The sequence below is a fragment of the Pelobates fuscus genome, chromosome 8 (assembly GCF_036172605.1).
Source record: "Pelobates fuscus isolate aPelFus1 chromosome 8, aPelFus1.pri, whole genome shotgun sequence".
In the NCBI taxonomy this organism is placed as follows: domain Eukaryota; kingdom Metazoa; phylum Chordata; class Amphibia; order Anura; family Pelobatidae; genus Pelobates; species Pelobates fuscus.
The window spans coordinates 40,966,501-41,254,858 of record NC_086324.1 but is presented as its reverse complement, the minus strand read 5'-3'; the positions used below and the strand labels follow the sequence as shown (position 1 = coordinate 41,254,858).

Below are 288,358 nucleotides of genomic sequence, written 5' to 3'. Positions count from 1 at the left end.
GTTCCACAGCAATAATACTTATAGTATCTTGTTCCAAATTACATTTTAGTTGCATACATAATTATGTCACCTAAAATTTCAAAGTACAGCTCTGTCCCTGTCACACCCCTATAATTAAATGTATTGATTTTAAAATGTTCTGGGGTATGTTGGTCATCTTAGTGCACGTCCCAATGCTGTTATAAGAAAGAGAATGCAGTTGTAAGCCATGTCCCAAAATAATCGCTGTATGCTACTACTATTGTTAATGTTCCCCTGCACACGTCCACTGATCAGACACAACATTAAAACCATCTGCCTAATATTGTGTAGGTCCCCCTTGTGCTGCCAAAACACCACTGATGCGTTGAGGCATGGACACCACAAGACCTCTGAACGTTTTCTGTGGTATCTGGCACCAAGACATTAGCAGCAGACCCCCTAATTACTGCAACTTGCAAGGTGGGGCCTCCATGGATTGGATTTGTTGTTCAAGCACATCTCACAGATGCTCAATCAGACTGAGATCTGGGGAATTTAGAGGCCAAGGCAACACCTGAAACTTGTTACCTTGTTCCTGAAACCATTCCTAAACAAAGTTTGCAATGTGGCATTATCCTGCTGAGAAAGGCCACTGCCCTCAGGGAACAACATTGTTATGAAGGGGTGTACATGGTCTGCAACTAGTTCTAGGTAGGTGGTGAATGCCAGGACCCAAGGTTTCCCAGCAGAACATTGTCCAGAGCATAACACTACCTCCGCCGGCCTGCCTTCATCCCATAGTGCATCCTGCCGCCATCTCTTCCCCAGTTAAACAACACACACACACACACACTCTGCCATCCACCTGATCTAAAAGAAAATGTGATTCATCAGTCCAGGCAACCTTCTTCCATTGCTCCACGGTCTATTTCATTGAAGGCACTTTCAGCAGTGGACAGGGGTCCTCATGGGTACTATGACCAGTCACAGCAAACTGCGATGCACTGTGTATTCTGATACCTTTCTATCATGGCCAGCATTACATTTTTCAGCAATGTGAGCTACAGTAGCTCTTCTGTGTGATTGGACCAGATGGGCTAACCTTTGCTACCCACAATGAGCCCTGGGCACCCATGATCCTTATGCTGGTTCACTGGTTGTACTTTGTTGCACTTACTTTTGGTAGGTACTAACCACGGCATACCAGGGACACCCCACAACACTTGCCATTTTGGAGATTCTCTGACCCAGTCATCTAGCCATCAGTATTTGGCTGGTGTGAAAGTCTCTTAGATCTTTTCACTTGCCCATTTTTCCTGCTCACAAAGCATGGAATTCAAGAGCTGACTGTTCACTTGCTGCCTAATGCATCCCCCCACTTGACAGGTGCGATTGTAATGATAGAATCAATGTTATTAACTTCACCTGTCAGTGGTTTTAATGTAGTGGCTGATCAGTGTAAATACATAGCAAATTCTCTTATCAATAAATGAAAGCAACTTGCACTCTTAAGACATTATCAGCTTCTTAAAGGGACACTCCAAGGTACCAACACAACTTACATATCATTATAAAAAATAATGGGTGCTGTTTAGGCAGTTGAACAGAAAGTGTGACTTCTGAAAAGAAATCCCTTATCAATTGAAAAAGGATAATAAATTACCTAATACACCGTCAGATTCATGACTGCAATAAGGACCCTGGAGCAAGCTCTGCTAAAAAAAGAAATACTAACTATTACGGAGTTATTTATTAAACTGGGAAACGCAGACAACTGAGAGGAGAATTGTGTTCTGTTTTTCAGATTGAAAATGTTATACTAAAATCTATGTGTCAGTTCCCCACAATTCCTAATTTAATAAATCACCCCATTAGTATCACACAGGATTAGAGACGTCTGAATGCACGCTCTACCTCTGCGAGACTCTTCTTTTGTGTGAAGATAATTTCCATAGAATGTTATGAAATTCTAAACCACACTGGGAAATTCTTAAGAAAAGTGTTCCCTTCAAATAGACTATCCAAGCAGTCTGTCCTAAGACAGTCTGGTATTTCTTGCTTGACAGTGCATTCCGTGGTTTGAAAGTGTCAGTTAATAAAAACAAATGAGTTTATTCACCAATCTAACCAAATTGCAAAATGTAGGCAAAAAAATATCCAACAGCTACGGTCACAGAATTGCTGTTTTCGTTTGGATTTTTCCGTTTGATTTTCACGTCACAAAAATTCACTGTTTTGTAAATAAGCCCCAAAAAGGTCACTGTAAGGGTAATTGTTCCCAAATCACAGCAAATACAGACCCTGCACGTATACTTTCAATTTCACTATTTCCTTGAAAGAAAAAAAGAGAGAAAAACTTGATTTGTTCAAACTAATATAAAAAAATGCAATAAAGTACATTTTTCACTAAAAAGTCCATTGTAGTAAATGATGATAACAAAAATAGCTGATTGGAAATTTTTCCAAATCAGCACTATTTGCATAAATTGTCTAATTTTTATTTATTTTTATTTCACCACAATTCACTATGCTGCAGTGAGTAAACTCCTTTTTTTTAAATTCTATAAATATTTTATTAAAAATAAAAATATGCAATCTTTTTGCAGGTTATTCAGAGCCTGAAATCACATGTTTCTTCTGATCTCCAGCAATGTATTGTGAAACAGACGGTCACACTTCATGGATGGTAGATTGGTAAATGGACTCAGAAGTTAGTATTGGGCGGCTTCCATCAAGTGCTGAAGACAGAAATACAACTTATATTCAAAAAGAGATTTCAGAAGCAAATGAGGGCAGAGTAGTGATTTGCCTCCTCGGTTGGACAATTGGATGTTCTCCACAGGTGAAAAGAAATGGAAAAATAAAATTTACCTTGTGGATTCAAAATGATCGAGTAGACAATGGATTAATATAAATACACTGAAACAAAGGTATCCTGGATCCTGTATTAAATGAAGGGAGTCCGGGGTGTTGCTAGGGTTAAAAAATACCTGGGAACAAAAATGATTTGGTGACTCCTCCCTGCCTTCGTCACACTGATCTCCACTGACTAAGAGGAGATCCAGAGGACTACTTTGCCATATATTTATTATTATTTAACCTATTGCTGCCTAGCTCCTGCTAAATAAACACTCCAAGCACTATAAACACTACAGCATGCTATAGTGGTTATGGTGCCAGGAGTGTCCTGGGGCACCCCCCTTATGTTAGCAGTCAAACCATCTGCTAACAATTTGACTTTTTATCTAGGGTCTTCTAATATTAACAATAAAAACAATAAAATGGAGGGGACAATCTGCTAGTGTAGAGTGCGAAGTGGAATCCAAAGACCATGTGGGGTGAGACACTGCTGGTATCGACCCCACCGGTAACCCCAGTGACTGGTGTAGGGTAGACACTTCTGGGAGGTGTGTGATAAAATAGATTTTGATGTTTTTAGTGAGGGACCCCACTAATGGATAATTATTTGTTCTTGGAGTAGTTGAGTAACCTGCTGGTAGGACTATCTCCATAGGATGGTCTGCCAGGATAGATCTCAGTAGAGGGTTAGTTTACATCCTTCAAAGGACACGGATAGAGATCCCCTTGTGTGCCCCATGAGGTATCCTCTGTAGGAGTCCCGCACAAATTTAATGAGGAACCTAGGAAGGTGAAAGCAGTGATCTATCAGTGTCAGTTTAGGCAACAGTACGGTAGAAATGAGCTTGCAAACATAATGAGGAAGTTCTTCCTTGGTAATGGTCTCAAGGATCTCCTTAAACCATGCATTCCTGGCTTTGGCCCTGTCCTCCATGTCTGCTATGCGGACAGCCATATCAGCACACTGTTTCTGCAGTGAGCCCAGGGTTGCAACCATAACAGTCTGGGCCACCCTAAACTGCCACAATATGGTTAGCGAGTGCGGCCACCTACTGACACACTTACTCACAAACACAAACTCAATTACAGACACATGCACACACATACATGTAATAACTTCTATATGTTTAGCCACCCACCTGTTAACATACTTTTGATATGCAGGAGGGTCTGGGGCCCTGCTGCTGGCTAAGTCCAAAAGTAGTGATGGTCTGGAGCTTGTACCACTCCTGTGCTTGCTCTCACCCTGTGGCGCGACTCCCTCTGAATGAGGGAGGAAGTGACACAATTCCTTCCAGCATCAGCGATCTGACAGGGGCTGGTCGTGCTGCTAAAGGGCCACTGTTCCCAACCAGGCCTCTATTTAGAAATACCCATTAGATGGCCCTAAATGCATGGGTTACACAATGGGTCCCTCTCCTCCCTCCATGCCCCCATAGGCCCCGTTAGTTCAACTGCTGATCCACACTCAGTGTCAGCAGTGGCTCCAATTTGTTGCTACTTTGAGCCAATTATCTTGTTATTTTTGCAATTAATGCTAAAATTATTGCTTTAATTATTAAGTCAATGCGTTAGCAGTCACACGTCTGTTTCTCTGCCTTTCAATCCCTCCCTATGCTACTCAGCCCCCCATTTCTTTCATAACCCTTTCTCTCATCATGCATTGAAATTGTTTCATCATCGGGTCATGTCTAAGTACTCCCTAATGTCTCTCATTTTTATTACGTTCAGTCCCCATGTGAGTCTAACTGTTAGGATTGGCCTGACCCTAACACACAAACTTATATACAAGAAAGGTATGCGCACCCGTTCTTAGAGTGGCCAGGCTAGCACTGAGATTATAGTCAGAAAGTCTGCAAGAACACACAGAATTAACAAGGTTAGGTATTACAGCATTACACAAAAATGAGAAACAAGCCAAGGTCAGGGTTATAGAGATCAAGAATGGTCAGACAAGCCAAGGTCAGAAATGGAATATTAAGTAATAAATATCACACACTCTCAGGCAAACAGTAACCATGACAAGGCATGGAAACAAGGACAACCAATATGTATATATAGATGTATAAGATGTATACATACCCTGTACTGGATTGTGATTGGTCACAGAGAGCCATGATGTCACAAGTGTGTACACATCATCAAAAAGCGTAACAAAGATTGACATTATAAAAGGAGACCAATGGGAGGGTTCCATGTCATGCATGATGTCATAATGAGGCACTAGGAAGCTAAGGATGAGTGGGTGTGCATCAGAACACAGAAGAGACGTTTATTGTGACACTAACAACTTCCCCCAGTTATCTGTCAGTACCTACATCACCACATTACTGATACCACTTATGATATTTATCTATATTGCAGAGTAGTTACATACTAGTAGCCAAGGTCTGCATTGTCAATGTTGTGCCATCCCTCCTCCAGTGTACTTGTGGCTCCATAGAATACTCTAGTCAATGATTCCATGGTTGTTTGGTTTGGCCTTATTACAGTTTAAAGGTATAAAAACACACATTTGATAGACAGAGATTATTGTCCTTCAATGAAGGGTCAAGATAGAAGGTCCATGGTCGAGAAGACAGAATTAAGTTGATATGATCCTGTTATGTACACATAGATGCATACTCTGAGCGAGACTAGATGAACGACCTATTCTTCCTTCCTTTCTACAATCCCTCCTCCAGTAGCCTTATCATAGTGTGTAGGTTCTACTACCCCAGCGCCTGATAGGGCAACAATATTAGGAACAACATGTGGAGTGTTTCTTCACAATAATTTTATTTCCCCTCACTAAAAATGTAACATACTTTTGGACATGTTGGTCAAAGAAGTGTTTGGCTTTCGTTGTGATGATTGACAAATGTTTTTACTAATCACCAATCTGGTTTTTGAAGACAAGGCCAAAGATTTGAATTTGAAGAAGCTATTGAAATCCAGGAGGACACCAGCTGGCTGGTTAATGAATCCATCCTTATTTTTAATTAACAAATGGTAATTGGTGACTTAACATTAAAGTGGACTAATGCAGAGTTCACCGCATAGTCTCGATGTTGGAAGTGTTTACCCCACATTATGGTGCAGTGGGATTGTGTCCTTTGCCTGTTCCTAGTGATTCCATGCAATATAAGAGGGAAAGTCTAGTTACCTCACCATGCATTGCACCTATTTCTAGATTGTTGTGAATGGTCCATATTTTTTTTGGAACATCAAAGAACCCAAAACAATAACCATTTATTTGCCAAAGGTTTTTTTCACTTATTTAAAAATAAAATAAGCAAAAGTAACATTTGTCCTCAACATTTTTTTTCCTTCATTTATTGATCCAGAGGAAGGCAAAAATACAAAGATGTACTTTAAGCAATATGTCACAAGTAAAAAATTCCTTCCTGACCCCATGTTAAGGCAACCGGCTATATTTCTGTCCCTGGACTTTTTATTTCATTTTTTGTTTTAATTTTTAGACAAATAAAAATCATCACCCCATGCTAAGGCAATCTGTCGTCCTGGTACACTACCCTGTTTCCACCTCACCAGTCGGCCCATGTCCAGCTTCCCTCAGCATGCCCTGCTTCTCACTACACACTTTGAACTCTGACTGTGCAATACTTATCTGCCGAGCATGACATCAGAATGACATCACTCTTTTGTGACATCATAAATACAATACATGCATGTTGTGTTTTTTGTATTTTCAGTTGGTAACCATATTATTTTTTTAATTTCTTTTTTTAACCCCTTAAGGACCAAACTTCTGGAATAAAAGGGAGTAATGACATGTCACACATGTCATGTGTCCTTAAGGGGTTAAACTTTATGTTTTCTTAAATATTGTGTTAAAAATTATTTTTGAAATGAGAGGTCACTAACTCAAACCTTCTATTAATAGATACAAGGGGTGTGAGAGACACCGAGAGGTTCAAGCAGGGGTGAGCCAAGCGCAAGGATTTTTTTTTTAGCTCACCTGTGGCTGTGTGCATGGTTTAATTACCCACTCCTCTATAAACATGTTGTGTGTCTCTGCATACTATTGTGTGGATCTCCTAACTTCTAGATGGTAAGCTCTTTCGAGCCGGGTCCTCATCTACCTATTGTTTCTGTAACATTTTGTAATTGTCTCATTTATTGTTTAATTTCTTTCTTTATAATATTGTAAAGCGCTGCGTAATATATCGACACTATATAAATTATAATATTAATAATAACCCCACTTACCCTATAGTGTTTCTCTCCAACCGGCTTACTACACATCTTCACCAATTGTGTGTGTGTCTCATAATCCCCCATACAATATTTTGTCTCTGCTCACCCCTTTACCTCTAGTGTGGTAGGTGTGCCTTTTAAACACTTCTTACCTCTTGTGTGCCTCTTAACCTCACTCTCACCCCTTGTGTACTTTTTAACCCCATTTTACCCCTTGTGTTCCTCTTAAACCCACTTACCATTTGTGTGCCTTCTACCCCCTTAACCCCCCACTTACCCTTCTTTTTAATTCTCATCTTCTGCCAACCCATAGGAATGTGCTGGGACACACACAAAAAGGTGTTGGGGGCAGAAGGAATGTGTGTTTGAGTGTGTGTTTGTAGGGGGGGGGGCTGTAGTGAGTGTGTGTTTGTATGGGGGTCTGTAGTGTGTGTGTATGGAAGCTTTAGAGTGTGTGTGTGTGTGTATGTATGTGAATAGGGGCTATAGGGTATGTTCGTATATGGGCTGTAAGTGCATGTGTGTAGGGTATGAAGTGTGTGTGTGCAGGGTATGTAGTGTGTGTGTGTAAGGGAGGTAGTGTGTTTGTGGAAAGTGTGTTTTGCACCTCTCACAATTCAAATAGTGCCTTTCTTGGTTTAAAGGACACAAGGGGGTAAGAGACACTAAAGCGGTAATAGGAAACACTGAACGTGTAAGACATTTAGCTGGTTGTTATTTTTATTTTTGTTTTTTGTTTTTAATTTCTAGTTCAAATATATGGGCACAACATCTAGTCCAGACCAGTACGTCTTATATTCCAAAACATATGGTAAATCTACAAACAGACAGAGCTTCTTCTTCCCACAGTGGAAAACCTTCCTGTGAACATCTATGTGTATAAAACAACTCGCAGAATTATCTTTAAGACGTAGAAAATGATTGTTCAGCACGTGAGTGAAGCAGTAATGAAGCCGACAAGGCACAGCTGGAGCACTAAATGAGTAACAGAACACAATATTTTGTGCAGAGCAGCAACTTCTCAATCCGAAAGTCAGCAAAAACAGAAACAAGACACAGGGACGTGTGTGAGTGGCCCGATGATCTAATTATAGCGAAACCACATCAAAAACATGAAAAGTGTGCAAAACAGCAAAAAAGTAAATTGGAGTCTATTCACTAGATTTGGAACCAAAAACAGTTGTAAAAATCGCCAAGCAGGGAAAATAACTGTATTTCAGATTTATTGGGTTTTTTTTCCCATGAATTCCCTTGTCAATTTTCACAATTCCTAGTTTATGATTCTCAAATGTTCAATTTGACAAACTAAAAAATATTTTTAAAAAAATCAGAATAAAAAAAAAAAGGTAATTAAGGCTACATCTAGACATAAAACATCAATTTAAAGTTAAAGTAGATATGGATCTCTCAGTAAATAAAGAGTTTGGAGAAATGAACAATTCATTTGCAAGGTTTTCTCCAAAGTAGCCATATTGGGAAAAATCTTGACCTAGACACAGCTTACCACTACTTACCATTAAAGTGAACCAAGCTTTTAATATTATGTTTACTTATCACTATATTTAATAAATAAATATTTGTGAGGTATGAAAATAAATATTAAATGTAGAAACCAGCACCTCTTCATTGTGCAACAGAGCACTTCCATCTTGGCTCCCTGACAATCATTGTTATAGGCTGTGTCCTTTGTCGTTTTTGCCTTTATGCCCCTTACTTCTTTATGGTTATTTTTCCCCCACATGTCACTTGCTTTGTGTATAGATCATGCCTCTGCAGAGTCACTGCTCAATTCTCTGCCTTTTAGGAGTTAAATCACTTTATTTATACAGCCCTAGGCACACCTCCCTGCATGCGACTTACACAACGTTCCTAAACACTTCCTGTAAAGATTCATCTAATGTTTAGACTTCCTTTATTGCACATTCTGTTTTATTAAGAATTACATATCTCCAGCTCTGCCTTCTAGAGCCTGCGGGAGCCTCCTGAACAGGTGTAATGTAACACAGCTAAAAAAAAGTACCGTAAAATAGATGCAGGGGCTTGGCAGCCCGCTAGAGTAAGAAGTAGGTTGATAGAGCTCCTCACTAGGAAGGTACAATTAATTATATATTTCATTAATTGGAGTTTTTTTACTGCAATATGCGTGTTACTATCACTAGGGACCAGACCGTTCTATTCTGGACTTTCTGAAGCATCCAGGGCTGGTTTCAGCTTAGACCTACTAGACTGTCAAGGCGGTAGATATGGATGAGTTCCTGCTCCTGAAAAGCCTTGCAACATCAGAAGCCTTGCTTCCTCCCTCTCTTTGGACCGGTGAGGGTTATCCTGCTTTATAAAGTGAGAGGTACTGTCCCCACTGTAGATGAGCTTGTTCCCTAAGAAATGGTGGCTGCAGCACCTTTCCTCTACGATGTTGGTCCCACTCACAATGGCAGCTACACCTGCTTCCTAGCAACCATCTTCACAGCAGTCCACATGGATGGAGGCCTTTACTCAGGCTTTTGACGCAATATGCACCAGTTTCCTGGCACAGCAAGTCCAGAGTTCCTCTGCCTCACCACTGGAGTTGCCTTCAGATCGAGCCTCTACTCTGCAACGTGGCGAATCCCAGGACCGGATAGTTGAGAAATCCAGCAGCTGCTTACCTAGGTGGTGAGTCTTAAAAGGAAGATTCCTTCTACACTGCTAATATCCTAGGAGGACCATCCCTGTTGGACTACCCTGGAATGCAGATTTGAGCACTGAGCATGAAAAGATACGTGGGATTTATGTGCGTCAGGTTTATTTAATTTAATTTTGACTTGAACTATGCACTGATTTATCACGTATTCACTATTTTAATTAATAGGGTGTTGGTGGGATTGCAGGGAATTTCATGGGGATAGCCACAAGGATAGATACAGAAGGTATTGCTGACTCAGAATAGGAGTAACCGAGTTACATATTATTATTAGCACCCACGAAGGTGCAGACGGAGAACTAGGGGAAGTCTACTCTACCATTTATCCTAGCATTTGGCAGGTAGCTGCAGCTAGTATATTTGTCAGAACAGCAATGGATCTAAACAGCATTTAAGCACCTATTGAGGTGCAGGCAGGAAGAGTTATAGGATTCACTCCTTTTTGCATTGTGGATTCTACTATTTTCCTTGATACCCCTTTCCCCTCACTGTGGATGCTGTAACTTGCTATAACTATCCCTATTCCCCTCTCTATAATTAGCATCATCCTTATTGTGGCAATACTCTCTTCATATCCCCATTTTAGGTTGTCTATACTTGACGTTACCGTGTAGTGAACCTTTACCTAATCTTGTTGAGAGCAGACCCCACCATGGGATTGGACTAGAAAGATAATTGTATTCTACTCTTATACAACAGATCCAGGAATGGGTGTCCGATTAATATTCTTTAGAAGGATTATTGATACTCCCATTACATTAATAGACACCCTAATTTAATTGGTAAACAGAGTTACACTTTATGTCAGTTTTTATTTTGGCAAATAAATAAAGTCTAATAAACTACTGAATAAGCAACAAAGTGAATTACTCTGTTACCAAATTGTATCTATTTCCCTTCTTTTATCACAGCTGCATTCACTCTTAGGACAGTAAAGTGTTCCTTATATATACCAACCAGGCATCTCCTTCTGGGATCTCTTGAAATCTAATCATTCTGAGGTGATTAGGGTTAAGCCCTAGGGTGGAATTGGTACCACCAACACAGGCCAACCTTAACTAGTATATCTCCTGGATAATAAGGGTCTCCTAGTAATTTTAGAATTTTGGAATATCCATCCCTGTTGGACTACCCTTGCATGTAGATTTGAGCACTGAGCGTGAACAGATCCTTGTGCTTTATGTGCTGGCGCACGTTGCGGCCTTGGGTCGGTGGAGCATGCTATCCTCAGTTTTTATGATGATTGAGAGCACCCCTGGGTCCGTGGGTGTAGGAATCTGGCCAGTGTGTAAGAGCAGTTTCCTGACATCAGGAACTGGGTGAATTAGGGTGACTGAAAGTCTATGCTGCCAGCCACTACTTACCAAGATTGCCATGTGTTGTTTAATTATGGTTCCTGTTGATGGTTATTTTATTTCCCTTTGATGAGTGGCCGCTAATGCTATCTCCCACCTCATGCATTTTCAACATTTACTTCTGTTCTTGAGGTCTGTACACATAGCACTATACAGGCATTTCTCGTTATATGTGCACTGTTTATCCTGCTTTTACATCACTTATCTATATTTTAAAAATGAGGTGCCCTAATCTCCTTCTTATACATGTGCATCCCTCCCAACTGTCCTGAATTCAGCAGGACAGTGCCGATTTTCGGATCCAGTCCCGCCATGCCACCTTTGTTCCCTGGTATCCCACTTTTGGGGACACCAGGAAACGGACTATGACCAATCATAGCATGAGCACATGTTGAGGGCACTAGGACCTTGCAGGGAGCACTGAAGCAGCCCTCAGTGGGCCGACCTGGTTAATGGGCAGGCAGCTTGGTTTGTATTCACACCAGGTTAACCTGTTATTAATTTGGGCAAACTTGGGTCTGTCGCTTTGGGGGAAGAGCTAGTGACACAATCACATCACTGATTCACACCCTTTACTTTCCTCCATTGTTTGATTTGCCCCTCCATTGTTTGATTTGCAGGACGCCAGAGTTGAGAAGGATGCATGTGTATTACTTTATTACTTGTGATCTCACATTATTATTATTATTTTATTGTTTATATAGCGCCATCACATTCCATAGCGCTGTACAATGGAATGAAATGGTTCATGATGTATATTGGTACTGTATGCTAACACCTCAATATAAAAGTGATTGACAAAAAAATATAGTTAAAGGGACACTATAGTCACTAGAACAACTACAGCTTAATGTGGTTGTTCTGTTGAGTATAGTATGTCCTTGCAGGCTTTTTAATGTAAACACTGCCTTTCGGGAAAAAGGCAGTGTTCACATTACCACCTAGGAACACCTCTAGTTGTAGTCACTTAGACGACACCTAGAGGTGCTTCCTGGGTCATTGCTGTTGTTCAGCATCACCACACTCTGCATGGAGGTGACTCTATGCATCTCAATGAGGAGACGCCAATTTCCGCAGCAGGGCATTTTTCCGCACTTGCGCAATAGCCTCCCAATGCTTTCCAATGGTAAAGCATTTGATTGGCTGAGATCGTCAAGGAGGAGGAGCTGGGCAGAATCAGCCACAGAGAGGCCCGCACAACGCTGGAAATAAGGTGAGCTTACAATCTTTTTAAATGCAGGAGAGGGGGGCCGGCCACCTAAACTGCGTTTTTAAACCTATAGTGTCAGGAATACATGTTTCCATTTCTGACACCATAGTATTCCCTTAACAAAAGTACATTATTTTCTACATTCATCGTGCAACTGAACTGAGGAATTGCTTTGTTTGGCTGTAACTTGTATTTTTTTTACAGGAATTTTGTGTGCAACTGACATAAAGTTGACACATTTAATGTAGAAAAGAAGAAAGTTTCCTGTTAAAGGGCTGAATGCAGAATTATTTATTGCAATGTGAAAAGGAACAGAGCAGGGATATTTTCTGTTTGCCAGAAGAAGAACAACATTCTAAAATGTATTTTTGAAAAAAAGTATTTTCCATCTTTTTCAAAATCATTTTTTTAAATCAGACAAAACAGAGTTATTAACTAAACTGTTAATTGTGCAGAGTTCACAAGGGGATTTGAAATTTTAGCCCAAAACAGCTGAATTCTATAACTCTAATTTTCAAGGTTGCCTATAATGGCCTAAATACGGCCATTCGTCCACAAATTGCAGCTTGGTTGGTAACTCCCCCGAAAGACACAAAATAATGCTTAGGTGACTTATGTAGGCACAATGGGTTAATACCTGCATGCAAATGTGCCAGTTTAGATGCAAGAAGTTTGTATAACTTCATTGGAATACAACTTTTTCTATATTACAGTAAGAGTAGTTAAAAGGTAACTCAAACCACCATAACCACTTCAGTAATATGAAGTGGTCATGGTGGTAGGAGTATGTATGTGCAGTATTTCAGACTGAAACATTGCACACACTGTTATCTGCACTTGTGTGCTGAGGTATAGTTATATCCCCTACACATGTGACTTAAATTATTTTATCCTTGGCAGACAGAGAATCTGCAAGGGGAAGATTGTCTTCTTCTTCCTTTCTCCCAACCAATGAGTGCTCACAAAATTGATAAAATGTGAAAAAAGCCTGACTTCTCCAAACCCACTCCACTCCGCAACCCCATCCTCCCCCCTTGCCCGCCTAGTGCACGCGCATGCCCTCTGAGCTGATTATACAGCCTCATAAAGAGACCTGTGATTGGACCTTGCACGGTTGCCCCGACATTGCGAAAAAGGCGTGGAAAGCTGTCCGGCACTAGATTCCAGGTAAATAAAAACAATTGTAATAGTGCCCAACAGTGCATTAGTAGCTTAAATGTACTTTGTTAGACAAAGGGTTATAGTAAACCAAGCATGTCAAACTCGCAGCCCACAATGGACATCTTTGCGGCCCAGCGAGCCGCGAGTGCATGCTTAGTGTTAAAGCAGAGTAGGCCTGCCCAGGGCTCGCATAGTGCTGTGGCTGTAACCAGCCACAAGATAGGAAAGATCTTTCCTTTCTGTTTCCTGTCTGTCCTACCAAGGTTGATCACGTGATCCAACGGCAGCAAGAGCACTAAGCATTAGTCCACCGCGGCCACCGGATATGCACATACAGCATGTGAAGTCATATGCGGTGGCCGCGCTAGAGTGTGTAGAGTGGCTGTCTGTCATGCATTCACCACTTCAGTTCCATTACCTTAATGTGTCAAGGTAGTTGGATTGTTAAATTCGCTCTTTTGTTTACTTTGAAGCCCTGCAAGCATGAGGACGTCCAGTGTCCATTAGGCGACTTTTTTATACTATACTTTTATAAATAAGTTTTGGTATTGAACTCTGCATGAGAAGAAAGTAATATTACCAAATCCCTATAAACGGTAAGCTCGTTTGAGCAGGGTCCTCTTCAACCTATAACCAGTAAGTTTTCTTGTCATTGTCCTATTTATAGTTAAATCCCCCCTCTCATAATATTGTAAAGCGCTACTGAATCTGTTGGTGCTATATAAATAACAATAATATTTGTATTAACTCTTGGGGATTATCACTTAAGCGCTGACACCTCTCTACGTTTGCACTTTTCTAAATAAACCTACGTTTCTATGAAAACTGAAGTTTTTGTTTTTTGCGGCCCACATAAACTTAAATCTTGTTTATTTGGCCCGTGTTAGCCTCTGCGTTTGACATGCTTGGTGTATTAGAATCATTCTGCTATAAATGTTATATGTTACATATTTTGCATGATGAGCTGCATCCTGTTGAATACAGCAGTCCTCAGTACTATGACCTTTTACAAGTAGGCAGCTTTTCAAATAAAAAAAACAAAAACCACCATGGCTAATCACACATTTTAACACTTTATTGACCGGGAAGCCCCACTTTAAAAACATAGAATGTGACTGCAGATAAGAACCTTTCGGCCCATCGAGTCTGCCCAATTTTCTATAAACACTGTATTTTAACAGCCTGAGAGAAATCAGGTGAAAAAAAATACAAAAACGGGTTACAGGGGTACAAACAGGGCTTAACCCTAAATTATACAGAGGATACAAATTAAAGGAGATGAGGGAGAAACTAACAGAAAGTAAATCCCAACAAAACCAGTACCCCAGTGGAGCGCTATATATAAACCTCATAAAAATGTATCTCAGACAAGGTGCAAACCACATAGAGAAAATAATAAAGTTTATTGATAATTAATTAAAATCAGCACCACATGCCTCAAATACATTGGACTGATCAAACAGTCATTGTGGACAAAACACAGGAAAAGATATAGACTCCATCTTAATTAGGCGTCACTAAATTATATTGATACAGTTGATACTATAAATAATAACCAAGTGGCTAAACATGTAGCAACAAAAGTAGCAAAAAGTATCAACTAATCATATATAGAGAAGAAAAGCTGGAATATATCTCAAATATTCCAAATGAATGGAATAAATAACATATAAGAACCCAAAGTTCCCCTAATGAAGCCTGATCCTAAGGTATAAATCAGGATCATAAGCCTAAATATACGTACTCCGATTAAACTTGCCCTATAAGTGTCTCAAACTGTAAAGAAATCGAAAGGACAGAAATGAGTAAGTATACTGGAAACAAAAGGGTTTAGGAAAAATAATAAATAAAGGTTCTTATTGTTCCATGCAAACTGTATGAAGTAAAGAGCAGGAATTCCGCCGGCAGTAAAAAGTAAGAATCCCTGCTTAAATAAAGCGTATTATGGTAACTAGTTACCTAGAAACAGTATGCAAGATAGTGAAAAAACATACACCCAAAGCCGAAATGCCCAATTTTCTAAATACTTTAATTAGTCCCTGGCCTTATCTTATAGTTAGGATAGCCTTATGCCTATCCCACGCATGCTTAAACTCCTTTACTGTGTTAACCTCTACCACTTCAGCAGGAAGGCTATTCCATGCATCCACTACCCTCTCAGTAAAGTAATACTTCCTGATATTATTTTTAAACCTTTGTCGCTCTAATTTAAGACTATGTCCTCTTGTTTTGGTAGTTTTTCTTCTTTTAAATATAGTCTCCTCCTTTACTGTGTTGATTCCCTTTATGTATTTAAATGTTTCTATCATATCCCCCCTGTCTCGTCTTTCCTCCAAGCTATACATGTTAAGATCCTTTAACCTTTCCCGGTAAAGAATGTACATTCCATAAACTAATTTTATAGACAGTACCAAGTGATAACACTTTACCGACTTGTTTATGCTGATAGATGTTATTTATATTCTCTATGGACATGACACATAATAAAACAATAGTGTTTGTCATCAGAATGTGAACTATCAGGAATTTAAATTCAATTCAAATTTTAGACCAAAATAGCCAAACTAAAAGCTAAGTTAAAGAATTTTTGGTAAGATAGATTTTTTTTTCTAAAAAAAATTAAACTCACTTTTAATAAACACTGAATAACCCTGTATTATTTATACATGACTAAATGTTTTTTTTGTTTGTTTTTTTCCAGATGTCCCTGTCAGTTTATAATGAAGCTCAAAGGTGAAATCTCTTTCGTATAGGAGAGTTCTTCCTATGCAGGAAGCTGTTAATAAGTAAATCAGCCTTAGAAAACAAGGGACCTTTGATTAACGCATTCTCTCTAAATAGTAACTGGCATGTCTATTGTGGTTTTCACATAAATCATTGACCTAAAGCACTTCGAAGCTCACGTAATTATATTGCTAGATTGAAAGAGATTAATGTAGGAAATTGTTAGATGGATTGCATTCCATCAGGTTCATACATGATGCCATGAACTGGCACTGAACACTGCCACTTTGTGGCAGAATTTAATGAGGAAGGAATGCTGAGTGCATAGACTAACCACACAAGGGTCACCAAGCAGTCTTTATCTGCAATGCTTTGTTCCAATTTAAGGATTTGGTTAGAGTGAACAGATAGTCTTTTTAATTTAGGTTAGCAGTTAGCGGTACAATCCTTGTCCAATGCTTTATGCTGAATAATGAGAGGCAATCCGTATATTTACAGGCCATATCTCACAAAACACAGTGATAATTATTCTGTTAGTCCACAAATCTTCACGTCACGGTTACAACGGGTGAAGATGTGACAACAAAAACTATTATGAAGCCAATACAACAAAAACTATTATGAAGCCAATAAAGTAATTTATTTGTTGCTCAGAAAAAAATATAAGAAAAGGGTTTTAGACTTTCATATTTATCTGTTTAAGTTTAAAACTGCACTGTCAACCTCCCCAAACTCCCCCCCCCCCCCCCCCCAAAAAAAATAGTTTCTTAAAAATCGAATCTTTATGAAATACACATTATGAATGTGCTGGAATTTCCCTCCGCCTGACTTTCTTAGATTCAGGGCGGAATCTAACTGTCAATCCCAACCGTTGTCACCAGTGGCGGCTGCAGGGATTGGGTGTGTCTATGGAGGCGTGGAATCCGTCCGAAGACCTCAATGCAGCTCAGAAGAGAACCGGCCAAATCAAGATGGCGATTCCCACTAGGGATAGGTTCAGTAAATCTAACCTTTACCTGCCACCTGGCCCCAGAACTCCAGTGGTGATGTTATTACCAAGGGCCTTCGCCAATTCAGCCTAGTCCCCAGATGCTGACAGTGCCGCTTTATTAGTTACTAAAAATAAGAGTATCTTTCATTACCATGTGGATGTTTCATTAGAAAAGATGGGTGTTTTCATTAGAACATTTATCTTTTATTCTAACACAACCAAAATACCATTTTCAGCTCATTGAAGGAGTGTCTGGGTGCCAGCTTACTGCACCATTTCTCTTAATAGGAGGCCAGAGATATCAGCGCCTGCTTGGCTAGACCTTCCTTATACTGCAGAGGCAGAGAGAAAGGAAGAGTTAAAGAGTTAAAATGTTATTAGAATAAGAGAATCTTTAATTAGAACATACAAGTTTAATTAGAACCGGTGGACTTTGTGTTATATCATAGTAGGTGCACATTTAAGTTTTTGTTTTATTTTTAAAAGCCAGAACTTTTCATAAAGTTCTTTAAAATAAATGTTGAAAATGTTACAAGAATTTTTCTAAAATCAGTCACCTTAAAAGAGAAAAAGTCTATACATTATATTTATTTCATGGTATGTTATAACTACCATATCCTTAGTATATTTTCCCGCTGTCTGGCTAGTAAATGCCTAGGATCCCATAGTAGATGTCTATCCCGGACTTTATAGTATTAACACCAACCTCTACATAATTAACATTAAAGTGGAAAACCAAGCTTTCACACATTACTATTTATGACTCCTTGTTGGCTGCTAGAGGGATATGTACCATTGCCTTTAGTAGGCGTAACAGTGATACCATGCATACGATGCATACCAGAGTGAGGCTAAGGCATCCTAAAACCAGCAAATGTAGCTTCCACATTACTTCTTTCAAGTATTCCGCGCATAGAGTGGTATGTAGGGTAGTATGAAGGAGGGAGTAAGCCTGAGTATTTTATAATGCGTGCCAATTGCCTACAGCCCTGGAGTGTAATGAATGTAAATGAATGTAATGTAATAAATGAATGTAAATGAATTTTATAGATCTAATAATAACAAGAGAGTGTGGTATACCGGCGCTAAAGAGAATGAGTGCAGCTAAAAATCCACTGATCAATTTCACACCTTAAACATCAGAAACAAATAGCACCTTATGGTGAATAGAGCACTTACAGGTGAAACATTAATTATTTGTGTTCCGTATATATCCCCATACAATGACTATTGCACTCTCACGTGAATAAATGAAAGATATATATACCCTTTGCAGAGTTTCCAGAATGAAACTGAAAAATAAAAGGCTCACAATAGGGCAGTACAGCTAATATATATAGGTAACAACATATTCATAGGATCTATTTCTTTAATATCCCACTCACATTTTTAGGAGCCTGTGTACATAACTGGTATATCAGCATGGGTAGGATAAAGATGGTCCTCAGGTAAGAGACTTCTGTTGATCGATTTCTCCCAAGAAGAGTTAAGGACAAAGAAGCACCAAGTAAGGATAAAAAGTACAAATGTATTTAAACAATAAGATAAAAGTTCTTACATATCAATAAGTATGGTGCAGCATAAGTTCTTTTGACTAAGATAATCCACAACGCGTTTCGGCTGATGCCTTCCTCAGGTGGGTGATCTAAATGTAATATGTCTCATTATAAAATACCACACTTCATCCTAGCTACACCTATATGTTAATACACTTAATATTAACTAAAATGATCATTTCTGCAAATAAATTAGCATTGTATTGGGGATGAGGGGGAATTGCCTTGCTGTGCAAAAAGCCAGGACCTGTACAACTTTCTCATCACAAAATGTACGCCAAGATATGGTACATGATACCAAGGGAGAGGGCCGAAGTCAGTATTGACAAAACTGTTTATGGAAATAAGAATGTGCTAACATGAAAAAAATATTGAAGGGACTATTCGCCTATCTGTCTGTCTGTATGTCTGTCTGTCTACCTATCTATAAATAGGTGTATAGTCCTTTCAATACTTCAATAAAAACACTCATATTATCCATTTCATTGGCGATTGTTTTTCAGTTTGTGTTTTTAATCAGAAAAGTTGCAGATTTTTTCCCTGCTTTACATTTTCTGTATATACCGTTATAATTTATTCCTTTAACCACCATAATTTCTGCACCTGTGAATGGAAAGAAATGTGATCTACGAATGTATGAAACAGCGTGAGCTATAAATTTATATTTATCTTAGTGTAACCTCTAACTTCCTGAGTTATACAGAGATAGAAAGAGACTGACAGAGAAAGAGATGGTATGTAGACCACAGAAACACATACAGTATCTCACAAAAGTCAGTACACCCCTCACATTTTTGTAAATGTTTTATTATATCTTTTCATGTGACAACACTGAACAAATAGCACTCATTACTGGAACCATGTCCTGTAGTCCAATGAGACCAAGATAAACTTATTTGGTTCAGATGGTGTCAAGCGTGTGTGGCGGCAACCAGGTGAGGAGTACAAAGACAAGTGTGTCTTCCCTACAGTCAAGCATGGTGGTGGGAGTGTCATGGTCTGGGCCTGCATGATTGCTGCCGGCACTGGGGAGCTACAGTTCATTGAGGGAACCATGAATGCCAACATTTACTGTGACATACTGAAGCAGAGCATGATGTCCTCCCTTCGGCTAATGGGCCGCAGGGCAGTATTCCAACATGATAACGACCCCAAATGCACCTCCAAGACAACCATTGCCTTGCTAAAGAAGGTGAAGGTAAAGGTGATGGACTGGCCAAGCATGTCTCCAGACCTAACCCTATTGAGCATTTGTGGGCATCCTCAAACAGAAGGTGAAGGAGCACAAGGTCTCTAACATCCACCAGCTCCTTGATGACGTCATGGAGGAGTGGAAGAGGACTCCAGTGGCAACCTGTGAAGCTCTGGTGTACTCCATGCCCATGCATGGAGTACAGTGCTGGAAAATAATGGTGGCCACACAAAATATTGACACTTTGGGCCAAATTTGGACATTTCCACTTAGGGGTGTACTTACTTTTGTTGCCAACGGTTTAGACATTAATGGCTGTGTGTTGAGTTATTTTGAGGGGACAGCAAATTTACACTGTTATACAGGCTGTACACTTACTAATTTACATTGTAACAGAGATTTCTTTAGTGATGTCACATAAAAAGATATAATAAAATATTTACAAAAATATGAGGGGTGTACTGACTTTTGTGAGCTACTGTATATCCTTCTGCCACTGTATATGTACTGCTTTTACTGGGTTAAACTATGTCATGAACAGCTGCTCAAATTCATAGGGTTTGTGTATAAAAATTGTTGCATTCGCTTTTGTACCAGTGTTGTGCAAATGTGCCATTTTGGTACAGACATGCTTGCTTAGCCACAACAGCTGTTGCAAGTGATTTGTTCAGAACAGGAATAAACAATTGTTGGCATCGGTAACAAAACACATTTTTTATATAGTAGGTAGTATTTTAGAGTGAGTGGTAATCAATTATCTAGCCAGTGTGCAAGTCCTGCGCAGGTTTTGTAAGTCGAGTGTACCATTAGTGTGTGTGGGGCAGGATGCTACTGTTGCCTCATTGATTACTAGTTGTAGTTGTAGTTTTCAGGGACTGTAGGCTTGTTTTTTATCTGTTAGAAGGGGGGGGGGGAGGGGGAGGGAAGCAGCAATGGAGCAGTGAATGCCTAGACATCTGGGTGGTGGTGTGTGTGTAGTATGTAACGTATGTGAAATTAATTCTAACTTTAAACAGAAGAAATTTTAACTTTACATATAGAGGTTGAAGATGGAGGCTGGAGCCAAGCCTAGAGGCATTAGGCTTTTCTCAATGTCCATCAGTTCATGGTTGTGCCATTTTCTTATGTATAAAACTGTTACTCTACCTTTATACATTGTAATATGTTTCTGTGTTATCTGAACTGAATTAGTTTTCTCTAGGTACATAGGGGAGTTATTCTGTAAGGCAGCAAAGTAATTATTTTTGTTTTGAATATGTTTATTGTTATCACATAAAGACATCGCAAACCTGCGATTAAACATAATGTTGCCTGCGCAGAGGCTCTTTATAAGATTAATTGCAGTATTGCCTGCGCAGAGGCTCAGTGTGCTGAAAAGTAATTTGTGAATAAGCTGTTGCCTACGCAGAGGTCCAGTATGATTTTACAGGATGCCAATCATCGGTACTACCCTAGCATTTAAGTTCAGTGCTGCACTGCTGGTCAATTATAGCCACTAGTAATCTATTTGTCTTGCATATTGAATGGGGAGCTTAAAAATAAAAACGTATGTTAAGAGCAAATACAGGCGCAACTAGTTGCTTGAATCGTACGGTGCGGTAAGCATATATGGCAGAGGTATTGCATCCGTCTGGCGATGATAAATCTTGTCAGTTAGTATTATAACAATGTCTGATTAATAGTACTATGCGAATGCTATGAAATAATGTACAAAAAGAATAATATATAATAAGAAATTACGGTAAATAATCTAAAAATGATCAATCTGTTATCATGAGGGGCATATACGATTTCAAGCTGTGGTGACTTACTGTTCAATGCAGCTGTCTGGTTATTAAGTATGCGGTTAGAAATGACTTTACAGCCTATTATGCAGCAATCTGTTAGTATGTGTGCATCAATAAGTAGTATCTATCCTTGGCTCCTAGGGACGTTATGGCAGAGCATTGTAGGCTAACATAGAAAAAAGTAAGAACTTAACTTGCTTATAAAATGTTTCTGATATGAATTACTAGGGAGCTTTCCCTTTGTGAATGTCTAACTGTTTAGGCAAAACGAATCCTAACTTGGTAGCCGAGCAATTACTTAATGTACCGCCCTGTACAGCACATTTTAGCCGAATATGTGTATACTAAGGAGCAGTACATCGTTAAGCAGTAATAAGGGATATGAACTTAGACAAAGCTTATGCGTTTTTAAACTAGAGTCCTACATGTTCCGTTAATTCCCCACGGAAATGGGTGCTGATGTAATGTTCATATATGGAGGTGAGAAGGCTTGGTGAGGTAACTGTACATGGCTGGAACAGCATGACGGCCTGCGTGACCGTCTGTGAGGAGTCTCTTACTGTGTCACCATCGTACTGTCCCTGGGTCGCCAGGCCTCCGTTCGTCCCCCCTGAGCCGACTCCCGCCAGCCAGCCGGGTCCCCCGCGGCACTGTGGGCACTCAGGAGCGCAAACCGGCCTTTGGACCCAACCACAAAATCCGCGGGTCGACCGCTCCCTGCATCTCCCCAGCTGCACGTGAGTCCACTTGGAGCGCGCACTCTGCTGTCTCACCCGCTGCCGGCCTCATATTTGGCGCTGGTGGCTATCCCCCCCGACCACCGGTCCGTCGGGAGGGGCAGCGTTTGTCCCGCCCCACCGGGCTCGCGACATCAGGGACAAAAGCTCTCCGGGGACCCCACAGACCCGGAGGCTCAGGCGCCCACTCCACTAGCGGTCAGGGGCCTAGCTCGGGGGTCCGTCTGGTGCCCGGAACCTCCAGGGCCCGCACGCGGTGTCCCGGTCAGCCTCCCTTGTGTAGTCTTCTGTGTTCCCTCTCCTTTGGGATAGGTCTGCAGGCGGGCCCCTGTCTGGTGGCCTTTGCCTGTGTAGGGGATCGTGTGGACCCCACGCGGTATCTACCGCCCTGGAGTGTGTCGTCCCCATACGGCCGGGATTACCCCCACCGGCCGGGGTGGGGGAGCGGGGCCGGGCCCCCCCTTGCGGCTTTTGCTGTCCTCAGCAAAGAATTGCCGGGGTTCAGATGTCCCTGGCCTGTTGGGCTGCTATCCGTGTTACTACAGGTGCCGTGCATGTCCAGGCTTAATTTGGCGCGTAGGCCCGCTTTAGGAGTTTCGATGTTCCCATCTCAGTACCGGGTTCAATGTGGTATCGTCAGGTAGCTGATCTGTTCCTCGTCAGTAATATGCAGAGGGATCCCGCTTTATCGTATTTTGTGTGTTCTTTTTAGCCGTTTTCCTGGGCTCAAGGCTGGGAGACATGAGGTGCTGCTGCCATTCAGCTTGGCGGCCTGGCCCCGCCCCCCCGCAAAGTAATTATTTTTGACACTATTTATTTATTTGAATTTTTTCCTCTTTTTTCCTGGTGATATTACCATTTGATTTCATTCACTAAATAAAATGAATGACTAATAATACTTTTTATTATTATTAATTTTTTTATTCATAAAAATACCTGTTTCTGGTAATCATTTGACTGACTGGCAGGAAATTTTGTTTATCAATAGTGCCTCTATTTTAAACAACAAAAAGGATGTGCAGGACAAATCTGTCTGTGACGGTGGTCACCATCACCTGGAGTTTCATACGGACACTTTATGTAGGACCCTGGACTCCGCCTGTGTCTATGTCTAAACCCATTATAGGTACAGGGTGTGTGTTGTTTTATTGTTATATGCTTTGTGTGCTCTTCTGTCCTGCTGATGCTTGCTAATTAGTAGGTGGATTTGGCTGTAGAGCCTGTACAGCGCCATGTGTTGCAATATCAATATTTACATATCTGAATAGCAAGGCTAGCTAATTTGCATATTCAGGTAGATTTGCATATTGCAAATCCTGCAGGCAAAAATATATTTTGGGTTGGTTATTGTCTTCCCCATCCCTTTATATATATGTTATTATGCTATTGTAATTTTCTGTATATCTTGCGACATGTTTTGGTTATTTGAATTGTATTATGTCTGTCACAGCAATCTTAATGTAAGGATCATATGGACTAGTCCCAAGTAAAATAAAGTATTACATGTTAGTTACTTTTGGAACATTTATCCTGAGTGAATTTTTAGGGATCCCAGTGACAGAGGCTTCGGTCCTGTTGGCTGGCTGGGATAAATCAAGAGAGATAGGTCTGAGAGCTGCATGTGCCTGTGTAAAGGCAATAGCAATCCCTGTAAGCAGAGCTGCAGACAAATAGGCAGAGGGGACAATACCTGCCTGGAAGAAGAGCTGCAGAGGAATAGACAGAGGGGAGAATAATAAGTTTAGTACTGGAGAATAATAAATAATTTGATATACCCTAAGAGAATTCTTGCAAAGATGTTCTTATATACATATTCTTATATGCAAGAATTCTCTTAGGGTATATCAAATTATTTATTATCCACTACTAAACTAAGATATATCACTAGTATGGGTTTAATAGATCTAATACGCACATATTTTATCACTTTTGCGCTGGTCACTTTACCCTGTGTTTGTTGTGTCTATACCTGGTGGAATTGTCGTGATTAGTTCCACAAGTGATCACTAGCGACACTATATATTGCACTTTTTTTTATATTTCTATAATCCTCATAGAGTTTGTAAGCAAAAAGTACCGGTCAGGGGATGCAGGAAAGGTCAGGGAACAGAGAATAAAAAGCTGAGAGAGAAGAAAGTGAAAGGGTCCTATACTCTCTGCATGTTATCTGGGTTATGCTTTGTACATCTGTATTGAATACTTTAAATGTCCTAATACGTTTTTGAGTTTGCTGAACTGAATTACATGAAGTACCTTCCTCTAGATACCATAATGTTCTGCAGAATTGACTTCCACCAAAAGGGGTTAAAGTTCTACAACTGTCTTTAGATAGTACATTATACAATAACACTATAACAATCTACACTGCCCTCCACTAATAGTGGCACCCTTGGTAAATTTGAGCAAAGAATGCTTTGAAAAAATGTCCTTATTGTTTAACCTTTTGATCTTTTGTTCAAAAAATACACAAAAATGATCTGCTCAAACAATTGCCAACACAACACAGTAATAAATAAATAAATAAATACGTTTTAATTTCAAAGAACCAGAACTGCAATGAAGGCGCTGGAGATAAGTCAAATGTCATCACGTTTTACATTTTTATTTGGGCAGATATTATTCAAATCCCTCCCACCACCACTACTACAGAACTATGGGATGTAAATCCTAATGTCTAGAATTCTGGTCCAGCAGAGGACTTAAAGGACCACTCTAGGCACCCAGACCACTTCAGCTTAATGAAGTGGTTTGGGTGCCAGGTCCCTCTAGGATTAACCCTTTTTTATTATAAACATAGCAGTTTCAGAGAAACTGCTATGTTTATATTTAGGTTAATCCAGCCCTCAAAGCCTCTAGTGGCTGTCTCATTGACAGCCGCTAGAGGCGCTTGCGTGATTCTCACTGTGAAAATCACAGTGAGAGCATGCAAGCGTCCATAGGAAAGCATTGATAATGCTTTCCTATGCGACCGGCTGAATGCGCGCGCAGCTCTAGCCGCGCGTGCGCATTCAGCCAAATGGGGAGAGAGGAGGAGGATCGGAGGCAGAGAGCTCCCCGCCCAGCGCTGGTAAAAGGTACGTTTTACCCCTTTTCCCCTTTCCAGAGCCGGGCGGGAGAGGGACCCTGAGGGTGGGGGCACCCTCAGGGCACTATAGTGCCAGGAAAACGAGTATGTTTTTCTGGCACTATAGTGGTCCTTTAATAAAATGGTGTCCATTGCAAAGTCTTCCAGTTTTATACGGGTTAAAGCTGTTTTCATGATATGGCATTTCTGTTGAGAATAAATGTGCATACTTTCAACCCCACAGACATGTTGTAGCGTGATCGGTTTGTCAGAAAAAAACTAGCCCTAAGCTTGAAATAACTTGAAGAAATGAAGTGGCAAGCAGCCAGATTTCAGTAAATCAAGTCTATTATCCCAGCCTCGATCTTGAATGAAGTTCTACATTTGTTCTGCACAGAGAATGCTTTCAAATCTTCCCACAGAAGAACAAGACGTCTGTGGCTATTGGTAGTTGTTGCATAGGCTGTTGGGTGGGTGCACACTAGCAGGAAGATGCTAAAGTCTTGCAAAAAAAAGTGATTTAAAAAAAATCCATCATTCTAAAAAAAAAAAATATTTGAGTTTCAACAGTGTTCCCAAGACATTAGACGACAAAGCATACATCTGGCACTTAAAGGGTTAACAAGCAGCTCTCGTGCATCCCAAGCAAAGAGAAATCTCCTATTACACATTTGTATCCTCTGAGACCAACGTGTTCTGCATGTTTAGTTGATTTGCCAGTGGTTGGCACTATGCATTACAAATCAGCTGATCGTGAATGCATATCGGAATTGATGCCAAGCCCCTGAGTGCCACAATAAATCTTGCTGAATATTGTGAGGATCTATTCTTAGTTTATTTCAGCAAATTACAATTAAAAGATTATATATTTACGTCCACAATATGGAAGTATCAGATCACGATATTGGAATCACTGAAGATAGGAATATTAGATTTTAGACTTCAATGTTTGACAAATTTAGGCCAATTGGTGGTTTGGCTAAATTTTATATCCCTGAAGCACCATACAGACCTATAACTGAACAAACAACTAGCATGATGGATCAGTTTCAGAACGTTCCACCTATTGCACCAAAAATAAAGATGATCAATGGTAAAAAAAAAAAAAAGAGTGTATATATTATACATACATACAGTTAGAAACATAGAAACATAGAAACATAGAAACATAGAATGTGACGGCAGATAAGAACCATTCGGCCCATCTAGTCTGCCCAGTTTTCTAAATACTTTCATTAGTCCCTGGCATTATCTTATAGTTAGGATAGCCTTATGCCTATCCCACGCATGCTTAAACTCCTTTACTGTGTTAACCTCTACCACTTCAGCTGGAAGGCTATTCCATGCATCAACTACCCTCTCAGTAAAGTAATACTTCCTGATATTATTTTTAAACCTTTGTCCCTCTAATTTTAGACTATGTCCTCTTGTTGTGGTAGTTTTTCTTCTTTTAAATATAGTCTCATCCTTTACTGTGTTGATTCCCTTTATGCAGACAAAAAAAGGGGGGAGGACAGGGAAGACTTGGACGGGCACTCTGACAGTAGGGGATAACCCTCAAAAAACTACCAAGGTAGTTACAGAAAAAACATACATAGGATGAGTGCCCTGCAATATAAAATATAACTTTTAATAGTAAATAGTAAAAAATAAGGTGAAAAACCACCAATAAGTGAAGGACAAATAAAATCTGTACAATTCCGATAGAATACAGTATCCCACACACCAAATAGGTGCTAAGTATATGGGTCTATACGGATAATATGCCAGATGTTCCAACATGTGAGGGATAGGAACCCAATATTGTAGACCCCCACCCTGTTGGAAATAAAACACTGCTGCAAATAACAAAAAGGAGAAAAAGGGAGGACAAACACTAATAGCAGATATAATATTAGCAAAAATTGGCAAATAGTGCCATGGGAACAAAAACCTCAATCAAAGGATCCCTAAAGCCATAAATAAGGTGACAGATTGTTAATTAGCAATCATGGGTTAATACCCCAATACATAATAGCCCTAGAGAGAGGTCCTGTTCAGAAGTTTACAGTGTCCTCTCTTAGATACCTATGTGCAACAGAGCAGTAATTTTGCACGTAATAAGTGAATAAGAACAGCTGAGACCTCTAGTGTATGAGGTATCAGACAGGTCACATGAACATACCGTGTTCAGGATAAGGGTTGTAAGCGGTATGACTAGATAATAAGAGCAGCCCTAATCGCAAATAAAACATATAATAAACACCCCTCAATTATAAGGGAACCCTAAATGCCTGACACATATATGAACGGGTAGCACACTCAATAATGTGCCCTAAGTGACAAACTCCTGATAAGTTACAGAGAGACTTCAGCAAATACCCGGGAGACACTGGGTGCAGCCAAATCAACACAAACGTTAGTAATAACGAGGAAAATGGGCTGCAGCAGTATCCCAGTAAACCTTAAGTAGCTCTCCGGGTTTCGCCTGATGGGAGTTGAAGTCCACTCCACACTGTTGCAAATAACAAAAAAGGAGAAAAAGGGAGGACAAACACTAATAGCAGGTATAATATTAGCAAAAATTGGCAAATAATGCCATGGGAACAGAAACCTCAATCAAAGGATCCCTAAAGCCATAAATAAGGTGACAGATTGTTAATTAGCAATCATGGGTTAATACCCCAATACATAATAGCCCTAGAGAGAGGTCCTGTTCAGAAGTTTACAGTGTCCTCTCTTAGATACCTATGTGCAACAGAGCAGTAATTTTGCACGTAATAAGTGAATAAGAACAGCTGAGACCTCTAGTGTATGAGGTATCAGACAGGTCACATGAACATACCGTGTTCAGGATAAGGGTTGTAAGCGGTATGACTAGATAATAAGAGCAGCCCTAATCGCAAATAAAACATATAATAAACACCCCTCAATTATAAGGGAACCCTAAATGCCTGACACATATATGAACGGGTAGCACACTCAATAATGTGCCCTAAGTGACAAACTCCTGATAAGTTACAGAGAGACTTCAGCAAATACCCGGGAGACACTGGGTGCAGCCAAATCAACACAAACGTTAGTAATAACGAGGAAAATGGGCTGCAGCAGTATCCCAGTAAACCTTAAGTAGCTCTCCGGGTTTCGCCTGATGGGAGTTGAAGTCCACTCCACACTGTTGCAAATAACAAAAAAGGAGAAAAGGGGAGGACAAACACTAATAGCAGGTATAATATTAGCAAAAATTGGCAAATAATGCCATGGGAACAGAAACCTCAATCAAAGGATCCCTAAAGCCATAAATAAGGTGACAGATTGTTAATTAGCAATCATGGGTTAATACCCTGATACATAATAGCCCTAGAGAGAGGTCCTGTTCAGAAGTTTTCAGTGTCCTCTCTTAGATACCCATGTGCAAAAGAGCAAAAATTTTGCACGTAATAAGTGAATAAGAACAGCTGAGACCTCTAGTGTATGAGGTATCAGACAGGTCACATGAACATACCGTGTTCTGGATAAGGGTTGTAAGCGGTATGCCTAGATAATAAGAGCAGCCCTAATAACAAATAAAAAATATAATAAACACCCCTCAATTATAAGGGAACCCTAAATGCCTGACACATATATGAACGGGTAGCACACTCAATAATGTGCCCTAAGTGACACACTCCTGACAAGTTACTAGATTCCCTTTATGTATTTAAATGTTTCTATCATATCCCCCCTGTCTCGTCTTTCCACCAAGCTATACATGTTAAGATCCTTTAACCTTTCCTGGTAAGTTTTATCCTGCAATCCATGAACCAGTTTAGTAGCCCTTCTTTGAACTCTCTCTAAGGTATCAATATCCTTCTGAAGATATGGTCTCCAGTACTGTGTACAGTACTCCAAGTGAGGTCTCACCAGTGTTCTGTACAATGGCATGAGCACTTCCCTCTTTCTACTGCTAATACCTCTCCCTATACAACCAAGCATTCTGCTAGCATTTCCTGCTGCTCTATTACATTGTCTGCCTACCTTTAAGTCCTCAGAAATAATCACCCCTAAATCCCTTTCCTCAGATGTTGAGGTTAGGAGTCTGTCAAATATTCTGTACTCTGCCCTTGGGTTTTTACGTCCAAGATGCATTATCTTGCACTTATCCACATCAAATGTAAGTTGCCACAACTCTGACCATTTTTCTAGTTTACCTAAATCATTTTCCATTTGGCTTATCCCTCCTGGAACATCAACCCTGTTACATATCTTAGTATCATCCGCAAAAAGACACACCTTACCATCAAGACCTTCTGCAATATCACTAATAAAAATATTAAAGAGAATGGGTCCAAGTACAGATCCCTGAGGTACCCCACTGGTGACAAGCCCAAGCTTCGAATATACTCCATTGACTACAACCCTCTGTTGCCTGTCACTCAGCCACTGCCTTACCCATTCAACAATATTGGAATCCAAACTCAAAGATTGCAGTTTATTGATAAGCCTTCTATATGCAACAGTGTCAAAAGCCTTACTGAAATCTAGGTAAGCAATGTCTACTGCACCACCCTGATCTATAATTTTAGTTAACCAATCAAAAAAATCAATAAGATTAGTTTGGCATGATCTCCCTGAAGTAAACCCATGTTGTCTCTGATCTTGAAATCCATGTGTTTTTAGATGTTCAACAATCCTATCCTTTAACATGGTTTCCATTACTTTCCCCACTATTAAAGTAAGGCTTACTGGCCTATAGTTGCCCGACTCCTCCCTATTACCTTTCTTGTGAATGGGCACAACATTCGCTAACTTCCAATCTTCTGGGACTACTCCTGTTAACAATGATTGGTTAAATAAATCTGTTAATGGTTTTGCTAGTACACCACTAAGCTCTTTTAATAGCTTTGGGTGTATTCCATCAGGTCCCATTGACTTATTTGTCTTTACTTTTGACAGTTGAAATAGAACCTCTTCCTCTGTAAACTCACGTGTAATAAATGACTCATTTATTCTTTTTTTTAACAGAGGTCCCTTTCCTTCATTTTCAGCTGTAAATACCGAACAAAAATATTCATTGAGGCAGTCAGCTAGACCTTTATCCTCATCTACATACCTTCCTTCTTTTGTTTTTAATCTAACTAATACTTGTTTTACTTTTCTTTTCTCATTTATGTATCTAAAAAAAGTTTTGTCCCCCTTTTTTACTGACTGTGCTATTTTCTCTTCTGTGTGTGATTTGGAAGCTCTTATAACTTGCTTAGCCTCTTTCTGCCTAATCTTATAGGTCATTCTGTCTTCCTCACTCTGGGTTTTTTTATAATTACTAAATGCTAACTTTTTGTTTTTTACTATTTGGGCCACATCTGCGGAGTACCACAGTGGTTTCTTGAATTTTTTGCTTTTACTGACAAGCCTAATGCAATTTTCTGTTGCCTTCAGTAGTGCAGCTTTTAAATAATCCCATTTCTTTTGGACTCCATTTAAGTTGCTCCAGTCTGATAATGACTCCTTTACACATATTCTAATTTTAGAAAACTCTGTTTTTCTAAAGTCTAAAACTTTTGTTTTTGTGTGGTGTGACTCAGTCACTGTTCTTATATTAAACCACACTGACTGATGATCACTGGATCCTAAACTTTCACCTACAGTAATATCTGATACCAAATCTCCATTTGTTAACATTAAATCTAGTATGGCCTCTTTACGAGTTGGCTCCTCAACGACTTGTTTTAGAGACAATCCCAGTAGGGAGTTTAGAATATGTGTGCTTCTGGCACAAGTAGCTATTTTTGTTTTCCAATTCACATCAGGAAGATTAAAGTCACCCATGGTGATAACTTCCCCCTTCATTGTCATTTTAGCTATTTCTTCAACTAGTAGATTATCTAACTCTTCAATTTGTCCTGGGGGCCTATAAATCACACCTACACGAATTACTGTGTGATTACCAAATTCTAACGTAACCCAAATGGACTCTATGTTCGTCTCACGAACCTTTATTAGGCTAGATTTTATGCTATCCTTCACATACAGGGCCACCCCTCCCCCTTTCTTGCCTTCCCTGTCTTTTCTATATAAAGAGTACCCTGGTATTGCTATGTCCCAGTCATTTTTTTCATTATACCATGTCTCAGTAACAGCGACTAAATCTACACTATCAGTTGCCATTATTGCCACAAGTTCATGGATCTTATTCCCTAAACTGCGAGCATTTGTAGACATGACTCTAAGCTTATCATTTTTTAACACACTTGCTACAGGCACCTTCTGTCCTTGTTTTGGGGGACAATTGGATTGATGTTTTATCACCCTTTTCCCCCCCCCCCCCCTCCTAGTTTAAATACATCTTAGCAAAACCTCTGAACTGCTCACTGAGAACATTTGTTCCCTTTTGAGAAAGATGCAAACCATCTTTTTTGTACAGTTTATTTCCATTCCAAACAGAGCTACCATGAGCAATAAAGCCAAATCCTTGCTCCCGACACCATTCACCAAGCCACAAGTTAAAGTCCCTAATACGCATCCGCCTGTCATTCTGAGTGTTATGCACAGGCAGAACTTCAGAGAATGACAGTGTGGAAGCAACCTGCTGTATATCATTGGCAAAAACACTAAAAACTTCCTTAACCTCTGAAACCTCATTGCAAGCCAAGTCATTTGTCCCTAAATGGACAAGTACATCCAATTCCCCTTCCTGCTTTGCTTGCTTAACAATATTACAGATACGTCTCCTGTCTCTGTGAGCAGTAGCTCCGGGAAGACACCTCACAAGACCACCATTGTCCATCTCCACACCTCTTATGATGGAATCCCCCAACAACAACTGCTTTCTATTAGGCCTCACCATAGTCTTCAAGCCTCTCTGCACAACACCACTAGCCTCAGTGCCTCTCTGCACAACACCACTGGCCTCAATGCCTCTCTCCACAACACCTCTAGCCTCAGTGCCTCTCTCCACAACACCTCTAGCCTCAGTGCCTCTCTCCACAACACCACTAGCCTCAGTGCCTCTCTGCACAACACCACTAGCCTCAGTGCCTCTCTGCACAACACCACTAGCCTCAGTGCCTCTCTGCACAACACCACTAGCCTCAGTGCCTCTCTGCACAACACCACTAGCCTCAGTGCCTCTCTGCACAACACCACTAGCCTCAGTGCTTCTCTCCACAACACCTCTAGCCTCAGTGCCTCTCTCCACAACACCTCTAGCCTCAGTGCCTCTCTGCACAACACCACTAGCCTCAGTGCCTGTCTCCATGACACCATTACACTCTGAAAGTGCAGAAAATGAATTATGTAGAACAACAGACTGTGCAATATGCCTTTTATCCACAACTCTAAGTCTACCAGATCCTACAGTAATCCATCTGCCATTCCTAGTATGTCTCTGTGGCAGTGGCTTTGCAGCAGTTCCAGCCTGAGTTTGTTTACCAGATAATTTACAAATCTCAGACTTCAAAAATACAATCTCCTGCCGCAAGATAGAGAGCTGTCTACAGATTCGACAACAACCAAACCTCCAAAAAGTGGAACGTGAAACAAATGCATAGCAACTATTACACTGAACTAAGTCTGCCATTCCAATGAGATCAATTATTTAAATCAAACGAATCTTAACTTTTTATTTATCCTCCTGAATACCTCAGATTACCTCCAGTTTATCTCCAGAATATCTCCAAACACAGACACTTAGAAGCAACACTTAGATGAAGCAACCAAACTCTATTAGCCAAGCTAATGACAACAGCCCTTATATACTCCTAAAATCACCTCCCACTAGGAATGTTTAACACCTGGGTAGGCCTCTGCTTATTAGCAAACAATAGCTAATTTACACAGCAATCAATAGCAAGTAGCTAACTAATCAAATCAAATGCCTTATAATTACCAACAGGAAATCAAACCTTGTGCAATCCGTAACCTTTTCCTACAGATGAATCTTACCTGTAACAGTAAAAAAGAAAACTCTTAGCACAACTCTTAGACAGTTGAAGCTTCTGTAAAACTCTCCAGAATATCTCCAACCACAGACACTTAGAAGCAACACTTAGATGAAGCAACCAAGCTCTATTAGCCAAGCTAATGACAACAGCCCTTATATACTCCTAAAATCACCTCCCACTAGGAATGTTTAACACCTGGGTAGGCCTCTGCTTATTAGCAAACAATAGCTAATTTACACAGCAATCAATAGCAAGTAGCTAACTAATCAAATCAAATGCCTTATAATTACCAACAGGAAATCAAACCTTGTGCAATCCGTAACCTTTTCCTACAGATGAATCTTACCTGTAACAGTAAAAAAGAAAACTCTTAGCACAACTCTTAGACAGTTGAAGCTTCTGTAAAACTCTCCAGAATATCTCCAACCACAGACACTTAGAAGCAACACTTAGATGAAGCAACCAAGCTCAGTACATAGTAACAATCATCTGTTCCATAGAAGGTCTTAAAACTAGGTAAATACAACGTCAGATGAACAACACATGACCTATTACACTGTGTCGTGATGTACTTAACAGTTACGGGAACAGAAAGTCCATCCTCTTTGAATTCTATAGTTTTACATATCAGGACTTAGTAACAATCATCTGTTCCATAGAAGGTCTTAAAACTAGGTAAATACACCCTCAGATGAAAAGCAACACATGACATATTACACCGTGACAAAAATAAAGTCAGAATGTAGAAGCCATAAGTGAAAAATGAAGTACACCCTTCCTGCTTCCATAGGGATGAAGAGGCTAAGTAGCAGACAGGTGCTGCTAATCAAATGCTCTTGATTGATAGATCATTGGCAAGTGTGACCAGCTCTATATAAACCAGTTTGCTAGCCTGGAGCATTCAGGTGTGTGTTAACACAATGCCAAAGAGGAAATGAACATGGCAGCACAGCTTTAGGTTCGCAAAGTTGCACATGAACAAACCACAAGACTTCTGGAAGAATGTCCTTTGCACAGACAAGACCTCAGTGAAGATCTTTGGCCATAATACACAGCACCACGTTTAGTGAAAACCAAACACAGCAAATCAGCACAAACACCTCACACGAACTGCCAAGCACGATGGTGGAGGGATGATGATTTGGGCTTGTTTTAAAGCCACAGGACCGGTGAGCCTTGCAGTCATTGAGGTGACCATGAACTCCTCTGTATACCAAAGTTTTCTAGAGTCAAATGTGAGGCCATCTGTCCGACAGCTAAAGCTTGGCCGAAATTGGTTCATGCAACAAGACAATGATCCCATGCAAAGCAGCAAATCTACAACAAAATGGCTGAAAAAGAAAATAATCAAGGTGTTGCAATGGCCCAGCCAAAGTCCAGACCTCAACCCGATTGTAATGCTGTGGCAGAACCTTAGGAGAGCTTTGCATAAACAAATGTCTGCAAACCTCAATGAACTGAAGCAACGTTGTAAAGAAGAGTGGGCCAAAATTCCTCCACAACTACGTGAGAGACTGAACAGTCATACTGAAAACAATTACTTCAACTTATTGCTGCTAAAGGAGGTTCTACAAGCTAACTGAATCATAATGTGTACTTTTTCACACATGGCTCCTCCATTTTGGCTTTATTATTGTTAAGTACATCACGACACAGTGTAATAGGTCATGTGTTGTTCATCTGACGTTGTATTTACCTAGTTTTAAGACCTTCTATGGAACAGATGATTGTTACTATGTACTGATATGTAAAACCATAGAATTCAAGGAAACAAAGCATGTCACTTTAAAATGAAATGAATGATTTAATATGATACACTGCTCTTTGTCTGCACACGGTTAAATAAATTAAAGCGGAAATGACGGCTCTATGAACTATTCGGCAGATATCCTGTAATTGCACCACACCATACATTTTATGACTCACAATATCTCACCTTAGCAGTGACTGTACGGTATGTCATTGTGCGACCTTGACGGTTATCACATATCTTTATATGGAGCTTCCTTTATGATATCTGCTTCAACCTTAAAGTCATAGGAAACACACTGAGATGCACTTATATCCCATCTGCCAAGTAAGGAAGGCTCGGAATTGCCAAGGTTTTCCGAATCACCTTCTAATTCTGGCAAACACCATCAGACCCCTTTAACTTATTTAATATTAATATGCCATTTAAAAACATACTGATAAAAATGAACAAAGCACTTTAGTTAAAATGGATTAACACTTTCCAGCTGAGTAAATTTGTCTACTGGTGCATCTTTAATAAAGGGACACTGTTGGCACTGTAACTGCTTGATCTAATTGAAGTAGTTATAGTGTTTGGAGTCCCCTGGCAACATTCTTAAACATGTTAAACACCAGCAGCCCATCCCCTCTGTGCTGCTTGAGCTAAATTGGACGCATTAGCTTGAGCAGCAACGGGCAGCTGTGATTGGCTAAGAGTGTCAACTGACCACTCTCCACTTGTCGCAGTGCCCATTGCTGGTAAGAATTGGTATAGCTGGAAGGAAGTGTGTAAACTCTGCATTAGCCTTACCTCCAGTAGGTGCTGAGTGGTAGGTCTCGTCTCCAGGTTTCCTTATTTAGTGTTAAACTGCCCAAAAATATTTTAACACTGAATGGACTGACAACGCTATGGAATTCCAGGCACCATAACTTTTTAAATGCGATGAAGTTGTTAAGATGCCTTCAGTTTTCCTTTAAGTACATACTGCATATTGTTACGGTGCTAAATATATCACACAGGATCTGTATTTCAACATTCAGCCAAAGATTAATTAATAAGAGGCATTAATTCACTTATTTACATGAATTTAGCTAGTCATGGATGGTAACAGTCTCCCTTCTAAAATCTATATAAGGGCTATGGAAATACCTATTTCACAAGCACACAGCATACACAAACTAAAAACGTTAAAAATCTATATTATTATTTGCATAATTAATTGTTTTAAATTTAAATTAACAGCCCACTACTTAGCAACAAACCATCCTCTCCATTTCTAAATTCAGTTTTGATTACAAAAAGGAAAAGAAGACGACCCCACACGCTATTTTACGGTATTTGGCATTCTTTATTTTTGTGGGCAAAAGAATGTTACAGAGGTAACCATAAATATGACAACAATACGATAGATTTATATGAATATCAAATATGACGGATAGTGCCCTTATTTTAGTTAGATAACACAAACTGAAATATATCAGAAACAGTAGTTAAAGAATCACTATAGTGTCAGGAAAACAAACTTGTTTTTCTGACACTATATCATCCTTGGGGGACCCTCACCCTCAGGGTCCCTCTCCCGCTGAGCTGAAGGGGTTAAAACCCCTCCAGCTACTTACCTTAATCCATTGCTGGGCTCTCTCGGCGCTGGTGACCTCTTCTTCCCCGCTGACGTCAGCTCCCGAGTGGAGCGGAATGCGCATGCGCGGCAAGAGCCACGTGCGCATTCTAACATGCTTTCCTATGGACATTTGCACGCTGGATGCAAGAGGCAGAAGCGCCTCTAGCGTCTGTCAGGAAGACTGCCACAATTGGCTGGCTTAACCCTAATGTAAATATAGCAGTTTTTCTTCAAATTACATGTGAAGGGTTAAAACCTGAGGGCCCTGGCACCCAGACCAGTTCATTAAGCTGTAGTGATCTGGGTGACTATAGTGTCCCTTTAAATTGGAAAAAAATATAAAAAAAATAATGAGGCATTCTAAGCCCACGAACCACTTGACATGTGCAACATATTACATGTGACTACTTTCGTATAGGCTGCTGATAATACTCTATAACCCTGGGCCGAGGGATGGGGAGTGTTGGAAAAAAAAGTAGATGACAGCAACATCATTTTACTTTTTACCAAAACAACTTTATGATGACATAAATAATTTGCCTGATATGGTAACTGGAAGAAAGATGGTAAAATAGTCAAATTTTGAGGACGCATAAGAAAAAAAAGAAAACAGATATAAGTAACGGTAACACAGGCAATCCATGCCCTCGCTGACGGTCTTCTCGTCCCATATCTGATTGTGCGGGGGACAAAGGGGACTATTGTTGATACCCAGGTTGCAATGCTGCAACATGTGCGTCTGTAGTAATCCTGAAAAAAAGTAAAACAAGAACATGATGTATAAGACATTTGTGTTTCTCCTAATATTCTTGACTTCTGAGCGCACTGTGGCGATTTCTGCCAAGAAAAAGTCTCTTTCAGCAAAACGCGTCATAATAATTCTTAAGCAGCAGCGCAACCTTGTGGTGGAAAGTTAGAAGACAACTGGCAAGCTCTTTTTTTTTACAGGTGTTTCCCAAATTCTTCAAATGAAAAACAATCTCCAAAAAATGTTTCAACACCATATTTAGAGGGAACTTGCATTGTTTAATAAAATGTATCCTAGGCAATATGTCAAATAGGCCTTTATTTTATAGAATTAGCAATGTTATATTTGGTATCTTGTTTTTTTATGTGCTGGTATATACGTACATACATTTGAGTGAAATTGGCAGAATTTGAATATTTAGACTGCACATTTTGTGTGTGAGTAACATGCAATTTATAGGGGGTAAAAAAAAGATAAAAATATAGCGTATCATCTGACAAAAACTTTTAGCTAATGCATGAGATGTTGAGTGGGAAAAACAAAGACACTTTAAGCATTTACTCCGGCTGCCCCCTTGGTTAGGGATAATTCCTCAATTTGCAGTAATCTCTGTGATGGGCAATTTTTCCTCTTACGAAACATTGCCAACATATTGCCCTATGCTTACTGTCAATATTACTGAAAGCCTCTCTCCAGGAACTAGTTTATTAAAATAAAGTTGACACGCTGAATGCGTTTTCTATTGTAAAATAGGTGGTAATGCGTCCTTTCTGAATATATTCTGTTGTCTCTGACTTTGTGTTTATGTCATGGCATCTTGAATTGCAATGCACTGTACCAGCCGCAAAAATTCTAAAAAAATAAAAAAGCCCACTTACCTCCTCTTCTGCTTTCACAATCTTTAACCTGCGGATCTCACAGAGAGTTTGTAAAAACGGGCCTCCCTTGTCTTCCTCTTTCTTTACCTAAAAAAAATTAAATGGCTGCTGAACTGCAGCAAGAGAGAGGTGAGAAGGGAGAGCTGATATCATATAGATGATATGTACCTCGCACTTCCTGTCTTTCCATTTTCCACCTGCCCTGCCTCTTTATATCTTTTTGTTTATTGCTCTCCTTGTGATCGTACTGAGGTGAACTACCCTCGCCATATTTTGTTCAGGAATTATAACAGATTCTACACGCAGGTAAGGATCAGAAAAAATGGACAGAAAAATTATAGACTCATATTACCTCCTATCACAGAACCTCTATGAGAACCAGAGAATGATAATAGAGAATTGTTGCCATACTTACCATAATTTTATTTTCCTGGTTAATATCCTAAGGGATGGCACCTCCCTCTCAGCTGTTAGTTAGAAACAGCCAAAAATGCAGGCAATTGCACTTTAAGAGAGCTAAGGCTCAAACCTTTATCCAGACCTTTTTGTAGGAATCCCAACGAAATGGGAGGAAACAAATAGCCCAACTGAAAGGATCCACCTTTGTGCTAGGGCATCCTGGCCTTTTGACCTCATATTGAATCTTCGGGAATAGAATAAAGGAACTTGTTTGTTCCTGAATGTCGCCATCAGATCGATGTCTGGAATGCCCGAAAGATCGCATATCTCTTGAAATGTATCGGAAGTCAGTTTCCATTCTCCAGGATCCACGTAGTGGCGGCTCAGATAATCCGTGACATCGTTCAGTTGACCTGGAAGACGTATGGCAGATAGTCCTTCCAGATGCTGTTGTACCTAGAATATGATAGACTTTGTTTCCTGAATGAGTTTCTGGCTCCTTGTTTGTGGTTGAGTTGTCCACTGTCACCTTCACCCATCTGTTCTTTAAGAGCTGTTTGAAGGCTAATAATGCTTTGCATTTCTGGCTGAGGTACTGCTGTTTATGGGGAGGTGAGCTCCTTATATATCATTATGTTACATTTCAGATCCCTGTGGTATCAGCTGAGAGGGAGGAGCTAACCTTTAGGTGATGCTGACATGGATTGGCCAGGAAAAATTTGATTAGTTAAGCTTGGTCAAGAATACCAGAGGAATGCAAAAAAAGGCAAGAAAAAAACAAAAAAATCACAAAATGCAAAGGAATAAACTTTTTGACCAAGAAGAAACCTCAAAAGGGCTTAAAGTAAAGTCAAACAGGGATTTAAAAGAGCACCTCATGCACCATAACCACTACAGCATGCTATTTTAGCAAGTTATTACAGAACGTGGTGGAACTAACGTAGAGAAGGCCCAGTCATTTTTTCAGAACTACTTCTATTGGAAGAGTGGCCAAAAGGCAGATCGAAATCTGTCATACAACTCCCGCAATGCTATAACTGCTGGGGATCAACCATTTGCCCAATCCTTGCAGGGTTGTATGTGCAATTGGTGTTTGTGCATTTGAATTTAATTTTTTTTTAAAGTATGTGTGTGCATGTAGGAGTGTTTTTGAATGTACTGCCGCCATTAGAATGCAGTGTCTTTGTTTGTAGTGTTTGCATTTGAATGCAGTTGTATGTAGTGTTGGTGCTTGAATGAAGTGTTGTTTTAGCATTTTAATACAGGGTGTGTTTGAATGCAGGGCTGTGATTGCATGGCATGTTGGTTTTGTTTGCTGTGGTGTATGCACATATACTGACGCATACATACATACACACACAGATATACATACACATTAACACACAAATACACACATATAAAGACACTGACACACAGGGGCGGACTGAGAACCCTCAGGGCCCCCGGGCAAAATAAATCAAGGGCCCCCTTACAGGCCCCACCCATACTCCGCAGCAAGCGCCACCCATGTCCCGCCTCCATGCACCGCCTCCAGCCACACCCTACACAATCTTTAGACACAAGGAACAAAAGTGCAATAATCCCTTCAAGGCCCCAGTAGAGACTACAAATGAGGGCTAATGGGCCATGGAGGGGGGGGGGGGGTGTATTCTAGCAGAGGCTATCTCAGTGTCCTTTAGAGAGTGTGTTAGAAAGAATTTCCTCCAGGTCCCATTAGAGACTACAATGGAGTCTAATGGGGCCTGGAGGGGGGTCTCTCCAACACTCTGGTTCCTATTCACAATATAGCAACACAACATAGCTCGCTGATACCTAGGCCAAGTTGGCTCCTCTTACCTTAATTACTGTTGTTGGCTGGCAGTCTGTGGGCTTGCTGGAAGGCTGTGGGCTTACTGGCTGCGGCTGGCAGGCTGTGGGCTTGCTGGCAGGCTGTGGGCTTGCTGGCTACTGCCGGCAGGCTGTGGGCTTGCTGGCTGCGGCTAGCAGGCTGTTGGCTTGCTGGCTGTGGCTTGCTGGCTGGCAGGCTGTGGCTTGCTGGCTGCGGTTGGCAGGCTGTGGGCTTGCTGGCTGTAAGCCTAACTGGTGGCCTGTGGGCTGTCTGGCTGGCTACTGGCCAGCGGCCAGCCTGTGGGCTGGCTGGCCGGCCTGTGGGCTGGCTGGCTTGCTGGCTACTGGGGCACTTGGAGATTATTTATTTAAAGAAATAATCCATGCACAAACACCACTACTGCTCTGTGTAGTCGTTATGGTGCAAGGAGGGCCAGGCCCCCCTCCCGGAGTAAGTAGTCAAACCGTTTAAGAACAGTTTGACAACTTACCTGGGGTCTGCTGGGATATGAGGCTGTTGTAGGGTATAGGAGCAGTGGTGCAATGTGTAAGGGGTGCAGTGTGTGTGAAAGGTTCAGTGTGTGAGGGGGTGTAGTGTGTGAATGTGTAGGGTGTGTGGGGCAATGTGTGTATGAGGGGGGCTGTGTATGTGTGTGGCAATGTTAGTATGGGGGGCTGTGTGTGTATGGGTGGGCAGTGTATGTGTGTGTGTGTGAGGCAATGTGTATGGTGTGTGTGGGGGCAGTGTGTGTGTATGGGGGGCAGTGTGTGAATGTGTATGGTGTGTGGGGGTAGTGTGTTTATGGGGCTAGAGTTCACTCTCACCACTGCAACCACCAGGAATCCCTGGTGGTCAGTGTTGAGAGTGAACTCTAGCCCGTAGCTAAGAAGGACCGCAAGAAGGACCCAGAGGAGCTGCAGGCTGAGCTACCGGGTCCTCTCTTCCTCCCTCCCCTGCCGGCTGCCCGCACGGTGCCTGCGGACAGGGGAGGGGGCAATTGCCCTCCTCTTACTCCCCCCTACCCCTCTTCTTATCCCCCCTCCCCCTCTTCTTACTCCCCCCTCTTCTTACTCCCCCCTCTTCTTACTCCCCCTCTTCTTACCCCCTTCTTACTCCCGCCCCCCCTCTTCTTACACCCCTCCCCCTCCCCTCTTCTTACCGCCCTCCCCTCTTCTTACCCCCCTCCCCCCTCTTCTTACCGCCCTCCCCTCTTCTTACCCCCTCCCCTCTTCTTACCCCCTCCCCCCTCTTCTTACTCTTCCCTGCCCCTCTTCTTACCCCCTCTCTTCTTACTCTCCCCCTCCTCTCTTCTTACCCCCTCCTCTCTTCTTACCCCCCTCTCTCTCCTTACCCCCCTCCCTCTCCTTACCCCCCTCCCTCTCCTTACCCCCCTCCCTCTCTCTTCTTACCACCCTCTCTCTTCTTACCCCCCTCCCTCTTCTTACCCCCTCCCTCTTCTTACCCCCCTCCCCTTACCCCCTCTCTCTTTTTACCCCCCCCTTTCTTTTTACCCCCTCCCCTCCTCTTTTTGCCCCTTCCCTCCCTTCCCTTTCTCTTTTTGCCCCTCCCCTCCCTTTCTCTTTTTGCCCCCCCTCCCTTTCTCTTTTTGCCCCCCTCCCCTCCCTTTTTCTGTTTGCCCCCCCTCCCCTTTTCTTTTTGCCCCCCCCCTCTTCTTTTTCTTTTTGCCCCCCCTCCACATTCTCTTTTTGCCCCCCTCCACATTCTCTTTTTGCCCCCCTCCCCTCTCTTTCTCTTTTTGCCCCCCCTCCCCTCCCTTTCTCTTTTTGCCCCCCTCCCCACCCTTTCTCTTTTTGACCCCCCTCCCTTTCTCTTTTTGCCCCCCCTCCCCTCCCTTTCTCTTTTTGCCCCCTCCCCACCCTTTCTCTTTTTGCCCCCCCCTCCCCACCCTTTCTCTTTTTGCCCCCCCTCCCCACCCTTTCTCTTTTTGCCCCCCCACCCCACCCTTTCTCTTTTTGCCCCCCCACCCTTTCTCTTTTTGCCCCCCCACCCTTTCTCTTTTTGGCCCCCCCTCCCTTTCTCTTTTTGGCCCCCCTCCCCTCCCTTTCTCTTTTTGCCCCCCTCCCCTCCCTTTCTCTTTTTGCCCACCCCTCCCCTCCTCTTTTTGCCCACCCCTCCCCTCCACTTTTTGCCCCCCCAGGAGGAGTTTCTGTTTCCTGTACCCGGCCGGACTGACAGGAAGGTGCACAGTGTTTGTGCACCTTCCTATCACTCCGGCCGGGCACCGCGGACCGGAGTGCAGCTCGGTCACGCTACAGGGGAGGTGAGAAGCTGCAGCCGCCTGAGGCTCTTAAGAGAGCGCTCGGGCGGCTGCAGCATTTAAAGGGGATGGCGAGCCCCCCTCCCGGCCGGGCCCTCGGACCATGTCCGAAGTGCCCGACCGGTCAGTCCGCCCCGCTGACACACCTTGACACATACGCAGAGTAACACATACACACACACTGAAACACAGATAGACACAATGACACACAGATACACACTGACACACAGATACACACTGACACACAGATACACACTGACATACACATCCGCGCAGTGTTCTCTATATAAGCTGGGAGGAAGTGTGCGGGCCCCAGTGCACCCGCCAGTAGTTCCTCCGCTGATTACAAAATCTTAAATCTGGATCTCTTTTAATCATTGACAGCTATGTTGTGTTGTTATTGTCTATGAATTTTCTTTCATTCAGTATGATATCAGATGAATTGTATAGTCAACCTTCTGGACTTCAGATGTTGTGGACTACATTTTCCATAATGTTGGCAAAGCATGAAGGGAGATGTAGTTCACACAGGGCCGGAACTACCATAAGGTGGCACAGGCAGCCGCCTTAGGGCACACGACCCAGGGGGCACAGGACCTGGCAGACCGACAGGAGGAGAGTGCACAGCACTCCCCTCCTGACGGTCACTGCATGTAGCATGGCCAAACCGCGGATTGTGGTGGAGGAGCTTCAGTAATCTCTACGTGGTATGACAGGAAGTGCTCACTGAGAGCGAAGAAACGGCTTCCTGTCAAACCAACTAGAGGGAAGCAAGCTTCTCTACTGTGGTACACGGCCTGGCCATGCTACAAGGAGGAGGTGAGCTGGCACAGGGGGAACTGACCTAAAGGTGGATGATGGAGGGCGGGACAAAGAGACAGAAAGAGTCAAAAGAAACAGAGAAAGGCTGGGGGGAGACACCAAGAGGGGCTGTTAGGGGAACACAAAGAGAAACTGAGGGGCTGAGGGACACACAAAGAGACACAGAGGGGCTGGAGAGGGGAAACACAGACACAGGGGGCTGAGGGTAGAAAGAGACAAGATGCTAAGGGAAAGAGACATACAAGGGGCAGTGAGGACAAAGAGACAAAAGGGGGGTGGGGAAGGGCAAAATAGAAAGACTTATGGGCTAAGGGGGAGCGAGACACCCAGAGGGACTGGGGGGACACAAAGAGACACAGAGGGACTGGGGGGAGACAGAAACAATGTTGTGGGGAAAAAGACAAACATAGTAGTTGCGAAGGGGCAAAAGAGACGGACAAAAGTTCTGAAAGGGGCAAAAGAGACAGGTATGGGTGGAAGGGAATGCACAGAGGGGCTGGAGAGAGAGATAAAGAGACACAGAGGGGCTCAGGAGAGAAAGAGACAAGGTGCTGGGGGGAAAGAGACATACAGAGGGGCTGGGAAGGGGAGAAAGAGACACACACAAGGGGCTGGGAATTGGAGAAAGAGACATAAAATGGGTGAAGAAGGGAAGAAAGATATACAAAAGGGGCTTGGGGAAGAAGCACACAGAGGGTACGGGGAAGGGGAGAAAGAGATACACAAAGGGTCTGGAAGTGGAGAAGAGACACACAGAGAGACACTCAAAGGAGCTGGGGGAGAAATATACACACAAAGGGTCTGAGTTCAGTAAGAGCCACATACAGGAGCTGGGAGGAGTAAGAGACACACAAGGTGGAGGTGTAAGAGACACACAAACAGAAAAATGGGGGATAATATATGTTGAAGGGGGGAGGACATTCAAAAGAGAGGATAAGAAACTCCAAAGGGGGTAAAAAACAAATTAAAGAGTGGAATTAAGGGACACACAGGTGAAGACATATTTTTTTGGTGGAATGGGTTAGGGGCGGGGCAATATGCATCTTCGCCTGTGTAGCCAAAAATTCTTGCACTGGCCCTGAGTCCACAAAATCTGGAGTGCCAAAGGTTGCTTACCCCTGGTATAGTGTGAGGAAGCTATCCTATCCTCACTGCAAAGGGATTTCAAAGGGAAATATCGTTTGAATATATCTGCGTATTATAAATGTTCTTATTTGATGTTATATATGCATGTATAAATATGCATGTCTGCAGGTTAATGACACACATGTCACCTGTCATTACCATTACACTATAAAAGGGGTCAAACATGCATGCCAGACCTTTGCAAGATGGGTCCTTTTTGTTCGTCGTTAATGGGTACGTAGTTTAGCAGCATTAACAACAGAAAAACGTTTTGACATTGATGGATTGGGATCGTGTTGAAAACATTCAATTCTGACTGAGGTTCAAAAAAAGTTATCAATTGAATACGGACAAAGACGTCTGGTAATCCTGATAATATCTAAACTGTAATATATGTAATATCACCATAGAGTGTCCCTTTAATTACGCATAGAACTGAAATTATATTTGAAGGGTGACATATTTTACACATAGATTGCAAGCTCTTTTGAGCAGGTCTTTTTTTACTTCTTGTATTTGTTAATACTTTGTATTAACATGTCCCAATTCTATAATTGTAAAGCTCTGTTGAATATGTTGTTTATGGAACTACACAAATTATAATAATAATATACTTCCGAAGGTTCTAAGGCATATAATATAAACCCTCTAGGTTCTTTTGTATTTTTTCCCCATGATTCTCCATGGTGGCATGAAATCACTAACTTCTTCGCCAGCTAACAGTTGCTAAGGGAATTGTAACTCAAAACAGTTGGAGAGCCACTGTGGATAGCTACCTTATATGAGTTAGAATTCAAGTGGTACCAAATATCTGTCCAAATAGCAACTTCCTCAATTTCCAGCAAGTGTACATCAAAAATAATTAGCTGTAATTTGCACATGACTTGATACAGTGTATTTATCATAATGGGTTTAAATTACTTCTATTCTAACAGTCAGACCAGCTGAATAGAGTGATTATCTATTAAAATATCACATTAAATCTGTCATATCCATATTAGTGGGTTATGAAGCCTAACTATTTAATTATATATCTATAATTTATATTTATATAGCAGAGTATCTTGTACTGTCATTTACTCTGTTAATCGCTAAATAAACCAGAGAACGGAACGAAGCACAAATATATCATCTTCATTCTAAAATACTTATCGGAAAACGCCATAAATTAAAAAATGAACTGTTGTGTTTTATATTTTACTGTAAATTGTTTAATAAACTTTCATTTAAAAAAAAAAAGTTTTCCTTACTATCGTAGATGTTGGAGGTACCCACCTCATAACCGCTCAATCACACACAACCTGCAGCCTCTCCGAAGCTGCAGCCAATGACTACTTACCCTGGGTGGACACCAAAGCACTCCTGGAACCATAACCACTACAGTAAACTAAACGTAAGCTGTCTTCTTATCCCATGCAGACCAGAGGTCTATTCCATGATAAAGTCACCAGTTCTACACACTGAAAGACAATTTAGCCAATCTATGACACTAGATAACAGCAAGATGAATTATGATTGATATTAAATAAGAAAACTCTTCCATAAAATTATTATTATATCTATGTCAATGTATCCAGAAAAAAAACGTGGTCTTTCCGGATGTACAGAGAGCCATCAAAGATAGGATGACCAGCAGTTATCTTGTAGACATGTCCACATCATAATGTTTTGGCAATAGAGTGTCTCTATATGACATTGTATAATACTCAGTGTGATATACTCCAAACAATTTAGGTATGAAAAAGCAGCTCTCAGACAGGTATGGTAAATCCCTACAGGTAAAGGTGAGTTTTACTGGGAATAGAAATAATAAATACATCAGTTACTTTTGCTTTTTTTTTTGCTTTTTGTAGAAAAATGGACAATCTAGCTCTGAAACTACAGCTCCCAACCACTCCACTGGAAGGAATTGTTTATGACAAATGAACTGGATAACAGTAACAGGTATTTGGAATGAGCTATGTGTTTAGAAATGTACTGTCTGTGCATGGGTGTGCTGTGTGTGTGTGTGGGGGGGGGGGGTGCTGTGTGTGTATGTATGGGTGTGCTGTGTGTGTGTGTGTGTGTGTGTGTGTATGTTTGAAGTCATACACAATTAAATATTGATGGATATAAAGCTAGGGTTGTTTTTACTAATGTAGGTAAAATATGTTATTGCCCCAAAAAAGCAAGTATCACGTGTTCCCATGGAGTTCTCCCATTTGGGAAGGAAATTTAATTAATTAACCACAAGGGGGCACTAGGAGTGCACCTACTGATGGCGAAGCCTAGCCATACTGCTCTCACGGATAATTAACCCCTTAAGGACTGAGACAGTTGTGATCAAAACATAAACAAAAACTGGAATTTGAGCTATATGTCTGTTCAACTGTAATTCACCCCTTTCATATTAAGTGCACCCATACTTATTATATATAATTTTGTTCAGGAGAAACAAGGCTTTCATTTCACATGAACTATTCATATATGAAACATAATTCATTATGAATATGATCCCAAAAAGTGTGAGAAATTAAGATTTAAAAAAAAAAAAAATTAGTTCTGCATGGCATTTTAACTGTGAATGTCATAATACTTTAAGCTTTTACTGCAATAAAATTCACATATTTGTATTCAGCAAAGTGACACAAGCACAAGAGTACCCCCTACGTACATGTTCTTTAGAAAGTTACAGGGTCAAATATAGCATGTTTCATTTTTTGTATACACATTCAAATTTGACAGACTGGTTATGTTGCCTTTGAGACTGTATCGTAGCCCAGGAATGAGAATTACCTCCATTATGGCATACCATTTGCAATAGTAGACAATCCAGGGTATTCAATATGGGGTATGTCCAATCTTTTTTTTAGTAGCCTCTTTATATTTGTTTGTGTGTTAAAAATGCAAAAAAACTATTATGAATGCTAATTTTGGCCAGTGTCTGTGACTACTAAGTGGCTACTAAAAAAGACTGAACATACCCAATTTGCAATACCTTGATTCTGGTACATCAGATGAAAAACAAAAAGCAAGATTTCTATGTTGTGAACATGTGTCCAAACACTGAGTTATAGAAGATATAAATCCCTGGAAATAGCTGGAAAATGAATTTAGAAAACGGGCATTAACTGCTGTGTGGGCACCAAATGTGTCAGGATTAATTCATGTGTATCTGTTAATTAATCTGGAATGAAATTTCACGTGGGCAATCATGGTAGTTGCATGTGGCAAACTGTTGTCTGGGTTGTCATGACAACAAACCAATGCAAAATAGAATATATAAAATTAATAATATACTGTTTAAAAAAGGGTTAATTTGCCTGACATTGTTGAGGAACAAATTACAAAAAGAACCTACGTTGGTATAAATTTTGCAATTTTTTTCCATTTGATAAAATTCACTGTTAGTCATTAATAAAATGAAAGATGCCTTTGTTAAACAGTTTGTACATTAATCAACATTTTAGGACTAATTACAGCCTTTTAATTACAACAAACAGGTCAGTAATAAGTAATAAACCCATATATGTATAATTGGAGATCTGTCTAACATCTTGCAATACTGATGATATTTTATAGAGAAGATGATAACCTGCATGGTTTAATATTTCAGCACTGGGTAAACACACTTTATTTTGATATGGATGTAATTATTTTAATAAAGAAAGTCATTCAATGCTCAATTAATAATGCCGATTCTTCAACTCCCTTTGGTAGAGGGTAAAATATTAGTCTCAATGAACTTTTCAGACTGGGGACCATTCTTTGAGCTTTTCTTTTTCTGAAATCCCCTAACCCTCCATGCAGTGGGAGATGGTAAGATAATTGTTCAGCTCTCCTGTGCTACATGTTTCAATAATATTACGGTGATCACCTCCACTGGTGAGCCTGTACTTAAAGTGGCACTGCCACCCACCCCTTAAAAATTAGTATTTTATAAAGGTAAAATCTTTATGAAATACTCATATTGACGGTGTTGGAGTTTCACTGACATCAAAAGATACACTGAGATAAAGTAGGGATTACTTTGTCTCAGTACTTTTCCTCTGCCTGACATTTCTTGACACTGGGCAGAGCTAATGCAGTCTAGAAGCATCGATTTCCCCAGCCGTCACCATTGACGCTTGCGGGGAATGGGCTCTGTCTATGGAGGATAGAGCAGTCTTGCGGGATCCTCCATAGACCTCAATGTTGTACTCTCGTGCATGTTCAAGAGTTCAGCAGTGACGTAGGCTCTTTGAGACCCACCAGCAGAAGATGAAGGCACCCACAATTGACAGGTTTAGGCAAGTATAACTCACCTGTCACTGCCCACCCCCACCACCCCCCCGGCCACCAAATCCCAAGCAGCGATGTCACAGTCGTGGTCTGCAAATTCTGCAAAGTCCCCAGACAGTGACGGTGCCGCTTTAACTGCTTCAATCATCACGCATGCTCTAAACGTATCCAGGGGGGAAAAAACCCATACGTTGAAGTGGAGAGTTACCCTAAGAAGTTAACTGTTAAGGCAAGCTGATAAATGTAAGACGTTTTTCAAAAATTTTAAAAAATACATCAGTAAAGCTCAAAAATAGTAGTTGTGCAATTTAATAAAACTCTAGAATAATTAAACTTACAGTTATTATTATTATTATTTTATAATTTATATAGCGCCAGCAAATTCCGTAGCGCTGTACCATGGTTGACTTTATTATTTCAATAAAAAGGTGTGTGGAGTGCATGGATTTGTACAATAAAGTCTAGAGATTCCAGGCGTAATACCGGTCTGATGATTGGAGGTGTCTTGGAGGGGTTCACCCGTTGGAAGGGGTTAAAGTAGTGGTCTGTGGAAGACGTGGTATCTTGGCACACGCCCATCCACTAATGTACAAATAGAGCATTTCATAAAGCAGATCAAAGCATTTAACAAGCCATTTGTAAGAACAAAGAAAGGACATAGCAGTGGCACATGGCTGGAGCCTACCCTCGCAGACCAGCATCGCTGACCCAACATGACTTTGAGATATAGAATCTGAATTAACAATCTGTACATTCCACAGGAAGCAGAGCAGACACGCTAACCAGACACTAAATAGTCAGTGAGGATGGTGAGCACTCCTGCGGATATATTCCACAATAATAAGATTGATTCCTGGTCAGCTCAGCCTTTCATCCTTCCAAGGTTGATGAATGAATAAATGCTTACTTAAAAGTAAGCTAAATGCATCCTTTCCTTGTTAAATGCTTAATATAACATAAAACGGACTTTACTGAAAATCTATACATTCTAGCTATATTTGTATTAATGGCAGATAGTTTTATCGAAAACGGTAATAGATAAAATATTTTTAATTTGATGCAGCTCAGGCAACGATATAAGATCTAATATTGAAAATCAGGTGCTCTCCAAACACACCAAGGGATATTCACCAATATATGAATCGTTGGGAAATCAAAGTGAATTTTAAATATTAAATACACTGAATTCACTTAAATCCACAATGAATTTTTAACAATTCTTCTGGTGCAGATATAGCAAGTCTCACCACCTCAAAATGCCTAAACCGTGCCTGCAACTCCCATGACTCTATCTAGACATGTATCATCTAACCAAATCTGAAAGATAACTTGACAATCACAATTGCCAAAAACACTACTTGTCAATAATATTACTTTGCAGCCCATTGGCTGTTGGATATACACAACTTTATGTTTTGCTGCATACGTACAAAATATTATGCAATGATTCTTATTAGACTTGAGAAGGGTGGAACATTTTCAGTTTGTCCAAATTAAGTCAGCTGAAAATAAATTAATTTGCTAATCATCTGCTTACCAGATAACTACCTAAATATAATTTGTATCCCTTATGTGGTTTTGCCATATTTAAGGGTGCCAAAATAGAGAGCTATTTAGTATGCTACATGAGGATACCAAAGTATGGAGCTATCTGTTAAGCAGCTGAAAGAACAAAATTAAGAAAAGCCCTTTTAATAATGTTGGTCTTTCAGCTGTTTAGCAGACAGCTCCCTAATTTGGTTCCCTTATGTGGAATTGTGAAATTTAAGGAACTATTGACTAAACGCAGCTCCCTAATTAGTTAGTTATACCCTTAAATATTGTAAGCCCACATAAGGGTACTGATTTTAAAAACTATTTAGAACACTGAACTAATGAACAAATCGATTTAGAATGTTCAGTTCATGCGATTCTTTCATTAGGTCGTTCTTCCCCTGAACCAATTGGAATTCTAAATTATGTATGAAAGAAACAAATTGTGATTTTTCAGAAAACGAATGCCGAAGTCTAATTGGTATTAAACATGCTTTTCTTCTGATAAGATAGTATTACCTGTGATACTTGACTAAGCTTGTTCTTGACCTCCCTGCAATCTGGTTTTCCTGACTTGGCTTGGTTTATCAATTCTGCTTACATCTTTGCATTCTTCACCCCAGTTTTTATTTGACTATTCTCTTTGCCAGAGACAGTATAGAATTAATTAATCTTTTTTCACCCCTCTATTTTCCATTGTTTTTATTTATTTCAAATTCACCTGTGCTACTTTTTCTCATAGGGAGCATGATCATAAGCAAGGTCCCATTTCTATTGTGAAAGGGATATTAGAGACATCAAAACAACTTTAGCTTAATAGAGCAGTTTTGGTGTGTAGATCATGCCCCTACAGTGTCACTGCTCAATTTTCTGCCATTTCTCTGCCATTTAGGGGTTAAATCACTTTTGTTTCTGTTTATGCAGCCCTAACCACGTCTCCCCTGGATGTAACATACACAACCTGCATGAAAAAATGGTTTAATGTTCAATCAGATGTTAACTTGCTTTAGACATTTTTATCTCCTGCTCTGTAAATTGAACTTTAATCGCACACAGGAGGCTCTTGCAAGTTCTAGAAGGCTAGTAACAGAGATACGAAAGTCTAAATTAAACAGAATGTGCAATAAAGGAAGTTTAAACATTAGATCTCACTTTACAGGAAGTGTTTAGGAAGGCTGTGTAAGTAACATGCAGGCAGATGCGACTAGGGCTCTATAAACAAAGTGACTTAACTCCTAAATTGCAGAGAATTGAGCAGTGAGACTGCAGGGCATGTTCCATACACCAAAACTGCTTCATTAAGCTAAAGTTGTTTTGGTGATTATAGTGTCCCTTTAAGACATAGTGTTAAGTCCAGTCACCCTAATGACAGGTAATACGTGGCTATTCTATACTTTGCACCTCTGTATATTAGCTCTGTGAGTTTTGGTAGCCTATAATATGTTGGCATACATAGTTACAATGAAGCAATAAATCAGTGTTTTGTGAACCTGAACGTCTCTCACTGTGGACCTTTTAAGTAAGTTCTGGTTTTAAAATGATTAAAATGTTCCCTAAACTGCCCACGCTCACAATTTATTTCTGATAAATGGAGTATTCAATGATGAAATCACCCAATCTGACAAGTTCTATAGCTCATCTCTTGCAGAGAAAGACAATGGAATGTTTGGTGTAGAAGCATACCAAATATACATCCAGCCACAAGTCTGGCCATATTGTCAGCAAAGCTTCAACTGACACATGGATGATGGTGGGAAGGATCCAGATGTAGCAGCATCAGCTAAGATAATGTAAATAAATACCTCAAATTCTTTACTTTTGTTATGGAGAATACTTATAAAAAGTACATTAAATAACAATAAAAAGAAAAATAACAGCTGAACTACGACTTCTGGAAACCATTCATATAGACATACCGATGGATAAGTCCAACATATAGCACCAAACACGCAAGAACTATAAAGCTATTGAGCTTCGTACTTAAATGTTGTAGTGCTCTTTCCCAGAGTTGTGGTCCCAGCAGGTAGTGTGTACATTTTAAATAAGTTTTGATCTGGATTTCTTAGGAATGTCATAGGCGTGCGCAGCCTATTGCATTACAGTGTGCACCCTAAAGCACAAACACACGCTGCGTATGTATGTATGTGTATATATATATATATACACACACATACATACACTGCTGTGTGTGTGTGTGTGTGCTGTTAGTGTGCTGTGTGAGAATGGTGTGAGGGTTCTGTTAGTGTGATGTGTGTGTGAGTGTGCCTGTAGTGTGCTATGTGGGTGAGGGTGTGTGTGTGTGTGTTTGTGAGGGTGCTGTTAGTGTGCTGTTTGTGTGTGAGGGTGCTGTTTGTGTGCTCTGTGTGAGGGTGCTGGTAGTGTGATGTGTGTGTGTGAGGGTGTTTGTGTGTGTTTGTTAGGGTCCTGTTAGTGTGCTCTGTGAGGGTGCTGTGTGTGTGAGGGTGCTGTTTGTGTGAGAGGGTGCTGTGTGTGTGAGGGTGCTGTTTGTGTGAGAGGGTGCTGTGTGTGTGAGGATGCTGTTTGTGTGATGTGTGTGTGTGAGGGTGCTGTCTGTGTGATGTGTGTGGGTGTCATGTGTTTGTGAGGGTGCTATTAGTGTGCTGTGTGTGAGGGTGTTGTGTGTGATGGTGCTGTGTATTTGTAATGGTGCTGTGCGTGTGTGTGTTTGTGAGGGTGCTGTTAGTGTACTGTGTGTGTGAGGGTGCTGTATGTGTGCTGTGTGTGTGTGGGTTCTGTTTGTGTGAGGGTGCTGTATGCTGTATGTTTGGAGGAATTGTGGGGGTGGAGGTGGGGGCTACCATGTGCCTTCCCTTGTGGTCCAGTGGATAGTGAACTCTAGCCTTCACATTTGCGAAATCTGAGCATTGCCGTGGCAACGCTCAAATCTCGCGAGAGGAACCTGGTGGAGCTGGCTAAAGCTCCGCTGGCTAGAGCTCCCCGGGTCCTCTCCTCCCTCCCTCCATGCTGCTGTGGGCCGGTGAGGTAGATCTTTGATCTTCCCACTGGCCCATGGAGGCTTAGAGCAGAGCCGGCACTCGGATAGCGCCGACTCTGCATGAGCCGACAGGGGAGATCCTGAGATCTCCCCTGCCGGTCTCAATCCATTGTTGTGCCGCAGGGATTAGGGTGTGCCAACATGATGAATGTTCTGGAGCCGGATGAACGCTGAAAAAAAGAGTCAAGTGTCTCAGCTTGTTTGACACCCCACTTAATGTATGGGAGGAAAGAGTGAGACATACTAAACTAGGGGTTTACAGAGGAATGGGGAGAGAGAGTCACTAAAGCGGGGTGATGAGGAGAGCCAAAAATGAGGGGATGTGGAAAATGATAATAGAATGAGGGACTTGGGGACAGTAACATATTTACTGCTAGGTCAACTGGATCTGGATTTAAGGTGAAATCATTCTAGATTTTGGATAATGGTAGAAGTGATGTTGTAAAATGTATCAGAATGATCTGACTATGATCTCATTAACATTTTGAGCAGCTCATCATTAACGGTTAAGAAGTCAATAGATATTGAAGCCCCTACCTAATGCAGATCCTCTCAAAAAAAAGTTAAAAGACATTGCTAAATACACAAATACATGTCATCACACCGACCTTGTAAAGACAAAAGGAAGCATGCGTTCCCACTATACATACACACAAATATCATATGTATGGTGTACACAGTGGCGTACATATAGGGGTCGCAGCTTCTAGAAGCTGCGACCGGGCCAGTTACTCCAGGGGGCCCAGCCGCCCTCCGGACCCCTGCAACCGGATACCAGCCGCCATGTTTTGCTGTTAGGGCCACCCGATGGGTATGGATTTCCAGGGGGCCCGGTCAGCACTGTGGCGCTTTAACAGCGCGACCTTGCCCCCTGTGATGAGATCACTGCTGGGAGGAAGTGACTGCCCGTCACTCCTCCCAGCTATCAGAGAGCCGCGCGGGAGGAAGGAGAGGGAGTCAGAGTGGGAACTATGACTCCCACCAGCCTGAGCCACCACTGGACCCCAGGGAAAGTCACCCTCCTGCACCTAAAAGGTAGGAAACAGGGGTGACTTAAAAATGTTGTATGTGTGTGTGTGTGTGTGTGTTTGTTTGTTTGTTTGTTTGTGTGTCTGTGAGTGTGTGTGTGTCTGTGTGTATGTCTGTGTCTTTGTATGTGTGTGTGTGTGTGTGTGTGTCTGTCTGTCTGTTTGTATGTATGTCTTTGTGTGTGTGTGTGTGTTTGTCTGTGTGTATGTATGTCTGTGTGTGTCTGTCTTTGTATGTATGTGTGCCTTGTGTGTATGTATGTGTCTGTATGTATCTGTCTATGTGTGTGTCTGTCGGGGGGGACTCAGAGGGCGGGGGAGAGGGAGTGAAGGAGGGGGAAAGAGGGAGTGAGGGGGGGGCATGGATCAGTTTCGCACTGGGGCTCCATGGATTGTGTGTACGCCACTGGGTGTACAATATTATTTGCTCAAAAAAGCACTTGACGGCAATAAGCTCTTCAGGAACCGGCTGTCCATATCTTGCCTGAAGCCGACTGTTCACATCTTGCTGCACCGGCGGTAGATGAGCAGTGTAGTTACTGCTTCCACCCAGCAGCGCATCCCCGCCAACATGTGTTCACGTGGGGGTGCTCCAGACAGCCAGCAAAGCTATTGAGAGCGCCCCCTCGATCTAAGTGGTCGTGGGCAATTACCAATTAAGCGTGGGGAAATGCGTGGATGGGAGGTAGGGAATAAGTTAGGAGGCACCTGCCTCCTTTTAGTGGCCCCATGGGAGGAGTGTGATAAGCAGCATAGGAACATGCTTTGACAGGAGTGGAAAAATGCCACCATTGTCAAAGTGCCGCCTCTGTGACTTCCTGCCACAATTGTGGAATCTTTGGGACCCAAGATGGGTCAATTACCAGACAACATGAAGACCATCTACTGTCCCGTTCCCAGTTAACTGCATCCTTGACAATGTCCCTGACCCCAAAGCTTCCAGAGTCCAAATCCAGGGCGACAGAAGACAGCTGGAATGGAGTTTTGGTTGAATCTAAAAACTTGGACTGTTGCAGTGGTCAGAAGTTCCTCATGTACCTGGCCTCATTTTACCCAATCCCTATTTCTTCTGATCCTGCCTACTTCAACACACAGCCTGATGGTGGCCAACCCCTAATCCACCCCTACCCTCCTGACTGCTTACAACTTCAAGAATGAATATGAGACTTCCGTCAGTCCTTCCATAGGACTCGGGAAAATCTTGATGCTAATTTGTCACCACAACTTTCTTTAGAAGACTAGTCTTCTGCTTCAGTGACACTGTCCTGGTTCCGGTGGATGAACTGGGTTCCAATGGTTTATTGTTGTTGTTTTGTTATTGGGCTTTTGATTTATTTATTTTCCCCATTTATTTTCTTCCCTTCTGTTTTTTATTTATTTTTTCTCGGTGGAGAGGAAGAGCGTGTACCTAGAATGTACTTGACATGCTCTCTCACTGACTGTAACTAGTGGCTCTGTCCATGTTATGACAAACAGGCCTTGGAGCGTTGTAGCCATCTCGCGTCACTCACAAAGTGGAGCAGTAACGTTGCTGAGGATATGTACTCCTGTATTCCTGATATTAATAATAAACAAATCCTAATGTAAGAGTGGAGCAATAAAGAAGGTACCACTAAGGCTCATATGTGAAGAAGGCAAGAAATATACAAGCTCACATATACATATTGGCACGCACACATGTGCACACTGACACATACAAACACCAGCACTTCAAATTTTAAGTCCTATACTACTAGGCAGACTCTAAAAGTTACTTCTCAGTGCAAACCTGGATTGTCCTCGACAGACATAGAGGAGGTCAAGTTCCACTAGCCAGGGCTGAATTTTCACTAGCAATTGGCTAGTGGCATGTGAAAATTTTGAGCCCTGTTAACACACATGCTCACACACTCTTACTCTGAGAGTTAGTGAGGAACAGCGCTTTAACTGTCTTGACTCCCTGATGTCTAGTCTACCAATTTACTTAGATTGTAAACTCCTTTGAGTGCTGCTCTCTTTTTACTTTCTTGTTTTTCGTTAATTTAATTTTCTTATCAAGTATCTGCTGTTTGATATCTCAATTGAAAGCCCTGACGCTATACATACATAATAATATTAATAATAATAATAATTGTAAATCCAATGGGTTCTATTTAGAACTTCCTCTCACCATCTGACAACATAGTGACAGTTCCAAAGGCCAGCCTTAGAACCCAACCAACAAATGATGTATTAAAACCTGGCTGGTACTGGGTTGTTTTCTTATGGAAGTATTAAGAAAAAACAAATGTTCTAATTTCTTAGTCAACTTTGGGATTGCTGTTGTTGTATCCTGTACCTAAATGATGTCCTTTTGCACCAATCTTTTAGACACATGGTCTGTGGTTTTATATGATCAGCTAGTTTCCCCATACCAGTCCTGTAGCAGCAAGTAATGTTCCTATGAATTCCATCAGACAGTGAGCATGAAAACAATTTTGTGGCTTTTAATTATTATTTTGGACAGCTGGCGTACGAAGAGACTGGCGCCTATGTCAGATTAAAGAGTCTTCAGACAGATGGCAAAAATTATGTTTCTGTGGTTTGCCACGAGGTGGCGCCAGATGGCAATGTCATTGCACATAGCCACAGGGGAAAAGTTGAAATCAGTTCTTTTACCATAAAAGCTTCATTTTGAAGGAGTTGGGTAACAGCAGCAAGTAATACCCACTGGTACAATTAAATAAATTGTCTGTAGCCATGTACTGGTCAAATGTGAAATTGTGAGGGGTTGTTCTTCAATATAGATTTTATTTAAATATGTATCACAAATGTAATTAAATAATAAATAGTTATTCAATAAAGTGAGGATTTAAAGTGAATTCAAAGTGAATTTAACATTTATGGTCAAAATAGAAAAAAATAGAAAAATGCTTATAGCTCTGCTACTCAAACCTTACATTTTAAATTCACTTTGAATGCCCACTTTATTAAATAACCCTGGTTGGTGTTTAGGGTTTTTCTTTTTTTTAAACCTAATTTTATTTATTTTTTATTTATTTGTTTAAGTTCCAGAGCAGTCATTCTCTAGTGAAATTATATATTCCACCAAAAAAAATAAAATAATTTTGATGATTATTCTAAAAAGGATTAAGAAAATGGATTATTACATAACTGTTCAATGAAAAACATCAAATTCAAAAGAATTAGCTGCAAAATATACAGTTATTATTTCTTACAATGTCACTTACATTAATGTTGTTTATTATCCTCAGAGTAAGCAAGAACTTAATAAATATTGATATTAACATAGCAAACTATCAAGGACACTTTAAATATATTATTATTATTATTATTATTATTATTATTATAGTTTGAATGGTATAGCTCTATTTATATTTAGATATATCTGACTGATCCCCCATATTTATTAACCTTTATATAAATTAAATGAGGATATACATGGTGATGAGGGTTTATGTGTTTATACGATTGATGCATTGATCAGATACATTTAAAACTATGGATGAAATAATTATAAATAGATGTCAGATTTGGTTCCGTATCATTCATTCAGCTTAGAATATTGAGTTCCCTGCATGAAGCTAGATACAGTAATTATGACCCCCTTTCATCATTGGGAGTGTTATTGAGGGGGGCTTAAGGTTCTGGGTGTTAATTAAGGGATAGGGACAGGAAGTTAATGGTGACCAACCTTCATGGTGCTATGGACTCTAACCCCCATGACTCTCTGCACATTGCTACATGATTGGTGTTTCCCTCTGTGTAAATGTGACATGTTTCATTGTGGAGTTGAATGATATTGGATGAGATATACTTTTTGTAGTTAAACACTACTCTGGGATATTTCCTATTATAACAGGACTGTGTAAACCAGACTATCCCTTTAAAGTGGGTGAGTTTGTAGAAAATGAATTATTTGAGCCTGTATTTATATTAGGGTAGCTGTTTGTGGGTTTAGGTACATCCCAACACCCCTCCAAGCAAACAAGTCATCTTAACAAGTTAGGAATTAAAAATAAAATTGAAAAAAAAGGAAAATAAATGGATTTCACTTACCAAAGCATCATATATTTCTTGTGTGGTGCTTAAATGAGCAATATTTAAACACCACATGTAGATGGATAGATTAATAAATACACTCTGTGTAGTCTGTGTAATAAACCATAATAACAACTAGTTATATCTGGAAAACAAAACAAACAAACAAACACACACACACACACACAATGTCAATGCACCAAAAACACCAATTAACGTGTACTGTAACTTCTCAAATAGTGATTTTAATATATATTATACATTTTATAACTGTTGTGCAAGCATAGCATTTGTGATACAACATCAGAAATATTGAGGGGATGTGGTGTAAGTGCTTTCTTTATGTCAGTTTATGGGTTTGATTGTATTAAGAATCCCCTGATCCACATTTCTGCAGGCTGATGGAAATGACATGAAAAGTAATGCCACTTTTACATATTACACAATGTCACCATTGCAATTGTACGTACTGCTAGGCAGAACTTTTCATGTGCAGCCCATCCATGTGTATAAGTGATGTGATGATGGATCCTTCCACCCTGGTTGTGTTATGGCCAGCTTTAGATCTCACAATGGAGGCACCCCAAAAATATGGGCAGGGGGGGAGGGGGCTTTTATATGGAGTGTGCTGAATCCCCATGTATAACTTTCTCATTAGAACCCTGTTAATGTATACTAATGATTCCCCCACTGTGTATTTATGGTTTGGCAGTATGGCAATTTATTTTTACTGTTTAAATTGAGCTATGAAGAAATAAAGTGATGTATGTCCTAGCTAAATAGAGCAAGCATTATATTAATTTTCTGTTGCAAAGATGACTGTGTTTATACAGTAATATCTCCTTTATTCTAATTGGTTATGTGACCTTAGTCGACTTGCTCTGTACTGAAACCTACAGCTTGATCCATTGATAGATTAACCAGGGAGCAGTTAGTTATTGGGGGCTCCCAGGGAGGACTCACATTATCCATATTTCACTGGACAAACAAGTTGTATATTCCTTAATCAAAATCCTCATTACTTTTTGTTCTGTGTGATGTTTTCTTGCAATTCGTTACTTTCCCATTGTACAACACTACAGACTGAGTTGGCACTATAAACATAATAATTCTGATCTGGTAACCCTGTTGCATAAGAGAAGTGGGGATTGTATACCCTGTATCCTTACAGACTTTGCAGACCAGCATATTATGACATGTCTACTTGTTGGGGGATACTCTATCATTTCTGTACCCCCATCAGTTCAACAAGCACAGAAATTGGGAGAGATTCTCAGATGAGTACCAGGGCTGCTTTCAAAGAGTTTCTGCAGCAGCTGAGACACGTCTTGAATAGAATTCTCAGTGAATGAGACTTGCTGGCCCGGGTGCCCCCCCTCCCAGCCCTGTCAGTAAGATCCCACAGAAGTGTGTCCTGAATTGTTCAGTGTTGTTGAAACACTGGCTGTCACTGTGAAGTTACTTCAGACCCATTGTTACTTTGTTTTTCTATTCATTGCCATAAGAGGACAAGTCTCCCATCTCTCTATGGGTGACATAGTGTGAATTTCCCACCCTCTCCACCCCCGCCCTCTCTCCCTGCTGTGTAGCAGGCTGCAGAGAGGACTCACAGAAGCAACACGTGGGAGGAGAGCCAGCTTGTCCTGGGGCAGAACCCTTAGCCCCTCACTAGGTTCTGGAAATGATTGGCTGTTGCTAGGTGACGTAGCCAGCCGTCACATGACCAGAGTTAAATGCCTGGTGCTATAGCCTTGAAGGCTCAGACTATCCTGCTCAGCACCCAGTGAGCTGCACAGCCTCCACCCCCAGCCAAACACCCCCTGTTCCCTGCACTGACCTTGCTCAAAATTCTGCAGAGGGGACCATGCATCCAGCAGTGCCCAATATCCACTCACAGCACTCCTGAACCCTCATTACCCACCTGGGCACTGATCACTACTTGCATTTGGCTGCTCTGCTCCACCCAGACACCAGGCTCACTGCCCCCCTCACTGGGCTCCTCACTGGGACCTGGACAGAATGACTGGTGTGTTTGACAGCTTGGTGTCAGACATGCATTCAAACCAAATGACCTCCAGCAGCTATCACAGTCTGCACAAGTCCCAGGAGTCTCCAACTCTGCCAGTGTCCACAGCCACAGATAGCAGCTATTACACCAACCAGCAGCAGCAGCACTGTGGAGGGGGGTCCCCCTATGGACAGCTAGCTGGATCGTACCAGTTCCATGCCAGTGGCATCAATGGGATCTCTTACTCTGCCAAGTCCTATGACCTGTCCTATAATGGCTCTTACAGCACCTATGGACCATATGGAACTAGCCCTTCCCCTACACACAATGACCCAGGTAAGCATGTGATGTGCCCTGGGTGGTGGGTTAGGGTGCCTGCTCTACCATCCTGTTATTACTGATTGGTGAAACTGTAAAACACCAGGTTAATGGGAGCAGCTGTCATCTCCGAGTAATGGCTGAACCTGCCCGGCAGATCTAACAGATTCTCTGTGATAGCATTAATTATGCAGCAGGTCAGATTTCTAATGCTAAGAGATGGGTGAAAATCAGGTTAAATAATGTGATATTTTCCCACAATTTTTTTAATTCGTGTTAATGTCATATTTGACATGGAATAAATATGCATGATGTTGTATAAACCCTATTGTACTTGTGTGAGTTTTTCAATGTAATTGTAAGGTTTGCATGATGTTCTGCATACTGTGTTATGGATGTAATTAATGAATAATATTAAGTGATTTATTTCTGATCAATCTGTGTCTGTGTTATAGAGAAGGAGGAATGTGAGCCTGAAGTCAGGATGGTGAACGGAAAGCCAAAGAAAGTCAGGAAACCCAGGACAATCTACTCCAGTTTCCAGCTGGCTGCCTTGCAAAGACGGTTCCAAAAAACCCAGTACCTGGCACTGCCCGAGAGAGCTGAGCTGGCTGCCTCCCTCGGCCTGACCCAGACACAGGTGAGACTCAGCCCCCCACAGGCCCAGCTACAGAGTAGTTCATTAGAAGGTGACAGGGGTGGGTAATGCTAGTTTAGAATGTTGTGTATATGGTGTTTATACATGTTTCCCCTATTCTTGGATTGTTACATTTCAGATAAAAATGCTTAGACTAGTGTGTAAATAATAGAAATGGCTTAAAGCGCTTCTACGTCTAGGTTAAAAAAAAAATGTAAAAAAATAAAATAAATCAATAAAAAAAGAAGTGTTTATTTTTTTATTTTTCAGCATCTCGTTATTTAAAAAAAAAAAAATTAAAAAAAAAATACCGAAATGCTGAAAAATCGCTGGAGGTTTTTTTTTATTATAATTATTATTATTATTTTAATTGATCTCATAAGCACTTCTAAACTCTTTTATGTGTGATTTATAATGAGGAAGTGAGCTTGTTTTGCTTTGCTTTGTTTTTGATACATATTGTTTCTGATTTTTTCTTTAATTTTTAATTTTTTTACTTTTTTTTTGCGGAGGGGGGAGATTGCTTTGTTGTTTTTTATTTTGTTTTTGTGTTTTTTTTTTTTCTTAACGTCCTACTACACTTTTATAACATGGAATGTAAATATTTAAATATAAGATCTTAAGAATTAAAATACAACGACGTGTCATGCCAGCATCTATGTCAATAAGTCGATATTTTAAATGATTTAACATAATCACAATAATAATTAATGTGTAATTTCCAAAGACTTAGATTGCATGTAATCCCTCTGTCATCTTTTTACATTTATTTTTTATTAACTTTTGTTTTTGTTTATGTTTTTTTTCCCTCTGCATTAGGTGAAAATCTGGTTTCAGAACCGCAGGTCTAAGTTTAAGAAGATGTGGAAAAGTGGGGAGATCCCCTCTGATGGGAGGCCAGCAGTCAGTGACTCCCCACCATGCAGCTCCCCCCCTTCCTCTGCAGTGACCTGGGACTTTGCAACACACCAAAGGCTGCAGGGGACAGGCTCTGCTCTCCAGCCCCCCAGCTCTGGGTCCAGCCCCAGCCCATTCCTGGGCAACTATTCCTGGTACCAACCTTCCAACCCCAGCTCCCACCTCCAGTCTAACCCTCTGCTACATCAACAGCAACATCACCTTCATCACCATCACAACACTGCAGCTGTCACTGCAGGGACTATTTTCTAAACACCCCCTTTTCAAATGCCAAGTTATGGGATGTAATGGACCAACAAGCAACAGGCTGGACACGTAAAAACCTGTAAGTGGGAGAAAGAATTAAGTGGGAGATCTTTCTGTGTCAATGATCAGGGGGCGATACAAGCTCAGGTTCACAAGTCAGACTGGTGATCTGATTAATCATTTTATTTACTCCAGCATAAGGCACTGAGAAAAAGCAAGGACTCTGTGTGCAAACAATTGGCATCCGACCAATATTGTTTTTTTTTTTATTTTTTTATTGTTTTATTTTTTATTTTTTTATTATTTTATATCTGAAATGCTCCTCTGGCACCATAGATTGGCTGAACAGATTGTCTAAATTATTATTATATATATATTTTTTTTTTGGTGGGGTGTAATTTACGTATTGAATAATAATAATAATCCGGATAATTAATTTTACACCAATTGGTTTATAATTTAAAAACATGGTTTATAATTTATAAAAAAAAAAAATGTATGGAGCTAGGAATTCCACCTAAAAAAAATCTTTCAAATGTTCATCCTGTTTTGTTTTTTTTTTCCTTTGATATAGATCAGCTATTGTAATACCGTGTAATTGTATTATTTTATGATTATTATTTTAGTCCCCTACCACTATTAATTTCGTTTTTACGATCTTCACTTAAAAAAAAGAAAAAAGAAAAGAAAATTAAAATGCCAAGATCCTATGTTATGGAAAATTATTTGAAAAAAAAATGCAAAAGAAACCACAAATCTACCTTGCAAAATGGGAGTAATTGTCTTTAAATTGTAATTTATTGATCGCATTATTTAACTGTAATAAGTCAGGTTGCCGATGTAATTATTGTTTTCTTGTGATCATCAAATCACCAGTGTGGAGTAACTTCAGAGCTGCCAGTGAGAGAGAGAGAATGGGATTTACTGCTCTCTCTGGCACTCAAACGGTTAACTAATTTAGGTGCCTTTTTGGATGACCTCATTTTTTATGTTAAAAGATGATTTTTTTTAATATGTGTACATATATGTAGATAAAATTGAACCCGTGTTTAAATTATCTTTTTTAATAAAACATTTAAAAAAAAGAATCGTCAAAAAAAGCTCTCAGTCCTGCTTTGTATCAAATGGTCGTAAATCTCTCTGTTTACATTGTTTTTGGGAGGGGAGGGGCATTCTTTTTTTATTTTTTATCTGGGAAAAATATGATAGTAACTTATCAGATGTAATTATTATTATTATTATTTTTTATTATTATTATTTTTATATATTTTAGAGCGATACTTCCAATTGCCATGTTAACTGTTTTTTGGGGGGGGGGGGGGGTTGGGGGGGGTGTGTGTGTGTGTGTGTGTGTGTGTGTGTGTGTGTGGTTTGTTTGTTGTGTTGTTTTTTAAATTGTATTTATTTTTTGTTTGGTTTTTATTTTATTTTTTTGGGTTTTCTTAGGACAAACATACATTTTTGTTTATGTATACTCCTTTTCTACTTCAAAGAAGCCTATGTGAAATTATATATTGCTAGACTATAATGTCATTATCATTCATATTAAAAAAAGAGATAAATAATAAAAACCTAAATCAGCCTAAATTAACGTTAGCAGTAACTTGTTTAGTTCTGATCCCCTTTTTATTTAAATACTCTGGAACTCTGCCTGTCTTGTACACAATGTATTGCAGAATTGATACTTGTTAAGTGTTCTATCCATGGTTACCTATACAGTCTGTGAAATCTGCCTTGATCTCTCTGCTACATAAATCGTGCTGCAGGAAGTGGGCTGGGATGGCCATCAATCAATCAGAGGATTGAGTTGAGTCCCAGACTCAGCCATGCCCATCTCAAAAACCTGGCGCCTGGATACTTTAGTCTAGGACTGGTGCTGTCGTCACCACCACGCCCCACTCACACATAGAACATACAGTAAGCCTTAGCCGGTTCATCTTGCTGTACAGCTCCCAGCAGTATTTGGTGATAAATGGAGCAAGGATCATGTGTGATGATGAGTACCTTGTTGCACCTTTACTTTAAAGCCTTTCTAATCCTTGTTGACCAGATGTCTGCAGATTACAGGACTCTTAGTACAAGGCATCATACTGACACATTGTTTGGGGTTGGAGGGAAGTGTCCCTTCCTCATTTAGATCCTAAATTCACAGGTTCCTTATCTAGGGCCAGGCCTATTAGCCAAAGCCCAAATTGTAGCAATTTTTAAATATGAATGAACAGGGCTATTTTATTCTAAAATTAGCCATTTGGGTTTAGTTCACTGTACAGCGCTGCGGAACATGTTGGCAATTTATAAGTAAAAAATATACTCGGCATTTAGTGAATAAGCCCATAGTTGAAATGCTGCATTTGTTTGGAATATTCTGGTTTTCCAACGTGTATTCTCCGCTTTAAAACCATCATTTACTCAATATTGACCCATAGACAAAAAGGCTCATTTTCTTTTTCATGTCCACAGCAGGTAGCTCAAAAGTATCAGCACTTTGTTTTTCTTTTTTCTTTTGATTTTTACAATTTTCCAAATCTCTTGTAGAGTCACACTGTGCTAAATACAAAGTAAGAAAATGCTAGAGTTAAGGTTGCCAGGCCGATCCATGATTTTTACTAAACAATATACTTTATTATTGTGATTTTTATTGGTACATATATAGCTCCAATATATTCCGCAGTGCTTTACAATTTTATTGTGGGGATATAACCGCACATCACACAAACTATTACAAAAGCTAACAGGGGAAGACGGGGGTAATGACAATTCTGCTTAAACAAGCGTTATGGTTGCCGGATTGATGTTTGTAAGCAGCCAAACGGTTTAAATGGTTTCAGCTTTTACCTGAGATATGCCAGGTGCCGATCCCTGCTTCCACTACTTCAGACAGAGAGCTGGAAGTGCACTGTATGCGGCTCTGTCAGATCAATATTTATATAGTTATAAAATATTTTACCAGGATGGATACATTGAGATTTCTCTCATTTTCAAGTATGTCCTGGGTCTTTGTCCACAAAACGTTGCATTGTTACAATAGGATAAAACATTACAAAAATACAATATACAAACTATATATATATATATATATATATATATATATATATATATATATATATATATATATATATGAAACAAGGGGGGGTTGGCTGCACTCACCTGAACATACATAAATGGGGGTGCTGCTGGGGGCCAAATTATACAATACACACAATCCAGCGCACTCACCTATCCTCTAAACAGCAACTTCAATGTTGACAGATTTTATTTGTTTTTTTTTAAAAACACCTAATTTAGGCAAAAATAATGGGGGTTTAGTTACATTATATGATCATACATTGCATAAGCCTGCCACAACGTCAATATATATACACACACATATATATATATATACATACACACATATATCAATTTAATACATAACAGGTAATAAATATATCCAACCATGACAGGTGCATTCTGTGCTGAGGTATATTGCTATAGATCTCTAAAATGATTTTAGATTGAATCATAAAGATTGCCTGTGTCCCTGAAGTTATTCCATAATTGCGGTATTGAGTATTGGTAATTCATATAGACAGTCTTTGTTAAATAATCATATTGACTGCAATGAAAACGTTAACGTAGTCGTATTATATCATAAGACAAAATATGGACTCCCTCCTTTTATGGTCAAAACATGACAAAAAATGGACCTTCCACCATTAGGTTTTGTCAGTTCCTAAAGCCATCATTAGAGACAACTATAAGAAACCATGGATCATGAGATGTGGCCTACAGACTCACAGGTTCCTCCAAAGTTACACTATGACCTTGTCTCCTGGCAGATGAAGCACCAAGTCTTGAAGAAAGAAGATGGTAACAGCCTTTAGAAAGTGCTTCAGGTAGGTATATCTGGAAAGAGTTTGTCACCTTTGGGGGTCGTTGCAAAATATGCAACATAACTGCTTTAAACACAACCAAACCCTAAATCTAAAGCACTATCCCCACCTTGAATATTCTACCCTAACTGTAACTTAGTGACAACGTATTGAACACCACGTCTGTTTTTGCAGTGGTTTACCATCAATACTGTTTTACCTTATTACTTGTTGGTCATTTAAAACAATCATTTTTTAACAGGAGATAATTAAATATATACATCAGGAAGTGAATTTCTTCAAACTACAAAGTGGTACATAAAATATGCTTCCATGGCCATGTAGTATGTAGTATTCACAAGCATCAGGAGGAAAATAGTTAACAATCAAACAATCCCTGTAGGATTCCAACTTCATCAATGAACTGATATCCATCCGGAAGCATATGAATTATGCATACAGGGCATAAATGTATATGTTCTTCTTATGAGAATGTAGTACTGATGTGCCCAGGAAAGCATCTGACTGCCCTGCGTTCTTGCCTACCTACATGAAACCCACTTATACATGGAAGAATCTACTGCAATAAGACTTCGCATGACTACTTGCACGGTGAAGAGTCAATCTCGTTTTTATTTATTTGTAAAAAAAAAAAATAGTAGGACTTATTCACAAAACTGGAAAAGTAACACAGTACATTTTAGGTCAAAACAGAAGAGACTAAAAAAGCTGAGTTTGTGATTTCCTTTCCCCAATTTTATTGTTTTGGTCTAAAACTTGTAATCCCCTTCTCAACTCTACAGTCTCCAAATAATGTCATAGATACACCTGCTCTTACTTGTCTCCTCGAATTTTGGAGTAATTCCAATATTTCCTTAATTCTATATGTCAGTAACTGTTTGACTAGGATGTCATTTTAAAGTGGCAGTTGACTGATTTTGTGCTTTTTAATCCGTATAAGACTTTCCTACATTGATCTTAGATTTTGTTACCCCTCCGCCCCCCTCAACTTAACTCTCTCACACGTAAAATACACAAGTAATCACAACTGCCAGCGCACAGATCTTTCTATATAAGAGAATGAAACATTTTGGTGTTTATTCGCTAAATTAGTATTTATTGAACATTGCTGATTACAAGCCAAAATAAACGGTTTTGAAATATTTTCCTGTTTGGATATTTTGGCCTTAAATTTAAAATTCACTTTTAATTCGTATTGAATTCAGGACAAATCACAAGAATTTTGGGGGCGGAAACCCACTTAGTTAAAAAAAGGTGTAGAAGCTTGCAGAATGTGACAGGCAAAGTAAACGAGTACAAAAGCAAAAAGACCGTAGTAATGCAGTAACAAGTATAAACAATGTACATAGTATATCGGTCAGAATAGTATCTCAACAGGTGATAACCAGCTGGAAGAACCAACACTACAAGTTTTGCTATATTTTACAATCGGCATGAAAAAGAGAACAGGTAAAATATGTATTGCAATACTGAAAATAAGTGGAAATGGGGGGGGGGGGATTACCCCTGATGAGTTCCGTGGAATACTAAGCTGTATGGTAGAAAGGGTGTAAGAATTTTTTATTCATAGAGAATGGGAGTCAGGGAATTAACATAGACAACCTAGCAAAATTGGATGCATGAAAGTGACTATTGTGGGGTATGATTTGACGGTAAATATATGACAAGTTGGGTCGTTAGGTGATAAGTGGAACAGTGCTGGGAGAGTGTGTATGTGTTTGTGCATTTACTCTGCCTGTAGAGTTCAGTGTGTGGACGGGGCTGCTAGTGGTGTTGCATGTGTCAGGGTAGGCTTGTTTTTTTGGGGGCTGCTTGTGAGGATGTCGCTTGTGTTGTTGCATATGTATAGGGAGGCTACGTGTAGGGAGGAAGGCTTTCATGTGTATGGATGTGGCTGTTATTGGTGTAGTATGTGCGTGTGTGTGAAAATAAGGGCTGTATGTAGTTAGGGGCTGTAGTGTGGGAAGTGTGTGTTTGGGGGGATAGGGGATGTAGGGTGAGTTTAGGAGGATAGGGGCTGTAAGGTGTGATTCAGTGGTGTGTAGTGGGTGTGATTGGGGAAAACTGGGGGGGCTGCAGCGTGTGGAAATGGGGTTGTATGGTGTGTTAGTGGAAAAGTTAGATGTAGTTAGTGTGTGTAGGCAAATTAGGACTCTAATGTATGTGTGCTGAGAAATAAGGTAGTAGAAGTAGGGGTAAGCTGTAGGGTGTGTGTGGGGTTGCACTGCAGTGTGTGTTTTGGAGTGATAGGGACTGTTGTGTGTGTTGAGAAGAGAGAAAACATGGGCTGTTGGGTGTGTTGAGGTAGAGACAAGGCTGCAAGTGGGTGCAATACATGTGGTCTGCCGCCTCAAGGGGTGCATTACTCAAGCTCCCTGATACACTTCCATAATGAAAATTGGCTGGCCAAAGAGAGAGATTTTAAATCTCCACCATCCTGCTTCTGTCTGTCACCACATTATGGGAAATCCAGCCCTGTAGACAGCCTACAGACAGGCTACATTGTTTATTTTGTGGATGTATGATTTGTTTTTTTATCTAAATTATGAATGTCAAGCTCAGTCCACAAGGTCTCAAACCCTATAAGATATTAAGGTTTGTTTAATTAACACAAGCACTACAGCATAAGTAGTGTTTCAAAGAGTAAGAAGCCAAGTACCATCTTCAAAATGCGTCAGGTAATACAAATAGCTAACGCTACATCTAACCCTAAGTTTTATTCTGTTTAATTATTGATTGTATCATGTTATGTATATTGCTGGCACAAGAATACACTTTATGCATGAGAATCATTCACTGTAGACAACAGCAGATATAAAATGGCAAATAAATGCGGTACAATAAAATTGTGTAAACCTAAAAAAAAAATTCAAGATTAAGTCAATAAATGTTACTGCAGATGCCTAACTGATACTCTTGGGTTTTTTTCTGGCGGCAATAAGCACAGTCACTGATGATGTCACATTTACAAAACGTTTCTCAAAAACGTTTAAACCTTTCCTACATTGTGCAAAGAAAGTAGTGATTTACAAAAAAGCTCCAACTCAGCTAGAGTCACAATTTGCCGTTTTTTAGCCTACACTTTGCCGTTCGTTTTTCAATTCACTACAAGTAGCTATTTGGTCAAAAATTAACCCTATGTCTGCGCCTTGTTAGATCGGAATTTGATATCCCAGATTAGGATGTGCATTTATAAACAATAAAAGATTTGCTAATTTCTGAATAGATTAGAAGCTCTTGGGAATAGATATAACGCCATAGGCTTGGGCTTATTCCTATAACTGAGTTCCACTCAGAATAAGATAATTCCAGAGACTAGTCAAACTGCAGTCCACATCATTAAAATTCTGCAAATCCTTCAACGTGAAAGACTGAAATGCACTGCAGAAAAAAGCACATTATTGCAGGTGTAGAAATGGGTGTGTTAAACCTATATTTACTTACGTAGAACATTATCAGACCTGAGGATATCTTGTTGAGTATAAATATTTATTATCATAATCAGGAGCCTTTGATTTTTTTCCTGTTACATGTTGTTTGTTTATACAATACAAAACAAAATTATATAGTGTTTCCCTAGAATTTACGTGTGCGAATACCAATCACATCCACAGTTACCCTGTTGGATGAAAGATTGCTAATATGTCATCACGCAAGAGAATAGATATTCAGATTGACAGTAAAAAAAAGCATGGTGTATTATGTATGGGGCTCTTGTGTAAAAAAAAAAAAAGGAGAAAATAATCAAGTGTTTTTCTTTATATAAAATAAAAATTGCTAATAAGTATTTATTTAAATAGGTTACAATCAGCCTACTGTGCGTGAGCCTATATGAAGCATTGATTGTCAAATATAAATAAACACTGGGGTTTATTCACTAAATGGTATGGGGCTGTGAATTAAGAACTGACTTGCAAAATTTAGACAAAAATAGGCAAAATGGATAAAGCTCCACTTCAGTGGGGATTGTATATTTTTTTCCCCCAAAATGTACATTTTTATTGTTATTTCAAAAGATATTTTTAAGCTCAACACCATTTACTCTTTAGTAATTTAAGAAATAAAACATTGGATTTTTCTGCGGATTTGTCTTGCTAAGTATGTCTTTTATTGCATAATTCCAATAAGCTTTTTAGTTATTGCAAGCAAATTCTTCCACCCATCCTGCTGCTGAATGATTTAAAAAGACATCACTACAAATCACTTTCCTTCATGAGAACTAGCGCAGGTCCATATACTGAACTGTTCCCTTCCATAGGATACAAATTGAATTCTGGCAAAAAAAAATGACAAAAATACTATAAAAGTGGGAACCAGAGCACTAACTATGAGCTCCGAATCTTGTTATTAAAAAAAAAAAAGCTGTTTCTTGGTGGAATTTGATTTTACACTTAAAGGGACACTGTAGGCACCCAGACCACTTCATCTATTTGAAGTGGTCTGGGCGCTGTATCCCTTTTGCACTTAATGCTGCAATGTAAAACTAAGTCTGCCCTCTGTGGCTGTCTACCAGAGAGCCACTGGGGGCGCTTCTGGAATCCAAATGGACTTTTGGGCCGTTATCTGACGCTGGAGGTCCGTGCATGCACATTAGGTCTCCCCCACCGACGTCAGAGGAACGTTGGCGGAGCCTGACCCAGCGCTGAGGGACATCGGCGGTGTATTCAGGTAAGTAGCTGAAGGGGTTTTAATGGGCAAAAATGGGACAATATGACGCAGGAAGACAAAAGATCCTCCTTCTTTTCAGAAGATATCTCTTTTGACCCAGGAGAGGTAGCCTCATACAGCTTGATGCCAGTGACTAAATCTATTGCACCAGAGGACTGGGAACCGACAACAGAAACATATTGCGCTAAACTCCACACAAACATTGCAGATATAACCCACTTTAAGCATGCCATAGAGGGAGCCACCACGAGTATCACCTGCTGGAGGCTTCTACTAGTACTCACAACTCCAGTTTAGTAGAAACTTGAGGAACTCCAGCAGCAACAACATTGTACGACCGTGAGAATAGGAACTATGGAGGATCAGAGGAATCATTAGAATTTAACAGTTAGGGGCATACCGGAAAATCTGGGTCTTGCCAATCTACCACACTTCATTAGGCAACATTTAACAGTATTACTACCGCGCAAACAAGCCAAACTTGTGAAACTGGGTGGCATGTTTCACAATCCCAAACCAGCGAATGCACCACAATCCTCAACCTTAGTCCTCATTATGCGAGTCAAATCAATTCAGGACAAGACCCTACTCCTTGCTGCAGCGAGGCAAAAAAACCTGATTCACTTTAAAGATTCTACACTGCTGATGTTCCCGAATCTAACAAGTAGTCCTCTTACCTGGTGCATGTCCTTGAGACCCCTCATGCAGCACCTCCACATCAGGCACATTCCTTACAGATGGGTGATACCAAGAGTGCTTTTATTAACTCACCAAGGGAATACCTACAGAGCACCGAGCTATGAAGAGTTTGAGACACACCTATGCAAACTGGGCCTCATTGACTCATGGGATAGGCCTGTTCCACTTGTTTCCCTCTAAAATCCAACAGTTCACACCCTGCTTTTCTCAGATGCCTTCATCCACCCAAGCAGTGGCCTTATTGGCTTTTTATTACTCACAATGACCGCAACCTGGCATGACAAGCCTAACAAACTCCCATGGGTCCACCAAATATTACCACCAATGATTGCCGTAATATTTTTGCTACTTGTTAATTTATTTTCCTTTCCTTTTTCTGTTTATATATATATATATATATATATATATATATATATATATATATATATATATATTTATGGGGTAACATGTTTTCGGATAGTTCTCTAGTATTTTTATAGCTATAATACTTTTTCCGACAGTTCATTATCTATACTTTTTATAGTATTGAAAACTATTAATATAATCTTCAGTCATCGCCCCCCCGTGTTTTTGGGCCTGAATATATTTTGGCTGCTTTTAATACATACTGAAAGGGGGTGAGTCTCCATAGGGGTATTGTTATAATTTATGTGTAAGTCGCTGCATATTTCACACTACTCTAACTTTTTTAATCTATAAATACACTAATTCTATGACTTTCCTTATGTACAATGGCATGATGCTTCAACCTTTCTTTTGTTTCTTACTTGTGGCTGTTGATATCATAGCTTGTTTTGTAATATTTTGAATTAATCAAATGTGGAATGGGATAAATAAAGATTGTAATTTTTTTTATAGTTTTGTGGGTTTTTTTTTTTTAACAATTTGTAACTATTAATATCTTTTAACCGTGTCTTTGCATAAACTGTAAAAAAATACAAAGACGCCTTATCTTACTTAGATAAAAAAACGTAGTAAAATTGTATTCAACAATTTTGGTTGTGAATTTGTTAGATGTTTTGAATTAATTGATTTCTAGTACCTACTACATAAAACAAATCACAACTGAGAACAATTTACAAACTGTACTATTAAAACAACACTCCAGGTTGGATGTGTGGGTATTTTAATGCATTATATTAAAAATATACAAAAAATATACAACTATAGAAAACTAAAAACAATAATAAAAGATATATTTAAAGTTTCTGTTTTGCTGCTGGCTGTGCAGGATCTAAAGTGAGCTCTCACCAAACCAGGAACTGGTTGTTGGTAATGTCATACAGATACAGCAAGGTTTCTGGGAGTTGTAGTTCAATTCTAAGTTTTGATTTCTGGAACAGCAGTATTTTCGGAGAAAATAAATAAAACCGCTGCAGAAAAACTAACAGTAATCTAATGTACCTATGTCGCTTGTGTATCTGGATTTGCCCTTTAACATAGAAAGGGTTATTTGGTCAATAGGAACAGCAGGGAGATTTCAGATTAAAACAGCCAGATTAATCTTTTGACTTCTGGCAAAAGCATTCGAACTGTCTTGTTATTTTAACAAACGTCAACAGCCCGATAATGTCTTCATATTTAGACTTTGGAAAAATTATTTTATAATAAAGAAGTGTTGGTAAACCTAAAAAATAAAAAATAAAAATAAATAAAAAAATAGCCAGATTAGAAAAATTTGAAATGTTCATATATGTTTCCATCTTGGCTCTTTTGCGTAAGATTTGCAATTCCTTTGACAGGTCTCCATAATTTAATATTCCATTAATAAATCCCATCCCAAGTAGCATGAAGTACTCAGTGCCCTCCAAATCGGGGCCCATATGTGACCTGTCAGTCTCTTTTTTCGCCAGCGAGGTCTTTGAATTTAAAAAAAATTGATTACAAAACAAACCGCAATTTTCTTGGTACTGGCAGAGTGACGACCATGGCACTAGCTGCAGTGTGACCACCTGTAGTGTTGTCACTGACGTGTTAGAGCAGCAACAGGTCTCTCCTAGCGCCCTGTCTCTGCTACTTCCTACTTGGGTTATTTGTATTGGGAGAGGGGCCTTAAATGGGCTGCCCTTGGCTTTATGATAATAATCCGGGAAAAAGGGATGGCGAAGGCAAGGAAAGGAGGGGAAAGAGAGAGGGAATAACGAAAGGCAAATAGAGGGAAAGGAGATACAATTAAAAGGTAAATGAGGAGGGAAAGATGGAATGGGGTAATAAAATGGTGAGATGGAGATTAACGTCAGGGTAAAAGGAATGGGAGGAGGCGATATAAAGGAATTATTGCATTAGGAGCTTGGTCAGATGAAATATGAAGTAGAATAGAGGAATGGAAAACAACTAAGGAGAATTAATATAAAGGGTAGATGAAATGAGGATGAGGATACATTACAAAGTAGAAAGAAGAGATTGTAGAATAAATAAAAAGAAACGATTCAATGAGAAGATACGGTATAAGCAGAGAAGGGAGTCGGAGAATTGTGTAACAGAGAGAAGACGGGTGAAATAATAATATAAAAATAACTAAAAAAATATAGCTACATTTTACACTGGATTAAAAATGTTTATATTTCAAAAGTAAGAACTCCTCTATAACTTATCCCATAACCATTTTAAACCAAAGTAAAAAATAATGAATTCTGAGACAGCAACGTCAGGCCTTTTGTAATAATATTAGGGTGCTTATAGAGTAATGAACTTTTAGTCTCTAAAATAATAAATGAGACTGTCCTATATATTACACTGTTACTTAATATCAAGGACCAATGGCATACTCCGGTTCCTTTTAATTTATAGGCCAATGAGTAAATTGATTTTATAGAGGGAAGGTTACAAGTAAATGCAGCTGAAGCAGAGTGAAATGAATTTAGAATGATTTATTTTAAAAGATGGTAGACATCTCATGCAGACACAGCACATTGCAGTTCTGGACCGGAAAGAGACTTTAAGGGGTTAACTGAGAGGCCAGTGAGACATCCAGAAAGGGGTGTTAGTGAGGATCTGCAGCAGACAAGATGATTAAGAGTTCTAAACCGGAGAGCCCCAGGCAGGGAATGTGAGGAGATGAAGGCACTGAACAGGCCTCAGCAGGAGCCAAGTGGCGGCGATCAGGGATGAGCTGAGCTGGGTGGGCCGGGAAGGGCCATGGGAGGGCCCGGGATGCGGCCTGGGGATGAGAGAGGATACAGTGTAACCAGCTCTGAGGCGGATAAGCAGATTGTTGGCGCCGTGGACTAGTGGTTAGCGGTGCCGCCTCACACGCGAGAGGGCGCCGGTTCGAATCCCCATCTAGGGCGGGATAGCAATATCCCTGAATATCCTTCTTCCAGGCTCATCTCTAAATAGCCGAAGGGTAAAGGTAGCAGCAATGATACAACTTTCGTTAACCCGCTGCCTTCCAGATAAAACTTGCATTAACCCCATGAATACCAGTGTGTGTTATAAGTCTAAGAAAACAATCGTATTCCAATTATTATTAACCCCTTGAGTAGGCTACCAACTGGGTGAATTTACAGTCATATACAGAAAAAAACACTGCCCAGCACACAGCATCTCCATTTTCTTTAAATGGCTAAGAAATACAATGTCCGAACGTTCAGGAACCATTAACTCCAAGTGTGCCAGTCTAGCTAAGCCCAATCTTGGTAAAAAATAACAATAATGTAGAAATATATATATATATTTTTTAATTTATTTTAAATGTCAATTTCATTACCAAATTATTAAACAATTAGTGGTTCTCTTGATTTTTTATTTTTTTTTATTTTCTATTATGAGTTTTGATTAATATTTTTTTTTCCTCGCTAGTATTTAAACCGATATAGACAAGTCTTCGTAGTATTAATATCACTTAACACTGTATCCATAAAAATATATCATATAAACAATATTACATGTATACATTACCAGGTATCATTTATTAACCCTTTGAGTAACTATAGATTGCAGATGGCGGTGAATGCAGGTCTGTGAGTCAATTTACACTTTAACTATTTCAACGGGTCAAAGCAAATGCACCTGTGCTAAAGTAGGCAGAGCATCAAACCTGAGAGAGTCTCATTCCAGGATTAATTGACGCACATTAAGGAGATATAATCACCCTGGGGTTTCTTGGATATTGTCCTTGAAATATTCAATAATAATAATAATATTATTAATAATAATAATAATAACAATAAATAAAAACAAATTTTAAAAAACATTAAAAAGAAAAACCTGAATGTTTTGTAGTTCTGTACCCCAATAAACACACCTCTATATTAAGATTACAACAGGTTGCAGGCTACATGATATTCATATATTAGTGCATGTCAGTCCATCCATAGCAGATCCAATGAGTCAGACATTTCTGCTCTCCAAGTGACTGTGCTCCTTTTTTTTTACAGATTAGTGCAGTTCTTCCTCCCTGGGGCAAGTCACCAAGTCAACGTGTAAGATCTGTAAAGGACAACAAAGGGTTAATTGTATCAGACTACAGAAACAATGTATCACTGTGTGGAATGTGCCTCGAATATTGTACAATACAAAATAAAAACATCACAGCCCCGGATAATAAATCATGTTCAATCCATTGTAAGACATGATTAATAACCCCTTCGAGTTTCCTATCTAAAATAAACCTCTTTTCCAGCAGAGAAAAACCCCTTTGCTTATTATAAGCCTAACGGTGAAATCTCCCAATTTCTTTATACAGGGACTATCCATGAATGGGGGAATAATTACAGAGACAGAGAGGTGATAGCGACACATAGAAATCACAAACATGAGACAAGGACAGACAGACGCTTCATTTTGTACAGTTCTGCAAACAATACATGATGGCTAATGGTTTTATATTTTTCTTTCTTCCATTTTTTTTTTTTGGGGGGGGGGGCAGGGGCTTTCACTATGGTATATGAGGTGTGTGTGTGTGTGTGTGTAAATGAGTGTGTATATTTATCAATTATATATATATACATACAAACAAACAAACACAAACACACACACAGTATAGGAACATAAACAGCTGTGTGTATATGTGAATAGAATATACTTTGTGTATGTTGTTGTTGTTGTTGTTGTGGGTGTGTGCTGTCTCTGTATATGAATATATATCAGTGCCTGCTTCTTCCTATGTATGGCTGTATTGTATCCTCTTCCTCCTTCCAGTATAGTCTTCCCAGTTAATACCAAGTCCCTTTTCCTGTACCCTGGGGCGTTTTGCAGTTCGAATCCACACCCAAGTCTTTGACTGAATCTTCTATCACTTGTGGGTTTTTCTCTCAGTCTGCCATAATGAACTTTTTCCCTCTTCAGTTAGTAGCAAAAGCATAGCATGTCAGCCTGGGTGCAATGATAGCAGCCAGATAGTTCTGCAATGACGTAACCCTGGAACAAAATAAAAACACAAATAAAAAATATACAAAACAAAACATAACACAACATAAAACACAACACACAAAACAGGGACAGCAGCAGCATTTAACAGGAGCAAGAGGCACATCGAACCATCTAAATGCAGATTATTTACTGTGCCCATTACAACAAGGACAGAGGGAATTAACCCTTTAACTCCTGCACCAGACCTGCAGTGGCTTAACTTAATGTGTCCACTCTAGGTGCTGATTGAGTTCTGGCAATGACCGAATTATTAAGGGGGTAAAAGGACACCATTCTCCTTGAAGGGTCTGCAATCATATGGCATTAGCCACTTCCGGAATCCTGTAGCCAACTTGAAAATACCCAGACCCCCTTTTTTTTCCCCCTAATTTTTGCTCTGATCTGTAATTTCATCCACATTTGCACTAGTTTAAGCATTGTAGCTCTGCGATCTGAAAGCCTGCAATTACTATATAATTCTTTGCAATTTCAGATGTCCTAATATGGACTGTAATTTTTTTGCGCAAGACAATTTCCTGCTATTTCAAGCTTCAACATTGTCAAAGTTGTATGTACATAATAAATGGGAATATCAACGCATAGTTTTAGCATAACATCTTGACTTCTCGATAATTATATCCGTTTGGAACCTACGCAGAATTAGTTTGAATTGCATGGTTAGAGACTGAGCTTTAAAATTTTTAAAAATTACTCATAATTTTCTCAAAGATTACTAAGATCTCAAGTGCACAATGTCATCAGCGTAATGAAGAGTAAACATTTATGCTAATAATCTGCAATTTTTTTCATCAGCTATAAAGACAGAGGGTATATAACAGAAAATTTCACTCATATTCCACAAGCAGGGCTGACAAATACACCAGATCTAGAAGCAGTTTTTATGGATCTGAAATAGGAGATTCCTTCCATGGATACCTAAGGATGGTGACTATACTTCTAGACATCTTCTGATTCTTTAGAACTGGTTACAATATGGGGAGGAGGGGGTTTAATGAAATCTACCCAGGTCACAGAAAGGTAAGCTTGGCACTAGGTGAAATCATTTCTCTTTACACTCTGAGCTATATGTATGGGTGAAGGAACACTTTTTGGGTGTAGGTGGGTGGGTGGGTAGGTGTAATGGTGGGGGGGTTGTTCGCAATCTTGCCCTTTGTATCAGATACATCTTGTCCCTTACATCAGATTAATAATTAATAGGACACTTCCTTAGCAGACACAGAACTTAGAATATGGGTAGCTACTGTTGCATCAAGTTGGCTTTATTTTATGAGAATTCTGGTAGTTCTATGGTCCCAGGGTTAGGAAGCATTTTCTAACGTTACTGAATTGTGTTACCTTATTGCATAATAATCTGTATGTTTTAACCAGATGAATATTATTTAACGTCAAGTAATGAACATATATATATATATATATATAGCTATCTGTGTATATATATATATATATATATATATATATATATATATATATATATATACACACACACACACACAAACACAAACACACATTCGTGTATGTGTGTCTGTGTCTGTCTATGTGTGTATGTCTGTGTCTATGTGTGTGTATGTCTGTACGTATGTGTGTGTGTGTGTATGTCTGTGTGTCTGTCTGTCTGTGTGTGTGTCTGTGCCTGTGTGTCTGTGTGTCTGTGTGTCTGTGTGTGTGTGTGTGTGTGTATGTGTGTGTGTATGTGTGTGTGTGTGTGTCTGTCTGTCAATGTGTGTGTGTGTGTGTGTGTGTGTGTGTAGACAAGTCATACCATGATATGTAGTAGTGTCTTGCTTATTACTATTCTAGAAGGTGTCAGTATTCAGTTATCTTCTATCCCTCATCCGCTTGTGCTTTTAAACTGCTTTAATTTTCTTTGTATATTGATAGATAGAGAAAAAAAAGTATATTTTGCTTGACAGGAGACAAAAACCCCTCTATAGATGGACCCATATAAAATCATTAGCTATTACAGACAGGGTGTCTAGGGTTTGTCTTTTCTTGTGTAGAAAGTGATTGAGACTTACAATATCAATCCATTTTGGCGTTTTACAAATAGGTGAACAACAGAAAATATATTTTCTTTTTCTCTCTTTTTTTTTTCCCTCTGAAAGGAAAACTATTAGAAAGGAAGAATATTGTTTGTCAGCACTGCCAATGGCTGCCTGAATTATTTAAACATTGTGCATTTGCTAATTCTGTAGCCTTCCCTGCTCAAAACATTGCTCCTTACACCTGCAAGCAATTTGCTGAACTTGAATATAGGGAGAATTGAGGGAGATGGAAGCTCACCTATTTTGTATATATTTTTTTTTTCTTCATCTTTTTTCTCCCTCAATACATAGCAAATTTGGCTCTCAATGCGTTATCTCTTTTGTTAATGCAAAAAGATTCCCTGGGAGAAAAAATTGCTCATAATTACCAAAGAGATGGAAAACTGCATTAGAATAAATAAACCCAAAATTACTGTAATTATGTTTTGTTTGATGGGCTCGACTTGTAATCAAGAAGAGAATACTGAAAATGACGCTGACCCTTTTTGGATTGCAGCTGTATACTCAGTCTGAGATCCCTTTTCTGCAGAAAAGAGTCATTTCGGTTGATCATTAAGCTGTGTGCAACCTATTTTACAAGTGTTTTAAAATGAGCTTCACATTTGTGAATAAGACAAAAAAAAAAAGAAAGAAAGAACATTTTCCTCTCTATATATTGTTATATATATTCTCTATTTTATTTATATAAATATTATAATATAATATATGGATATATCATGTGTATTTATATTTTGTACCTTAACTGTGTAATCATAACAATGAACTGCAATGTTACATTTATTGTGCACCCTTAATGTTGTCCTATTAATGCGAGTTAAATTAAAATACTTTAGAATCTTTTAGAATCATTTAGAACTGAACATAAGAACAGCATTATTGGTGACAAATACACTAAAGCTGTTTTTATTTTTTTATTTAATTTTTTTTGTTTAGGGTTTTTTGTATTTGAAAACTATATAGCTTATATAATGCAGATAAACATTGATTATATATATATATAACATAGTCTATATATGAGTGTGTGTTTATATATAATAAAACACATACACACACACACACACACACACACATATATATATATACAGTCTAAATTACCTAGTGAAATTGTAAAATAGTAATTATTGCTTTACCAGTTGAAAGCTTCATAATTAAGAGAAATTACACATTTTGTGAAATATATATACATTTAATTATTTATCCATTTTATTATTCAGAGATCATCATGCCCTGACATAGGAGAACACTGTAGTCTGAACTATTTTTTAATATCTTTTTCTTTTCTTTATTGTGTGATCTTTTCTGTCAATAAGTAAATATTACTCAATAACAATCTGTCAGCACTTTCATTTTTTATTTCAATCATAGTCCACAATAAATATCTGGGGGCATACGTTTGCTGATCCCAGTATTACAGAAATGGTTTAGAAACCCCCAGGGTGTTATTGACAAAACAATTACGATTTTTTTTATTTTTTTTGGGGGGGTTGGAGAGTTTTCTAAAAGAAAGGAGAGAAAATCTATATATTTCTATATACTTGTGATTCTGAAAAATCACATCACAATGAAGAAAAATGTAATGTTTCACTTAGAAATTCAAACCCTTTACCTATTTACTTGCTTACACTCCAATCAAATGCAACTTATATATCTGGCTGCCCTTAAGTTACATCTTGTATGAAGTGATTTTGTTGTTCTTAGATGTCTGATGTTTGGAAGGCAAATGTATCCTTGGAGAATTGTGTGGTTGTCTATAAAGCACGTTTCTCTACTTCCTGCTTAGACCAATGTATTGCTAGAGCAACATTCATCTAGAATGGCCATGCAGGTGGTGTATCAAATCACTGGGGGGGGGGGGGGGGAATATATATATACACATTTTATTTTGAAATTTGTAAAATAAAACAAAAATGCCACCAGTCAGATGTAGTGAACAGCTACCCTGATTTTTTTCTGTGTATATATAAAACATCAGAATGCAGCTTCACTACATCTGACACATTTGTGTTTTATTTTAGAAATGTCAAACATGAGTTTTCTAATGCAGATCTTTCTGTGATTTGGAAAAATCTAAACCTAGCTACATGAGGTGTCACTGTAGTAGGTCACTGTGTACAATAGGGTTGGAATGAATGTCAGGTGGTTTAATACCAACTATTTCCCTGATCTATAAATCTTAGGAAGCTTTCTAAATATATTATAGAATGCCAATATGCTGTGTAGTTTACACCTTAATATAGACATCACATGTCCAGTCCTGCTGCCATGCCTATAGTACTTTATAGGGAATTGGAATTATAATGTATTGAGGCTTTGATTACACATTGGCAATAAATGGGTATACAGGACATCGCACAAGTAAATCATTTCAAACGCACTAGATGGTTTTTATTAAATGATTTGGGGAACAGATATATTGCCATATTTCAAAAAAGGTGATTTATAACTAGAATGTATTGTGCGCTCTTTTTTTTTTTTTTTTTTCTTAAATATAACATAGCGGTTATATTCTAATAGGTGATTGTATAGCTTTTCAAATGTTTTACATTTCATTTTTAAATGAAAGCTTTTCAAATTATATTTTAGCTTTTACATGCTAGCTTTTCGATTCGATTTGTTCTCTAAACAGATCTTGTTTATGTGTGCTTGTGTTTGTGTGTGTGTGTGTGTGCTTGTGTGTGTGCTTGTGTTTGTGTATGTGTTTGTGTGTGTGTGTGTGTGTGTGTGTGTGTGTATATATATATATATTAGGCTTGTCCTACCTATTATTGAAATACATAGTCTACTTACTAAAATCAGTTTTATTTAAAAAATCAAAACAATAAATGTTTATAACAGACTCAATAATGTGCACTGTGTCAGCTAGCAGTAATAAATTAATAGGAGTAGTTAGCAAAATAATCTGCAAATGTGCATCTGCATCTAAATATTATCCAGATTGAATTGTTAATTTTTAAATAAATGCATTCTAGATCATTTTCAATTGATTCTAGATAACAATTAATTAGATTAAAAAAACAGTGTTTACAAATTTGACATACATACACAAAATATTGATTGTGCTTGTGTATCAATGTATCCTAAAAAGAAATGCATAATTTAACGTTAAGAAAATATATACATGTTTGCTAAGATAAAAATGAGAAGTAAATTTCTACTCTGGTAGGTGTGTGTATGTTTATTATATTATATGTGTGTGTGTGTGTGTGTGTGTTTTATTAGGTAATACACAAAATATGTGAAATATTGTATTTGCTCTGTATATCAACTCAAATTTTAATAACACGAAAAACATTTTAAACAAAGTTCTATAGAAACTTCACACCATCATTTTTTTTTTCAAAACCATATTTTACTGCCTTAAAGAAATTTTATAACTTATATACAAAGTTGTTTTTTTGTTGTTGGTTTTTTTTTTTTTTTTTTAAAGATACAAAGCAATAAGTTAACATTTTCAATATAAAACTAAACTTTTGACATATAAGAACACTAAACACAACTGATTTCAGTAATCACATTTCAAATTTCACAAGGATGCCGATAAGCTCCCATTTTCACAAAGCATCGTGGTTACAGGCACACGGAACAAACAGAAGGGCAGGATCTGTGCAACGTGTATACAGAACAATAATAAAAAAAAAAAACATTATGTACAACGTTTCTGCCTTGCAGACCTTAACCACTTGTTTGCTGGAGGCTTTGCAACATATTGCTCTGCAGTATGTTTTTTTATATATTTTCCAGCATTCAAAGGGTTATTATGTGCAAGATAAAAGAAAAATAAAGAATAATAATTAAAAACAGAACAAAACAAAGAAAAAAACTACAAACAATTGGCATTTAAAATATGTGATGACAACACAATCATATTATAACCCTTTGAGTGCAAGAAAGTAAACAAGCCTCTGAGTTGTCACAGCATCTCTTTCACTGAAAAGGGGGTTAAAATATTTCTAATTTTTATTTTCCTTTCTTGTTTACAACCAATTACTGTGGCATCTCTGAATTTCTAAGTTAACATTTTCTGTAAGAGGTACCTAAATACAATGTAAAACAGGCCCAATTCTGCAAAAAAACAGTAATACACACTAATTCTTCTTATTTTATTTTTTTCAATTATGCACAGTGGAGAATGAACATATAGCAAACACACAAAACCAACCTCTTTAGTTTTAAAAGTAGAAAAGTTACTGTAAAAATGAAATTGATACCCTCATTATGTATAACGGTAAACCTTGTGATTTAGTTTATTTTTAATAATTTTTTTGTATTATTATTATTATTATTTGTTTTTTTAAATTATTTTTTTCTAAAACAGTGCATTTTGCCACGCAGACCTTTAACTGCATCGTGCAATCTTAGTGGTAGCATATTATTTTATTTTCTTATTTCTAATAAATATTTCAATACTCAATGATGGCCCATCACCCCCTCCAAAACTAAAAAAAAAAAAATATTAAGTAGTAGAAAGAAATATATTGAGCTCTTGTTCTCCAACCTAGAAAAGGCGACAGAACAAGATAGGCATTTGTTTACAAGGGGGGACATGAGGATTAATTACAGGAAGATGAATCCAGATATATTCCAATAACAACCGCCATTGTTTGAGTAAAGAGGTTGGATATATGACCACATGTTACCAAAGACAAAGACAGACAGGAGAGGATCCTTGTTATTGCCCTCTCTCTAAAAACATCTTTATTTTCCTTCCAATTGTCCTCAGGATATGGTTGGTTGGTGCCTGCTTTCCTCTCCTCTGTCTGCCAGGCTCCCCTTGTGCCTGCTGAGAGGATGGACACATGTTATGAAGATGCTCTTGTCAGCTACCTTCAGTTGGGTACCAGCCCTCATTAGATCTGAGTTTGCCTGTTATCACACCATGTCAGACATGGGGTTTGACGATAGTTCTGAAGGCACAGGACTCATTATTATCTTGTGTTCTTATGCACTTCTTGTAGAGTGTTATGTTTTATACAGTTTTATTGTGTGCCAAGGACACGTTGTGCCATCACATAAGTTGTGGTTGCTGCATAGCTTCCTGGTGGGCTGAAGGATACCACGAAGTATAGCTTGGAATGTAGGCTGCTGGTGTCCCAGAAGTCTTTCCAGAAGATGTTGGGGTGTTCCATACTGGGGGTACAGGGGGAGAACTAGCAGAAAGTGCCCTACCATTTGCCAAAGCACTGCTTTCCAGAGCTGCCCCTCCTTGCTTCATTAATTTCTTAAATTTGGATCTTTTGTTTTGAAACCAGATTTTTACCTGTGGAATATAACACCATAGAATTAATTAACAGATACATAAATACATAGAAACACACAGAGCAAAGTTAATAGTGAGCCCCCCCCCCCCCCCAAAAAAAAAATAAACAAAGCATTTCATAACATCAACATATGTCATTTAGATATAAATGGTTTGAAGCTACAAATAGTATGAATGATACACGGTTCTAAATGATATGTTGTAATAATAATACTAATACTAATGATAATAATGTATAATATTTATAAAAGGAACATTGCCAACGGCGGTGCTTTGTACATAGCGATAGGGCAGTGACAAGAACATTTAGCAAAAAAGTCTAGAAGTAAATAAAGTGCCCTAAAAATATGGTTTCATCAGAATAAATTAATCTGTCGTGACCCCAGTGTTAATTAGCGATAAGAAAGTGCTAGAATAGCGTTGGGAAGATAACGCTGGTAATTTTATCGATTTTAAAAATAAATTGAAATATTTAATACATTGTATTTGTTTACATTTAAACCTACATAGTAATATATAAATATATATATATAGATATAGTATTTTTTTTTTTATTTGGCAAGCAGACCCAACATACAATTACCTAAATCCCTTCAGTGTATCCTGTCAAGAGAGCTTGTTAAAATAATTGATTGCTATAAAATGCCATCACTTCTCTTCCTCTTAAAACTCCACCTTAAGTTAATGTAACTACTATGCAATCTGCTGTAAGATGAAGATGTGTGTGTATGTTTGTGTTTGTTTGTGTTTTTGTTTTTGAGCCACGTTATCATTTTAAACAGTTTAATATGTAATAGAAAATAACTTTAAGACAAATGAATTGTTTTGTGTGTTTATCGGTTACTTCTAACTATATTTATTTGGAGATTTACACATTTCTTTGTAGATCTGTACATTTATTTGTAAATGTTGCCGCATTGTGAGAGTCCTGTGATTGCTATAAGTAAATAGATGTTTAACGGCAGATTATTGCAATTTCAACGTGTTCAGAAATGGACAGAACGTTTCATTACCGTCCACTGGTACCTAATATCAATGCTGTAGGAATGTCAAATTGTATCAAAGATCTGTCTGAGTCTCAAGGTTAAATGTGGCAACTTAGTAACCAAGTCACCACGGTTCCATGTAAAATGGGTGCAGGGCACTTTGGGATAGGGTGCCAAGGCAGCTTGTAAAATCAATGCCGGTGCAATATGTGAGCAGGGTGCCAGTGTTAAAAATAAAGTGCACATGATGCCTAGGCTAGGGCATGCAGTTTGCCAGGCTGTATATGAGCAGAACGCCAGGGCTATGTTGGTACGGGATGCCAGGGATAAATATAAGCAGTGTGCCAGGGTTATGTGTAAATAAGGTGTCAGGGTAGGGTGCCATGGCTGTGTGTGTTTATGTTGGGTGTCAGGGCAATGTGCCAGGACATAAACCTGCAGGATGCCAGTCTCTTTGTAAGCAAGGTGCCAAGGCTGAGTGGGCAGGCATGGTACCTGTGTCTGTGTGAGTCCCAGCGATGCGGCCAGTTCTGCTCTCTCGGGCAGTGCCAAGTACTGGGTCTGCTGGAACCTCCTGTTCAATGCCTGGAGCTGCAGACTGGAATATATAGTCCTGGGTTTTCGGATCTTTTTCCCTTTGCCGTTGAACCGAACCTCCCCACCTTCCACCACAGTGCTCTTCTCAGTATCTGCCCCTGCACCGCCAGCAAAACCAAACACAGATCAGGTAAACTCCACCACAACAGCACAAACAATAGCAAATCACAAACAACAACAAACAACAAACACATCAAATGGGAGAAACAACAAAGCAGCAATCCATAATCCATGCAATGATTCTATTTTTTTTTTTTTTGTCCCCTAATTTTTTTTCCAGCATGCTGCAGTTTAGGTTTAATTACCCTTAATTGCATACATTGTTTATAGCGCCACGCAATAAATAATTACGGAGGCTAATGCGTGCACATCTGGGCTGCTGTTGCAATGGGCGCTGTGTACAGAGAGCTGTGACTGCTGCTGGCTGCTGCTTCTACCCTCCAGCTAGGTATCCAGGGGTATCTAGGGGGGATCCCGGGCATTGGGCAGGGAAGGCTGGGACATACATTGTTGCAGGTTCTATACCTGGTCCAGGCTGCATCTATCTCCAGCTAGGTATCTAGGGGCCCCAGGAAATGGACATTAAAGACAGAAAGATACATTGTAACTGGTACTGTACCTGGTGCTGCTCCAGCTAGGTATCTAGAGGTATCTAGGGGCCCCAAGGCAATGGCCAGGGAGACAGAAAGATACATTGTAGCTGGGGTATCTAGGGGCCCCAAGGCATTGGGTAAGGAGACAGAAAGATACATTGTAGCTGGGGTATCTAGGGGCCCCAAGGCAATGGGCAGGGAGACAGAAAGATACATTGTAGCTGGGGTATCTAGGGGCCCCAAGGCAATGGGCAGGGAGACAGAAAGATACATTGTAGCTAGGGTATCTAGGGGCCCCTATGCATTGGGTAAGGAGACAGAAAGATACATTGTAGATAGTACTCTACCAGGCTCAGACTGCCCTCCAGCTGGGTATCTAGGGGCCCCGAGGCAATGGGCATGGAATACACAGATACCTTGCAGCTTGTACTGTACCTGGCTCAGGATAAAGCTATCTGCCTCCAGGTAGGTATCTAGGGGGGCTCCCAGGCAATTGGCATGGAATACACAGAGATACATTGTAGCTGGCTTAGGATGCCCTCCAGGTAGGTATCTAGGGGGGGCTCCCAGGCAATGGAATACACAGAGATACATTGTAGCTGGCTTAGGATGCCCTCCAGGTAGGTATCTAGGGGGGCTCCCAGGCAATTGGCATGGGATACATTGTAGCTGGCTTAGGATGCCCTCCAGGTAGGTATCTAGGGGGGCTCCCAGGCAATTGGCATGGAATACACAGAGATACATTGTAGCTGGCTCAGGATGCCCTCCAGGTAGGTATCTAGGGGGGCTCCCAGGCAATTGGCATGGAATACACAGAGATACATTGTAGCTGGCTTAGGATGCCCTCCAGGTAGGTATCTAGGGGGGCTCCCAGGCAATTGGCATGGAATACACAGAGATACATTGTAGCTGGCTCAGGATGCCCTCCAGGTAGGTATCTAGGGGGGCTCCCAGGCAATTGGCATGGAATACACAGAGATACATTGTAGCTGGCTTAGGATGCCCTCCAGGTAGGTATCTAGGGGGGGCTCCCAGGCAATGGAATACACAGAGATACATTGTAGCTGGCTCAGGATGCCCTCCAGGTAGGTATCTAGGGGGCTCCCAGGCAATTGGCATGGAATACACAGAGATACATTGTAGCTGGCTCAGGATGCCCTCCATGTAGGTATCTAGGGGGGCTCCCAGGCAATTGGCATGGAATACACAGAGATACATTGTAGCTGGCTCAGGATGCCCTCCATGTAGGTATCTAGGGGGGCTCCCAGGCAATTGGCATGGAATACACAGAGATACATTGTAGCTGGTACTGTACCTGGCTCCTCTAAGCGGGTCTGGCTGATGCTGCTGTTGGGGTAGGACTGCACGGTACTGATGTAGGGGTTAGAGGAATGGCTGCTCACCGAGTTCACATAGGGGTACCCCAGGGGTCTGGAGAAGGACGAGGCTCCGCTGTACGAGCTGTCATGCTGGGAGTGCAGGCAGTGCATGGAGTAATGTCCATGGGACATGGGGGAAGGGGGCATCTGCTGGTTCGGTGGCCCAAACTCCATGAACACCGCCTTGCCTGACACCGGGCTGTTAATACTTTCTGGCATTGTAGTCATGGTCATTGCTTCTCTCTTCTTTTCAATCTTTTTTTTCCTATATTTTTTTTTGTAAAGGGAGGATTCCCCCCACCCCCCCCTTTTTTTTTTCCTTATTCCTTTCTTCTATTTTTTTCCCCCTTCCCTGCTTAATAGAGAGAAAAATCCCCAAATTTAAGCGGATCGGATATTTTCACTTTCCATTCATAAGAAAATGGAGTTTGTTCTCTTTGGGGGAGAAAAAGAAAAAAAAAAGTCCTAAGCTTGAGGCTGTGTAGAGCTGCACAAACTCGCCTAAGCGCCTAAGACTCAGCCCGCTTTGCATATTCATGACACGGCGCCGCTGATTGGTCGACGGGCTGAATCGAAGACTGGTGATTGGCTAAAGCGCGCCTCGGGCAGTGCTGGACTTGGAGGAAAAAAAAACAAAAAACGTGTGAGCTTGAGCCTTGCCTTCTCAGTGGCTTGTGATCTGTAATAGAACATCATAATATACTAAAAAAAATAATGATAAAAAAATGTCTGGGGAAACAGGACGTATACAAACACAAGGCAGTGAGATCAGCACACAGTGCAGGTACACAAACCCAATGGATTGTTTTAATCAGCCACATGCTTTATTTTCTACCTTCCCCCTCTTATTTTGCAATTGTCCAGTTTTCTTATTTTTTTTTTTTCTTTATTTTTTTTTTTTTTTGGTGTGTGTACAGCAAATGAAGCCCCATTCAGCATTTTATTCCAGTCAATTTCTGATGGGAGACAGCAATAACCAACCACTTTTTTTTGTGAACTAAAATTAATAAAATGCCCAATATAGTAAATATAACCCTTCCTCCCAAAAAAAGGCACAGGCCCTCCTATATGTAAAAAGCACCCCCCAATAATCACACTTTTAACATTTATTTATTTATTTATTATTATTATTTTTTACTGGTACAGATATATGCTTTTTTGTATCACGATTTAAGGATTTCATATTCCAATGGAATACAGATAATTTAATTGATATAAAAAATAATTTTACATGCTGTTCAATAATTTGATAATAATTCACATTGCATTAAGGTATATAGAATGACACATCCACGCTGAGCCTCTAGGTAAGTGTTAAGGGACATTCCTGTTCGTATAGACTTTGTTTTGATAATCCACATTTTTATTTGCATAATACTTTATTCACTAAAAACAGTTAATTATGATGAATCGAATAGAGGATTGCAAAATTTGGGTCAAAACAGTTGCATTGGAAAAAAAAATCTCACGTTCAGCAATATTCCCAGCTTGAATATTTGGCCTAATTTAATTTTCATCTCATCTCCCTATTTAATAGAACCCCCTATATGTACTATGGACCTTTCAATGCCGTTAGGAATCCATGCTTTAGAATGGCCAGGGTAAATCCCCAAATGACTTCGTTAGATAATTAGAAACTGTTGCTAATAATTTATTTCATAATTCAGTGGGGTGAGTGTACAAGCAATCTGATCTTGTGTAGGTTCACACGTGCAGCTGTATTGCTGAATCATTTGATTAAATCCTACTCAGAGCTCTGAGATCCCCAGCTGAAGCAGGCTCATTAGCATAACACTGATGTTTAATTTTCATACGGATAATTAGCCATATATTTAACAATAATAGTCACATGTTGCCTCTCATTATTAAACAGCCTGAGATTTGATCCGGCCTGAGTTGAACTTTTCCTGTTCCTTGTCTGTGACATTGTTCATATGATATCAAACCAACCCCTCCTACCACAGATCCAATAACCCAGATTTTGGTCAAGCAATGGTAATAAAATATATATTAAAAACCAAAATAAAATGCTATGCAAGATGTCTCTGACTATTGATAGCCTGCTAATGTAACCATTACCTTTAAGTATACAGTTGCAGGCAGATAAATACAGTAGAATTGTTCAAATGATAAAATGGCATTGTAACAACTAGGTGTCAACAAACAAGACACATTAATACATAGAGCGAACGTTAGGAACTAGTGATATATCACTTTGCCCAGGTGATGGGAATTATCTGCAGGGTTTGATTTCTGACTTCTATATAGAGCAAAATAAATAAATAATAATAAAAATAAAAAATAATATCGCTTTATTCCTTCTTGGTGTAAGTGAATCACAGCAGTGATAGAGAAAATAAAATATAAAAATGACCCTTTGTCAATAAAAAGATTCCGGTTTTTGGATTATAGATCCCTGTATAACAAGCAGGCACATTTGTGCAGTTTTTGTCACTGGAGATTGCAGAGAATGGCAACTGTTTCCCAAATTGTGTTTAAGGTGCCTTAGTTGAAAAACGAAAAAAAAAAAGAAATTAAAGAAAAGAAAAAAAAAAAAAAAAACTCAGACAGTTGACATGTGATACCTAACATTATTCTTTTGTTTGAAAGCATCCCGGTGTAATCACAGATATGATTAAACTGTCTTATTTGAAATGACTATAAAAAGGAAAATTATAATATAATACATTTAGACTGGATGTCTTTCAAAACGATATATATATATAGATATAGATATATCTACATCTATATATATAAATATGTGTGTGTGTGTGTGTGTGTGTGCGTGTGTATGTATGTGTTATGTATATATATATATATATATATAACTGTGTGTGTGTGTGTGTGTGTGTGTATGTATGTGTTATGTATATATATATAAATATGTGTGTGTGTGTGTGTGTGTGTGTATGTGTTATGTATATATATATATATATATAACTATGTGTGTGTGTGTGTGTGTGTGTTATGTATATATATATAAATATGTGTGTGTGTGTATGTATGTGTTATGTATATATATATAAATATGTGTGTGTGTGTGTGTGTGTGTGTATGTGTTATGTATATATATATATATATATATATATATATATATATATATATATATATATATATATACATATATATATCATTAAGGTAGAGTTAATATATATATGTGTGTGTTATGTGTATATATGTATGTATACATATAGATATATATATAAAAATATAATATATATAACATTAACGTAGAGTACGTTGGAATTAACCCTTGCACGTCAGAGTGGCATATTAGCTTCTAATAGTCTCCATTGAGGGTAAGCTTGCCTGCTATACTTTTATCAGCCACGTTTATAATTAAGGTTATAAATGAGTATATTAAATCCCACCACCTCACTATAATTGCTGTACAAACAGCTTGTTACCGCAGCAGTGGGTAAAATTCTACAGTCTTCATAAAATTATTACTGGGTTACCTCAATGTAAACACACCCTAAACAAGTTGTTGGACTAATCACAAGCATCTCGATTACACAGACACAGAAATACACACATACAAAAAAAAATAAAATAACGAATTTGATTTGGTTTGGCAGATATGGAGCAGATTATGAAGGCTTGCTTTGCAATGTTTATAACCTTGTGGTTTGTTCAGAATAAATCTCTCAGCAACCCATCCTGCACAGTGCACAGAAAATCACAATTATTAAAATTGTGTATCTCATCACATTAGAAGTCACTCTAGCTTAAATAAAACGTAAGCGATCCACCTCCTGTCTATACTCTTATTGTAACTGCTTAAGGTTGTAGAAAATAACAAATATTTATTATTTTAATCTTTTTATCTTTTTGTAAATTGACATCGACATAGTTATGCAACTATACACACACAGACACAGACACACACACACACACACATGTATATCCCAATAAATCTCACATACATTACATTTTAACATAGTTCTAGATTTTACAAACAGCCCCAAATAATCTGTAATAATAAACAGAAAATATTCCTTATATTTTATAGCAACAATGTAACGTGTCATGACAACATTTTGTTACATTACATTTTGGACAATGCAGATTGTATAAACACAGACACGATCACCACACAAACAAAGACAAATTTTTAAAAAATGTAATTAAAAGAAAGACAATACCTTGCATATTCTAATATTTAAATTGTATATTTTTCGTCCCCAAGATACAGTGATAAAATTATATATAAATGTACTTTAAATGTATGGCTAACAGTAAGGAGAAATTAATGTTTTACCATTTCTCAGTAGATCAATATGACTTTGGGTATTTGTGTATCCCTCTGGATCCAGTGCCTGCCTAGTGGTCTGGGGATTTTATAATTTGAATAGCAAATTAAAAGCGCTTACATTCCGGCAGCCCTGATTAGCAGCTTCCTAATTACACAGTACAAGCGTTGCCTCTATAATAGGGCTGGCCTGATCTCTCTTCCCTTCCTTCCTCAAACTATCCAGAGCCCAACATCTTTCTTTATCTCTATGGCGATGGTGACATTATTTTATGTAGTAGTAAGTGATGTTACATTCTTTTTATTATTATTATTATTATTATTATTTTATAAATATAGAATTATTTGCCTTCAATATTAAAAAAATGAACAGACAAAACAAAAAACAAACAAACGTATTGATCCTGTGCTGATTATAGTTCTGCAAGTTAATGCACTTGTGAAATGAAACAGGATATATTATATATATATATATATATTTATAAACACACATCACAGATTTAATATTTCCCGTTATTCTTATTATTCCCTGATTGGTAATACACAAAATAAACACACTGTAACTATAATTTTGTTTAATAAACATGTTTTATTAAATGTAACAAATTGAACCTCAACAATGAATTGACTGATTTAATATTTTCAGTTGATACATGTATGTACATCCACACTATGCTATGAGAACAGACACTAAGCCATCTCACAATCCATGTGTCTAGTGGGGACCAGGGTCAGTAAATCCAGTGGAAAGTCAGACTGATGAAGGCCAGACAATGGCCACTTTGCAGAATAACCAGAGGTCTCCATGCTCGAGAATTTGGGAGTCCTGTACACCTTGCATTAACCCTTTCATTGCTAAAGCAACAGAGTCACTCTGTTAATCTTCTTCTGGTCGTTTGGTCAAAATTTCCACCCCTTCTGGTGTAATTAATATGGTATGTTCAAACTGTGCTGATCTGAAATTCATATAAATATTAAACAGATATTAGAGATATGAAATTATATATATATATATATATATATATATATATATATATATATATACACTTTGCAATTTAAAAGGAAGAACCTTAACACTTGTTTGGTCAAATGGAATCATTAAACAATTCTATAAGAACATTAGAATTAATAGAATTTAAAAATGCACCTTTTATTGTCTAAAGATATGGCTGTCCATTTGTCCTTGAGGATTTTAAAATTTGCAGATCCCTCCATTATAATTGGTTCTGAAATGTGATACAAGGAAAAGAGAAAAACATGAAATCGACTGAAAAAAAAAAAAAAAAAAACCCAGTCCTGTGATTTGCAATTATTCGGATAATTGAGATATGACAAACACGATGAATTCTAACATGTAAAGGATATTTGCACACAGTGTAAATTCAGACAAGAACTATTGCTTTAAAAAAATCATTTGCTGTTTAATTCGTACAGAAACTGCTGGTTTTAACCCATTAATAAAGCAGACAAATTAACCCAGCCTTCAGAAAGAACAGAGAGTTAACTGGAGAGCTTGCAGGGCAATCAATCAGTTTAACACTTTGTCCCTGTGGTATTAAAAGGGTTAAAATTTCTACATCGAACAAACTTTTTGGAGTATGTGGAAAATTAAGGAAGGCAGAGTGATTCACTTGCTAAACACTGAATTAATGTCCATGGGAAATCAACATTTGATGCAAAATTAATGTGATAAAAAAAAAAAAAATACTGAATTCAGCGGTTTTTCAAAACTTGGTTACTTTGGTGTAAAATTTGCTAATCGATATTAATTTCAATACTTAGTAAATCGACCCCTACAGAAAGAAAAGTGAAGTCTAGGAGTAGGGGATATCAAAGGTGTGTGATCTAAAATTAGCCACTGCTGTAAGCCTGTATGGATCAGATTAAGTAGTGGATCGGGGACCAGAAAGCAAATTGTGTGATTGGCATATATTTGAATCTCTGTAGAAAAGTCTGCCAACCAAATGAATGGCCAAACATCTTTTAAACACACTGCTACATTGCTCTGTTTGCTGATCTGGGATATCTGGCTTCTGTTCAGTTGAAGGGTTAATCATGCCAGATAAATAACAGAAGGATGCTCTGTTTTTGGTCCAACACAGATTTCTTGGTGGAAGAGTCAAAGGTTAGTGAGGCTGAATTCTCTGTGCTAAACGCTTTAAGCTGTGATATGGTTTGAAGGTAAACACATTTAACAAGATACCTATTGCAAGATGTAAGTGTTAGACCTCTGAGTACCATATGGGGCAAGGAGTCTGAGAATTCAGGGATAAGGCCACTAATTTGGCATTGCAAAGCAAAACAATATAAATAAAGAATGGGGAAAAAAAATGTAAAAATTACAATAAATAAAACCACAAAACAATAATTTATAAAATCACATATAAATTAGCATGTTGACAATCAGAAATATTTTATGAGCAGAAATTAAATACCACCCTAAACTTTTTTAATTATTGACATTTTATTTTGCAGGTGGATTGTTCCACACCACAAATCTGTCACCAAATAGGGACAGATATTCTCATTGTGACATTATGTGGTGTGGGTGTGATGTTTAATCAGATTCCTGTTCTATGTCTCTGAGATTGGAAGTATATTGGGAATACCAAAAAAAAATAAAAAAATCACTGGTTTACAAATAATACTATATCACCTGCATGCAATGCTGCTGTGGTATATTTATTGAACAATCATTGTTTGTACTTTTGTACTTTAAATTTTAAATACACGTTTTAAATATTATTCGTTTCAATTGTATGCATTATTGCATTTACTTAAAATAACTCCTTTTTGAGAACAGATTGAAAGCTCTTTTTTCTTCTAAAAGTGTTGTTTATATGGAAAATGCCACTTTATTGTTCAATATGTTATTTTATTTATGGAACAATTAGTAGACATTTTGTTGCTTTTTGTGAATAAGATGAGCTGGGGGAAAAAAAAAATATTGATAAACACATGGAAATATGGGCATGGTAAGTCATAAATACACTTCCAAATATTAGTTTGAGGGTATATGTCAAATGTACATTTAAAAAAAATAAAATAATTCTTAAATGTCTACCAAAGTTACCCAAAGGTTAAGCATACTCTGTACCATTCATTTCAATAGTTTTAGAGCTACTTAGTCAAGACTAGAATTCTACTTCAGCAAATCTAAACTCAATGGAATATAGTTGAAATAGCACATAGCTAATTACAAGCCTACTCTGACCTCTGAACCCTTCTGTAGACCCCTCCCTCTAAACCAATTAGAACCAATCACTTCTCATCAAAATTTCAGGCGCATCTTTTAAAAGTTAACATGGATTCTGTCACTAGAACTCAGAAAGTGGATTCCCAAACTGTTAGTTTGATATTTAGACACATATGGTAAGGTTGTGCTAAATGAGTTTTTGAATTATGAATAGATACACTGAACTGTGAAATGGATAATTTGACCAATTTGAAAAAGGACACAAGTAATTAAGTATACTGACCCACAGTAAAGGCCATCCCTTCTTCCATGAGCAAATCACTGTCATTGGCTATAATAACAACAAAAAAAAAAGAGCATTTTAAACCGTATTATATTATTATAGCATGATTTTAATAGAACAGCTTTGTAGTATTAGAACATCACTGTATTGGATTGGTTTGTTAGGAGGGGACGCTTTTAATGTGCTTTAAAAAAATCATATCAAAATTATCTGCAACCCACAGTCACTAAATGGAATAGGAACCTTCTAATACAGTCACCTTCATTCCATGGAGCCTCTAACACAGTCCCCTCCCTCTAACATTAATTAGTATTTGCTTAGTGAGTCAAATTAAACAGAATGTTTTGTTAATCTATTTTTATATGTTAAGCTGGTCTTTAACATTATTATTCATTTTTTTTTTTTTTTTTATTACTTTGGCCAAAATGATGCACGTTGGTGTCAACTCATTATTTAGGTAAATTAAACACTTTCTTCCCAATATTCATGGTTGTGTTAATTTTTTTTATTTTTTTCACACTACAGATAAACATTTCTTTTCATTCAGTGTCTGGGGATATCTGCAGAGGGACTCTGCGGATAAACACAGATAATTACCTAAATTTTGTAGAGAAAAATTAATGACCAGCTGTCTGTTTCAAACAAATGTCATGCTTATTTTATTATTTATTTGTTACAAACATGGTGGTGGAAGGGGTAACCCTCAAATGGAAAAGTGTAATTAGGTAATTTCTAAAGTGGGGGGAGAGGGGGCAACCGATGATCATTTTTTTTTTCAGTTACAAGCAGATTTGGGATGTATGAAACTTACCATATTGTATTTATGCTTTCAAACTACATTTCCCTCTCAAGAATCGAAACATCACCTTTCCCCGTAGTCAGTACACACTAAATGAATTCTGATTACAGGAAATTTGAGAGTAATTTTTATTAATGGAAGAAACATGTCAGGTAGCAAACTGTAGAATAAGAGTTTGCACCAGTAGGAATCTGAAACCTTTAAATGCCAGAATCAATAAGTCAATATATCAGCAGGAATTAGGAAAGCATCCATGAAAAAGGGACATCAATTTAAACAAGCTAATTCAATGTATTAAGACTGTACCTCCCCCTATAGTAACTAGTGTAATTAAATATTTGGTTTAGCTTAAATCACAACTATACATACACCAGAGATTCTACATATGTCCATAGGGTACCATTTATCATCTGTAGTCATACACTGGGAGACATATATTCAGTTGTACCAAATATTGCCACCAAGGTATTTTTATTTCCCATTTCAGAATGTTTGGGGAGTTATGTTACCAACCCAATTCTCCATGCCACCTCAGATCAAATAAAAGTATTGATCTTTAGCTATATGCAAAGTGTGGAGGTATGGGAAGAAGGAGAGAACATGTTTTTTTCAAGTTGGTCCACCTGCAATGTATAGATAGGCCTTGATTTGACTTATTGCTGCTATATTCCACATTTACATAGCTAATCGTAATACACATCTAGAACACATATTTTACATTAATATACCAAACACGTTAGCAGTACATTTCCAGAAAATAATAAATCGCGTAAACCCTGTGCAACACTGGTGGTGCTTTAACAATCAGATTAAACAATCTTTCATATGGGTGTTTGAAATGTCACCCATCCCAACAGTAAACTGTCATCCATATTCAGGTTACAGGTCCAATCTGTATTTACAAACATCCTTGCAGATGGAATTAACTCATTAACAATTGAAATATTGGATAGAAAAAAATATATACTATTCCTAATTATATGTAAAGTTGGTATGGTACTCTCTATAGATGAGCAACGAGTTTTTATACTTTATCCCTGAGCAAAATGCATGTGTTTATATTCATTTTATATTATTAAGGATCAATGGTTGCCTATGCTGTCATACACATCTGGTATTTATTGTCCTTATTCTAACATTGAAAGAACTCTACATATGTAACATTAAGTAGGGTCCTATTAATGGCTGGTAAATATGGCATTCTAAACTGGATCAGGGTACTTAAAGGGACAAAGGGAGGAGCTCAATTTTGCAGCTTTGCTAATGTTATGATTAAATTGCTAGTTAACATTGCTTACCTGTACAGTCCTGGTGTCCAAAAAGTTACAGGTGCATCAATTCAACATTCGGGCGCGCATGGCCTTTTGCTTTTAATTACACTAAGACAATGGCCTTACTTGCAACCTGTACCCTACTGTCAATTTGTAATGTGCTGCCAAAATATCAGAAGTATAAAAAAAAGCTAATAAATTGTGATGATGGAATGGACAGTCATTAGCTTTTAATCCCTTAAGGACACAACTTCTGGAATAAAAGGGAATCATGACGGAATATTTCCGTCATGTGTCCTTAAGGGGTTAAAGCTTAAATAAACAATGACTCAGGTGTGATAAATACAAAAGCATTATAAGAGGAAAACTTGTGAAATCATTTTTTTTTTTTTTACACAATTCTTCTTAGTTGCTCCCACTGAGGTTCTGCTGCAAAGATACTAATGGAGGCTCTGTTGAGTAGCCTGTATCAATTCTCCCCAGTACAATACGTGAATAAAAGGCTTTCAAAGCAACAGCTGCCCTGATTTCTTTGCAGCGGTCGTCAAGCATCACCATAACCATCTTCAAGCCGTTAATGAATTGGTGTTGTGGTTCCCTTGCTTCATGCTTGTGTGACCACAATTTGCGCAGAATGCAAAAGTCAAACATTTAATTTCACAAAAGAAAACATCCTTGAAGTTTAGCTGCATTTAACTCGCTTTTAAGTGTGTTTAGATTGTAGAGGAAACAACTATTTGTGGTTTTCTATTAAAATTAAGAAAGGGCTAACCAAAGATCTGTTTCCCAATTAGGCCACCCTTGGAGGACAAGAAATATAAGGGCAAACAGGTTAAGTTGAACATTCATGTACATAATTTATATAAATGCTGTACGCTTTCAAATGCTACTCAGATTTTTTTTTTCCAGCTAAAATGATTTTATATTGAAATTTAATTTGCCGTGTGTTATTATTTTTTTTTTTTAGAATCCTTATGCTATTGGTGGCTTATATTCTATTCTTGAATATAACTAATATATACAGCAAAACATACTCAGTGGGGTTTTTCGATAAATATGTAAAATTAGATTTAGTGAATTAACTAGAAAAATATATTGAAACTCCCCAAGAAATCTAATTTCTATTATATAGTTAGAAAGACCAAACTGAAGTAGTAAAATAATGATAGATTTGTTTTCTTTAATAAATCAAGAAAGGAATTTTATACCAAAACAGATAAGCTAAAAAAACAACTGCCGAATTTGAGAATTTTTCATATGATGGCCTTTAATTTGCAATTCTGCTGTCCAATTTAGAAACATAGAAACATAGATTTCTATAACTCAAGGTGTAGTGCACCCTTCGGTATTCCACATGTTGTGGACTACATCTCCCCTGATAGTTGGCAGCATTACGGATGTAAGAGCATTATGAGAGATATAGTCCACAACATCTAGGGTGCTGAAGGTTGTCTAACCCTGATTTAGGGAAAACCACAAAGGACTACAAAAGTGGAAAATACGTTGTTTGTATTATATGCACATAAAGGTCTTTTACTGTCAAGCCTTCATGTGTTGTATAAAAAACAACAACAAAACAACCACCCCAAAGTTTATTTTTACAGGAAACGGAAAGACGAGCCAAGGTGGGTGCTCAGTGTACATGTTTGGCATAGTGTATTCAATGGAGGGCACAGTTTTGCCAATGGTTTGTAACTCCTGCCCTGATACTTGTGATGTGTTCTATGGCCTGCCTGAGTACTGCTTCCATAGCTGGATTAACTATAAGGCGACCTATGGAGGCCACCTAATGCCTAGGGACTGGGTGCCATGAAGATACGGGTCCAAGCTTGGTCTAATTCTTCTTCACTACATTAGGAGTGAAGGGGGACCCAAACTGGCCCTGTGGGATCCTAATCTTTCTATGACTGGTGCCACCATTTTTTTTCCAGTTCTGGGGGTCTGCTTCCACCTCAGATAGTCCACCCAGATCATAGGAAAGGCATGTGACTACTGTTTTCTAGACACCCTGTAACATATTTTCCACCTCATCTCTTTTTCACTTATTCCCACCCTGTCACATACTCCACACTTCACTTCTAGTCATTTACACCTACCACCCTGTCACATAATCACTGACTTTTCAGGTATACAACCTCTTACAGTTACCTGTCACATCACCTACCCCTTTCCATTCACATTTTGCAATCCAGTCGTCCATCACGTCATATTCTCCTACCTGCCGAGTCACATACACCCACTTCCCCTCCCAGTCATGCACATGCACCCATCACAAATTGGAATTCAGTCATAAATCTTTATTCTTTCATATTTCTATCCAGTCACTCAATCAGCCTTTAAAGCACATAGTACAACCTAGCCACATTCGCCCATCTAATTGCTTTCCCCAACCTAGTTACATTCACATTACACACAACGTTAAATACAAAAAGACAAGGACAGGTTTACTTACTAGTGAATTGACAAGTTCATCTAGGCAAAAACAGACACACTGGCTATAAATAAACATTCATTTTTATGATCTTTTTTCCCCAAATCTGCGTTTTTTGCTAAATTTGCTCCACAAATATCTGGGGTTCTATGGTTACTTTCTATTGACTACATCTCCTTCGATTTCAATAAATTCCGTGTCCTACGATTCTCATGCCGCAATGGGAAAGCAGTGAGGTATACTAAAGGAGTACATTTAAAAGGGGATGCGTTAATGGGTGTGAATAATTTAACCCGATGGACTAAAGTGCTACAAAAAACCCTGCGTCCACAGGTCACTGAATCTTGTTCTCATCCCTGAGATGTACCCGTTTAATTAAATGATCTTATATAATACCCGGAATAAGCCAGTATACAAAATGTTGAAAAGATATAATTTATGTCATAAAATGAGCTTGCTTATAATATGATTAGATTTTACCGCTATTTCTAATTGCATGGTACCATTCACACCGCTTTTTAATATTTGTTTCTTCTCCACAGGTAAGCAGTGATGTTTAAGTTCAATAATGGATCTTGCATTAAGGGTTGCATATCAGTGACGTACAATTGTTACATACGCCAAGTGTAATATTGCACAAATTTCAGTATCTTTGTACCGATATGTGTGTATTTGTACCCCTCGGTTTTGAAGCCGAAAAATGAAAGTTCTGATCTCTTGAACAGTTTAGGGATTCAAACTGAATACAAGTCCCTATACCTTTCATTAGATGGTTAGTAGGTTTTAATATTATGGACAATTAAACCAGGAAAACAGGGAAAGGAGTTGTGATAGCAACATTGGGGTCCTTTGAAACAGCATTATTAACTCAAGGAGACCGTAATTAAGATGTTTATCACTTTCTTTAATGTACATGTCATCACTATTTCATTTACATGACCTCATTGCCAATTACGGGATATCACTTATGATGCAACCAGAAAGCAGAAAAGAATTCATATTGTTATAGAAAGACTTGCGTTGGTTATACTTGGTTGCATCGTATGATGTCTTTATCTTTGCAATATTATGTCTCTTCCATAATACAAATTAACAACTAATGTATGTTTTTTTAAATGTCTAGTATGCCAGGCAAGTACCGTATTTTTCGCTCCATAAGACGCACTTTTTTTCCCCTCAAAAGTGAGGGGAAATGTCTGTGCGTCTTATGGAGCGAATATGAAGCTTTACTTACCTGTCTTGCAGCGTTGGCCGGCAGCACAGGGCGCACCGCGGTAGTGGAACTTGAATTTCATGTTCCGGTTTCCGGCGGGACTGAAAGGAAGTGTGCACAAGCTGAGTGCGCACTTCCTTTCAGTCCCGCCGGAAACCGGAACATGAAATTCAAGTTCCACTACCGCGGTGCGCCCTGTGCTGCCGGCCAACGCTACAAGACAGGTAAGTAATAATGGGACAAGGGGAGGGGGACAGTATGGGAGGGGGATGAAGTCTATGGGGAGGGAGGGGGATGAAGTCTATGGGGAGGGAGGGGGATGAAGTCTATGGGGAGGGAGGGGGATGAAGTCTATGGGGAGGGGGTGGATGAAGTCTATGGGGAGGGGGTGGATGAAGTCTATGGGGAGGGGGTGGGTGAAGTCTATGGGGAGGGGGTGGGTGAAGTCTATGGGGAGGGGGTGGGTGAAGACTATGGGGAGGGGGTGAGTGAAGACTATGGGAGAGAGGAGGAGACTATGGAAGGGGGGGACACTATGGGACAGGGGAGAAAAAAAATATTCTGTACAAACTGTCCCATAGTAAGAAACACTATGGGACAGTTTGTTCAGAATATTTTTTTTCTGGGTTTCTTCCTCTAAAAACTAGGTGCGTCTTATGGTGAGGTGCGTCTTATGGAGCTAAAAATACGGTAAGTCTAATGGGACCGCGATTGTTTTGAAAAGTTTGAACTAACGTCAACCATTAAAATAGGGTGAGTAGAGGGAAGAGTACAGAAGACTTTTTGAGCTTGGAAGCCATAACAAAATTGATCCAGCCAGGTAAGGGCTGCGGGAATTTGTGGGAAAAAGGTAAGATATAGAACTAGTACAGAAAAGAGGAATGCACAGGAATATGACAGCAGTAAGTGCAGGAAGAAAATGTTCCTATTTACCGGAAAAGCAAAGAAAATATTAACTTAGGAGACTGATTGGGAACAGGAGTTAAAGGATCATAACATTTAGAACAGAATGTAATAATGTACAATGGGTACTAGAATGCACTGATACAGAATTTCTTGTGACCATTTAGCTATATGGTAAACATCATTTTCTGCATTTAGAGATATTTATAAAGATATATAAATAGACTGACAGACAGACTTATCCCCCCAGTATAAAACTAGGGACGAAAAAAATAGAACAGGTAAAATTTTTTTTTTTTTTTACAAATATATAAAAGTTCAGGCAGCATCACTGACTGGCAATTAAGTTTAGAAGTTTGAATACATATTGTAGTTGATAATGATGGATTGGCTACTGATTTTACAAGCTCTCTTCAACCTTATTCTTAAAGGGTAGCTCCACTTAATTGATTTGAAGTTGTCATGGCCAGTTGAATCTGTAGTTGCAGCGTTCTGCTTTAAAATGCTCCCCATACAGAGATTAACCCCATAGCTGCCAAAGGTATTACACCACACGTGGCAGCATCAGCAGCCAGCTTAGAACGAAGTTCCAGGATGGCTAATGTCAATTCTGTGCAAAATAGAACTCTGGCTCCAGCAGGCACAGTATGCTAGCGCAATACAGTTAATGATGACACCCACGCCCCACCACTGTACTGCTTCTGCCCTTCCTCTAAGTCCATCCACCTTTCCAGAGGTGTCGTTACGTCGGGTAAAGAGGATTGGACTGCAGGGAGATTTTAGACCCGGTGATGGAACAGACGTGAGTTTTAGCTTTTTAAAAATAGTTTTTTTTTTTTTTTTTTAATTCTTTATTTTTGTTGTGCATGTTTTAACCACAACAGCAGTCACACGCAAGTTCATACATTTTCAAACATGGCAAGTGGAATGTCTGCACAATTGTATATATTATAAAACAGAAGTGATAGGCATAGCGTGGTTCTGTGAGTATACGGCATAGAAACGTGTTTGGTCTATCTATGCTAACAATAGAAGGAGCAAGCGATGGTCGCTTAACGGCTAGCACATTGCAAAATATAAGATATTAAACTGTTAGAGATTAGTCACATTTTTTATAGTATTTATATGATCTCTAGAACACATTGTAGACAGGTGGAGTCAGCAGCTAAGGCATAGATTATAAAGGCAGACAAGATGTGTTACTGCTTCCCTATCTACATCAAATGAGGTTCCACTGGGTGGCCTGGCAGGTGACTTACTATTGCCAGAGTGGGAACAATAAAGGTACAGGATGCAAGCGTAAACTATTTAGCATGTGGTCGCAGGGAGGGGGGGTATGTGAAGCACCGCTTTGGGCCCAGGTTGGGGGCTGGGTTATGCAGGTAAGGAGTCCCTCAGCCTATGCCTGTTTCGGGCATCGGTGGCATATACTTGCTGTGTCCATGTAAAGCTCGCTGCTCAGTGGGGCCCCTGGGTCCTTTTGTACAGCCATGTGGTGTTCAGCCATCCTCTCCAGGGAAAATAGTTTTTTAACATTTTTATTTGAGGGGGGGGGGGGGGGGATGACATCCTCAAAATGGGTTACTCTAACCAAAATCTGTGTTTTCTGATGGGGTAGCTCTTTAATATCTTCATAAAGGTTACTAAAGGGTTGAAATTACATATGCGGATGAAAAATGGCTGACTCCACACTGACGTATCTTCAAGTGGAAATTGTGAAATAAGTTAAAAATTGAGGAAACGCCAAGTCGGCACGAGCTAAACACCTACAAACAGGACTGGTATGCATGTATTTGGCTTCTAGGAGTCCGCTTAGCCCAGAGCCCCATAATTAAACTTCTGTTATTATTGCCATAAACATACACTTTGTTAAAATGTAATTTCACACTGAAAACATTTATTTCTCCCACACTGATGCATCAAGCATCTAAGCATTTTCCCTGGGAAAACAAGCAAAATAAAAAAAAAGATTAATTTAGACTATAATGAGTCACAAAGCTGGGGACAAATAATATGGGTATATGTTTCTAGTCAGAAATAATTGAAATTAAATGTAGCATGCTTTTTGAAACAGTTGGTTTTACCATGTAACTATATTTACTCACCATGATGCCAAATTTCAGGATGACCGTGAAAATAAGAGCCAATTCCGTGGCCAACAAAATGAGGACAAACTCGATAACCATTCTCTGCGGCAATTCGGCTTTATAAACGAGAAAATGCACAAATTTAATGCAAGGGCTTTAAACCTGAGATTTAAGGATATGATGTTATTTCGGTTAGCACGCTTTAATCTAGTAAATATCTGGGAGTATATACTTTCATACTTTTATAATAAAGACCATATTATTTCTTAACTTAAACATAATAAAAACCAAACAGTAACACAATATGGTTAATTCACTAAACAACTGATTGCAGTGGATTGAAAACGGAATTGCAAAATTTAGGCATAGAACTGACTTGGTATAATTTTCCATCTCATAGAAACATAGACTGTGACGGCAGATAAGAACCATTTGGCCCATCTAGTCTGCCCAGTTTTCTAAATCCCTTATCTTATAGTTAGGATAGCCTTATGTCTATCCCACGCATGCTCAAACTCCTTCACTGTGCTAACCTCTACCACTTCAGCTGGAAGGCTATTCCATGCATCCACTACCCTCTCAGTAAAGTAATACTTCCTGATATTATTTTTAAACCTTTGCCCCTCTAATTTAAGACTATGTCCTCTTGTTGTGGTAGTTTTTCTTCTTTTAAATATAGTCTCCTCCTTTACTGTGTTGATTCCCTCTAAGTATTTGAATGTTTCTATCATATCCCCCCTGTCTTGTCTTTCCTCCAAGCTGTACTATATATCTCCACTATAGACACATCTAGGCTAATTTTGCTGAAATTTTGCAATTCATCTTTAAATTCACAAAATTTTGCATTTGATAAATAATCACCATCCACAGAATTTTGATTCATTTGGAACTCAACAGCAAAAACAAATGCGAGGAAGGCTGAACTTGATGGATGCATGTCTCTTTTCAGCTACGTAACTATGGAACTATGACTCCCGGTCACTATAAGGAGGATTTCGGATTGCTATTTGGGGATATGTCTGTAAGGGGTAATAGAAAGCAGAACCTAATGTGATACAGTCAAGCATTACAGCAGAGAGAAGCATGGAATCTGGAATGTATTCTTTTAATAGAGATGTGTTGCAATCTGTGGCACCAGACACTCATACAGTCTGTATACAGTTAACACTTAAATGTAAAGCACGAAGGTCAGATTTACTGAGGTTCGTTAGGCCATTAAATGTTACAACCTCTGAAAACGATGCACTTTAACATAGGTACACGTCACATTAAAAGCATTGCATTAGACAAGGGATTACAGAAAATGTAATGCAAATCATATGCAGATGTGCTGTTATCATAAGCATGCCCTATTCATTAGGATCTATTAAATTAATTTGGGGAAATAGCGTTCTGCTAAATACGGCATATCTATAAATGTCACTGGGTATAATTTGTGTGAAATTAAAAGCAAGTTGGTGATAGCTTGTTCGCTTTGCAACATTATTCTTTTTCTCACAGTTAAAGTACAAAACTTTAACCCCTTAAGGACCAAACTTCTGGAATAAAAGGGAATCATGACATGTCACACATGTCATGTGTCCTTAAGGGGTTAAAGGGATACTATCTTCACAAGAACCACTACATATTAATGTAGTTGTTCTGCTGTCCATAGTTCCTGCAGACTTTTTAATGTAAACACTACCTTTTCAGAGCAAAGGCAGTGTTTACATTGCTGCCTAGTGACACCTCTAGTTGCAGTCACTCAGACGGCCACTAGAGTTGCTTCCTGTGTCAATACTGCACAGTGTGCAGCACTGGGGTTCAGCATCTCCACGCTCTGCATGGAGGCACTGAACGTTCTCCATAGAAATGTATACATTCAATGTATCTCGATGAGCAGATGCTGAGTGGCGCAGAGATCATTTATAGTACAGGCCCTTCCCCCCAACTACTAAACCTGATAATAGTAGTAGGATATTGTTATATAGGTTGAAAACACACTTAAATCTCTGAGTTACTCAACAAAGAGGGACCTCAAAACTGCAATACATTTTTCTCTTGATCAATATGTACATATAACCCTTTGCAGCCATGAATATTTTGTTTTGATAATGAAAGTTCCAATCACAGAATTCCCAACGCAGATCATTGACAAGTCCTTGTAAGGCAACTGCTCTGGACAATTGAATGCCTACATAACTAGTTGTCTGATTGCCAGCCAGAGGTTCTAACACACTTAATCTATAAATGTACAGATTTCTATTGAGATATGAATAAAGTGAAATGAACTTAGGTCCAGCCATGGGGTTCCCTAATTGCAATGTTGTCCTTTTCAACATTTTCTATTGCCAACAACCATCTGCACTCTATCTTTAATCCAGATTTCAATTCCAGAGCAATATTTTTTTCCGAAATCTCTTTTATTTATTTAATGCATTACTAAAATCTACATACACAGCATCAGTTGGAAGCTGCTCGTCTAGATGTATTTAGATAATTCACTTCATCACAGAAGAAAATTATGTTAATTTGACTTGACATATCCTTCATAAAACCAAGTTGACAACTACAATTAATATAATTATAATTATTCCTTAATATCAATTAAAATAATTTCCCCAATATGTATGTCAGGCTACAAATTTCAGCTTTCTGGACTGTATATATATATATATATATATATATATATATATATATATATATATATATATATATATATATATTTTTTTTTACAAACTTTAATTGCAACAAGATTTAATATTAAAGAAAAAGGAAGGATAATATAATATGTGTAATGGTAGCAATGTCGCAAAGAAGGTGTTCAATTCCTGATTCACGTCTTAGTATTATTAGGTAGTATTAGGTAGTATTAATGAGGATGACAGTAGCAAGAGCCAACACAGCGATGGTCCAGTTAGAATTGAATTGGGGGGGGTCAAGATCAATAAATTGGCCTGGGGAGAGGGAAAAGTCAATGGGAAGAAGAGCAAGGGGGGAAGAAAAGAAAGAATAGGAGAAGACCACCAGATATAAAGACTAGTGCAGACTCCACCCCTGCCCGCATTTCCAGCACATGTCAGAGACCACCTCAAAGATACGATGAAGCACGTCTGGGATTCTGTACTGAGAAGTTAACTATATGTAATTCAGCTTGTGATATTTCAAACTAATTGAACTTTGGTCTGTAAGTATAAATATTTTGTCCACTGTTACTCAGAAAGAATAACCTAAAGTTCAGATTCACAAACTGAGACAAACTTGAGAGGAACATCTGAAACGATTGTCAGAATCATAAAATATAAAGTAGAGCCGCCTATATGAGCCTTAGAGGGGAAAAAAGGGTCCAAACTGCATCAAATCTCTGCGTATATTATGTTTACTAAGGAGAGAAGAGTAGTACTGCTAAGTCTGAAAATAATGAAACCTATCTAGTCTTGTAGGCTGGTGATCAGTGACCGAAAGGTATAAGAGCATCCTGTTTGTAAAGCTGTTGCAAACAAACCCAGACACCTGTTTTCTCATTCAGCAGTGTTTAGGAGTCGCTTCAGGCACATAAATGTTGTAAGACGTTAGAAGGATTGCCATTGTTACATAAAATTATGAAAAAAGGTACAAATCTTGGAAGGATCTTTCATGTGGTCCAGAATTATATGCAGTGCCTGAGTGAGGTGCAATGCCTAAAAATTTAACTGGCTGTGCTTGGCATTACATGCTGGAAGTAGAGGAAGTCCAATATGCTAGAGGAGCTAAAGCAGGGTACTGAGGCAACAGTGGTAAACAACAAAATACAACAATATCTAGAAGGAATCTATAGTAAAGGTAATAAGATAAATATTCCTATAATCATATGGGCCAACACATTTGTCAGCGGTCACAATCCAGATGTCTGAATAAAGCAAACAAGATGAAATAATCCAGAAGACATCAATTGAAATGGTATACCGAATCGGAAACTTAAGTACGTAATTGATGTACGTGTGGAGTGGATTTAAATATGTAATGGAAATGTGTTAAGAATACCCAAGGTTACAATGCATGGGCAGGCTGCAACTTAGAAATAAATATACAGGTATTGTGACACAAGGTATATACAAAGCTAAGCAAAATATTCTGGTTGGTCAATGGACAAATACATAAGAAAAGTACTGCACGTTTAGCTGATGTGGGATCTGATGGCCTCCAGAAATCTTGATCACGAGAAAGCACAGACCAGAAAAGTCTTTATAGCAACTAAATCATCATGGCTTATAATCTCTTGGGGACCCACCTAAAAAGGCACGTGCATAGGCACTGTCCCAACAGCATGCTCTCAGGGCTTAGCAATGTTAGATATACCATTGCTCTCAATATATCTTCAATATTGAGGTGGTTTCCTTTTCTATACTGCTCAACAGTTCATCTTTATACTCCCACCCCAACATATTCTACCGCACTGATTAATTTAAGGGGAAATAGAACAGTAACTCAACAAAATATCCTGGATACGTAGGTGCTGGAATAAAAATACCCGGTTGCACAAGGAATGAACCAGAAAGCCTGCAGAATGTCAGCAGATTCAGATACACTTTCAAATCCAAAGCAGACCTTGAGAACATAATGGCAAATATCAATGTGCTGGCGTTCAGCTAATGAACCCAAAACGGTTAGTTAACTGTAGAGTTCTGAGGATATATGAATTTGATAAACATGGAATGAGCATAGACAATACGATACAATAATCAGCAAGCTACGTAACACACACCACCAATAAATGTCATATGGATATATAAGACATCGTCAAAGGAACTGCTTCGTCAAATGAACTGGATCTTCGGTTTCAGACACAATGAAGCTCAACAGGTGAAAGGTTGTGTTTCTCTTCAACATAAAACAAGAATTCCTAAATAACATTATATAATTGTGTGGATACAGCTGGTATGGTAAGTGTACCAGAGTAATGACTGATGCAGAAGTGAAAGACTTGAGCCCATATCTACACCTGCCTAGCGAGCACTTAATACAGGAATAGGAATCAGGAGAAACACCATGGATATACAATGGAGAATTGCATCAAGAGTCTAAAGAATACCAGTAAGCCCAGGAGAAGTGGAACTGTCACAAGTCAATACATAATTACAATAGGATCCAAGGGTACAGGTAATTTTTGTATACATACATCACATTTATGTCAAGCTATATTTCAATGCATGATTGAAGTAGAATTTGGATTTATTTTTTTACGCCAGACAGACTGGTTATACCAAGGCACTTGACCAGTTGGAAGTGGCTGAGGGCATCAGATTCCTATATCTTACACTGTAGAAATGCGAGGCTGTATCTTGAGTTTCTCCAGCCAAGGGTCCAATTTCTCAAACAAAGGCATAATATAGTACATTAATGCAATGCGCCATATATTTGCTCAATGAGAATCGGTGAAAAGAGAGGATGTATAATACAAAGTCTGGCTGCTGTATAGATTAATAAGACTACGGTAATTGAAGGGCAGCTCTCTTAAATTCAAGCTTACTAAGTGTTCTATTGTGAAAACTGTCCATGGATTTGGACTTATGTGCTAAAAACATTCTTATATTTTTTATTTTTTGTTATGTATCGTTTTATACCAGTAATCTACTACTAAGGAACAAATGAATTAAAGAAAACAGTCATAAGGTCTGCACTGAGATGAATCACACACATTTTGATTTAACAGAATAGCAGATATTGATTATATAATAGAGTGATAGAAACCTTTCACACAGTATCTGGTGACATTTCCCCATCAGGGCACTGCCTAGAGTCTGCAGTAACTACAGAGTGATTGTTCTGGCTCCATTTCAGTACTTACTACTGGTAATCGACTGAATTCTTACAAAAATACTACAATTCAATGATGCAGGTGATGTAAGATAACTGTAATTATGTCATATTAAAGTTTTTAGGACACGTTGTTGGACATTTCACCTGTTTAATTTGTTTAGGGTATTTTTTAAAGACTAAAATATTCCATTTGGTTTTAAAATATTTCTGTGCTTTCCAAGCTTTGATGACTTAAAGGGACAAACCAGAAAAACGACAGCTTAATGTAGTTAAGCATTTTCATGTTTACATTGCCCCTAGGGAAAAGGCAGTGTTTACATTGCCCCTAGGGACACATCCAAGTAGCCACTTCTTAGATGGCCACTGGAGGAGCTTCCTGGCTCCACAGTAGTCAGCCCTGCCGTTCAGCGTCCCCACGATCTGCATGGAAACGCTTAATTTTCCTCACAGAGATGCATTGATTCAATGCATCTCTATGAGGAGGTCCTGATTGGCCAAAACGGCATTTGGCCCCGTCCCCATGCTGATTTTAGCCAATTCAATGTTTTCCCTATGTGATAGAATTAAATTGGCTAAAAATCTGCCATTTTGATGATGTCAGTACCACAGTCAGTCTCCCAGTGTTAGTACCACAGTCAGTATACCAGTATCAGTACCACAGTCAGTATCAGTACTACGGACAGTATCCCAGTATCAGTATCACAGTCAGTATCCCAGTATCAGTACTACAGCCAGTATCAGTACCACAGTCAGTATCAGTACTACGGACAGTATCCCAGTATCAGTACTACAGACAGTATCCCAGTATCAGTACTACAGCCAGTATTCCAGTATCAGTACTACAGCCAGTATTCCAGTATCAGTACTACAGTCAGTATCAGTACCACAGTCAGTATCCCAGTATCAGTACTACAGCCAGTATTCCAGTATCAGTACTACAGCCAGTATTCCAGTATCAGTACTACAGCCAGTATTCCAGTATCAGTACTACAGACAGTATCCCAGTATCAGTACCACAGTCAGTATCCCAGTATCAGTACCACAGTCAGTATCCCAGTATCAGTACTACAATCAGTATCCCAGTATCAGTACTACAGACAGCATTCCAGTATCAGTACCACAGTCAGTATCCCAGTATCAGTACCACAGTCAGTATCCCAGTATCAGTACCACAGTCAGTATCCCAGTATCAGTACCACAGTCAGTATCCCTGTATCAGTACTACAGTCAGTATCCCAGTATCAGTACTACGGTCAGTATCCCAGTATCAGTTCTACAGACAGTATCCCAGTATCAGTACTACAGACAGTATCCCAGTATCAGTACCACAGTCAGTATCCCAGTATCAGTACTACAGCCAGTATCAGTACCACAGTCAGTATCCCAGTATCAGTACTACAGCCAGTATTCCAGTATCGGTACTACGGTCAGTATCCCAGTATCAGTACTACGGTCAGTATCCCAGTATCAGTACTACGGTCAGTATCCCAGTATCAGTACTACAGACAGTATCCCAGTATCAGTACCACAGTCAGTATCCCAGTATCAGTACCACAGTCAGTATCCCAGTATCAGTACTACAGTCAGTATCCCAGTATCAGTACTACGGTCAGTATCCCAGTATCAGTACTACAGACAGTATCCCAGTATCAGTACCACAGTCAGTATCCCAGTATCAGTACTACAGTCAGTATCCCAGTATCAGTACCACAGTCAGTATCCCAGTATCAGTACTACAATCAGTATCCCAGTATCAGTACTACAGTCAGTATCCCAGTATCAGTACTACGGACAGTATCCCAGTATCAGTACCACAGTCAGTATCCCAGTATCAGTACTACAGCCAGTATCAGTACCACAGTCAGTATCCCAGTATCAGTACTACAGCCAGTATCCCAGTATCAGTACTACGGTCAGTATCCCAGTATCAGTACTACAGACAGTATTCCAGTATCAGTACCACAGTCAGTATCCCAGTATCAGTACTACAGTCAGTATCCCAGTATCAGTACCACAGTCAGTATCCCAATATCAGTACTACAGTCAGTATCCCAGTATCAGTACTACAGTCAGTATCCCTGTATCAGTACTACAGCCAGTATCACTGTATCAGTACTACAGTCAGTTTCCCAGTATCAGTACTACAGTCAGTATCCCAGTATCAGTACCACAGTCAGTATCCCAGTAGCAGTACTACAGTCAGTATCCCAGTAGCAGTACTACAGTCAGTATCCCAGGATCAGTACTACAGTCAGTATCCCAGTATCAGTACTACAATCAGTATCCCAGTTTCAGAACTACAGTCAGTATCCCAGTATCAGTACTACAGCCAGTATCCCAGTATCAGTACTACAGTCAGTATCCCAGTATCAGTACTACAATCAGTATCCCAGTATCAGTACTACAGTCAGTATCCCAGTATCAGTACCACAGTCAGTATCCCAGTATCAGTACTACAGTAAGTATCCCAGTATCAGTACTACAGTCAGTATCCCAGTATCAGTACTACAATCAGTATCCCAGTATCAGTACTACAATCAGTATCCCAGTATCAGTAGTGCAGTCAGTATCAGTACTACAGTCAGTATCCCAGTATCTGTATTACAGACAGTATCCCAGTATCAGTACTACAATCAGTATCCCAGTATCAGTATTACAGTCAGTATCCCAGTATCAGTACTACAATCAGTATCCCAGTATCAGTAGTACAGTCAGTATCCCAGTATCAGTACTACAGTCAGTATCCCAGTATCAGTACTACAGTCAGTATCCCAGTATCAGTACCACAGTCAGTATCCCAGTATCAGTACTAGTACTACAATCATTATGCCAGTATCAGTACTACAATCAGTATCCCAGTATCAGTACTACAGTCAGTATCCCAGTATCAGTACTACAATCAGTATCCCAGTATCAGTACTACAGTCAGTATCCCAGTACCAGTACTACAGTCAGTATCCCAGTATCAGTACTACAATCAGTATCCCAGCATCTGTACTACAGTCAGTATCCCAGTATCAGTACCACAGTCAGTATCCCAGTATCAGTACTACAGCCAGTATCCCAGTATCAGTACCACAGTCAGTATTCCAGTATCAGTACTACAATCAGTATCCCATTATCAGTACTACAGTCAGTATCCCATTATCAGTACTACAATCAGTATCCCAGTATCAGTACTACAATCAGTATCCCATTATCAGTACTACAGTCAGTATCCCAGTATCAGTACAACAGTCAATATTCCATTTGAGAATACTCATCACATTTTTGTTTCCTACTCCCCTTCACCGAGCAGAGAAGGAAGAAGACAGTGAAGACGGCCACAGAGACAAACTAGGGTGTTAAGGTAAGACAGCACCCATGATATGACTCCAGAGATGTAGTTGTTTTGGAGGAGGAGTATCCCCATAATGGGCTGGAATATTTTGAGAATTACTCAACAAACAGTGACACATTTCTCCAAATTAAGGCTACATTGTCATCAGTTTAAGTCGAGCTTTATGAACAGATATTACCTGCCCAAATCCCTCTGTCCCTCTTTTCTATCCCAATGTCCCTCTTTTCTAGAAGCTCCATAATGTTGGTGTGTCTGAATGTACAAGAAGTTCCACAGCAATAATACTACCAGTAATGTGTCTTTAAACTACAATAAATGAGTTTAGAAATCAGTCTGTGTAGTTAAGATACATGGTTTATGTTTCAAATTAATTTTAGTTGCATACAATTTAGTAAGTCCTACAATTTCTCAGAACAAGACATCCCAAGCCACCCTCTCAACTCACACCCTAAAATTAAAGTGTCCATCTTTGTCCATTTGAAATGTCGGGAGATATGCCAGAGAAAAAGAGCCTGTTGGACGCCTGCAAGTTTCTCCTTCTTACAGAGAAAAATATGGTGTCCAATTATATTCACATTCTGAGTTCCAAAGTAGTTGCCCCTGGCAGAGATATGACTGTAGGCAGCTGTGAACCGTGTCTTCTGTCAAATCTGTCCCTGACTGTCGTGCATGCTGTATATAACTATACCTACTAGTGCTTTGTAAATATAATACAAACATCCCTCCTTTCCAATTTAATCAGTCATGTTAGTGCAATATGAATATACATACGAAATATACTGATCTGTATAACTACAGCAGATAATGTTTGGACTCTAAACTGAATGAGAATAAAATAAAAAAACATTTTTAAATGTTTCGTTGGCCAACGAAAAGGGATATTTTGCAAAATGTTTGGGACACTAAGGTCATCTTAACAGTAATTTAATCGATTACATGCTATATAAATCTATCAGTCACACACACACACACACACACACCTTTTTCATAATAGATAAAAATGCATCAAAACGAAATGTCTGTTCACTGAAAGAGAGACAGTGTCTAGTTTACAAACAGAATATAAATCACTCACTTGAGCAGTTGAACTTTTATCTCATGCTCCTTTATTCCAAAGCATTCTCGATGGAATGAAATAAAAGATAATTTATAGCACTGCATATGCTCGGGTACAGTGAAAAGCGTAGTAATTGTAATTCACAGTAACTGTCAAACATTGTATATTATGGATGGCTTTAGAATGACTTATTTTGTGTGTGATATATTGTTTAAACATGAATAATAAAAAAGAAAAATGGTAGATTTAGATTGGTTTTACTGTTTTAAATCAATATCAATATGATTTTCTTTGCAGATATTGCCTTATGCATTCTATTTGCGTGTTCAAATATTTTTTTAACTTGTTGCATGTGTTTCTGATTACATTTTGTTTACTTATATATTATTTTAAATCTCTATAATGAGCAGAAACATAGTGACAAAGAAGAAGGGTACATGTCTGCTCGTGGATTATTTTCTGTAGAACTCTTGGTATCAATGGAATTGGAGGGAATAGATATGCCAGAATAAAATCAAAGGAACCGAAAAGGTATCTATGAAATCTGGATTGCCTGAGATGTTGAGGGAAATTTCTTGACTTTTCTGATGATTCTTGAGGTCATAAGATCTACTTCTGGTTTGCCAAATCGATTAACAACTTCTAGAAACATCTGAGGTGTGATCGACCAATCTGCCTGTTCCAGATGATTCCTGGTTAACGCTTCTCCCAGGATGTTGCTCTTCCCTTTGATATGGACTGCTGTCAGAGACTGAATATGGAATTCTGCCCACATCATAATCTTTGCACAGAGATTCTCCAGAGAGGAGAAATGGATCCATCATTGCTTGTTAATGGAGGCCACTGTAGTGGCATTCTCTGAGTGAATCTGAACATGTTATGGAGATTGAGGTGTTTGAAATTTAAGAGAGCCATCCATACTGCTTTTAGTTCCCTGAAGATTGAGGATTTCTTGGAATTCTTAGTTGTCCACTGGCCTTTTGGAGACAGGTTTCCCATGTATGCTCCCCAGCTGCCCATTGAAGCATCTGTAGTAAAAAGGACGTTTTCTCTTAACCTTAAAGAAAGGCCTTCAGAAAGAAATATTGAATGTTCCCACCAAGTGAAAATTTTTATTGTATCCGGACAAATGTTCACAAGTTGATCTAGTGATTCTCTGTTCCATGTTTCCAAAACATTTCTCTGTAATGGTCTCATTCTTGCCTTTTCCTAGTTGACAGCAGGAAAGGTTGCTGTAAAGAGACCCAGAACACTCATAGCTTCTCGTATACTACAGATTGTCTTTATCCTTAGAGCAGGTACTACTACCCTTATCTTATTTATTTTTTCTGTAAGAAGAAAAATCTTCATGAGGTAGGGATCTATGATCAGACCTAGAAAATTAATTCTTCTTGTGGGAACTTATTTTGACTTTTGATGATTTAGAATACAGACATGTTTTTCTAGGCACTTTGAAGCTGTTTGGACACCCTGAAGAAGTTTTGTTGCTGATTATGCTTTCAAGGTCCAAGGGACAATGTGAAGACCTTCTTTTCTCAGATCTGCTGCAATCACTCCATGAATTTTCTTGAAAACTCAAGGAGTGAGGAAAGGCCAAAGGGAAGACATCTGAACTGGTAGTGAACAAGTTTGCTTTTTACTGAAATACAAAATCTTGTTCTGCTTTCTTTTGCAATGGGAATAGGCATCCTTTAGATCCAAAGAACTCAACCAGACCCTTCTTTAATGATATGTGTGACTGAAACAATGGTCTCCACATGGAATTATTTCTGTGTAATGTGAAGATTGACTTTTTGAGATTTAACATTTTGCAGAAGTCCAACTTTAGATGCGTTAGATTCTCCCACATATATTTTTTTCCAGTGAGCGAACCAGGGACATTGTGCCTTAGCTTTGGAAGATCCCAGAATCAAGGCCTTACTCTGTGCAGCATTGGTTAGAAATTTTTTTCTTAAAGTAAATACTGCTTTCTTGTTCATGACATCCTTCAAACTGCTTGAGACTCCCATATGCCATTTCCAACTGTACAATGGATATGTCAACTTACAAGAGTTTTTCCAAATTCTTGTAGTCTTCTTCCTTAACAGAAAATGTAGTCTAAAAAGGTGTTTAGTAATAAAAGCCTTCTTGGAACGATATCTCCACTCTCTAAGCATGAGTTCTTTAAGCTTAAGGTGGTGCAAGTAGGCTTATGTAAGAAGTCATGGAAAATGCAAATTCCTCATTAGAATAAATATCCAAATGTTCTAAAGAAGAGCAACCTGAGGAATCGGAACTTGAGTCTAAAGACTCTTTCCGTTTATGCTTCTTCTTTCTAAAAGAGGGTCTAAAGTCCAATTCAGGGGTTATAGATGACTTAGCCGTTTGAATAGCTGCTTACTTATCTCACCAAAAGATGTTGGAGACTGGACTGGAACCAGGAAAGAGGATACTACAGCTTTCTTAGATTATTACGCTGCCTCTTTCGAACAAATATTACAGATTTCCATTTCATACTCATAAGGCATAGGCTGACTGCAGGACGCATAAATAAGGTGTCTCAAATTGGACAGATTTTGCTCTACAGGTTTCTCAGAGCGTTCAAGATTAGACATTCTATAAAAAAAAAAAAAAGAAAAAAATACCTAACTAAACTAAACAGCGGACAAGACACCTAAACAAAAGTAAAAGCAAAGATCCAGGGGTGCCCTCCCTGGCCACAACTGCCTCACCACAATGACAAAAAACAAACTGACATGACTAACTATCCTGCCAAAGACAGGCAGACAACTAGGGCATTTGGGGACCTTTTATGGCTAAGAAGCGGAGGGAAGAGAAGGGGCTTAATCTTTTAAAGTTTTTATTCAAACAATGCTGCTGGCCTATTTTACTGCAAAAGAAAGTATATCCCTAGTGTTGCATTGCCTCTAATCTGGAGGGAATATTTTATTCACAACCTGTATGATGGTTGTATGATAGCCTCGCTGTGGTGACCTCGCTGTTATGGGACTCAACACTCAATGTCTCAAAAGATTTCCATTCGCTGGAGCAGAATAGCTGGAGTGATTATAGCAGTGTCCCCAAACATCAGCCATGGCTGAATGAAGAGTAAAACAGACTAGGGATCGACCGATTATCGGTTTTACCGATATAATCGGCCGATATTCGGTATTTTCGGCAATATCGGTATCGGCCAATAGGGATACCGATATTGCCGATAATACCTCCCAGGACCGCCGGGCTCATTACAAGCCCAGCGGTCCAGGGGGGGGCGGGCAGCAAGCGTTTACTCACCTCCCAGCAGCTCCTCCAGCTCCCCAGTGTAAATCTCGCGAGACCCGCGGCCAGCTCTGACGGCCGCGGGTCTCGCGAGATTTACACTGGGGAGCTGGAGGAGCTGCTGGAAGGTGAGTAAACGCTTGCTGCCCACCCCACCGCCCCTCCCCTCGCTAAACTAATGCCACTGGACCACCAGGGATTAACATATCCCCCCTCCCTGGCAAGGAAACAAGCAGGGAGGGGGGACAACAAAAAAGAAATAATAATTAAATATATATAAAAAAACGCCGCCTCACACATACACTATTATTATACACATACACTACACAAACACACTGTGTATATAATTCAGTGTGTTTGTATAGTGTGTGTGTATATATAATGCAGTGTGTTTGTATAGTGTGTGTGTATATAATGCACACTACACACACACTATACAAACACACACTGCATTATATACACACACACTGCATTATATACACACACTACATTATATACACACACACTATACAAACACACACACTATACAAACACACTGCATTATATAAACACTACACAAACACACTGCATTATATAAACATTACACAAACACACTGCATTATATACACAGTGTGTTTGTGTAGTGTGTTTATATAATGCAGTGTGTTTGTGTAGTGTGTTTGTATAATGCACACTACACACACACACACACTCTGCATTATATACACACACTATACAAACACACACACTCTGCATTATATAAACACACTACATTCACTATACACACAACACAAATACACACACTCTGCATTCCTTATATGCACACACTACACAAACACACACACTTTGCATTTAGTATATACAGCATTCACTTTACACACACTGCATTCACTTTACGCACACTACCCACACACTACACAGACACACTGCTTTCATTATATACACACTAGACAAATACACGCTGCATCCACTACACAAACACACACTGCATCCACACCACTCACACTACACAAACACACACTGCATCCGCTACACACACACTGCATCTGCTACACACACACTGCATCCGCTACACACACACTGCATCCGCTACACACACATACACAGCTCCCCTGTCTAAACACACTGCATCCACTACACGTGGCATGTATATTTTGTGCATTTACCTTTAGAAATAGTTTTTTATTTTCCAAAATGGTAAATGTACAGAATATCGGCAAATTATATCGGCTATCGGCCTGAAAGTTCACAGAATATCGGTATCGGCTCTAAAAAATCAATATCGGTCGATCCCTAAAACAGACATGTTTTACTGTGCAGTAGCAATCATATGTATACATACATCCTTAGCGTAAGGTCATTAACTCAAACAATACAAACCTTCCCTGGCGTTTCCGAGTCTGGAAGAAGTAAGGGTTGACTTAAATAATTACCAGACATCAGGGCATCTGACATTTTTACTCCAAAACATCATGCTCCCCACAATTAACTCCAATATATCATATATCCTTGGATAGCTCTGGACCCCAGGCACAAACTGTCCAAAAAGCGCCCAGATCGGAGGCACCAAACGTGAGCAACAACACTTTAAAGTTTGATTGGGCTGTGGTCATATTTCAATCTGGCTCAGAGTTCCACGTTGCTGCCAGGTAGGTCCTGGTCTCAAAAAATAAGTTCCAGGAGCCCAGGAAGAGGCAAGCTCCCACAAGTCAACGGTATCTTACTGACTTTCTGGTTGTGCATTCAGACAAGTATTTCTGTAATACAGAGTGGTCGAGTATTCGTGGCCTTTCAGCTTGAACAAGTGTGGCCATTCTCCTCTCTCATTAACAAGAAATTTTACCTGCTGTGTTACAGTTCACTGCTTTTTTCTCATTTTCTGTAAAGTCTTGGGCCTTTCGTGTGTCAAAACCTTAGGAAGTCAGAGGTTTCTGAAATGCTGAGACCACCACTAACTGGAACCAAGAATTATACCAATGTCAAAGCCACTAAGACCATGCAAGGTCCATGATTCCCTTTCTAACATTTAGGCAAACAACAATTATACCTCTTGACCAGGTCTGTGTAATTTAATTTGCAGTTTGGTTATTTGCCTTAAGAAGCAGGTACTCAATAAGGTGGCAACTGATTGTACACAAGGTGGCACAAACATGCACATGCACAAACACACAAACAGGAGTATAGCTCCTGTTCACCTAGGTATTGTTATTGCGTGAGTCCTTATTTTTTTGTCAAGTTGTACACGCACACACACACATACACGCAGACACACAAAAAGGAACAAAGGTCAGCACCCAGCCGCCACTTGAATGTGAGATTTTTCTTTTTATTCCTCTTGATGTATAGCAGGCTCTGTGTTATTAGTCTTAATGATAGAAAATTGTAGTGTTGATACAAATTTTTTTTTCAAAGTAGTAGGCGGGAGTTCCATTTGTTAGTAAGTTTTTTTCTGTGACTAAAAGCCACGGACAGTACATTTATGTAGCAGTAAAAAGGCCTACAAGCTCTTTCCATAGCAGAGCTAATTATTCCTACTGTGACCTTACTGATCTGCGCTGTTCTAAGTACATCTCATCTGCACGCCTGTTTCTCTGTGTAGATGGTGTCAGGGAATATGAAAAACCCTATAATGAAACCATTTCTATGGAGGAGAAAGGCTGCTGGATTTGCACTTGCTACAAAGAGGCCCAATTATATGAGTAATTGTGATAATTTTCTACATTCATATCCTTCAATGGGGAGAAGAAAAAAGAAAAAAGGAAAAAAAAAAAAAAAGGAAAAAAGGAAAAAAAGAACATCACAAAGGAAAATGACTTTAACAAGAACGCATGGCGCAAAAATGGAGGAATAGACAAAATAGAAAAAAGAAAAAAAAAGTTGAGGGAAAGGGAAAAAAAATAATTAAAAAAATCAGATCTGGAAGGAGAAATAGGAAGAAAGAACAACAGATATACTGAAAAGCTCCTGTGCAGCTGGGTTGTACAATTAAATAGAATTTTTTTCCCCTGCAGTTGATGAATGTGACTACCGCAAATGTGTCTGTGTAGTTAGCTATCATTTGTTGTTCAGTGACAGGAAAATGATAATTACCTCTCAGAAAGAATCAAAGGCTGACATGCCCTTTAGACACAGCTATGAATGCAAAGCGGCACAAAATGCCTGAATAAGAATTTCGTACTCTTTGGCCCTTTCCATAGAGCATAAATTTTGTTAAAATGCAAGAGTACCACCAGCAAATTTGTTTGAACCCTAGGTTTTCGAAAATATGAGATGTGCCTATCGACTCATCCCTTTTGCAAAAATAAAACTGCATTGTGAATTCCATTCTATTATATTCATGGATCGTAAGATAGTGAGATATGCATTAAATTTTTCTTCCCAGTAGGGGTCTGATTCAACATTTCCTATAAAAGAAGAAAAAGGACGTTCTCCTTTTTTTCTCGGATGCTAGTTAGCCTGTAATTTAAAACTGTCAAAAACACAATTTTGTGCGAAGTCTACAATAAAAGCTTCGGAGAGATAACCCAAAGAGGTTTTGCTAAAGTTTCATTCACATTCGGTTACAACATTTCTATAGCAATAAATACATATAAATGATACAGTTGTGTTCCTTTTTGCCCACACTCGTTTTATACCTCTCGTTGGAAATGCATATTGCCTTAAGAACTCATGGAACTGAACATGTTAAAATTCACTTAATCGGGGAAAAAAACCTATGCAAGCACAGTACGACTAAAGAAATACATAACTAACAAATATAGACTTTTAGTAATTTGGTAAATTGACACTTATCGGAGGACTACAGATGCATTTAGTAACCACATACCGTAGTTTTGTATATATATATTTTTTTAATGTTATAAGAGAATGAAAATAATTATATTTATACATATATATATATATACTATCAAATGATGTAATGTGCTCTTACATAACTGCCCTCATTTAAAAGGTTTCATGCACAGATCCAAATATCCAATAAACAAACACACTTAAAGTGTCACTCCAAGCACCATAACCACTACAGCCTCTTGAAGGGGTTATAATAGCAGGAGTACCCTGGCATGGTCTCCAGGTTTAGCAATGGTTTGCCCCCTTATGTGGATCCTCGGCAGACTCCAAAGCTAACTATTGATCCAGTGACGCGCTTCCAGCTTCTGCAGAGTGCCAAAACCTGTGCGTAATATAACAGCGTGATGACAAAAGCCATTGCAGTTATAATGTGTTCAGAGTATGTACATTAAAATGTTACTCCAAGCACCATGATCATTTCATTGATTTGAAGTGATTGTGGTGCCTGAAGTCTGTATGCACAGAATTTTCCTATGAAACACTGCATTTAAAGTGTTGAACCCATTTTCTTCCGGTGGTGTAACTTCACCTATGGCAGCATCATTGGTGAGTCATTAGCCATCCAGGAACAAGAGTCAATGCTATGCATATATCTCTGCAAGTTGAATAGATGTTGAAAGACTGCTGCAGAAGAGGATAGGTGGCCGTCGTAACCCAGTTAAGAGGGATACTCTGGCTAAAGGGTTTCCCCCATTACTAGGAAAAAGGGACAGGGTACTCATCACACCATAACCACTACAGGACGATGTAGTGGTTATGATGCTTAGAATCACCAATTAAAAGTATGAACAAAAGAGTACTATAAATTGTAAGAGAGTCTTAGTATGTATTTAAAGAGACACTATAGTCACCAGAACAACTGCAGCTTAATGTAGTGGTTGTAGTGTCTATTGACTTCACCTGCTGACAAAAGGCAGTGTTTACATTACTGCCTAGTTACACCTCTAGTGGCACTGACGTTCAGCGTCTCCACGCTCTACAAGAGCTGCTAAACGTTCCCCATAGAGATTTATTGACTCAATGCATCTATATGAAGAGATGCTGATTGGTATAGAGCGGCGTTTAGCTGTGCATGCACAATAGCCTCTAATGCTTTCCCATAGGAAAGCATTAGATTGGATACGATCATCAAATTTGATGATCTCAGCCAATGGAGCGAAGCAGGGGTGGGGCCAGCCGCGAGGAGACCTGTGCAGTGCTGGAAAAAGGTGAATGAGTGGGGGTCGGCCACCTAAATAGCTTTTTAGACCTATAGAGTCAGGAATGCATGCTTGTATTCTTGTCACTATAGTGTTCATTTAAATTAAGGACCCAAGTATATAATGCCTTTAAATTAAGGACCCAAGTATATAATGCCTTTGCTGTTTTTAACACAAACATAATTTAATTATCAGAATGCTTATATATATATTCTATACTTAATGTTGCACACCGCCTACATAACACAATTCAGACTTTGGGAGGAAGAAATCATGTTTATTCTTAAGGGAATCATATTTGAGCTGCTGATACATCCAACTGATACATCCTACATTTCTGAAGGCGACCTTAGCAAAGAGAATTGATTTAAACACAGCTTTTTAAACCAAATCAAAGGGACCAATGAGCAGAAACCAACTATAAATACACATACAAAACATCCACTTTCCGCTAGCCTTTGGCGAGTGAAAATTAAGACATGGTGAGTGTACCGTGGACTCTCCGGGCCTGCAGCGGCGAGTAACCTTTAGGGCCTGGCTGGTAGAGTAGCCGTAGGGCTTGAAATCTAAAACCCTGTAAAATGAAGGGGATACTAACAATTGTGTGGGTGTAGCAGAAAGGAAGGATTCTTGGTTTTAAGGGAAAGGAAGCTCAGTAGTGAATCTGTCAATCTATAGATTTAAAAAAATAGAATGAGCAAGGAAGAGGAATCTCAAGACTCAGTGAATCTGAGAAAAGGGATTCTAGAATACAGGTATTGGGAGAGTGGGATGTAGGTGATGGGATGATGGGATGATCAGATGAAGGGTGAGACTGCTAACACAAAGCATCAAGAGAATATAGGAACTGGAAAACATGGAAAGAGTAAAGATATGGAACAGGAAACATTGGGTGCTGCGGTGGAGGTTGATGGTTAGGCACCAACAAAGGACCCTATTAAAACATCCCTGACTGTGCAGACCAATGGTCTGAGCCAAGACACCACTGTCATATACAAGGAACCCACTTAAAACTATGGTAACCTAATGTACGTCAAGAAAACACTGTGCAAACTATACTGCTATCATTAGCTGTTACTATAAGACAGGATGGATTTCTGTGGACAGGAGAGGAAATGGTGTTTTTGGTCTCTTCCGTTTAGAGGCCAATGTTGTCTGATCTTCTAGTTCTTAGCTTATAGATGTTGGGCATTCAGATTGCCCACCATGTTTAGTGATTATTTATAGATTAGTTTTCAGACTCAATATGTCTGACCATTTGTTCCCCCAATCTCTGTCATTGTCAAGGTGTTCTTGCACACAGGACTGCCACGTACAACGTTTTGTTCTGCATTCAAATCTCTGGGAGGTTAGCGAGATGGAGGAATCATCACATCTGGCAGCAACTATCTTACCATGGTCAAAGATTCTAAGATCACACAACTCTATTATATATGATCAGAATAAACAGCAATCAAAAACCTCTTGATCACGGCTGATATCGAGATGCTGCCCCATCATTCATGTTTCTTCTAAAAAAAGTGTTTGAATGGATTGGATTAGGATAGATAGACAGACGAGTGATTGCTTTGTGATTTTATGTCCTTCATTTAAAAAAATAAAAATATTCTGTAAACTTTACAGAATTTTCATCTTTAAGCAAATCAGTGTGTTTCTTTCTTTCTGAACTAAAATCTTATTTGCAACATGGTGATATACACACAATGTATATAATAAATATTATCACCTGGGTTATTATGATGTTCCCATGTCTTTTCACATAAGCATGGTTTATTATGTATTTTATACACACACAAACACACAGAGATATATCATATATAGAAAGAAATAAACCGTGTTCATGTCGTCTGTTACTTACTGTTACATTACCTATATTTTTTTAAGACTGTAACAGTCACCATATTATATGTTGTGCTTTTATGCCCATCTCAGATTGTTTTCAGCATGTCTAACATTTAAGTGATAGTTGTTTTATTCCCACCTCCCTCTCTTTCCCCCATGTGTCTTTGCTGACCCAAATGTAATTTACTTTTAAAAACCTTTTCTTAGCCGAAGAACTGCAATCCCGACTGGCAGTTCACATACTGATATCAGTGAAATGAAGGTTGCGAATCATAAAACGTGTCATCAGCTTCATACCAAACCACCAATAACCTTTGTCCAGACTGCCAGCCTCTCCTTCACTTGTCACTATAGTGCTTACCTGATTGTGTTTCCAATTGCAGAGAAGGGAGCCCCTGGTCGGCAGCCTGCAATCGCTTCATCTCTGCATCGCCTGGCAATCTCTACTAACTTTTCACCATCTTTATCCACATTCCCCACAAGAAAGGTTTCTGATGTATCTCCATGATATCCTCCACTATACACCTGGCAAAAACAGAATTGAATTAACCCAACTGAAAATTATATTCATGCATATGCAACACATCGCAATTTAAACTATGGTACACGTAATAGCGGCAATAAGCAGGAAATATTATTTGAAGATTTCCAATAATGTGTGTTTTGGATAAAAGAACATATTTTTTCAATTAAATTTAATAATTTAACATTAAAAAAAAATATATAAATCTAAATAAACTAGCCAGTTTATTTTTTATAAGGAACACACAGCACAATATGCCATGATATGACACTTCACAATTTTTTGTTTTCTAATGTTACTTAAAAAACGGAATGTGCATATACACACATAGATAGTGACATAGTTACATAGTTACATAAGCTGAAAAGAGACATGTGTCGATCAAGTTCACCCTTCGTCACATCTGTTTTTGCTGTTGATCCAAAAAAGTAAAAAAACAAAACAAAAAACAGTTTGAAGCACTTCCAAATTTGCAAGACACTTAGAAAAAAAAGCCGTCTTGACCTTGGAATTGCAGTGAAATTTATCTTTGGATCAAGAAGCTATTACCCTACAGTTGAAAAATTATATAATTGGTTACAAAGTTTAGGAAACCTGGGGAATTCAAATATTTCTCATTTGGTTTTAGGGGGTTTTGTAGGGTTGAAAAAATAGTCCTCACATCATGACACTTGCAAGGTTGATTTATGTGCCGTATAACCTGTGTGATACACACTTTGCATGCATACTTTTTCAGCCAAATTCATTTTTTAAACTAAAATGCATCCATTAGTGGATACCAGCTTGGTCTTCATCTGTAACCCATCAACATCTAGGTTCAGTGAGTTGTGAGTTCAGAGGTGCCATTTGGCTCACCACATTGTTAGTTATTTTTAAGATGCTGGAACCCCATGTCTAGCACCAATAACCATGTTATTAAACAAGATGCTTATATCAAGCACCTTCCCCATTCTAATGGTTGGTCGAACAACAACTAACATCATTACCATGTCCATATGCTTTAATGCCAAATGTCGAATCTTTACATGGTAACCTTCTCTCTCTTCCTCAACAGCAGGCTATCTACCTGCCTGCCATGCCAACTACCTTCGGTGGACTCCATCATTCCAGAGAAGACAGGACCTTGCCCAGGAGGAATTATTTGTGTCTCTAAAGCACATACATGTTTTTTATGTAAAAGGCAAATGTAAGGTTTTTTTGATCAGGGTAAGAGCCATGATTTGTAAGATTGTAGTGCCACAAAAGTAGAAGCTGTTTGGCAGCATGGACCAGTAAAGATGGTCCTGGAGGCAATAGAAAAACTTGAAGATTTAACATTTAAACTTGTTTATAAAATATTATCCAACAAAATAGGCAGGAAATATTATTCAACAAATTGGGCAGAAATTGAGCCCTTGTTTACAGTTGCATAGATCAATTAGATATAAATGACGAATGAGACCCAACGAATGCCAAAATGCATAACCAAGTATTTTATTCAGATTACAATTGGATGGAATTTGGGATTTGGACTTTGTGGTAAGATGGATTTGTTACTGGAAATATCGAGTATTTTAGACATTTACTTTCAGAAGCAGCCAGCAGGGAATTTGTGTTGTTAATATCTCTTTAATCAATAATTAAACTATTAATATTGCTTTAACTTATGTTAGTCAGATCTTTATGAGCTAAGTACATAAATAGCCCAATGACCAATATTTAAATAAGACCGAGGAGCAGGTAGACATGTTTTTAATGATTTTCATACGGTCCTCTGAAAGAAATACCATGAATAGATCATGAGAGTCTAAAATACAAAGTGAGAAAGACAAAAAAACATAAAAATTACCAATAATTTTAATCTACAAAACAACCTATGGCTTTTATATCATTGGTCTAATTCACCAATTATTGTATCATTAGTCCCCCGCATTCCTAATTAAAATTGCAGATTCATTAACTCCAAAATGAAAGTGTGGAGTACGGAAATGAAAGTGTGGAGTACGGAAATGAATATGTGGAGTACGAAAATGAAAGTGTGGAGTACGAAAATGAAAGTGTGGAGTATTAAGTCACAGAGTACAGTTTTCTATGTGACCATTATCTAGATGAGCTGGGTTATTGATCAGTACATATAATTGACAGAAACTTGTTTACGAACAAGGTTTAACATGACATTGGTTTAGTAAATGTGACCACATTCTTACGTCAAGCAGAGTGTGACAGGAAAACGTCATAAGTTTTACCTATTTTTAATAGCATATCAGTCAGATATATACAGTAAAATCATGTAGAAATGCCTCATGCATGTATATAGACTCAATGTTAACAATACCGTCTACATTTTTATGTTGAAATAAACAGTTAACAGTAAAGAGCCACTCTAAACACCAAAACCACTGTGGCACACTGTAGTGGTTATGGTGCCAGGAGTCGATGGCACTATTTAAAGAAAAAGTGTCAGTAATGAAATGTTTATCACTTTGACACAAACTGTGAGCACCTGAGCACCCACACTCTGACCCTTCATTATAGATGCAGCTAAAGTGAAGTTTTCCAGTAATAATTTTAACCAAACTTGGCCAGAATTTTTTGGTTGACAGTGCCAATGAATGCCATCCAAACATGGGTGGAATTGATATCGCTAATGCATAATGGAAAATTCTCCTTTTACAAGATACTAGTTGGGATCTGGACAGTAGTTGCCAAGGGTACCCATAGTAAATGTCAAATCATTCTAAATCGGTTTGACCCACAACCGTGAGCCAGCACCAGGGGACTCCTTGCACTACAGCAGTTACAATATTTATATTAAACAAAGTGGTATTCTCTGCCACCTCATTCCCCAAAGGCAAACCACTGAAAAACCCTAAAACGCCAATTTTAAAATTCCAAAAACATTGTTTGCTTAATAGGCAGTTAAACCGAACGTATACACCGAGACGCAAGAGTGGTCACACATGTGGATCTCCAGTTATAATGGCTGCACCTGGAACTCAGACAGGTCATTATGCGATACACACTGGGTTGTTTTATTTTAGGTACCATTTCTGATGCAGTGTACGTTTCCTGGTCAGACAGTTTTTTTGTTAGAAAAGCATGGTGATACTTTTCGTTATTTAAACACGATGTCCTGGAATAAAGGAACACTATAGTGTTTGGAATACAATTCTGTATTCTAACACTATAGTGTTCTTGTCCCTATCCAGATTAGCACTCCCTCCCCCCCACCCCGCTTGCCATGAAAAGATAAAAAATAAAGGTTTGTAGTTGCCTTTTTCCAGAGTCGAGAGACTCGAGACTCCATCAGCACTGTTGGACTCTTCGCCTCCCGCAGCATCATCGAGTTGGAATGGCTTCCTCTGGCGATGGTCCAATAATCTGTTTGTCATAGCGGATTGGGGACCTTATGGGCGCACATACAGCTTCTCACAGGAAAGCATTGAATCGAAGAGCTGCAATGTCATGTGTCAGTATGACAACTGCTAGAGGCCTGTTTAACCTGTCCTTTAGGCAAAATGGCAATCTTTACCTTTGAAAAGTCTGCACACAGACCTCTGCTTTCAGATGAAGTGGTCTGGGTGGCATTAGTTGCCCTTAAGCACTCAGATTCTTTGTAATTAGCATAATCAAATTAATTTTGTTTGAAATCTATTTTTAATATACAGGGAGTGCAGAATTATTAGGCAAGTTGTATTTTTGAGGATTAATTTTATTATTGAACAACAACCATGTTCTCAATGAACCCAAAAAACTCATTAATATCAAAGCTGAATATTTTTGGAAGTAGTTTTTAGTTTGTTTTTAGTTATAGCTATTTTAGGGGGATATCTGTGTGTGCAGGTGACTATTACTGTTCATAATTATTAGGCAACTTAACAAAAAACAAATATATACCCATTTCAATTATTTATTTTTACCAGTGAAACCAATATAACATCTCAACATTCACAAATATACATTTCTGACATTCAAAAACATAACAAAAACAAATCAGTGACCAATATAGCCACCTTTCTTTGCAAGGACACTCAAAAGCCTGCCATCCATGGATTCTGTCAGTGTTTTGATCTGTTCACCATCAACATTGCGTGCAGCAGCAACCACAGCCTCCCAGACACTGTTCAGAGAGGTGTACTGTTTTCCCTCCTTGTAAATCTCACATTTGATGATGGACCACAGGTTCTCAATGGGGTTCAGATCAGGTGAACAAGGAGGCCATGTCATTAGATTTTCTTCTTTTATACCCTTTCTTGCCAGCCACGCTGTGGAGTACTTGGACGCGTGTGATGGAGCATTGTCCTGCATGAAAATCATGTTTTTCTTGAAGGATGCAGACTTCTTCCTGTACCACTGCTTGAAGAAGGTGTCTTCCAGAAACTGGGAGTTGAGCTTGACTCCATCCTCAACCCGAAAAGGCCCCACAAGCTCATCTTTGATGATACCAGCCCAAACCAGTACTCCACCTCCACCTTGCTGGCGTCTGAGTCGGACTGGAGCTCTCTGCCCTTTACCAATCCATCCATCTGGCCCATCAAGACTCACTCTCATTTCATCAGTCCATAAAACCTTAGAAAAATCAGTCTTGAGATATTTCTTGGCCCAGTCTTGACGTTTCAGCTTGTGTGTCTTGTTCAGTGGTGGTCGTCTTTCAGCCTTTCTTACCTTGGCCATGTCTCTGAGTATTGCACACCTTGTGCTTTCGGGCACTCCAGTGATGTTGCAGCTCTGAAATATGGCCAAACTGGTGGCAAGTGGCATCTTGGCAGCTGCACGCTTGACTTTTCTCAGTTCATGGGCAGTTATTTTGCGCCTTGGTTTCTCCACACGCTTCTTGCGACCCTGTTGATTATTTTGAATGAAACGCTTGATTGTTCGATGATCACGCTTCAGAAGCTTTGCAATTTTAAGAGTGCTGCATCCCTCTGCAAGATATCTCACTATTTTTAACTTTTCTGAGCCTGTCAAGTCCTTCTTTTGACCCATTTTGCCAAAGGAAAGGAGGTTGCCTAATAATTATGCACACCTGATATAGGGTGTTGATGTCATTAGACCACACCCCTTCTCATTACAGAGATGCACATCACCTAATATGCTTAATTGGTAGTAGGCTTTCGAGCCTATACAGCTTGGAGTAAGACAACATGCATAAAGAGGATGATGTGGTCAAAATACTCATTTGCCTAATAATTCTGCACGCAGTGTACATGATTTCTAGGTTATACATATAAAATGTAACCACCTTTTCTCACGTATAACTAATAGGTCAAATTTGATTAACTTGGTACTTAAGACAAAGCCCTAACATTCTACTCTGTATATCTTCATTTGAAATGCTTTATCATACGCCCGCTCTTCTATTTGTAATTATTCTCTCACTGTACAACACTAAGGAGTATGTTGGTGCTTTAAAAATGTAACCTTATGACATCTTTAATATTATTTATTGCTCATCTTCCACTACATGTCTGTTGGTAAATGGCAGTCAAAGTTGTTATTGCTTCAGAAGTTAGCCTGCAGGTTACCCGAACGGATGTTCATTTCAGCTACAAGTAGAATTGAAAAACATCTTACCATGTGGCCAAATTGTATACAAGCTAAAAATGATTCAATGCATAGACACGACTAGCCACCAAAAATAAACTTCCGTAGAAAAGATCTATGTATCTAATAATATGGATCTATCAGAAAACAGACTAATATCAATCTAAAGCCAGACAAAACATCCAGTTGTTTAAAAGCCATTTGCAAGTCATAAATCAAGTCTAGGGGGTTAGCTTTAGCTTAGAAAACCAAGAGGCCACCAGAGCCAGCACATATGGAAACATCTTGAACAGGCTTCCCATCGCACTGACATAAGGAAGCATTGTTTGTGGGAACTGGCCTTTTGAGTTAATGTAGCCACAGGCAAAGTTTGTTAATCAAACCAAATGCAAAATCGCTTCCGATGCCTGAAATATCTCATTCAGTTTAGGGGCTGGAGAATTTGAAAGCCTGGCAATCAGAGCTTCCCTAAAGACGAAAATAATTCAATAGTGAAGCCGAAATTTCAAATCCATCTTTCTTGGCAATTTTATTTTCGATGGTGCAATAGGTAGTTTAGTTTTCTGACCTTCGGTCAGTGATGTAAGACTTTGCTGTTTGTTTTTTTTGTCTTCTTTTGTAGTCTTTATAATTTCTCATTCAATGGGAAGTATTCAGTATGGGGGTGGGGGGAGAGGATGAAGATCCAGATGTTGGGTGGGGGGAGGGAGATTAACTAAATATCAACCGCACAAGACAGCAACGTACATTGATCAGGCTAATTGAAGCTGATGTACACCGATATAGCTTGGAATTTACTTTCTGGCAAAAAAAGTCATCTTAATTTAAGTGTATACAGTATCTTGGATAAAACATAAACCAAGAGTAAAATTAACTACCAGTTAAAATCAAATGATACAATCCATAAAAAATATAGATAATATTACTCTTTGCACTATAACCACTACACTGAGCTGTAGTACTAATGGTGTTTAAGCTATTCCTATAAGGACTCTGGCAAGGATGATGTCATGACTTTTGAACTTCATAAATATATATATATATATATATATTTTTATAAAAAGCTTGTGCTGCATCATTCTGCCATTTCTTATCAGCCATCTGTTGTGATGGCTAATGGGAACGAAGTCATTTAGCACAATTCAAAACAGATGCCTGTGGAACCTTAATGCACAAGAACGTGATTATCTTTGGAATTCCGTGGCCTCTTCCATAGACTCCATGTTTTCTCATGCACATTCACGAGCATTCCATGGTGATAGCAGCTCCTGGCAGTTGACTACGCCAAGAGATGATCAAGCATGGCAGCATAAAAAGGAGAGAACTATTTATACATTTACGTACAATAAAAAGATGGGGAAAAAACCCACATGTGACTGTGCTGGTGCTCTTAGGCTGTGGGTGCCTTCCCCTGGTTCTAGGTCAAACTGTTTGACTGGCTGGACTAAAACCGGTTATGCCGCTTGCTAGAATTGCATAACCTGACAGGTTCTGTCATTGAACGTGGTTAGAATATAGATGAAATTGATATTGCTAATGCAGAGGTGAATCTTAGAGGCCAACTAAAAGCACCCAGGCCACTTCATTCCAATGAAGGGTTAAATTCCCTCTCTAATGGTTGTCAATTGACTATTCTATGGCACTGACAAAAGTAAAACTCTGTCAAGTGATGTAGAAGCCCCCATAAGAAAGCATTCATTTAATGCTTTTCTATGGGGAAACTTGGATGTGCATTGGGTCCCCAATGCTCGTCTATGAGAAGCATTGGGCTGGATATTGTCGGAGGAGGCCTTGCCTCCTCCATGATGTCACAGGAGGCAAAGAAGTAAGCAACACCGACGGAGCCTTAGCGCTGCAAGAAGGGACGTAAATGACTTAGTTTAATATTTTCCATTGCAAACAGGAAAGAGGGACACACACCTGTTTTTAAATTGCGGCTGGGACATTAAAGCGTTAGGATTGTATTCCTAATATATTAGTGTTCCTTTAAGAATAAAAAAAAACTGGCAAGCAAGGACTGGGCTGCAGGTGCCTGGGGCACCTACATTTTGGGGTACCAGTTTGATCAGGAAAGAAACAACAGTGTCCACAGCCTGGCATCATAACTGCTACTTTAGCATTTAGTACCTATGAGGTCACAACACAAGATTTTTCAAAATATCTTACAAGATCTCACAAGAGAGTGGGACATCACTAATAGGTTATAGAGTTAAAATTTGAGTATGTTTTGATAAATAAAAGAATTCTTTACTTTGAAAACAATCTTTTCTTCTAAATAGTATTGTTAATGCATTTTACTTCCAAAATTGTCACTCTGGTTTTTTTAAGATACAAAGAAAGTGCAGGATGCTAAAACTCGATCATTCTTACAAAAGAAAAAAAAAATGAACAAAAACATAAAACATTTTCCAAAAACATTAAAAAACAGAGAGTGATCTGAAGTATATCTTCTCCAATTACAATTCAAAGATGTGGTGTGACTTTCAAAAAACATCTACTTGCGTTCGGATAAAAATAGAATTACTACTACAAAGCGCAAATGCATGCAAACAATTATCTCTCATTAACTATTCTACGGCCCAATACCTACTAGCCATCAAAGGTCACTACCTAATTTTAAAGCATGTGCATCTGTATTCAGGACTAGCGTTTCATCCACAGGCCTTTAAGGGACCTCAAGTCTTTCAGCCTTTGTTAGTTAAGTCAGTTAATTGCAAAGCGTACACTTCATATACACACACACTATCAAATCTGAGCGATGTTCAAAGTTCTAGAGCCCCAACCCATCCCTCCCCCTTGGATATAAAGACTTTCCAAATTATCTTCAACAATGATTTAATAAATAGCCTGAGTCATATTTTATTTTATTAGAGGGCACTTTGGGCACTGATACATTGTGTATGTCATTTATAGCTTTTAGAGTAAATAATTACCTGTATTTTGTATATTCAATCTTGTGTGTATGTGGATAGACAGAGACAGATAGACAGACAGACAGATAGACAGACAGAGATAGATAGAGAGAGATAGACATACAGAGATAGATAGACAGACAGAGAGAGATAGACAGACAGAGAGAGATAGACAGACAGAGAGATAGACAGATAGACAGAGATAGACAGAGAGATAGACAGAGATAGACAGACAGACAGAGAGACACAGATAGAGATAGACAGACAGACACAGAGACAGACAGAGAGACAGACAGAGAGACACAAAGACACAGACAGACAGAGACACAGACAGAGACAGAGAGACAGAAAGATTTGTTTCTAAATTTCAGCCCATCCTATCTGTCTCTCTTTCATGCAGTGGTTTCCCTTTTCCTCCAATAACACAGTTGTAACATGAATCAGGTTGCACAGAAAAGGTTTCTGGGAGTTGTAGTTTAACTATCCGCTTTCATAAGCAGAAAGCTTTTAATTGAACAACTTTTAAAGCCTCCTGGTGTGCCTATAAAGCCTATCTGTGTAGGGATTAATGGATAAAGTCAGCTTTGCCATAGAATGCTCCTGCTGATCACTTCCTAGTCTGGGATATGCTCACGGCAGGCCTCGTAAAGCCTGGGGAACCACAGCAAATGCTGTAATCCACATGTAAGTATCTTATATTGTTTTAAAATGGTTGGTTTTGGATAATCACTTTGATTGCAATTGCATTACTGTACCGAAGAAGAAAAAAAAAGGTTTGAGCCCGCTTTCATGTTGCATCGCAAAATGCACCATGCACTAAGATAATAGGCATGAACACCACAACAACCCATCAGATTGGCAATAGTCTCAAAAGTAGCATATAACCAATATATATATATATATATATATATAATTTAAATACATTGGTGTTATATATATATAAAATATTCTAGGGCAAAAGTCTACAATTGATGCTATTACGATTACAATGGAATGCTCCAACTTACACATTTACATAGCTTAAAAGAGACATGCATTCATCAAGTTCAGTCTTTCTCACATTTTTTTTTTTTGCTGTCGATCCAAAAGAAGGCAAAAAACCCAGTCTGAAGTGCTTCTAATTATGCAACAAACTAGGAAAGAAATTCCTTCTTGACCCCAGAATGGCAGTCAGATATCTCCTTTTATCAAGAACCTTTCACTCCACTAATTAAAAAAAAATAAAAAATATATAAATTAATATAAATATAAATATATATACAGTTCCAATAGATGCAAGCACTCAGGGACTCTTGATACAAATAAAAAGTAAGAAAGCCTTTTATTCCAGTAGTCAACGTTTCAGTCCAGCTCTGTGGACTTTCATCAGGACATGGTGATATATATATGTACAGTATTTATCCAATTGCTGTTTAAACATCTAAATATACTCTGATAAAACAACCTCTTCAGGCAGGGAGTTCCACATCCTTATTGTTCTTGTAAGAAACCCTTTCCTTTGCCTTAGACTAAATCTCTTTTCTTCCAGTCTAAATGTGTGACCTTGTGTTTAACTGATTGTTAAACTTTTAGAATGTCTCTAAAAATAGTTATTTGAAATAACCCCAACATTTAAAATCAAACAACTCTTAACAATATTTAAGATTCCATTCATAACAGGAGATGCACCAAAACTGTCATGTTATAGTAAGCAATATTTAATTTTCTGCCACCATGGGTTTAAATATAGAAAATTTAATTTTTATTTTTTACTGATGAAAACGATGTATCTCACCATACATAAAGCAGCACACATAGTTTTATGAAGAGTGAGTAATAGTGAAAATTTTGCCTTTATTTTCTTCTGTTAGCATTAGAATACATTTTGTGACTGCAGTGCCTCTCCTATTAGTTTTGATAATCAACCAATATACAGTTGCAAGAAAAAGTATGTGAACCCTTTGGAATGATATGGATTTCTGCACAAATTGGTCATAAAATGTGATCTGATCATCATCTAAGTCACAACAATAGACAATCACCGTCTGCTTAAATTAATAACACACAAAGAATGAAATGTTGCCATGTTTTTATTGAACACACCATGTAAACATTCACAGTGTAGGTGGAAAAAGTATGTGAACCCCTAGACTAATGACATCTCCAAGAGCTAATTGGAGTGAGATGTCAGCCAACTGGAGTCAGGGCCGGCGCGTCCATAAGGCGGCACAGGCGGCCGCCTTAGGGCGCACCGGCTCTGGGGGCGCAAAATTCCAGTGACCGGCAGGAGGGAAGTGCTCCCTCCTGCCAGGTCACCTCCTGGATCCCCGGCGCGGCGTCCAGCTGAACTGGATTACGAGGTGGCGAGGGAGGTCTGATCTCTCTGACCAGCTCCCTCGCGCGCCTTTTGCTGATGCCGCGGGAGCCAGAATATGACTTCATATTCCGGCTCCCGCGGCATCAGAAAACAGCCTGCGAGGGAGCCGGTCAGAGAGATCAGACCTCCCTCGCCACCTCGTAATCCAGTTCAGCTGGATGCCTCCCAGCAGCCCCACTGGACCACCAATGAGAGACCCACGCCAGCTCTCCAGGTAGGGAGGCTGGGTGGGAAATTTAAATTAAATTTACATTATTTAATAATATAATAATAATAATAATAATGTATTACTGTGAGTGTGTGTGTGTATGTGTGTGTGCATGTGAGTATGTGTGTGTGTGTGTGTGTGTGTGAGTATGTGTGTCTGTGAGTTTGTGTGTGTCTGTCAGTGTGTGTGTGTGTGTGCATGTGAGTATGTGTGTCTGTGAGTTTGTGTGTGAGTATGTGTGTCTGTGAGTTTGTGTGTCTGTCAGTGTGTGCATGTGAGTATGTGTGTCTGTGAGTTTGTGTGTCTGTCAGTGTGTGTGTGTGTAGATGTGAGTATGTGTGTCTGTGAGTTTGTGTGTCTGTCAGTGTGTGTGTGCATGTTAGTATGTCAGTGTGTGTGTGTGTGTGTGTGCATGTGAGTATGTGTGTCTGTGAGTTTGTGTGTGTGTCTGTGAGTTTGTGTGTGTGTGTGTGTGTGAGTGAGTGTGTGTCTGTGTGCATGTGAGTATGTGTGTCTGTGTGGGCATGTGAGTGTGTGTGTGTTTGGCAATGAGTCTGTCAGTATTTGTGTGTCTGTCAGTGTGCGTGTGAGTGTCTGTCAATGAATGAGTGTGTCAGATAAGTGAGCCTGGCTGTCAGATTCGTCTGTGTTTGTCATTGAGTGTGTGTGACTGTCAGTGTTTATACACCCCTGACTGTAGCGTGGCCAAGCGGAGTGTACCGTGGTACAGGAACTTCTGTTTCCTGTTCCTGGCAGGACTGACAGGAAAAGCTCACTGTACCGGGATTCGCTCTGCTCAGCCACGCTACAAGAATGGTAGGAGGCACACCAGGAAGGGGAGGGGACCACTATCGGGGTGGGTGGCGCACCAAGGGACTGGGAGAGGAGGGGAGAGATACTCTGAGGTACAGGAAAAGGAGGGGGGGAGAGGAACACTAAGTGACAGGGAACAGAGGGGGGGGGAGAGGAACTCTAAGGGACAGGGAAAGGAGGAGAGAGGGGATAGGAACAGTAAGGGTCAGAGAAGGGAGGGGACCATTAAGGGACGGGGAGAGGGGCTGGATGTGAAAAACACACAGTGGGGCTTAAGAAGGAAAGAGACACACACAAAGGAGATGGGAAGAGTAAAAGACACAAAGGGGCTGGGAGAAAATGAGTCACACATAGGGGCTGGGAGGAGTAAGACACACAAAATGTGGGAGGATGTAAGAGTCATACAAAGAGGAGAGATAGGAGACACACAGATATTTAAAGACGGGATAAGAAACACAAAAGAGAGGTTAAGAGGCACAGGTGAAGATGTTTTTTTGGGGGGGGGGGGGGCGGAAAAATGCATCTTCGCCTATGTACCCAAAATTCTTTGCACCGGCCCTGACTGGAGTCCAATCAATGAGATGAGATTGAAGGTGTTGGTTACAGCTGCCCTGCCCTATAAAAACCAAAAACCAGTTCTGGGTTTGCTTTTCACAAGAAGCATTGCCTGATGTGAATGATGCCTCGCACAAGAGAGCTCTCAGAAGACCTCCGATTAAGAATTGTTTACTTGCATAAAGCTGGAAAGGGTTAGAAAAGTTTCTCCAAAAGCCTTGCTGTTCATCAGTCCACGGTAAGACAAATTGTCTATAAATGGAGAAAGTTCAGCACTGCTGCTACTCTCCCTAGGAGTGGCCGTCCTGTAAAGATGACTGCAAGAGCACAGAGCAGACTGCTCAATGAGGTGAAGAAGAATCCTAGAGTGTCAGCTACTTACAAAACTTACAAAAAAAACTTACAAAAGTCACTGGCAATTGCTAACATCCCTGTTAGTGAATCTACAATACAAAAAACACTAAACAAGGATGGATTTTATGGGAGGATACCACAGAGGATGCCACTGCTGTCCAAACTAAACATTGCTGCACATTTACAGTTTGCACAAGAGCACCTGGATGTTCCACAGCAGTACTGGCAAAATATTCTGTGGACAGATGAAACCAAAGTTGAGTTGTTTGGAAGAAACACACAACACGATGCATGGCGAAAAAGAGGCACAGCACACCAACATCAAAACCTCATCCCAACTGTGAAGCATGGTGGTGGGGGCATCATGGTTTGGGGCTGCTTTGCTGCGTCAGGGCCGCGACGGATTGTTATCATCGAAGGAAAAATTAATTCCCAAGTTTATCAAGACATTTTGCAGGACAACTTAAGGCCATCTGTCTACCAGCTGAAGCTCAACAGAAGATGGGTGTTGCAACAGGACAATGACCCAAAGCATAGAAGTAAATCAACAACAGAATGGCTTAAACAGAAGAAAATACGCCTTCTGAAGTGGCCCAGTCAGAGTCCTGACCGCAACCCGATTGAGATGCTGTGGCATGACCTCAAGAAAGCGAGTCACACCAGCCATCCCAAGAATATTGCTGAACTGAAACAGTTCTGTAAAGAGGAATGGTCAAGAATTATTCCTGACCGTTGTGCATGTCTGATCTGCAACTACAGGAAACGTTTGGTTGAAGTTATTGCTGCCAAAGGAGGTTCAACCAGTTATTAAATCCAAGGGTTCACATACTTTTTCCACCTGCACTGTGAATGTTTACATGGTGTGTTCAATAAAAACATGGCAACATTTCATTCTTTGTGTGTTATTAGTTTAAGCAGACTGTGATTGTCTATTGTTGTGACTTAGATGATGATCAGACCAATTTGTGCAGAAATCCATATCATTCCAAAGGGTTCACATACTTTTTGATTGACAGCCAGGAGTGTAACACGGTTAACATAAAAAAAGTGCCAATATCTAATGAAATCTGCACTTTTTGTAAAATGGAAAAAAGATTACAAAAAAGAGGAGATACTTTTCAAACATAAAGCATTTCAACAAGCTAAAGGGGTTTGGAACGTTCCTTTAACGTTCCTTTAAATATGTTTAATGGATGCAGGTATCGTACCTGCAATCTGTCTTCCTTTGTGTTTTTACACCCCACTTCCTCTAAAGTGAAAGCTTGGATTCAGAATAATGTTTTTGTTGACAGTAACTTGCTGTTTGCAGATCCCTATTGTAAAACCCTGCGTATATAAATTATCATTAATAATAATAATAATAATAATAATAATAATCAGGGTGCGGCATCTCCTCATATACTAAAGAAAATAGCAATCTAAAAATGAATTCTGCGGTGTACACTTACCATGTTCTCCTGTCAGTTTTTTTTTTTGTAGTTGTTTGTTTTTTTGACAATCTTTATAGAGTTTGTAATGTTTAGAACATAAATGGAGACAGAAAGTAAAATAACAGAAATGAACAACAGTAACATGTGGGATAGGGTGTTAGTATTTAACCCATTACATCCCGGAGACGGCTGTACTACTCACTCAACCAGAGGACGAATTTGCATTGGGGGGGGGGGGAGAAATCGCTGTATATATATTGAAATTGTTATTGTGCATTACGAAAAAAGACAGCACCCTCACAAGAGCTTGTATAGTTTTTTTCCCATCTAACACACCGAGTCTTAGAACACCCCTTACTTACTGAAAGTGACAGAAATTTTAAAAAAATAAGACACTTGTTTATCACATAAATATTTGAGGCTTTGTTTTTATTCATATGAGATAGAAAAGATCGGTACTATATTTTACTGAAAAAAAAAAATATTTTTTTCCATTAAGTGTTTTTACATGTGATCCACATTTCTAAGCCTTGCTTGCCACTGAAGAGTTAAAACGCTCTTATGCCATAAATGGAACACAACGCAATCGTCGGAGATTTTAATAAATATAGGAAACACTGCTTGCAAAGAGTTGCTGTCCAAATAGACTGACATACACAGGCCAATGTAGCCTCTAATGACAGAGTAAGATAATGACAGGCCCTACTCAAAATCAGCAGGAAGAGGAAGATCAATCTCGGCACAGTGAAAGAAAAATGCTGGCTTTCTTCACGTTAGCTCATCTCATACATATCTATCTACAGCAGCTGCTCTGTACTACGGGGCTCTGCATTAACTACACAGAGAATCAATAACAATTACACCTTCTCAGAAACATGACACATAGCAGGATTGGGCTGACATTTCACTTAGACCAACATTGATCTCAGTTCATCTGATTCCAGTCTTAAATTCATGTCAGGCCCGGGTCTACTGGAAATATACCCAGAGTTAAACGGGAAAAAGAATAGTAATAAAGAGAGAGAGAAAAAAAGAAACACCGGCTTTGTGTATAAAAGGTAAAAACAGTCTCACTCGGGGATCCTCACTGAGAACTCTAGTAATTTCAAAGTGTTTAAAAATATCAACAGTGTTGCCACTTAAAGAAGGGCTCTTGATATATCATACATTACTTTCAATTTTAGAGACGCTATAGGTGGTTCCAGAGCTTCATGAATGTAGATGCTTTGAAAGAGGAACTGACACTTTTTAAATAACCCCATTATGCCCGTGATCTATCAACTAGATGAGGAATACGGTGAAGGTACGTATAAAGGAAATAAAAACTCTTAACTCTACGTATAGGTGGTTGAGCAACTTCTTCCTTAATAATAATGTGTTGACACATTTGTGCTTGGGCATTCTTTGCAAATTGCTATCTGCCCCATGGCATCATGGGGGCTAATGATGGTTTACATTATATGCCAGACTGTGCCTTGAATGCGCATATAAAATAAAATAAAAAAATAGTACAACCAATTGCTAAAATAATTTTTTTATGTGTATATATATATATATATATATACACACACACACATTCATTATTGGCCACTTCCTTCTATTGAATAGTGTATGTATAACCAGACTGAACTTTAAGAGTAAAGTCGCCAACACATTATTATATACTGACAATCCCAGTGGTGGAACTTTTTCAGTGCCCATCGCTGCCTTGGGCCTGCTTTAGCTGGGGGATCTTCCTCAATTCGTGGTGGTGTCCCAGCAAACAGTGAGATCTGTGTCTCTGGTGGTCCGGATCTCATGTCCCTTTACTCATCCTGAATGGTTTTGTTTTAACAGTGACTGAGGATGACGGCATTTCAACTCAGTCACTACTATTGCAGATTACCAAGAGCGGACAGAACATACAATCAATGTCTGTAATTTAGTTTAATTTATAACTAAAGTGTTTTGCCAAAAAGAATACATTGAGGATGTTCTCTGTCTCTAATAACTTGGAGTACCAATGGCACAGGTCTCTTAGCTGCATCGCCATATATTGGGTGCAAATGAGCTATCAGTCCGTTTGTAATTGGGTGCAAATGAGCTATCAGTCCGTTTGTAATTCTGATTTGTCATGCCACTGGCTGATGGAATCAGTGTAAATAAGAAATTCAACACGCGATCTGATCAATAAATCAATGTAATGCAATTTACTAAGAGGAGATTATGTCTTAACAAAACATACAAAGAAAGTAGAAACGGTTACCTTGTCAGTGTTACTTTATAACTGCTGACTGATATACATAGTTATTGGTTATTGTTTTTTTTTGTATCATATATATATTGTATCATAGCTTTGAGCTTTTTTTTTTTGTGGGGACATCCACAGAGTATGCACATGCACATATTGCCAGCATGCTAGAGCTAAAGATTTGGACGGGAAAAGTATAACCAGAGACAGTGACATTATCGGTTTGAACGCATGTGATTAAATGTTTCTCCATGACCACTTAAGGAATAACCCATTGCCAAACCGAATCACAAACAGTTGGGCGATTTTCTGTCTTACCACTGCTGGTCTACATTTACATATTTGATGAGTGATTTGCACTTTTTCCCCCCCATTATCATCAATTTTCAGAGCAAGACAGTAATGGGAAGGTAAATTCTCATGCTCATAACACAAACATCTGCAACCCACACTAAACAGCATTCTGGGCCACACTACCACCTCGGTTTTGGGCAATTAAGATCTCTTCTACAGAAAACAAAAATATTTCCTTGTGTTTTACGACACCCTTGAAAAACTTTAGTAAGGCTGCCATGGTACTGCCATGTAACAACATTTATCAGTGGTGTTTTATAAATTACTCACTGTAACATCGATGTTGATAATGTCTCCATCCTCAAGGGGTCGGCTGCAAAAATACATAGAAAGTGTAAAGAAAATGGTAGAATATTATTTATAACCCACAAAACAAATAACAAAATTCTGGAAAAAATAAAAAAACAATACACCTTACTGTGTAAGACTCTAGTCATCTATATTCATGCAAACGTAAGAAATGGATAGAAAAATATAAAAGATAATGCTGGAAACTTGAAGAATTAAATAGGAGATGGTAAAATGATGAACAGAAACTCAAATGTACCATAGGCAAAAAGGTAACTCAAACTGTAAAAGCAGTACAATGTATCTCTTCTCATAGTAAGCTCTCGGGGAAAAAAGGGACTCAATGGTGTTATACTGTAGTCATATTTACATACAATATAAATGTGTATATTTACACTCTTTTTCCACTTTTCTTATTTTTGTATTGGTGATCTAAGAATACATAATAAGTTGTAAAAAATGTATAGCATAAAACATAAACCTGCTATATTTACACAAAGTCCAAAAACTCATCATTTAAATTGTAGACCGTTGAGCTTGGATCTAAGTGTGGTAACATCAATGTCAAAAAGTTACACTTCTAAAGTCACAGAAAGCATTTACTCCCAGAACCAACATTTTCACTACACAAGTTTTTGCCATTTTTTCCCCATTAAACTGGATTTAATAAGTGTATGGTTATCTTTCACGCTTCTTCCTCCCATTAATGTGCATGATACAAGTGGCAAGAGACTTCCACATTTTCGCAAATGAGAAAACTGAAAAAATATGTTGCAGTTTTCAAGAATCCTCTACCATGTTCGACAAATTAAAAAAACAAAACTTGAAAAGTGGTCTTTAATGGCGTCTTATCCTCATTCCATTTTGGCAATAAAGAGATCCCTGCGAAATGATGAATATATCTACACAAGCTATACACAAAATGAAAATTGTCTGCTTTAAAAAGACAAGTGTCACAAAGAGACAATTTAATGATTTGCATTTCGAAGATTGTGGTGCCATTTATAGCTCTGTTACAAATCATGTGGTGTGGCCCCTATCCCTCCTGGAAACTGTAAATGCTGTGGACTACAACTCTCATCACTTCAGATGGATGAATGATACAAGTGCAGAACCACACAACCTTAAAGTTGGCAGTAACATTTAAGAATGGAGCTGTGGCGCAGCTGTGCTCGAGTATGCCGTGCCAATGCAAAGTTACTCAGATGTTTAGAAACTAGTTGGCTGTTTAATCATACATCACAAAGACCTATACATGGCTAGTTTTACTGCTTTGTGAATCTTGCATAGTATTTAGGGGCTAAATATATCACATAGCAAGGTATTACGTAGAAACAAAGTGATATATAGCTCCGGATATCTGTATGACCAAACATCAAAATATTAACACATAACAAGTGGGGACCCTGTTATTATTATTATTGCCATTTATATAGCGCCAGCAGATTCCATAGCGCTTTACAACATTCAAGTCTAGTTTGGGATGTTTACATACTCCCATATCAGATTTTGCAAATGAGATTGGTTGATTTCCGTAAATGCATCCCTAATCGTGTAATGTGTGAAAACCAGGAGATCGTCCATTCTCCCAGTTACTTTTTTTGTGCAATAATCCATAAAACAGTGATTGAAGTTTCTCACATTCACTTATATCAAGCACTTAAAATGGAGATTGTTAAAGGGTTATTCCACACACCATGAGCACTTCAGTGATTTGAAGTGGTCGTGGTGCCTGCAGTCTGCATGTGCAGAGTTTAGGTGGAGTTACACCTGCGGCAATCAGCTAACACTCTCAGCCAATGAATGAGTAGGAAGAGTCTGCAGACCCTCTGGACTCTGGGACCAGTAACATCTGCATCTTGTGTGTCTCCCTTTGCGTATACAACTCATGTAATATCAATGTTAAAGCATTCTGTAGTAAAATGCACCATTTCCCGTGCACTATGATACGTCCACTAAGCAACCCAAGAAGGCATAAACTATATTTCGAATAAAATAGTAATTATTATTTTTTTTTTTTTAAATACCTGTCTGGAATTCCGTGGCAAACCACATTGTTTACTGAAGTGCATACTGATTTGGGGAATCCTCCATATCCTAAAGGAGATGGGTATGCATTGTGGCTGACAATGTTGTGATGAACAAATGAATCTATGTCTTCCGTTGTCATGCCAACCTAAGGAAGAGATAAGAGAGAGGTGAAATTGCAAATCACACCACATGTTACATTTAGATCTAGAACGGCACCTTTGATGGATGGTTCAATTATGGTCATTTTCATGGAGGGAGAAAATAGGAACAAAATACTTATTGCTAATTTAATGACATGAACATTTAATATCGGGGAGGAAGGAGATAAGATTAGGCGACGGAAGATAAACTACAGTTCTAAGTGTTAAACCTTGAAAAATTTGCTATGAGAGACAAGTGCACTTTCCTTACAATGTTTTTTTTTAGAATGCTGCGACTACGCCTCCCTTTGACCCATGTCGCTCCACCTTTAGTTAAGTGCTTAAGGTTTCAACTTTTTTCTTTTTTTTGAGAAATAAGGGATGGCACAATTTTATGCCCTTTTTTTTTTTTTTTTACTCTCTTTTAGAGAAGACTAAGTCGATATCTCTCTATTAACCATTTAATGTCTTGACATGATTTGATTGTAGGATCTCGAGGTCATGATGCAAACTAGTCATCTTGTATCTGTCAGTCACTGAATCTTGATGTTTCTATTGTAGAATTGCAAAACGACTATAACAAGGCATATGTGACTGCATGACACATTGCGATATTTCCCCAAGTTAGGCACTATTTTATAGCTGTGCCATGGCATGTGCACGCTTAATACTGATAATACCGGACGCTACAGTCACCAAAACCATTACAGCTTAATATAGCGGTTCTGGTGTCTATAGCGTTTACCTGCAGAATGAGCAATTTAAACACTGCCTTTTCAGAGAAATTATGTTACATTCCTACCTAGTAACACCTACAGTGGCAATCACTCAGACGACCGCTAGAGGTGCTTCCTACGTTCAGCATCTCCACTCACTGCATGGAGACCTGAAGCATTGGATTGGCTGAGATCATCAAGATTAATAATCTCACCAAGTCTGGCGCCGCAAGCAAAAAAAGGTGACTAAAATACCTTTTCACTGCAATCTGAGTGGGGCTGGGGACCTAAACAGCTACTTAAGAACAATAGTGTTAGAAATACATGTTTGTATTTCTAACACTATCGTGTTCCTTTAAAACAATATCAAAATGTAAAAGAAACAAATTATATAAACATATATATGTATATATTTATTTAAATTGTTTTTCTTTAATTAAAGGATTTCTTTTTTCCTACCTTTAAACTCTTTTCAGCCATAAGCAAAATGTGACGAGCTAGCTGACAAGCATGACGTAGACCTTCAATCTGATCTTCGTTCTTGATTTCAATGGTGTCTCCCCAGTCGGGTACAATGCCTGTCGTCACATAGTCTGGCTTCGTTATGTGCTTGGAGGAAAAAGATTAGGAATGAAGATCAGAAAAACAAAGCATGACAATGGGATCATTTTCCCAGAGAGTGTCTCCAACTTCATGGCAACTTGCCCTTTGAGTTCTAAGAGCGACCTTCAGAAGCCACAAAGCAAAGCCTTAAGGCTGATACAGTATTTCTTCAACTGCCCTTTTGAACTTAACATCGCCCGTTTACAACCAATTTACAAATTTACACAGTAGTCTGAGACAAGGAACCAGCTAAGGAAAGCAAAGCCTTCTGTAACAGTTAAAACATTAGACGTATTCCCAAAATACATTTTACCAGTGTAACTGCTACAGAACAATACAGGGCAACTTGTGAGCCTCTATCCGATGAGAACGCCATAACAGCAGCTTTAACATCAGCTAATCACAAACAAGTCTGTCCTTTAAAGCATTAAACTGATAGGAGTGTGACGGATAACAGGGCATATTTATTGGAAGGATTTAAGTAATTTGTTTGAATTTTGAATTGGCTTGTTACGTTCTGTCAATGCTGTTGAAGAATATTCTGTTACTTTTTTTTTTTTTTTTTCATTTCCCCAAAAAATTTTCACCAGGAAAACACATTAAACAAGCCTGTTATCAGAAATAACCGTGAAATGCTGTCAAAATGTATTGTTTAAATGGCAGTTTGGATTTTAGGGCAATGTGTGTTTATGTCATTTTATATTTTTTGGAGTAACTCAAGAAATGCCACAGAAACATTTCCTTTACATGCTAAACTTACAATACAGTGGGACCTCGGTTTACAAACGCCTCGGTTAACATAATTTTCGGTTTAAAAAATTAAAACCCATTGAAAATAATGCATCGGTTTACATATTTTTTTCGCAATACAAAACACGTTTCCCCAGGATGCATTGCACCTGGGAGGTTTATAGCACCGCCCCCTGCATGCTGGAGCTTGTGGGTAGCATGTGGCGTTGAGTGCGGAGGTGTTGGAGCAGCTTTTGCATCGAGTTTTGGAGCCACTCTGGAAATTGTTTGCAGTTGTTTTGGGACTTTTTGGTGCATTTCTCAAGCAGTGGAAAGGTAGGGAGCTGAGCTTTGTCGTTTGCATGCCTTTTATTGTGTGTTCTGCATTGTGGGTTGGTTTCCATGTCAGCTCATTTTGACTTTTTTCTGACCTCCAGAACAACTGATTAACTGATTTTCAACGCATTCCTATGGGAAACCGTGTTTCAGTTTACACGTTTTTCGCAATAAGAAACGTCCCGGAGCACCGTACTGGAAGGAAATACATAGAATACTAGGCCAGTATTCTGATGATCCGCCACCATTCAGCCCAGCAGCCATGCTATTACATCACATCAAGGCTCCCAGAACAGCATATAAAAACGATCGCTCACCATTCGCATCCTGAATGTGGCCAAGACCATTATACCCCAATATTGGAAGCAACAAGTACCCCTCCCCCCCCCCTAAAAGTCTGGTTCACACAAATGGAGGAACTAAGATCCCTAGAGGAACTCCATAACACCGCGAACGACACTTTCCAAAAATACCTTGACACTTGGACACACTGGATACTACAAACGTCCAAGCCACAATTCATTAACACGTTAGTGACCTTGCCTTAAATCTGACACGTAGACACCTCACAAACAAAGAGTCAGGATGACAGCAGCCCATAAAAATAGCGGAGCCTCCCCCCGCAACCTCGCCACACTAGCGGAGAGCTCTCCATCATCCGCCCAAACAGATATGAGATACCTAGGTACATGACACCCCAAGCGCACTACCGACGCGGGGACCAAATAGGGGGATACAGTCCGGACAGCTAAGCGAACAACACCTCGGGGGGACAGAGGGGACGAGGCGCTATAACCAAGACATCCACCAACCAGACACCCATGGAGGCTGGGGAAGGGGGCAACTAGACCAAGCATAGGACACACGACAAATAGAATACAGCTACCCCGCAGACATGCGGAGCGGCAGACACCCGGGCCTCGGCTGTTGTGAGACCTACCCTACTACACACCTCCGCAACGACAGGAACACTACACACATATCTCTACCTTTGGAATGATTACGGGGACCTGCGAGTCCAACGATAATGCGGGCCTGCGAGCCCATCTGATAATGATATTGATAATGATACAAAAGTATCCGAGAACGAACTGTTATGCATACCTGTAGACATGTGAATCTCACTATCTCTCTGCTATGGAATGCAAATGCAAAATATACTCAAAGAGGGACCTGCGAGTCCTCCAAACTGCAGGGCATCTGCGCCCACTAGACAACACGACTGCATATGGCTAATGCCATAATCAATATCAACTATTGAGGAGACCTGCGAGTCCCACTATACAGTATTTGACGTATGTTGAAAATTCAATAAAAATTATATTTAAAAAAAAAAAAAAAAAGAAACGTCCCGGAGAACGCATTCAATTCGTAAACCGAGGTCCCACTGTATTGTTATTCTGTACAGGTGGCGAGGTACATAATGTAGGGATAATAAACGTTGCTTTAATTGCACCTGTCAGTTAAAGAAAATGACCTAAAATCAACAATTTCTTTAAAATGAGGGGTAAAGGAAAATCCAATAAATTTGTGACAACATGTTTTCAGATTACGGACTGACACCTTCGATTTCTCTTAGTTCTTCTGTAAATGACATGTTTTAGAGAGGCAGGACCCACTGCTGTTAAAGCTTATTTGATGTTATAAACATGATCTGCACATAGGTAGACAGGACATACACATTTCATAGCAAATGTTAATAGATAAGAAGGAAATGAGTGAACCAAATCCTGGGCCTTAGAGCTCACAATCTAGGACTTTTGTCGATTGTGTACAGCTGATACAGGAGACTGTATCATGTACAACTGAAACATCGCAGATCCACAAAAACATCATAAATACATACAGGTTTATTCAGTGAGAATTCAAAGTGAATTCATCGAAACTGTCAAATTTAAGGCCATAGTAGGTGATGTGAAAGTATAGCTGTTTTAGAGAATATTTTCCATTTGGCTATTTACCTTAAATTTGAAATTCACTTTTAATTCACCTTGAATTCCAAATCAATGTAAAATCCTGATAGTATATAGCAGGAGGTCGAAGACATCCCCAACAAATCTGGGAATGCAGCAAAACAAATAAAAAAATAAATAAATCGTTAAGCGTCTCCAAATATCTTCTGTTTAAAGAGACCATAACGCCTCAAAGAAAATGTCTTTTACTATAGAGAACGTTTGTGCATATATTCAGGATTTTTGATTTATACAATTAAGATACTTTATTAAAATGTATCAAAATTTGTATATATAGAATGCAATATATGTAATAGGAAAATCAAGTCCTTCCAGTACCAACACTTTACGCGTGTCACCTGGCTCGGCTTCCTCAGAAGGAAAACGTGTAAAGTGTCCCTCAGAAGGAAGCCCAGCCTGGTGAAACGCGTAAAGTGTTGGTACTGGAAGGACTTGATTTTCCAATTCCCTATATTGCATTTTATATATACAAATTGTAATATTTATTAATAAAGTATCTTAATTGTATAAGTTCACTTTTTATTATTAAGTGTTTTTGCATAGCAAGACCACTTAATGTTATCTCACATATATATTCTTATTCTTATTATAGCCAAATTTACAACCCTAACTCCTCCCACAGTTTTTACACTACATAGACCATAATATACCGAAACGTGCGGATTGTTCCCGATTGGATTGCTATTTACGTTGCTCTGCATATTGTAAGTAGGACACCTCTTATTTTATCACCTACTTAGAGTATAGATATACTACACCATAAGACCTCTCTACTTTATTGTTTCCACATATACGGGACGACAAGTATTACAAAGCTGCATATATCCATAGACGGGGATTGTACCATCCATGCGAATAACAGCAGAGTTCTTAGCAGCTCAATAAAGTGTGAGTTGGCACTGTACCTTATAGGCCTTTTGTATTTATTATAACATTTTACACTATTGGTTGTTCCTCTTTTTGAGGTTTTAAAAGTCTACATATACCAGTGTACACCGATCTGGCATATGTAAACACCAATATTTATATTAACACAAAATTGTGGTACAACCTTCTCTGGCGCGGTTTATCACTCTGTCTGTCTTTATTTAAAATATTTTGAAAGGCTCTCTTATTCTATTTAAATGTTGTCATTTTTATATTGTTTAAACGCCACACTAGATGTATATTCTTTCCAAATAAGTGTTTACGTATCCCTTTCTTATAAAATCATAATGCTTAAGCACATGCACAATCATAGTGCTTTTATTTATTTATATCTATGCTAATTATATATGAGAAAGAAAGAAAAAACAACAAAAACAACACACATTTAAACACCATAACCACTACAGTGTGTTGGAATTAGGAAGATGCCCGGAGGCCCCAGGAGCCATTCTGCAGTAAGTAGTCAAGCCATATTTTAATGGTTTTACACTTACCTGGGCCCTTCTCTACCTAAAGTGGAAATCTTACTTCTATTTTAGTGACATCAATCCTGCCCCAATTTGGAATGCATTGAATTGCCCTCAGCCAATAACTGTTGTCTTATACATACATATAAAAGGTGGAGTTTCCGGACAATTTTTCAACAGATATTCTGCAAAATAAAATGTGCAAACAATAGTGCAATACAGTATAAAAACTTTAAAACATGAAATTAAAAGAGTAATATCACTTACAAGCCTAGAGTCATACCCTCATATGACTCAAGTTGTATGCGCCTTTGGACTGATATAGGAGGTCAGTTGGCTGAACTGAGGAAGCCTATTTTGAGGGCGAAACGCGTTTTGGACACTGTTTATAACTATATAGTTCATCCAGATACTTATCTGGCATGATTTTATTATTTTTATGTTTGGAATTTTATTTGGATCAATAAAGCACCTTTTTCCCAAAAATAAGTCACTCTCATCTGACGTTTGTACATCTTGGAGTTGGCTAAGAGGGAAAAGGCAAGCATACATCCCATTGGAAAAGAAGGCTTTGGACCTCCTATATCAGTCCAAAGGCGCATCCAACTTGAGTCATATGAGGGTATGACTCTAGGCTTGTGAGTGATATTACTCTTTTAATTTCATTTTTTAAAGTTTTTATACTGTATTGCACTATTGTTTGCACATTTTATTATGCAGAATATCTGTTGAAAAATTGTCCGGAAACTCCACCTTTTATATGTATGTATATGATTTGTTTTAAGTGGTGTAGGGGATACCACTTTTAGGTGCTAGAGTTTTCTATATATTCACCTCCAGTGTTGTGCATATTTTTTGTGATAATAACTGTTGTCTACATAGCGAACAGAAATTAAGACATCTTACGGGAAAGTGAACTACTTTATATCTGAATAGTATATTGAGGACTTCATAGTCGTTGGGCAACAAAGGAAATTCTCAAACTACATATTTCTAATTAACAAACAAAATCTATTCCATGTTGTTCACTCTGACAATGACCTTCTCCTGTCCCCAATTTACAAAATGCATTTCTACTTATTATTTTCTTCAGATCAAGGTATTATAACATTGGAACATTGACCTTGCATTGTATCATAATGATACAATAAATTACACATCTGGGAAGGACATGTGAATGCGGTCCATTCTCTATGATTTAAAGATATATATCCATTCATTCTAGATCCATTCTATTTCATTTTACCCGACTTCTCTAGACTGTAAGTTTGTTGAGCAGAGCCTCTGTTGGTTTAAATTTGCCATCATTTTGTTGTACCTTTTATCCCCCATTGTACAGCGCTGTGGAATATAAATAATAACAACAATAATCGAAAATCTGCCGCATTACTGCAGACCGCCACAGGTAGACTATATAAACACGACAGTAATAAGGCAAGAAATGTTCTTCAAGTTCTAATTCTATCAATGTATATGGTTTACTAAAATGCATGTTTCCCAACTAAAAGTGACTACAACTCACTAAACTGTTTTTTCCCCCCCGGTACCTGTGTAACTTTTAACTACTACAATTAGACTAGAAGTATTGGATGGCGGTTAATGACTGTACGCGAGCTGTTGGGTTTGCTATGATGCAGCTCCTGCTGCCAGCAGCATACAAAAGGATATATTATTACACAAGCCGGCTGTTTTTTTCCAGTTTGCAAAGATAGTAATAGCCACCAAAAAAAAAAGTATATTACAGTAGCGTATCCTTTTCTACGACAGTAAAACATCAGCTTCAATGTAGAGTCATCAAATTCACAACAGTATGTCTAACAATAAGGCACCAGCGGATAGCAAAACAGAAAAACATCTTATTTACTTAAATCATTTATCAACATTACGGAAGATTTCATGCCTCAGTTCCTTGGCATTTATTGCCACTGCCTGCGCCTGGATCATTTGACAGATTGTGTATAACCACCTAACTGAAGGGTCCTGCCTAAATCAGATTACCTATTCTTCGTAGCATTGTCTCCCAGGGAGTGGGGGGTATATGTAACGTGGTTATTAGGATTTAAAATCCAGACGATGGCAAAAAGACGAGGATTTTAGTCCCTGGCTGTCAGTACATGAATGTACTTGATCAGCAGTGCAGTCAAGCTTTATATTGACTGGGAAAAGAATCAGATAATAAAAATGACAGTTACCTCGGGAACTGGATGAGCTGGAGAAACTGTACCTGGCCAAACTATACTATAAGCAGTGTTTCTTTGTCTCCGAAAAAAGAAATATCTTCTTTGTTGAATGCTTAACTGCCTGTGTAAGTAGATATGATTGATTGGTGAAGAGAAAACTCTATGACAGTCAGTCGCATAACCTGCAAGAAGAGATGGGAAAAAGAGAAAAAATATTATTGCTTAATATAGTCTTTCATTTCTCAGATATCATCAACTTTAAACTGTTTCGAGCCAGGGGTTTTATCGTCAGTGGAACTTTCAGAAATAGGAAAACACTGACTATTTTATACATTTTTTTTTTTTTTACAAATCCTTTTCATACCAGGTTTCAATACCAGTTTTGAAAAACGGGCCAAAAAAATTCATAGCCTGAATGTCACATCTGTACATACCAGAAAACAAACCCGCATTTATTTATACAAGCAAAGAGGCCTACTAAGGACCGCATTTACAAAGTTGTGCAATGAAGGCTGGAGTAACCCTTTAAAGACCTAAAATGTAACATAAATACTAGGAAGGGCAGGTATAATGTGTCTTCACGAGTTTAATAATCATGTTGCTATTAGTTTTAGACTTTCAAATTTCATATATTACGCTGTAATATTTGTATTATATATACCAGCCTCAAAAATTATATTGAGCTATATACCTTAAAGCGCAGAGTCCTCATTCACTTAAAAAATGGCTTAGTCAGAACAAAGTTAATACTAAATAGAATTACTGATGCCAAACTTTTGGGTTTATCAGGGCTGCCATGTCCTCTGCAGAACATGTGCATCAAGTGTAATTTTTCCATTATTATCTCTGCGCACACATGCACGATATCATGGGAAATTCTAAATTTGCATTACATGCCAGAATACTCTTTCACTATTAATAAAACTTGAATTAAAGAATGATTCCAAGCATCACAGTCAATACAACACTCTCTAGTAGTTATGGTGCGCTGAGTGCCCAGAAAAAATGCATGCATGTTTTCTTTAGGGATATATCTACTAATTTGTGAATTATGCCCTAGTCTGGTACAAGTTGGTATGTTACCATGGAAATTCACAGTAGATGGTCAGACAGGGGGCCCGATACAGTAGGGTATACTATACAAACCATTTGTAGGCCATTTGATAGATTACTAATAAATGGGACCTGTGTAAAGCAAGCCTTTCATCTGGCAAGGCCCCAAGAAACACCCCTAAAATCAAACAGAGCTATTCACTAAAAGTGTGACTTCAAAGTGAATTCCAAATTTAAGGCCAGAGTAATAAAACTGAAAGCAGTATTGGCTATTTTGACCATAAATTTGAAATTCACTATAAATTCACGCTTTGATGAATTACCCTGTAAGTGTCCCTCGTTGGCCATTTGGCCGACTAACAGTCGTTTCACTTACAGCATTGATGCACTACATGTTCCTATTCAGAAAAGGAAATTACACCTCCACCTGCTTTATCTAGTTAGTTTATTTTTCAGTTGTCTGTTTATTTTTTTATCCTTTGTGTTCTAAAACCATTGAGCAGAACATAATTAGTACAAATTGAGGAAAAGCTTTTTTTTCCTTGTGTTTTTTTGTTTTATTTAAATTCACTTAATGGAAAGCGGATTCCTTCCATCTACCATACCACGAACGAACCCATTAAACATTTACAATGTGTTCAGGTGAGTCTAATGTCCCCTGATATATTCAATCTGTGTCTCTAGTACTTAAGATGGAAAAATGTCATTGCAGATAAATCTCTGAAGGCAGCATTATGGTAATCTTTTCATAAGAATGAAGTGTTCTTGAAAAATCTTTCGGCATATTATGCGAACACACATTGCAGTTTTCATTGAGTAAAGAATGCCTTACATTTCAGTTTTTCCCCCCTGAACAAATGCATTTATTTGCAACCAATCAAAGGAAATCAGCCAAGTAAATACATTATGTTCATTTTGTACTGCACTCTACATGCCCCGCATAAAGAGAGGGCGTATAACAAGTTTGTTGTTAACAGGACAAACACAAAGACACGTTTAAAAGCTTACAGTATAGTTGCATTACTCTGCTGTAAAATGAAAGAAAAAAGGCACATACACATCATGTAAATATATGCTCAAATATAAAGTATGAGTCAAAAGTCAGAAACCATACGAATTCTTATAATCTCACCATTACCGTTATATATATATATATATATATACACACACACACACACACACACACACAAACACAATTATTAAAGCTGTAGTGAGACCGTAAAATGGCTATCACCCTGCATTGATTTAAGAATATTCTAAAATTTACTCCTGTGTATCATGTACATATATCTAGGGCAAAGCATAGAAAATGTTTGCCAAAGAAACATTTCCCAGAAACTTTTCCCAGAATACTCTGCTGAACATGCAAATAAGCACAGACATTTCAACAGGTTTTCTTAGCAACAATACACTGCTTTAAAATAGAGTTGTTGGAGTTTTTCCAAACCAGTTTACAAGATCTGGTTAAAAGGGACCAAGAACAAACTATTTTTGAGACCTGAGCTAGGACTAACCAAAGAGGTTTCTCTCAACTTTTGCCCATGCTCAGAAATCTCATATTTTCTGTTTTCTGTGTAAGACTGTGCCTAAGTAAAAAAGGTAATTGATACGTAGATCCACTCATTGAGCCTAGAGGGGTACCCACTAGACCTCACTGGCAAGGCCCAAAGTAGATCGAAATGATCTCCAATGTTTCCTGTATCTCTCGTGCAAAGCAAGCTTGCCAGCATTTCGGATCTGATCTGATCTCACAGGGGTTCTCTCTGTTATTGATTTTTTGGGGGTCTGTCCTCAGAGTTCCTACAATCTCAATTTTTTGCTGCACTGAAAATCTGGCAGAATAAAGGTAAAAGTTTTGTAAAATGATTTGCATATTCACCTAGGTATTCTGGGAGTATTGTGGATAAGCAATCTTACAGAACTTCTGTGTCTGAGGCAAACTTAACTTTTTTTTTTTTTTAAATGTCTAAAGGTTGTCTTGGGATGTGTAGGTGATACAGTAAACAGGACATTTCAGATTATTTTTTTCTTTGTTTGAGAGTTTTCATGATTTTTTTTAACCCACCATAACTTTAATAATGAACTATTTGCTTCCACTATTGGAGAAAAACTGCATTAGGAATATTTGAAGAGAGAAATATACAACTACTAAGAGTCTGTGACCGTTTCTTGCAGAAACCTCACCTACCAGTCTTGGGGGGAGTATATTTGGAGAGCTGCAATATGAAAACTGGGAAGTGCGCATGTTTACCTATCCATCTCTTTTTGTTTGGGCCAATTCTTGGGCACAAGCAGTCAAAAGTAGTTTTAAAAATATAACTTTAGTCTTTCTCTTCTGTATTAGCATATTTCTATTAGTTAATGGTAATCCACACATTCTAAATAATTTTTAATTTTTATGTATTTTTTGCCTAAAATAAATAGTAACAAGCAGTTAAAGTGATAAGATGGCATTGGTTTAAATAAGTAGCACACTCAAGCAGCCCACAGGAACACGTGAATCTTTCCCCTTAAATCTAGCCAGTGTCCCATCGACAAATTTCCCTGAACAATTGCTTTTTTCTGCTTGGCTTCAAAAGGTAATCTGAATGCTTTGCTAGATAAGGGGATGCACAAAAAAAACAAAATCAGTAAATCAATTCATAATATTTGACCTCTGAGTCACAGTTCATATTTAAATAATAACCTTAATAACCATGGTGCAAGGCTCTTCCTGCGGGAACGATCAGATTCCAGATTGTATGTTGAGAAGTTGCCGGAGGATGCAGAACTTTCATTGACAAATCATGAATATTTGCAAAGACAAAAAACAAGTTCTCATGCACTGGTGACCTAGCATCACACATGAACACAGACAGAAGTATACACACACACACACACGCACAAATAAAGGTAAATACTCTAGTTTAGGAATTTCTAATTATAACGTAAAACAGGAAACAATTCCTTCTTGCCTCCAAAATGGCAATAAAATTTTTCCACAGAACCTAATCCAGCTCTTTCACCCTGTCACTCCGGTCTCCAAAGCTGGATGCCGAATGAAGAACCTTGCATTATTCGAGCCGCAATAGAAGGCCAAGCTTTACTTGCTAAGACTGCCGCAGTGTTTGTCAGACCACTCAAAAGCAGTTTGACATCAAACAACCACTCTTTGTGCCAGCCACTACAATAAACAATATTCGTTATGGTGCTTAGAGTATAGAATAAAAATAAATAAATTATAAAATACCTTCTTAATTTCTATGCTTATATTATCAGCCCCCATCCCACCCCTTGAAATTCAGTCGAGTTCCACCTCAACTCTGTGCTGTCTATGGAACCCATTTAACCTTCTAAGAAACCTATCCCTGCACTCATGTATACCCAAATGATAAAAAAATAAAAAAATCTAATTTTTCCTATATCAACAGAAAATTCATGACATACAATCCTCTTCAAAGAGAGATTAAAATGGTCTCCAAAATAAGCATTAATCTGATGTTAAAACAAGGCAACATATAACAATAAAAATAATAGACATGTGCAATTCGTTTTGGTCCGAATGTGAATTCGGATGAATTTTGGGCAATTCGGACATTCGGGTACTTCCGAATAGCTGAATTGCCGAAGTTCCGAATTGCCGAAGTCACGAAATTGCCGAATTTCAGAAGTGTCGAAGTTCTAAAGCACAGTATTGACTAAGTACTAATATACTTACCCAGTGGAAGAATGAAGAATGTTACACTGTATACAAGTTTAAATACAAAGTATACAAATATAGCAAGGATTCAGCTGTAAGCATTTGCAACACTTACAACAGTCAAGTAACATACATTCATATAAAATGTAAGTTACTTAGCCAGTCAATGGAATAACAGGAATGAATAAGTAGATAACTCCCTAATTCCCATGGTATTAGGGAGCTATCTACTAAAAGGCTGAAAGACCTAAATTGGTCTTTCAGCCAAATTTACTAAGTAAGCCTGTGGCTGCTCACTGTAAAAACTAAAATAAAAAAGTGTGAATCTTTCCCAACACTACTACAACTCAAAATAAAATGTTGGGGTTTATTCGCTAAACAGTGAAACACGGTGATGTAAGGACCATGCTGTAAAATGGCAAACCAGCAAATATGGAAGAAATAGTCAAAGGAAGCTGATCTGAAAAACAGCTGTTTCTACTCATCTATCTATAAGTAGAATCTTATCTTATCTGTTTAGTTGTGCAGAGTAAAGTTCTAATCCAGAATTCTGTAAGAGAGGGACCTTCATAACCAGGTTATGGGAGATCCGATCCAGATTGGAATCATACACAATCCTTCAGCCCTGCAAATATTTTTAGGCACAGAACGACGCATTATAATGAATACCTCTATTCTTCCTCAGAGAATGTTCCGTGATATCGTACACAAGAGTGTTTTTCATGCCTGCCATTTGCACTTTCAATATAATGTATTTTATGTATACGGCTTTGTGCTTCACTTTCTTTTCGAAAGCCCTTCATCTTCTTTGCGTCCCAATCATGTCTCTTTGAAGCTTTTTTACTAGGCCCACGTTCCTCATATTCTTCTTTCCAGATAATATCATCTCCAAGTTTATAATTAGCTCCCTCCCCCTATTCTATTTACTACATTGGTAGAATGCAGCATCCTGACCTAAGATGCCATGTATATGTTACTTTTTTTCTTGGATCAAACCAAATAGCTCACATACTGCATAAATTGGTAACAATGGTCTTCGTTGACTAAGTTGGAAACCATGGAGAGTTTGCACAGGAATTATACATTTTAGGACACAATAGTTGAATTTGAAAAATTCTCCAAACATACTTGTTTTTTCAACTTCACTATTAAGGTCTAAATTGTGAAGTTGTCCTGTCAATTCTCAGCAGGGCCGGTGGAAGGATTTTTGCCGCCCCCACATATGCTCTGCCCACCATGTGACATCACAATGCCCCACCCATATGATCTGCCATATGAGCCAACGCCAGTGCTGCACACAGTGTCTTTTACCTGAAAAGGCAGTGTGTTTACATTAAAAAGCCTACAGGGACAGTCTATAGACACCAGAACCACTACATTAAGCTTAAGTGGTTCTGGTGACTAAAGTGGCACTTTAACCCCTTAAGGACCAAACTTCTGGAATAAAAGGGAATCATGACATGTCACACGTCATGTGTCCTTAAGGGGTTAATGTAAGGTAATTAGAGATAAGTGTCACTAATAATATACTGGATTGCCTACTTACCACCAGATGAGGACAAGAGGATGATGATGGGCTCAGGCTGCAGTCTGGCTCCACTGGTCTGCTGAGGTTGTTTGTTACAGTGCTCACAAAAATCAACGAACGGGAAGCAGCTCCATTTTTTGGGGCCGCTTACACAGCTCAATGTCTGGGCCCCTAGGGCCTGATCGTGAGTATGCCTGATCGTGAGTATGCCTACCACCCATGGACCACCCATGAGTTCGCTCACAGGTAGTGGAGTGGATGTGTGTAGGGGATGTGTTGTGTGTTAATGTAGAGGATGTAATGTGTGTGTGTTCTTATGGAATCTGTTGTATAGGAATACCAATTTGTGAAAGGGATGTAGTGTGTGTGTATAGGGGATGCAGACTCGGTGTGTGTTCATGTGTAAGGAATGCATTGTGTGTTTCTGGGTGTGTGTGTGTAAGGGATGCATTGTGTGAATCTGTGTAAGGAATGCAAGGTGTGTTTCTGTGTATGTAATGCAATGCAGTGTATGTGTCAGTAAGGGGTGCATTGAGTGTGTGTAAGAGATGCATTTTGTTTCTGTGTGTGTGTGTAAGAGAAGCAGTGTGTGTGTGCATAAGGGATGCATTGCGTGTGTGTGTGTAATGGATGCATTGTGTGTTTCTGTGTGAGTGTAGGATGCATTGTATGTTTCGGTGTGTCTGTGTGTGTGTAGGGATGCATTGTGTTTTTCTGTGTTTGTGTAAGGATGCATTCTGTATGTGTGTAGTGTGAAAGAGTATGTGGGGTAGGATAGGGGCTGAGAGGGGAGCAGCTCTTTATTTTTATTATTATATTGATTTTGTTAATATACTTTTTTGTTTGTTTATTGTTTTCTTTAAGTTTTGTGTCTTACACCCCCCTTTAGTTTATCTCTTACAAGCCCCTTGTGTGTCTCTTACCCCCCTCTTTGTATATCTTCTACATCCTCCCAACCCTTTTGCGTGTCTTATTCCTCCAAGCCCCTTTGTATCTTACTCTTCCCAGCTCCTTTGTGTCTCTTTTCCCCCCAGGATCCTCTGTGTGTCGCCCTCACAAGTGACTGTGTGCCTCTCTCCTGAGCCCCTCTGTGTGTCTGTCTTCTCTACCAGCCCCTCTGTGCTTCACTTTCCCCCATTCCTCAGCCTCTCTGTCTTACACTCCCCCCATCACTTAATGATCTCTTTCACTCCCCCTGTTCCTTAGTGGTCTCATCTCCTCTCGTCCCTCTGTCCCTTAGTGGTCTCCTCTCGTCCCCCTGTCCCTTAGTGGTCTTTTTCTTAGAGATCTCCCCTCCTTTCCCTTAGTGTTCTCCCCTCTTGTCCCTATTTCTCACCCCTCCTGTCCCTTAAGCAGAGTAGATAATGTGAACCGCACTCAATCCCAGCAGCCACGGGTGCTCCGGATCAGGACCAGCAATCCCAGAATCATATGTAAAAAAGGAAGAATCACAGGCACTCCGAGTTCAAGCCGCAGGCAATTTTATTGTGACAAAATGCAACGCAACGTTTCGACCGTAAAAGGTCTTTTTCAAGCTGTGCGCTTCCCTGCTGCCGGGTCACTCAAATCTTGCGCCCTCCGGGCCGGTGTGCTCTAGACGACTGCCTAAGATGCCTTAAGAATGCGCCGGCCCTGATTCTCAGTTTAGAGAACACCAATAAAACCTTGAAATGTAATTGCTATTTTCTCACAGGACTCCTGCTAAGTCTTTACCCTCCGTATACTTTAAAATATAATAGCTTTTTTTGCTCATAGGCTAATGAAGTGCCAACAAAATGTATGTACTCCTTGTCATGTCCTTCATACCAAACTAATTTAACAGTGGGTTACCTTAGTTGTTCTTAAAGGAATACTCCAATGGAAAAAAATATTATTTCACAATTTAGGACATATACCCCCAAATGAAAACATGCATGCCTATATAAGGCATTTTTCTTTCATTGAGGGTATATTCAAAAACAGCCTGCAAATGCTGAAGTTCTCTTGTCTACTGACTCTGTAAGCCGTCCCCTTCTTCCCAAGGCCAGACTTTCTGTGGCTGTCCAATCACAGACTTCCAATGCAGTTCAATGAGAAGTCTTAGCAAGGTAGGTGCACATTATGTCAATCACACGCCTTAGTAAGAGCAGAAGATGGGATTTCTAGTGATCGCCATCTTCAAAATGCTGAGAAGAACTTAAAACTGATTGAAGACCTAGTGAAATGACCTCGAGTAGATGACCAAGAACAAACCGACTTAATTTTTGATTAACATTACACATGTTATTCTGATTTCTTTAGATCATTGATGTCCTCCTGAAGGCCAATGGACAAAGTGTGAACAGCAAAGGTTTTTTTTCTTTTTTAAGACCACCACCTTACTATAAATAGAATTTGCTCTACCGTATCATAGCCTTGTTTACTATAAACAGTTGGTGACAGAGGTCTGAGTACAAAAAAAGGACCTTATCAATCTATACTGATGATATCATTAACTATACAAGAAATGTACAGCACTGCCGTACATGGTATGGCCCACCAGTGGAAGCAGGATCCCTTCTCTAGTATACAAGCTCTTGTGCCCTAGTAACCTGAGTAGGTATTTGACATTTGGCACAACTCATATATCATAATGTGTATGTGTGTGTGTGTGTGTGTATATATATATATATATATATATAAATCCACCAAGTAAGGCTGCTCTCCGGATTTAAAACAAAAATTTATTGATACGATTTAAAAATGACGACCAACGTTTCGGTCCCCGCTCGGGACCTTCTTCAGGGTCAAAAATACAACAGGACACTATTTTTGACCCTGAAGAAGGTCCCAAGCGGGGACTGAAACGTTGGTCGTCATTTTTAAATCGTATCAATAAATGTTTGTTTTAAATCCGGAGAGCACTCTTACTTGGTGGATTTCTATTTATTGGAGCCTTGGTGATGCGCCCGGTATCGTTTCTTTTTGAGCGTGAGTGCATATATATATATATACACATACATACATACACACACACACACACACTAAGCCTTATTTCTCCCAACATTTTAAGCTTTCAAAAAAGAAACAATTACATTTATGGACAGAATTAAGGACAAATCAGTGATTTATGATAACTTCATAGTATCATAAATAAGTGAATACACCATACCGTATTACGAAAACAGAAGTTAAACAATTAAGAAAAATATTTTGTAGCTCTATATTATTTTATATGTGTGTACTACTAACTGGTGATGTCGGCCCTTTAATTACTTTGATTAAATTAGCTAAAGGCAATGTATGCTAGCTAAAGAATCTTTTGTCTATTTATAAGCATTATAGAACAGTCACTGCATTAAATGACACCTGCTTGCAGGGCTGTTTGTAAAAACTTGAGGCTAGCTGTGAAGATTGACTATTGCACTCCGTGGGGTGTCCGATGCCAAAAATGAGCAAGTTTTGCTAATTGCACGGACAGCCATGCCCACCTGCTCTGGTATATATTGCAATTCAGTGTGACTGCTGGAAAAGTAATGGGTCTGTTTTATAAAGGGCCTACAACTGGCACTTGATCCCCAGTAGGGACTCTTTAAAAGGGCCCCTGGCGAGTTCTGAAATTGCTGTACATAAAAAAAAAAACAAAAAACAAGGTATCGCTCAAAGTACATATATTTTGCAAAAATACATTTATATTCAAATTGTAGGACATTTTGATGGACATAAGAAGGACTCAATGAAAAAAATCAGGTCAGGCTATACGTCAGCTAGTGAAACTCATATAACAGATAATTCGTGAGTGTGAGGAGCAGCTCGTCAAATTCACATATAATGCAAAAAATAAATAAATACATTGGATTATGTACAGAAAATCTCAGTTTTTATGAACTTAAACTGATACAGTGGTTGAAGGGGGAAAGAATTTCGATGAAAGCCTCAGGCTGGGCCAGAAAATGATTGGACAAAATAAAAAGACAAGTGTTCTTAAGGTACAAACAGAAGCAAATTCATTCTATTGACAGGTGCTGATTACATCAAAGAAATTTTTGTAGGTGAGCCGTACCTTTTTCATCTGCACATTTAGGACAGGAGATGTCTTTAAGCAATTGTAATCATCATCTAACATGCAAGGCTTTTCAAGATCAGTTTAAATGATAATGTCACAAATCGAATACTACAAGCTCAGAGAGAACAACGCTGCATTTATATTGCTCCGGCCTGTGTTACTAAGATGGTCACGCTATCACCAGCATTACTACCAGGGGTTAATTGCTCAGGCAGCCAAACACAACAGAGAGTAGCATATAATTATGGAGACACTGAGAGGCCATACTCAATTTTGAAGCTTACTCCGGTGGTTAAGATCTTCAAAGGGAGCCAAAAAAAAAAAAAAGACACTTCCCCATATTGTCAATGTTTTCATTCTATACCAGGAGAAACAACTTGTATACATCACAAGGCTGTGATCGGGTTTTTATCAGAATTTACAGAATATTGTAGAGTCTTAAAGAACCTGCTGGAACACACAAAACATTGTTTAGAAGATAACAAAAAATAAGAAATCATTTGTAACAAATGATTTATAAAGACGCTAATGCTTGCATGTATCAAATTTCTACTGATTTCACATACTGGTTCTTTAAAAGAAGCCTTTACAGTAATTGAGGCAGACTGTATTTAATTGTGTACGATAGGAATATACTCAATTACGTAGCTCACAGGCATCCTGAAAGTCAGTGTTTACACTTTCTTAAACCCACCGTTAATAGATTATCTGTTAGCTAATAGATTATCTGTCACAGTGAATCAGGACTATGTTAACGTTGAGTTGCAATCGCTTTAGGGATAGTTGGACTCCAGCGGATCTGGAATCTTTGATGTGTTCCTCCTTTGGAAATGTTTGTGGCCGGAAAAGCTCGAACTAGGGTCAGAGTTCTGAGTATTTATAGATGGTAGACAGGCAAATAGACACAAACACATTGACACTTATGGTGGTGGCGTAGTTTAACCCCTTAAGGACACATGACATGTGTGACATGTCGTGATTCCCTTTTATTCCAGAAGTTTGGTCCTTAAGGTGTTAATATGCCTGTTATGTAAATTTTAATCTGATGGTTAAAAAGAACTCCATTGTAAACAGAGCACTAATGCTTCTGTGCTTTTAAAATGCAAGGCGTTTACAATACTCCCCAGATTACAATCTACATCAAGCCACAGATTCAGGTTATTGAATGACGCTTGCGGATCATCTACGAGTATACAAACCATGTTCCCAAATTTAACATAGCACCGCTGCGACTGCGCCCATATTAAATAAAATCCGTAATCTACAGGAGAATTACAAGGACTTTGGAAAGATAACGTGTCAGCTACATTTTGCCTTTATGTGGCCAGATTCGAAGTTATAAGCAAGAAAATGATGGCACAAACACATTAACTTAACATATTTCTTAATTCTATATTTCGCTGCAAAATGCTGAACATGATTTTTATGAACAGAGTTTTCATTAAAGTGAACTTCAAATTCAAGGCCAAAATAGCCGAACTGGAAGCCTAGATGAATTAGAGAATCTTTCAGTTTGGCTACTTTGGTCTCAAATTTGAAGTTCACTTTGAATTCTCACTTCAGTGAATAACCATGTATATGAGTGAAGAAGATACTGTTGGCAGTTAAGTTCCTTCCATAATATGTTTTTAGCATTCTAAGCGCTAACTCTGCACATTTTAAATTGTATGAGAGCTATTTGAGGACACACAGTTAATGACAGGACCACCAGGATAGTATGCATGCCAAAATAAACCTGTCCTCCAGTACTTGTTATTATTCCTTAAAACAGGTCGAATGACTGCTGAATATCCGTACAGCTAGTTACTGTCAACTGCGCTGATACTATAATTAATAAATAAACTAAGTCACGTTTATACCACGCAACGAAAAAAAACTAACCAATAAAACATTTTGGCTCATCCTTTGATGTGTTTAAACTCCAATGATCCCCAGTTAGAAAAGCCCTCTAGCTTTTCTGGACAACAAGTCTCTTAATTCTCATTAACAGTACGCATAGTGGGAGTTGTAGTCCAACACAGGAATGCTAAGGGGTTAATGCAGCAAAAAGCAAATTGATGCAAATGAAAAAACGGACATCAAAATTCAGGTCAAAAATGCTGCATGCACTGAAAAAAATTTCAAATTTTTCAACTTGGCTATTTGAAATCAGTTTTTTTAAAAAAAAATAATAAATTCATTGTAATTGACTGTTTAGTAAATAATTACAATGTTTTCTTGAAGACACATTAAACTGAACATCAAACCTGCAAAGATTATTTAAAAACAAATTTGAAAAATATCCTAAAACTAATAAAGATGTCTTGATCGGTGATTAATGGAGAATACGCTAATGACACTGCTTCAGTTGCCGCAGGTCACATATGCCCTTGCAATTAAGTCCTCCCTTTAATTCCTACACATAAACCCTTACATCACTGTAACACACTTTATTCACCAAGCCCTTTCTGGGGAGAGGTAGTGACACATTGGCCCTCACGTCAACAGAGCTCTAATTACTGCAAAGGATTCTGGGTAGGTATATGCAAATAGGCTCAAAGAAGAACCACATTTTGCCTCATAACTCCACTTTAAACATGGATTCCTTGGAGTATGTATCTGCTGTATACAACAGCTTGAAACACAACTCAGGAAGAGGAGCAAAGCCAGTGAACCACTCATGGACAGCTGTTTAGTTGTTAATGCAACTCATTAGCATGAGGTTGGTTACTGGCTTGCTATGGAGGCTTGGCGTTACTTGTAAAGTACATACCAACAGAGTTATGGTGGGGAAAAAAGTGTGTATGAAAACCCCTTCCACCTGAAGTAAGTGGATAGGTAATACATTGCTAAATACAAACACACACACCAGTCAAGCCATAAGACTTGCTTTTCCCACAGAAATCACACATTTGCAGTGATGTTACTACCGCAACAGATTCCGGGTGGGCATATGCAAATTAGTTTAACAAAGAATCAAATTTTTGCGTCATTCCATTTTAAACTTGGATTCCTTTGAGTCTGTGTTCGCTGTATACAACAGCTTTGAATCACAACTTAGAACAAGATGCAAAACCAGTGAACCACTCATGGACAGCTGTTTCATTGTTAATGCAAATCATCAGCATGAGGTTGGTTACTGGTTTGCTATTGAGGCTTGGCAGTACTTGGGGAAAAAATTGTAATTGAAAACCCCTTCCATATATATATGGAATTCTATGATTTTAAAGAAACATAACATCTTGTCTGCACTTTAAGGTAAACTTAAAGCGGCACTGTCATGACGAACTTATCTTTCCACAATCGATTCCTCTTCTCTCCCTCTGTCAGGATCTGTTCCTAATTTCTTCCTGTCTGCTCTAGTTTTTTTTTTAAACATAAGACAAAGTAGGGACTACTTTGTCTCATGGAGGTTCCCTACGCCTGACCAGCTATGACCAGCGGAGGAGCAAAGTGTGCTTAGTTTCTGGTGATCAAAGCAATTTTCCCACAATTCTCACCTTTGATTCGTGATGCTTCCTGTCAGTATTCCCAAACGTCCTGTCACTTAGACAGAACGCCAGCGAAACTACCGAATTGCGGACGCAATTCAGGACTTTGTTCAGATCGGAATTTCATTCGAATAAATAAAACTCCGATCCTATTCGTGCCGTGGCTGCATCTTGCAGCCGCTTAGTAGATAGCTCCCTAATTCCCACGGTATCAGGGAGCTATCTACCAAAAGGCTGAAAGACCTAAATTGGTCTTTCAGACAAATTTACTAATACTAAGTAAAGATGACTTAGTATTAGTAAATTCTGGCCTTACTTGCTATACCGCGAGTAGGGGCATGTCTAGTAAACAGTGAGCAGCCTATGTTATAAAAAACAAAACCCTAATGTCCGCCCTCCCAAGCGAGTGAGAGCTATTACACTGAACGGGGGACCCCCCCATGAGCGGCGGGTGGGGTCCCTAAATAACAATAAGGGGGGACCTATCGTCCCCCACACCCATGAGCAGTGGGTGGGGGACCTATTGTCCTCCCCCCGACCCAAAATGAAAATGTAAGTGGGGACCTATTGTCCTCCCTGCGGCCCCCAGCCCTGAGCGGGGGTGGGGCCCTAAATAACAATAAGAGTTGGGGACCTATGGTCCTCCCCCTTGGCCCCCACCCTTGAGCGGCGGGTGGGGGCCCTAAGTAACAATAAGAGGGGGACCTATTGTCCTCTCCCTGGCCCCAACCCCTGAGCGGCAGGTGGGGACCCTAAATGAAAATGTACAGGGGGACCTATTGTCCTCCCAAGTGGCCCCCACCCCTGAGCGGTGGGTGGGAGCCCTAAATAACAATAAAGGGGGGACCTATTGTCCTCCCTTTGGCCCCCACCACCAATTCTTTGGAATTTTCCCATGCTGTGTAATTTGACTCATACCAACAATCTGATTGGTTGCTATCAAACAAACAACCAATCAGATAGTTATGAGCCAATTCCAAAGAACTTTCCCACGCTGTGTAAAATGACACAGAGCACTCTGATTGGTTGGATTTCTCTGAGGCTAATTTCAGGGCGTTGGATGCTTTATAAGCCTTTCCCTGCCCTGCAGGGCTTGCTCTGCGCCGTGCCCTCCATGGGGGAAGATAGATTATTTTATTAGCGTCGTGTTTTTTATTTTCGTCATATTTTTTTGTTTGCCGCTCTGGTTATGGACTATTATGGACTTTAATTTGGCCTTTTTGGGGGCTGAAAAGAGAAGATTTTAGAAAAAAGAAGACATCAAAGGGGGTAGGTAGGGTTCCATACCTACAATAGGTCCCCCCCCCCCGACATTTTCATTTAGGCCCCCGCTCAGGGGTTGGGGCTGGGGAGAGGACAATAGGTCCCCCCCCTTTTTATAATTTAGGGCCCCCACCTGCCGTTCAGGGGTGAAAGCCAGGGGGGGCAATAGGTCCCCCGTTCAGTTTAATAGCCCCCACTCGCACAGCACGGGTGGAGGCTCGGGAGGGTGGACACTCGGGTTTTGTTTTTATTTTTAACAGTGAGCAGTCACAGGCTGCTCACTGTTTACTAGACATGCCACTACTCGCGGTATAGCAAGTAGGGGCAGATTTGCTAATACTAAGTAATCTTTACTTAGTATTAGTAAATTTGGCTGAAAAACCAATTCAGGTCTTTCAGCCTTTTGGTATATAGCTCCCTGATACCGTGGGAATTAGGGAGTTATCTACTAAGCGACTGCAATTTCAAATGAAATTCCAATCCGAACAAAGTCTTGAATTGCGTCCTAACATGAATGGAGAAACTGTTCTCATTCTGTTAGGACGAAATTCGGTAGTTTCGCCGGCGTAGGAAGCATCGCAAGATCACGGACCAAAGGTGAGAATTGTGGGAAAATTGCTTTGATCACCGGAAACGAAGCACACTTTGCTCCTCCGCTGGTCAAGCGTAGGAAACCTCCATAAGACAAAGTAGTCCCTACTTTGTCTTATGTTTTAAAGAAAACTAGAGCAAACAGGAAGAAATGAAGTACAGATCCTGACAGAGGGAGAGAAGAGGAATCGATTGGGGAAAGGTACGTTCGGCATGATATTGCCGCTTTAAGCAAGAACTGGGACTCAAAAAAACTTACAATTTAGAGATGAAGGTGAAATATTCTTTTAGTTGTGTATATACGATCAAATTTAAAGTTACAGCAACATGTATCAGAGCTGTATGCAATACATAAAGATAGGAGAATGAAAATTCCTGGAGTTTTAGAAGGTAAACGAGTCTCGCTGTTTGCGTTCAAATCACGAACAGAGTGAAAAACACTCAGTCTGTATCATTAGCTCGCAATTCCTTTTTTACTATCAATAGGTCTTTCAGGAATGGAATTTAACATTCATTTGTATCAACAACAAGAAATTATGATTCCCACATGAGACAATTAACGCTAAAGAAACTGAATACGACTGTCATTGTTCAAGTTAAAAAGCAAAGCATTTCTAAAGGCAGCTAATAATTGCAAGTGTGTCTGGAGCAACACACTGCAAAGTGTTTAACAATAATCTCCGAAGTAATAAAACAACTTAATAAAATATAATGATGGCTTATAATCAAATCGTCAGAAAAGTGTTAATAGCGGTAATTTGAACACAATCGTAAATGTGATTTATGTACCTCTACTAATATATGGAGAGGGACAAACTGCTCGAAGAAGCAGGCTGGGAGGCAATCAAATGGAATGCCCCGGCTACTGACTATTGAAGGTGAAAATAGCTACCAAATCTGAAAAAATATGTATATAAATATGTAATTTAATTTATAACATTTCTTGTGGTATTGCAATTTTATTATATTATTTAAATCGCAAACATCTGGTAAACAGCCTTTATATTAATACATATTACTGAAAGAGAGAAATACTAGGGATAGAAAGAAAGCAAGGAGGGCTAGGAGTGGAGGGAGGGCTAAGAGTGGGGCGGGTGGGAGGATTAAGAGTGGGGTGGGTGGGAGGGCTAAGAGTGGGGCGGGAGGGAGGGCTAAGAGTGGGGCGGGAGGGAGGGCTAAGAGTGGGGCGGGAGGGAGGGCTAAGAGTGGGGCGGGAGGGAGGGCTAAGAGTGGGGCGGGAGGGAGGGCTAAGAGTGGGGCGGGAGGGAGGGCTAAGAGTGGGGCGGGAGGGAGGGCTAAGAGTGGGGCGGGAGGGAGGGTTACATTTGGCAACAAAATAACAGCATCCATGTTAAAGTGCAGAACAAGCAGCGGTATAAGAAAAATATCACTTTAATAAGTAGTGTTATGGCAACCAATTCCCTACTATGGCTTTTAAATCTGTGAGAAACATGGGTTTTACCTTTAGGGGTGGTGAATACATAAAATGATGTCACCCCTCCAAACAGCGACAATATCAAGTGATATCAGCACAGAATTGCTATCCTACGTATACATGTCTATCATTAAAAGGACACCATAGTCACCCAAACAACCTTAGCGTAATGAAGCAGTTCTTCTGTATAGATTATATCTGCATACCTGCAGTTTTACTGTTAAATCCCTTTTGTTTCTGTCCATGCAGCCCTAGCCATATCTGCATGAAAAATTGTTTCATTTTCAGTCAGATGTTAACTTACTTTAGAGGTTTGTATCTCCTGCTCTGTAAAATGAACTTAAATCACACACTGCAAGGTCTAGCAAGCTATTAACAGAGCAGAAGATAAGAAATTCTAAATTAAAGACTGTGCAATTAATTGTAAACATTAGAGCTTACCGTATATACTTGAGTATAAGCCGACTCGAATATAAGCAGAGGCCCCTAATTTTACCCCCAAAAAATGGGAAAACTTATTGACTCGAGTATAAGCCTAGGGTGGGAAATGCAGCAGCTACTGGTAAATTTCTAAATAAAAATATATATTAATTAAATATTTATTTACAGTTGTGTATATAATGAATGCAGTGTGTGTGTGTGTATGAATGCAGTGTGTATGAGTGCAGTGTGTGTGTATGAATGCTGTGTGTATACGAGTGCAGTGTGTGTGTGTATGAGTGCAGTGTGTGTATGAGTGCAGTGTGTGTATGAGTGCAGCGTGTGTGTTTGAATGCAGTGTGTGTGTATGAATGCAGTGTGTGTATATGAGTGCAGTGTGTGTGTATGAATGCAGTGTGTGTGTGTGTGTTGCAGAGCCTTGGTGGGGGGTGGGCATTTTTATTATTATTTTAATATTTTTTTTTATTTAATTTTTTTTAATTATTATTTAATTTATTTATTTTTATTTATTTTTTGTCCCCCCTCCCTGCTTGATACATGGCAGGGAGGGGGGCTCTCACTCCCTGGTGGTCCAGTGGCATTGGCAGTTCAGTGGAGAGGGACTGGCAGGAAGCACTTACCTCTCCTGCAGCTCCTGTCAGCTCCCTTCTCCTCCGCGCCGGTCCGGTCAGCTCCCCTGTCAGCTCACACTGTAAGTCTTGCGAGAGCCGCACTATGACCCCGCGGCTCTCGCGAGACTTACACTGGGAGCTGACAGAGGAGCTGAACGGACCGGCGCGGAGGAGGAGGGAGCTGACAGGAGAGGTAAGCGCTCTCTGCCAGCCCCACTCCTACACAGCCACCTGTCTGTATTATGGCAAAGTAAATTGCCATAATACAGACATTGACTCGAGTATAAGTCGAGTTGGGGTTTTTCAACACAAAAAATGTGCTGAAAAACTCGACTTATACTCTAGTATATACGGTAGTTTACAGGAAGTGTTTAGGAAGGCTGTGCACATTACATAATGGAGCAAAGAGACTGCAGGGGCATGATCTATACACCAAAATGGCTTCATTAAGCTAAAATAGTTTTGGTGAGACTATTGTTTCCCTTTAAATTCTGAAGAAGTCAAACAAGAAATCAATATTCACAAGCTTCATGTGAACAACTGTAGAGTTGTAATGGAGCAGCATCATTACAGGTGTAGTTGAAATGATCCAGTGGGCAGTGGCGAAACTACCGCGGTTGCAATGGGGTCGCAGATGAGGCTGGGCCAGTCACTCCAGGGGGCCCGGCCGCCCTGTTGACCCCTGCGACTGCGGTGCCCAGTCAGCCATGTGTTGCGGCCCCAGACCGCGCGTGTTCAGGGGCCCATCAGATGGCCCATGCTGTTAGGGCCACCAGATGCCATGTATTTCCAGGGGATCCGGTCAGCGCTGCGGCGCTTTAACAGCGATGATGTCAGACTGAGCTGGGAGGAAGTGACTGCCCTGGTCACTACTCCCAGCAATTACTGAGCGGTAGGAAGTGGAGGAGAGGAGGGAGTGAGAGTGGGAACTCTGTCTCCCATCAGCCTGACCACTGGATCCCAGTGAAGTCACCCTCCTGCACCTAGAAGGTAGGAAACAGCAGGGTGTAGAGTGCCTTGCAAAAGTATTTACCCCACTTGGCATTTTTCGTGTTTTGTTGCCTCACAACCTGGAATTAACATGAATTGTTTGAGGATTTGCATCATTTACTTTACAGAACATGCCCACAACTTTGAAGATATATATACATTTTTTAATTGTGAAGCCAACAACCAATAGGACAAAATAACAGAAAAGGTCAATGTGCATAACTATTCACCCCCCTAAAGTCAATACTTTGTAGAGCCACCTTTTGCGGCAATCACAGCTCCAAGTAGCTTTAGATAAGTCTCTATGAGCTTGCCACATCTTACCACTGGGATTTTTGCCCATTCCTCCTTGCAAAACTGTGCCAGCTCCTTCAAGTTGGCTGGTTTGCGCATGTGAATGGCAATCTTTAAGTCTGACCACAGATTTTCTATTGGATTGAGGTCTGGGCTTTGACTAGGCCATTCCAACACATTTACATGTTTCCCCTTAAACCAAGGTGAACCTCCGTCCTATCCTCAAATCACGCACAGAGTGGTACAGGTTTTGCTCAAGAATATCCCTGTATTTAGCACCATCCATCTTTCCCTCAACTCTGACTAGTTTCCCAGTCCCGGCTGCTGAAAAAGATCCCCACAGTATGATGCTGCCACCCCCATGTTTCACTGTGGGGATGGTGTTCCTTGGGTGATGCGATGTGTTGAGTTTGCGCCAGACATAGCATTTTCTTTGATGTTCAATTTTAGTCTCATCAGACCAGAGCACCTTCCTCCATACATTTTGGGAGTCTCCCACGTGCCTTTTGGCAAACTCAAAATGTGCCATTTTGTTTTTGCTGAAAGTAATGGCTTTCTTCTGGCCACTCTGCCATACAGGGAGTGCAGAATTATTAGGCAAGTTGTATTTTTGAGGATTAATTTTATTATTGAACAACAACCATGTTCTCAATGAACCCAAAAAACTCATTAATATCAAAGCTGAATATTTTTGGAAGTAGTTTTTAGTTTGTTTTTTAGTTAGAGCTATTTTAGGGGGATATCTGTGTGTGCAGGTGACTATTACTGTGCATAATTATTAGGCAACTTAACAAAAAACAAATATATACCCATTTCAATTATTTATTTTTACCAGTGAAACCAATATAACATCTCAACATTCACAAATATACATTTCTTACATTCAAAAACATAACAAAAACAAATCAGTGACCAATATAGCCACCTTTCTTTGCAAGGACACTCAAAAGCCTGCCATCCATGGATTCTGTCAGTGTTTTGATCTGTTCACCATCAACATTGCGTGCAGCAGCAACCACAGCCTCCCAGACACTGTTCAGAGAGGTGTACTGTTTTCCCTCCTTGTAAATCTCACATTTGATGATGGACCACAGGTTCTCAATGGGGTTCAGATCAGGTGAACAAGGAGGCCATGTCATTAGATTTTCTTCTTTTATACCCTTTCTTGCCAGCCAAGCTGTGGAGTACTTGGACGCGTGTGATGGAGCATTGTCCTGCATGAAAATCATGTTTTTCTTGAAGGATGCAGACTTCTTCCTGTACCACTGCTTGAAGAAGGTGTCTTCCAGAAACTGGGAGTTGAGTTTGACTCCATCCTCAACCCGAAAAGGCCCCACAAGCTCATCTTTGATGATACCAGCCCAAACCAGTACTCCACCTCCACCTTGCTGGTGTCTGAGTCGGACTGGAGCTCTCTGCCCTTTACCAATCCATCCATCTGGCCCATCAAGACTCACTCTCATTTCATCAGTCCATAAAACCTTAGAAAAATCAGTCTTGAGATATTTCTTGGCCCAGTCTTGACGTTTCAGCTTGTGTGTCTTGTTCAGTGGTGGTCGTCTTTCAGCCTTTCTTACCTTGGCCATGTCTCTGAGTATTGCACACCTTGTGCTTTCGGGCACTCCAGTGATGTTGCAGCTCTGAAATATGGCCAAACTGGTGGCAAGTGGCATCTTGGCAGCTGCACGCTTGACTTTTCTCAGTTCATGGGCAGTTATTTTGCGCCTTGGTTTCTCCACACGCTTCTTGCGACCCTGTTGACTATTTTGAATGAAACGCTTGATTGTTCGATGATCACGCTTCAGAAGCTTTGCAATTTTAAGAGTGCTGCATCCCTCTGCACGATATCTCACTATTTTTGACTTTTCTGAGCCTGTCAAGTCCTTCTTTTGACCCATTTTGCCAAAGGAAAGGAAGTTGCCTAATAATTATGCACACCTGATATAGGGTGTTGATGTCATTAGACCACACCCCTTCTCATTACAGAGATGCACATCACCTAATATGCTTAATTGGTAGTAGGCTTTCGAGCCTATACAGCTTGGAGTAAGACAACATGCATAAAGAGGATGATGTGGTCAAAATACTAATTTGCCTAATAATTCTGCACACAGTGTAAAGCCCAACTCTATGGAGTGTACGGCTTATTGTCGTCCTATGTACAGATACTCCAGTCTCTGCTGTGGAACTCTGCAGCTCCTCCAGGGTTACCTTACGTCTCTCTGATTGCTGCCTCTCTGATTAATGCCCTCCTTACCCGGTCCGTGAGTTTTGGTGGGCGGCCGTCTTTTGACAGGTTTGCTGTTGTGCCATGTTCTTTCCATTTGGTTATGATAGATTTAATGGTGCTCCTGGATATCTTTTAATAACCTAACTCTGACTTTGTAGCGGTACTTACCCTCTCCAGGGGCCGGCCGGGGTCCTCTCTTCTCGCCACGCGCGGTCCTGCTCCTGCACGAGCCGCGCGCGGCTCAGCCAACGATATGATCAGTCAGGCGGGCAGTGACCGCGAGAAGCGGTCACGTGTCCCGCCCGACACTAAGAGCGCGCCGCGCGTCTCGGGCGCGCTCTTAAAGGGACAGTGGGAGACTAAATTAGAATCAGTCTCCCATTGGCCCCTGTCAGGCCACATTCCCCATACACTCACGTTTTGGGGGCGTGGATATGACAGGGGCCAATCAAAGTGAACCTTAGGGTATTTATACTCACCTGTTTCCCTTGCTCCTTGCCCTATCGTGGTTTCTGTCCAGTTTCCCTTTAGTGCTTGTATCGTTCAGTTGGTTTTTTGGTGCTTGACCTTGGCTTTGTTCCTGACTCCGCTCTCTCTCTATCCTTGCTTGCTTATCCGCTGTTTTGTCCTCTGTGTACCAGTCCTCGGCTTGTTCTACGTTACGCTGTCTCTCTGTTCCCTTGACCTCGGCTTGTTCTAGACTCTGTCTTGCTTATTCTCGTCAAGTCCGGCCATTCTAAGGTCCGGTAAGACGACCCCTGGTTTCTTGTCTCCTGACTATCTGTACTATTCCTGCGTGTTGGGGTATATTACCGTGACATTACGATAGGGCCATGGACCCCGCAGGTTTAGGTCAACAGATGGCCACTCATGAGGCTAGATTCGCAGAACAGGATCACCGTATGGATCAAATGGCTCAAGCCATCCAGACACTGTTATCCAGATCAGCTCCGGTACCTGTACCTACGCCTCCTGTAAACCCTATACCGGACACAGCTAACATGCCTAATGCTTCTGCGCATCTAACCCCGCCACCTAGGTATGGAGGGGACGCTAAGACATGTAGGGGATTCCTTAATCAAGTGGAATTCCACTTTGAAATGTACCCACGTTCATTTCCCACTGATAGATCTAAGGTGGGTTTTCTTATGCACCAGCTTACGGATAAGGCACTAGAATGGGCAAATCCTATTTGGGAGGCTAATGGGCCTATGGTACACGACTTCAATAGCTTCCTCACAGCGTTCCGTAGAACATTTGACACGACTAAAAGGTCAAAAAATGCCGCCAGGGCATTAATGAGAATAAAGCAAGGATCTAAATCTGTAGCCGATTATGCTATTCAGTTCCGTACCCTTGCCTCACAGGTAGATTGGACTAATAATGGGCTTACTACCGCGTTTATGGAAGGTCTGTCTGAAACTATGTTGGATGAGGTAGCAGCTAAGGACCTCCCTGTACCCCTGGAGGACCTGATTGACTATCTTATCGATATAGATAACAGGATCCGTGACAGGTTATATACCAGGTCCAGAAATAGACATTTTGTTCCCTTTAACTCCCCTAGAGCTGAGACTCCCGAGGGATCTAAGGGTTCTGAGGAGGAACCTATGCAGTTAGGGGTTGCTAAACTTACTGACGCTGAAAAGCTTTATAGGAGAAAGGAGGGACTTTGTCTTTATTGTGGTAGGAGGGGTCATATGAGACAAGACTGTCCCGTGCGTCCGGGAAACTATCGCACCTAAGACCGTATAGAGGACTGGCCTTGGGTGTGACATCACAGTCCTCACATTTGCCTCTTAATAAATTACTTCTTCCTGTTTCCCTGCACCTTGATAGTAACTGCATAGCAGGGAATATACTAGCCCTGGTTGATTCCGGAGCGGCCGAAAACTTTATTGATTCCAGTTTTGTCAAGGAGAATAACATACCCACCAGTGAGAAGGAGACACCCTTGGCCGTTGAGGCCATAGATGGTAGACCATTATGCTCTCCAGTTATCACACATGAAACTGTTCCACTACATATGTCTACAGGGGTGTTACACTCTGAGACCATTCGGTTTCAGATCATTACTTCTCCTTCCTCTCACCTCGTGTTAGGGTATCCTTGGTTACGTACTCATAATCCCACCATTGATTGGGAGTCAGGACAAATAGTTTCTTGGAGTGATTCTTGCCAAGAGTCTTGTATTGTTAAAGTCACCCCTTTGAATTCTACTAATATTCCTCCCGTACCTACGGTCATACCCTCTCAGTACCTGTCTCTTAAATCGGTTTTTGATAAAAGGGAGGCTGAAAGATTGCCACCTCACAGGCCTTACGATTGTGCAATTAATTTATTACCTGGTACGATGCCTCCCAAAGGGAGAATATATCCTTTATCTCCTCAGGAGAATCTGGTTATGGAGGAATATATTAAGGAATCTCTAGAGAAGGGATTTATAAGAAGATCCTCTTCCCCGGCAGGGGCGGGTTTCTTCTTTGTATCTAAGAAAGATGGCGAATTAAGGCCGTGTATTGACTATAGGGGCCTAAATAAAATCACCGTCAAAAATGCGTACCCCATACCTTTGATCACAGAACTATTTGATAGGCTTAAACAGGCCACAGTTTTTACTAAATTGGACCTTAGGGGTGCTTACAATCTCATACGTATCAAAAAGGATCACGAGTGGAAGACCGCTTTCAATACCAGGAGTGGCCACTACGAGTACACTGTGATGCCCTTTGGTCTTTGTAACGCCCCAGCAGTTTTTCAGGAATTTATTAATGATGTCCTACGTCAATTTATACATACATTCGTTATAGTATACTTGGACGACATATTGATTTATTCTACTGATTTACAGACTCATCACATGCATGTTAAATTAGTGTTGAGAACTCTTCTGGTTAACGGTCTCTATTGCAAACTCGAAAAATGTTCATTTGATCAATCTGAAGTCCAATTCTTGGGTTATATAATCTCGGCCAAGGGTTTTCGTATGGATCCCAAGAAACTGTCTGCCATTATGGAATGGCCTCTACCCCAGGGGTTGAAAGCCATTCAGCGTTTTCTGGGGTTCTCTAATTATTATAGGCGTTTTATTAAAGGGTTTTCTGCCATTGTTGCGCCTATAACCAGAATGACCAAGAAGGATGGTAATACTCATGTCTGGAAACCAGAAGCACTCGAGGCCTTTGAATTCTTGAAGGCTACTTTTGCCTCTGCTCCTGTTTTACAGCATCCTGTCCCTTCACTGCCCTTTATTCTTGAAGTTGATGCTTCTGAGATAGGGGTAGGTGCTATCTTGTCTCATAGAGATTCACCTGAAAAGCCGTTACACCCTTGTGGCTTCTTTTCCAGACAGATGTCCAAAGCAGAGAGGAATTATGATGTAGGCAATCGTGAACTCCTTGCTATCATTTTGGCGCTCAAGGAATGGAGACATCTGCTAGAGGGTACTAGGGATCCCATCCTCATTTTAACGGATCACAAAAACCTCTCTTACCTTAGTGAAGCAAAAAGATTGTCTTCTAGGCAGGCCAGGTGGTCTCTGTTTTTGTCTCGTTTTAATTACATAATCACATACAGACCGGGTGATCGTAATACTAAAGCTGACGCTCTGTCCAGACAATTCGAGACTACTGACAAACTCGAGGTCGATGTTACCCCTGTCATTCCGCCTGACAGAATAATAGCGACTACTATTCTTTCCATTTCGTCCTCTCTCTTACAAGCTATTCAGGCTAAACAGTACTTGGCTCCTGGGGAGAGGCCTGCTGATAAGCTATTCGTTGATATACCGGAGAGACGAGACATCTTGTCGTTATATCATGACACTAGAACTGCTGGACACCCTGGTATTTCTAAGACATTTTTAGCAGTTTCTAGATATTTCTGGTGGGCTTCCTTGCGCAAGGACGTCACCGATTACGTTAATGCCTGTAGCACTTGTGCCAGTATGAAGTCCTCCCACAGAGTTCCTTGTGGGTTGTTACATCCGTTGCCCATACCCGAGAGACCGTGGTCCAATATATCCATGGATTTCATTGTTGAATTACCTCCCTCTAATGGTAAAACTGTCATCCTAATGATTGTGGATCGTTTTTCTAAGATGGCTCATTTTGTGTCTCTTGTCAAATTGCCATCATCCAGGGAACTTGCCTCTATCTTTGCCAGGGAGGTGTTTCGGTTGCATGGTATTCCCACTTCGATCGTGTCCGATAGGGGTAGCCAGTTTATCTCCAGATTCTGGAGAACGTTTTGTACAGAGATGGGTATCTCCCTCTCGTTTTCCTCAGCCTACCACTCCCAGTCTAATAGAGCTGCTGAACGTGCCAACCAATCTCTAGAGCAGTATCTTCGTTGTTTCGTGTCCCACCATCAGAACAATTGGGCTGACCTTCTTCCTTGGGCTGAGTTTGCTCGTAATAATGCTGCTCATGAATCCTCCGCTAACAGCCCTTTTTACGTTGTTTATGGCCGGCATCCCGTGGTTCTTCCAGCTGCATTCTCCTTACAGGGCATGCCAGCTCTGGACGAACATTTGGCTAGTCTACGTAATACTTGGGAGCAGGTTCAGTGTTCTTTGGTGGCCTCTGCTGCTCGCCAGAAGGTTCAGGCAGACAAGCATCGCAGGGCGGCTCCATCCTATGCTGTGGGAGACCGGGTTTGGCTTTCTACTCGCAATATTCGTCTTCGTGTGCCTTCTATGAAGTTGGCCCCTCGTTTTATTGGTCCTTTTCGTATCTTGCATGTGGTTAATCCTGTCTCGTATGCATTGGATCTTCCTAAAAATTTACGCATTCCTAACGTGTTTCATACCTCCTTGTTAAAACCCCTCCTGTGCAACCGTTATACTCGGCATGTCCCTCCTCCTCCTCCGGTTTCTGTGGAGGGCCATGAGGAGTTTGAAGTGGCGGCTGTAATTGACTCTCGTTTGCTTCGGGGTCGCCTCCAATATCTGGTACATTGGAAGGGCTATGGGTCTGAGGAACGCAGTTGGATTTCCGCTGACGCTGTTCACGCTCCTCGCCTTGTGCGTTCTTTCCACGCTCGTTTTCCTGCCAGGCCTGCTCCTCCCCGCCCGGTGGGCGTGTCTTCAGGGGGGGGTACTGTAGCGGTACTTACCCTCTCCAGGGGCCGGCCGGGGTCCTCTCTTCTCGCCGCGCGCGGTCCTGCTCCTGCACGAGCCGCGCGCGGCTCAGCCAACGATATGATCAGTCAGGCGGGCAGTGACCGCGAGAAGCGGTCACGTGTCCCGCCCGACACTAAGAGCGCGCCGCGCGTCTCGGGCGCGCTCTTAAAGGGACAGTGGGAGACTAAATTAGAATCAGTCTCCCATTGGCCCCTGTCAGGCCACATTCCCCATACACTCACGTTTTGGGGGCGTGGATATGACAGGGGCCAATCAAAGTGAACCTTAGGGTATTTATACTCACCTGTTTCCCTTGCTCCTTGCCCTATCGTGGTTTCTGTCCAGTTTCCCTTTAGTGCTTGTATCGTTCAGTTGGTTTTTTGGTGCTTGACCTTGGCTTTGTTCCTGACTCCGCTCTCTCTCTATCCTTGCTTGCTTATCCGCTGTTTTGTCCTCTGTGTACCAGTCCTCGGCTTGTTCTACGTTACGCTGTCTCTCTGTTCCCTTGACCTCGGCTTGTTCTAGACTTTGTCTTGCTTATTCTCGTCAAGTCCTGCCATTCTAAGGTCCGGTAAGACGACCCCTGGTTTCTTGTCTCCTGACTATCTGTACTATTCCTGCGTGTTGGGGTATATTACCGTGACAGACTTGTACTTCTCAACAACATTGACCCTTACTTGTTTGGAGAGTTCCTTGGTCTTCATGGAAGTGTTTGGTTAGTGGTGTCTCTTGCTTAGGAGTTACAGCCTCTGGGGCCTCTCAAAAAAGGTGTGTATGTAATGACAGATAATGTGACACTTAGATTGCACACAGGTGGACATCATTTCACTAATGATGTGACTTCTGAAGGTAAGTGGTTGCACCAGAGCTTTTTATGGGCTTCATAACAAAGGGGGTGAATACATACGCACATGCCAATTTTCTGTTTTCTATTTCTAAAAAATAGTTTTATGTACATATTTTTTTCATTTCACTTGACCAACTTAGACTATTGTGTTCTGAGCCATCACATGAAATTCAGTTTAATAAAACATTGAACTTAAGGCTGTACTGTAACAAAATAGGTAAAAAGTCAAGGGGGTGAATACTTTTGCAAGGCACTGTATGTGTGCTTGTTAGTGTGTGTCTTAATGTGTGTGTATGTGTGTGTGTCTCTGAATGTATGTATGTGTGTGTATGTATGTGTCTCTGTATGTATGTGTGTGTCTCTGTATGTAAGTGTGTGTCTCTGTATGTATGTGTTTGTCTCTGTATGTATGTGTTTGTCTCTGTATGTATGTGTTTGTCTCTGTATGTGTGTGTATGTGTATGTGTATCTGTATGTCAGTGTGTGCCCTGTGTATCTGTCTGAGTGTCACTGTTTGTATCTGTCTGAGTGTCATTCTGTGTATTTTAATGTTTGTCCTTAAGTGTTTCTGTATCTGTCTGTATGTGTGTCAGTGTGTGTCTGTATATCTGTATTTGTGTCAGTGTAGCTATAGGAGTGTCAGTCTGTGTATCTCAAAGTGTGTAATTATGTGTATCTGCATGTGTGTCTGTGTATATATATATATGTGTCTGTGTATCTGTGTCTTAGTTTATGTGTCTGCATTTGCGTGTGTGTATGTGTGTCTGTATGTGTTATATGGTGTGTATCTGCATGTATGTCAGTGTGTTTTTGTATGAGTGAGACACATTTAGGGGCGTGAGTGTGACACATGGAGGGGCTAGGGGGGCAATTTTCGCACCGGGCCCCGTGGTTTCTAGTTACGCCTCTGTCTGTGGGGTTCAAGGTACCAGCAATCAAGACACAGAGGATTGTTGTGGCATGTCAGAGTAACAGGACAGCAGCAGTGTTACAAATAAGAACGTCTAACTTCTTGTACAGGCTCACATCCACAAGGTGCACTAAATGGGCATGTCTGAGGGAGTTCATGTATAGACAGACATATGAAGATAAGCACTCTAGGGTCTTAAAAGGGCACATCAGACTGGATTTTTGTCATGCATTGTATTGATAATGGTTAAAAATGTGCGAAAATAACCAATCTAAAATACATTTGGTAAATACTGACATTTTGACCTTGATGAGAGTATGGAAGTATTTTCACCAGGAAATTTAAGAAATTAGCCCAGAAGTTAAAAATATTTTGACCTTTTAACTCTGAGTTTATTTTTCATTTTCACCTATATGAACAGTTTACTTTATTCCACAGAATAATAAACGTCTGCTACTTACTGGATGCATCATGGGTAGCAGTATTGGCGCTACGGCTCCATTAGAAGAACCCTATTGTCTTCTCGTATCAGACTAAGCTACTTGACGTTTTTACAGAAACCATTTTCTACAATTTCATTTTTTCCCCACTAGCAGTATTATAAGATAGCATTAGAAATAGGAAAATGAAACAAGCTAACAGCTGGGTAACCTGGTGTTTGTTCTCACTAGAAGGACTCAAAATCCTACAAAATAAAGAGAGCTTGTATCAGAAGTTATATAAAAAAAATGATTGGCACAAAGTTTCAATTATTAATCTCAATTTCGAACTCAAATCTACGGTTCGGGATAATTTGGCCATGTAGATCTTGATGAAAATTCACTGATGTTTATTAAATCTTAAAAAATATTTATTGTACTATTTTATTTATTTTTAACAAACAAATAATTCAAACAAACAATTTTCTACTGAGAGAAGAACAGAAGGAAGACACTTAAAGGAACCCTTTAAGCCCCATAATCCTACAGAGTTCCGTAGTGGTTTTGGTTCAAGGAGTGCCCTGGTGCACCCTCATGTAAGTAGTCAAACTGTTTGGTAATGGATGACTTCTTAGTTGGGTGTTCCACGGCACTGTTCCCCAGCTCCTCTTAGCAGGAAGTGAAAGCCAGAAGCTCCAGTTATTGAGCTAAGACCTGCAACTTCTGACTTAGAGAGTAGGCAGGCCCGCTGTAGTGGTTATGGAACGTGAAGTGAGCCTTTCATGATCATATGAAAGATTAATGGCTCATATAACAAAATAGGTGAATTAATATGAATGTACACACTGAACAGCTTAGAGACTCAAATGCTATGACGAGGGGCTGCGGGGAAATGAGACACATGGAGGGGCTGTGGGGGAATGTTGGCACATGGTGGGTCTCGGGGGGAGTGAATGAGACATAAGGGGCCTGCGGGAGGGTGGGGAGAGACACATGAGGGGTGGGGGGGGGAATAAGATACATGGAGGGGGCAGCCCCAGGGCCGATGGTTTCTAGTTATGTATAAAGCCTCCAACCAGTACAGTGCCAGAAGTTGTAGAAGAATATCAATCCATGATGTATTTCTTGGGGCACAACAATAAATGTATAGAATAAAACTAGTATCAGTTTGAGATTAAAACAGAATCCAAAGGTAAGATAACAGGGCTATGGGTTATGTTCCCAGCAGAGTAAATAATACTTCTCATTCTATCAAGATTTATAAAATGAGCTTTATATGGGGTTGGAATTTCAGTTGAGGTGTCACCGGGACATTACCAGACTATAAAGGAACTCGAAAGATGACAAAGTGAGTGAAATCAGGTTACACACAATGAAGAATCTTCACTGAGGTCTCATCAGTATAAAAGGGCACTCTAAACACTCTAACCACTACAAAATATTGTCATCCAAGCTTATCTGAGTGGCAGATGATGGACAAGGCCTCAGCTGCAGGGAGAACCCTGTTTTTGTGTTAATGTATGAAAACATTTTTACAAATAAGGTGAGAGCGTTAAATACCTGACTACATTTGGTATTAAGTCAATAACATGCGAAGTGTAGTTGAAAATCTTAGTTGACTCAACAAAAATCTAGATCGAGTTTAAAATATAAGTTTTAGTCTATCACATTAAATACAGGGTTAGATAGGGCTATTTATGTCACTGCAAAGCTTTAAAAGTACATATTAAAAATTAAATACTTTCTTATCAATTTGTTTGCAATATGTGAATTAAAAAGTTTGGTTTAATAAAATAAACATAGTATTTTTTTTAAATTGCATACTAATCTATACACAGAAAATAAAAAAATAAGCTTGGGCTATTATTAAAGGACCACTATAGTGCCAGGAAAACAAACTCGTTTTCCTGGCACTATAGTGCCCTGAGGGTGCCCCCACCCTAAGTGTCCCACTCCCGCCGGGCTGAAGGGGGAGGAAGGGGGTTAAACACTCACCTTTCTCCAGCGCCGGGCTCCCCTGGCGCTGGGGACTCTCCTCCTCCTTCAGTCGTCATCGGCTGAATGCGCATGCGTGGCAAGAGCCGCGTGCGCATTCAGCCAGTCCACAGGAAAGCATTTCTCAATGCTTTCCTATGGACGCTGGCGTCTTCTCACTGTGAAAATCACAGTGAGAAGCGCGTAAACGCCTCTAGCAGCTGTCAATGAGACAGCCACTAGAGGCTGGATTAACCCATATGTAAACATAGCAGTTTCTCTGAAACTGCTATGTTTACAGCAGGCAGGGTTAATCCTAGATGGACCTGGCACCCAGACCACTTCATTGAGCTGAAGTGGTCTGGGTGCCTATAGTGGTCCTTTAATGACTGATTCTCTAATATTTCACACAGTCAGTCGTATAAAATGCGTTAGAAAAGGTAAATTCTACATTGCTAGTTCAAATTCTTTGTTATTTTGTTTTTTTTCATAGGAGAACATCTACTGGTCTCCAAGTAATTTAATTGTACGCCGGTCAGGTTGGTCGCATGAGTTTGATGTTTCAATTGTAGCTGTTTAAACAGCAGTCTCCAAATAATCATCCTGAGCCCAGTTTGTTTTTTGATTTAGTTGAGATGCCCTCTGTATTGTGTGCTTTCAATGCCATCGACACTGGTGTCTGAGGTTGCATTTAAGTGAAAGTAGATGTGTAGGAGTATCAGATCTTTGTGTTCTGGTGAATTTGAGCAGACCGTAATTGTGTTTCTTTATTTTCTATAAAATATACTTACATTGTAATGCTTTTATACATAGCATTCTTTTGTACATTGTGTTATCCTGGTGTGATGAAATTATATACATAGGCAATGGTCTCACATTGTGCAAGTGTTATTATAAAAAAATACTTAGTGGCACTTTGAAGAAGGAAAACATTGTATCTATATGATATACTAACTGAATTCCTTGCAAACATTTGGAATTATCTAAGGCAGTATCTAAGAGCAAATACAGTTATAGGAAAAAGAAAGCCCTCTTTGAATTCTATGGTTTTATCAGGACATAAGAATCATCTGCTCCTTAGCAGGTCTTAAAATTAGGAAAATACAACCTCAGGTGAACAAAGACACATCACACAGTGTCATATTTTTTTTAACGAGAATAAAGCCAAAATGGAGGAGCTGAATTTGCAGATAGCATAGGATGTAACTATCTGATGTATGTATGTCTAACTGTTCTGTGTTATTGCAAGTTAACTGTTGGCTGTTGTGGCCACACGGGCTGTATTGTATCCTACCATGCACGAAAAAAATAAAGAATTTATAAAAATAAATAATTTTTAAAAATGGAGAAGCCATGTGTGAAAAACGGAGTACACCTTATGATTCAATAGCCTCTTTTAGCCGCAATCATGTGAAGTATTTATTTTCTCTATGACTTTATCAGTCTCACATTGTTGGCAATGAATCTTGGCCCACTCTTCTTTACAACGTTGCTTTAGTTCATTGATACATGCACAGCTCTCATAAGGTTCCACCAGAGAATTTCAATTGGGTTCAGGTCTGGACTTTGGCTGGGCCATTGCAACACCTTGACTCTTTTCTTTTTCATCCATTCTGTTGTAGATTTGCTGGTGTGCTTGGGATCACTGTCTTGTTGCATGAACCAATTTCGGCCAAGCTTTAGCTGTCGGACAGATGGCCTCAAATTTTACTCCAGAAAACTTTGGTATACAGAGGAGTCCATGGTCAACTCAATGACTGCACGGTTCCCAGGTCCTGTGGCTTCAAAACAAGCCCAAATCATCACCCCTCTACCATCGTGCTTGGCAGTTGGTATGAGGCATTTGTGCGGATATGCTGTGTTTGGTTTTCGCCAAATGTGGCTATATGCATTATGACCAAACATCTCCACTTTGATCTTGTCTGTCCAAAGGACACTGGTCACGGTGTCTTGTGGTTTGTTCAGATGCAACTAAGCTGTTCTGCCATGTTCTTTTTATAGAGAGAAGAGGCTTCAACTCAGCTATAATGTGGCAAACCCTTCCAAACAAACCATACTTGTTAAGTCTTTTCATAATTGCACTATCATAAACTTTAACATGTAACTTGCTAATGTAACTCTTCGTTTTTTTGAATTTCAATGAGCATTGCACGGTCTGACCTTGGGGTGAATTTGCTGGGACGTCCACTCCTGGGAAGATTGGCAACTGTCTTAAATGTTTCCCACTTTTGATTAATCTTTCCCACTCAATAATGATGGACTTTAAATTGTTTGAAAATGACCTTATAACCCTTCCCAGTTTGATGGGCAGCAACAATTGCTTCTCTAAGATCATTGCTGATGTCTTTCCTCTGAGGCCAATATAGCTAAACTCAAATGACAGCTGACTTGGAGATATTTAACAATTCAGTAACTCGGGTCTAAAAGTTAAAATTCACTTTAAATTCACAACAATTCACGTAATGAATGACAAAATTCAACTAAAATAACCATGCTAAGGACACTATAGTGTTGGGAATACAGCTTTCTGTTCCTTTAAGTAAAATTACTAATATATATTAAAAGAATACAAGGCCTTTCCTAAAAATGTACAAGGATGTACAGGAAGAGCTAAAAACCATTCAAAATGATAATCAATCCCAAACTTTGTTTTTAGCCATTATTTTCCTTTAATCAAAACACATAACCATATATTCAGCAAAGATTAATGAAATAATTGGACCAGCAGACCTTTCCGTGGGGAAAAAGGAGAAATTCAAGACCTCCAAAAACAATAAATACCAGGCATAAATCAACTATGCAAAGATAAAACGAACAACTGGATGGAAATATTCAGCGGAAAACCCAAGAGAGACCACATTTTAAACAGCACTTGTCTTGCACACACACACAAACACACACAATCTGTACAGATTAAGTAATATCATGTAGAAAGGCCGGAATATGAAAATAACACCGGGTTTAGACTTTGCATGTTTTGATTAGTATAAATAAAATAAGGTCTACACATTGATATAACTCTGGAAATCTAATGATGCCAGTGAGATAAATCACTCTTAAAGGCACATCCTAAGCACAAAAACATATCATCAGATTGACGTGGTTTTGGTCCAAAGACACTGTCACTCATGTCCCTTTAACCCCTTAAGGACACATGACATGTGTGACATGTCATGATTCCCTTTTATTCCAGAAGTTTGGTCCTTAAGGGGTTAAGCAACAGCAAGAAACATTTCAAAGTTAAAAGAAAATTCCCAAGGCTGGGAAAGGCATTGCACTAAAGAGAAAATATATTTGTGAATTTATATATAGTCAGTTGGAGCACAGTGCACTACACACTACATACGGGTAGACGTAGTCAGTTGGAGCACAATGCACTACACACTACATACGGATAGACAGTCAGTTGGAGCACAGTGCACTGCATGCTACATACAGGTAGACGTAGTCAGTTGGAGAACAGTGCACTGCACACTACATATGGATAGACAGAGTAGGCTTGAGCACACTGCACTGCACACTATATATGGATAGACAGAGTAGGCTTGAGCACACTGCACTGCACACTACATATGGACAGACAGAGTCAGTTGGAGCACAGTGCACTGCACACTACATACGGATAGACAGTCAGTTGGAGCACAATGCACTGCATGCTACATACGGGTAGACGTGTTCAGTTGGAGAACAGTGCACTGCACACTATATACGGATAGACAGAGTAGGCTGGAGCACACTGCACTGCACACTACATACGGGTAGACGTAGTCAGTTGGAGTACAATGCACTACACACTACATACGGATAAACAGAGTCAGTTGGAGCACACTGCACTGCACTGCACACTACATACAGGTAGACGTAGTCAGTTGGAGCACCATGCACTACACACTACATACGGATAGACAGTCAGTTGGAGCACAATGCACTACGCACTACACACTACATACGGGTTGACAGTCATTTGGAGCACAGTGCACTGGATGTTACACAGCTAGACAGTGAGTTTGTGTACACTGCACTAATTAACCTTAACCGCCATCAGGGGATGACAACCATAATGGTTGTCTCGGGCCCGGCGGCCCTGGGGGGCCCGGCCGCCCGGTCCCCACGTGGAGCGGCAAAACGGCCGCAGGTGTATCTGCACCAGGGCCTATTAGGTGGCCCAAGCATTTAGGGCCACCCGATGGGCCCTATATCTTCAGGGGCCCGGTCAGTGCTGCGGGCGTGTAATTGCGCGACCGGGCCCATTTAAAAAAAATTGCGGCTACACCGCAAGGGGAGCGGAGGGAGAGCAGAGCAGAGGAAAAAGGAGAGGAGAGAGGAGAGACATCCGCTCGCTTCCATCATCCGCAGCCACCCTCCTGCAACTTAAAGGTAAGAGGAGGGTGGCTGATAAATGAGATGTGTGTGTGTGTTTGTATGTGTCTGCAAGTATGTATGTATGTCTGTGTGTGTGTGTATGTCAGTGTGTATGTCAGTGTGTATGTCTGTGTGTATGTATGTATGTTTGTGTGTATGTCAGTATGTATGTCTGTGTGTGTGTGTATGTATGCCTGTGTGTATGTCAGTATGTATGTCTGTGTGTGTGTATGTATGCCTGTGTTTATGTCAGTGTGTGTATGTATGCCTATGTGTATGTCAGTGTGTATGTCTATGTGTATGTATGTCTGTGTGTATGTATGTATGTATGTCTGTGTGTATGTCAGTATGTCTGTGTGTGTGTGTATGTCAGTATGTCTGTGTGTATGTCAGTATGTGTGTATGTCAGTATGTCTGTGTGTATGTATGTCAGTATATATATCTGTGTATGTGTGCATGTATGTCAGTATGGATGTATGTCAGTGTGTGTATGTCAGTATGTATGTATGTATGTGTGTATGTGTCTATCTGTATGTGTGTGTGTATGTCAGTATGTATATATGTCTGTATGTGTTTTTGTCAGTATGTATGTCTGTGTATGTGTCTGCAAGTATGTATGTATGTATGTCAGAATGCATGTATGTATGTGTGTGTGTATGTCAGTATGTCTGTATGTATCTGTGTATGTATATATCTATATGTGTGTGTGTATGCATGTCTGTATGTATATCAGTATGTATTTGTATGTATGCCATTATGTATTTATGTTTATGTATGTATGTCTGTTTGTATGTATGTCTGTTTGTATGTATGTCTGTTTGTCAGTATATATGTATGTATGTATGTATGTGTGTGTGTCAGTATGTGAGTATGTATGTACGTCGGTGTGTGTGTCTGTATATCAGTGTGTGTATCTGTGTATGTGTCTATATGTGTGTGTGTCTGTTACTATGTGTGTATCTTTCTGTGTCTGTGTCCTTTTGTGTCTGTGTGTGTGTATTCCTGTGCGCGGGATTTGGAAGCGGGGCTTGGAGGTGGGCACACGGGGGCCCAGACCTTGAGCTGTGTTAGAGGCCCAACAATTTCTGATGGCAGCCCTGACCTTAACTGTCTCCAAATTGTCTCAGATTGGTGGGGCTGTCCCATTTCAGGAAAATCCTTCAATGGTTTTTCTGTTACAGGGCATGATATAATAAGCTTTCCAAATTTTTAAAGGCATCCTACAGTGCCAGGAAAACAAGGCCGTTTTCCTGCCACTATAGGCTTCGGGAGTGCCCGCCTCCCGCGGGGCTAAAGGGGTTAAAACCCTTTCAGCCACTTACCTGAATCTAGCGCCAATGTCTCTCGGCGCTGGGTCAGGTTCCCCCCCGTTCCTCCCCCGCCAACATCAGCCTGCGGGGGAGACCTAATGCGCATGCGTGGCAATGGTCGCATGCGTGCGCATTAGACCTCCCCATAGGACATGCTTTCCTACGAGGAAAATTGGACGCTGGAAGTCCGTGAGGACGCCCAGCGTCAGATGACGGGCCAAAAGTCAGTTTGGATTCCGGAAGCCCTCTAGTGGCTGTCTGGTTTTACATTGCAGCACTAAGTGCAAAAGGGTCACTGCACCCAGACTACTTCAATTAGCTGAAGTGTTCTGGGTGCCTACAGTGTCCCTTTAAATTCTTTCAAATGATTTATCTAACCGTATTGAATCACTTAGAGTGCTAATCTAGTCGATTTGGCACATTGAGTGGAGAAAACCAGAGGGTAGATCAGAGATCTCACTCTCCTGCCTGCTAACACTGTAATGCTGGCAGCTGAGGGAGGACCCACGGGAGCTCTAACCTGCAGCTTTGCCGCATCCTCCTCTCTCGAGCTTGGAGTGTTGACGCAGTTACCACGTCAACGCTCCGAATCTCGCAAGCAGGGCCGGCCTTAGGTGTTCAGGCGCCCTGTGCGAGCTAATTTTGTGGCGCCCCGCCACCCCCACCCTTACCTAGTCCCCTGCCCCCCTTAATTAGACCCAGGGTCACCCATAGCCAGTCCCAGTCCCCTGCCCCCCTTAATTAGACCCAGTGTTACCCATAGCCACTCCCATTCCCCTGCCCCCCTTAATTAGACCCATTGTCACCCATAGCCAGTCGCAGTCCCCTGCCCCCCTTAATTAGACCCAGTGTTAACCATAGCCAGTCCCATTCCCCTGCCCCCCTTAATTAGACCCAGTGTCACCCATAGCCAGTCCCAGTCCCCTGCCCCCCCTTATTTAGACCCAGTGTCACCCATAGCCAGTCCCAGTCCCATGCCCCCCTTAATTAGACCCAGGGTCACCCTTACCTAGTCCCCTGCCCCCCTTAATTAGACCCAGGGTCACCCATATCCATTCCCAGTCCCCTGCCCCCCTTAATTAGACCCAGGGTCACCCATATCCAGTCCCAGTCCCATGCCCCCCTTAATTAGACCCAGGGTCACCCTTACCTAGTCCCCTGCCCCCCTTAATTAGACCCAGGGTGACCCATATCCAGTCCCAGTCCCCTGCCCCCCTTAATTAGACCCAGGGTCACCCATATCCAGTCCCAGTCCCATGCCCCCCTTAATTAGACCCAGGGTCACCCTTTCCTAGTCCCCTGCCCCCCTTAATTAGATCCAGGGTCACCCATATCCAGTCCCCTGCCCACCTTAATTATACCCAGGGTCACCCTTACCTAGACCCCTGCCCCCCTTAATTAGACCCTGCCCCCATTTAATAAAAATAAATAAATAAGAATAAATAAGAAATAAATAAATAAGAACAGCGGTACTTACTTTGAAGGCTGCTGCTCGCCTGCTCCCCCCTCTCCCTGTCTGCAGAGCACCGGCCGCTGCGCCGCCCTCACACATTGAGCGGATCCTTCCGCGGCTCTTTGTGAAGGCGCAGCACTTGGACGCTGCGCCTGTGCATCTGCGCCCCCAAGCTCCTCCTCCACGCTCCGGAAACTGACCGCGGGCGCGGCTCAGTTCTCACAATCTTGGGCCGGCCAGTGACAGAGCGACTGCGAGCTGTGTCGGCCGCCCGGCGCCCCTGTTGCCATGGCGCCCTGTGCGGCCGCACAGCTCGCACACCCCTAAGGCCGGCCCTGCTCGCAAGAGTGAACTCTAGCCTGAGCTGCTAGAGTTCACTCTCATCACCTGGACCACCAGGGCTTGTCCACCAGACCACCGGGGATTGCCATATACTGTCCCCCCTCGCAGGCAAAGGTACGCAGGGTGGGGGGGGGGGGATATCAAAATTGTTTGTTTTTTTTTAGATTTATTAATCTACTCTCCAGCCCCACAATAATTCTCCCCCCTACACACACACTGCCCCTCCCACACCCTGCCCCCCATACGCACACACTGTACCCCTCACACACACACACTGCATCCCGCACACATACCATTGTTTTTTTATTTCTGGCTAACGTGGACCACAAAATATTTCTCCTCTTTTCCCGGCCCGCTGGTGTTGAAAGGTTGCAGGACACTGATCTAGTTTACTTGACTTAACTCTTGATGTTAAAATTAGCTGATAAAACTCCAGTGAGCACCACCAAGGATATTCACTAATATGAGCCTGGGATGAGCAAGTTAACCTGTGATACGTCAGCAGCTTGAATTTTAAAAAGTTTTATGTGAATATGGACTTTAATCCTTGGTCTGGAATGGGAAACAAAGAAAACAGGAGGAAAAAAATGAATCAAACAAAATTACTTGGGTATCTGAATTGAGTATGAGGGAGATGGAGCCACAGACATATGGTCCATATGGTCCAATAAGTAGAGAATCAATCTCATGCAGGCAATGATTTATATTTGTACAGGTAAGCCAGGTAAGTATTGTAGGGGGCAGGGAAAGATATAGGTGCAGAAATTATGTAGGAAACCCAACCAGGACAATCACAGAATTCTGAGTTCCAAATACTTGAGAATCAGAATGAGAGATCATCATCAAAGCTTGGTATTTAAAAAAAAAAAACTCGGGATTTAAAGGCTGAACTTGTGCTAGGGCACATTTGCAATGCTGGAGACCTAGATGATGCAGGTAGCTCAATCCAGGGATCACTGTTAAAAACAATGAGCACCCTTGGATCATTACGACACTTTGATTAATGCTTGCTTTATCAAGGATGGTGTGCAGTGTGTGCAAACCCAGCAACTATAACCTGGACTGCAACCAAGGGACGAAGATAATCAAAATCTTTAATGCAATGCAGCCAAATCACATAACAAGATTCCAGTGTGATAAGTATTTTACTTACCTTTCCTAATAGCAAAACCCTGGCCTTAGGTATCCGACACGTTTATCGCAAGCTCATTTCAGCGAGCATGCTGCCATAGCTTTTAAAAATCCAGATTTACAAAAGAAATGTGAATAAAGTGTTAGCTTGAATTTTGAGAAGAACCAAACTAACGACTGTCTCTCTGGCTGGGATTGTGACAACCAGAGGAACTATGTGCCCAAGCGAAAACAATTTGGGGAATGGAAATATCTTTCTTGGGTCTAGAGGCTGGAAGAAATTATAGAAAAGTGCTTCATGCTCAACGCTGAAATCTTTTATATGAACACAACCGTAGTCATACAAAAAAAGGTACAATAGACAAAAGCAAAGCATAAATAAAGAAAAATAAAAAAAAATGGCAAAGTATTTGTATTATATTGAACACGATCAATAGAAAAAATATAAAAACTAGCATAAAACCACATACATTTGTCTCCCTAATGTCAGAAATGTAAAAGGAAAAAATAGCAACCATTATGAATATACACATTTCAGAGAGGAGAAATTATTCATACCTAGCATATGCTTTTGCAATGAACTCAGGATAAGAAAAAAATAATCTTAAAAAGTAAAAGGAGAAATCAATCTGTTGTAATTTTGCTTTTTTGTTGTTTTGAATCAAGGGTTGGTGTAAGCTCTTTCAATAAATTCTTTATCAGCGCTATGCAAGTAGATTCTGCTAACTCTGTACGGTACAATAAAAAAAAACGAAACAAAACAACAAACCCAGGGCAGAGCCAGCGCCTGAACGAGTTAGACGCATAAACCGGCAGCTACGTGTTCCGACTTCGCGAATAGCGATTTCCCATTGCCACTCTATTGACACCTAAGCAAGCTAAGCTGATAATGATCGACTCCTGCTTTCGCCTCCCTAAGGCCGCCAATGCTCCCCAGGGAACTACTCGAGATGTGCTTCTTAAACTAGTGCGGGACTCTGGCAGGGGAATCCTCATGGGGGCTGCCAGAGGCTCTCCCACGGTAACTTTTGAGGGGGCAGAGCTGGCATTTTATAGAGACTTCTCCAGGCAAACCCTTACATGGCGGAGATCCTTTCAAAAGGTCACCTAATTACTGAGAGAGAACGCCATTCATTACAAGTGGAGACCACACCGTCTAACAGCAGACAAAGCTGGCAAGCCACACCACCTGTCACACCAATCGCAAATTCCAGCATTTCTCCAATCACTGGACCTGTTGGCAGCGGCATCGGTGATGAACCGACCCACATGGCTGATAGAAGGAATCACCCTGTTCGTGCCCTGAAAACTTGTTTCAGGAACAGTCAAAATTACCTACTTGTAGGAAGCAACTGCCAATTTCTACCTTACCTTTAAGGGTTACCTCATTTTATGTTTTATTGTTTTAATATTTTTAATTGTTCTATCTGCATACACAGTTGTATTACATATACTGGCTCTGTAAGCTATTAGACTAATGAATGGACAAGTTACTGTCCCCACTCCCAACCCCCCCCCCCCCCCCCACACACACACACACACCCTCTCACCCTTCACTGTGCATAACTATACGTTAGACACTGTTAATGCTTGCCGGCATGTTTAGCATACACCTGAGCCTTCTCATATCCTACTACCAGAATCTGTGACATATCCCAGTCAAGGAAGGCTTTTGACCTGCTCTTAATACACATGTATGTGCCTTTAATTAATATTTTTACACTGCGCTTCTCTCCTTAACTACTTGGGCACACGCGGCCTCCATCGGGACCTCTGCTTTAGTGTTCTGCCATACGTAGTCCACCTATAGGGGTTTACATAGCACCAAAAATAAAAATGAGGGTCGACTATCCCTATGTGATGTAATCTCATGTTATCATTATACTTTGATCTGCTAATTACTTTATGTCTTCACGTACTGTACTGTTGTCATACTACTGGCCTACAAAAATAAAGAATATAAAAAAACAAAAACAAACCCAACAACTTAAAAGAAAAGCAAAAAAACAACAAAATAAACTAAGAAAATTTACATGCAAAAAAAACTACAAAGAAAATCAAAAATACTAAACGATTAAGCTGAAAAGCACAAGGCGAGTTGAGACCTTGATACTAATCACTGCTGTGCTAAGAGTTTCTCACACAGTTTTCACCAGGGGATATAGTCCCTTTACTTGAACATTATGTCTGGAAAATGTCAAGTTTTCAAAACTGGCTAAAAAAGCATTCCTATTTGCTTACTACACTTAACTATTAGAAAAATACAGGAATGTATCTTAAAATGTCTAAATCAAAACCAGAAGCCCATGTAAGCCACGACTGAATGCTTCCAGTGTGTACTTTTTCTTCCCCGTTAAGAATAAACAAATAAGGCTCAGGTATACAGTAATTTGTCCAACTTGGTCTAAAATTATCATAACTTCGGAACCTCGGAAAAACTTTGATCTTTCTAACTGATAAGTCGAAAGTCATTAAAGTCACCTGTAAAGAAACCAAAACTTGCATTATCATCTGGAAATCTAAAAACAAGATTTAGGACATTTAAAAGCTACTAGTTGATGAAATTCAATTACATTTACAGTTGATGGAATAAAAAAAGTTACACTTTTTTTGTGTTTTACATATTGTTTTCTCCAGTATACACAGAAGATATTTCTCAAATACCATCCACATTTACGAAAAGAAATTTAGAGAAAATCTAACCCAGGCTAAGCAGCTTTTAAAGATAGTTTTTCCCAGAATGCTATGTGCAATATACAAATTAGCACAGACAGGATTTTCCCCTTTTCCAGATTTACACCTACATGTCTGATATGCAAGTGATTTGGCTATGATCGGAATGAATTAATACCCAGTCAGCATGGCACTGGCTTCTGTTTAATCTAATATTTGCTATAGAATAATGAAGTCTAACAGTATAAAAGATGAATTACTTTAAAATGAGTGGATGTTTGTCATTTTTGATGGGTTAGGGAGATGAAATCTAGGAGGCTACTTAAAAAAAAGCAAAAGCATGGCGGAATAGCATTTAAAACTTCTGAAAGTCAAAATAAAACAAAATAAAAGATTTTCCAAAGTTTCTTAGTAGCAAAATGTAAAATAAAAAAAGGTATTACTTAAAAAAAAAAAAAAGGAACAAACTGATGGAATTTTCATAAAATCGCTTTAAATTCTAATGGAATGTTACCGTTTTATAAAAAAACGATGTTTAGCTCTCATACACAGGAACCCTGTGTATGAGAGCTAAACATCGTTTTTTTTTTTTGGTTTTTTTAAATAAACGGTCACTTTTTATAACTGTCAATAGAAACCTAGGAAGCAATAATTAAGTAATAAAGGTTTTGCACTGTCAGAAATTCAAACTGAATTCAGCCTACCGGGGAATGTAAGGTTTCAAACGTCTTTGGATGATGGGAGCCAAACATACAAAATTTTTAGATACACATAAAACTAATGTTCATCACACTTTTCAACTTACCAAGTGGTGCTCTTTAAGATTACTGTGTTGAAGACCACCAGTTTAACGTGGATACTTGAGAGGGATGGGGTAAATCTGTTTGATCTAGCAATGGTTTTATTTCTATATCTGGAATGGGGGTACTCTCTACTTTCATATGGAACTGATTTTGATTATTATGTTATATTAAATGTTTTATAAATGTCACAGTTGTTTGTGTTTCTTTTAATTATGTTGACCTTGGTGATGTTTTGTTGGCTGTTTGTTTGTGTTTCCTTTCATTTGTTTAAAAACCAATAAAAATGTTTGAAAACAAAAACTGGTTCAATTTGCAACGGAGTAAATCTAAGTTTGGCATCCAAAACCAGATGAGGTTCAACTAGACATGTACATTTGTTTTCGTACAAATACGATTTTGTCTGAAAATTCTGTTTTTTGTTCGTATTTGTTTACTAAAACGTAATCGAAAGCCCTACTTATGAAATATAAACGAAAGGGCAAATGCCGAATGCATTACCTTTTCGTTTCGTTCGTTTAATAGACTCCGTGCTGCAGGGGAATTAACCCCCACAGCACGGAGAAAATAACACTGCGCATGCGCAAAGAAAAAAAGAGGGGGTGGGGCTGAGCCGCTGACTAAGCAGGATGCAGGTTGAGAGAGCTCCTCAGCCGTACTGACTTTTTAAGCCTAAAAAAGAAAACTCTACCTATCAAATACTGCTACCACGTTCTTACCTCCACCTGGGAGTGCCTGGGTAACCTCTTGGCTCGAAAACTCTATGCCCGAGCGTACCCTCAGAGATGAGGGCCTCCTGCGCCCTGCAACAGGCTTCTGGGGTGGAGACGCGGCTGATCTCCCGTCCCCTAAACAATCTGCTGACAGCTTGGGACCTGCTTTCTTCCCCTCAGGCCGGTGGGGGTTATCCCAGCCACCGCTAGGCCGCACATCAGAGTTCCCCCTCAGCAAGCTGCCCCCCCAAGACAAGCACAGAGTCCCGAAAGGTGGCACACAAGATGGCGGACCCGCCCGTGATGCAGGGCCTGGTGTCACAGCAAGCCGACCTCACTGATACACTAAGCCACATTGAAGCTCGACTGGAGGCAGCTTTCAACTACTTTAGGCCTACCTTGATGGCAAGGATGAAGCCAGTGAGAGAGCAGATGCATGGCGGGATGAGGCCTGCGAGACCCTTCCACAGGCAAACCGACTTCAAGGGCAGTAGATCATCCTCCTTTACGCCTTCCTAGGCCTAGGGCCACCAGGGGTACACATGCAGAGGAGAATGAAACCTTCCGCAAATTCCCGGACAGGAAGAATTTGGTCTCAGGGAGACACCAAGTTCCTGGCAACATGGTGCAGGCTCTGGAACAGGCCTGGGGCATGGGGAAAGCATCACCTCTGAACCACTGCGAGGCTCTCTACAGTGATCAACACACACATGGAAGATGGGAATTATTATTGCATAAATGAATGCCCTGAAGGGGTTTACGACAGTTAATATTATAATTATTAAAACAGTATACTTCTCATGTCCTCTTTTTATGCCAAGGATGATTTTGGATAAGATTACGCAGCTTAACATGAAACTGTAGATGCTCATCATCTTTCTATGTCTTAGTGATGAGTGGAGATGTGACTGCCCAGAATTAAAATGCCCACAAAATTATTTATACTTGTTGGCACGATACGTGATGTCCCACATGTTTCTCCTAAACAAAGCAGTCCTTTCTCAGTGGGTGCAGGCCTAGTTATCACACAGTGATAAAGCAAGCGGTTGTTTACACATGCAGCACAAGAAATACACATCATTTATGACAAAGAGAAATAAGCATCCCATAAGAAAGACTCAATCACTGCCAATCATGCACACAAGAATCTGCATAAACTAAAGACTGGAGTGCGAAGTGTGGAGGGTTTAAACCAAACACAGAATTACCAGAATAATAAATAACTAAACAAGCAATTACAAGTGACTCACAGATCCATTTTTGAAGTCTCAAAAAGCAACATGCAGAAACACACAATGTAGGATTTTGACAGCTTCAGATGAATACGTAAATAGTTACCAGGGCAAAAAAAAAAAGCCCACACAATACAATCACTGAATCACTGTGTATGTATGCTTTTAAAAAAAAAAAAAAATGGTTATTCACAGGAAAGGGACATTTATGCAAACTATGACAGTGTTCCATTTAAATGTTCAAATAAATCCATAGAAACACTGTGCTAACAAAATGACACACACACACACACGGGTCTATTCACTAAATAATGTATTGTACTGAACTAAGATGCACTTTTTCAAATGTAGGTTAAATAATCAAGCTGTGACAAAAACGTTTTCTATTATTTTAACAAAATATACTTTTCCCCAAACTATACAAATTATATTTTCTTTCTAAATGGCACCAACTTCTCACATGATGCCCTGTCCTATTGGGGCAGAAGGATGCATGCGCATGGCTTGCAGTTACATCCATGGTGGTGGCCATCTTTGAACAGGCAGAACCTATCTTCGGATGATTTGCTCTTTATAGCCATTTACTTGCTGGGACATTTTGCAGTGCAGTTTTGAAATTTAGTATTTTTTCTCTACCTACCTATCTAAACTGTGCTTATTAGCCACGTGTTTAGTGGAGTCTCTTGAACGCACAAAACACCCCAAAAGCCGCATGCCAGATTTATACCACATGTGACCCTAACTACAAGACCTTGAAAAATGTCCTAACTCCATGAACATTTAATGCACCTCTAATCAGAAACTGATGGCAGACAGGAACAGAAGTGTATCATTAACATCATCGTTCCGCATAGTAGGTGATACAATAGGTCTGTGCATAAGCAAACAAGTGGACATTTAAAAAAAAAGGTTTTATATTTTCCAGTATCTATGTTCGAGTTTAAAATCATTAAATGCATATTTTAATATTAATCTAACTGTTGGTAGCCTGGCACACATAGACTCAAAGGTTGTTAGTATATGTTGAAAGGGTTTGATTATGAAGTAAGGCTTTAAGCAATATTGGAATAATAAATTAAAAATGCCTAGTAAACGGCTGCTGTATCATTTTTAATACTGAAAAGAAAAGATTATGTGTATTAAAGCATCAGTTTGCAACATTTTGTAATGATAAATAAGTTAGTGCTAAAACCACCATCTAGCCCCACTGTCTCCCCCTCCCTTTCCCTCCTAAGTATAGTAAAATCTTACGTATAATCAAGTCTGCAGCTGCTGGCTCCACCCCTGATCTGCCTGCTTGGCTGACATCATCAGAAGTAATTATCTGAGCCAATCACAATGCTTTCCTAGAGGATAGGCTTAGACTGTCAAGGAGGCAGATCAGGGGCAGAGCTAGCACAATTTAAACGCAGCCCTGGCCAATCAGCATCTCCTCATAGAGATGCATTGAATCAGTGTCTGCATGCAGAGGGTGGAGACACTGAATGGCAGTTCTGCACACTCTGCAGCACTGCCCCAGGAAGCACCTCTAGCAGCCATCTAAGGAGTGGCCAGTGGAGGTGTTCCTAGGCTGCAATGTAAACACTGCATTTTCTCTGAAAAGACTGTGTAAATGATTATACTCACTAGAACAAATGCAATAAGCTGTAGTTGTTCTGGTGACTATAGTGTCCCTATAACTTATTTGTATGCATTATAAAATAACACACAGAAGCTGTTAAACATGCATTTGTTTTACATTTAAAATCATAAGAAAAATTATGAGAAATACCCTCTAAACTGACAAAGAACGGCTGTAATAGTTGATGTTCTAAACAAACAAATAAAAACACTTTACTCAGTCTCTCTCATTAACATACGCTTTTTCCAACATGGCATTCTTTGCTATGAAATCCAACATGTCAAAACTTGCAAATGTACATTCTACATGTATGTTGTGTAGGCCCACTGCATATCTTTGCGGAATACTTTAGCACTTCATAACATGGTAATTGTCTTGTGATGATTAAGAGCACCCGATTACACATCGATGGAACGCAGCCGTAATGGTACTCAGCAAATTCACACTATTTGCTCACAATACAATAATTTAATGTACTCTGATCTCTTTGGGCTACGAGGCAAACTCAGGAGGCATATATTTATTTTCTTCAAGCTGGAATTAAGAAATGCGATAACTCCTTATTAACTTGTAAGCAGTTAATTACTTTCGGAGAAAATCATTCCTATGCTTAATAAACAGGAGGTTGAATTTCCTATTACATGTCATTGCCTCACAGTTCATTAGTGTCTGTTTCGCAAACACCACATTCAAATTTAATATTATTTTTAATGCTTGACAATTACATTAGCATAGCTTAATAAATTATACTATGATTACCGCTGATGTCCTCCTCTGTGTTACCTTATAATCTAAAAGAGTAAAACATTGGATTGTAGTTCACTGATTCTTCTACGTTCAATGTAACAGCCGGTAGGGTTTTCATTATGTAAATTAGCAGTGAATTTGACATGATTAAAATGGGTCAAAAGTATTCTCCTATTAATCATTTAGCCAGACGGGAGAAAATTGCAATGTAAAAATAAAAAAAAAGTAGCCAAACTCTATAGACGTAAAACAATGTGCTGAAACAAGCCATATTTAGCTATAAGTTCAGCTAATAAAAGTACATGTCTTAATTTTTACCAATAGGACATATTTAGAAGATACAGGGGTGTATTGGATAAATACCAAACCGTAGTGAATTTAGAAACCTCCCCACTATAGATATCCCCAAATCGGCATTAAATAAATAAATAAATTCTACATTGAACATTTTTTTCCAATTGTAACTAATCAATTTAAAAAAAAAAAAAAACTATTTACAGTTTAGGGGCGTATTCATTAAATACAAAATTGTAGTCAAACAAAATAAATTGCAAAATTTAGGCTTAAATAACCGTATTTGTAAAATACACCTGTTTTTCCAACCTGTTTGGTTTTTTTTTTTCGTTACAATTCACTGAAATGCAGCATTAAATATATAAAGCCCGTCTGTTTAGTGAACAGATCGTCAGATCGATATTGTGTAAGCGTATCAAGTCTATTTGTCCTGAAAATTGTGGCTCAAATATGCACGGCATGAATCACTATTGCTTCACAGAACATCATTTCTAATTTCTTCCTGATAGATATCCTTTGTATGCCCAGCAGAACCTGCACCCATTAGTTGTAAACCAAAGAGCCTTTTACTTCCTGAATACAAAATATATACATATCTATCGGACATAGAAATGTTTCACCGATCGCTGCCTGTATCTCAGAGGTAATCATTTCACCAGGGATCCTGTTTTCCATTGTCATGAAAATAATGTACATCAAATAATAATGTCATTTCTGTGTTACAAAGTTGACATGTTCCAATAGGCACTCTGTGAAACCAAATCACATTCATAGTACGAGATTCTAAGATTTGTTAACTCGTTTTTTCTTCTTCAATTCACCCTAATTCTGTATTTACTGAGAAACTGGTATGATGCATTGTGTGTGTGATGGAAATATTAAGACAATCTGACACATCTGAGATTAAATTATTATTTCTCCAGCAAATAAAATTAGTTATTACTTGTGTTAATCTAATTTAATATAATTCTGAGCATAGAACTCACTAGCAATGTAAAACTGATCTAACTTTCGGGGCTCTTTTTTTTAATTATTTTTTTTTGTGTGTGCATAAAGAAACATTCAAAATTACATAGGCATCTTATCAAGAGTACATACAGTATGAATCGATGTGGTTGCATACTACTGACATACTAAGGGGAGGTACCTCTCAATAATCCCTGAGCGCCGCAGGGGTGGGGGGGGGGGCACTTAGTGTACCTTTGCTCTCTAGGTTAGGTAAGCTTTGCTCCTACTAAACCTTCATGAGGTCAAACCAACCAAGGAACTTCTCTAAACTTAAAACATCAACGGAAAGTATATATGATATAGAATAGGTCGGGTCAGCGTTGGTCTCAAACCAGTGTAGTGTATATTACTGAGTGTCCACTCTGGCCTCAGGCGGTATCAGCAGCGGCTCTTGGGATGAATGGTACGACTTTGGCAACGTCCCATGAGCAACTCGACCCGCTTCCAGCATCCGTGAGTGAGGTGGGGGTCCAGTTTCAGCAGGAATGCCTCTGATTCCTCTGCAGAGGTGAGTCGGTAGGTGCGGCCGTCTTTGGTGGCTTGTAAGGTACATGAGGGACCCCACTTGTATTTGACTCCTGCTGAGCGTAGAGTTAGGGTGACTCTCTGAAGGGACTTTCTCCAGGCCAATGTGAATCTGCACAAGTCCTGTAGGAAGAGTAGTTGCATCTGTTCAAAACGGTAAGGGGTTTTATTTTTCACCGCTTCCTGCACTGCCGTTCTGTCCCGGTTCAGTAAAAAGCACACAAGCACCTCCCCGGTGGCTTCAGCCGGAACCCTGGTAGATTTCTTTAGTCGGAAGCAGCCATCAATTTGTATACTCTTAGCTGAGCGTTGTGGTAGCAGGGAAGCCAGGAGGCGACGTAAGAAGTGCAGTAGTTCTAGGTCGTCTACCGATTCGGCGATACCCCTTCTTTTTATGTTATTGCGCCTTCTTGCATCTTCTAGGGTGTCCAGCCTGGTCTGAACTGCTCTGTGTGCCACCTGCAGTTGTTGTAGCTGCTCCTTGTTGCTATCTTGTTTGCGTGCTTTGTGAGACTTGTTCCTCCATTGCCCTCACACGGGCAAGGTACACTCTGTGACGTCTTCCCTGATAATATCGAGGTCAGCGTTAAAGAAGGCCCGAATATTATTCATGAGGGCCTTTATATCACCCTTTGTGGCCGGGGCTGATAGTTCTTCTGCCGGTGGTGTGGCTATGGTACCTTTTGTGTGAGGGATTTTTCAGGGGCATCCAGGAATTCATCTTCGGAGGAAGAATAAAGAGAATCGGGAGGAGCCGCCATTTTAGGTTTAGGCCGCGGTTGCAGGAGTTTGCGGATGTTGCGGGAGCCATTCCCGGTCAGGACCTTGAGCCATTTAATCTTCTTCCCCATATCATGAGGGGTTCTTTTGGGCTCTATGTCTGCCGGGATTGAGTACCAAGTCACCATCCTTGCCTTCACTGTTAAACCATTTTTAAAGTTAAAAAGAGTCCTCAGCAGTCCATCCCCTTAATGCTGATTGGGCTAATGACGAAGTATTGTCGGGATGATTCAGTATGGCTAGAAGGAAATGTGTAATCTCTGCCTTAGTCATACCTCCACTAAGTGGGACAGTGCCAGGGGTTCCAAACACTATAACGGATTCAGTGAGAGGACATGGATATAGTACCAACAACAGTATTGAAACTTGCCTGTTGAATGTATGGTATAGGGTCCTGTTTGCTAAACTGAATATATGCTAAAAGTCAAAAGTGTTACAAAAGAAACCACTGGAAAGGAAAGAGAGCTCTTTCATAGATATCATTAATGGCTAATCAGCTGACATTAATATGTAGATGATTAGCAAACTATACATTTTGATCAAGTAGTGAACATAGGTGACATGCCAGCCTTAGATTAGGATGGGACTAGTAAAACGTGTCTCTTCCTGTGGCTGGCCAGTATGGGAAAGCAAAACAATGTTTGAAACTGGCCACCTTTTAAAGTCAATATGGACCCTTCACCATGAGTTGGAACAGGGAGGTGAGACAAAACACGAGAGATCAACACAGAGTGGAAACGTTTCAGAATTACTAATTCAAAATGACGATGCGCATACCCCAACTCAGCAAGGACAGGAAAGGTGGTTTTACATACACTTCTGTTTGCAATTTGGAATGAAATGCACATCAATAATGTTTACTGTAAGGAATACACTATCAATCACAAAACATAAAGACATGACAGTTTCTTGTTAACAACAGATTTAGAGACAAATTCTGGGGTGATTTCAAAAGAATGTCTTTGAGCGACAAAGATTAAAGGTCACACATTTTTGTACTATACCCACACTGACCAAATATATAAATACACACACACACACACACGTAAATCTAGATACATGTATACATTCACAAACAGAGGGCTTTCATTCACACATATTATAATTATGGGACCATATCCATTTCCTACAAAACAGAAAAATATTTCTGTAGCTTTGTACACTGTACAAATAATTACAAACAGAGGGACGCATAGATACAGACTGATGGTGATGAAGCCCTGCTCAGACGAGCTTGTAATGATGAATGAAGTTTCTGGCATTAAGCCACGAAGTGGTCAATTGTGCTTGATGTAATAAGTATCAATAAGTGGTAAAAGCAAATCAACAGAATCCTGGGGAGAGATGTGCATAAATCTATACATTACACAGTTTAATGGACAAAGCCATAGGATGGGACTCCAGACTAAACAATCAGGGATATGCTGATTAAAGATACAGACACATCATTCTGAAGAAAGACAAATGCATTCAATGTCTCCTCTTGTACATTATACGCAGAAAATCGGGTGATTGTAAGATAAACCGGCTGAGCCATTTCTCAGAAGTACGACAAATACTCAATAAAGCGACGTTTGCTTCTCAAAGTAGGAATTGTTTATAAACAAACCCAAAATCTAATAATTGTAATAATAATTGTAGAAAATTTACACCAGCAAAATCTTTAAAATACACATGTACACTGTCATTAAAACTAGTTTAGGATCCTGCTGGCTAGCTAGGAATTGTCTACTTTCTGCTTCATGGTAGAAATTAGTAAAAAAAAGGGTTTTATTCGTTAACATGTGAACTGTATGGAAATTAAAACTGATAACCAAAATATTTTACTAAAATAGCTGCTTTGGAGAAATTGACTATTTTGGCCTTAAGGACCAAACTTCTGGAATAAAAGGGAATCATGACATGTCACAGATGTCATGTGTCCTTAAGGGGTTAAAAGAACACGCCAAGCACGCTGTAGTGGAAAGACCTTTCTGATCTTTTTCAATCTTTATAAAACACTACCACATCGACTTACTAAGCGTCATAAACAGTCGCTCTGTTGCTGAATTAAGTCAGGCTTGGAAGTCAGCTTAAAGATCTGTGATATTTACTATCATGACTCTCAGGCTATAAGTGTATGTGAACTCAGCCAGCAAATGTATTTCCCTAGCTAAGAAAGCACGACGTAGGGGAAACAGCAGGTGTAAGGCTACCGTTATAACCGCAAACAGCAACACATCGTCACACATGGCAATCATCCTATTGTGGCAGTGTACATACATGTGCCATACACTGGGTAGCTACTGTAATAGCATGAGGCCCCAAATTTGGGTACTGACCCATGGGTTAGGAACCACTAAAGAGTTACTACAGACGCCTGATCCATTGCACCAGATCACAGTTGCAGTCCTGACAGTGTTATATTTGTGGAGTTGCTGTCGCTGAAGTACAATCTACCTGGTGTATGGGCACTAAACAACGAATTGTACTAGATAGTAAAATCAAATGAGAATGTTAACACTAGTACAAGGGTGTGTCGGAAAGTTAAAGGGACAATCCAGGCACCAAAACCACGAAAGCTCACTGTGGTGACACACGGGGTACTCCAGGTAAGAAGTTAATATATTTGAAAATGGTTTGAGACTCCTTACAATGGATGGAGTGGGTCAAGGAACTGCTGGCACCATAGCTACTATAGTGAACTGAAGTGGTTATGGTGCCTGGAGTGTTTCTTTAAGACTAGATGGTTGGCTGCGAGAAATGAAATCAAACCAAGTGGGCCATGGAAAATGGAGAAAAAACAGTCTTGCACCCTTTTGGGAACAGACAAGCAAAAATGAGTTGCTGACAAAGTTTTAATCGTAAATAGAATCAGGTTGCATGACATGTCTGCTGAGAAAAGATGCTCTAATCAAATGCCTATTAAAAAAAGCACAATAAAACAGAATATGTAAAATTTTACATTTTCTTCATAGAGTTTGAACACATTCTAACAATGGAGAAACTTTGGCAATTTCGGTTCTGTTCTACATAGAAACATCATCCGCTGTGCTTTGGAAAGAAAGCATTTAAACCAATTATTTGCCCACATGTTGCTACATCGAAGTCCTTTCTGAAGGTGGAAGGTACCCCTCTAGGACAGCGAATCTGCCACTTCCTTTAGCTCTGTGGAGCACATGGATGGTGTTTCAGCCGCCAGTAATAAAAGATTAGAAATCAATTAAAATCATCACTTGTATAAACAAAAAAAAACAAAAAACGGCAGACTCCATACACATAAAGCACTTTCTTTAACTTGATGTTACCAGCATTGTGGAAATTCTTGGGAATACATAAATAATATTAATTATATTGGGGGGGCGGAGCCTGACAGCCAAGATGGCCGGATGTGCTCTCTGAGAGCTCTGGCTACAGCGGACAAACAAACGTTAATCCTGACTAAACTACCTATGCCAGCAACACCTGAGGCCCTAAAACCGGTGCAGGACCACACGGGGATTAGAACGATGCACCACTATACACGATGGGCACACACACCGGCCATGCTGCCTACATTGGAGCGGAGTCTGGGGCCTGGGGGAGACGGCCGACCTCCGGGCACGAGACCCCCTCACAAGCGAGCGTTTAACACTGCCCTGCTACCCCCCCTCTGGACCGGCGGGGGAGATCCCGGTCCTCGCTGGGGACGGTTACCCCCACAAAGCGACCTTTACAAGCGACTAAACCCATAACCCAACGGGACGGTGGGGACTCAAGCAAAATGGCGACACAGCAGCGCCCGGCGCCAAAAAGAACCCTCGCCAAGCCACCCGAACACACCTTGGAGTTCTTTGCCCAGCTTTGCAACAACCTGTGGACAAGGCACCGTACTTAAGGCCGGGCCCTCCACCTAACCATGAGGTCGCTGGCGGCATGGATCTGACCAGCTACCCTGTGCCACCTGGGCAGATACCTACCACGAGCCCCCAAAGCGATCTCCAGCCAGAGACAGAGTCAGGGAACGAAGTGGCGGGAAATGGCAACATGCCCTTCAGATGCTGGCACTCGGCCTCACACACATCAGGTCGAGACCTCTAAGCCCACAAGACCCACTCACCGCTCAGCGACATGGCAAAGCACCACGAAGCATCCACGCGGGGCACAGCCTCACACCCTACCGAAAAGCACCACCTTACAGGAAACAAGTTCACGGCAATGCGACCATATACCTCTTCACAGACTGGGCATCTGATGAGCGGGTGAAAAGACCCGGACTACCTGCTGGCCAGCTCCGGTGAAGACCCCAACACAGATGACCCTGCAGAACCCACTTAACCTGGCTGACACCCATGGACATAAACCTATGCATACCATACTCTGCCCCTGCAGTGAACTTAGCACCTAACTTCTGAGCCTATGTTTATGTTTTTGATTTTTCCAGTTACGCATTTATTTCTACAGCGTGCACCATGAATATTGGACACTGACTTATATCAGCATCTCAGACCGTAAGATGTACTTGTCCCTAATAACATGCCATATCTCTTCTCTATCTATCCCTCTTAATGCTCTAAACTACAATGTGCAATGTCTGGTTATATGCGAAATCACATTTATAATGCCAGCAATTGTAGCTCAGACAGGTTATCATACTATATTTTCAACGTGCAAAGCTCTGCCTGTGTGTACAGTACCTACTCTCATGTAAAAACTAAACTTAACATGCCTTAATCAGCGTTACCATTACCTTACCATACTCAAATGCACCTACCCGATTGGCTGAGTCTAAGTGACACCGTGAAACACCACGCATAAGACCTACTTCACTTGTTTTTACATCATATATGCTGTTATAAACACTGCCTCATCACTGCTTCCATAATCCTGTATCATAGTTATAGGCAGTCCTTTATCTTTCTTAATATAAAAAGTGGCAAACAGATACTCAGAGATGATGTAAACTGCATTGTATTTTACCCGCCATGTACGAAACTTTATCGTCTCCTATATTTTCATTCTGTATCCCTACAACTTTTTGCCTCAATAAAAAGAGATTGACAAAAAATATATATATTAATTATATTACTGTACTTCTGTTAACGACCCAAAATAGACAAATGCACATTATTTGCAAACTGTATTTTTTTTTATAAGAAAAAAACAAAAAACATTCTCCACTATAATACCATTGATGTTTGAAGTGTTTACAATATTATGGTGTGAAGATAAAAATGCCCATTGTGAAGTAGTACAGTTGGCAAATACTAAACTAGTTGTAAAAAGGTCAATGATGCAAAAGTGTTTCCATGTGAACAGCAACTGCTCTTAACACTGCTGTGTCTTCACAAGCAAAAAGGCTGGCGTGGTGTCTGCCATGCTATTGTGTAGATTCTGCTGTTCAGTGTTTCAAACGAGACGCAAGGGACACAATCTGGCTTGTGCTCCATTTTCAAAGTGGTGTCAACTAAACGCATGTGTCTGTTCATTCACCAATCAGAAAATGATTAACAAGTTAGAAAAAGAACGTGTTCCAGCCTCTCTTCGAATGCAAACCATTTTATCAATGTGCCCTGCTTGGCTTTGTAAATCTGCTCATATTAATAGTGTCACTGAATCAAACCAGCTAATTTTCATTCATATGCCTAACAAGTCTTGCAAGGGTCTGGATAATGAACGGCAGAGTAATGGGCCATTCGGACCTTAACAAAGAGTTAAACTTTGCAAATGAATCTATAATCTGTCCCATGTAAATTTAATACAGTTGGTCAGCACCTCTAGAAGCCAAATTCGAGTTGTCAAGCTAGTACATTCTAATGGCACAAAGACCAGCAAACTCTTTATGCTTGCTTCATTGATTAAGTGTAGTTAGTCCTTTGTAATTTGTAATAGTCAAACCCTGACCATGTGAGTGTTTGACTGCATTCCCTGTTACCTTTCTTTATGTGTGATGTTATCTTAAAAGAAAATTTGACCTTAATTACCAATAAAGAAAAGAGGTCTTACTGATAAGGTGGTGTTTTAGCCATGGGGTATTAGGTGATACGGCAACGCAGCAGCAGAGACTGTCACGAAGAATGAGTCCCGTTCTGAACACAGCTTTCTTTCAAATCCCTTGGGAATCCGACAAGCAAAGGTCTAAAATTCCTTAACAGAAGAGATCATGTTTATCAGCTTCAACCGTTCACCTGGGCCAGCATCCAGGTAGTCTGCTTGTCTAAGCTTGATGAGACATAGGCGCCACCAGGTAACAGTAGTGGTCAGGGAAGCTGCCAGTAAGGTGTAACTCAAACCGAAAAAATGAAATTAAAATACCATCGCAGCCAGACCACTTCTTTCTGCAGATTGTAATAACTGTAAAAAGAAGTTGCATACGTATAGTCCGCTCCTTGTATACTTTTAATATCTTCTCACACATATCATTTCAGACTTGAAAAGCTTATAGAATGTACTAAATGCTGCCTCGAGGGATCCCATCATGCTAAATATAGTTAGAACTTCCTGGGTTCTTAATACTTAGTAGGGGACGGTGCTGGCAAACCCTCAATATTATCTCTCTCCTTCTTTCACTATTCTTCATAAAATAGGTCAACTCTGTAAAACCTATTGTGGCTTATCCGCAAATAATCTTGCATGAAAAGAAAAAACAAAGAGAAAAAAAACAGAATAAAATAGATAATTAAAACCTAAAATTCTTTTTTTTTTTAATATGTATAAGTGTGGCAGTTTAAACAAATTTTGAAGAAAGAGCTTAAAGAAATAGTTTAGGTACGTTAACCTGAAAATCCAGCGCACTCACTTGTCTACTAAACAGTTATTATAGTGCTGAACAATTTTGTTAGTTTTATTAAAAACACATAATCTAGGCAAAAAATAATAGGGGTTTAGTTACATTATATGATCATACATTGCATAAGCCTGCCACAAACGTCAATGTACCCCATCTTTGGCAGGTCCTACTCTGTCTGCTAAATGAGCTACTCACTTGGGGAAATCCTTCCATCTCGAGTTCTCTGCAGTACAAGGCTTAAATAGGGTCCTGAGATGAGGCATCTGTGACAAGGAGGGGTGCAAAACCAAGGAGCTGGCTAGACTCCTAAATATATACATATATGAGAAAACAAGGGTTTGGCTGCACTCACCTAAACAAAAAATAATGGGGGTTTAGTTACATTAGCCTCATCTCAGGACCCTATTTAAGCCTTGTACTGCAGAGAACTCGAGATGGAAGGATTTCCCCAAGTGAGTAGCTCATTTAGCAGACAGAGTAGGACCTGCCAAAGATGGGGTACATTGACGTTTGTGGCAGGCTTATGCAATGTATGATCATATAATGTAACTAAACCCCCATTATTTTTTGCCTAGATTAGGTGTTTTTAATAAAACTAACAAAATTGTTCAGCACTATAATAACTGTTTAGTAGACAAGTGAGTGCGCTGGATTTTCATTTTTACTTTACTTATTGGCCCCCAGCAGCACCCCATTTAAGCATGTTTAGGTGAGTGCAGCCAACCCCTTGTTTTCCCGTTAACCACTATGTGCCAATATAATTTTTTTGTCATATTTTAAAGTCATTCAGCAATCCGGTAGTTTTGGACTGCATCTCCCGTAACTCTCTTATGGCTATGATGGCAAAGCTTCAAAGGAGATCGGTTCCACAACATCTGAAGTGCCGAGGATTGCCAATCTCTGATCCATCATATAGCTGCTTACAGAGTCATGCTGAGGCAAATATCAAAACAAGGAGCAGTGTGAAGCAATCGCCATGGAAACCGACACAATGTTTCGGCTGATTGCACCACTTTCAGAATTTGCCCCAGAAATACTTCGTATACACAACACTCGGAATAAGAAGATCTGAAAATAATTTTCAATTAATTTAAAATCTAATAACAGTCACGTGCCAGTTCTCACATTTTAAGTTCTACGAATTATCCAACCAATTTGCCAAATTGAGACAATTTAGAATATCATGATGTAAATTAGAGCGCGACTGGAGAGGATTGTTTTCATATTAATTTAATTGCCCTTCAGATCAATAGTGCATGACAATCAGGCAAATACAATTTGTAAGGGAGATAAGTAGCTTCCCTTCAGATTGGGTTTCTCGGCATTAGAATGATACATCATAAAAGACAAAGTAAATATAGAAGGTGTTAATCTGTGGTTTGATATCTGTGTCCGCCATCTCTCCACGCCTTGCGAGATGCTCTGTTTTAATACAGCTGTTCGAAAAGATGTTCCCAGATTTACACATTTAACCTCTCAAGTGCCAGCTGTGTGGTTGTGAACACACTGCTCTTAATCATTTTTATTTCAAAATGCAAACAGGGATTCTACAAATCATCGGTTGCCACAAAAGTAGCTGTTGTGGAACTACAACCTGTGAGACAATACAGACATCAAAGTGTCATAGACTGTTTTGTTTCTTTTTTGCTGGTTTTGTTTGGTGCTATTTTTTTTTTTGGGGGGGGGGGGGGGTATTTTTGGTAATTCTTATGGGTCCTAAATGTTTTTTTTTTTTTTTTTTACTTTGCATAATTTTTCCAGTGTTATAAAGGATTTGTCAGTCTTTCTGTCGTTTTTTCATCCATATGTTTTTTTTTCATTTCACCACTCTAAATTTAGAGTCTTTTCTGAAAATGAGATTTTTCTATAAAAAGGTTGGAATTTAGGCAGAGAAGGCCTACACTTTAGAGAACATTTTTACAAGGATGATTGCAAAGCAGTATGGGACGTTTATCGCAGCACAGTTGCAAACCCATATTTATTTATAGAGAGTTTGAAAAACCAATCCAGCCCCAAAATGTATTCAAACTTAACTTTTATTCTCATGGAACTAAAAGAATACATGAATGGGGAATATATTACTCTCTCCAACTTTTCGTTTTTCATTCAGATTTATTTTGATACTTAGAAAGTTCTACATGAAATTAAACAAATATAATAAAGCATATACTCATTTCAATAAATTGTCACAACAGAGGTTTACGGGCTATATATTCAATGAATGGAATATGTGCAAGTTGTAATGCATCTTTGTCTATTTGTGCCTATGTAATAAAATGTCATTCTGCACAAACTAATTATTTATCTACCCACTGTAAACTATCGTGGGTTTTTTTCTCGTACAATTTTCACTTTCATTAATTAAAAAGGAAAAAAGGTTCAAAACAGCACTGTTTATTTCAAACTAAATTTATCTTTACTGTAACAGGGGCAGTTTTTTTTTTCGTGACAAGCACAAATTTAAAAAGTATAGAGGCTTTGTTTTGTTTCACCTAAGAAAATGGTGCATGGGCAAATACAAAAAAGAAAGAGTGCAAAAAGGAAAAATGTTAATTTTGTACGAAAACCCTCCCCCACCCCGTGCTTATTACAGTTCCACCTTCCTGGCCATTGATCAAACTTACAACTTTTAGTGTAAAGTGCTGCGGAATAAGCTGGCGCTATAGAAATACCAATAATAATAAGAACTGAATATTTTTTACAAATATTTGACAACTGAATTATAAAAGAAGTAAAGTGAATTATCCTCATTTACTTTTTTTTTTTTTTTTTTATAAAAAAAGATTTTAAACGATTAGAGTGGCCAGAATAATAATAAACAATTACTGTGCATACAATGCCCACCTATTGTTTTCTAGATATTGTACATGCACACTTTTTTTGGCTAAATATATTTTTGGAAATGGATAGATACATATGCATACTTTTTTGGTGTGATTTGGATGTTCTTTGGAACGTGTCACGACCCTAGTGATAAGAGAATTCTAACCCCATCACCAATACAGAGATCCCACGATTTATTGCTGTGCGGTTCTAATCAAGTCATAATAGCTTGTAACCATAATTGTGTTGCTGATTGACTAGGCAGACTAAGTCTCTTCAGGCAGAATATCAATGACGGAAGTAGATTTATGATGACAGATACAGACCCTACTGACATCCACCCTTTAAAGGAAAAAATGGGCATCCAGCCGATGTCATTTCCATCAACCTAATGATTACAAAGTAATGTCATGCTAATTACCATTACATCCCCCGAGAGCAAAAAGGATTAAAAGTCGGATCCCTAATAATAATGATTACTGTAAAGCAAACCCGGAAATGTGGACATACAAATCTAGGGAAAGTTGAACTCGCTGAGTTCTCTGCAAAGTGTTAAAAGTCTCCTAAAGTTCAATTGTTACTTTTACTTCTTCATTAGAAATACAGGTCATTCTTGCAGTTAGGATTTAACTATGGAGAAAAGGGCATTTACTTTGAGAGTTCCATGAGAACTTTCACTCATGGACAGCTGATCGATTGTAGGTGCAAACGGACAGAATGCGTGCTTCTCCAATCTACAGAGAATTTTCACAAACGTGTTATTGACGGGTGCGTTTTGTTTCTTCCCACTCCAGCAGTGGGATGTGCTGGTTTTTAGAAGGAACCCATAGAAGGGACCATAGGAACCCGCTCTAGGACAGGACTGACATTAATAATGTGTTAGTGTAAATAACGCATTACCACTTTGATTGATAAGACAGAAGTTTCCATTACTATGGAGGCCCCTAGATTTTGTCAATCCATTTCTAAACAGTTTGACATTAAACTTGAGGATGACGTTGTAGCGGTACTTACCTTATCCGGGGGCCGGACGCGGTCCTCTCTTCAAGCCGCGCGCGGTCCTGCGGCTGCACGAGCCGCGCGCGGCTCGTCCGACTGTTCAGACAGGAAGGCGGGCAGTGACCGCGAGAAGCGGTCACGTGTCCCGCCTGCAGCTAAGAGCACGCCGCGAATCTCGGGCGCGCTCTTAAAGAGACAGTGGGAGCCTAAATTGCAAAAAGGCTCCCATTGGCTCCTGTCATGCCAATCACCCCATACACTTACCTGTTGGGGGAGTGGAAGTGACAGGAGCCAATCACATTAGTTTGAAGGCTACTTATACTTACCCTTTTCCCTTAGTTCCTTGCCCTATCGTGGTTTCTGCTACAGTTCCCTTTAGTGCTTGTTGTGTTCAGTTGTGTTTCTCCGTATTTGACCTTGGCTTTGTATTCTGACTTCGTTTTTGCTTTATCCTATTCTGTACTGTTTGCCGACTTGCTGATTCCTGTGTACCAGTCCCCGGCTAGTTTTCGTTTACGCTGTCTCTTTGTGCCCTTGACCTCGGATCGTTCCTGACTCTGTCTTATCCTATTACGTCGAGTCCGGCCACTCTAAGGTCCGGTAGACGTATCTCTCCTCTGTACTGTCTTCTGTTAGGCTGGATCCTGCGTGTAGGGGTATATACTCGTTACATTACGATAGGGCCATGGACCCCGCAGATTTAGCTCAACAGATGGCGACCCATGAGGCTAGATTTGTAGAGCAGGATCACCGTATGGATCAAATAGCTCAGGCTCTCCAGACGCTCTTAGCTAGAACCATTCCAGCAACCGCACCTAACCCTCCTGCACCCCTGCTTCCTGAAGTATCGACTATGCCTAACGCTACAGCACATTTAACGCCTCCTCCTAGGTATGGAGGGGATTCTAAGACATGCAGAGGGTTCATTAACCAAATAGAGTTTCATTTTGAAATGTATCCACGTTCATTTCCCACAGAGAGGTCTAAAGTTGGGTTCTTTATGCACCAACTTACCGACAAAGCACTTGAATGGGCAAACCCTATTTGGGAGGCTAATGGACCTATGGTGCATAACTTTCACAGTTTCCTAACAGCTTTTCGCAGAACTTTTGATACTATGAAAAGGTCTAAGAATGCCGCTAGAGCATTAATGAGGGTTAAACAGGGTTCTAGGTCTGTGGCTGATTACGCTATACAGTTTCGTACCCTTGCCTCACAGGTCGATTGGACCAATAATGGGTTAACTACGGCCTTCATGGAAGGTTTATCAGACTCTATATTGGATGAGGTAGCAGCTAAGGAGCTTCCTATTGCCTTAGAGGACCTTATTGACTACCTCATCGATATAGATAATAGGATTCGTGACAGGCTCTATACTAAGAACAGGAATAGACGTTTTGTTACACCTATTCAACCCAGAGTTAATATACCGGAGAGTGTTAAAGTATCTGAAGAGGAACCTATGCAATTAGGGGTTGCCAAACTCTCAGATACTGAGAAATTACATAGGAGAAGGGAGGGACTCTGCCTATATTGTGGTAAGAGAGACCATATGGTAAAGGAGTGTCCTCTGCTCCCGGAAAACTCTCGCACCTAAGACCTTATAGGGGACTGGCCTTGGGTGTGATTTCTAAGTCTCCTACATTGCCTCCTAACCGACTGCTTCTCCCTGTTTCTTTACATATGGGAGAGAGTTGTATAGTTGAAAACATAGACGCCCTGGTTGATTCTGGGGCAGCCGAGAACTTTATAGACTCTGGTTTTGTAAAGAGAAACAATATTCCCATCAGAGAGAAGGAGATACCCTTGGCCGTTGAGGCCATAGATGGTAGACCATTGATATCTCCTGTTGTTACTCACGAGACTGCACCGCTACACAGGGGTTCTACACTATGAAACCATTCGGTTCCAGGTCATCACCTCTCCCTCTTCACAGTTGGTGTTAGGGTATCCATGGTTACGTGCCCACAATCCCATTTTTGACTGGGAGACAGGGCAGATAAAATCATGGAGTGAAGCCTGCCATGAGTCATGTACTATTGAAGTCACGCCTGTGAATTCTATTAACGTTCCTACTGTTCCTCCTTTATCTACGACAATACCCTCTCAGTATTTAACTTTAAAGACTGTCTTTGATAAAAGAGAGGCTGACAAATTACCGCCTCACAGACCCTACGATTGTGCTATTGATTTGTTGCCTGGTACTATACCTCCTAAGGGCAGGGTGTACCCCCTATCGGTTCAAGAAAACCGTGTCATGGAGGAGTACATTAAAGAGTCATTAGACAAGGGATTTATTAGAAGATCCTCCTCTCCGGCTGGAGCGGGGTTCTTCTTTGTATCAAAGAAAGAAGGTGATTTAAGACCTTGCATTGATTATAGAGGTCTTAACAAGATCACCATCAAAAATGCTTACCCTATACCTCTAATAACAGAATTGTTTGACAGGCTCAAACATGCTACGGTATTCACCAAATTAGATCTTAGAGGAGCATACAATTTGATACGTATTAAAAAGGACCACGAATGGAAGACAGCCTTTAACACTCGGTCAGGTCATTATGAGTATACCGTCATGCCATTTGGGCTTTGCAATGCCCCAGCAGTGTTCCAAGAATTTATTAATGATGTCTTAAGGGACTTTATTCACTCATTTGTTATTGTGTACTTGGATGACATTTTAATATATTCTACTGACATTCACGCTCATCACAGACATGTTACAACAGTTCTGAAGACCCTTCTTGCTAATGGTCTTTATTGCAAATTAGAAAAATGTCTATTCGACCAGTCCGAGGTCCAGTTTTTAGGGTATTTGATTTCCGCCGAGGGTTTTCGGATGGATCCCCAGAAGCTCGCTGCAGTCATAGAATGGCCTCTGCCGCAAGGTCTGAAAGCCATCCAGCGTTTTCTGGGTTTCTCTAATTATTATAGACGTTTTATCAAAGGTTTTTCGTCTATAGTAGCGCCTATTACTCATATGACTAAAAAGGATGGCAATACACGTGTCTGGTCTACTGAGGCACTTCAGGCTTTTGACTTTCTTAAAACTACGTTCGCCTCTGCCCCTATTTTACAGCATCCTGTCCCCTCATTGCCATATATACTTGAGGTTGATGCTTCCGATATAGGGGTAGGTGCTGTCTTATCCCAAAGAGAGTCTCCTGACAAGCCATTGCATCCTTGTGGCTTCTTTTCTAAACAAATGTCCAAGGCAGAGAGGAATTATGATGTGGGTAATCGCGAACTCCTTGCTATCATTTTAGCACTCAAAGAATGGAGACATTTGCTAGAAGGAACTAAGGATCCTATTCTCATATTTACAGATCACAAGAACCTATCCTACCTTAGCGAAGCTAAAAGATTGTCTTCAAGGCAGGCTAGGTGGTCACTGTTCTTGTCTCATTTTAATTATATAATCACCTATAGGCCAGGTGACCGGAACACCAAAGCGGACGCTCTGTCCAGACAATTCGAGACTATTGACAAACAGGAGATTGATGTCACTCCTGTCATTCCCCCAGACAGGATAATAGCAACTACTATATTGTCTATTTCCTCGTCCCTCTTGCAGGCCATACAAGCGAAACAAGGCATGGCACCCAGCGAGAGGCCTAATGATAAATTGTTCGTTGACATTCCCGAGAGACGGGATATTCTGTCACTTTATCACGATACTAAGACTGCTGGACATCCTGGTATTTCCAAAACAGTGTCAGCCGTTTCTCGGTATTTCTGGTGGGATACCTTACGTAAGGATGTTACTGACTATATAAGTGCTTGTACTACTTGTGCATGTATGAAAACCTCTCGTAGAGTTCCTTGTGGGCTGTTGCATCCGTTGCCCGTTCCCGAGAGACCTTGGTCTAATCTATCAATGGATTTTATTGTTGAATTACCCCCTTTGAATGGTAACACAGTCATCCTAATGATAGTAGATCGGTTTTCCAAAATGGCTCACTTTGTGTCTCTTCGCAAGTTGCCCACTTCCAAGGAATTGGCTCTTATCTTCGCTAGAGAAGTGTTTCGATTACATGGTATTCCCTTATCTATTGTATCCGATAGGGGTAGCCAATTTATTTCCAGGTTCTGGAAAGCCTTTTGTTCGGAGATGGGTATTTCCCTCTCATTTTCTTCCGCTTACCATCCCCAGTCTAATGGAGCTGCTGAACGTGCCAACCAGTCTCTTGAGCAGTACCTCCGTTGTTTTGTGTCTCACCATCAGGACAATTGGTCTGACCTGCTTCCTTGGGCTGAATTTGCTCGGAATAATGCCACTCATGATTCTTCCGGCAAAAGCCCTTTTTACGTTGTCTATGGCCAGCATCCCGTTGTTCTTCCGGCTGCATTCTCCTCTCAGGGCATGCCAGTTCTGGATGAGCATTTGGCTGGTTTGCGTAGTACTTGGGAGCAGGTTCAGCGTTCTTTGGTGGACTCTGCTGCCCGCCAGAAGGCTCAGGCTGACAAGCATCGCAGAGCGGCTCCTTCCTATGTTGTGGGGGACAGGGTTTTGCTTTCCACACGGAATATTCGCCTCCGGGTGCCTTCTATGAAATTGGCTCCCCGCTTCATTGGTCCTTATCGCATTATACATAAGGTTAATCCCGTTTCTTATGCCTTGGGTCTGCCTAAGAATCTGCGTATACCCAATGTATTTCACACCTCTTTGTTGAAGCCTTACGTACGCAACCGCTATACCCGGCATACTCCCCCTCCCCCTCCTGTCTCTGTGGAGGGTCATGAGGAGTTCGAAGTATCTGCTGTTATTGACTCTCGTTTTCTTAGGGGTCGGCTTCAGTACTTGGTACATTGGAAGGGTTATGGGCCTGAGGAGCGCAGTTGGATTTCTGCGGATGCTGTTCATGCTCCCCGCCTTGTACGTTCTTTCCATTCGCGTTTTCCTGCCAGGCCTGGTCCTGCCCGCCCGGAGGGCGTGTCCTCAGGGGGGGGTACTGTAGCGGTACTTACCTTATCCGGGGGCCGGACGCGGTCCTCTCTTCAAGCGCGCGGCTCGTCCGACTGTTCAGACAGGAAGGCGGGCAGTGACCGCGAGAAGCGGTCACGTGTCCCGCCTGCAGCTAAGAGCGCGCCGCGAATCTCGGGCGCGCTCTTAAAGAGACAGTGGGAGCCTAAATTGCAAAAAGGCTCCCATTGGCTCCTGTCATGCCAATCACCCCATACACTTACCTGTTGGGGGAGTGGAAGTGACAGGAGCCAATCACATTAGTTTGAAGGCTACTTATACTTACCCTTTTCCCTTAGTTCCTTGCCCTATCGTGGTTTCTGCTACAGTTCCCTTTAGTGCTTGTTGTGTTCAGTTGTGTTTCTCCGTATTTGACCTTGGCTTTGTATTCTGACTTCGTTTTTGCTTTATCCTATTCTGTACTGTTTGCCGACTTGCTGATTCCTGTGTACCAGTCCCCGGCTAGTTTTCGTTTACGCTGTCTCTTTGTGCCCTTGACCTCGGATCGTTCCTGACTCTGTCTTATCCTATTACGTCGAGTCCGGCCACTCTAAGGTCCGGTAGACGTATCTCTCCTCTGTACTGTCTTCTGTTAGGCTGGATCCTGCGTGTAGGGGTATATACTCGTTACAGACGTCCCACGAGTCTAGGCAACAGAACCACAACATCCAGGGGTAATGGTTGTGTTGCTTATAGAAGGTTAGGTGTAGTTATATACTGCCAACACCAGAGTTTGAAAACATAAAGTTTAAGATGGAAGGCTTAGAGAAATCCTAAGATCTTGTGATTCCCCCCTTATTTCTTCTTTCTTCATTTTGTATTCAATATAGGGCTTTGTCAGCAGTTCTCAGAGTTGCAGTTTCATTCCCATCTTGGTCAACGCTGCCTTGTGATCCTTTCAAAGTGTATTAAGGAAGTATCAGGAAGATTGGTAACAATGACGTATAGACCCAAGGACGTACTCCGAAACGGACAAGCGCTTTGATGTTATCATTAGGTATTCTGTTTGACCATCTTCTCCAGATTTCCTATATCATCTCTTTTTCATATCCAATCTTCATATTTGCCGATATCTAATATTTTGGGAGTCAAAATCTCTGCTGCATTGAATATGGGTTAGAACACAAAAGTTTTTACCAAATTCATTTAAAAGTCAATGCGGGGATCTTGTTTTAATGCTCCTCAATAGCTGAAAATTCCTGACACTAAAACAGATTTTTTGTATTTATCTCCACCACGCGGGTTACCTTTCCCTTTAATATTTTGCATCTCCATTATTCCTCATGAGACGTATCCGACCGTATTTTGGTTAATCTGACTAGGGCGAAATACTATCAACAGCATTTTGTTATTTGTTTGCAATGCGGCTGGGGATACAATAATATTGTCATTTTTACAGTGGCTTTCTGCCTGTGGGACTCCAAGCACTTTATCAGCTTACATGCAGTGTACAGAGATTGGAAAAACAATACAAGATATCCTGACCATTAACCCGTTCGTGACAAGGGGTCAGGCAAATTCTTTAAAGACACAGGAAGATGTTACATCATCTGTCATGAAGGTTGCTCAAGAGTTAAAACAAGTAACTCCCTTACCCCCCTTCCCGACAGAGGTGATCTAAATGAATCCATGTTAGAATAGATAAGTAAGATGTTTTTTTAAATCAAATTTGCTGTGATGAGGTCTTTCTTTATGAATAGGACAGCTTGATCCAAAGTGTAGGGGTACCATGATTGAGTGCATATGGCCGTGATTTTGTGCGCCGAAGAAGTGGAAAAACATCCAGATTGACAAGAGTGAAATGGGTGTAGGGCATGAGGAGCAATTTGAGGTGATATTTCTCCCAATTCTTTAGGGCTTTGAAGGCCAATAATGCCTCGTTTCCACTGAGCGGATCGGTTCAGTTCAGTTCGGTTCGCTATTTTGGGTGTTTCCATTATGAAAGTGGTCCATACAAGCGAACCGTACCAATCCATTCAGGGTCCTGCTTCAGATGTAGGGCCATAGAAAATGGAACGGTTCGGTTAGGGCGGAACTACTATACAATCCATTGATTGGTGGACAGGAAGAGCATTTTTTCTAAACCCTGCATGGCCCTGAAGGTCTGACTTGCAGTGGAAACGCTCACCAGAATGGGCTGGCCCATTCTAAACCTTCCAAACTGTACCAACCCGAACCGATCCGCTCAGTGGAAACAAGGCATATGTCTATCACAAAAGAGATTCTATATCAAATGGATGGCTAGTTTTGAGAATTTATAGCTTGTTCCTTTTAAAATATGTTAGTCTAAAACCGGGGTGCTCAATTTGGGAAAAATGTCCAAATTATTACTCGCCATAGATTGTAAAAATACTAGCTAGGTAGGGAATTGGACAGAAACACAGATGAATGCTATGCTTAGTTGTACATTGAAAATAAATCTGGAAAGTAAAAGAAATAAAATAAACTTGTAAACCGCGTCCTGGTATCTTATTTGGCTCAAATCATAAATTAAGAATAAACGTAAGAATTGTTTATGCAAAGTATAAGATTAATAAAAGAAATAATCAGCAATTAAATTCTTCCAAACATTTTACTTTCCAGTTTCAGAAAGCGATATGTTCGAACTGTATGTTAAAATGGTTCAAGAGACAATATTCCTTCGGCATCCAAAACTTAGGCATTTAAACTAACCCAGCCCCATCATATAAAGCACATCAAGACGGTTCAATGCTCATTGACAACAATTTACTCTGTCACAAGAGTCTACTAATTGTCTCTCAGGGAGGACCAGGTTGATGGAGAAGAAAAGGTCCATTGTTTAGAAGTCAAAGTTGAAACAAATGCATGACTGATTGATAGCTTACAATGGACTGTGGCAAGTCAGAAGGAGAGGTAAAATCTTATTTAAGACAGTCCATCACATATTAAGAGGCCATTTACTTTCGAGTTGCCTTTTAGTCACAGAAAACTTCACCCGATAAATGGGGCTGGATACCTTATTAAAATTGGTCAAATGCTCAGATGCTACTCCTCAAGTGTCATAGGTGTACAGTTTTCTTATTGAACACATTTTTTTTTTTATTACAACTTGATTATAGAATTTCCAGTAAACATTTTTGTGATCATGCTATTCAAATATTAATATTTCAATTTCTAAGGAAATTGGGACATTGACAGTACACAGCGCCCAAAGATCATGCGATAATGTTTTGTGTGTTTCTATACAGTTGGTCCAGCAGAGAAGTATTTTGTTTCAGCAATGATACTTCAAGTTCCAAAGCCAAGCACGCTACATTCTAGTACTGTATAGTGAAAATGGATATTGATTCAAAAAGTGGTTAGGCTGCAATGTGTTTGTTTAAGAAGAGCTTATTTAAAAAAAAAAAAAAAAAAAATAAAGAAATGCCATTGATTTTTGTTTTCTTTTTGTAGGCGTTTAGGGAGCTTTTACTTTCATTTCATGTCATTTTTTTTTCTATTCATGCATATAGATTTTATTGTGCAATTCTGTTTTAACACATTTCACATCTTCCCTGTCTGAGCTGTCACTCTGAGTGATTGTGTGCCAAAACTAGCCATTATATGACCAACCATAACTGCATCTGTGGTGTGCATAGCCAAGCAGCTGATTTTGACCCAAGTTCACTCAAAATGGCAGCACATAGATTGTATTTGTAATCGCAGAGACACGTGGAGCAATATTTAGCAGAAAATAAAAAAAAAATGATAACCAGTGCGGTCATAAATTCACAAAGAATGGGTAGCGTACACAAACATTGGTAGCTATGAATTGCATATTTCTTTATACTTAAAGGGGTACATCAAACAAAAACAGAGTTTTTCTAAATCACTGGTTAAACACTAGTAACTGATTATGTAGTGGTCCGGTCCACATTCCCCCAATGCTCAAACTAAGCTGTTTTCCAGCACAAAGGCCAAGTTCTTCCTCAACCTCTTCTTCGTCCACTGACACCACTCTTCCTCGCCAGAGTGGAAGGGAGGTCAGACTGAGGAGAGGACAGTGGTGGCATGGGAGGAGGGGGTGTGACGCCATTAGCCAACTTGTGCCAGCATGCTGTCAGAGTCAATGTCAGATTGCAATTCTGCACATAATTTTCATTAGCCAGCCCAGAATGTTGCTGATGAAGTTAAAGGGTTAATATCTGTATGTGCAGCATTTCATACAGACTGCAGGAAAACTGGACCATTGCACATTCTAAACACGGAGGCATGGATGGACAATGCGATCACTCACATCACACCCAATAGGCAGGGGGTAGGTCGACGAGAACTACTGAATGTGTTGCATGCCATTTGTGGTGACTGGGAGAACGTGACCGTGAGTACATGAAATTCAAATAAGTATATATTTTAATCAATTGTTGACAATTTTGCGAGAACAATGTATACATCAAGACATATTTTGTCGGTCAGTTAATTCAACTTTAATTTAAGTGCTTGGGTAGATTAATAAATGTAAAGCCTAGTTAGAGTTTGTAAGAGAGTGAACATTTGTGTGAATAAATACAAAGGAAATTAAGACTAAGACTGACTACACCTATGGGTTAATAGCAACGTCTGTTAATCAGTTACTGATCAGATTGAAAGCTTAATATGGTGCTATGTAATTTGAATCTCCTTGGAGAGAACACTTATAAAAGTCAAAGTAGTTTATTAATTACTATTCGAACAGTTTACGGATCTAGGTGTAACAATGGCAACTTTATAACAAAACAGACTTGAATTTTTAATGTATTTTTTTTAAAATCTACTTTTTCCGACAATTCGGTTGTAATTTCTCTTCTCATCTATGAACAAATATTTTTTTTCCCCATTATTAGTTTCAATCTGACAGTTTTTGCGACCATTTTCATCTCTTGACAGCTATAGGTGACACAGGGTAGTGAATAGAAAGTTTGGTTATGTTTTGGTTATGGTGCCAGAAGTCCCCTGGCATTCCTCATGTAAAGCTGCCAAATCGTGTTACGGTTTGATAATTACCTGCCTGTGCAGGTGCCTTTTGGCCTTCAGGTCTGCACTGATGTGCTAATGTAAAAATGCATACTTTGTCATTAGCAATAGTAACTTTGGATACTATTGACGGTCAGCGAACTGTAGTAGTTACTGTACCTCGATTGTCAAGTAGTGTTTGGGAGCATACAGAAGCATTGCAGTGTGCAATGCTACGTTTTTTTTAATTAGATTGGGGCTCAAAATTTCAAACTGCGGGTGTGGAGTCTGATCCTCATGCTGACCAGACGTGTGCCAAGCAAGCTCCCGCTTATCGTATCAATTCTTGAAAGAAACCTTGGGTTAACGCACAGAAACTGCAGTCAACACATGCTACCTACATCTAGGGTGCTGTGAGAAAGTTGGCCGATTTCCCCACTTACAAGTTACCGTGCAGACCATTTAGACTCCTAACCCCCCTTGACTGGTGGGGGCTATGACGGTGTCTGCAGGTCTACACTGTTCCTCATATTCCAATAACTAGCTCCTACTACTAGTCTGAAAGCAACCAAGCTTTACGAGAAGGCAGAGAGGCCTCCTCCAACGGAGCAATGCCTGACAGTAACCTGTGGTGATACACACAATTCCACCAGGCATTCCCCGCTAAAGCTGGAGAAGAGATTGATGGCTTAATTGCTGCCGCCTCTGTGAATAATCAGATCAAGGATCAGACGGCTCCCCTAAAGGCGACACATGCCGACCAGTTTCTTCTGATCTTCCAGTATGCCTAACTAGACTGAGGGCCAACTGGAGCTTGACCCCACTACAAAAACCAAACTGGGGGGCGTGGCCTAGCAGCGGAGCGGAATGGCTGCCTAATCTCTGAGCTCCTCCGTACTCGCCCTGCAAATCGCTAGAAAGCTGCCCCAAACGCAAATATGGGGAAACACACTAAGGCTGGGGGTACCCCCAAACCGGCGGCCACCCGCCCACCTGCAATCCAGGCATCGGTCAGGCAATATATGACCACACAGCCGGACCCATCATCCCAGGCCTCCGCTGAGGCCTTCCTGTACTCGGAGGCCTCATCCATGAGCCCGAACTCCCAGGCCGGTGACGCGAGTGGAGAACCCACAGAACACCCGCCGACAGACTGGATGGCCCTGCTGAGAGCACTGCCTACCAGAGCTGACCTGACCCAAGCCACATCAGCCCTCCATGCCTCGATCCGGGCCGACCTTCAACTAATGAGAGCAGACATGCAGGGTATGGCGGACCGCATGGCGCGGCTGGAAGAGGAACAGGACAACCTCACTGTGGCCCACACCACCACAGAGTCCACGCTTCACAGCCACACTACCCACTTGCAAGCCATGGCGCGCCATGTAGAAGATCTCGACAACAGGGGCCGCAGAAATAACCTGCGGATCCGAGGCCTACCTGAAGGCGAAGAACCCTCAACCCGGCTCACTGACACACTTACCATCTTATTTAACGACCTTCTAGGCCGTCCTACGGACACGCCGATTGACTTTGTCCGTGCACACAGGGCACTAAGACCCAGAGGCCCTGAAGGAGCGCCGCCAAGAGATGTAATATGCTGCTTAACTATCTTCTCCCTCAAAGAAGACATACTACAGGCGGCTCGCAATGCGGGATCCATCACCCATGAGGATCGCCCTATCCAGATATTTCCTGATCTTTGCCCGGCCACATTGGGCTACCGCAGGGCCCTGAAACCCCTCACTCGAGCCCTGACGGCTCAGAAGGTGAGATACCGATGGACTTTCCCGACCGGCCTAATTGCTCACACTCCTAACGGCCCCATGCCGGTACGCAACCAACAGGACCTGCAAGATCTCACTACCGAGCTCCAGCTACCACCCTTAAACATGCCTTGGCCGGACCCGCTAGACTTCTACGTTGGCCCGCCGAGGCCGGCACGAGACGACCCGCTGCCACAAAGAAGAACCAGATCCAGAATGGAGACGGCGCGACCAGCCGGCAACACTCGTTGAGTTCCGCGGCCCCCGAGAGACTCTGAGTCCCACAGTTTGAAGTACCTGCCTATGAACTATGACCCGCTGGGGAGCTTCCCATAAGGTATCCCACACACCACACTGAACTGCCGGACTCCCTCTCTTGTTTCACTTTTGGGTGGGGGGCTGAAACGGGGGATTTGACGACTCTGCGGCTCACGCTGTGCCCCGACTACCACTCGGATGGGGAACATCCTTTTCACCAGCTGCGCTGCCATGGAGGGATTGACATTGCTACACCACCAACCACGAGCCGCAGAGACGTGGAGACTCGGTGCCACCGACATTTTGTGACTACCAGTAACGGAGATATAGGGTCTTTTTCGGAGGGCCCAACCTCCCCCTTTATTGAAGTAGATGGGTATATACCATGAGGAAGGGTAGGCAGGAAGGGGTCACAGCCACCACACACACGCCTGCCGCTAGAGCTCAAGGCCACATCACGACACGCCACACAACCTGACACGCCATGATGCACACACACACACACTCACGACTCACAAGGCTCGAAGCCTGGTCCATACGACACACATAATCTTTAAGATACCCCACTCACAAGATCACGGATAACCTAGGGGCTAGAGTATATTTTTTGGGCGGGGCGGGTAGGGGGTAGTCAGAGAGGCCTTCCACGTGGGAGTTTTTCTTTTTTCGTTGTCACCGCTATAGGTGACCCCACGGGGAAACACCTCGTTTCCTTTCTCTTTTTTATCCTTTCCTCTCACCTCTCTGAACCGGGACCCCGGAGAGGGACCGGGTATATCCGAGAGGCATTTAGTAACCAGTAGGCCACGTTCCCACCTGGTCGGGGTGTCTGAAAGAAAGGCAAGGGGACTCGACCGCACCGCTAGTACGGACGGGACGACTCCACCTCGGCCTACACCCGAGCCATTACTTTGTATATTGTTGTCAATTGTTTATTGTTTACTTATTGTTTACATAGTGTTTATTTTATTTTGTCTCTGTACCTACTCCTAGGCACTCAAGGTCCGGCTGCGGTGCCCGCGTGGGGACTCGAGAAGGGGCCTCATCGAGGACCACCCGTCCAGGTAACACCCTTTCCCTGTACCTCCGACACACTCCTCCCCTGAACCCACCCAACACCGGAGTAGTACTGCAACCCGTAGGCCCACCACTTATCTGCCCACACCACCCCTCCCGGAGTGGTCCACAGGAACTCCGGCATGCAGACCCCGAAACCGCTAGCCAGAGCAGACATCAACATTATCTCTATTAATGCCAAGGGCCTTAACCAACCCGAGAAACGATCACAAGCGCTCCGCCACTTTCACAGCCAAAGAGCCCACATAGTATTCATACAGGAGACGCATTTCAAGGAAGGTCTGACACCTAGAATGACTGACAAAAGGTTCGCCCAATGCTATCTCAGCAACAACCCCTTAGGGAAATCCAAAGGCACGGCCATCCTCCTTCATAAATCCCTACATTTCACTCCCACAGCTACCCTGAAAGATGACTGGGGAAGGTATATATGCATTAAGGGAACGATAGCTGACCGTACGTACACGCTAGCAAACCTGTATGCTCCTAACACCGCGCAACACCGCTTTATAACTAAATCACTGAAAGCCATCATGGCCTTTACGGAGGGTTGTCTGATCATGGGAGGAGACCTTAATGTGGCCCTACAACCGAGCCTAGACACCTCTACGGGCACCTCGACGATACCCAGACATGTGTTGACTACTATCAACAAAACCCTTAGAGACCAACGCCTGACCGACTGTTGGAGAGCGACACACCCTGACGACAGAGACTTCACCTTTTATTCTAATCCGAACAAGACGTACTCCAGACTGGACTACTTTTTCCTACAACACTACTACCTGACAGATGTTAAGTCTGTGACGATCGGAACCGCGACATGGTCAGACCACGCACCACTCACCATGACGCTGACGTCTCCCCTCTATAAGCCGACGTGCAGCAACTGGCGACTGAACGAAGCCCTACTTAACGACCTAACAGTAACCACGGAATCCCGAACCACACTTACTCAATACTTCACTGACAATGTTACCCCAGATGTGACACCCCTCTGCGTGTGGGAGGCCCACAAATGCGTTATACGAGGCTACTTCATAGCTAAAAGCGCAGCCATGAAAAAAGCAAAGGCTGCCAGACTGGAGACCATAATCACGGAGATACAGGTGGTGGAAGCCAGACACAAACTTACACGGCTCCAGAGCGATGGTGCCAAGCTACTGACACTACGCAGGGAACTGGCATCCATCATGAATGCCTACCACCAAAGGGCACACCTGCGCACCAAAGCCTTCTTTCACACACACGCCAACAAATGCGGGACCTTGCTGGCCCGTATGATTGCCAAAAAGAGAGCAGAATCCTACATACCTAAAATTCGAGACAAAGACGGACGACTGAAACAACTCCCGGGAGACATGGCGGAGGCTATACGGGAATACTATGCGGAGCTTTATGCCATACACCCCGACAGGGAACCACCGCGCCAAGGTGACGCCTCACCAGAGACTAGACAATACCTACACACACGCATACATAACCGACTTCCCAGGGAAGCTACGAATGCACTTGACGAACCGATCACACCTCGCGAGCTAGCCTGGGCCATAAAAGAGTCGAAATTGGGCAAATGCCCGGGCCCTGACGGTCTCCCCTCTAGATACTATAAAAAATTTGCCGACGTATTATCCCCACATCTCCTGACTGCCCTTAACACCTTACGTGACGGAGCCAGCCTACCTACGCAGACTCTAGAGGCCAACATCTCCCTAATCCCAAAGGAAGGTAAAAACCCGGAACTCTGTGCAAGCTACAGACCTATCTCCCTACTAAATTGTGACCTTAAACTCTTCACAAAAATACTGGCCCGCAGACTACAAAACTACCTCCCTGATCTCATACATAGGGACCAGGCAGGGTTCACGCCCCAGAGAGAAGCAAGAGACAACACTATCAGGACACTAGATCTCATCCACAGGGCACAAGACGGTCGGGAAGGCCTCCTCTTGCTCTCCACGGACGCGGAGAAGGCCTTCGACCGCATAGATTGGGGCTACATGCTGGCGGTATTGGAAGCGATAGGTCTGGGCCCGCACATGATGAGCTGGATACGAGCACTGTACTCTAAACCCACAGCAAGGGTATGCGTGAACGGGTTGTTCACAAACCCGTTCCCCATCCGGAACGGCACAAGACAGGGATGCCCCTTGTCCCCATTGCTGTTTGTACTGGCGCTGGAGCCCTTTCTTAACTCTGTCCGGGACAACCAAGCCATAAGTGGGATACAAATAGGACGGACGAGACACGTAGTGGCTGCCTTTGCAGATGACCTGCTGTTTTATGTCACCCGGCCTGAAACATCAATGCCAGCAATCATGGCAGAGTTCCAGCTCTACGGCCAATTATCGAATTTCAAGGTTAACCTCGCCAAATCTTCGGTTCTGAATGTCTCGATCCCTCCCAATAGAGTTGAAGCCCTGAAACACACGCTCCCATTCCAATGGTCTGACACTACTATAAGATACTTAGGCACCTCCATACCAAGAGACCTGTCACAAATATACACCGCTAATTTTCAACCCCTCCTAACCACAATGCGCAGAGACCTGGAGGAATGGACCAAAGTCCGTCTCTCCTGGTTTGGACGCATTGGAGTGTTAAAAATGAACATTCTACCCAGGCTGCTCTACTTGTTCCAGACACTACCAATCCACATACCTGAGGCATACTTCTCAACACTGCGCTCCATGGCACTCAGATTCACATGGCACAACCTACAGGCACGGGTCAAACACGACACTCTCACTTTACCAAAACGGAAGGGCGGCCTGGCCCTCCCAGACTTCCAGGTCTATTACAAAGCAACCCATCTCCAGAGGGTGATGGAATGGTCCAAATCGGAGGTCCACAAGTTATGGAAAGAAATAGAGTCAGACCAAATATCAAGACCAATAGGGCTCCTACCGTGGCTAGACCACCACCAGGGCAGACAGCTGGCTAACCCACACCCGCTAATTAGAGCGACCTTAATGGTTTGGCATAAAGTGGGGACACCCTCCTCCCTCACCACGCCCATATCACCACTCTTACCCCTGACACATAATGACGCCTTCCCACCTGGACTGGACGCAGGCCCGTTCCAACAAATGTTAGGAAACTCGCTACCTAGACTCTGCCACGCTACCACCAATGGCACGATACGGACTCTTGAGTCCCTGATGCCCGTAGAGAGACCGACGTTCATGGTACAGTTCAGGTACAAACAACTATCCGCCTACCTACTAACAATCACCAAAGACATCCATGCTCACAGGACGCTCACGGACTTTGAAAGGCTCTGCCATGACCCAAGCCCACTGGCCAGGGGACTGTCCACTCTTTACAACCTCCTCATGGACGCAAGGAGACTTCCCCCACCGAGCTTCATGAGTAAATGGGAAACCGACCTGGGAATTACACTCTTGCCAGCCCAATGGGAAAAGATCTGTACCCTGTCCCTTCACTGTTCAACATCCAGTAGCACACAAGAAACGGCCTATAAAGTACTGTCTCGCTGGTACCGCACGCCATTGGTCACCCACTCCTACGATCCAACCGCCACCAACAACTGTTGGAGATGTGAGAAAGCCCTAGGCACTCTCTTCCATATCTGGTGGACATGCCCCTTGATAAGACCCTACTGGGCAGCGATCCACACGATCATCACCAAATTTTCTGATACTCCCCCCCACTTAGACCCAGCAGCCTTCCTCCTACACCACACCTCCACCCGTAGCTCAGCTTACAAAAAATCCCTAACGATCAGGATTTTAAACACAGCCAAGAGCCTCATTCCCCTATACTGGAAACAAAAGACCCCACCACCTGTGTCGGCCTGGTTTAAGCGCATGGAAGAGCTCAGGGCGCTAGAGGAACTCACCTCACACGCAGAGGGGAGGGAACAGTCGTATATGACGACCTGGACACACTGGATACTGACCACGACGAAACCCGACTTCCAGACACTTATCACAGACTGAGTAGACACCAATGGGAACATGACCCGAGACAATGGGTAGGGGTGACAAGGAATGACCGAAAAGACAGCGCACGTCACACATGAAGCTACCACTGACAGAAGTTAACACGACAATTCTAGCCCTGACAGAGACGAAGGACCACACAAACCTATAGGGCAGGGAGGACGCTCTCTCAAACGCTGAGGAATCCCCCCCCCCCAATTTTTTCTCCCATCCCTCCCCCCCCCCCCCCCACCCCCCTTCCCGGGTGGACCTGCGGGCCACGCAGCCGGACCAGGATACAGCAGACTTCAGGTATGCCATTGAAAGCTTAACTACACATGTTTCAACCTGGAAACCTGAGCGTTTCCCTGCTTTATTATACCGACACTTCAGATTCGCTAACATTGTGCTCCATAACTTGTATCTGCCATTTGTTGGAAACCTGCGTGTTTCACCGAACCACACTTGAGACGTTTACTTTTATTGTTGTTTGCAAATTTATTCTCGAAAATCTGAATAAAACTTAATTCACAAAAAAAAAAAAAAAACCAAACTGGCAGAGAACTGCTAAAAGCAAGCGTCATCACAAGATCCGGGCTATGTGTAGTTTCCCGAGTGATGGGGACTTGTATTTTCTTAATGATACATATTCAAAGACAACATTTTTACACCTGAATAATTGCACTAACACAGCTACTCAAATCTCTCTCTATATATATATATATATACACACACACACATATACTTATTGTTATCGTAAAAAAAAGTGTTTGTAGACTGAAAAGTCAAAATGCAGATACAACAGCTTCCATTCTTCTGGGAAAGCTATCCACAAGATGTTGGGAGTGTTTATGTGGGCCTACTTATTCAGTAGCGCATTTGTGAGGTCAGGCACAGATGTTAGACAGGAAGGCCTGGCTCACAATCTCAGTTCCAGTTCATCCCAAAGGTGTTCGATGGGATCCATTATTCTTCACCAAATTAATCTGACTATTTCTCTATGGACCTTGTTTTGTTCACTGGGGCACAATTTTTCTGGAATAGAAATAGGTCTTTCCCAAACAAAGTTTGGAAGCATAGCATTGTCCAAAATGTCTTGGCATGCTGAAGCATTAAAGGGACAGCCAGACCACTTCTGCCCATTGGAGTGGTCTGGGTGCCAACTCCCACTACCCTTAACCCTGCAAGTGTAATTATTGCAGTTTTCATAAACTGCAATAATTACCTTGCAGGGTTAACTCCTCCTCTAGTGGATGTCTACTAGACAGCCACTAGAGGGTACTTCCTGGTTTATAGCACAGATTTTCTGTGCTATAGCGTCGCTGGACGTCCTCACGCTGTGTGAGGACCTCCAGCATTACTAAAATCCCAATAGGGAAGCATTGAAAGCATTTTTTTTTATGCTTTCCTATGGGGAGGTCTAATTAGGTCTCACCCTGCCGGCGGCCGCGCATGCGCTATCGGTCTCCCCCGCCGCATGATGTCAGCGGGGAAGGAGCATGGGCGGACCCTGGACCAGCGCTGGACTCCGGTAAGTCACTGAAGGGGTTTATACCCCTTCAGCAACCTGGGATGTGGGGTGGGAGGGAGAGGGGACCTGCAGTTTTCCTGGCACTGGAGTGTCCCTTTAAGATTTGCCATCACTGAGAGTAAGGGGCCCAGTCCAACTCTTGCAAAACAGCCCCATACCATTATCACTCCTCCACAAAACTTTACAGTTGGCACAATGCAGTCATACAGTTAACGTTCTCTTGGCATTTGCCAAATCCAGACTCGCTCATCAGACTGCCAGAGACGTGATTCATCACTCCACAGAACACGTTCTCCAGAGTACAGATATTTTTTTGAATATCCTATTAAACTCAAAGACCTTAGAGTGCACCGTTTTTTCTTATTATACACTGCTCAAAAAAAATAAAGGGAACACTTAAACAACACAATGTAACTCCAGGTCAATCACATTTCTGTGAAATCAAACTGTCCACTTAGGAAGCAACACTGAGTGTCTCTGATGTCTCGCTCCATCCACCAACGTCACATTGCACCACAGACTGTCCAGGAGTTGGCAGATGCTTTAGTCCAGGTCTGGGAGGAGATCCCTCAGGAGAGCATCCGCCACCTCATCAGGAGCATGCACAGGCTTTGTAGGGGGGTCATACAGGCACGTGGAGGCCACACACACTACTAAGCCTCATTTAGACTTGTTTTGAGGACATCAAAGTTGGATCAGCCTGTAGTGTGTTTTTCCACTTTAATTTTGAGTGTGACTCTAAATCCAGACCTCCATGGGTTGAAAAATTTGATTTCCATTTTTTTTATTTTGGTGTGATTTTGTTGTCAGCACATTCAACTATGTAAAGACCAAAGTATTTCAGAAGAATATTTAACTCATTCAGATCTAGGTGTTATTTTAGTGTTCCCTTTATTATTTTGAGCAGTGCACACACACACACACACACACACACTCATTATAAACTTAGTAATGTTGCAGAATCATATTTCTTTGCTGGATAAAATACCCTAATTTTATCTGTTCATTTAAAATACTGGCCACTAGCTGGCATACACCCACAAGAATAAAAATGATACATATTTGCTTTAAGAAAAAAAAAAAAAAAAAAAAAAAGCACATTCTTCTATGCCACAAAATGTATTGACAACAGTGTGAGCAGTCTAACAATAGTAGATGAGATTCCTGTTCAATGAGCTCAATCTAACTACCAGAATCAGGTACTAGGTTACCATGAATATTTTAATTTACACCCTGGTGGTCAGCACCGATTGCTGGACTGTGACAGACCCCTCTCTGTACCTGTCCCAATACTGCAGGATGCCTTGCTATGTATCCTGAATATTGCACTATTATTATTATTACTATTTCCACACTCTGCCTGCAGTACACACATTCTGCCCTACATACTTCACAAACTTTCTAACAAATCAGAATGGAGGCAGCAGACTTGTTTGCCATTAGTGCACTCCTCAGTCAGCCTGCCCAGGAGAAGGTCAGAGCCTCTCCATATAACAGTGTAATAATACAAATAATAATAATTCACATTATCAGCTGAACACATAGAGTGGCATGGCGCTAAGCATGCTGGGTGCAGGCCATGTGCCCAGAGACTCCCACCAATCAGAGTGAGACCCGGTAACAGCCAGCAAGTGTCAGCCATGGCGACATCTTACCTGACTGCACAATGCAGCGGAGTGCTCTGAACGCCGGCATGGTGAGTGGGTGTGGCCAGCGTGCCACGTGATCCGTGTAGCTGAGCCGTCATTGGCCGCAGATGACTGGCGGAAGTAAACACGCAAAGTGCTAGGACATCCTGGCAGCGTGAATGCTACTGTCACAGTACGGGTAGCAACAAGGGGCACATTACTACAAAACTCGAAACCATGCCTACATTTTTCCTGTTCTTGTAAATGTTATGGATCCAACATGCTGTAGGTGAGCACCTAATTTACTGCAGAGACATAGAGGGGATAGTTTTCAAAAATGTCTGCAAAGGTTTTTTTTTCAAATTTTTATTTTAAATTAAAGACAGTATGTTAAAAAAAAAAGAAAAGCAAAACAAACAGTTAGGACAGTAAAAAAAAAATACATATATTTATTCTTTAAGTTCTAAGGAATGAACTCCCTGTTTGCATTCAGTAGATGGATGACCGTAAGTGGTTTACACTTAAGAGTAACGGATGTATTTGATGTACCCCAGTGATGTCATTTGGAAGTTTAAAGCTGTGCCATGTTTATTTGGGACAATCCAGCCCAGGCACCAAGAACAACACAGGGTTACTTATTAACGCGAGAATTCAAAGTGAATTTAAAATCTTAGGCCAGAGTTGCCAAACAGAAAGTATTGCTAATTTAGAGAATTTTTCCAGTTCAGCTATTTTGACCTTAACCCCATAAGGACACATGACGGAAATATTCCATCATGATTCCACTTTATTTCTGAAGTTGTGTCCCTAAGGAGTTAAATTTAAAATTCACCTTGAATTCTCCCTATTGTAAATAATCATGATAGTTTGAGTCTGGGTAAAGCTAGATCACATTCCCTACCTGTAACCCAAAGACGGAAGAAACCACACTTGCCATCTATAATGATAACTTTCAAAAGAGTAATATGCCTCTAATTCATTTATGCATAATTAGCAAATACATTTCAAATATTGGGGCAAAAGTTTTATTTTTGACCCAAATCACCATTTATTTTAGCGTCCTTGAGTTTCCAGGTAAAAGCATATTATAACCGATTATTTCCCACCCTCGTTCTTGCACATGACATGCCAAGTGTGCATGCCAAGCCGGTGAGTAAACTCCCAGACTACAAAGCCTGCTAAAAAATGCTAAGTCACAGATTCAAATCCCGGCTGGGTCAACTCAGCCCTTCATCCTTCCAAGGTCAATAAAACGAGTACCAACAATTGGGTAATAATAACAACAACATATATTACTATTCAGCTGCCGATTTGGTTAAAGGGAAACTCCAGTGCCAGGAAAACGATCCGTTTTCCTGGCACTGGAGGGTCCCTCTCTCTCCCACCCCCCAATCCCCGGTTACTGAAGGGGTGAAAACCCCTTCAGTGACTTACCTGAGGCAGCGGCGATGTCCCTCGTCGCTGTCTCCGCGATGCTCCTCCTATCCATTGCGTCGGCCGGTGGGCGAGACTGATCTCGCCCACCGGCCGAGGGGACCTAATGCGCATACGCGGCAATGCCGCGCATGCGCATTACGTCTCCCCATAGGAAAGCATTGAAAAATCATTTCAATGCTTTCCTATGGGGTTTTGAGCGACGCTGGAGGTCCTCACACAGCGTGAGGACGTCCAGCGACGCTCTAGCACAGGTTTTCTGTGCTAGAACCCAGGAAGTGACCTCTAGTGGCTGTCTAACAGACAGCCACTAGAGGTGGAGTTAACCCTGCAATGTAATTATTGCAGTTTATAAAAAAACTGCAATAATTACACTTGCTGTGTTAAGAGGAGTGGGAGTTGGCACCCAGACCACTCCAATGAGCAGAAGTGGTCTGGGTGCCTAGAGTGTCCCTTTAATTCTGAGAGCGTCGAGTCCCACTGGGAGAAAGGCGCTATATAAATACTAGTTAATATAGTCTATTTAAGACCCCGTGGAGATCATGGCTTTTCGCATTTTAATCTTCGGCATTGAAGAAAATAGCAGCATTGAACCATGACAACATACAAGCAGAGATGTCACCTATTGGGGATCTTTATATAATAAAAAAAAAACCAAAAAAAAAAAACTTAAAAACCTCCACCGTTGCTACTTTAAATACTAGAATCTAAATTTGTATCTGAAATTTATATTTTGTGTTTTTATTTCTCAAACTGTGTAATAGTTTGACACATCATGTGCATCATTTTTCACTTGCATCTCTTGGTCATCAACGGTCACCTCTCCCAAATGATGGGAAATTGCAAGTTCTAAAGCTGTTTGAAACTCTGCCTTTTGTACATTTGCGTAAAATTGGCTCTTTGACTGCACTGGAATATCTGTGTGCCTCGCTGTTTGATCTAATCGTCTTAATAAGTGTGTTTCTGTCATTATAGAATATAATGAATGCCTATTACTGCATGATCAACAAAAAAAAACATTTTATTGTACCCAGACAGGGGAGGTTTCAATTTCTTTTTTTTTTTTTAACTTTTGGATATGTGGGAGGGAAACCAAGTCTTCTTTTATATATAGCAACAGTGTAAAGCACTACATGCATATTGGCCATTTATTTAATGCTATTAAAGGAACATTCCAGGCTGTAAGTGACTCCAATGTTTGAAAGCATGATGCCAATTTAAAGAATATACTAAAACATTAAAATATAAATATTTCATGTTCCATAGACTCAGGTCTCTTTCCATATTAGGTAGTAGCTTAATCAACAAGAAGCCTCATATTCGGGTTTATGGAGTCTGAACTGCTAAACAAATTTAACCTAACAGTGCACGGGTTACAGTACAGATTGGGCACTAGTTTGCAAATATTACAAATGTGACATCCACCAGCATACACATTGAGACGACATGCATCTTCATTGCTATCGACATTAAATCTGCCAAACTACACACGTGTCTACTCTAAACAGTGAGTGGAGGGACGGACTAAGGTTAGAATTCAAAGCCAATTTTAATGTTAAAAAAAGACAAACTGGAAAAAATCTAAGCCAGCTGTGCTTTGAGTTAAGCTACGTTAAATGTAAAATTCACTTCTCACTTTAGTAAATAATCCTGTTTATTTGCACAGCATTGTTATTATATTTATTATATTTCTCTAAGCAGTGTCTGTTGTCTGTTGATGTTATCATACATATACCTAGATACCAATAAAAACGATGATATAACAGCCTTATATAAATAACAAGCAACAGATATTATTTGTGTTCTCATGGCCAGCCTTCATTTGTTTTTTCTTTTACTGAAAAATAAACACCGATATACATTCAAATACAAGTAACAAAGATCAAGACTAAGGTATTCAATTACTATATAATTTAAAAAAAAAAAAAAAAAAATAACACTGAATGTTGCTAAAGTAGAACTGGAGCAATGATCAGTCATTGCTTACACGTTAACTTTTCTAAGACCTACAGTAATCCTAGAATAGTGATATGGGAAATCAAGTGTTCATGTTAATTTGATGGGGTCGTAGAGAAACCCATTAAGGTGGAGAGAGTCCATTGTGATTTATGTAACATTTAATGTTTGTCCATTTGTTTGCAACCACATATTGTCCAAGCTCTGCAGAACTTGGCATGTTAATACATAATCTTAAAGCCATTGTGAGCCACATCTTTAGTTCAACAGCCTTACTATAATTGAAAAAAGACCTTTTAGAGGGTGACTGCTGGGTCCACAACTGGTGCAATAATACTCCTGTTCTAAATAGTCTGCTGTTGCAGCTCTCTATATACACACACACACACACACACACACACAAACATTCACAGGCATACAGTGTTTTAATAATATTTATTTTACCTTAAATTGTAGGCCTCTGAATAATTCTATGAGCAAATAAAGCTAAAAATTGTAGGCTGGGTACCTCTTTAAGGTTAGGGAGCTACAAAGTAACCCATTATACCAATTACATTCTACAGGGGGTAAGTTGCACTTTCTAATATACAAGCACCTTTCCACAGACCCGACATTAAAGAGTGACCTGAGTAAGGTGGACCTTAAGCCCAAAATGAAGGGCTGAATGTAGTAACATCTTCAGCTCAAAAGAACAAACAACCTATGTTTCTCTCCTAAACTGACAGCACAGGCAACTCTTTGATTTTATCCTATTTAAATCTTTTATATATGGCATCGCTATATACATGGCTGCTGTTGCCAGCAATTTATAAAACATTTTCTCCAAGCCAAACGCAAAGCTGTTAGCACTTTTATGTCACCGTAGATGTTCACTGATGGTTGTAATTTACATGACTGAGATAGGTCTTCAATCTCTAAAAATCCCTCCAAGAGATTTTTTTCAATGTGCTGAGAAGAGATTATTAGAATCGAAGTAAAAGCTCAAATGTCATTCAAGAGGAACTGTAACATGCCAGGATTTTTAAATAGTATGTTTACTTATTTCTACATCCAACAAATATGTGTTTGTGCAGTGTGAAAAACAACATTAAAATGTAGAAATCCACACTTCTAGGCTCCTCAATCTTGCCTCATTGTTATAAGTAGCTTGCACCTAGGGGACAGCAGAAATAATAGGATATATAAAACAATGTTTTAGATTCTTCTCATTTGCAATGTGTGCCCTGGCTGTACCAGGATTGAACTGGATTTTGATGTAATTTTCAAAATGTTTAACATAATTTCAAAAGAATATGGAGTAAAAAGACTTTAAAAAAAAATGTTAATGCAAGGTATAAATAGTTTTTAATGTTTTATTCAGTGGTAGAAATTTCAGGGGAAAAAAGTGAAAGATCGTCTCTTTAAGGAAGCTTAGATAACTTTTTTTTTTAACTAAATTTTTTTAAATTGAGCTTCAATGTCAAATTAAATATACAAGACAAATGTTTGCTACTCTTTAATCCATATTTTATCTTTAAGTGCCACTGGATAGGTACAGACTGTGTAAACAATATGCTGATAGACTGTAATAAAACACAGTAAACCATCTAAACCGGTAAATAAACTATGGGTTAGGGGTTTTTGAATAACCCCGAAATGTAGAGAAAGTACCAGCAAAAGCAGTGGCACTAAAGATGCACATTTACATTTTGATATAAAATAGAACTGGTAAGGTTTTCTGTTTTTTTTAAATATGTATCTGCCCTCATTCACATAATAAGCCAGATATACTTTATCTCCCGAGCATAGACTCACCCCTTATGTTATTTGCGTGTGATACTATACTATATGCTGTAGTATGTTGTATGTGATATACCGTTATATTCTACAGTGTATAGTGTAGTATATTTTCTATAATATCCTGTAGCATAATACCGACCATTCTGATATTAAAGTGGTCATTGACTACAAGATAAACATAGCAATGGGCCTGATAATACTTTATAACAATGTTACTTTAAGTGAAGCTGGGAGGCAATCTGGGTGCCAAGTGAGTTGTTTAATCAGGTTGTTAATTCACTCTAAGACAAAAAGAAGATATCTCTTATTGTAGGTTTTCCAAACAGATTGATGTTGGAATGTTCCAAGCGCTTGCGGTGTCAGAGAGTTCACACAATAGTAACAGCAGTAACCTCAATTTTTGTGACAAAACAGGGAAATCAGAACTTGAAGGCTTAACTCTAGACAGAGCTCAGAAACTATGTACAGATTGTGTGGGTGCTTCATGCCTGGGCAATCCTTTCCACAGTCCGTCTGTACTCGGCTATAAGCTGTTGATAGCTCTCCTCAAGGTGCTCATGCTGAGTATTTAGATCTATTTGGTTCATCTGGTTGGTTAGTTCTTCTGGTTGGAGACATCTCCTCATCTTGGCCAGCTCCCTTTGGTTTTTCTGTACAAAGTATAAAATAAATGAATAAATAGCACAAATTTGAAGTCCAAGTAAACAATAAAAAGTATGGGACTATTCACTATACAATGAGCTGTACTAATTTAGCATCCAACTAGCTAAACAGAGGCCACAATAACCCGAGTTTTGCTTTCTCGAGTGGCTAATTTGGCCTAAATGTTGATTGTCACATGTTAACTCAGCACAGGTTTCTGTTTGGTAACTAACTCACTAGATTTTCATCTGTAATGGTGCAACGTAACAGACATACTTTCAGAGTAAATTACAAAACAATGGCTTACATACTGACATCAAAACAAATTAGTCTAAAAGTTAAAGTTTTTATTAAAAAAACTTAATGGCAGCATGCATGAAACAAAAGTAACAATTGTTTTATGTAAATATATGTCAAATCTATTTTTTTATTTCAACTGTAAACAGTTACGCAGCTATACGACATCTTTAGAAATATGAGCTGGAATTTGCAAGCTATTATAGGTTTGCCAATTCCAGCTGTAATTATAAGACGAACACGTACATATAAGTTAATCTCAGGTGGTTCAGTAAAGTCATGTTTCCACAAAAATATCAGTATTTATACAAGCAACATAACATCATTATTTTTTTTTTTAAGCAACAGCAGTGTAACCAGACAGGAAGCCAGATCATTTCATATAAAAATCACAAAACCATGCCTCCAACAACATAAGAAAGGCGTTACTACATTTCAGATGGGAAAACACCATTGGGAACTATGTTGTAGTTGCCGAACATTTATTGTACATCACAGACATCACATCAGGCTACCAAACGAAAACTTTGGAAGAGGCTTTTTTGATCTGTCTGAAAATGTATCTTCTGTATAGTACTGGAAAGGAGGAGCCTAGTGTAGTAAACAAAGTTGTGTCCAAGCCTGTCTCATCTAATCTCTGAAGAGAAAGCATATACCGTATATACTCGAGTATAAGACGAGTTTTTCAGCACATTTTTTGTGCTGAAAAACCCCCACTCGTCTTATACTCGAGTGAGTGTCTGTATTATGGCAACTTACATTGCCATAATACAGACAGGACCACCGGGCTCATTACATTCTCCTACAGCCCAGACCTGACCTGCCTACAACACATGCGTCAACAAAACACAAAGCTGTGCCTGACAACACAATGTAAAGACCCACAAAAATGGAACTCCGCCTCAATGCCTTTAAACATCAGTAAAGTAATGAACCTAACAATTGTGCTCTTTTATATTTATAGCATAAAGCTGAATAACAGATGTGTAATGTAGGTCGTACCTTGTATGGACCAACAAGCCTTTTCTTGATATCCAATCTGTATGCCTTCGCTTTCTCAGGATCAGTCAGGTCTGTTGCACGGAGTCGAAGAATTTCATATACTCGTCTTGCATGTTGCTGAAAATAATATATTGCTTTGGATTAGTTCCCATGTTTAATTTCTAGTGGTCTCTGTTACTGTAAGCATCATATGGGAAATAGATATAGATATATAGAGAGAGAGCGAGAAAGTCGTTTTTTTATCCTTCTATTTAGATTAATAGTACGTTTGCTTAAAAGTAATAGAATCATGCTTTGATTTTATTTCTAGGAACTTTCATAACACACTGCTGGATTAGATAAGAAGGAGAAATCACTACTTTAGAAGAAGAAGAAAAAAAAACTGAATGTTTTTACATAGTACATATCTCTGCATTGTGATTCTCTCATTGATAAGCATGTGACAGCATTACGTTAGATTGTTAAAATCTAGAGAAGACTGTGCATAAGACAGTTCTGAGAATTTGAAAATGCACTAAAATGACACGTGACATCACTGCCATATGTAATGATGTCACACATTTGCAAGTCTTATCACTGAAACAAATGTGCAAGATTCTACACAATATACTGGACAAGCAATGGCATATGAAGAATATTTCAATATTTAAATATTGGAAAAGTGCAACCACCCCAACAAATTTTTTTTAAATAAATGAATTTTTTTTATTTTATATTTGTGTGTGCAGCAGACGCCAGGGGGGTCAGTTAACTGTTCAAAGCCAATGACTTCAGTTCTGGGTTGGCTGATGACACCCTCATGAAGCTGCCGGCAGCAGAGGGGTTAGTCTCTGTATGTGCAGCCCTTCATAGCGGAATCCTGCACATACAATCTCAAGGCACCATGACCACTTCAAATCACTGAAATTGGCATGTTGTATGTAGTATAACATTAAAGGATAAGCTGCCAAAATCTCTTGCAACATTAGATATTTGCAAGCTTAATGCAAAAATAAAATATATGCATATTGTGAGGTACTTAAGGGGGAATCTATGGGCAAAGTCCCCATTTACATGGCAGCTTCAATTAACCTGTGATTGTGTAGCCAGACAAAACACATGGATACTAGTGAAAAACCCTGCAAAACAGTGTAGACGGTAAGGACAAACTTTAACCCTGATATAAATGCGCCGTCATAGTTTGCTTACAGAAGAATGTGTTTTTTTTTCCCCCCCTTTGCTCTGTAATTCTATATAACACACACAAAGTGTAGTCTATATCCATACACGCCGTGCAAAAAGAATCATTTTTCTGTAAGTGAACTGTAAGCATACATTTGTACAAGAGCTAAAGTTCACGTCTTTCCCACTGAGTGTCAGCTTTATACGGAAAGAGAGGCAAATTCCCATGAAAGTCAAACAGTCATATGGTATAGTGTCTGTCTGTGGTGGAGGGATGGAGGGGGAAGAGGGATGGGGGAAAAGAAAAGAGGAAACATGCAGCATTAAGGAATTTGTCCAAGTCAGCAGCCTGACACGATACAAAGTACTGTAGAATGTCTCAAGCAATCATAGGCTGTGCTGGCATGCACATACCTTATTTATCTTGAGTTTCTGTTGAGTTTCTGTCACCATCTCTTTACTGAACCCGAGATGGAGTTTTTCAGCAGAAAAACACGGCAAATCTTGACAGAGTTTAACAAGGACATAGTCTCGAAGACGGACAAAGCTTTCTGACGGATCTTCAGCTGTAGGAAGAAAGAAAAAAAAAGTTTCATTTTGAAATACTTCGCAGCTGTCCTCTTTCCATATCTAAATAATCACGATCACATAACTATGATTAGCCAGCTTGACAAAGACCTAGCAGGTCGAAACGTTTCTGCTCTTTTTTTTGCAATCTAAAATTGGCGTTTAAATTAGTTTTTTGCATTTTTCACACACAAACAAATATTAACGCTAACTTTGGCCAGTGTTTGTGACTAAGTGGCTACTAAAGAAGACTGGACATACTCAGTTTGCAATACCTTGGGTTGTCTACTATTGCAAATGGTATGCCATCATAGGGGTAATTCTTATTCCTGGGCTACCATACGGTCTCAAAGGCAACTTAACCAATCTGGCAAATTTCAATGTGAAAAAAAATGAAAAATGTAACATGCTATAAAAATATTTGACACTGTAACTTCCCAAAACACCATAAAACCTGTACACAGGGCGTACTGTTTTACACGTGAGACATCGCTGAATACAAATATGTGTATTTTATTGCAGTAACAGCTAACAGTATTATGACATTTACAGTTAAAATGTCATGCAGAAATAAAATTAAAAAAAAAGGTAACATCTCTTAATTTCTCACTTTTTAAAAATATTTTATTTATATCAAATTATGTTTCATAGACAAATATTTGATGTTAAATTAAAACCCTATTTCACCTGAATAAAATTATATATAATAAGTGTGGGTGCACTTAATATGAAAGAGTTGAATTACGGTTGAACAGACATATAGTCAAATTCCAAGTTTTGTTTAAGTTTTATTTTGATCAAAACATGTACATTTGGCTCAGTCATTAAGGGGTTAAAAATCTGTGTAAAACAGTGAATCTTTGGTATTTTCTGAAATACATAGTAATTCTATAAAATGATACCCCTCATAAAAGGCCCTACTTGACATGCAGACCTTTTAGGGAAAAATAAAACAGTTTAAGCTTTGCAAGAAAAAGAAAACACTACAATCGTTATGAAAACGAATTTGTCATAGGTAGGCACAAAACTTTCCTAGTGAAATAGGAAAACTAAAACTAAAATGAAAAATGAAATCCATAAGCACGGCATTGGTAAGATCTCGTTTTCAGTTCTTATCGGTGCCTATATATTACGTTGTGTGTGCAAGGTTAACCAATTAAATTGCTGTGTGCTTGGCCTTCCAAACCGCAGCATGCTGTATCTAAACATGTTTGTGACCATAATCCTACCATATTGGTGTATCTAGACAATTTGTGACACTGTGCACACCATACTTGTTTTTCCAGCTTATTTTGGTGAAAGCAAACAACTATATAGAATTTTACTGATTCAATAACTTTCCTGCCAAATAGCACATAGCTGGACTTGTATTTAAGGGAGTGACAAGGAAGTCTACTGCAATTACAGGCAGTTTTAATATAGACAGATGGAGAGCTCAGGTAGCTAGGTTTACGATACCAGTAAAACGTTTAACTACTGTTGGAAAACACTTTGGAGTTTTTGTTTTTACACAAGTTTATGCGGTTAGAATCACAGAAAAAGTTAATAATGAGTACTTAATATTTCTGGAAACGTTTAATATAATGAAAAACATTGATAATTATAGCATATATAAATCTAGTTTCTAGCAAGAGAGTTTAGGGTTTGTCAGGTAATGCATGTATATATTTATTCACACTACCATAAATCAATTGATGTTAAGAGGATGTCAAAGTATTGCAAGGTCCCCTGCAGCAGGGATATGCTATCTATTCTATCTATACATTGTGCTGGAAGATTTAAAAAGGAATCTCCTACTTGTCAGTCACGTCTTTGGCATAGGCTCTACGGAGAAGAATTGGCTGGCAAGGGGGAGCACAAAACATATACCACAGACAGTCCTTCTGCTCCCCACACAGAGCATCCACAACATATGCACTCCCTAACCACAAGCGCTAGCATATTGGCAACAAAGTCAGTGTGTCAGTGTTAATATATCATGTTTGTCTGAGATACATTGTGTATTCAATCCATTTGGAGCCTATATAAAGCAAATATAAACATTTAGGATATGTTCACTTTAATATCTTTTTGTTTGTGCATGTGCTGGTGATTTATTGTTTGTGAACATTTTAAAATACAGATTCTAATTCATACTTGAACCTGTTCTTGTCAAATACTTTTTTTTTGGTGACAATCACTTTAAAGGGACACTCCACTAATTAAAAGACAAAAAAAATAAAAAAAAAATAAAAAAAATTATCACTGGAGATATACCCCAATGAAAAAAGAAATAAAAAACCAATAAAGCTTTATAACAAGCTAAAGTTTTTTAGGGGCCTGGAGTTTCCATTGAAGAAATGAACATGGTTTGTACATGTTCTATCTATTTCATATCCCTCCTTATAAATTCAATATATTTTCTCACTATTTATATGCTAGAATACATTGAGGTGAGGGAAAATGTACAAGTAAAAGCAGCAAGAGTTACTACAAGCTTGTTTTCCAACAGTATCACCAACTTGGAAAAATATTAAAATAACTTCCAAGATTGACCCTTAATTCCCTTCTGTGTATATGTTTGCCAAGTCACAAGCATCTTCAATCAAAAAAAATATAATAGTTTCTACTCGTTGTAAAGAAAATGTGTCAAGTCAATAGATCCATTCGGTATAAATTCATGGCAGAAAGTGTGATCAATCATCCCCCTGGGTTAATTGAAGGATGTGATCAATTGCACTGCAATGTAACCACTGAAAAGATTCTTTATATTCCCGACGCAATAGATTTTGTCTAACTAGAAGGGAGCAAAATATCAACGTTTACACGGCTATTCCTTACTGAACGCTACCCTGTAACAGATCGGTTAGTGGCAGCTTTTTGAGTTTAACTGCAAGCGGATATCAAACTGATCACATATATAATGTATTTAGATATAGAAGTTCTTCATTTAAAACACTCTACTTGTGTTTGTCCATCAGTTCTTTAAAAGTGCAAAGAAAACGAACTTGCAGCACTTCATTAACTGCTCCCACTTCTCTACGGATGAAATATACAGATTTTTATATAGTGAAATGCATAGGAAAAATTCACCGAAACGTGTAAGCAATAAAAAAATAAAAATAATAATCCACACGTCACTGATATTCAACACATCCTTCAAGTTTCTTTTAAAATATTTATCATAGCATTTTCATTTCACATATCTTACTAAATCTATAGCATAAACCAAGATAATTACAAAGACTTTTCAAATTGCCAATGAGGACATTTTAATTGGAATAAAATAAGGACCATTTATGGGAATTTTCAGGTGAATATGTGGTTTAGTTAATCATTCTGAACAGTAACATTGTTGCTTCATAAACAGAATTCTAAATATAAAATTGTACTGCTATGACTTCAGGTTTGGGTTAAGAACCACTGATGTAAAACACATTATAATAAGTCTCAACAATGTGATATTCATAAAGAAGTTTGTAAACACTAGTAGAGGAAAGAGAAAAGGTTGATATCAGCTTCTAAGAGGGATACCTGGGTTGTTGACAAACAGCAGTGATAACCAATACCAGTACATCAGGTATAGGTTAGTGACCCATAGTTCTTCATTTTTATAATGTTTCTTTCTTACTGGAGAATGAAAGCAGATTACATGGTAATTAAAGGACACACTAGGAATAATAACCACCATTTCTCACTGAAGTGGTTATAGTGACTGGAGACCCCTGGCGTCATCCATCTGTACAATAAATTCTGTAAACCGTTTTCAACTGTTTTAACAATGAATGAAGATCCGGGGCATTTGCTGTCTAGCCCCACCTAGAATTAAGGGTAATTCGGCTTACACTCGGTCATGCCATTTCATACCAACAACAGGCAGGTGTGAAAGGTTGAGAGTAGTTACTGCCTTGGGCTGTCAAAAATGATACTGACATTGAATGGAAGAGTAAGATGAACAAGGCTATAGTGCCTATAAAGTGTCTCTTTAAAGGGATGTAATGTAGTTGTTCTGGTAAGTATAGTCAGTCCCTTAAGAGAATCAACAGTGTTTACATTGCTCACTAGGGACACCTCCACTGGCCGCCACACAGATGGTCACTAGAGGTTCTTCCTGGTTCAGTGTTGCACTCTGTATGGAGACACTGAACTTTCTGCATTGATTTAAAGCATCTCTATAAGGAGATGCTGATAAGCAAGGGTGGCGTTTGCGCCTCCCCCACTTCTGATGTCAGCCAAGGAGGCGGATCATGGGTGGAGCCAGCGCTGGCAGACTAGAAATAAGGTAAGATTTCACTGCATTTTTGAGGGTAAGTGGGGCTTGATGGTTATTGTAACACTGTATGGTCGGGAATACTTCCTGACCCTACAATAACCTACAGCCACTCTTAACTTGAAAATTACACAACTAAACAATTACTCAACACTATATCATTAGGAATACAGGTTTGTATTCCCAATGCAAGTGTTCTTTTAAATACCAGGGCCTCAATTGTACACAAAACCTTGAATGTTATGCAGATTTACACCGGTACGAAAACATAACACATGAGAATACGCTAGCTCTATATGGACTTGTTTAAATGCTAAATAATATATTTTATAAAACATGTGAGCATGCATTCCCCTTAATGCATGTAATAGGCCTTTTAATAAACGGGCAAGGCACACTGACACAGCTGCCCGAGAAAGCTTGTCTGGCTAGCATTATCCCAAATGATTAGCCACTCTATTGTACTGTAAGCACATAAATACCCAGCATTTCAAAGGAAAGGAAACAAAAGATTTAATTGTTCGGAGAAGGCCTGTATGTACCCTTTCACTGCCAAGTAATGCTACAGATCTTTGAGCATGTTTAACTTCTGCCACAGCGTTTCAAATGACAAGATAAATCACGGAATATCTTTTTTTTTTTTTTATTCTTCCATTAACAGAAGCAAAAGTGCAAAGATAATGATAAAAAACAAACAAAAATATGCTATGCACAGCACGCCAACATTATCACAACCTGATTCTACTATATTTATTTGCAACTGTTATGGCTCAGTGAAAAAGATAACTACATTTTCGCTCAGCTAATAAAAATAACCAAGATGAGAAAGAAAAATGCTATGTAATTACAAAATAAGTGACTCCCTCTGCTTAGATCAGCTCATCTGACTGCTGTCTGCATGGTTTTAAGTGCTAGATTGCAGACTCTCATGAGAAAACCCCACAATATCATTAAAATCTATGTGTATCGTATGTTTGTAATTAGGATTAGCAATATCGGTGTTCATTGTTGTCAAATGTAGGCTCAGCAAAAGAAACATTAAAACACATAAGTTTATATCACAAATACAATTCTTCACAGTTGCATTAATGTAAATAAAATAGTGTAGATATACTGCACTTGTAAATCGGGATCTCTTATTTCTACCACGGAGGCTACAAATTTAGACGCTGAAGTGCCAATACTGACATTGTTCAACTTTGTAACTTCCCTTTAAGATGTAATGGAAGACTGCTCTACTTCATAGTTTAATGAATAAACCCTTCTTGTAGTTAAAAGCAAACAGGAAATTAAGGTGAAATGAAAACCAAACCAGGCTAAATCAGTCTGGCTGGAAATGTAGATTTCAACCGCCCCCCAGTTTATGGGAAAATTATTGCAACAAGGAAGGATCATCTCCCGTGATACATGATTGATTCTAATGCCAACTCACTGTGCACTTGCAAGATGATTGATTCTAATGCCAACTCACTGTGCACTTGCAAGATTAGCTATTGAAGACCCTGAGGTCACACAGGATTGTTTATTGCCCTAGTTTTGTACTCTTTTGTATGTGTGATAGTAAAGTAGTAATGAGGGCTACTGGTAGATGAATAAGTATGGTGGCAAGATGATAGTGGTACCAAGGATGGGACAACTTAATGGAACACTATAGGCGACCAGAGCACATCATCTCATTGAAGTGTTCCGGAGGATTGGAGGAAGGCAGATGTGGTTCCTATATTCAAAAAGGGTTCAAAATCATTGCCTGGAAATTATAGACCAGTGAGCTTAACTTCTGTGGCTGGTAAAATATTTGAAAGGTTATTAAGGGATAATATTCAAGAATTCCTTGATAAGAACATGGTTATCAGCAAAAATCAGCACGGTTTTATAAAGAACAGGTTGTGTCAAACTAACTTGATTGCATTCTACGAAGAAGTAGAAGTATAGATCAGGGTGTTGCAGTGGATGTGATCTATTTGGACTTTGCCAAGGCATTTGAAACCGTTCCACACAGAAGATTAGTGTTCAAACTCAAGGAAATCGGTTCAGATGAAAATGCTTGTTCTTGGGTAGAACATTGGCTTAAAAACAGAGTACAAAGAGTTGTCGTTAACGGTAAATTTTCAAGCTGGACAGAGGTGGCAAGTGGTGCCCCTCAGGGGTCTGTTCTGGGACCCCTTCTATTTAACATGTTTATAAATGATCTTGAAGACAGCATTGAAAGTCATGTTTCAGTGTTTGCAGATGACACAAAAAACTTTGTAAAATAATACAATGTGAGCAAGATATTACTTTGCTGCAGAGGGATTTAGATAGACTGGAGGACTGGGCACTCAAATGGCAGATTAAATTTAATGTTGAAAAATGCAAAGTTATGCACTTCGGCGTAAAGAATACACAAGCAACGTATACCCTTAATGGAAGCGAATTAGGGATAACAACACACGAAAAGGACTTGGGAATTGTTATAGACAACACACTATGCAACAATGTGCAATGTCAATCAGCAGTGGCCAAGGCCAGTAGGGTATTGTCATGCATGAAAAAGGGCATTCATTCTCGGGACGAGAATATCATTTTGCCTCTTTATAAATCACTGGTAAGACCACACATTGAATATGCTGTGCAATTTTGGGCACCTGTTCTAAAGAAGGATATTATGGCACTAGAAAAAGTGCAGAGGCAGGCTACAAAATTAATAAAAGGAATGGAACATATCAGCTATGAAGAAAGGTTAACAAATTTAAACCTATTTAGTTTAGAAAAACGTCGCCTGAGAGGGGATATGATAACATTATACAAATGGTGGTCTGGTGGTCTGGCTGCAGTGTCCCTGTCACCCTTAGCCCTGCAATGTAAACATGGCAGGTTTAGAAAAACTGCAGTGTTAATACTGCCTCTAGTTGTTCTCTACCAGGCATCCACTGACTAGAGGCTCTTCCAGCAGTTTCAATGAATTGGACTCTGCAGGGGCAGAGAGGCACATTAGTGTTAAGAATAAATCTTTGTATTCCGAACACTAAAGTGTTCCTTTAAGGTAAGTATATATCCATAAGTACATCCCCGTTTGGGAGGCCTTTAAAATTGTAACAGTAATATTTAGATTTAACAAAAAAACAAACAGAAAAAAACAACACAACAATGTACAATAATATGCCAGATATGCCTTCACAAATGTCTAAATCCTTCGTATTAGAAATGAAAAAGAAAATTGAAAAAAACAGGTTTGAGTATTCTCCAGCAAATGTATAGCTTATATAGAATAGAAGCATGCATCCAGATCTTTTTATCTGAACACACTAGAGCAGACTACCACAAAGTATTCTTGGACCAAGACCAAAGAATCATGGACATGTCATAGATGAACATTGGTACATTTTATGCAATAGAATGGAATTATAAATAAAAAAAAAAGTAAGTACAAACCAGCTAGAATTATGGTCAAAAGACTTACATTAGTTGGTGTGTAGAGACGCCACAACCGCATTTTTATTGAATGACAGCTGACAGAGCTTAGGAAATGAGTGAATGGATGTGTATGTGACGTATTCACATAAACACATTAAAATCAACACAGGGAAGCCTCATTACTACTCCACTGGTATTAGACCCTGGCTAAACACATGTGGTGAACAGATTTTTGACTTTGAGGGCAAAACAGCATTTCAAACAAATCTGGTGCCAGGACTCACTTATAGATGTTCAATGTCCTATTGAAATTAACCCTTTTTTTAGTTTCAGAGAAAAGTTAAAACATTCTACAGCAATACGTGACAAATCATGTGTATTCAGTAACTGCCATCCATGTAGAAACCCCAATGGCCTATTCTGTAAACTCACTCTACAATTTAGCATCAACGGTTGTGCTGGTCATTAGTATGCATTAACATATGAAAGGACCTTATCAGCAGATTAAGATAATGTTTGTCTGCTAGTTTTTCTGTGAGATGGTAAATGCAGTAGTAGTAGTAGTAGTAGTAGTAGTAGTAGTAGTGGTGGTGGTGAGGTGGTAAATGCAAGTAGAATGAAGGATATAGGAGGTAGAGAGCACCCGGACGGAGTGTACTGCTCAGGTAAATGTGGAAGATTTCCAAAGAAGTGGATATAAACCAGACAGGAAAAGTACATTGGGATGCTAGAGTTAGCAAATCTAGTTATATCAACATATCACAAGGATCAGTACTCTAGTTACATTGCAGAACAAATACTAGTAAGCAGTTACATGACACTATATCATTAGGAATACATCAATGCTACTTAAAGTTATGCAATTTAAATGAGGAAAAAAAAAAAAAAACAGGTCCTATTTCACAAATAATGCATATTCAGATTATTTAAAAGTAGAGTGACGGTGATGTTTCAGTCTTCTATAAGCACCAAGCTTATTAAAGTTCTGTGTGTATATGTGTATATATACACATATATACATATATATACACACACACACACACACACACACACACACACGTTGTGGGAAAACCAGGAGGAAATTCATTTAAGAATGGTATATTGATTTTTTGTTGTGTTGCTAATGTTTGTTGTTTTTATTGTGTATTACAAACTTTACATACGCTTTATCTTTCCTCTCAGTAGTTTGACAAACACTGTTCATGTGGGGAATTGCAACCATCATAACCAATCCCACCCCTCACCCCTTTTAAAAGATTCTCATGTAGCCATAAAACTAAATGCCTGAGCCCTTCCTCTTTCAATGCATCTAATCGCCTCTTTTGGACATTCAAATATGTCATAAACACTTAAGTAGCACTTAAAATGTGCATAAAAATAGCTCATGCATGTTAATCACAGCAAAAAGGTTCTACCTTTGCAACAAAGCAAATGCAGAGATTCAAGATGTTTCATTTTATTCTTTTCCTTCCCTGCATTTCAGGCTGACGGGCAAAGGTGTGGGCACTACCTACTTTGTAAAGTATAGGGGCAAGCTGCCACAAAGCATTCAAATAGATTTCTACACAAAGGAGAGGGGAAGGGTTTTACGAGTCTGTTCTGATTGTGAAAGGGAAAAAAATCCAAATGTAAAGATTGGGAGGAGGGAGAACGAGAAACAGACATGCAGGTGGTGGAAAAGAAGCCTTGCTCCACATATATATGAATATTTATGTGTGTCTACGAGCACAATGTATTTTACATTGGATACTGCTACACACCAACGTTCATTTGTATCGAAAGCTCATTACGTATGCACAGAAGGTTTTATTCTTGAATTATGAAACGATCTTGAGATAGTTTAATAATGGTATCGGTTTGCAGAAGCCATTTATTTTTAACTGTACTTTATCGGACAATATGAGATCATTAACAGATGATATGCTATATTTGTTTCGTCGTCTTCAATGACATCTAACCGTTTTAGGCTATTAATTAGTTGTGCAGTTTATAAAAAGTAGGAGACCTGTATATTTTCACACCCTTAAAACCAGAACTTTATCTACTCTTGCTGCCTTGGTACCCGTTCTGCTTAACAAGAGAATAAAATAGACCAAAGGAGCCCTACTGGAGTTGGAAACACTCACATAAATATATTTTTATTACAAAATATAGCTTGAGGAACAAATGGTCATATTGTATGTAAAGAAAAGTAATTTTTCCTCCTTTAGCCCACAACCTTCAGGAGAACTTTACAGCGCTTATTACATCACTGTTTAAATAAGGTAACGTTCCCAACACAGATTTGTCTTGAAAGGGGAGCTGCCACTACAAGTTAATCAAGGATTGTTTAAAAAAATAAATAAATACATTTAAAAAAATAAAAAAATAAAAAAAAGAGAGAAAAAAAGTATATCTCCATGTACATAATAAGCAAAGAGTCCTGGTACATCCAGAGCATAAGAGCAAATACAACATAGAACAACTTGGGTCTTAAACAAGTTTTGCTCATTACAGATAGAACCTGGACTGTGGCATATCACACTGGTTTCACACAAAAGGGCAGTCTAGATCAAAAATACCAGCAAGTATCCACAGTGAGATACAGCAGCCCTTGACTGTAACTTCCAAAGTAGCGATGCCATCAAAGCCTACAGGTTTGGTCAACTGCTCGAATACAGTTTGTCCAAGAACTCGGGGTTGATACCCAGAGCTTAAGGCCCCATATCCACCATGTTGGCATGTGTTTAAACCTAGACTCCCCTTTAGCAATATAATGGGAAAGGCGCTAGGGAGACATCATTACAGTGTCTCTCTCCCCTATTTGTGTGTGTGTATATATATATATATATATATATATACGTCCACACCAATTTTTCTGAAATGTGGAAGTATTGTGTACAAAGTGGATATGATAGGGCACTTCTCATCATTAAACAATTTACCTATAAGCAAATATAAGAAAACCGTGCAGCTTCCAGATTAAAATGGTTTGATATTGTTCATTGTATATCACATCTGATTGTAATGCCTTGATACAAAATGTTTTAAAAAGATTGGCAAAAATAAATGTGTGATTACGATTAGTTGTGATTATTTAATTGTGGCGAATGGGTATTCATTTAAAAGGACAATTTAACCCCTTAAGACCGGAGGGCGTACTATTACGTCCTTTTAAAAGCGGCTCTAAACGCCGCCGGACGTAATAGTACGCCCTCCGGTTTTTAGTAACTTACCCGGTCGCTGGCGGTCCCACGCCGGCGATCGCGGTTCGGGGGACTCCCAGGGAGCCCCCCGCGGCACGTCCGCCCTCCAGGAGCCCTCCCGGCCATGTGAGAGTGAGGTCCTCACAATCACATGGCCGGTATAGCTGCCTGCTGCATTGCCAGCAGGGGGACCAACTGTAATGACAGTTGGTCCCCCTGCTGGCTGAAAATCAAATAAAAATGTTTTAAAACAGTGTAAAAATAAATAAATTATATACTTAGATCATATATATATATTATATATATATGATCTAAGTATATATATACACATATACACACATACACAGTCTAGGTGTATTTTAATATTAATATATATATAATTATATATATATATATTAATATCAAATTACACGTAGACTGATACTGATTAAATATATATATAATTATTGTTATATATATATTTATAAATAATATAAAAAAAATTAATATGTAAATACGTAAAAAAATTAAATAAAAAAAATAATTAAAAATAAATTAAAAAATATAAAGATGTGTTTTATTTCGTTCTAACTGTATTCTGATATTAATATATATATTTATATCAAAATACACTTATAACGAAATATATATATCTATATACATAAATATATACGTATATATCACTATATATATACCTATATATAAATAAAAATATAAAAAAAAAAATATATATATATATATACGTATATATACACACATATGTATATATATACATATATTAATTCTACACATATATTTATGTAATAATTTTACATAATTAGGTATCCTAATTAATTACAATTAGCGGGACCTGCCTGACCACCCATGCCGAAAGTATAGGGAATTTAATTTGCTAGCACTATATTTAACCCTATAACTTTCCAAGACACCATAAAACCTGTACATGGGGGGTACTGTTTTACTCGGGAGACTTCGCTGAACACAAATATTAGTTTTTCAAAACAGTAAAATGTATTACAACCATGATATCGCCAGTAAAAGTGACGTTTTTTGCATTTTTCACGCACAAACAGCACTTACAGGGACGATATTATTGCTGCAATACTTTTTACTGTTTTGAAACACAAATATTTGTGTTCAGCGAAGTCTCCTGAGTACAACAGTACCCCTCATGTACAGGTTTTATGGTGTTTTCAAAAATTACAGCGTCAAATATAAGGCTTGTGTTTAATTTTTTTCACATTAAAATTCGCCAGATTGCTTACGTTGCCTTTATGAACCTATGGTAGCCCAAGAATGAAAATTACCCCTATGATGGCATACCATTTGCAATAGTAGACAACCAAAGGTATTGCAAATGGGGTATGTCCAGTCTTTTTTAGTAGCCACTTAGTCACAAACACTGGCCAAAATTGGCGTTTTTTGCATTTTTCACACACAAACAAATACAAACGCTAACTTTGGCCAGTGTTTGTGACCAAATGGCTACTAAAAAAGACTGGACATCGCTTATTTGCAATACCTTGGGTCGTCTACTATTGCAAATGGTATGCCATTATGGGTGTAAATTTATTTCCTGGGCTACTATACAGTCTCAAAGGCAACGTAACCATTCTGGCGAATTTCAATTTCAAATGTAACACGCTATATTTGACCCTGTAACTTCCCAAAACACCATAAAACCTGTACATAGGGGGTACTGTTTTACACGTGAGACTTTGCTGAATACAAATATGTGTATTTTATTGCAGTAAAAGCAAACAGTATTATGACATTGACAGTTAAAATGTCATGAAGAACGAAAAAAATCAAAAAAAATCTTATTTTCTCCCATTTTTTTCATATTAAATTATGTTTCATAGCTAAATATTTGATATTAAATGAAAGCCCTGTTTCCCCTGAATAAAATGATATATAATAAGGGGGGGTGCATTTAATATGAAAGAGGTGAATTACGGTTGGACAGACATATAGCGCAAATGCCAGGTTTTGTTTACGTTTTGTTTCATTCACAACTTGTACATTTGGCTGCGGTGTTAAGGGGTTAAGACACCCAGACCACTTCATTTCAATGAAGTAGTCTAGGTGCAGTGGTACTGTCATATGAAACCTGCAGTGTAAAACATTTTGTAGAAACTGCATTGTTTACATTGCAGAGTTAAATACCATTCCTCCTCCAGAACCTCAGTCCTGCAATCAAATGATGCTGGTAACAGCATTTACGGTAATTGGAGTAACGTGGCATTTGTCCATGCATGCCTATTTCTAATCCATTGCTTCTCTCTGAGAAGCATTGGATTGTAACTGATCAAAGAAGATGTCAGCAGGCATGCTGTTGTCTTCAAAAGGTGGAGCAGACGGCTGCAACTGAGGAGTCCCGGCACTAGAAACAAAGTAAGTAATTATTCTTAGTCTATTTTTTTTTTTTTTTTTTAATGCAAAGAAGCCTAAAGTCCTGGGGGGAAAAAACACAATTGTTTTTTGGTACCTACTAAACTACTTAAAAATCCCTTTAAGTAGTTCTATTTTCTTGTGCATGGTTACTCATAGAAGATAATGTATTGAAAGCTTCATATACCCATCCAATGCCACTTATAATCTCAAACATAATAAAGATATGTAAATAAATGAAAAGCTGAACTATTAACAGGGTGAATAATTCAGTATCAAACCGTGCACATGCTAACTTTATTTCCAGATACATGGTTACGTCATGCAGATTTTGTGTCTGTCCATATGTTTCAATGCTTTTGTTTTCTTTTCCTACAGGACATCATGTTGCCATCACACATGTTTACATTGAGGAAATCTATGTAATCACCAAGGGAAGACAAACCCAGCACTAGCCAGATGGCAAGCTTACTTACTGTATACCCATTAGCGCGCACAAATAACAATGACAATATAAATGTAAAAGGATCCCCTCTAGGTTAAGGGCAACACACACTAAGGCTTAAAACACACACTAAGGCTTACAACACTACCCAACGCAAAAGCGTACATGAACATACGGGGCAGTCTCGAGCCCAAGGGGTTGCTCACGTAACCTTACACCCAAAACACTGGGAGATTCCGCCAAGGAGTCACACTACCACGGCCCCAGGGGCCAAAACACCCGACCAACCCCCACACACGCTCCCATGTAAAAAAACAACTGACACACACACACACACACACACACACACACACCAGCCAACAAACGTCAGCGCAAAACCTACAAGGGCAGGGACACCCTCCCCATCCTCACACATTCACCAAGCAAGAGGGCAACACCAAGACAGAAAGCATACACTCCGCCATATCTCGCCCATCTGATAGACAGAAACACTCAATCAGTAGCAACAGGCCACTCTTACCTAAACCATCACCATATCACTATTGTAACATGCTAACCTGCTTTCCCCTCTTGCTGTTATTACAAAGTTACTACAATGTTTAGCCTTACTTTAAAAAAAAAAAAAATGTGTGCGAAGAATCCGATTGCCATATAATGATACATAGTCAAACCTCAACACCTAATCCATGAATGCATGTATCCTGTTTACCGATATTCATGCGACGCTGCTGTGGCATCACAGGAGACCTTTGTATACAAACACACAATAAAACAAAGAATTTAAAAAAATATATTTTTTTTTAAAAAGGATCAAAAACAGGATCACATTTGTGAAGCCAGATACATACTCAAATAAATGTTCTTAATCTAAAAAAGTGATGTAGATAGAGATATGTATATATCTATCTCCAACATGGGCTTGGCACTCACATTCCAGTGCTGTTCTCCCCTTGGTATTTTGTGCCCCAATACAACATCCCAGAGAAATGCACTCAGAGGGCTTGTAGTCTTGTGCAATGGTATAGTCAACCTTTCAGTCCGACGTGGACTTTTTTTACTCTTGAAAAAAGTCCAAGTCAGATTGAAACGTTGACTGTACCTTTGCACAAATAAACATATGTTTACGATTTCTACTAACATCCCACTTATGAGCACATCACAGAAAAAGGTAAGTTGTTAATCATGGAGACATCACTTTAGCTATGGGAGGCATAGATAGTTTGTCCATCACACACATTTCATCTGTTTTAACTTACACCAACACCAAAGGAGGGGCAACTTGATGCCAAAACAATTCAGAATTTCTAAGGGCTGATATAAACAGAACTCTTGCAAGCAGTTTATTTTCTGCCTTAGGCCTCAATTTATTGTTTTCACTTTTTAAAATTCTTTATTTTTGGCATACCACAGAAAAGCAAGATGGCATTCAGTACATTGACATGCAAGATATTGGTTATGACAAATATTAAAACAGGTTAAGGCCTTCGGAATGCTTTGTGTGTGTGAGAAAAAGGTATAACATTATATAACACACGTAGGTGAACAAACATTTCCCTCATGGGGATGTGGTAGTGGTGGCAACTTAAGGGCGGCGCTCCCCTATTAGGTACCCTCTTCCCGGTATCGTAGTGGTGGGCAGTGTATGTGCTCGAGAAGTCCGGGGGGTAAGAAGGGAGCCGTATATAATATTATTGCGGTGGTGGCGCTTAGATGCTAATCAGCGGTGAATGACCAATTGTATTCCCTAATCACATATAATAACAACAAAGTAATTGACCAGGAAAGGTACATTCAGATTACTCTGGTTTTCAAGTACGTTCTGGGGATGTTACCTTAGCCCAACATCCAGGGGTTGTTACTATATGCCCATTATACATAAAGAAAATTAAAATGACTAAAAATATAACATAACATATAATAGTAAGTAGGTAGCCTAATTGTTGGTGGTAAACTCAGTTAGGCCTCCCCTCTTTTGCCTTTCCTCCAGGGCCTCCCCTCTTTTGCCTTTCCTCCAGGGCCTCCCCTCTTTTGCCTTTCCTCCAGGGCCTCCCCTCTTTTGCCTTTCCTCCAGGGCCTCCCCTCTTTTGCCTTTCCACCAGGGCCTCCCCTCTTTTGCCTTTCCACCAGGGCCTCCCCTCTTTTGCCTTTCCACCAGGGCCTCCCCTCTTTTGCCTTTCCACCAGGGCCTCCCCTCTTTTGCCTTTCCACCAGGGCCTCCCCTCTTTTGCCTTTCCACCAGGGCCTCCCCTCTTTTGCCTTTCCACCAGGGCCTCCCCTCTTTTGCCTTTCCTCCAGGGCCTCCCCTTTTCCTAAATGCCTATTCCTCTAGTGCCTCCCCTCTCCCTGACTATTTTTTCAGTGTCTTCCTTCTTCCAGCCTGCCTCTTCCTCCAGTACCTTCCCTCTCCGTACCGGCCTCTTCCTCCAGTACCTTTCCTCTCTATGCCTATTCCACCAGCGCAATAATATATTTTAATATCGTTAAAAAAATAGTATAGTATAAAAATAAAATACGATGTAAAGTAAAAAGGAGTAGTATATGAAGTATCTGATAGTGAAGTTGGCAAGGAGAATCATAATACTTTTAACCACTTAAAGCATTATCCGGTAGAAGTCTAGGATACAATGAAAGACGGCTTTTAATTCTATAGCTAATCTAAACATAGACTTTAAAGCATGGGTCGTCAACCTGGTCCCTACCGCCCACTAGTGGGCATTTCAGGATTCCAGGTGGGCGGTAGGGATTTCCTCGTTTTGATAGACCGGGCGGGCGGGTGTGAGCCGGCGGTACCCCTGCGACTGGGTACCGGCGTCACCATTTGCGGCCCCGGCCCTCGCGGTAAACCGCCGGGGCCGCCTTCCACGGTGTCCATCGGGTGGCCCATGCTGTCAGGGACACCCGATGGATGTGGATTGTAAGGGGGCCCGGTCAGCGCTGGGCGCTTTAACAGCGTGACCGGGCCCCCTGTGATGACATCACAGAGCTGGGAGGAAGTGACTGCACGTCACTCCTCCCAGCTAACACTGAGAGCCGCGCGGGAGGAAGACCAGGGAGTCAGAGTGGGAACTCTGACTCCCATTCACCTGAGCCACCACTGGACCCCAGGGAAAGTCACCCTCCTGCACCTTAAAGGTAGGAAACAGGAGGGTGACTTAAATATAATGTGTGTGTTTGTCTTTGTATGTATGTCGTGTGTGTGTCTTTGTATGTATGTCTTTTGTGTATGTGTGTCTGTCTGTATATATGTGTGTATGTGTGTCTTGTCTTTGTATGTATGTGTCTCTGTGTGTGTGTGTGTGTGTGTGTGTGTGTGTGTGTGTGTATGTATGTATGTATGTGTGCCTGTCTGTTTGTATGTATGTGTCTTGTGTAACTGTAAGTGTACGTGTGTCTGTGTTATAGTGGACTATAGTAAGTGGGCTACCTAGCACGTACATTTCTTTTTATTTTTTTAAAACACCCTCCTTTCTAAAAAAAATATTCCGCACTTGCGCGAAAACTGGTGGGCGGTAAGGAAATTTTTTCAACCAAAAAGATGCATTAGTAGGCGGTAGGTAGAAAAAGGTTGACTACCACTGCTTTAAAGTATAAGGATGCAATTAGAAGGAATAGATGCTCTGTTCAAGTGATAATTTAGTGGAATAAAACAATTACAACAGGCATTTACTCTACAAATATTTCTATGCGGATATTTGTTGTTCAAAACTGATACCACTTCAGATCGCAGCAGATTCAATTAGGACTAAAATTACACAACGAAACTCGTGATAAAAAATAAAAAAAAGAGGCAAAAAACAAAAACAAATTGTAACAGCCTGTATAGATCACTACAGAGAGTGTACATATAGAACTACAAGATTGCAAAAAAAAAAAAAAAAAAATCATGTACACTGGCACTCAGAGATAGTCTTGTTTAATTAAGTATATCTTAAATCAGCATTACAAAACACATCTGTTCTACAGGAGCAGGACCACCCTAGTTTATGAGAGATTGCTCTCTATACATCAATACTTTGAATTCAGGAAGTTATATTTTTTAACAAGGTAATTCAATAAATCCTAAGAGGTCTGTCATTTGTTCAAGTTTTGCCTTTGTCCAATAATGTCTGCTGGAAGCATAACTGAACAGTCCTTAAAAATATATAGCGAATGCTACAACAGTCACAGTGTATTGGCTAAGTGAAAGGCATCTCATGGCTGGTGAACAACAATCAGCGTGTTCATATAAAGCAGTAAAAAAACATTGGTCCATGGGTTTTGAGTAGATATTCAAAGTTATTTAACGGGTTTAGACTTTATATGTCTACACTTAATGATAAAAGTTAACAAGCGCCAGGGCTAGAGGTACAGATCTTATCTTTGCAATCCAAAAGCAAATATACTTTTTTTCCTGAGAAATGTGCAAGTCCATCTGACACACAAGGCTTATGAAACTTCAAAGAATGACCCAGTAATCGTATAATAAACTCAAATGTGATCTGGAAAACATTTATTTTCTTAAAAACAGGCTTTCCTGATTAACATGACAGATACATTTCAAACAGACACAAGAAGAATATTGAATGCTTATCTTTCCATACACACTGAAGAAGCCTCTAGAAGCTGCATTTGACGGGAGCAGTAATTAAAGATGGAATGAAAAAAACACTACTACTGTACTAAAAGAATACTTACTGACATCAAATGTCACATACACCATGTTACATCCAAATTTTATTTATTTCCAAGTCTACGGACATTATCTTAAGAGAATAAAGAACCCGGAAAATGTACCTTTGTGAAATGTACAAAGGAGAAAAAAAAAAAAAAAAAAAAAAAAAGACAGATTTTCTGGATTGAATCTCTTAATCCATCAGTTATTTGTCAAGGAAAATAATCTAAGCATATGAAAATTATTAATCAAAATAATAAAATACAGTAAAAGTCACTTTAAAACATCAAATGGAAAGAAAAGCAATAGTTTTTTTCTTCTTTTACTGTATCTTATCCCCTGTTCTCAAAAAACAGTACAGTAGTATATCACGTGAAAAGATAAATATTCCAATAAAAATAGACTCACATTTCAATAAAAGAACTGAAGAATATCACTATTAAAGGGACACTATAGCCACCAATAAAATTGTAGCTTAATAAATCATGCTCCTGCAGTCTCATTGCTCAATTCTACTATTTTGGACTTAAATCACTGTTTTTACAACACCTCCCTGCATGTGACTTGCACAGCCTTCCTAAACACTTCATGTAAAGTGAGATCCAATGTTTAATCTTCCTTTATTGCACAGTCTTTTTAATGTATAATTTCTTATCACTTGCTCGGTTAATAGCCTTCTAGACCCTGCAAGAGTTTCTTGTGTGTGATAAAAGTTCAATTTAAAGAGCAGGAGATTCTAAAGCAAATTGATATTGTTTTGAAAATGAAACCAGTTATTTGTATGCAGGCTGAGAGAGTCACTGCAAGGGGAGTTGTGGATAGGTCTGAATAAACAAACTATTAATCAGCTAAATGGCAGAGAATTGAGCGGTAACACTGCAAAGACATGATCTATACACTAAAGCTGCTTCATTAAACTAAAGTTGATTTTGAATCCTATAGGGTCTCTTAAATACTGGCAAACGCCTTACTGCAGCTTCCTCACATGAAAGGCGTTTGATGCAGCAGGCACTGATTCATCTCATAAGTCCAGTATTGTATGCAGTTTCTGCAGTCTTTTTCCCATTCATATAAAGTCCTCAGACATATTACATAGCCCAAACATGTTTCACCTCTGCATGGAGCTGTATCAATGGCATATTGAAACAGGGGCAAAGCTCATCTCAATGAAGTGGTCTGGGTGCATTTAGCAGGTTAAGGACTATATTTTTCACTTCTGCTACATGATGTGGACAAATTACTTTTACTGTATATTTGAGAATATAGAACACAGTCTCCATTTGTTATACTCCTAATCAGCAAGTCTTTGGAGGCCAAATGATTAACATCACTTTTTAACAAAACAAAAACAAAACAAAAAAAATACATGTATCCAGTGTTTAGTTTTTTTTTTGCTCTATATACTGCTCTCCCTATTGATTGGAAGACCTCATTGTGCCTGCCTTATAATATATACTACAAAAAGAGTCACATTCAATACTCAGCCTGGCTCTGTAATTATGATTTGTGTTTAACATTTTAACGTATTATTAGTTTTACAGGAACACTCTGCACACATAAAGATGTGCTTTATGTGCCTGAAGCCTGTTCCGTTTGTGATAGCTTAGAAAACTGGTCATTTTAATTAAAATTGGAACTTTTGTAATTGGAGGTAAAAACACCTCCCTGGCTCTAAGACAGCCAAAGATGCTTTCCTCCACTTCTGTTAGCTCCATAGAGCTAATGGAAAAGGAAAGCATGCTGGGCTAGAGCGTGTCTGCCTCTCCCCTTTTTAAATGAGCTGTATTACACAGGAGAACCATGATTACGTATACATCTCCAGCACAGAGGCTTCTCAATGACAAGCCTCTTACTGGTGTGTTCCCTGGCATAGACAAAGTATGTGACAGGGAAAATGGGAGGGCTTGTAAATTATGCAGACAAGAGATCTGCAGCTTTTGCAAGCTGTTTTTCGATATACACCCAATAACAAATGCATGCATGTTTTCTTTATGGGTAAACATACTAATAGTGATTTGAGGGGGTAATGGAGTGTTCTTTTAATGTGGAGGGTACAGAAAATAAAAGGCTTTTTAAAATGTTGTTTGTTGTAGCAAAATAAACAAACAAACAAAAAAAAAGTATAAAATGAAATTGTATTTCTAGTTCTAAAAGCATTACATTTTATATAACTCGTGTACTGTCCTCATGACATATGGAACCGTGAAAGCGAGTTGCATAGGAAGCATTTTAATACCACGTTCATAGATATATTATTTTTTATTTCAATTTGTTTGTTTTTTTTTTAAACAGAAATGGAACTTGATTGATTGAATTGAACTTCCTTTCACAAAACATTTTAGAGATTATATCAATGACCAACGAGAAATGCTATGGGTGTTTGGGTTCATTCTGAGTAAAGAAACAAACGAGTGTCTGTAAGCATGTAGCCACAATGTTCTCAATATACTGCAAAGAAAGTGAAATCCTTTTCCAAAATAAGTCCTTAGAAATCTTCACATACCCTCTAATTACATTAAACTCTTCGATGGGCTGCTGCACTTGCATACAATAGAGTTCTATTGAACATTGCCTAGAAGAGGTTACCGCACACGCTTTCAAAGACCACTAGATTAAAAAAAAAGCACATCTGAAAAACTGACCACCTTGAAACCAATTGACAAGAGAGTCTAAGTACACGGAATACACTGCACAATAACACGATTTCTTCAATCATAATTCCTTTTAATTTGGAAGTACTATATATTTTTTTTAAATAAAGATCATAAAACAAGTAACAACCAACCAGCTTGTATAACATTTTAAGCAATTACTTGTGCCCTATTTTGGTTGATGTATATTTCTCTGCTGTAATGTGCCGGTCTTTCTGCTATTTTTTATTGAATTTTTTAAAATTAAGCTGTCCATGATAGATAGGCATATCCTGTACAGCGAGATATATATGTATAATATATAATACAATAAGTGGCATCAGGCTTTTATAACCTAGAGCCAGGATTGGCTCTACATAAGGTGAGCTTAATTTATCTTCTGACAATGCAGTGTAAATAGTGGATATATTGCACTATTGGAGTTATTCTTATTTTAAACTCAGGCTTGGAGTTTCAACCATTGAAAGGTGTAATGCTGCCTTAAAAGCACCAAGGTACCGTTTACTGAGCTAGTATTATTCAGGCTCAGTTTCATGTGAGGTGGATCTAATTATTTCTTTCCATAATCATCTACACTATGGTATGGTTCTCTTTGTTTCTTTTTTTATGTAAGTAGTGTATATCCCTGCTATAACCTTAATACATTGTATTTTTAGCGCTCCACTTTTTTCACTTGTATTACATTTTTGGTTTAATTGCAGTGCGATATACTGCCAAGCGCTTTAACAACGCACTTTACTCTATATTTAATTTGTACTTAAATATATTTGCCCTTTTTGAAGAATGTCTTCAATAAGTGTGTGTGTGTGTGTGTGTGTGTGTGTGTGTGTGTGTGTGTGTGTGTGTGTGTGTGTGTGTATATATATATATATACACACACACACATACACACAATACCAGTAGAGAGCACTCAGGAGTCTTTCAAGGTAAATTTAATCTGTTGCTTTATTGAGCAATTACAAATTCACACAACGTTCCAGTCGACGTTTCAGTCTGTAAAATACTTTTTTTCAGACTGAAACGTCGACTGGAACGTTGTGTGAATTTGTAATTGCTCAATAAAGCAACAGATTAAATTTACCTTGAAAGACTCCTGAGTGCTCTCTACTGGTATTGTATACAATTTGGTTGGAGACATACACATACACACACACACACACACACACAAGCAAAATGTCTGTGGACTTGACATACCCACAGTTTGTTGTGCAAGTTAATTTTTTGGCACTAGCATAGTGTTATGGATAGGAAACTTTAGCAGCAATAGAGAAAACAATAGTGACAGAAATACAAACATGACTTTAATTATGTAGCACCTCAGCCCCCATCTCTAATGTAAAAGGTGAGTCCTGGTTCCACCCTTAATTAGATGTTTGTCAATTCTGATGATCTCGGCCAAGAAGGTGGGGCGGGGGGCAGAACCAAACACCACCCTAGCCAATCAGCATCTACTCCTAGAGATGCATTGAATCAATGCATCTTTATGAGGAAAGTTCAGCGTTCCCATGCAGAGAGTGGAGACGCTGAACTTGCACCACTGACCCAGGAAGCACCTCTAGTGGCATCCTGAGTGACTGCAAATGAAGTTGTGCCTAGACAGCTATTTAAGCAGTGTTTACAGCAAAATGCCTGCAAGGGCTGACTATACTCATCAGAACAACTACATTAAGCTGTAGTTGTTCTGGTGACTCTAGTGTCCCTTCAACTAAAATAAAAACACAAAACCGTAAGCTCACTTATAATTCCTCCTCTAGTATGCATTGGCTTTGTCTTGTACTTGCAAATATATTGCATTATGTGTAGCAAAAGCAAATTGCATAACAGGTAACTCAACAAGAAAGTGTTAATTTCAAATATTGATAGGTACACAAGTCTAAGGGCCCCTAGTGAAAGGGTTTTGTTTTATTCTTTATTAATTAGAACGCACTAACAAATTCCACAACACTTTACAATGGGCAAGCCACACACAAGTAATTGCAATAATACAAGTTTGACAATCACCAAGAGGTTGTGCAGTTCCTACACAACTGTGCTTATAGTGCATGTTAGCCAACATCACACATAAACTGTAAAGAGCATACTATTAAAAGAAAATACTGATTGTTATGTGCAAATCTGTAAAAATGAGTTGTGGGCTTGATGCTTTAAGTATAATGTAAAATATATTATTACGTTTAATATAGATGGTATGAAATGTGCCATGACTGCCTAGTTATGGCAGGACTGAAAAATGTGAAACAAAAAGGTGGGAGATTTGGATGGAAATCACAAATCTTAAGCCTAGGATGTTTGGGTTAAATGTCACATGGTTCCCCCCACAAATAGAAGCAAATTTAAATTAGCCTTAACACATAACTTAAACAAAGGAGGAAGAGACGCTAGGAATATTAAGAGCAAAATGGTGCAAGTGTAAAGATTTTAAATGCATGGTTGATATGCCTTTTTAAAGAATCCAACACTTTATAAAACCTCCAGGTCTACAGATTAAGGTAAATGTATTTTAGTGTGGTTATTGAACAAACAGCTTACATAATATTTACGATTACTTTAAAATCAGATATTTTCGCTAATTATTCAGAGTATTGGAACCAAACCATTGAGAGTCTGCTTGTATCAGCCTACTTAAGGAGCATGCTATAAAAATACTTTTGAAAATAATACAATACCTGTCATATCCAATATATTTGGAGATGATATGTAATATCTATGAACCGTTTCCAAAAGCTGGGCTCCATGCCCTTCACCTTGAAATGGTGGCAAAATCAGCATTTGGCTGGAGAGGGAAGAAAGAAACGACCAGTGTGATGGAAATGTTAGTGGGCTGGCATTATCACTGCTTCACAAATTAGAGACGAGCTTGGCAGGAACTACACTACGGATTAAAATTCTAAAATAACTTTCTAAAACATGACCAAGATCTGCACCGGATTCCAATGACTAATTTACCTTAATCTCTGCTCTCTTTTACTACTCACACACCTCCACTTGTGGCTACCAGAAGCAGGGGGAGACGGAATTTAGTCTTAACAATCAAAGACACCCAGTGCCTAGGCACCATAACCACTATAGCCTAATCCAGTGGTTAACTTCTTACTGTGGGGCTGCGCCAGACCGTCAAATTGTTTTTGAACAGTCGGACATTTACTAAAAACTGGTGCGGCATTGGAAATAAAGGTGAGGAAATTCACCTTCTCAGATCGATCTAAGCGGGGCAGGGACCTAAAAGGCCACTCTCGTGTCAGGAATACATGTATTACCTGTATGTATTCCTGACATTATAGTGTTCCTTTAAGTACAGCATAAGATAGAAATAAAACAGTTTTTCTTTTTACATAAAAAGTTGAATTTGAGCTAAACCAATGAACCTGAATTAAAAGATAACCTAGTCTTATTATCTTGAAAACACATAAGAGGTTTATTAGAAGCAGATACCGTGTATAATATAACGTAAAATGCTTTAGAACTATTCAAATTAAGGTGAACATCAGAACTCTATTGGTTAAGACAAACTGAATAATAATATCAAAGCATTTTACTAGAAAGGAAACATTGAGATTTTCCTAATTTTTCAGTATGGCCTGGGTCAAACTATCTAGCCTCTGCAATCTATTCCAATATACCATTTCATCAAGATATGTGCTTTTTACCAACTTTTTGGGTTTAATTATTGTGTACAGTTACACTAAGCCCACTTTAATCAATAATATGCGCTGGGTAAGCAAATACATTGCAAAGTTAAATGTGGATCACCTTTCTGGTACTTTTTTTTAGCACAATTAGCCCTTTTTTCTGAAGCACACCATTTTTCTGGATTTAAATAAACCAATTACTTACATTTCCCAAAGTAAAATGTTACAGCCATGAGTCTATTAAACCCAAAAGCCTCCTAGCCATAATTAATTGATGGGATTTTTTTTTGTTTTCAACAAGCTAAAAACACAATTCCAGCTAATAGTGGGAACTTCAGTAAAATTCACTTGTGAAATGAAAAGGGTAACGAAAGAAGAAGAAGAAGAAACAAAAAAAAAAAAAAACAGGCACGTGTTATGCTGCCAATTACCTTACACGTGGCCGGGTTTTGTCTGGGTACACATAGTAATTATAGACTGTCATGTAGCCTACGGTCGCGAAGAGCGTTGCTCCATCCTTATTATATTTCTCAAATCTGCAGATGAAACAAAAAGCCAAGCGGGTCAATTACAGGCGCGCTCCCATGCAGGGTCCATTTTCTTTTTCCATTCTTTGAGTGAATTTCCAGTGTCAGCAAGCTACTCTGTGAGTGCCCAATGGGTACACCTGCTATATTCTGAATGAACAATTCACTTAATTGGTGAGCTGCAACTTGTATAAATCAGACCTCTTTGCATCACTTCAGTGCACTTGCCTATTGTGCACATGAATGGGTGGCGAGTAAAAGGAAACAGAGGCAAAGCTCATTTTACTGTTTAAGCCTGTATTCAGTGCTCCAATGGACAACAGCATTTAATTCAGCACTATTCTGAAGATCTCCAAAACATAATGACTTAAAACTGTTAGGCCTGAAAACAATGGTTTGTCTTGCCTGGGAAAAAATATCATTATACTTTTGCTGTTTAATTGGTGACTGCCAATTAAAATCCAAGCTTTGTTATTAAAAAAAAAAAAAAAAAAAAAAAAAAAGGGGGGGGGGGGTGGGGGGAGGTCTAAAGTTGACTCAGAATGACACTTACACTAGAAAGTAGTCCCATCGATCGTCATCCACATCAATATAGCTGGCCGTTTCAATAAACCACATCAAAAATGTCTGGAGCCTCTCATGGTACTCTTTGAAGCCAGGACATGTTATGTCAGCCTACAAATAAGACAAGAAACCAGTTAATGAAACTACATAAACTGATTAAACCATGTAAAGTAAGTAACTTGATGGCCAGTCTCAATAAAATAAATTAAAAAAAAAAAAATGATGACCAAAAGAAGACAGAAATAATTATGAAAATGGCTGTATTTAGGGACTAAAAACATAGCCTTTAGATTGTAAGCAGACAGGCAGGGCCCTCTACCTTTTGTATTGGTCTTTATACTGCACTGTCTTTTTTACAATTGTACAGCGCTGTGTAATATCTTGGCGCTTTACAAATGCCAGAAATAAATACATAAATATCACTGCAGTGATCCAAAAATTAACAATAAATAGCGTTCTCTTTACACTCAATAGACTAGAAACTAGAACTGCATGTGAACTGAAACACAGTTTCTGTAGATCTACATCTGTCAAGTGTACCAGTAAAAGTAGATTCTTTTTTTAACCATTACTAAAACGTCATTGTTTTTTTTAATAATATAATAATAATAATAATAAATAATAATAATATAGAACGCGGTTTCCAGGACCACAATGGCCTGTACCCATAATCTACATCAGTTTATTACTAAATATATAAATTACGGCTTATTTCTATAAATATTTAGGGAGCAGGCAAAAACAAAGAAAGCGTAAAAAAAAAATGGGAATGAATTGAATGGGAAATTAAACAATGTACAAAGAAAATGGAAAGCACAAGTAATCTGCCACTGGTAGCTTCAATGATTTGAGAAGACGAGAAAGGAAGAGCAAGTACAAAACGAAGAAAATATAAAACCACAGGAAGTACTGATACCATTTGAACTAGCTGTGGGATCACATCGGGTATGGCACTGTGAAGAGGAATTAAGTTTCTCTATCATAAGTGCTTCCAGTTCCCAACTATACCCATTAAATAATCTTGGAAATCCTATACACCATCCCAATAACATTAAAATAATGGGGCGAGATCTACCCATTGATGTAGATGAGTGGAGAACCCTATTCTAGAATAGGATCCTGTGCACAACATAAATTAGATCACACAAATACCTTAGGGCTAAATGGAATAAGTAAATGAGCCAAGATAGCACGTTACTAAAGCAACACTTACTATCTCTTACCTTGGTTATTTGATATGTAAATTCTTCGCCTGCCTCTTCATTGTGTACAGTATATGTATGTAATATTGTTCCAAAGGGCTTAAAATTGACTTCTTTTTCCAGGAAAGATACAAAATCGTCTGTGCCAGTACAAAACCCTGCAGGGATTATTTCACGGATTTTGCTTTCAACATCATCCGCCTAAAAGAAAAGGGGGGGGGGGGGGGGGGGAGAGAAGAGAGAAAAGATAGCTTTACAAATATATTTGTATACAAATACATTGGAAAGTAATGCACTAGATTTTTTTTTTTACAACTGACAAAGGATATCAATAACATCAATCAACCCAATAGCTTACATATAGACGACTAGTTGTTTCCTGCTATAGGCTTCAAAAACCCATTGCAGCTCCCAGCTTAGTATTATTGGTTTATAGTTTCCAAGTTAATGCATTTAGTTATATTATTCACATTACTTCTCTCCTGAAAAAGTCCTCACGGATGAATGTACTAGAGAGAGAACTGCTTGAACCGAGGTGGCATCTGTCAAGCAGCACTTTCAGAGAAACGTGCAACTCTGTGCTCTGATACATAGCATTTTTAGAAGGTTTTTTTTTTTTGGTCGCTTATGAACGTTAGATGGTTTTTAAAGGATCACTATAGGGTCAGGAACACAAACATGTATTCCTGACCCTATAGTGTTAACAGCACCATCTAGCTCCCCTGTGCCCCTCATGCCTCCATAAATATAGTAAAAGTCTTACTGTATTCAAACCTAAAGTTTTAACTCTGCATGCTGTTAGACTCAGAAAAACAAGCAGTCTGCGGACATGTGGGAGCCTGATCCAACCACAGTACTTCCCCATAGGATTGGCGGAGACTGACAGAGACAGATCAGGGGCAGAGCCAGCATGATTCAAACACAGCCCTGGCCAAGCAGCATCTTCTCATAGAGATGAGTTGAATCAATGAAACTCTATGAGGAAAGTTCAGTGTCTGCATGCAGAGGGAGAAGATACTGAATCACAGGATGCTGTGCACAGTGCTGCCCTGTGCTCTGCTGACAGCAGATCTGAGTGGATTGAGGCATATTATGCCTCCATCAACTCCGAAGTCCCTCCTGTTCACTCGGAGTTACTGCAACTGGAGGTTCTCACAAAATACAGTGTTTACATGAGAAAGGCTGCAGGGAGCTATAGTTCTCACCTGAACAACCTCATTAAACTGAAGTTGTTCAGGTGACTATAGTGTCCCTTTAAGACAAAGGTTTGATTTTTGTCTAGATTCTGCATGGAGGTCCAATTCTTGCTTTGAAGGTTGGAGAAGGACACACATAGCAGGTCACATTTTGACTGCTTGACATGCTGTAGCTATGCTTATATTGAAGGAGTGCTGCTAGTTCTGTACATATCTTTTTATTACCTATTTTCTAATGAGTAGTTTTTAAAAGTGTATAGTGGATGCAATATTCAGGGATATAATTTTATATAATTTGCGGGGTAATAGCTTCTTGATCCAATAATGAATCTGACCGCCATTCTTAGATCAAGAAGAAATTTTAACCAAGTTTGTTGGAAAATCTGAAGTGCTTCAAACCATTGTTTTTTTCCCTTCTTTTGGATCAGTGGCAAAAACAGATGTGAGAAAGGGTGAACTTGATGGACACATGACTCTTTTCAGCCTATTAATTACGTCAGCACTTAAAGGTTTAGTATTAAAAAGTAATCTTTAGCACTACTACATGTTAAATATTAGTGAACTTTAGAGCTGGGCACAAAAAAAGGAAACCAACTATACCACACATATCGACATCTTTATCAAGGCAGTGTCTTACTCAGAAGTAACGTTTAAAAAGTGGGCAGTGCGGGTCACAACTTATAAAAATATGTAAGATTACAGCTTTGAAAACTGAAAAGTTTATTTTTTTTGTCTGATAGGTTCACATACCTTAAATTAAAATATTAAGTAAAAACCCTCCATATATAGTGGAACTCGTAATGAGAGGGAACAAGTAAATGATCAGCATTAAGGGAAATCGGCACATAGGAAAACAAAAATTACAAAAGATAAATATGACCCATTTTAGACCGCAACAGTGCTCATTTATTCCAGCCTTTATTGTATAGTTGTAGAGACCTGAATTCTAACCCCTTACATTAATAAAGCCAGGTGCAAGCATGTTATGTAGCATGTGAAGAAGCATATGTATATATTGGGGGTTACATGTCTACAAAAAACATAAGATCTTCCAATAAGCACACAAGCATGCTAAAAATTTATTTTGAAGTATCCAGACTAGGAGTCTGGAGTCAAGATCATCAATTTTGGATTACAAGGAATTACAAGTTTTCTGAACTAATTTTATTTATGCAAATTTCCACAATAAAAGGAGGAAATCCAGTCAGACAAATTGTAATCAGAGATTACATGTAAGCTTGTTAAAGCGCTGTCTCCCCGTAGACTGTCAGCTGAGCAGACTCCATATTCCTTTTCAAAACCACCCCCAAGACCACTTGAATGAATACATTTACTACTTGTCTTTAGCCATGAATATTTGATGAACTTTCACAATAGCATATTACTGCTTCTCACCAGGCAATAAAACGTAATGAATTGGTCTTAACTTAACAAAAACCGTGTCCCCTCAATACAGTCCCCTAAAAGCCTAGCAGTGCATTCAACAAAATGAGCTTGCAATCTATTCAGTTACTTTCTTTCCTGTGCATGGGAGGGCATTTAAACAATAAAACCAGGTTTTTACTCAATGGATTCTGCAGTGAGTTCACCTAGAATGTTTGTATTGTATCTATTTCTACAAGGACTCACAGAAGAACACTTTGTGTTAACTTACTAAGCAACCCTTTCACACCGTTTACATGCACGATGAGTATTAGTTCAAAACCAAGACTCTTGCTACTTGGCATTCAAAACAGGGAAATTAAGATGCTTAGGACAAAATACTCTACAAAAGGCTAATACAACTTGCTACTAATTCCTGTCCTTTCAAGCATTATCCCTCTAGTTAAAGCTATGCACCTGCAGATGAATGGCACTTAAAGAGACATTCAGCTACTCGTGTAGGTTATGGAAGGAGCGTTGGAAAGAAAAAAAAAAGAAAAGAAAAAACAAATTTGCGCAGCTTTTTTTCTGTTCGTAGTATATTATATTCTGGCTGTCTTTGCTAGCTCAATAATAAAATCAACAGATCACTAACCATTGACCCCTCTAGTTTTTAAATGTACTGGAACATTTGGAAGGGTATTCAAGACTTTTTATTTTTCATTCTTTACTGTGATTTAAAAGATGAACTGATATTATATGAGGCTACTGATGAATGTCCATTTATATTCTTAATACAAGGGCCCTCAATATATTTACGTATTATTCCAATGCTATGATATAGGTATAGATCTAATGTTTCAGGAAATTTAGCTTTGATTGTTTTGTGAGCAACGGAAATAATGTTTTGACTTCATTTAAGCGTTTATCCTGCAGCGAAATGACGGGAATAACTTGTACAACATTTGAAAATATTCAGGTAAAGAGAGAGTTCACTTGACACAGTAATGATAGGGAAAAACATCGGACTAATTTCTTTTGAAAATTACATTGAAAGTGCAGCTGTTTTGAAAAAGTGCTATACTTGCGCTTTATAAACAATACAATTTTTGATGTATTTTGGGCTAAACAAACTAGCAGCAAATGTGTAGATCCAATTTTATGTTGTTGAAACTGCAAGTTTGAACTTCAATGCCAACAGCAATGTGGTGAAATCTACAGCAATTCTAGCGCAGTGAGCGGCATTAGCTTGCTTAAAGGATAACAGAACAAAGTGAGAAATCACTGCAATTAGCTGAGCATCATGGGTAAACTAGCACACCAAAACTGTAAACCCACAAGTTAGTTATGACTGCCTCTACGGCTACTCTAAGTTTATTAGATATATTATTCAGTGTCACTAAGGATAACGGTTACATAGATGTTATGGTGCTATCACCATATGTTTTTGACAGCAGTAACAATACAGGGAGCACAAGCAGTGGGTGTAGTGGTTATGGTCCTTAGAGTTTCCCTTAAATACTGCTCATGCAACTGCATTTTGGTTGTGGTGCCCCTTAAACAAACACTATAACACTATGAATACAAATGTGTATTCGTAATAATAGTCTTAATCTAGTTATAGTAGTTTCCACCCTGCTGTGTGAGGACTCGATGGGTGAAATTTACTTGCCTTTCTGCCCTCGCTGATCTCTGTTCTGCTGGCATGCCTCCTTGGCGGATATCATTGAGATCAATAATCTCAGCTGATCCACTGCTTTAGCATAGAAAAGCATTGGAGGTAAGTGCACATGCACAACAAATCACTGCACTAAAAACCGATATAATGAGAAAATATTGTCTATTACAGGGTGTGATATATTTTGGCAACTCATCTTTTTATTTTTTCATACTCTGTAACTCATATAATTTAAACTTCTGTACTTATGAAAGGAAACCCCTTCCCCTCTAATAGTTTTTTGCCCTCCCCTTATTTTACCTCATATTTTCAGTGTTTTACAATTGCTTTAAAGTGTTAAAAAAAATTTTTTAAATTGTTCAATAAAAATAAATTACAAGGATTTTTCTTTTTTTAAATGGAGTTTCATTCCACTATTTCTGCAGAAGTGCCTCTACTAGCTGTCGATATGACAGCCACTAGAGGTATATAAACCTCTAAGCATCGCTGTTCCTGTAGAAGGCCAATGTTTTTCACTTTCAGGGCTAAAGGGGGGGGCATAGCGTTCAGACCACTTCATTGAGATAAAGCGGTCTGGGTGCCTATAGTGTTCCTTTAAGACAGTGGTGATGTTGGTATAGCAGATATTTGTAAACTGCATTTCAAGTTATCATGTTCACAAAATTTAAAGGGACACGCATCACTTGACAATTATTTTTTTTAAAACAGCAAGCAAACACCAAATAAACAAAAATTAAGCAAAAAATACTTTCAAAAGAAACATTTATAAACTTACTATAAAGTTGGTCAGATTGCATTGTTGGACATGCCTCTCAGTTACAGGAGTTTTCTTCATGCTTCCCCACCCAGTTTCAGATCAATTCACTACAGTTACTTGACAATGAGTTAGCGCACAATCTTTTTTGAAAGCTCTCCAATTGGAAAGTACAGAAAAATAAGAAATTATAATTATAACCTATTAATCTCTTGTTATGTGTGTGTGACACGCAGGGGAAGTTAGAGGATAGCAGCACATATTAGAATTAAAAATTAAAGGTATAACACCTTGGATATATGAAAATTAAAGTCATAATACCCTGAATATATAACATTTAAAGGAAAAGCGCCTCAGATTAGTATCTATTCACTACAGTTACTAGCAAGCATCATTTTGTAGCAGCAGGATAGGGACACCTGACACCAGAGCCTCCTCTGCATGATCACGCTGATCAAACTCCATCTCTTCTCCCCCTGTTAGGATGTTGCAAGGTGAAGAAATCTTGCAACTGCAGATGTTTATATATGTCAGGCATGCCCAGAGCACTTTTCCAACATTCCTAGGAATGGGACACAGATTGGTTAAATCAGTGTCCACCCTGGAGTGTGTGTGAAAAGCATAAGAAAGAGGAAGCAGGTAAATATGGGGAATAAAATCCTATTTACCTGCATGTCCCTTTAAGAATGTAATTGTGTGCCTCCATTTTAGCTCAGTGTCAGTCATTGTTACAAGCCCTGTAATTTGTGCCTGGCAGTCATTGAGAAGGCATACAGAGAAGAGGAAAATCATACAATGAATCTTTCACTACTATTCATTTGTAATGTTTGCCCTGACTTTGCCTTGGTTGAATTGGATTTTGATGTAATTTGATACATTTTAATATAAATGAAATTAAAGCATCTTTGGGGAAAAAATGGTTAACAATCTACAGGTGATATTCAAATTTGTATATTTTGTTATAAATTACAGGCAAGTGAGAATTCTTCTTCAAAAGATGGTCTAGAATTCCAAGGGCAGCTCAATTTAAAGGAACATGCCATGCACCTGAACAACATACAACAGACTACATGTTTATGTTTAAAGGAACACGAGTCACCTAAATTACTTTAGCTAAATAAAGCAGTTTTAGTGTATAGATCATTCCCCTGCAATTTCACTGCTCAATTCACTGTCATTTAGGAGTTAAATCACTTTGTTTCTGTTTATGCAGCCCTAGCCACACCTCCCCTGGCTATGATTGACAGAGCCTGCATGAACAAAAATCTGGTTTCACTTTCAAACAGATGTAATTTACCTTAAAAGGACCACTATAGTGCCAGGAAAACATACTCGTTTTCCTGGCACTATAGTGCCCTGAGGGTGCCCCTACCCTCAGGGACCCCCTCCCGCCAGGCTCTGGGGGGAGGAAGGGGTTAAAACTTACCTCTTTCTCCAGCGCTGGGCGGGGAGCTTTCCTCCTCCTCTCCTTCTTCCTTGCGACGTCATCGGCTGAATGCGCATGCACGGCAGGAGCCGCGCTCGCATTCAGCCGGTCGCAAGGGAAAGAATTTACAATGCTTTCCTATGGACGCTTGCGTGCTCTCACTGTGATTTTCAAAGTGAGAAGCACGCAAGCGCCTCTAGCGGCTGTCAATGAGACAGCCGCAAGAGGATTTGGAGGCTGGATTAACCCTCAGTATAAACATAGCAGTTTCTCTGAAACTGCTTTGTTGATAAAAAAAAAAAAAAAAGGGTTAATCCTAGAGGGATCTGGCACCCAGACCAGAGTGGTCCTTTAAATAATTGTATCTCAATCTCTAAATTGAACTTTAATCACATACAGGAGGCTCTTGCAGGGTCTAGCAAGCTAATAACATAGGGGATAAGAAAATCTTAATTAAACAGAACTTGCAATAAAGAGAGCCTAAATAGGGCTCTCTTTACAGGAAGTGTTTATGGAAGGCTGTGCAAGTCACATGCAGGGAGGTGTGACTAGGGTTCATAAACAAAGGGATTTAACTCCTAAATGGCAGAGGATTGAGCAGTGAGGCTGCATGGGCATGTTCTATACACCAAAACTGCTTCATTAAGCTAAAGTTGTTCAGGTGACTATAGTGTCCCTTTGAATAAAACTGAATTTGCCAAGTTGTCTTTGACCATACTGATCTTTTTTTGTTCTGAAAAACTCTGGTTCATGTTGTTCACCAGTGTCTGCTCATACTGTTGCTATTTTTTGACTACAATTTGAACTGCTCAATAAAAAGATCCTATTTAAATACGTATATCTTGCTTGAAATGCCTATTAAAGTTCTCCTGTCTACCACAACCATACTTTTCCTCAAAACAGGAATTCTGAAACCAGATAGGTGGTTACTTTCCCTGCACATAAAGAAATACATAATAAAATGCAATCAGAAAAGTATGATAAATCCAATATGTAGAATCAATGTAAAAAAAACACACAGATTCAGAGATTTTACATTGCAAGATGTGACTTCCTTTTTTTTAAGGAAATCACTGAATCATTGGATCATCTGGAGACCTGATGGTACCCTCTCTCAGCTGGGGATGCAATTAGTGGCAGACGAGCTATGCACATGGCCCTTTAAATCACTGTTCCTGAGTAATCAGGTTCAGCCACCGTGATTCTGAGTCTGCCACCATGATGAGGGAGACCCCCAGGGTCTGAAAGGGGGTCTCTACATGTCCCTCTATGCAGTAAACGGTGCTGGGTTTTGCCAGCTGCCCAGCACTGATCATAGTTTCAGGAACTGCAGCATGATAAGTAAATATCCCTCTAATGCTGCAATCACACAGTGCTCTGTACTGTGTTAACTTCAGGGGAAAAAAGAAATCTGGAAGTGGGATTAGCAGCATTAATAGGGAAGAATGTATACATGTGTGGTATCAATGTACTCAAGAACAGTACCAAAATAGAAATATGGGGTGCTTACATTAGTTGGCACTTGTGGTCTGAATTTCCCCAAATAAAATGTAAAAAAAAAGATACAATTTTGACAGAGATTCCTTATAAAATGGTTAAAGGAAAAGTGTCAAAAATGCTCTTAAAAAGCCCAGGGGGAGATATGCTTTTGTGTAGCGGTTTTGGATTCTGCAACTACTATAAAAGTTGTAATCTTAGCGTGACAGATTTTGCAACGCTTTAAAAAAAAAAAAATCGTACTTCACTCCGTGAAAATATTTATTTTAGAACATCTACAAATTAATTGAAATCCTAGATATATTGGGCATTTTAACAAGAAAGAAAAACTATAGTGCTAGGAAAACAAAGCTGTTTTCCTACCACTTTAGCCCCCCTCATCACTTACCTGATTCCAGCATCGAAGTCCCTCAGCGCTGGTTCAGGCTCCGCCTCTGCTCCTCCTCAGTCAACCAGTGGGGGACACCTAATGCGCAGCGAGGGCCGCCCCCGCATTAGGACTTACCTTATAAGAAAGCATTACATAATGCTTTCCTATGGGGTCTAGCGTGACGCTGGGTGTCCTCAAGCAGAGTGTGAGGAAGTCCAGTGTCAGGTGACCAAAAGTCACCTAACCACCTGTAAGTCCCTCCAGTGGCTGTCTGAACGAGAGGTGCAGTTAATAAAACAGGGGGCGGGCCTGGCTGCTAAGCTGAATGGTCACACGTGAAGTGAGCTCTGTGTGAGAACCTCCTAAAGTGCTTTAATCTTGATTAATTCCTAGCAAAAATCTGGCAATCCACAAGCTGGAGATTACCTACCACCAAGTCAGTTTCACTCTGTAGTTTCCTGCCTTCTGACGAAAAATCCAAGCCTAAACCGTTATTGCGGCCTACCTGCCGGTGGGGGTTATCCCGGCCCAATTTACCGATTCGTGGTGGACTTGTTACGCGTCACATACTACTGCGACTAGATTTCAGCCTCCCCTTGCGTGCTCCAATATGGCGTACACCGGGCCCTCTACCACGCCATGTGGCCTAATGGAGACTCTCACAAGGCTGGATGCCATCTTTGAGGACTTCTGGCACAAAATTGAGAAAAGGCGATGGAGTGCTGAGTAGCAGTGTTACTCACCGGTCAATGCTCCGCAGTCTGTGCCAGTCTCCCTGGGGCAAACCGAGATCATGACCATGCAGCGGAAGAAACCCAGACCACTCACCACAAGCTCATGGCCCAAGCCATCCAGATCCCGCATCTGTGATCCCAGGCTGAGGGGAGAGAACACGGGCCACTACTACAAGACCACAATCCTCAGAGAGCTTTTTAATGGTACCAGGAGTTACCGGATCAGGAGGATTGCCCTCGGGCTCTTACTGCAGTCTGGGGCTGGCAGAGGAGACGACACTGTATCACTGGGACTCAGACTTACTATGGGACTTGCGTAGCAAGCGAGGGTATCGGGTGAACGTTACCAGCTTTGAAGCATCCTCTGTCGTGTATTAAATCAATACCAATTTTCCCTCCAATGATAACGGGGAGCAAGTCGTATAATCAGTTGGACTGATGTTTACCTTTGAGTAGCTGGGTATCAACTTTATGTTAATCTATCTTATGTTTCAACTGTTCCCTTCAATAAAAAAAATAAAAATAAAAAGAGGCTGAATTTCGAAGAGAATGGTAGCGCACACCTACTGTATTAATGTCATGTCTACATTAACCACAATTCATTCTTGTTTCTGTAATGTACCTTGAGACGCCGCCAAAAAAACCCTAAAAATTTCATAAAACATACACAACAGGAAAAACCAAACACCATATTTTTAACAGGAAACAAAGTCATTAAATTTACAGCAAGAGGTACATAAATAGAATCAGATATTATAAATAAAATAAATACAAAAAAATTGCTGGATAAAAAGACTTTTAGCCAATAATACAAAACACATTGGTAGAGAATGTGCACTCAAAAAGCCTATTTTGTATGTAGATCTACACACCATACACATGATACCATTTTAATCAGAATTTAACAGAAGTCTCCTTTTTAGACTTGTTATGCCAACATTCTTGGTTTGCGCATGTCTAATTCATAGCACACTGTTAATTCCAGTCAAATTATGGTTGTCAGTTTTGGATAATGTTACATTGGAAGTATCTTTATTGAGAGATGTATGTGAAAAGACACAGAATTCTGTTCACTAGTTGCAACGTTTTGATGATGGACAGAGGAGACAAGTGGTGCAGGGAAAGAGAAGCCAAGTTCAGAGAGGAAATTGGGGGGCAAGGAGGGCAGGGGAGGAATGACAATTGAAAATATGCACGTTTTAAAATATCTTTTGCTAGTGTTGACACACAGCATTAATTGATTATTTTACATATTTATAAGTTTCAATGTTACATTAAATATATATTACATATTCTATATTAACTAAACGTTTTTAATTAAATTATACACATGAAGGGAAACTGGAAAAAAAAAAAATATTTTTTTTTTTGACAAAGCAACACAACTGCACTTAAGTAGCCTTGCTATCTCATATCAAATTAGCCACAGTTCATCAGTCACTTTTATGCCAATAACTAGCCATGCATATTCTCATGCAACAACTCAATAACTCTTGCACGCATAACTAGTTACTTATACTAACACACAAAATCTCACTAATGTAAGCATTCAGTTAAAAGTAATATTTAATTTGTCTGTCCTTCCCTGTTCATAACTGTCATCTTAGAATTGGGAGAGGAGTTTGGAAACCTGTCATTGTGTCCCTTGGGCCTAACAGGTTGACTCTTAATACTCTGGAAGCAAAGACACCTTCAGGCTACCTCTGCACTCCCAATATGCATTATGAATAAAACAATGCAGGGAGACTTTAATGTCTTATAGAACATCCTCCAGGCTAAATGTTGGTGTGCAAAGGAGCCCTGGAAGTTGTTTTTGTCACCAGAACATGCAGAGATAGTCAGCTCTCTGGAAGCCTGGTCAGGGGAGGTCTTTTGAGCTCTCCCAAATATCATGGAGAAAAATTCTAGAGCCAAGCACTATTTCTGTGTTATAGGAGGTCATCTAAATCCCACTCAGAAAGCCAACTAGCATCAGGTACTAAAGTTATTTTGTGCTTCCTTATCACATTGATGCTGACTGACATCCCCTTTCAATTAAAGGACCACTATAGGCACCCAGACCACTTCCGCTCAGTGAAGTGGTCTGGGTGCCAGGTCCATCTAGTGTTAACCCTGCAGTTGTAAACATAGCAGTTTCAGAGAAACGGTTATGTTTACACTAGGGTTAATCATGCCTCTAGTGGCTGTCTCACTGACAGCCGCTAGAGGCACTTCCGCGCTTCTCACTGTGAAAATCAGTCCTATGGACTGTTTAAATGCGTGCGCGGCTTTTGGCGCGCATGTGCATTCAAAGCCGACGTCGGGAGAGGTAGGAGAGTTCACCAGCGCTGAAGAAAGGTAAGTGTTTAACCCCTTCAGCCCGGCAGGAGGGGTACCTAAAGACCCTATAGTGCCAGGAAAACAAGTTTGTTTTCCTCGCACTTTAGTGGTCCTTTAAGTTACAAATCAAGGAACGACCACTAACATTTCTATAATGTAACCAAAAAAAAAATGTATACAGAATCTAATCACACAAAGAAAAACAAAGAACACTACAATCCGATGTAGCATAGGCCACACTTTAACAGGAAAAAAAAAAAAAAAAAAAAAAAGTCAAAGGATCTTTTGAAATCTGTTCAAATTCCATTGGATTTAAATATATACAAAGATATTTATCCCTAAGCTTAATCTTTTCAAACTAACCACGCAAAACTCAATCATATATACATGTATGTATGTATGTATGTATGTATGTATGTATGTATGTATACATACACACACACGGGTGGAAAAAATGGCAACTTGCAACACAAGTTTTACAAATATTAAAACAAGATAATATATCTTTACTTTTTACTAGTTCATTAGAAAGACAGCATTGTATATAATCAATCAAAACAATGGCAAGTTAATTACAATGATGCATTATTGAGCAAAGAGTAAGCGTTACCTGTACAGAATCAAACTTATCGTTCACTTTAGATTTGTATAGGACACGGAACATGGTCGAGAGGCTCCCAGCACTGTAGTACAACTGTATCTGCAAACCTTTGTATCCAAACGCTACCTCACTGAAGAAACAGAAAAACTAAACTGAGAAAACTGACGGAATCATTTCCAGTATCTTAAATTTCCAATTGGGAAAAACAACACTACAAACAATGAATAAAAACAAATAAAAACGGTGTTGTATGATAGTCACCGGTACACAATTAGATGAAACATAATGGTTAAATGAATGTTTTAAATGTACTCGTCAATAGTAACTATAAGAAGGCATTTTGATACATGCTTTTATTTTCAACACTATTGATGCATTTACTGTAGTGAGGTGCACCGCCGAGAAACGTATAAAAAAAACTCTTCCATCTGCAGCGCTTTATAATCCTAAAACAAGTCATGCGCTCCCTCAACCAACTTCTCTTTCCCACAGTAAGTACAGAATAAACAACTAGAGTGATTTACATTAGATGCTAGGTTGTGCTTTAAAGCCTCACATATGATGTCAACTGGAATAAAATCGCAAGATATTTGGTCCCACTCAGTGTTTCATTATTTTTATTGTTAGATCATCCATTACATTTTCCAGATTTAAACATTGGTTCCACTTTAGTATTTTCATAAAAAAATTAAAAATTTAAAAAAATCACAGGAGCTATTACCTATGCTATAATGGTATACTCTACCTGTGCTTCAATAAGGTATTTAAGATCACTAACTCCCCCCACCCAAAAAAATAAATAAAAAATGGTGCAATTTGTAAGGGACAAAAAAAAAAACAATACCCATAGAGAATTTCTAGTAAGCAACGGAGTTGTACAAATATTTCAAAATGAACGGTTCCTCTATCTATACAAGATTTTATTGTCAGTACTGTTACTCACTCATCTCCAAAAAGCTGGTGGCTATATTCTGGGTTGAAAGTCATACTCTCATCTTCTATATCTTCTTGAAATCGCACTAAATAAAAACATTACATAAATGATGACATATACAGACACATGGTGAGAGATACATTTGAGTATCACATGGAAAACAATGGAAACCAAATTATAAAAATTGCCAAGAAGGTGTTTATCAGAGACGGCAACATCGAAAATGGTGAATGAAACATGTTAAAAGCAGCTGTTGACGTGCTTTAACTATAGCAAATATGCAGATGAAAAATTAGCAAAGATATGTCACTGAATTAAAGGGACAGTCCACTGCTCAACTACAAAATAACTAAAAATCTATGTTTAGTAGATATACCCCAAATTAAAACTTACATGATTTTTATTAAGCATTTTTTTCATTGTGTATACAACTAATTTAGCTTATCTTGTCTGCTGCATTTGCAAGCTCTCCCCTTCTAACCCAGCCCAGACGTTCTGTGGTTGTCCAATCACAGACTTCCCAATGCAGCTCTATGAGAAGTCTTTGCTAAGCAGGTGATCTGGGCAATTGGTGCCTCTTGTGTTTAACAATTAGGTAAATTACCAGAAAGTAACAGAACTTGTTATCCGCTTGAAAGACAGTTAAAAGGAACACTAGTCACCAGAAGAACTACAGCTTAATGTAGTTGTTCTGGTCTGTATAGTATGCCTTTTAATAGGAAAGGCAGTGGTTACATTATTGCCTAGAATCAGCTCTAGTGGCAGTCACTCAGACAGCTACCCTGGTCAGTGCTGCAACTACGTTCAGCGTCTCCACATTCTGCATGGAGACACATGGTCCTTTCTTGAGACCAAGGAATAAAACTTTTTGATACACATTTACACTATGACCCATGAATGCTCATACGTGACCTACCGACCAAACATTGAGATTGATATATATATTTTTTTATATTAATTTTAAATTAAGTTTAATGCCAGAGGTCTGTATTTGTAGGAGGAGTTAGAGTCCCTATATAATCCCTTTACCTGTGCCGTACCATACAGGTCATCCCACCCAACTCACCCTTCTCCTTTGAATTTATTTTATATCCTGGTCAGCCCTCTTATTTACAGGCCTACCCATACATCACACCACTAACGACTAGTGCCATCACCGGTGTTATCACTAGGGATCGACCGATTATCGGTTTTACCGATATAATCGGCCGATATTCTGTATTTTCGGCAATATCGGTATCGGCCAATAGGGATACCGATATTGCCGATAATACCTCCCAGGACCGCCAGGCTCATTACAAGCCCGGCGGTCCTGGGGGGGGCGGGCAGCAAGCATTTACTCACCTCCCAGCAACTCCTTCAGCTCCCCAGTGTAAATCTCGCGAGACCCGCGGCCAGCTCTGACGACCGCGGGTCTCGCGAGATTTACACTGGGGAGCTGGAGGAGCTGCTGGAAGGTGAGTAAACGCTTTCTGCTCGCCTCCCCCCCCGCTAAGCCAATGCCACTGGACCCCCCTCCCTGGCAAGGCAACAAACAGGGAGGGGGGACAACAAAACATAAATAATAATTAATTAAACATATTAAATTATTAATTTAATATAAAAAAAAATGTTTTAATAAAAAATGCCCCCTCACACACATACTCTATTATTATACACATACACTACACAAACACACTGTGTATATAATTCAGTGTGTTTGAAAAGTGTGTGTATATAATGCAGTGTTTGAATAGTGTGTGTGTATATAATGCAGTGTGTGTTTGTATAGTGTGTGTGTGTGTGTGTGTGTGTGTGTATAATAATGCAGTGTGTGTTTGTATAGTGTGTGTGTGTGTGTATATAATGCAGTGTGTGTGTATATAATGCAGTGTGTGTTTGTATAGTGTGTGTAGAATAATGCAGTGTGTGTTTGTATAGTGTGTGTGTATATAATGCAGTGTGTTTGTATAGTGTGTGTGTATATAATGCAGTGTGTTTGTATAGTGTGTGTGTGTATATAATGCAGTGTGTTTGTATAGACACACACACACTATACAAACACACACACTGCATTATATATACACACACACTATACAAACACACTATACAAACACACTATACAAACACACTATACAAACACACTGCATTATATACACAGTGTGTTTGTGTAGTGTGTTTGTGTAGTGTGTTTGTGTAGTGTGTTTGTGTAGTGTGTTTGTGTAGTGTGTTTGTGTAGTGTGTTTGTGTAGTGTGTTTGTGTAGTGTGTTTGTGTAGTGTGTTTGTGTAGTGTGTTTGTGTAGTGTGTTTATATAATTCAGTGTGTGTTTGTGTAGTGTGTTTATATAATTCAGTGTGTGTTTGTGTAGTGTGTTTATATAATTCAGTGTGTGTTTGTGTAGTGTGTTTATATAATTCAGTGTGTTTGTGTAGTGTGTTTATATAATTCAGTGTGTTTGTGTAGTGTGTTTATATAATGCACACTACACACACACACACACTCTGCATTATATACATACACTATACAAACACACACACTCTGCATTATATAAACACACTACATTCACTATACACACACACTACACAAATACACACACACTTTGCATTTAGTATATACAGCATTCACTTTACACACACACTACACAAACACACTAGACAAATACACACTGCATCCACTACACACACTGCATCCACTACACACACTGCATCCACTACACACACACACTAAACAAACACTGCATCCCCTACACACACACACACACACACACACACTACACAAACATACACAGCTCCCCTCTCTAAACACACTGCATCCACTACACGTGGCATGTATATTTTGTGCATTTACCTTTAGAAATAGTTTTTATTTTCCAAAATGGTAAATGTACAGAATATCGGCAAATGATATCGGCTATCGGCCTGAAAGTTCACAGAATATCGGTATCGGCTCTAAAAAATCAATATCGGTCGATCCCTAGTTATCACACGGCTTTTAGGTTGCCGACCGCAAATATATATTATCTATGTGAACGTTCGGTCAGTTTTGTACTCCAGCCCCCAGATGTTGATGGACTACATCTCCCAAAATTCTTTGAATTCAACATACAAGCAGAAAATGATGGGAATTATAGTACATCATCATCATCTGGGGTAAAAGCATACTTGATTAGAAACACCAGAAATATTGTGCTTGCCCACAGAAAACCATGTTATATGTTTATCTCTGATTAAAGGAACACTCCGGGCACCATGACAACTTAATTTAAATGAGGTAGATATGGGGCCAAAAGGTTATTCGGAACTTTGTTACCTGAAGGGGTTAAACCATTCTTGAATGATTTAACCCCAACAGTAGGCTCCAATGCCAAACCTCCAGTTAGCCCAGCAAGATTTGGTTTATGAAACGGACTTATGAAGCCCGGAGTGCTGCCGGGCAGGGGCACAGCTGATTGGCTAGAGCAGTCAGTGAACACAAAGTCAATAAGTAGCTCCCCATCCATATTTATTAAAAAAAAAAAAAAAAAAGATTTTTTGAGCAGAGTGGTGGGCTCATTGCAGCCACATGTTTTTGGAAATTACTGCATTTATGATAGATACCATGAAGAAGAAAGGCAAATGGCCGAAGCAGTGGCTAGGTGAAGGAAGCAAACAAAAACAAAACTTTATAAAAACGAAAGGCAGGTAAGGGGGACAAAATAAAAAGTATAGAGCTAGGACATTAACGGTCACACAACAGAGCTAAACCTGGATTGTTTTCATTAAAAAAAAAAAATGAAGGCAACATACCTAACTTTAGTTTGATCGCTTCATTTGTGTTACATTTGTACTCCGCCAACTTCTTTTCCATAGCACTAAGACCTAATGAAAAAAAAATAATTAAAGTGATTTGTATATACGATCGGTTTCAATACAAACATGTATTCCTGACTCTATAGTGTTAAAACCTCCATCTATCCCCGCTAAATATAGCACAATCTTACTTTTACTCCAGTCTGCTGCTGATGGCTCTGCCCCTGATATATCAGAAGTGATTATCTCAATCACAATGCTTTCCCATAGGAAGGAAATTGATTGGCTGAGACTGTTAAGAAGGCAGATCAGGGGCAGAGCCAGCACAAGCCAAATAGCATCTCCTCATAGAGATGCATTGAATCAATGCATCTCTATGAGGAAAGTTCAGTGTCTACATGCAGAGGGTGGAGACACCGACTGTCAGTGCTGCACAGTGTGCAGAACTGCCCCAGGAAGCACATCTAGTAGCCATCTGAATGGCCACCAGTGGAGTGTATTACTAGGTTGTAATGTAAATACTGCCTTATCTCTGAAAATACGTTTACTGCAAAAAGCCTGAAGGGAATGATTATTCTCACCAAGATGTAGTTGTTCTAGTGACTATAGTGTCCCTTTAATTATGCTGATCATCATAATCTTCCAAAACCAATGGATCTCTCTTGCACCCTAGTGATAATCTAAAGGGAACTCTCAAGTCATAATTAAATAGTCTCAGAAGTCAACTGTATTTGATGAGGATATTCAATAATACAGGTACTTAAAGGGACACTATAGTCACCCAGACCACTTCAGCTCAATGAAGTGGTCTGGGTGCAAGGTCCCTCAGGTTTTAACCCTTCAGATGTAAACATCGCTGTTTCAGGGGACCCTGAGGGTGGGGGGACCCTCAGGGTACTATAGTGTCAGGAAAACTGCTTTGTTTTCCTGACACTATAGTGATCCTTTAATACTAGTGGCGTTTGGTTATTACATCGCTGCATTTTGCTGCACAGATGCACTAGCCTCCTGATGCTTACTTATGGTAAAACACTGGATTGGCTGAGATGAACAGTCTTGTTGATCTCAGCCTTGGAGGGGGGGCGGCTAGTAAGAGGAGTACTATAGCGTTAGAAATACATGTTTTTATTACCAATGCCATAGTGTTCCTTTAAACAACCATTTTTGCCCCACAAGGCAAATATATAATGTAACCTAGCCGTGCACCAATCAAAAACGGAAAATATTTTGTTTAATTAGGTATCCTCAAAACAAAACTACTGTTTTCCTTGGCAAAGTATCCAGCCAATGGACTGACTATTCCAAAATGTTACTGTAATAACATTTTGCAGGGCACAAGCTCCCAATCTAACGGAGCTGTGGCAGCCGTAATATGCATAACAGAGCCACAAATGTCATTATCCCTCAGTGTTTTCCCTACCGGTACTTTTTAACCACTAGGCAACGGCCCTAAATTGTGTCCTCAAATCAACTGGCCCAGAAGTCACATCTAGTAACGTTGCCTTCTTCAAGCGGCTCTGTCATTCCCCCTCCATGAGCATCTCGTAAAGAATACATCTTTATAAAATGCACCGCTGCAAGCAGCCATGTCTCCATCTGTGGTCATTGCAAAATATGCAAAGACCCCAGGTGGTGACAATCACGTTAAGTCCAATTCTCTTTATTTTTTTTTATCTGGTTAGGAGTCTCACACGGTAATTTTACAGACGTTATATTGTTCATAGAGATAATCTGAGCTATTTTTCCCCATTTAAAGGATGGGGGGCACCAGGGTGATGTAAATGACATTATATTGTCTTCCCCTGTCTGTTACAATCACAGGTCAGTACAATGGGAGCTGCTGTGGGCAGTGCTGTGACAGAGGGGAGAATGGCCTAGCAGGCATAGGCAACCTTGGGCACTCCAGATGTTTTGGACTACGCCTCCCATGATGCTTTGCCAGGATTATGGGTGTAAGAGCATTATGGGGGATGTAGTCCACATCTGGAGTGCCAAAGGTTGCCTATGCCTGGCCTAGTTACCATCAGCCACTGATGGTCCCCATTAGATGCTGGGCTTGGCTTTTGGCGGGAGATCAGTACCAGATGTTCAGACTATGAGGGAGCCATTTCCTCGCAGACCCCCATTCCCTCCCCCCCCCCCTCATGGCAAAGCAGACTGTCAGCCTTGCTCTGCCAGGGCCCCTTCCCTGGCTCCCAGCTTTACCAGATCAGACTTTATAACCGGATAATGCCTCCTTCAGCAACTTACCCGCCATGTCTGGTCATCTGCTGGAGCGTCAACCAGGCAGAACGAATCAAACCGCGCGTTCAGACAGCCGCTCTAAACACTAGAGACAGCCCGCGCCGCTTCAGCCGCACTCCGTGAGCGTGCTCCAAGTGATAACGCAGCGGCCATTTTGCTGTAGACCAAAAGGCAGTAGCAGTTAACGGAAATGGCTCCAGGCTATTGGCTCCTGAGCCGAAGACAGTCGCCGAGCGTGGAGGCTGCATTTAATCTCTTGTGATTGGACCTCCGTGGCTCATTTGCATTGTTGACGTATTTCCGGTTTTCTAAGCAAAGCATGCAAGGCTGTTTACAAACCAAGTTAACACCCCCTGGCTAGCAGGTGGAGAGGGCCATTAGCATGGCATCAGAATAGTCAGAAATGGGTCTAAATAATGCATGGCAGTGAGCTGAATATTATATTGTAAAATGTAGGGATAAACAGCCAAGATGGCAAGGTTTATTCACTAAAGTGTGAATTGATAAGAATTTAAAGTGATAACTCCATTAAAGGACCACTATAGTGGCAGGAAAACAAACATGTTTTCCTGGCACTATAGTGCC

The 288,358-nt window shown here is 39.7% G+C and overlaps 4 protein-coding genes across 4 annotated transcripts; 1 reads left to right on the top strand and 3 right to left on the bottom strand.

Moving 5' to 3' along the window:
- Nucleotides 1-60,446: 60,446 nt before the first annotated feature.
- On the top strand, nucleotides 60,447-63,036 carry DLX2 (distal-less homeobox 2). Its single transcript, XM_063428645.1, has 3 exons — nucleotides 60,447-61,010; nucleotides 61,448-61,632; nucleotides 62,449-63,036. Exons 1-3 carry the CDS (start codon nucleotides 60,686-60,688, stop codon nucleotides 62,797-62,799), a joined length of 861 nt encoding a protein of 286 aa, XP_063284715.1. The 5' UTR covers nucleotides 60,447-60,685; the 3' UTR covers nucleotides 62,800-63,036.
- A 20,777-nt stretch (nucleotides 63,037-83,813) lies between these two features.
- On the bottom strand, nucleotides 83,814-88,759 carry DLX1 (distal-less homeobox 1). Its single transcript, XM_063428644.1, has 3 exons — nucleotides 88,193-88,759; nucleotides 86,183-86,382; nucleotides 83,814-84,701 (listed from the first exon to the last, which is right to left on the bottom strand). The coding sequence occupies exons 1-3, from the start codon at nucleotides 88,488-88,490 to the stop codon at nucleotides 84,450-84,452; spliced, it is 750 nt and encodes a 249-aa protein (XP_063284714.1). The 5' UTR covers nucleotides 88,491-88,759; the 3' UTR covers nucleotides 83,814-84,449.
- Nucleotides 88,760-93,141: 4,382 nt separating this feature from the next.
- Nucleotides 93,142-233,267, bottom strand: METAP1D (methionyl aminopeptidase type 1D, mitochondrial). The gene is made up of 10 exons (XM_063428643.1): nucleotides 233,213-233,267; nucleotides 152,657-152,826; nucleotides 145,889-146,038; nucleotides 144,570-144,718; nucleotides 142,525-142,567; nucleotides 125,358-125,521; nucleotides 104,710-104,807; nucleotides 95,988-96,035; nucleotides 93,656-93,734; nucleotides 93,142-93,464 (listed from the first exon to the last, which is right to left on the bottom strand). Exons 1-10 carry the CDS (start codon nucleotides 233,250-233,252, stop codon nucleotides 93,386-93,388), a joined length of 1,020 nt encoding a protein of 339 aa, XP_063284713.1. The 5' UTR covers nucleotides 233,253-233,267; the 3' UTR covers nucleotides 93,142-93,385.
- A 4,788-nt stretch (nucleotides 233,268-238,055) lies between these two features.
- Nucleotides 238,056-287,900, bottom strand: HAT1 (histone acetyltransferase 1). The gene is made up of 11 exons (XM_063429729.1): nucleotides 287,780-287,900; nucleotides 285,527-285,598; nucleotides 281,770-281,845; nucleotides 280,836-280,956; nucleotides 268,911-269,090; nucleotides 267,677-267,798; nucleotides 267,028-267,132; nucleotides 265,634-265,740; nucleotides 241,871-242,022; nucleotides 240,296-240,412; nucleotides 238,056-239,004 (listed from the first exon to the last, which is right to left on the bottom strand). Exons 1-11 carry the CDS (start codon nucleotides 287,784-287,786, stop codon nucleotides 238,837-238,839), a joined length of 1,227 nt encoding a protein of 408 aa, XP_063285799.1. The 5' UTR covers nucleotides 287,787-287,900; the 3' UTR covers nucleotides 238,056-238,836.
- Nucleotides 287,901-288,358: the final 458 nt, after the last annotated feature.

Bases quoted from the DNA above. Each gene is read 5' to 3' on its own strand.
- DLX2 (XM_063428645.1), top strand. From the start codon at position 60,686: ATGACTGGTGTGTTTGACAGCTTGGTGTCAGACATGCATTCAAACCAA. The intron at 61,011-61,447 runs GTAAGCATGTGA...TCTGTGTTATAG, and splicing joins CCCTACACACAATGACCCAG to AGAAGGAGGAATGTGAGCCT. The intron at 61,633-62,448 runs GTGAGACTCAGC...CCTCTGCATTAG, and splicing joins TCGGCCTGACCCAGACACAG to GTGAAAATCTGGTTTCAGAA.
- DLX1 (XM_063428644.1), bottom strand. From the start codon at position 88,490: ATGACCATGACTACAATGCCAGAAAGTATTAACAGCCCGGTGTCAGGC. The intron at 86,383-88,192 runs GTACAGTACCAG...CTGGCGGTGCAG, and splicing joins GACCCGCTTAGAGGAGCCAG to GGGCAGATACTGAGAAGAGC. The intron at 84,702-86,182 runs GTACCATGCCTG...TATATTCCACAG, and splicing joins TGGGACTCACACAGACACAG to GTAAAAATCTGGTTTCAAAA.
- METAP1D (XM_063428643.1), bottom strand. From the start codon at position 233,252: ATGCCGGCGTTCAGAGCACTCCGCTGCATTGTGCAGTCAG. The intron at 125,522-142,524 runs GTGAGTAATTTA...TGTTTTTGCCAG, and splicing joins TTATCAACATCGATGTTACA to GTGTATAGTGGAGGATATCA. The intron at 93,465-93,655 runs GTGCATTTTTAA...TATGAATTTCAG, and splicing joins ATATCTTTAGACAATAAAAG to ATCAGCACAGTTTGAACATA.
- HAT1 (XM_063429729.1), bottom strand. The intron at 280,957-281,769 runs GTGAGTAACAGT...CTGTTTCTTCAG, and splicing joins CACCAGCTTTTTGGAGATGA to TGAGGTAGCGTTTGGATACA. The intron at 269,091-280,835 runs GTAACGCTTACT...CTTTTCTTTTAG, and splicing joins ATAAGTTTGATTCTGTACAG to GCGGATGATGTTGAAAGCAA.